General features: G+C 36.8%; 3 protein-coding genes across 5 annotated transcripts; 2 read left to right on the forward strand and 1 right to left on the reverse strand.

Moving 5' to 3' along the window:
- Positions 1 to 23,283: 23,283 nt before the first annotated feature.
- Positions 23,284 to 207,327, forward strand: LOC137252678 (frizzled-2-like). The gene is made up of 4 exons (XM_067788725.1): positions 23,284 to 24,639; positions 99,296 to 99,370; positions 159,238 to 159,296; positions 204,969 to 207,327. Exon 4 carries the CDS (start codon positions 205,228 to 205,230, stop codon positions 207,325 to 207,327), a length of 2,100 nt encoding a protein of 699 aa, XP_067644826.1. The 5' UTR covers positions 23,284 to 24,639; positions 99,296 to 99,370; positions 159,238 to 159,296; positions 204,969 to 205,227.
- A 27-nt stretch (positions 207,328 to 207,354) lies between these two features.
- On the forward strand, positions 207,355 to 209,753 carry LOC137252679 (uncharacterized). Its single transcript, XM_067788726.1, has one exon. It carries the CDS (start codon positions 207,355 to 207,357, stop codon positions 207,730 to 207,732), a length of 378 nt encoding a protein of 125 aa, XP_067644827.1. The 3' UTR covers positions 207,733 to 209,753.
- A 24,600-nt stretch (positions 209,754 to 234,353) lies between these two features.
- Positions 234,354 to 241,272, reverse strand: LOC137251816 (uncharacterized). 3 transcript variants are annotated; one of them, XM_067786695.1, is made up of 4 exons: positions 241,116 to 241,272; positions 240,807 to 241,046; positions 236,570 to 236,927; positions 234,354 to 234,960 (listed from the first exon to the last, which is right to left on the reverse strand). In XM_067786695.1, the coding sequence occupies exons 1-3, from the start codon at positions 241,162 to 241,164 to the stop codon at positions 236,752 to 236,754; spliced, it is 465 nt and encodes a 154-aa protein (XP_067642796.1). In that variant the 5' UTR covers positions 241,165 to 241,272; the 3' UTR covers positions 234,354 to 234,960; positions 236,570 to 236,751. The 3 variants fall into 3 exon arrangements, with proteins under 3 accessions (XP_067642796.1, XP_067642797.1, XP_067642798.1); XM_067786696.1 differs by lacking the exon at positions 236,570 to 236,927 and having other exon boundaries at positions 234,369 to 234,960; XM_067786697.1 differs by lacking the exons at positions 234,354 to 234,960; positions 236,570 to 236,927 and adding an exon at positions 236,950 to 239,226.
- Positions 241,273 to 288,358: the final 47,086 nt, after the last annotated feature.

Here is a 288,358-nt window from a genome sequence, read left to right on the forward strand (position 1 = left end):
TAATTCTATCAAAATTAAGACACACATGCATACGCACGCATTTAAAATTCTCCGCAGTTTGATAAACATCACATTTTATAACTAATGTAAATATAAAAAAATTAACAAATCAGCTGTTTAATAACGCCATCTGTAATGAATTCCACTTATTAATAACGGCAACATGCACTTCAGTTATTTTTTGTTTATTCTAACGCAGTAGTCATTGATTTTGAAAATTTCACTTTTCTGATACAGAACGCCATTCAGGATTACAACTGGAATAGCAACCAGGTTACAGTTCACCCCTTTGTTGTTTATCGCGCAGAAAGGGATAAGAATAAGAGCTTCATATTTGAGAGCTTTGTGCTCATCTCAGAGTGTAATATCCATGATACCACTGTATTTATATATTTCAAAAAAAAATGATTAATTGGCTTGTATCAAAATATAATAACGACAATGTTAAAAAAATTTACTACTTTTCAGATGGCGCAGTTTCGCAATATAAAAATAAATACAATTTTATTAGCTTAATGTATCACTTTCAGGATTTTAATATAAAAGCGGAATGGCACTTTTTTGCCACATCGCACAGTGGCCAATTTGGCTTCGCTAGCGGCATTTAATTAAAATTTTCAAATTTGAAAAACCGTTAATTTTTTTTTAACAATCGATAACAAATACATTCACTAGATTTGTATCGATTTTTAAAAGCTCAGCTTACAGCTGATGAACAGCTGTGAGCTGTCAAAGTCAGCGCTTGTTTCTGCAAGTGTTGTGCAAAATATTTCCGCCTTTTTGATCATCGTTTTCGTATTCGTGTTAAACTTGCAAATTTTATTATTTTCATTAAAAGTTTTATTATATACTAACGCCAAGGTATGTATTATATAAAAAAACTGTGGTTGTGATCTGTGTATACTTATGTTATTTATAAAACGTAATCGTGTTTAAGTGTATTAGCAACTCGCCCATTGTAACGTACACCTGTTTTTCGTGGAGTAGAACTTTCAAAATTCACCTAGATTCAGTGTAATTTTAAATTTTCCTATATGTGTAAACCATTGTGTGTCCAAAATATCCAAAATGAACTGCGAGTACCTGCGAGCCTTCAATTTATTGTACTTTTTAGGCAAAATGTCTGTGTCAAAACGCACCCTTTTTTTAATATGGCATGAAGAAGCGATCCCCACCAAGAAGTTTCTCGCCGTAGAAAATTATGTTTTTGGTACCGTTTTGAGTGAAATTACCTATACTCAGAAGGAGCAGTGCAAAAATGGAAAGAAACTGCGCAATTTTGTCAGTAGGCTTATCCAAAAGTGGAAGGCCTGTGGCAGAAGTAAGGTGTTTTTCGAAAAAATTAACCAAGAATGGCTAGATACTCCATTGCTATTGTTGGGAAAAAAAGCAAATGAAAATATTGGACGGCCGGAAAAAGAGCTTTCCAAGTGCTGCAGAAAAACGCAAGTCAATAAGATGTCAGGGCTTACAGAGGAAGTGTCATGTGAAGGATTGTTGGTAGCTGCAAGCTGCAGTTTATATAAAGCTGGAAAGCGCAGTGCTTCCGAAGTTGTAGAAATGGTAAATGGCGATGAGGAGTTTAGCGGAAAGGTAATACAAAATATAAACAAACCAAAGCCCCTTCCATCCAAATTTTCGGACGATAAAGCACTTGCGCTATTTGTAGATCTTGGACATACCAGATACACTTGGAACTTGAATAAGAAAGCAGCAAAAAACCAAAACGCCGATATATATCCATGCTACGAAAAATTACGCTTCGCCAAAAAAAAAGTGCTATCCTAGTGACATTACAGTCACTGATTATTATGCTGAAGTGCCACTACAAAGTCTTGTGGACCATACAATAAACAGGATCATGGAAGCACACTCTGAAAGTTTTGAAATCCCATCCCATCTAGAATAATAACACCCATTTAACTGCTGTCTACAAATGGGGTTGTGATGGCAGCAGCGGCCATTCCACATATAGGCAAAAATTTAACGACTGCGAAGGAAACATGAGAGACCAATATTTATTTTCAATTTGTATTGTACCACTGCAAGTGCAGAACGGACCGACAGTTTTATGGAAAAACAATCGACCTTCTTCTACACGATACTGTCGACCAATCAAAATACTTTGCGACAAGGAAACGGCGGACCTGAGTCGCAGGGAAATTGAAAATATTAAGAGCCAAATATTAAATATTGTACCAACATATGTAAACTCATTGATTATTGATAACCAATTTCACATGACCATGCTTGATGGTAAAACTCTCAGCGTCATTTCAGAATCTTCTTCGCAAATATGCGGAATCTGCAAGGCAACACCGAAAAATATGAATGACTTAAATTTGGTGAAGAGCTTTCCAATTAAAGTGAACCTCTTTCAATATGGGCTATCCAGTCTCCACGCCTGGATAAGGTTTTTTGAATGTATTTTGCACATATCCTATAGAATACCTATAAAAAAGTGGCAAACTCGTGGTGTTGACAAGGATATTGTTGGACAAAATAAAACAAATATACAGCAGAAGCTACGAGAAGAAATGCATTTGTTGGTCGACATACCAATGGCTGTTACTGGAAATACGAACAACGGAAATACGGCAAGAAGGTTCTTTCAACAACCAGATTTAGCCGCTCGTATAACTGGGGTGAACGAAAATTTCATATATCGATTCAGCGGCGTCTTACGAGCACTTGCATGTGGATACGATATAAACACGGAGGCATTCAGACTTTACGCAATGGAAACTGCCGAAATTTTTGTTACTTTATACCCTTGGTTTTACATGCCCTCGTCTGTTCACAGAATTTTAATTCATGGAGCAGACATAATCAATCATTTTTCGCTTCCAATTGGTATGATGTCCGAGGAAGCGCTTGAAGCCAGAAATAAAGATTATCGGAACATCCGTGAAAATAATACCAGAAAAAATTGCAGAAAAAATACAATGGAAGATATAATTAACGCTCTTTTTGTTCCTTCCGATCCGTTAATATCTTCATTGTCCAACGGCTCATCAATTTCCTATTCCAGAAATATTAGTTTCGATAAGGAAGTTAAAAGCTTGCTTATAATGCATCATTTTGAAGACGATTTCTCTGAATCTGATACTGAAGAATCTGATTAATATTTCTTTTATAATATGGTTTCTCTTTGAGTTGACAATTTTTTTCTTATTCTATATACGAATATATGGTGGAAAACGTTTATTGAATTAAAAAAAAATTCAAAAATTAAAAAAAAAATTAAAAATTAAAAAAAAATTTAAAATAAAAAATTTAAAAAAAAATTTAATTTTTTTCCCAAAAATTGTTTGATTTTTTTCTGAATTGAGAAAAAAAAATTTTTGAAGATAACTTCTTTACTTTGGAAGCTATGAATAAAATGCCGCTAGCGAAGCCAAATTGGCCACTGTGCATCGCATGGTAAAAACGCTTGTGATGGAGTCGATGGTACTGTTAAAAGATTTGTTCGACGAGAAAGTTTACGCCGTCCTGACTCCACACCAATTACTACCCCAATTGCATTTTTTTAATACTGTCAAAAATAAATTTAAAACAATGCAATTTGGTTTCTGTTCCAAAGCTGATTACCAAAAAGAAAAAGATTGCCTAAGAAGTCGTTTCGCTACAGCTATTCGAAGCAATGGCACACGGTCATTCCACAGCTTTATACCCTTTTCAAGCAACGAAATTAAATGTAAAGTTGTATCGACTTGTAATGAGAGCGATTGTAAAATTTTTTAAGTAATAAAAAAACTGACCTAATTTAAAACATAAAACTACATTTTCATAATATTTATGCCATTTCGAAGTGATATATAGTGTAAAAATTTTTGTATCACAAACTTACTGTGCGTAAAAATCATAGATTTATGCAACATAAAATTTTCAAATTTTTTTTTCTCGAAAACAAAAAAAAAAAAACATCCTTTTAAATTTGAAGGGTAGGTTAAGAACATATTCAAGTTTCTTTCAAATTTTTTTTTAAAGAGAATCGGTGCTATCCTTCATTACTTTACACTGAAAAAAAAATCTTATTTTATTTTTAAATCATATTATTTTTCAAAATTTTGAGAACATAAAATTTTTTTAAACTTTTTTATAAACTTTAATAATTTTAAAGACTTTTTGTAGTAAAAGATTTTTTTCTCAAATAAATAGTTTAAAAGTTATTTTAACTCACAGAAAAGCTTTCAAAAATTTTCAACTGTCAATAAAATCCTAAATATTCAAAATTTAAAAAAAAATATTTTCACACTATTCTAGACGTCAAATACTACATGTCCTCCGAATTTGAAGGAAATCGGAGAGGTCGACCTATCTTTTCATATGGAATGCGTCATATGCAAGTTATCGAAATGCTCGTATCTCCATGCTTATTAAGGCATCGAATGTCAGTTAAGTGCAAAGCAAAAGTGTAAACAAATGTCAGCTGATTTGTTGATTTTAATGAAATCATAATAGATTTTTCGAATTGCTACTACAAATACTACAAAATATTCATATTTATCAATTTACCTGGGGTCGATTTCACCTGTATTAGTAAGACAGAATATATCAAATAAAGCAGTCTGAAGTATTTCTATACTACAGTTAAATTCCTACGGGCCTTTATATGATAGGCCGCTCCATTGATATATGTAACTCGGAAGTTGTATCATAAAAACTTAGGGAGGTAATAGATAAAATTACAACTGTCTCGGATATCCCTTTCTCTCTTAAGTAACTACTGTTATTGTGTTAACAGCTACAATTTTTCGAGGCATTATTCTTTTCATGCTTGGATACAAGCATTGGCGTTGTGCTATCTTCCGCGTCGTTTCTCATTTCCAAAAAAAAAAAATACAAGGCACTATATGCCTACGAAGAGAACTTTTCTTCCAATTTTCGTCGTTCTCTTTTTAATTTTTCCCTACAAATTGGTCCCAGGTTTTACGCCGACTCCAAACGGCTCTCGGAGCGTTTACCAAATCAATGCCGAGGGGCGACCCTCTTTAAAAAAAGATTTTTTCTAGTTAAAGAACCTTGTTATTAATTTTCGATGTGTTTTGCCCTGGACTTGGACCCAAGATATTCGGTGTGGTAGGCGAAGCACGCTATCACAGTACCACGACGGCCTCGTTACTGAAAGGTATGTTAAAAAATCGTCACAAAATTAGGGAAACTCATACCCCTTGTAAAGGTTTATTATTTGAAAAAACGAGTGTTAGATTTTCACATTACGGCGTAACTCTCCATAGACTTGGTATGTAATACAATGTAATAAAGGGAGCCGTGGCGTTTAACTTTTTGCTGATTTCGAATACATTGTATGAATATTTATGTAGCTTCAAACTTTTTTTGAAGCTCGTTTATTTCAAACTATCCCTCTTTCTTGGGAAAAATCTTACAGAGCTTATTTCATTGACAAACACTTTTATTCAGCCCCTTTAAAACCCCTTTCTTCAAACATTCTGACCCGCAGAATCATGTAGACCTCATATAAGTTCCAGAGTTCACAGAGACATTGCAGACGAACTTGGCTAGGAAGAGCACGACGAAGCAGATTCTTACTGACAAAGAACCCTTAGGTATACCCTCTTCCACATACAAGCTAATTCTTAAAGACTCCCTGTAGGAGTACCAATTGGGAGAGGCCCTATCGTCGATGCTGCAGGATGTGTAAAGATTGCCACCTCAGAGAAGGAAAATGTGGATCACCTCTTGTGACATTGCCCGGCGCGAAGTGGTGTCAGGCAGCGCCGCCTGGTGGTTCTCTTTCTGGATAATCTACGCCAGGTCATTCAATATATCGTATTCCTAAGGAAGTAAGCTTTTGAAATTTGGTAAATAGCCTTTCATAGCCTTAAATGTGATCTTAAGATCTCAGATCAGATCGCGAAATGATGAGATCGTGATTTGTAACTCAGTCAATAGTGCTAAGAAATCTCAGAGAGTCCTAGAAATTTTCAGCTTAAGCGCATCGATAGCGCTTTCAAAAGAAAGCGCTCAAGAAAAATATTGTAACGAAATTGCGCTTATTCCAAATCTTCTGCTAACGTTCGAATCACTAAACTGTTGAATAAATAACTCCAATATTCAATAATGCAAAAATGGCCTTTATTAGACTACTTGAAAATACAATAACAGTTCACAGCCAATAGCGTGATTAAGTCAAACTGATTGCTCCTGCCTCAGCTGGTGCTGCTTTTATACTCTTCGGTTTCCTCGTTCGCATATTTCTAGGCGTTTCTCCTTCTAGAATTTACTAGTTAGCTGAAGATTGCATACTTTTGTGAGTATCTCAGAAATATGCATGTACGTGTGGGAACTACTTTGCTGATGATTGCATACTTTTGTGAGTATCTCTCCGCTGCTGTATGTACATATGTGTAGACATAATGATTGATTTGTTTATGTAGATACAAGTGACTGCTTAGTATGGGCTTAGAGATGGTAGTATCCCATAGGGTTGCCAATATTCGTGTGAGAAAAAATGGTAGTAGCTAAGAAATTTTGACATTTTTCATTTCTCTCTTCTGTCTATAACACATAATATTTGAAAATTCATTTAAGTAAAGGAGAACACACTTCATAAGAAAAAATAGCAAATTGCATTCAAAAATCTCATACTTAACCAGCTGTGTTCTTATAGGGAGCTGCTCAGGAAATAATGAAACATACGTATATTTCTTGTGGAAATCAGAGCTCCCGGTAGATGTTTGCTAAAAAATCTTTAGAAAAAGGTAACAAAAAGCTACTTGGTTTTCATTAGGACAAAATGAAATATTAATATCAAATTTGCATTACCGCTGGGCAATTGTGGTTTTCACTTATTGGTCAGTTTAATTTCCCATTGTAGTCTAAACAGACGGCAAACGCATTTGACGTTGTATGACAAGCCGTTTTCATGATAAGACCAAGTCTGTCGTCAAATTAGACCTAGTGAAAACTAAGCATACACATGAGTTTATTTAAGAAATGGATACTATTTGAAAAACGAAATTTTTCTGGAGCGCTGGACTTTCAAATTTTGCTTTGCTGTGGATACTTAGTTTAAGCAGCGAAACATTTATGACCACATTTTAAAACCTTGAAATAAGGCTGAAGGGTAATTTTGAAATTAGGGCCCGTATTAAGTTGTAATAAGTTATGGATCGAACGAGTACTATTTGTGGCTAGTTCATAAATATCTTACATACTATTTATAATTGCTGTTTTTATGTGCAAGTCCCTTTTTCGCTCTTCTTTGGAATCCAAATCTATAAATAAAGTTTTGGTTGTAAAGATGTGGATTCGTGCTATTAGCGGGCTTTGGGCATTATTGGTCGTAGTGCTTTTGTTTAGCTACATATATTTTGTTAAAATTATTTGTTAAAAATAAACGATTGTGAGCACACAAAGTACTATGGCACTATTGTGAATATTTGATTAGACTAACTCTGCATTACCGGTAGTTGATAAAATTCGCCAGATGGCAGCGCAAGCGCATGTAAGTTGTTATTGATAGATGATTGATTGATAGAACAGCTGATTTCTGTTGATATTTGATATGAGATTTTTATATTTGTTGCGCAAGATGCGCACGGGTGCGGCTAGTTTTTAATTAATCCGATCCACTATTTCAGATATTTTAGGGTTAACAAAATGAGTTTCGATCAAGGATCGTAAAACGTAATATGTGCCCAGAATCAAAGTCACTAGAAGACTGTTTTAGTAAAACGGCTTTAAGTATAAATCTACAAAATACATTCTGTCCATCCCAGCACTTTTGGAATACTCTGTTTATATTAATACACACATGTGTAATATGTGGTGGATCTTGCAAGCAAATATTTCAGTCACTAACTTGCCATCGTCTTAGGTGCACATTACACTACCAACAACAAAACACTATGAAACAAAAACATCATGCAACATACCCGTGCAATGGGTGTATTGAACTCGTTGAGTTTTTAACAAGCTAACAAGATATAATAACCTACGGGAGAGAGCGCTATGATCAGGCAGAGCAAAAGATTGAAAGAGCAACATAAGGTAAACCACAAGTAAAGAAAAAACATACACCAAGCCACAAAACAGAGTGGCAAAAGTCAAAACGTGAGTTACGCAGGCGCAAAACCTGCAAACAAGCTACATATTTATGTACATAGTATATGTATATATTGGTTTGCTAGTACGATCCAAAGAGACGGTATGGGTTGCGCCCCTTCCTTTGCTTTTCATTGTGTATCTTCATTCTATACAAGACGAGTATATGTGTTTTGCTAACAAGATGCGCTGCGCTGGTGCGCTGGTTAACAATTTTTTGTATGCCTCCATTTAATATTTACTGCTTCTTCATTTCAGTTTTATATTCCTATCAGCGATGCTCAGATTGAGCTCGTTTTCGTAGCCGTTGGCGTTATCTCGTAACAACGTATTACGAATTACTTTTAACAAGACCCTTGAAAAGATAAAACGATGAATGAACAATATAACAGAAGGTGAAATAAAGTATAATGTTTTGATAGAGAACAACATAGTAATGGATAAGAAAAACGTATGTGAGACGCCTGCATGGGAGAGTGCTGAGTGTGCGCTTAGCTAAATACTAGTATTTGTGAGCAAAATGAGATTTCATACATAGGCTCAGGAGTTCTTAGCTACTTTTACCCGAGTTTTGACTCTTATGAAAATTTAAAGTTCCTAGCGTTGCGTTAGCTTCCGATCATCGCTCTCTACTTTTTCCGAACTTGTTCGTTGTGACGCACTCTAACTAATTATGCTGTTTTATGTCTTGGTTTAGTATTTAAGTTTATCAAATTTAGAAACATAATTTTCATTTTTCTCCTCGCAGCTCTTTCTGTGAGTTCGTACCTTTCTCAATATATCAATTATATTTCAATGGTTACCTTCGTTTCATGCTTATTAATTTTGTTCTATTCACTCGCAATTATGTTTAGGGCGCCTCGCTATTAGATATGGGTAACGATTTCCTAATTACTATTATGATAGATGATCTTAAAATTGTTTTATGAGTTTCTTGTGTGTTTTGTGCAATGGGTAGGCAGCGTGTAATGTTTTCTTCTTAACTTTTTTTTTTTTGAGTAGTTGATGAGCACTTGTCTAGTCAATGTCATTCCTCTACTTCGTATTTAAGTACATGTTTTCAAATTAATATCTACGTATTGTGAGTGTGTTATACATAGCTATATAGATATAATTGGATAATTAATGAAAATTTTTTGAAATTGATACAAGTACGGCGAGGTCTTCGAAGGAGCATCAACAAGCCTTTTTTCATTTGATTATGCTGGTATAATTAATCTTCTTCCTTTAAAATTGATTTCGACCTTGGAAATCTAAACTGTCATCGAAGGCAATGCAGCTCACAAATTCTCAAATATTTTATTTCTGACTGCGAACTACCCTTATCATGTTCAGAAACAAACAAAGCGTTCACGATATTATTTGTGATTGCATAATCTACCACGATTTTGTTCGATCAAGGATTACCAGCGCACCTACTTAATATACATTACTCGATAATTACAAAGTTTGAGCTTACAAATTTGGGCCTTTTGATGATGAGCCTCATTACTCAGGATATGAGAAAATCCAGAATATATGTAAGTGCAGGTGTAAATATATTGTCCGGGGAATGTATAAGTTAGTTGATATGAGTGTAATCAGACATCATATAAGTTAATGGAAATGAAAGCAGTCAGAGAAGAGTCTAAAAAGAAGGGGGGAAATATAAAAAAAAAATGTGAAATGAGAAAGGAGTTACCGGAATGGTTACGCAAGGAAAGGAAAGGAAAGAAGAGGGGGGAGTAAGGACAGGAAATAATACCTGAACGTGTACTGCAACCTAGACCGAAGTTGAAGCCGAAAGCTGAACGGTATCGAAGCCGAAACCGGACCAGCAAGTTAAAGTCTGCAATCGAAAACGGGGAAAAATCGAGATCCAATTTGTAAACAAAGCCAGGACCGGAATCAAACCCGAAACCAAAACCAAAACCGAAATCGGAACCGCAAGATAAAGTCTGCAATCGAAAACGGGAACAAAATCGAGATCCAATTTGTAAACGAAGCTAGGACCGGAACTAAACCCGAAACCAAAACTAAAACCGAAATCGGACCCGCAACTTAGATTCTGCAATCAAAACCGGGAACAAAACCACAATCCAATTTGGAACCGAATCCAACACTGGAACCAAAAACGGAGGCAGAAACGGAACCGAAAACCAAACTGGAATTGCAAATTTAACCAAATCTGGAGCAAAAAATTAGATCAAAACAAGAACCGAATTTGGAACCAAGCCAAGACCAAAACCGAAATCGCCTCGGGAAACGATACCGGAATCAAATAATAAATAGAATCTGAAACCGAAACGACAAAGCCAGAACCTAACTCAGAATATAATTAGGAAGTAACGCAAGAAATTATAACGTATTCAGAAACTCGAGCTGATACCACACCGTCACACTTCCTGCAGCAAATCAGGCAATTGGAACAGGATCCAATCTCTTAAAGGAACCGTATTCAGATCTTAGTATGGAACATAATCTGGAAGTGAGACTGACTCCTAAAGAATCGAATTCGGAATCGAATCGAGAACTTAAACAAGAAACCAGAACATAATGCGAAACTCGAACCGAAACTACACTCGATTCAGAACTGGGCCGATACTACAAGCGGTAACAGTATTCAAATCGAAATCTGGAACCCAAACTGGGATCAAGTATGAAATCGAAATTGAAAGTAGGTTGAGACATGAACCGGATCTGGAACCCAACCCGTGGCCGAAACCGGAAACGAAACTAGAGTCGAGCACGGATTACAATCGAATTCCATATCGGACCAAAGTAAAACCATAACCAGAATTGAAAGAGGACATAGCCGACACCAAATAAAACTGAAACCGGAGTTTAAGTGGGAACAGGAACTGAAACCAAAGCCAAACATGAAACAACTATCGAAATGAATGGTACCTAAATGAAAACAGAAACCAGGCCGGTAAACTGAAACCTAAAATCAAATGAGAGTGGACAGAAAGATATGTACAGTTGTTAACATCTGCTTCCAAACGTGTTATAGAAAAAAAACCGTGAAGGTGTTATGGCTGTTACAGCAGAAAGTCGTGAAAAACAACCACGAATGGGAGCAAAAAGGTTTTAGAAAATAATAACATAACATTACTTTTATTTTGAAAAATACGTTAAAATGGTCAATTCTAAGTAAAACAAGTAAGGAAGGCTAAGCTCGGCTGTAACCGAACTTTACATACTCAGCTGAGAGCTTTGGAGACAAAATAAGGGAAAACAACCATTTAGCAAAATGAATCTAGGGTAACCCTGGAATGTGTTTGTATGACATATGTATCAAATGGAAGGTATTAAAGAGTATTTTAAAACGTAGTGGGCCTTAGTTCTATAGGTGGACGCGTTTTCGAGATATCGCAATAAGGGTGGACCAGGGGTGACTCTAGAATGTGTTTGTACGATATGGGTATCAAATTAAAACTATTAATGAGGGTTTTAAATGGGAGTAGCCCTTAGTTGTATATGTGAAGGCGTTTTCGAGATATCGACCAAAATGTGGACCAGGGTGACCCAGAACATCTTCTGTCGGGTACCGCTAATTTATTTATATATGTAATACCACGAACAGTATTCCTTCAAAGATTCCAAGGGCTTTTGATTTCGCCCTGCAAAACTTTTTCATTTTCTTCTACTTAATTTGGTAGGTGTCACACCCATTTTACCAAGTTTTTTTCTAGAGTTATATTTTGCGTCAATAGACCAATACAATTACCACGTTTCATCCCTTTTTTCGTATTTGGTATATAATTATGGCATTTTTTTCATTTTTCGTAAGTTTCGATATCGGAAAATTGGGCGTGGTCATAGTCGGATTTCGGCCATATTTTATGCCAAGATAAAGTGACTTCAGATAAGTACGTGAACTAAGTTTAGTTAAGATATATCGTTTTTTGCGCAAGTTATCGTGTTAACGGCCGAGCGGAAGGACAGAGGACCAACTGTGTATAAAAACTGGGCGTGGCTTCAACCGATTTCGCCCATTTTCACAGAAAACAGTTACCGTTATAGAATCTATGTTCCTACCAAATTTCACAAGGATTGGTAAATTTTTGTTCAACTTATGGCATTAAATGTATTCTAGACGAATTAAATGAAAAAGGGCGAAGTTACGCCCATTTTGAAATTTTCTTTTATCTTTGTACATATCATTACTGGAGTCGAATGTTGACGTAATTTACTTTTATACTGTAAAGATATTAAATTTTTTGTTAAAATTTTACTTTAAAAATTTTTTTTTTTAAAGTGGGCGTGCTCGTCGTCCGTTTTCGCTAATTTTTATTTAGCACACGACTGCCAAATTACAGCTTGCAAAACTTTTAAATTACCTTATTTTAAAAGTGGGCGGTGTCACGCCCATTCTCCAAAATTTTTCTAATTTTCTAGTTTGCGTCATAAGGTCAACGCACATACCAAGTTTCATCGCTTTATCCGTCTTTGGTAATGAATTATCGCACTTTTTTCATTACATATAGTAATAGGAGTAATGTTCCTGCCAAATTTCATCTTAATATCTTCAACGACTGCCAAATTACAGCTTACAAAACTTTGAAATTACCTTCTTGTAAAAGTGGGCTGTGCCACGCCCAATGTCCAAAGGTGTACTAATTTTCGATTCTGCGTCATAAGTTCAACCAACTTACCAAGTTTCATCGCTTTATCCGACTTTGGTAATGAATTATCGCGCTTTTTCGATTTTTCGAAATTTTCGATATCGAAAAAGTGGGCGTGGTTGTAGTCCGATTTCATTCATTTTAAATAGTAGTCTGAGATGAGCGCCCAGGAACCTACTTACCAAATTTCATCACGATACCTCAAAATTTACTCAAGTTATCGTGTTTAGAGACCGACGGACGGACATGGCTAAATGAATTTCTTTTTTCACCCAGATCATTTTGATATATAGAAGTCTATATCTATCTCGACTAGTTTATGCCGTTACGGATTACCTTTATGCGAACAAAGTTAATATACTCTGTGAGCTCTGCTCAGCTAAGTATAAAAACAATTATACTCAGCGTGCTTTGCACACAGAGTATATTAACTTTGATTGTGTCACACTTTGATTGGATAACGGTTGGTTGTACAGGTATAAAGGAATCGAGATAGATATAGACTTCCATATATCAAAATCATCAGTATCGAAAAAAATTTGATTGAGCCATGTCCGTCCGTCCGTCCGTCCGTCTGTCCGCTAACACGATAAGTTAAGTAAATTTGGAGGTATCTTGATGAAATTTGGTATGTAGGTTTCTGGGCACTCAGCTCAGATCGCTATTTAAAATGAACGATATCGGACTATAACCACGCCGACTTTTTCGATATCGAGAATTTCGAAAAATCGAAAAAGCGCGATAATTCATTACCAAAGTCGGATAACGCGATGAAACTTGGTAGGTTTGTTGAACTTATGACGCAGAATCGAAAATTAGTACACCTTTGGACAATGGGCGTGGCACCGCCCACTTTTACAAGAAGGTAATTTCAAAGTTTTGTAAGCTGTAATTTGGCAGTCGTTGAAGATATTAAGATGAAATTTGGCAGGAACATTACTCCTATTACTATATGTATGCTTAATAAAAATTAGCTAAATCAGATGAAGAACACGCCCACTTTAAAAAAAAAATTAACTCAAATTTTAAGAAAAAATTCAATATCTTTACAGTATATAAGTAAATTGTGTCAACATTCAACTCCAGTAATGATATGATGCATCAAAATACAAAAATAAAAGGAATTTTCAAAATGGGCGTGGCTCCGCACTTTTTCATTCAATTTGTTTAGAATACTTTTAATGCCATAAGTCGAACAAAAATTTACCAATCCTTATGAAATTTGGTAAGGGCAAAGCTTCTATGACGATAACAGTTTTCTGTGAAAATGGGCGAAATCTATTGAAGCCACGCCCAGTTTTTATACATAATCGACCGTCTAACCTTCCGCGTGGCCGTTAACACGATAACTTGTGCAAAAATCGATATATCTTTACTAAACTTAGTTCCCGTACTTACCTAAACTCACTTTATCTTGGTGTTAAAAATGGAAGAAATCCGAGTATCACCACGCCCACTTTTTCTATATCGAAAATTTCTAAAAATGAAAAAAATGCCATAATTCTATACCAAATACGAAAAAAGGGATAACTCACTATATCTTGGTGTTAAAAATGGAAGAAATCCGAGTATCACCACGCCCACTTTTTCTATATCGAAAATTTCTAAAAATGAAAAAAATGCCATAATTCTATACCAAATACGAAAAAAGGGATGAAAAATGGTGATTGGATTGGTTTATTGACGCCTTCACATATACAACTAGGGGCCACTCCCTTTCAAAACCTTCATTAATACCTTTAATTTGATACCCATATCGTACAAACACATTATAGTCACCCCTTTATGGCGATATCTCGGAAAGGCGTCCACCTATAGAACTAAGGCCCACTTCCTTTTAAAATACTCATTAACACCTTTCATTTGATTCCCATATCGTACAAACACATTCTAGAGTCACCCCTGGTCCACCTTTACGGCGATATATCGAAGTCCACCTGTGGAACTGAGGCCCATTCCCTTTTAAATAATCACTAACACCTTTCATTTGGTACCCATATCGTACAAACGCATTCTAGAGTCACCCCTAGTCCACCTTTATGGCGAGATCCCGAAATGGCATACACCTATAGATCTATGGCCCACTCCCTTTTAAAATACTCTTTAATACGTTCCATTTGATACCCATGTCATTCACAAATCAAACACATTCCAGGGTTACTCTAGGTTCATTTTCCTATATGGTAATTTTCTCTTATTTTGTCTCCAAAGCTCGCAGGTGAGTATGTAATGTTCGGTTACACCTGAGCTTAGCCTTCCTTACTTGTTTTTTAATAAATTACTTTAAATTATAAAAATTGTATTTTTTGCTTATTACTTGAAAATATAGGTTTTTTTGAAAATTTTTTTCTACTAAAACGAATTCGTAAAAAGAAAAACTGTCTGAATGAAAGTTGTTCGAAATGTTCTGAACTTATTTTAGCTGTAAAGAAAAAAAATTTTCCATAAGAAATTTGTTAAAAATTCCTCATAATTTAAGCCTGCTTTCTCTATTAAAGTTCAAGAACACTATAGATATTAATACAGATTCGGAAATGTACGTAAAATACCTTTAAAGCAAGCCCAGTGTGATAGTTTTCCTATACTTCTATCAGAAGCTATGAAGATTTTTTGGCCAAACCCTACATTCATATGGCAATTTTTCTTAGAATCATCTGTAGATTACGTTTTTGTAATACTCCTGATGAAAAAAATCCATCCATATAATTTGACCCGCTCTAATGTACATATATTGCCTGAGCTTCTACCAAACAATCGTCTATGTTTTCTACCACCACATAACCTTATACAGTTTTGTGTAGTTTCAACCAAATGCATAAACATCTAGACCTCAACATCATCAGTTCGTTTCCAATTTTCCTTCACTAGCTCATAAAGCAAGCAAATGAAGAGCAACCAAGCGAAGCAAAAACTAATAATGAGGTGGCAATGCAATTTCAATTGCAATTCCTAGCGCAGCAAGCAGACATAAGTCAGCCATAAGCAGGCCACGCAACCAAATTAAACAATCAGCAGGGAGCTTCATGTAGGTATGCGAAAATTAGTAAATATGCATATGAACGTACGAAATTTTTTTAAAGAAATTATGTATGCACATTAGAGTGGTTCATATAATCAACTGAACTTTCTACTTCAAGTATACGACGTTCTCAATCACTATTAGACGCGTCCGTGTAATCACATACCAGTGTCCTCACCCTTGATGGTTACAGCGTGCCAGACTTAAATTTCCTTTTGACAAATGTCAATGATTCTAAAAAATATATATCTGTTCCATATACTTAGCCACCGACTTCGAAAAGTGTCACCGGTTCAATATTAGCCACTGGGTCCAAAAAGGACCACGGATTCTACATACGCTTCCGGTTCCAAAAAAAGTCACCGATTCCACATAGGTTTTCAAAAATTTGAGTGGTTCTGTATAAGTTTCTGGCTACACATGTGTCTAACGTGTTCAGAAAGACTTATCGATACTGAAAGGTTTGCTGGTTCCAAAAAGATAACCATTATAAAGATTAACCATTTAGGTTAAAATGAACAAATTTAAAAAATTTAAAATTTTCGAATTCATAAAACCATTTCTAGAAAAGTGGTCAGTAAAGAAAATATCACCGGTTTTGACTTATACCGAAAAAAGTCGTCGGTTCAAAAAAAGTTACCCCTACCCTCAAAGAAATTGGTTTTGACAAAATAGCCGCTTCCAAAAAAAATAACTAGTACCAAAAAATGCCCAAGTTACTGGTGCCCAGAATAATTTAGAAATGAAATCGAAACGGTTCTGGAATTACTTCTAACATATCCCGAGCTGGTGACCAACCTCGCGTTCCAATGAACATTATTGATCCAGATATCGATACAAATTTAACATGCAAATGCAAAAACAAATGTATCCATATAGTGCACATCCGATGATGATTCATTGGAACGTCACTAAAATAATTCTTAAAGCTTCTGTGGCCATTTAGGCCATACTTAAGAACGTAAAAAACGTAAGCTTAAGAGCTCAGTAGATACAATCAGCCTCCGTCGTATACGCGGCTGGTTTCGACTAAAATCACATACGTGGCGTAATGAGAGACACAATGGAATGAAATTTCAGACTTTATTATCAAAAATATATCATACAACAAATAGCATTTAATATTATAAATAAAAACAAGTAAGGAAGGCTAAGTTCGGGTGTAACCGAACATTACATACTCAGCTGAGAGCTTTGGAGACAAAATAAGGGAAAATCACCATTTAGCAAAGTGAACCTAGGGTAACCCTGGAATGTGTTTGTATGACATGTGTATCAAATGAAACGTGTTAATGATTATTTAAAACGTAGTGGGCCTTAGTTCTATAGGTGGACGCCTTTTCGAGATATCGCAATAAGGGTGTACCAGGGGTGACTCTAGAATGTGTTTGTACCATAAGGGTATCAAATTAAAAGTATTAATGAGAGTTTTAAAAGGGAACAGCCCTTAGTTGTATATATGAGGGCGTTTTCGAGATATCGACCAAAATGTGGACCAGGGTGACCCAGAACATCTTCTGTCGAGTACCGCTTATTTATTTATATATGTCATACCACGAACAGTATTCCTGCCAAGATTCCAAGGGCCTTTGATTTCGCCCTGCAGAACTTTTTCATTTTCTTCTACTTAATATGGTAGGTGTCACACCCATTTTACAAAGCTTTTTCTAAAGTTATATTTTGCGTCAATAAACCAATCCAATTACCATGTTTCATCTCTTTTTTCACATTTGGTACAGAATTGTGGAATTTTTTTCATTCTTCGTAATTTTCGATATCGGAAAAGTGGGCGTGGTCATAGTCGGATTTCGGCCATATTTTATACCAAGATAAAGTGACTTCAGATAAGTACGTGAACTAAGCTTAGTTAAGATATATCGTTTTTTGCGCAAGTTATCGTGTTAACGGCCGAGCGGAAGGACAGACGGTCGACTGTGTCGTGGCTTTAACCGATTTCACCCATTTTCACAGAAAACAGTTATCGCCATAGAATCTATGTCCCTACCAAATTTCACAAGGATTGGTAAATTTTTGTTCGACTTATGGCATTTAAAGTATTCTAGACGAATTAAATGAAAAAGGGCAGAGTTACGCCCATTTTGAAATTTTATTTTATCTTTGTATTTTGTTCCACCATATCATTACTGGAGTCGAATGTTAACATAATTTACTTTTATACTGTAAAAATATTAAATTTTTTAAATGGGCGTGTTCGGCATCCGATTTCGCTAATTTTTGTTTAGCACACATATAGTAATAGGAATAATGTGCCTACCAAACTTCATCATGATATCTTCAACGACTGCCAAATTACAGCTTGCAAAACTTTTAAATTACCTTCTTTTAAAAGTGGGCGGTGCCACGCCCATTGTCCAAAATTTTTCTAATTTTCTATTTTGCGTCATAAGGTCAACGCACCTCCCAAGTTTCATCGCTTTATCCATCTTTGGTAATTAATTATCGCACTTTTTCGGTTTTTCAAAATTTTCCATATCGAAAAAGTGGGCGTGGTTGTAGTCCGATTTCGTTCATTTTAAATAGCGAACTGAGATGAGCGCCCAGGAACCCACATACCAAATTTCATCAAGATACCTTAAAATTTACTCAAGTTATCGTGTTTACAGACGGACTGACAGACGGACGGACGGCCATGGCTAAATGCATTTCTTTTTTCACCCAGATCATTTTGATATATAGAAGTCTATATCTATCTCGATTAGTTTATGCCGTTACGGATTACCGTTATACGACAAAGTTAATATACTCTGTGAGCTGAGTATAAAAATGCAGTGAATCGTGCGACGGCGCTGACGTACGTCAAAAGCATACAATTAGCAAAGGATTACGGATGCCACAACTGATCGTCGGCTATCTGGCATTTTACCATTAAGAAACAGCCAGCCAACTCAGCTGTCAGTCTCTTCCTTGTCTGTATTAAATTCAAACCTTATTTCTGTTACTTAAATTTTTATTATTTTTTTCTACATCATACGTTACAACAACGAACTAGTCTCTTAATAATCTGTTGCAGTGTTATGAGAAAAAGTAATTTGTTGAACAACCTCACTATCTTAGCACTTCCTCTCTCTGATTAGCGAATACCGAACATCCGCCTAAAAGTGACTGTCTAAATAAATAAATACAAATGCAAAACATTGTCAACTTTCAAAGTTGTGTGACAGTTGCATAGTTGTCTCAGATTTACTAGTTTTTTGTTGTGTGAAAGGATTGAAAGAGGATTAGGATTACGTTATTTCGCTCGCGTATGTATGTATAGTTTAAAGTTGTGTATTGGTAACTGAGGGGTGGAATTGAGTTTGTGGCAGATTACAAACCCATGCGTGCATATGTGTATGCGCGAGTGTCTGTGCGTAGGTGTGTCATATATGCATTACACGTGCTGCGCTTTTTGAGAGATAAAGTGTTAAGCGGCAGTTACCCACCGAAGTGTGCCGTACGTACGGTCGTTTGTCGTACGATACACGTTTGACCGAACCCTCAAGCCCGTGGGAATCAATGTGTGCGCCTGTGTACATGTATATAATATATTTGTGTGTGTATTGTTTAGAGCAAAGCACTGTTGCTATTGAACAGTTTGCATGCATGCTTATGGAAACATCAACTTTTTCCATTTTAATTGTTGATGTTGTAAAAGGCTGGAATTAATATTAAATAAATATAAATAGATTTCATATTTATAATCTGCACATTTACGAATTATTTTCACAATTTTTCAAATTTTAATTAGGTGTTTTTGCATAAAACTGCAAACGGTCAAAAATCAGCGCACAAAAGTTTACTAGGAAACTCTGTCTAGTGAGAGAGCGATCAGCTGACACGTTCTTACCAAAAAAATCTAAATTGTTTTGATTTCTACGTTCCGGGCTACGTACGTACCGGCGTTGCACGTCGGCGAGTTTTCGTTTACATTGCACATTCATAAGATAAGTCGTGTCAGCCGACACGTTTTTTCTACGTACGTTCGTGGGTAACTGTGGCTTTAAAATCGTGTACTCTGTACAGACATTATTATGCGTATTTCTGCATTAAATTGTACACCCTAAACTTGTGGCTTTGAACTGGGAACCAAACTTTTTTGCCATGAATGAGGATGAGTTAATATTTTATTATTTTCATTGATAAGCGATTTTATTCGGCGACAAAATTTGTTCCCAAATCTAATTTGGCACTCGATATTATGCCCGTATATGTATGTAAGTAGGAATGGACTCCGCGGTAGTCTAAAACCTCATTGAAGTGATGCGTACGATTAACAATGTCGACCCAACGGAATACGGTGATTAGAATATATCCGCGACAGGTATGCCTGTCCAAACTCCAAACTCCCAAACTTGTTAAGGGAACATCGTGTTTCATTAGCAGCCGAAGCTCTACCGACCCCAGGTTCCATGAAACTATGAGGTGAGAGAAGGGGTGGCATATTAGGTTCAATTCGATCGTATTAAATCGTTCCCGAGATGGTCGGGATTCTACCTTAATGGTGGTGGTTGTTAACGGAAAGTACCGGCTCTTTATCTGGCAAACGGCCATCAACATCGATAACACTCTCCAAAAACTTCGGGCTTAACCATGTTCATGGCTTTTTTAGCCATGGTCGTAAACTTGTTTGACGTTGCCTCTCAGTGGAATACCTCCCATAACGACAGTAACAACCACAACCCTGGAATATTCCATAAAGGTCCTATCATTATTAACTGATTCTCAAACCACATGCAGTTCAAATGTTACCCACCAACAAGATTTTGAAGACATTCCCTTTAGTTAGTTGGTCTGGTATCTCGCTACCTTGAGTATAGGTTAAATAAAAATAAAATAAATGTAAGGCGCAATAATGTACGAAGAGATTTTAGGCCGAGCTTCTCTTCTAATTTAACTAATATCTAGGCACATTGATTTGATAAACAAAAGACTTAAGAAACGAACACTTATAAGTTTAATCCTTATGTACATAAAGGAAATACATTTTTTATCTATCTTTATTTTTTTATATAATGTATTCACAAAATAAAACATGTACATATATAAACCCTGCCGAAAATTCCATTACCTCATAACTAGCTTAACTTTTCCAGTTTATATTCGGAAAAATCCAGTTCATGTTCAGAAAATTATAATTAATTTTCGGCAAGTTACAATTTATATTCAGAATTTCCATTTAATATTCAGAAAATAACGATTTATATTCAGAATTTCCATTTGATATTTAGACAGTTCAAATTCATATTCTGAATATGAAATTAATTTCAATTTTCTCAATATTAATTGTAATTTTCTGAATATGAATTGTAACTTTTTGTATACGAATTGCAAATTTCTGAATATGAAATGTAATTTTCTGAATATGAAATGGAAATTTTAAATATGAATTGTAACTTTTTGAATATCAATCTCAATATTTACTGCAAAATTTCTAGTTCTAGATCAAAACCCAACCAATAACTTAAGCTGTACACTTTTATACGGCGTTTTCATTGGTGGTGGCAATTGTCTCCCAGAGAGTTACTTCGAAACTCATTCTAAGTTAACTATATCATGGACGGTTCTATAGTATCTCTACTTTCACTTAAGTTACCAACCGGTTTATTTCGGTTGCAGATTTTATCGGCACCCGTTACTTCGAATTGCTTCTATAAGGGACATCCATAAATTACGTGACGCTCAGTTACCTGCTTTTCGACAATCTTCCCCTGCGTTAGGAATGATGATACTTACTTGCGTCCGTCATAAAGCAATACACTCCCTAGGCGTGTAAGGTAATTTATGGATCGCTCCTCATTCCTTTGTTACCGATTCGCTACGCTTAGGACTCTTTTATTTAGAGTTGTTTAGTAATATCCACGATTACTTAGTAATTTTTTGCAAGCTTTAAAAATTTGGATATTTTTTTTAACGTTGATATTTTAACAATAAATATGTAATTTTAATTTTATTAAATATTGGGGAAACAATTTAAACAACGCGAGATCAAGACGAACAAGCCGACAGCTATTTCGATTATAAGTTGTAAATGTCTTCAAAACCTTTTCTCCAGGGAGTGGGATTTGAGTTCGCTCTCCTGCGATGATCGTACTGTTGACAAGCTCATGCGACCAAAGCCACATGTTGTTGTTGTACAAATCCTTCGCATTTGCCTTCTGCTTCATTTATTTATGCTGTAAGAATATTTTACTGTTTTCACACAGAAACTTAATGATCTCATTTCACCTTCTAAGGAAATCGTAAATTTTTGCTTTCACACAGAAGTAACTGCTCGATTAGTATGAAGGATGAAATGTCAAGCGAATAAAATGGCAATGCTATATGACAGACAATGACATTTACTTTGAGAAATGACATTTTTAAGCACTGAACACACCAAAAACTAAGAAACTGAACGCTCCCAACAGAGTTGCATTGGGCTTTTGATATCATTAGGCATTCGATTAGTCACTAACGAAATAATTATAGATTCGAATCTTGTATGGAAGATTGAGCTCAATAAGCGTCTTAATGTAGAAAACTGTCTTTATTATTCAATAAACCGTGTGTGTGAAAATAGTATTACGTTGAATATTATGTTGATTGGGAACCACAATAAGTAAACATGGTTGATGCAAATTATTTTGCATAAGTTTCGTTATAGGTACAATTCATTTAACTTGTTTTCATAATTGACACAAATGAATTGAAGACGGTAACTGAACAAAAATATATCTCAATAATTTGTTCTGCTATTTTTATGCTCAGAGCTGTCTGTTGAAGAAAAATTTTCCTTTCTGTTATTTATGTATTTAAATTAAAAAAATCGCAAATCGGCGTTTACTAAAATTTGCAGCCCTTTCACCGGCTGTTATAAGAGATATATGACATCCTAACAAAAACTATCGCATGAGATTTTCAAACATAACCCAACGCTCGCCGCAACATTACCCCAACTTCATAAAAATGTGATGCTCTCAAAAGCATTGCGCTCCGCGTAAATTAGATTAAGCTAAAGAATTTTTCTCTCTAGCAAGCCTTTGGAATGTGCTATACTCACACTTAAAACGCTATTCCCTATTGATATTTGTAGCTACAAGAGATACTCACCCAATGAGAAATATTCGGTATATCCCATATGTCATTTGCAGGCATTGCAATACTCATTATTCATCTCATGAGTATGGCTACTCACCCTATGGTATTTTCATATGTTTGTATACTTTAGTACAATCCATGAATCATTTCAACCATCTCAGCTATTTAGGGTTCGTTTTCAGGTTCTTTCAGTATCTTTTTTTGTTCTTAAACTACAGGGTGTACTCACACACTATTTTGTTGGTAGATGCGTATGTATGTGTTCATATGTTTTTAAAACCAACAACCGGTTAGTGAGAGTCACAACAAAATTTAATTGGGGGAGCAACACTAGCCGACCAAAGTAAAAACATCAGAGCATGAACACTATAAACAACAACAATAGTGACGGTATCACCACCACTACCCACTACCACCATGAAGCGCACCAAAAAAAATAAACAATTATTGTGCATTTTCTTCTTGCTTGCTCTACACAACGTTGCCCACTTTATCTGCGAGTGCGCCACTTTAATTCAGTTCATTTCTGGTGATCGTGCCGTTTGGTTGACTTGGGAAAACGTGACGGAAGTTGTTGACGTGTTGCATGCATTTGCGTACAAATTTTGAATTAATTGAGAGTGACAATTAAAGCAAGTGGATTATTCAAACTGGTATTTGTGGAAATTTGTTAAAAGTGAAGTATTTTAAAAACTTTTCCTATATTTTGAGTCACATTTGTCGTTGTTTGGTTAAGATGTGAAACTTTGCGTAAATTAACAATTTTTGTTTGCACCACCATCTCTTCATTCCAAGCTCCCAGCGGAAAAACTGTTTTTCGGTATAGCTTGCAAAATTCTCAATACAACCAATCACTCTCCGTTGGTCCGGTTTTTTTTACGGTATGCAAACGCGCATATACTTATCGCCGTTAAACGTGTCATTTTTATTGTTGTCATTTCGATACGACTCGTTTCAATAATTTATTTACTATAAAAAATGTGTTATGCTTTGTCATAATTAGTGGAAAATAAATGCAATACGAAGCGGGCAAAAAACAATGAAAAAATCAAGCAGCTTGCAAGTTAGAGGAAAGAAATTGAGAGAATTATTGTTAGCGATAAAAACAAAACAATAAATATCTGAACTAGTGTGTATGTAAACGAAGGAGAAATACAAGGAAAATTTAAAACAAAAGCGAAAGACGTATGGAAAAATATAAAAAAAAAAAAACAACAATGAAAATTAAAACTTGTTGAAAATAACAAAAACAAAGATTGGGAAACACTCAACAAATTATATTTGCGTTAATTATTTAAAGAAGGAAAGTTCGAAATTTTTTGCAGAATTATTTTTAGTATTTATCTACTTCCAAATATCGTGAAACTTGCATCGGTACATCGTCGACCTTTGGCCAGTCTTCGATTATAATGAAAATGGCGCCAATGAGTGCAGAACGCAGGTAGCAACCGGCTCCCACCTGCAAAGAAAATGAGTAAAAACGGTGTTTTTAGAAAAGAAAAAAATCAAAGACAAATCTTTCATTGAATGATGCAAAATAAAAAATTTAGAAAACAAAAAATACCTCTTCAAAAAAAATAAAAATTTAACAAAGTACTATCATAAAACACACTCTTCTAAAATAATATAACCGAATTATCATTGAAGAATTCATCAAACACGCTGAACTGCAGCAATTTTCTTTTTCAAAAATTGCTTGCCAGTTTTTCATATTTAACTAATTACTCAACTGTAATCCTCTACTCACTTGGGAATCCAAAGTTTGGTTACACTTGGTTTCAACTACTGCAAAATAAATTTTATTCCAAAATAGTAACTACTTACATCCACTTCTTTGGATGAAATAGTATAGCTGAATATTTCAAGGTATGTAAAATATATATTTTCAAAACGTAATTTATATACAATAATCCAAAAATATATGCGGTCATAATGGAGGGCAGACATAATCCAAAGACGGCACAACTTAAAATATATTCGTACTGATTTCCCGACAAGACAATAAACAAAAAAAGTAATTCCAAATATTAAAGCAGAATAGATTAGTAAACGTTACCAAAATCTTCACGGGTCTTGCGGTCTACATGGGATAGCTATGGCGATGAACCTCTTATCTAAAAAATCGGTTGTATGGAACATACGTATATTATAAGTATATGCAGCAGATCGTGACTTCTTTTTCCGACAAGCATGTATGATATACTAGATCATCTGGTGAAATTTCAAGCTTCTAGCCCTTGATCCAAGACATAAATGATGAAAATCCCTTTATCTAAAGACACGATTGTATGGAAAATATCTAATATATAAAATTCTTCTGTCACGGTTTTAGAGGATGGACTCCTCCGAAACGGCTGAACTGATTCCCATGAAATTTTGTGAGCATATTGGGTAGGTATGAGAATCGGCCAACGTTTACCTTTTTTCTCGCTACGTCTAGGGCCTTGAGATCAAAACGTGGACCCGCGTACCCCTGGAATGTGTTTATACAATATGGATATCAAATGAAAGCTGTTGATGAGTGCCATAGTACAGGATAATTCTAATATCCCCGGGTGACTAGGGTCTCGAGATATAGGTCAAAACGTGGACCCGGATACCCCTAGAATGTGTTTATACAATATGGATGTCAAATGAAAGCTGTTGATGAATGATATAGTACAGGATAATTTTCATACCACTGGGAGGCTAGGGTCTCGAGATATAGCCCAAAACGTGGAAAAGGGTACCCTTAGAATGTGTTTATACAATATGGATATCAAACGAAAGCTGTTGATGGGTGCTATAGTACAGGATAATTTTCATACAACTGGGAGGCTCGGGTCTCGAGATATAGCCCAAAACGTGGACCCGGATACACCTAGAATGTGTTTTTACATTTAGGTATCAAAGTGAAGCTGTTGATGTGTGCAATAATACAGAGTAAGTCTTACACCGCTGAGTGACTAGGGTCTCGAGATATAGGCCAAAACATGGACCTGGATACCCCTAGAATGTGCGTGTATTATGGATATCAAATGAAAGCTGTTGCTGAGTGCTCTAAAGTTCATTGTGATATTCGATTTAGTCGCATCAACCTGGCAAAACTGATAAATATGCATGCGAAGCCGATATAAAGACAAGAACTAATAATACCCACATACCTATTTACATACGTCTTATTCGATTTGCCTGAAATTTGGTATATAAATTTGCCTATATTAGTATTTACGATCCTTTTTTCCGGGAAGTAGACCATAGACGGACTGGGACTGGGGTTAGGACTAGGACTGGGACTGAGACTGAGACTCGGAGTGGGACTGGGACTGAGACTCGGAATGGGACTGGAACAAAATACATACCACCCTCTGGGACTTGCAATAAGAGATGAAGAAGAAGGAGAAAAACTTGAGAGAAGAGAAAAGAGATAAGGAGACTGAGAAAGAGATAAAATGAGACGAAGATGGAGATGAAGCGAAAAAGACGGAGGGAGGAGTGAATAAAAAGATTAGGAAAAAGTGTAGAGGGGTAGGGCAGAGTTAGACGGAAAAGGCTTATTAAAATATATGCAGATAGGCCAAATTTAGGGCAGAACAACGTCTGCCGGGTCTGCTAGTATTATATATAATACTGATCTTCACAATTATATTGTAAACAAAAAAATAAAAACCTAGCAGGTTAGGGGGCTTAGAATATACCCTTGACAGGAATGCCTGTCGTAAAAGGCGAATACAAAAAGCCGAAATAATTTACGGGGTCTGTAGCCCAACCCTATGAAAGGGTTGCTAGCGCAATTTATAGATTCTCCAACCCAATTGTCAACCTCGCCTACCTGTACCAAATCCTGTTTCTTAACACACGAGGCTCTAGCGACGCCGAGTTCCTCATGAAACTAGTGGGTGGAGGCGGGATGGCCTAGAAGGTTCAAATATAGTCGGGCTTGTACCTTAATGTTGCTTGTTACCCGAACGTACCGGATTTATATCCGCCAAAAGACCAACAACATCGATAACACTATTTTAAACCTTCGGGAATGTCTTTATCGCTACAACAGCATTTTGCAAACAAATTTATTCGATACACCAGATCATATTGATGATATTTGAAACTTTTAGCTTTTAAAATGAGGCAGAAATTACGAAAAATCTTTTATCAGAACAATCGGTTGTAAGGGAGATATATGCCCACCAAGTAGGTTCCGACAAATGCTAATCGGAATCTTACTATATGCGCCTACCAAACTTCATCAAGATATATCAAAAATTTAAGAATTAGTTTAAGTTCAAACAGGCAGAAAGACATATGAACATCCTGGTAATTTCGGTATACTTTTTGGTGGGTCTATATTTTCTTCTTTAAGTTGTTACAATTTTCGAGACTCAGGCCAAACTTAATATACCATACAAAAAAATAAATACGTAATTTAATCATATGAACCAACGAAATAATATGCAAAAGTACCGCATAGCGTAGGGATTGCTTTTTGCCGGTTTTTTGTTTATTCGGGATATAGGTGAGCCTATGTCATCTTTGGCATACTACATATTAGCGGAGAAGCTTGGCCTAAATCTACTCGGAAAAATTATTATTATTTCTTTGTTTTTCCTGATTGGATCATGCCCTGATTTGGTCGTACTTGTATTATTTCCAAAGCCTATATTTCGGTATCTTCAACGTCTGGATTGCTTTTACAACTGCCTTGTCTATCAATATCCTCTTTCGGGGAAAGTCCACATGTGCCCTTAATGGTTTATTAATGATTTTACGATATACTGTGGGTTGTTCGTCTATTTCGTTATTCGAACAGCTGCAATTGTTCTGTAATAACTGTTAGTCACTGCAATACAGAGTATTGTTGGTGAGCCTGAAGAGCAAGTTATTTCAGCCTGTTTAGCCAACTACAGTCTAAACGGCACGCCATAAACACAAGCTTACTTTCTAGTCGGGTCTCTAAATAATTTCAGTAATAAGTAGTAATTTGTCCTATATAATAAATACCTAGCAATAAAAAAATCTAGCTTCGGGCAAACTCCAAGTTGGTTTTCACGCTTGCGCTGTTTATTTTCTTTCGAAAAAGCTAAATAGTTTTATATGGCAATGGCCGCAAAATATTTAGAGGTGGTTACTTCTACAGGACTTGTCAACTATCTGCCAGTCAGCTGATTTTCGTCGAAGCATACACGGGACTTTTATATCAAAGAAACATTCAGGATCGGAGATGCATTACATTGAACCAAAAGTCAACAACAGAATGCCTTTATTCGGGATGCATGAAAATAGAACTTGGCGAAGGTGAGGGAATATTAATTTTAATTTTTTTCGTTTACAAAAACTTCTTATACATAAGACATTTTTTTCGCAAATAATTTTCTTACTTTGAACTATTTTGGTTGGTTTTTTTTCAATTATTCTGATACTGTAGTTGTCATGGCAACGTTGCATTACTTTCCAACCAGTTAGTTTCTGATTTTTGTAGTTAACTAGAAGTGAGTTACTTTCCGGTATCCTGTAAAGTAGTCAACTATTATTTAGCAATAAACATTTTTTTTCTGCAGAGTAAGCCTGTATCCGGTAAATTATCGCCCACAGACTGACTTTAGACAGAGCTTGCGATTAATCTGGCGTTAATGTTTTGATTTTTAGGACTCCTTATATTACTGTGTCCTTCAGCAACATCAGTAATATCTCTCAAGCTCCCAATAATGTCAAGTCTATTTTAGCAAAGTTGTTATTAAGAATCATTACCAAAAGTGAACTCGAAAATAGATTATCCATAGCTAGGTATGAAACGAGCATTTTTTTGCTTTTAAATAAGTACTACTTACTTTTTTCTAAAAAGGTAGACCAGAGATTGTCTTCAAGTTCATCCAACTTTGAAACTTGGAAAAAAACCCGGAAAATTCTCTCAAAATTTGATAACATTTATAGATCAGTTAGTTCGTTTTCGTTGTAATTCTTTACTGTTTAGAGGCTCATCAGTAGTTGTCAAAAACAAAAGTTTACAACTTCACCGTTATTCTTGTTGATATCGCTATTTTTTCACATTTACACAAGTTAAAAAGAAGAAGTATATTCCCAGCCTTGTTTTTAATATACGTGGGGTTGTTTTTTAAATGGAGTCACGCTAAAATTACAATCCTTGGCCGGGAGATAAAACCTGAGTCACTACGGTACATAGAACCTGGGATGTCCTAAAAGGTTCAATGTGATATTAAAGCATCCCCGAGGTGCTCGGGCTAGAACCTGAATGGTGCCTGTTATCGGAACGTACCGGATTTATATCCTGCAAAAGATCATTAACAGGCCCCAAAACCTTCGGGGAGTATCTTCATGGCTTTAACAACAAGAGAATATAAGGCCTGTTAAGCTACTTCAGTTTCAGAACATAACAATTATACACCTATGTATGTACCCATTTTATCTTAGCTATGTTTCGTTCTATATGGCGTTCTTGAAGGTAAACTGAAACCATTTCCAAACCACGGTATCTTTGACTTAATGCAAACCACAGTCTGATATTATTTGAAATATTCTTCACTTCGACGATCATCTCATAACCAAAAAAGATCGTGGCAGAACTAAAAGAAGTAAAAAAATAATAATAATAAATATGCAGATACTCCAAAAAAAATACTAAGATTTCGCACTAGAATTATGCTTTATGTTATGTAATCGAAACTCGAAGATGACTCGTAGTATATAAGAGTTTAAAGTCAGTAAGACAAAGAAATGAAGAGCTGTGAAAAAATGTTAACCCAGAATTATGAATTTAATATTTTACCACATTTTTTGTTTTACTCAACAAATTAGTTTCAAGAGCGCAATCCGATACTTTGACGCAAATGAACACATAAAATAGCATACAAAACAAAAATTAAAATAATGGATAATATTTTTTGGAAAAACAAAGTTGTAAAAGATACGTTGTTTGTATGTTTATATGTAAGTGCATCACATTTAGGACACATATGTTTGCAATTAGGATGAAGACTAGTAGTAAGTATATGTATGTACCTATATTAGGCCGACCCGTTTTCAAAAAGTATCACCAATAAGAAAAGGAAGTTCATGATAGTGTGCAAAAGGTCTAGCATCATTTCATTGCATACTTGCATAGCATATTTTTTCCCAATACATTAACAAAATACGCTTCTCCGCAGTTGCTATTTCTTTGCAAATACGCAACACTAAATCCCCGTACTTTCTTTGTTCATAGCTAATCAGCAACTGTCAATACAAAACAAATTTTAAAAAGTACCATGCCTAGCGCGAGAGTATTTCCTTACGAATAGCAGCATCCGAATTCTCAAAACTAACGCAGTTGTACAATTCATTATAGCACGAGCACCTATTGGAAAGAGGGCTATATTTGGCTAAATTTTGCCGGAAAATGGGTAAATGATATAAGACATAGTTACAAAAACAAAGCACATGAAATTTGTATTTATGTTTGTAGGGTGTCATCGTGCTGCCTTCTTGTATGGTTCCGCCTTGATAGGGAGTTTTCGACTGGCAGCCGAGATAGGGTGATATTCCACTCAAAAGAAAATATCGTCTCTATGCCAACAACAAGTTATATGTTTTCAGTACTTGTTCAGTAGCGCAAAAAAAACATGTTTCCAGCATTTATAGTGTGGTAAGAGTGCCCAATAGAGATATCTAACAATGGCAAACAAGGAGATATGGGCTATAAATTACATTAATAAAATATCCAATAAAAAAACATTTCACCAAAAAACATATAACTATTATAGTTGGCGTAGCGGCGAAATAAAGGTTTGAAAAGTTAGTTAAATATTTCAGCTCTATAATAAACTATGTCAGATTATCAAAGTTGCTTGCATCTTTAATTTTATATGAGCTATTCTCGAAGTCTTTTGTCTAAGAATAAATTCTATAATTCTAATACAAAGGGCACACTTTCTCTTGAAGTTAAATGTTTCTAGTGTCCGGATGGATTTAAGACTAGATAATGCGAAAAATGTCTGTACAAATTTGACTTTTGGCACAAATTTAAGATATAATAAAGTTAAAAGATTCAAAGTTACGAGAACCACTTTATACCAAATTCTTATTACAAACGTTACTTTTGAACCTGTTTGGAACAAAAAAAAATTTGAAATCGTCTAATGTACATTTTTGTATTTATTCATGTTTATGTTTGTATGTTCGTAAGTAGGTGCATATGTATATCAATATTTTCCAAAACAAATTTTATTTTTCCAACAAATTGCTTATTGTCACCATTCCCAGTCACATTCTTTGTCTGTTTACAGAGTTTCAGTTTTCGATTTTTTACTGATTGTTTGTCTTTTCTTCCTTAATGCTCTTGTGCACCAATTCGTCTTGTGTCAAAAAGGCTTTTATTTTGTTGTATTTGTATGTGCTATGCATATATTGACAGTTTGCAGTCGTGATTGAACAGGAAATACATTTTTAAAAAGCCACTTTGAGTTTGCTTCCTGTGTTATTTATTTCGGACAATTTCATCAAAAAATTTAAGACAAAACTATCAATAGAATACCAATTGATTATGTAAACTGTATAAGGTCCATTTTCTAACTCAGACTCAAAACTCAACTCAAAAATATAATTTGTCATTCTGCAAGTGCGCCTTAATGTGTTGAAATCAGACACGTTTCGTGAAAAAAATAGTGATAAGAAAACCTGGTACTCTCTCCACTTAATTTTCTTTTTTCCTCTTTTCTTCAATATGATTTTGCTGATAACTTTTATAGATCCCTTAGTTTTTATTCGTTTGTTATTCTTTACTGTTTAGTGGCTGATCAGTAATCATCAAAAATAAAAATTTATTACTTTTTTGTTGTTTTATTGTTTATATTGCAATATTTTTATTGTTAAATAAGTTAAAACACAGAAATATACATATTTCCCACTTTTTATAAATATTTCGTCAACTACATGCTTACCTGTAGTTCTCTTATCGGTTTTATTTTAAGCAAATAAAAGGTGATTTAATAGGGAACAAGTTTACACATCAGAGATTGATAAATAATGTTTAGTTCTGTAGTTCCTAAATTCTGGAATCCCAGAATCAGTTTAAAGATCTTAAAGTTAGCAGATGCCAACGTCATTTTTTAGGAAGAACGTAAACTCTGACTGTTATTTCCCAGCCCCCAACCGTGACCGTAACTGAAGAGTAATATGGTTTTTCTCCGTTATATGAGCAAGAAAAGCATCATTTAAATATTTAGAAAAAATCTGATTTTCTAGCGATAACCGGTTTTTTGCTAAATCTCGATGTGAAATACGGTACCCTAAAAGGAAATCGCTATAAAACTATTGAGTAAAAGAGATTGATATCCAGTGCGAGGCATATCGATATGGGATTGTATGCCATCCAAATTTGACTGGCTAATATGAAATATGTGTTCATACCGATACACCTTTTAAAAATCGCTTTACATTTGAGAACTTCCTAAATTGAAAATATTACCTTTGGCGCTATCGTGTCTAAAACGATCGTCGTTCATCTGTTTGTAGTATGATTAGCAATAAGACGGGCAAATCTATAATCGAAACGATAACAGCCGATTCTTTCGTTAACTCGGTATTCTCTATCATGAACAGCGGCTGTGAAAGTGGAAACGAAGTGTCTGAAACAAAGAACGAAAACAAAAGCTTCAGAGTACCATTAGCAGACAATAACGCCAACGCAGGTATCGTTCGTTAAAGGTAAGGATTCTATTAGCAGTTAGTATTTTTTCAGATGACAACTCTGCACGTTTTTATAAAAAAAGAGAGTGAGATAGAGGGAAATGAACAGAATGTCACTTGTAAGTTTATAATGATTAGGGCTCAGCATGAAGAGAAAGAACAATCCCTTTGGAACACAGAAACAGTTTACCAAATTATTTGGTATATTTAGCGATCTGGCAACTCTACATTGCACACTTTATATATATGTATACATATCTATAATATAAAAATAAGTCGGGTTTTCATTCCTGACGCTATAACTCCAGGACGCACGAACCGATTTCCACGGTTTTGCATTCGTTGGAAAGTTCTCGGACTCCGTGAGGTTTATAGCAAAGAAAATTCAGGATCGATGAACAGGGTCTCGAGATATAGGCCAAAACGTGGACCCGGGTACCCCTAGAATGTGCTTATAGAATATGGATATCAAATGAAGGCTGTTGATGAGTGCTTTAGTACAGGGTAATTTTCATACCCCTGGGTGACTAGGGTCTCGAGATATAGGCCAAAACGTGGACCTGGGTACCCCAAGAATGCGTCTATAGGATATGGATATCTAATGAAAGCTGTGGATGAGTGCTTTAGTAGAGGGTAATTTTCATACCCCTGGGTGACTAGGGTCTCGAGATATAGGCCAAAACGTTGACCCGGGTACCCTTAGAATGTTTTTATACAATATGGATAACAAATGAAAGCTGTTGATGTATGCTTTAGTAGAGGGTAATTTCATACCCATGGGTGACTAGGTATAGGCCAAAACGTGGACCCGAGTACCCCTGGAATGTGTTTATAGAATATTGATAACAAATGAAGGCTGTTGATGAGTGCTTTAGTACAGGGTAATTTTCATACCCCTGGGTGACTAGGGTCTCGAGATATAGGCCAAAACGTGGACCTGGGTACCCCAAGAATGCGTCTATAGGATATGGATATCTAATGAAAGCTGTGGATGAGTGCTTTAGTAGAGGGTAATTTTCATACCCCTGGGTGACTAGGGTCTCGAGATATAGGCCAAAACGTTGACCCGGGTACCCTTAGAATGTTTTTATACAATATGGATAACAAATGAAAGCTGTTGATGAGTGCTTTAGTAGAGGGTAATTTTCATACCCCTGGGTGACTAGGGTCTGGAGATATAGGACAAAACGTGGGCCCGTGAACGCCTAGATAGTGTTTTTACATTATGGGTATCAAATTGAAGCTGTTGATGAGTGCTTTTGTACAGGGTAGTTTTCATACCTATTGATGACTAGGATCTCGAGATATAGGCCAAAACATGGACCCGGATACCCGTAGAATGTGTTTTTACATTATGGGTATCAAATTGAAGCTGTTGATGAGTGCTTTTGTACAGGGTAGTTTTCATACCTATTGATGACTAGAGTATCGACGAGATATAGGCCAAAACATGGACCCGGATACACCTAGAATGTGTTTTTACATTATGGGTATCAAATTGTAGCTGTTGATGTGTGCTTTAGTACAGAGTAAGTTTTACGCCGCTGGGTTTCGCGATATAGGCCAAAACATGGACCCGGATACCTCTAGAATGTGTGTGTATTATGGATATCAAATGAAAGCTGTTGCTGAGAGCTTTAAAGTAATTTTAATTGTGACATTCGGTTTAGTCGCAGCAACCTAGCAAAACTGATAAATATGCATGCGAAGCCGAAATAGCGACATGAATTAATAATACCCACATACCTGTTTACATACGTCCTATTCGATTTGCCTGAAATTTGGTATATAAATTTGCCTATATGAGTATTTACGATGATTTTTTCCGGGAAGTAGACCAGGGACGGACTGGGACTAGGGTTAGGACTAAGACGGGGACTGAGACTGAGACTCGGAGTGTGACTGGGACTGAGACTCGGAATGGAACTGAAACAAAATACAAACCACCCTCTGGGACTGGCAATAATATATGAAGAAGAATGAGAAAAACTTGAGAGAAGAGAAAAGAGAGAAGGAGATTGAGAAAGAGATAGAATGAGACGAAGATGGAGATAGATGAAGCGAAAAATACGGAGGGAGGAGTGAATACAAAGATTAGGAAAAAGTCTAGAGGGGCAAGGGCAGAGTTAGACGGAAAAAGCTTATTAAAATGTATGCAGATAGACCAAATTTAGGGCAGAACAACGTCTGCCGGGTCTGCTAGTATCATTATAGTTAAAATATATTATTTCTACCCCTAAGTTTTGTTTATACAACTAAAATTTGTGAGCAATTAACAAGCTGTCGTTCTCAGTGATTGCGATAAATATTGAACCACTCATTGATATCTACGGATTGCATATCTGCCGTGCACTCGTTTTACCGCCGCTAAACGTAGAAAACTTGTTGGTGTATAGATGACGGCCGTGTGTTCAATTGATAATATAAATATTTTTTTGTACTTATCATTAAGTTGTTTGCTGATAACACAAACTTGTCTGGATAAAGATATGTTTAAAAAAAAATGTACTTATTTATGGATTTCACGAATTGGCATATAAATTATGTACACGAATTAAATAACTCGCTCTCAGTTGTGACGTTTCGGCTAGGTAGCTTAAGTTCAGGGGTCGCAAATAACAGTTGTTTGTCTAAAATTTAAACCAAAAAAAAAATATACTGAAATAGTTATTTACACCGACTAAGTATCGATACATATATGTACTAGTTTTTATTTATTTTAATGCTCACCATTAAAATCAGAAATAATTATTAAATTTTTACATTAAAAAAACAATTAATTTTTGTGTTTCATATTTCTTTCGGAAGATGGCAGTTATTTTTTTGTTTTAAAAATAACAAATATATCTTGAACTATTAATTTTGCTGAGAATAGAGTGTTTATTTGGAGAGCTATATATTTCTTTGATCTCTATCGGCGGCCACCGTGGTGTGATGGTAGCATGCTCCGCCTACCACACCGAATGCCCTGGGTTCAAACCCCGGGCAAAGCAACATCAAAATTTTAGAAATACGGTTTTTCAATTAGAAGAAAATTTTTCTAAGCGGGGTCGCCCCCCGGCAGTGTTTGGCAAGCAGTCCCAGTGTATTTCTGCCATGAAAAGCTCTCAGTGAAAACTCACCTGCCTCTCAAATGGCGTTCTGAGTCGTCATAAAGCTAGTAGGTCCCGTCCCGCCAATTTGTAGGAAAAATTAAAAAGGAGCACAACGCAAATTGGAAGAGAAGCTCGGCCTAAAATCTCTTCGGATGATATCGCGCCTTACATTTATTTTCGGCCATAACCGTTTAGACGATTAAGCGCCAATTAAGTAAGTAATTAAGTAATTGCATTGTATTACGCTCGGAAATAGAAGTTATTTTTTTGTCTTTATTTCGCTTGAAAAATAACGGTTGTTTTCGATTTTTTATTTCTCTCCCAAAATAACGGTAATTTTTCGATTTTTTTTTTTCTTTGCTAACTTTTATTTCCCGAGTTTTTTATTTCGCCCAGAAATTAACAGTTTTTTTCGCTTTGGAAAACAATTTTTCTTTTCGGGGAAAATAAAAACCTGGAATAATAACTTTTATTCACTGAGAAAAAGTAAAACTCAAAACACAACTTTTAAAAAACGATTTTCATAATAAATAATTTATCGTTTTCATGGCAGAAATATAATCGGAATGTTTATCAAGGAGCAATACCAAAGATTTTTCTTCAAATATTTATATGGTACATTTACCGGGACTTGCAGCTGGGTCCTTCGGTAGGGTAGGAAAGCATTCTGTCTCCACACCTCGGAGGCTAAGATCGTATCATTGGACAAGTATCATCAAACAAAGTTTAGCAAACACTTCGAGTGTGTTTCTGCAATGAAAAGCCTTCTTGCTGAAGTAGCCATTCAGAATTGGTGTTAAATCAGTAGATCTATCCAATTTGCAGAGAAAACCTAAAATTAGCGTATCGCAAATTGGAGAAGGAAGCTTAATTTACTTATATCTCCCCGGCGCGGATTAGTCATCAGCATATACGATAGTTGTAACTCTTTTTTGTGGCAGAGGCAGGCTGGAAATTAAAAAATTTAAACACAATGCTGTGACACCCTTTGTTAAAAAGTTTTTGATTAAATTTAGCAGTTATTCTCTCAACGCATGAGAGGATCATTTACCTCTTTCTGTCATTCATGCGGTTGTAGAGGGCGTTGCCATCGCAATCTATAGCTTCTTCAACTCAATTGTCAACCTCACCTACCTATTGCTAATCCTGTTTATTTGGCTGGCGAGGCTCTGGCGAACCTTTTCATCTTAACGTATTCATAACAAATTATTCCCGAATGGTCAGGCTAGCACCACGAAATGAAAACTAGCCAAACAGCTGACTTTTGTTTACGCTTTTCCTTCCACACTGAGACGCGAGACTTCTGACTAACTTATGATGGTGAAAACGGTCCTTAAAAAGTAAAGTCGCTGTTTAGAATCAATATCAATCAATAGCTAGCTGGGATCCGTTCTCAAAAGTCATCCATAATAGATTTTTAAGGTACGTTTCGAGTACGAACGCATAGGTAAATTTACTTTTGCAGCAGTTATCTATAAAAACTTAGATTTTACACAAAAAAGGAAAATGTAGTTTTTTAACCAGAAAATGTGTTTATCATAGACTTCATATCAGCAAACCATACATTCATAAATTCTTTAACTATCGTCAAATAAATTTAAGTACAATTATTAATTGGATGTCAAGATATGTTTCCTATTAAAGATATTTATGTTCACACCTTTCTATCAAACATAGTTTCAATCATCTAACACATTTAAACATTTTCGCACCCTATTTAGCTACCTTTGTTCCGCATTTAGCAAACTTCATTTTATATGTAATTTATTGTTCCTCTTCAGTTAATTTACGCATAACTCACATACGCATTAAAACAGTTGGACGCACAATACAATTCATGCCAAATTTGACTTTGAACACTCGATTTGGCTAACAGGCGGTCGATCGCATTGCAACGCACCTCAGCTCCTAACATAGTTTACCACCACCAAAGTGGTTGACGTCTTGGCTGTGGCAAGTAACGTAAATGCCAATACTAGTTTCCATCATTTGTTATGTAGTCAACATCAAATCTACCTGCCAGCTAGCGCTCACCTACTCGCCTACTCGTTTAGCAACTTAAGGCAGCAAATATTTTGCTACAAATAAATATTTATTTCGTATATGAAGCAACATTCTTGAGAGATAACGGGGTGTATATGCAAGTTCTATATCGCTTGCTTGCAACACGTTGCGTATGGTAGGGGCCGTGGTAGCCATGTTGATCATTTGGTCATTTGGCCAACAAGGTCTTAGCTCGTTAAAATATCACTACTTGTATACCATTACATATACAGTGATCTTATAGGCATTAATATTGTGAAGAAGAGTAATTTGCTGTTTCCTTTTTTATCTTGTTTGTATAATTTTTATACCCAGCTGTACTTGTACACAGGGTATTATAACTTTGATTGGATAACGGTTGGTTGTACAGGTATAACGGAATCGAGATAGATATAGGCTTCCACATATCAAAATCGTCAGTGTCGAAAAATAAATTGATTGAGCCATGTCCGTACGTCCGTATGTCTGTTAACACGATACTCGAGTAAATATTGAGATATCTTCACCACACGAGCTTATCTGGACCCAGAATATATTGGTATTGAAAGTGAGCGAAATCGGATGATAACCACGCCCATTTTTTATATATATAAAATTTTGGAAAACACAAAAGCCTGATTATTTAGTAAATAATACTGGAGTACTCTAATGTAATGCGGAGCTGGAGTATATGCATGCATGGAGTACTCGCGATTTTTGCAGGGAAGGAATGCTTTGGGCGTGGCGCCGCCCCTTTTATGATTAAGCAATTTTCTATATTTCTGGAGCAATAACTCGAAGAAAAATTAACAGATCGTAATAAAATTGGGTACACAAATTTACCCTATAGCAGGAAATATTTCTAAAAAAATGGGCGAGATCGGTTAGAGACCACGCCCACCTTTTTATAAAAGATTTTTAAAAGGGTCGTAGACGAAAATAATAAGCTATATCCTAGCGAAAAAGAGCTTTGTATCAATAGAATTTTACTTTCTAAATTGAATTATAACATTAAATTGGAAAACACTAAAATTTTTGAAAATGGGTGTGGCACCGCCCCTTTTATGACTAAGCAATTTTCTATGTTTCGGGAGCCATAACTCGAAGAAAAATTAACGGATCGTATTAAAATTGGGTACACAAAATTTCCCTATAGTAGAAAATATTTCTAGTAAACATGGACGGGATCGGTTAAAGACCACACCCACTTTTGTATAAAACAAGTTTAAAAGTGTCGAAGACTAGAATAATAAGCTTTAATTTAGCAAAAAATAGTTTTGAATCAATGATATTTCACTTATCAAGTTTTATTGTAAGAGGAAATGGGGAGACATTTTTTTTTTTTTAACGGGTGGTGCCACGTGTCATGTAGAAAAGTAATTTATCTGAAATGAAATGTACAATTTCAGCTCACGCTGAGTATATAATCGGTTACAAACGAACTTAGCCTTCCTTACTTGTTTCTTTTAAATTCTTTTTCCCTTGAAAAAATGTCAACATTTTCCGTCTTCATATTCCTCAGCAGCGGTTGGTGTTGAACATGTATCGCCGCAGGACGCATATTAAGTAATTGAAAAAATGTTACTACGTGTTTAGGAGAGCTAAAACTTAGGGTAGTTCATGCACTATGCATGTACTCGTAAATATGTATGTCGCCAAGACCGTTTTTCTTAAAAAATCTACGTGCGTGCTTACTTTTCTAAAAATGTTAATTATACTAGTCTACACACAATTTTACCCCATGATATCTGACCATGAAGTATGCAGAGAATCACGATCACCAGGTCATTTACGAAAATCTTTCAGAACAATAATAATTTGCGATATGTCATTTAATTTCTGTACATTAGTTTTATTAACCTAAGTCCTTAAACTGCATGCTATTTCAAACAGCAGGCTGAGTTTAAGAGGAATCCCTTCATATTTGTGAAAATAGTGCTCTCTCTTAAAAGAAACTGTGTTTTTTGGTGAAAGGCTGCCACAATATATATATGGAGGAATTGAGAAAACCGATGAGAAAGCCTTGCTATACTTTTGATGCCACAGCCAGGAGGAAAGTTTTTATATTAACGCGGTTTTGAAAAGCCTAGTACCTATCTCGAAAACATGCAGTCCCCTATAGTTCGATGAGCTGTTAAATAATTCTCAAGATGAAAGAGATACTAAATATCTTCGCCACGGACTGCGAATTGACTTAACTCTTTGTTTTCATACAAAACAAAAGTAAAATATCCACTAGCGGCTCATTCTTGGAAAAACATTATTCGAGAACCCTTCGGAACTAAATGGTGTCAGGTGTGAAAATCTGCCAGGTAGTGAATGATTAAATAATTAGCAAACCGATTGCATTTTTTTTGAAAATCTAGCCTTATCTAAATACCGTAAGGACAAAGATTCATATGACGCCAATGAGTCTCACTGCCTCACATTAGAATCTTTAGGGATATGCATGCAGATAATCCAATTGAAAAGCGTTCTCAGATCCGCATCGATAATCATTCTAGCTAAAAATGAGTTCTGTTCATTTTGAATAGATTTCTTTTTAATGTTAACGTAATTATCTTCGCGGTCGACATCACGTAAGGTTCTATAATTATTTCAAAAACCTCAACGGGTATGACCATAAGTACCGAAATATTCTCGTTGCGCTCGTTGTTAAGCCTGTGTATTGGCGCAGTTTCTGTGATGTTGACATTCCCCAAGGCCGGAGTTAACTTATTGACTTACTGCAATAATACCAAGTGAATTTTTGACGTTGCTCAGTTATGAGTTGGTCGCGCTACTTGTGCTATTGAACTGATAATTGTGTGTTCCAAGTGTTTCATGTTTCATGCGTGGAAAGTGTTTCATGCTATTGGCGGCATTGAGTTGATGACGGTAGTGCGGCCAATTAAGCTGGTGAATCAATGGAAGTTGTTAAAAGACGTCGCTCGCTTCCTTAAACTTGTTGCAGTCGATTTAAGTTTTCCCGAAGGTATATCGCGCCTTGAATTTACATCTATTTTTACATACATACATCATAGAATACCAAGGTATAATTGTTCAGTCAAGCAATGCGAATCTGGAGATCATAAAGACATTCAGTACTCAGTACTGTTCTTCCTTTTCGTTCCGATATAAGTGCGTATTATTAGTCCGATGCTACTAGCGCCATATTGCGCCACGGTATCGCGAAGTAGTGTATCAGCAACAGTTTTTCAGTGACTCCTGGAACACTTCGTTCTTGTCCTTTCGTCGGAGTGGTCGTGCAGTGCATCCTTGGCTAAACCAAAATAATTTCGAGCCTAACTTCGTTGGGCTGGAAATAAAACTGGATCTAAAGGTTGGATCCTGAACTCTCTTTTGGCGGGTAGTGCGGAGTTGGGATGTGCATTGTTTCCCTAAATTAGAGTTAGGGAAACATTTTTCTCCCCCAAATGGAAGTATTGTGAGATGGTTTAAAACCATGTTACTGGTAACATAGGTACTCATAACCGAACAAACATGAATTAACGGAACATAGAAATAACGGAATGTAACGGAACGGAACAAGAGAAAATACATGATAACATGCCAAATATAGAGATCGAAATACAGACTCAAAGAAGAGAAATTTCTCGTAATTGCGATCACATAATACGTGAGGGCAAGATATTGTCTAGAAACTCACAAGTATTCTCTTGGTACTAAAATAATTACAGCAATCGATAGAGGAGCTAATAATTCTTTGAAAAGGGATCTCAGTAAGTTTGTCTAAGGTTCTTCAAATGTTGCGAGAGCTTCGATGTCGATCAAAACATTTCCTGGACAGTAGTACCTATATTTAATAATTCCTTGGCTAAGCAAATGAGCGGGTCTAAGAACCAAAACTACGTGGATGTCTCTACAACTCATTATCTTCTTCTTCAAAAGCTGTATCGATATTGATGGTCCTTTGCTTGATAATGATCCGGTACGTTGTGGAAAATAGCCGAAATAAGATACTAACCCGATATGGCCACGCTAAGTCTTATAAGTCACCCAACCAATTCCTTCTGTGAGAAACTTGGGGTAGCTAGAGCCTCGCTAAGTAAACGCGATTCGTCACGAGTAGGCGAACTTGACAATTGCGTTCGAGAAGTTTGATATGAATTCCGCTGACAATCCCGCGAACACATTTAGCTACGCAGGCTATTGAATCCCTCGTAATACTCACAGAGTTCGTCACTAAATCTTAATCTTTAGATATTCATAAATGTTTAGAAAACCCTCTCTCTAACTAATAACAAAACGTATAACTGATAATAGGGAAGAATTACAAAGTTCACAAACTGCGATGGTTATTTGGACATGTTTCTGAATTTCACTTCTTCATCAGCTAGCTTCTTGGGAGCTGAGTATTGAACTCGAAAACTCTAAGATTCCTACTTTATACTAATGTAAAGGCCTTTATCCATTCAGCCATATGAATGCCCCGCTGCTCGCTTTGCAATTGGTCCCTAAGTGTAGCCTTTTTGTTGCTATTCCTTTATTCATCATTTAGGTACATACTAATTCTATATGCTTTTTAATCTTAATTGTGTGGAATAATTATAGGCGCGCCCTAAGAGCTTAGTAAGATCGTGTTGTTATAGCATTGCTTTTATAAGCACTTTTTCCGCTGTTAGCGCAAAACGTATTATGTACTTTATAGAAAATTTCAAACATTGGTAAACAAATTCATTTCCTTAGGTATTATAGAACAAATTGTCACAGGCATGGTTTTAGTATATTTTTAAACTGTCACTTTAACCGTACTATTCTTACGCACTTTTGAACTATCATGGAGGCATTGAAAGGTAAATAATATAACATGGAAAATCAAGCCAAATTATAAGTACTCCTTTTGACATGATCTTTACACTTTACGTCACAAAAAATACATGAAAAAATCTAACATGTTAGCCTTTTTCTTAATTTTTGTAGACTAGTGTTATTGTACATATAAATAGATATTGTGGTCGATTAACCGATGAAAAATAAAGGTAGGCAATCGTAATCTACACGATCAGTAAATTTAGTTTAACATGAATTTTGGGTGACAAGTTTATATGCATACATATTCTTGTAATTAAATACTTTTGCTAGAAATGGAAATTAATAAAAAAATGTAATACAATTTGTGGCTTGGTTGAAAAGGCATACTTACAAACGTATATATGTAAATGTATGTAGTACCAATAAATACCTAACCACACAGTCGTATATTATACGTAACATGACACCTTTGTCTTGTTAGGTCTGTTGTAAAGTAACTAGCTGCCATATTTGAACGGCTAATAAATATAGCAGAGTATTTTGCAGGGACCGAAACTGTTATTCCTTTTATAATATAATTCCTTGCTAAACTATTAATTTTGGACTTTTAGTATATTTGGATCAAGATAAAAATTATTTTCGGATTTTTATTTTTTGAGTCCGATAGAACTCGTTAAACTCGGACTTTTAAAAATAAAATCCAGAAATAAAAGTTAAATCCGGACTTTTATTTTTTAAGACCAAAATAAAAGTCCCGCTTGATAACAAAGAAAAGGCTTATCCGAAACAAACAATTTTTTTTTTTAATTCAGATAAGCCGTTTCTTTGTTATCAAGCCGAACTTTTATTTTGGCCTTAAAAAATAAAAGTCCGAATTTAACTTTTATATCCGGACTTTTATTTTTAAAAGTCCGAGTTTAACTATTTCTATCGGACTAAAAGCATAAAAATACAGATTTTACTTTTATATGTGGACTTTTATGGGAAAAGTTTGAAAAATAAAAAGGATGCATGATTCGACATGATATTGCTATAGGGATGCCTGGGAACTCAAACATTTTCACCTAAGACCAGGACTTTTTCGACTCCGAAAAAAAAATTATTATTTTCCGTCCCTGGTATTTTGACGTTATACCTGTGTGCATGTTTGCTTGAGGTGACACTTGAGCGCCAACTTAAAGTATTAAAACAACAGGTTTTTCCTACGGCTAGCCAGCTCGCAAAGCCAGGTCAACCAAGCCTATCAGAGCAATGTAACCAAATAAAATTAGTTTTATTTTTTGTTTGCTTATAATTCTTTTCCAATTTGAGTGTTTAAGCCTTTGCTGTTGGCTTGAGTCTCTGTGTATATATTTGGATTTTTATAGCAGATACTTAAGTAATTGAATACTCCAAATGCTGAGACTACGCAGAAAGATTGCAAAGCATCTGCGTTTGTACGTTTATTTTTAAATTTTTTATTTTCTTATTTTTTATAGCTTGTTGATCCTCATAAAAACTTCAATTAATTGCTTAAGTTGTTAGGCGTTTTAAATTTCCAGCAACGAAATATGTATTGAAAGATTGAGAAAGCTTAATTTGTTTATATTTTATGGGATATCTCTGGCAAGATCATTATTTGAATAATATTGTTTTTGTTATCTTGAGCATTTGCAGCCGATTATTTTATGAGAAGATTAACGAAACTTTTTTAATTTAGGTATTCTTATTTTAAACATAAAACAAGTATAGTTCACACAAATTAACTTTTTAGTTTTTTAAGTAAGATGTTATCTTTACAGCGAGAAAATCAGGTGTAGTTGAAATTGTAAGGGTTTCTGTTCATCAAGTTTTTAGCAGGTAGATTAATTTCTCTATTGATTTTGTTTGTATTATTATAATACTATGAGATCCAAAGATAGCACCATTTTTTCCTTTTAATAACATAAATATAGTTTATAAAAACTAAAAAACAAGCCGTAGCACAGAGGTTCGTGTTTCCGCTTTTAAGCGCAACTCCTTTTGTAGCGAGTTATTTAACCACTGCCGCGAGTCTTCAATAATTACCGCTAGATGGATCTAACTCTGTTTTGTGCGCCTAGCCTAGAGATTTAAAAACAAGAATACATACAAGTGAATCTAATATAAGCGTGTTAAAAAGGGACAGCTACGGAGCAAATTTTGTACAAGTGCTTCACCTTAGCCCACTTGCATCTGCGACAGTACCATAATAGTTGTTCCAAAAGTTTGCGATCCACTTAAGAAAAGGGCATTTTGCATAAAAGGCAAGCATAGGCTCGAGCTCAAGTTTCTGAGTAAAAGCTGGCAAGTTAGCAGGTTACCTTTTACTAGATAAAAAAAGCCTGAGCAAGCGCTCACTTTTTATGCATGATATCCAATGTCTCGCATGTGCCCCAACTGAAGTCGTTAACTATAATTATTGAAAAGAAGACATTCTACAACATCTGTACATCCGAGTTATCATAAGTTCAATGCCCGTTGAAAACTATAAAAAAGCATATATTACCTTTGTTTGTTGACGAAGACGTTGAGCTTCTCAAAATGGTACCTTGGTTTAGTTTTTTCCTAAAAATAAAAGATAATAATAAAATTAAATTAAAGCTCTTGAATTCTCACTTGTTTAGTTGTCTTTAGTTGTTGATTGCCAACATGTAGTGTAGAAGTGCACTGACAGTGTATATAACCAGTTCTACCTTCTACGAGAAGACACTACTTTCGACGAGAACACCCGCCAATAGCTCTGACTTTCTGTATTGAAGCTGTGGCAGCTTTTGGACGAAATTTTCTAAAATTCCATTTTAAAGGAAAGAAAAGCTGCTTACTTATGGCGTTTTCTTTTGTGGAAAAAATGTTACCTCATGTTGCACTCTTAAATTCTACCTGTTGAACTAATCAGTTACCGATCTGCAAAATGGCCAACTTTGTAGGCAATTGTGGCCCTTTTCTCATTCAAAGGAAAGTATTTTGTGAAAGGAACGCACAAACTCACGAGACAGCAGAGAAGAAAAAACCGGGTTACATTATGTTCAGAAAAAAAACGCCATTAATTAGCTATTAACCGCTTGAATGGTTATGGTCGAGAGAATCATAATTCCTTCGCATTACAAAACCTAGCTGGAATATGTCTGCATAAAGCTTAAATCTTCTTCGGGACTAAGAGTTGGGCAAAATTTATTCGAATAAAAATTAAAAAATAAATAATTTTTTTGTCAGTTAAGAAGTTTTTTTGTGACAAATAAATTATTTTATTCGTTATTTTTTTAGGTAACAAAAAACAAAGCTTTCCAACACTTATTTTGAGCTAAAGTCTCAAGTCTTAAGATACCATAAGTACAATTGTAGTTTTTTAATGCTAAAAGTGTTGCGGATAAAAGTTCTTCGCCGGCTATTAACGCGGCTCTTTACGGTGCTAAACCAAACTGCAATGGGAACAATTTGATTTGTACGCTTCTTACGACTGGCATATTTTACCAGAATTATATAGGGGTTAAGCGTTAGGCTCTATCGTATTTTTTGTGGAAATGTTACACTCAACGAAGTACGTACCCTTGTCCTTCTACGAAAATAACACACAAAAATAGATATAAGGGTTTCTATGGTCAAGAAATTCTAGTTAATTCCTTATGGGGTGAACGTTTAGGCTTAAAGTTTCCGAATATACCTCAAGAAACCCAAGTGATCTATATGAACTCACTTATCACATTGAAACCATAAACTTGAATATCAAACGTTTCCAGGATCAGATAAACAATTTTCATTGCCCTCCAGATGAAAACAGTTGATGGAGTCAGCTAACCCAGCTGATAAAATATGTCTTTGATTTTAACATCTCCCGCGACAGCAAGATGTATAAAAAGAACGAATCGGGTTTATAACCGCATTACTTCCCAAACACCTAAAAACATCAGTTTCGCTTAAAGGTCTTTGCCTGACAGTAACAAAAAAGATTTCAAAATTTACGACGTTGTAGAATTTCGAGTCTATTAAGGTTAAGCATCCGTCGATAAATGTTATTTGGATTTCGTTTGCAATTTACAAACACGATACTCGAGTTCAATTTAGAATTTGCAATTCATGCGCACAACGATCAATATTCTGAAAAACATGAAACTTGCGCTCATAATATATTGACAGGGCGATTTGCAACGAACGAGCCTAATCTAAATACTGCACACCTACCTGCGTAGTTATGTATCCTCACAACAACTTTGTCAACCAAGCTCCATCCTTTCTACCGTGCCTTACATTTCATCAGCCGCAACTCACATGATCACACTTATAGCTCTCCCGCATGGAAGACTGGCATGTCCACATATTATTAATCTGTCGCATCACCTGGGGAGGTGTTCAATCGTATGCGAAAATTTGTATGCACCGCCCCGCCAATGCTATGAAAAATAAAAATCAATTTACATATAAGCAAGGCAAACAAATAAAGAATATAAAAAATGATAATGCATATAGTTTATAAAATACAACAACAACAAATATAAAAGCTATATGGCAGCAATAAGCAGCAACGTCCAAGAAGATCGATCGTTTATGTTGTTTGGTGCCAAACAAACAAGTATCTAGAAAGCCCTGGCAAGAAACAGGCGGAGGAAGAACAAGACTAAAAATAACAACAAAGAATTTATTGGTAAAAAAAGTTAGTCTTGTCACTTGGCATGGCGCAGCATGTGTGCAACGGCAACAAAACACATGCGAGTCAACAAGGATCAGGCTGATGGCATAGTCTCTGAACGGCCGTGCAGTACGACGCACAACGACGTGATCATTCTTTGCTAATATATTTTATACATACAAACGTACATTGTTGCCTGCTGTGTGCAACGCAAAAGTACATTTGTATATATATATGTGTATGATCGCAACGTGTTCTCCTGAGCAGGCGTGGTTGTTAGGTATCCCAACAATGAGATCCCAAAACAAGCAATGACTTTGCAAGCAGTTGAACACCCGCAGTGCACCAACTTCTCGGAAGATTGCTTTGCCCACATATTCGTATTTATACAAGCATAGTTGTTGTAAATGCAAACGTGCTATCTTATTGTACGAATTTTGGTTAAGAAAAAAAGACAATAATACAGATTTCTCGTAAAGCATAATCTTGAACAGGTGATCAAGTCTACAAGCATGAAATTGGGCAAAACAATGGATTACGAAAGCAAAAAGTCAAAAATTGTATGCATACACTCTTTTATGCCTGGTTTGTGTGTGCCTTAGTATTTTTGTGTTTACCTGCGTATTTGTGGCTCATAAGCCGGCTGTGGTAGCCCATAACGATTATACTTGCATATCCGCATAAGAACCCAGAGATAATTGGGTCTAAGACACTAAATAGCTGTCTTTCGTCTGACTGTCTGTCGTCTTTTATGAGAGCATTGTATCTTTGTGTTAATAACGTTTGGCACTATTTCAAATTTCGTTCGCTATTTTGCATGAATTTTCGCTTTTGTTTTGGCCGCGCTAGCGATTACATCCTCTCAAATTTCTTGTTCGTTCGAATCTATTATTTTCATTTTATTTTGTCTACCATTCCAACTCTTTTAAATACTTTACTTCGTCTAGACTCTAGACATCTATTGTTTCCCACCTTTTTTAGCCGACTGACACTCTTTATTAACTACTCAGCTCGTATTTTAAAATTAGCTCTTAAATTATGATTTTATAAGTAGAGGCTACCTTTTTTTGCTCCTCTTTCCCTGCTTTATTTCCGTTTACTTTACTTCACTGTTAGTTAAGCTTGGACAAGTTTTTTTCGGGCGTGTCGTGCTTGTTGTATTTTTTATACTCAGCTGAGTAGAGCTCACAGAGTATATTATTTTTTTTCGCATAACGGTACCCCGTAACAGATATAGACTTCTATATATCAAAACGATCTGGGCGAAAAAAGAAATGCATTTAGCCATGTCCGTCCGTCCGTCTGTCCGTGAACACGATAACTTGAGTAAATTTTGAGGTACCATAATGAAATTTGGTATGTAGGTTCCTGGGCACTCATTTCAGATCGCTATTTAAAATGAACGAAATCGGACTATAACCACGCCCACTTTTTCGATATCGAAAATTTCGAAAAACCGAAAAAGTGCAATAATTCATTACCGAATTAGGATAAAGCAATGAAATTTGGTAGCTGGGTTGACCTTATGACGCAGAATAAAAAATTAGTAAAATTTTGGACAACGGGCGTGGCACCGCCCACTTTTAACGGAAGGTAATTTAAAAGTTTTGCAAGCTGTAATTTGGCAGCTGAGTATTTAATGTTCGGTTACACCCGAACTTAGCCTTCCTTACTTGTATTATTTCCATTTTTTACTAATCATACATCTTTTTTACACCTTTTTTTCGCATACTCCACATGTTTTTATCGCAATGCAATACATTTTTTTACTTCTTGACTAGCTGCCAACTTGCATAGCTCGCTGTCATTTTCCCTTACGTTTTTCTTTTATTACACTTTTACTCTTTAAATCTGGTACACGTAGCGCTTGGCTACTCTATGTAGTATATTCGAATACTTGTGTGTCAATGTCAATACTACAATGAGATATGTTGGCAGGATAATCACTTGCTGGTATTGATTTTTAATACTTTTCTTATTGCACACACAACTCTTTTTTACTTTGGTTAATTTGCTGTATATTTTTAGCACATTTCTTTACGACTCTTTATGGGTATTAATGTTTGTTGTTGCTACTTTTTTACACAAGTCGTTTGTTCGCTTAATCTATTTGTATGCACTTCGGGTATTCAGATTTATTGACACTATTGACAGTTAAGTTGTCATTTGGCGTTGATTCCTGTTGAGTTGTCAAAGTAGTGGGGTTACGGTATGCGAAACATGATTGATTTGAGGTGGGGAATAAAATAAAGAAAGTTACAAATTCAGATATATGTATTAGTGAGGTTTTGTAAAGTTGCCACATTTCGAAACACTTAATCATAGACGATCAAATCTCTACCATTCATAGTTCAGATAAGACCAACTACCGGCAGTTCAAAATCCAAGACGATCAAATCCCGACAAGCACAATTAGGACACGAAATCCCGGAAAAACAACATTTTTCAGAGTTCTAAAATCTAAAATTGTTCCTGAATTATATACTTTCAAGGGTTAGAGTTGTACGGATATTGCCTTGTCTATTTGTTGTCTTATCAGATTTTTGTTATATATGTCTGTATTTCGATCCATCTGGGATATCTGAGATTTTGCTGGATTATGTCTTGTAGGCGTTCTGAAAATCGAATCTATGTCGTCAGAAACAAAGTCCAAACATATAATGAGTATAGAGAGAAAATCACTATTGGAGAATTTAGCCGTGTAAACTATTGGGCTCAGATTGCAACTATGATCACGATCTATCGGTTCTAATAAAACTATCATTTAGTGGTACCGAGGCAGGTCAAGTGGTTTATAATTCTAATAAAAAAATATTATTTGAGTAGAGAGCACCTCCCAGTTCTCTCACTGGGTATTATATTGGTCACTAGAGCATACTATATGACATTAGACCTTAGAATCTATCCGAGATAGAAAACCTTTTGATTTTGTGAACTTGGCGCTGAAAGGTTGATTGTATGCGAATGCGTCGGTCTGATAAGACAGCAACTGTTATATCTAGGTCGCGTGAATGTTTGTCCGTTCGTGACGTGGAGTAAAAAGTCTAAGGTAGTCAAACACATTAAACGTCTTCACATAAAGTAATAAGCAGAAATGTCAAGCATGCCTATCATGCTTAAGGCGTCGAAAACATGTTGGATATTTTTGCCGATCTTTGATCTTTTTCTACAGTAAAATGAAATAAATATATGTATATTCTTTACAATTATGGGTTAGATCAACAAACACTCTAAGCAGGTAAAATTTTTCCACTTCTAAATAACTCATTTCATCCAATTCAATGGGGTATTCACCATTCCTCTAATATGCCAGGGTATTTTCTTATCTAATGAGCGTTATTTTAACATTACTCTTACTTTCCCTGTAAACGCATATCTCTCTCGTCATTCTCTCGTCCTCTCTCTTAAATTACATTCATATAAAAGCAACATTATAGTTAACATACCTATTATTAAACAATTATCAATTCATTTGAATCTCCTTCACATATCTGCTAGTTCTCAACGCATAATTTTCCAATGTTGAATTATTTGTTGTTTGTGTTATGCGAGTTTGATTTGCCGGCATGTCATCATCATAAATCATACATAGTTTAATACACTTATACGTACACACAAACCAGTAAACAAAAAGGAAAATACTTTCCAACGTTTCACTGACTTTCTCAAAGTTGAAGATGTGTGTATCGAAATCGATACTTGGCCCCACTGCCTATTATTAAACACAAACAATCATGTGGATATCGAAATCCTATCATTTCAGGTATTTTTGTTCAGTTCTAGAAACTCGACCATATGCAAACAATTCATCTAGAAAAATACTAGTTTCTGTGGAAATGTCTTAACATATAAACATTTTACGGCTCGAAAGTTTCATTAGCCATTGAGTGCGCTTAAAATTCTCAACTGATCAGTGAAATAAAATACCAATAGGCTATCCAATCCTGAAAGATGATAACTGTAAAGGGAGCAATGCGGACACGTGCATCACTTGGGAGACCGTTTCACAGTCCATAAAAACTGTACTGCGGGTAGCAGGGAAAGCCAGTTGTGAGCGATATATAATATATCAGATCTCATCTCCTGTCTCGGGATCGGCCTCCTAGTGGGAGATTCGCCGCGGCTGTGGTTTCACCTCGTATGTTTGGTTCTTTCCTCCCATGGGGGGCAGTTCACTTCTGGGGCAGTTGACAATAAATCATTCTAAACGAAGAAGCTATGTAGTCTCTTCTCTGCTGAAGTTAGAAATAAAGCATTCTCTTAGGAGTAATGCGGTCTTCTTCGCTGGAAAGTTGGCAATAATATATTCCCTTGGTCAGAAATAAAGCATTCTCTTAGGAGTAATGCGGTCTTCTTCGCTGGAAAGTTGGCAATAATATATTCTCTTGGTTCGCCCTCAAGGGAAAAGCATTATCTTTACCTGTTCCAACCTAAGCATACAATTTTCAAAGATTCTTCTGCGACTGTAAAAGAAGAGGTTAAACACATCACTAAAGGGTGCGATGTATCCTGTAAGAAAATGGTGAAAAGGCAGATGCCTATGTTTTTGAATAATCTTTGATGATTGTAAGAGTGGGTTTGTGCTCACCTATGTTGTAATCACATTCATTAACTGTGATGCAGGATATCCTGGTGCCAAGAATACTTGTAGTACAATGTTGGGATTGTATCATGTATCTGATGAGACATGCAATAGAACATGATGCAGGGAATAGTTAGATAGATTGGTAATTGAACTCCAGGTAGAATTGCCTTACAACCGGATGCCATTAACCTTAAAATGGTAGGAGGTTTGATAGAGTCCATATCTTGTCTAGATAAAATCTTGTGATCATACACCAGACAGCTAGCTAATTTGGTACCAGTGATTCGGCTACGAAGTGTTTGGGCAGGGAGCATGGAGCCGATAGCCGTGCCACTGATCATGCAATTAGATCTGTTGTGTTTTGGCACCGTTGGGTTGAGCGCAAAAATCCAAATACTTGCGGTTAAAGTATATAAATATAATTATATAGAACCCCACATACCCAAAGTATGTCCCGCTCTTAATGTGTCCCAACATCACACCAAATATATTTTCAATTGCAATGTGGAACCAACGCCCCTCACACACTTATCTCTCTGGTTCAACTCTATTAAAACTGCAAGTTCCCCCAGTATTTCCGTTAGAGGGCATTGTTGACAATAAGTATGTAAGTGGCCGCACTTACTTAATGAGGAAAAGCACTGCTGCAACAACAACCTCAGATACCAATATTCAACTTTTTTCATTTTAATTCAATTCAAACAAAATGGTTTGCTGGTCTCCGCTTGCTGTATTTCTATTTATGCTGCAGAGCCTTAAAATCATGGCTGCTTCGACAGCGCATTGCTGTCGCTACCAACACCGCCACCGCTTTTAGATAGCAGTTATAATTTTATAGTATTTATCTATGAGATTGTGCTGCTCCAAAACACACGCGCGCTTGCATGGACAGCAAATTCATACCTTGCACACGTTCCAATAAACAGATCTACACTCGACATACTCAATCAATTTCATGTGTTGCTTCAAGAATAGTTACAGATAGATACAAATATAAATTTACGAGTATGTTGATAGGTGCTTACAGTTACCATTTTGCTGCTCATTCAACTTTGAGCAATAAATAAAAATGATACAAAAATATTTGTACATACAATTATAGATACTTGTGCACCCGCCTAGATACTGGTAACCCAACGTTGGAGCGCTCCTTCATGGGCTACGAGTATGTTCGTCAATTCTTCATCGATATCTACAGTCCATAATTTCTTTTCTCACAAAAATAGTTCATATCTGGTACATGATTATATATAATGGGTATATGGTGGTGTGTATCTTCTTGTTGTAGATGTATGTATGTATGTAGGTTCGTTTTATCGATTTGTTTTGGCTCGTAATCAACAGCAGCAACAGCAGTTATTGTTCTGATTGAATATTGGCTGCATGTTGGAGCAGTACATATAGAGTACTATGGGTCAGGTGCCTTGATTGGTATTCTAAAATTTATTTTAATTTTTTATTGAAAGCCAAGAAAATAAACTTATCATAAAGTTTTTTCACTTAGTGTCGCCAATATTTGATGTTACTCTTTTTCTTGGTTGATGCTTTAGTTTCTGCTCTATCAAACTGCATCCAAATGCCATTTTTGAAAAAAAAATCTCAGCAGCTATACTCTTTAAGCCAACGAAAATTCATAAATAATATTTTATTACAATCGCGGAATGCATTATCCTCTACGCTCGGAATTTCGCCGAAATATGAGTGTCCATTGAGAACAAAATTTGATAATGTTAAAAACTACACTGGTACCTATGGGACGAACTTCAAGACAGCCAGCCAGTCAATCTACATGCCTTACAACCTCACCCAACTACTTACTCTTTATTAGATCATTTTGTCATCTCAACAAAAAAAAAAAAAGTAAATACCACAAACCTAACCGAAATCAGAATGTCGATAATATTCATTTCTCGAAGAATTCTAGGATTCTAGGATTCGCCAATAAGAGTTGAATAGCATGTTTTATTAAGTAAAAAATCGGAAATAGCAAATTGTAATAGTTACAGTTTACTACTTGACATTTGTAGCAAAAATCACACTTTCATTGGTTCATTTTGTCACAGCTTTTAGTTCCTGTGATGCGAATTGCCAATGGATCTGTGATAGTTATTATTAGTAAGCGTGATTGCGAGCTTGATTGGCGATTTGTCCGAATCTTTCGCTGTGATCTACTGTTATCTTTCAATCGCTGTTAGAAAATCACATGGCGACAAATATTTTCCAACTCTACAGCACTTAAGTATGTGCCATTTGTTTTTGGTTATCGTTAATAGCCTAACTTAAGATGGACTAGTCGATTCGTAAGGACCTCAAATTGACTGAATGTATTCGTAGTGTTGTTAACAGAAGTTAATTCAACGTTCAAACTGAAAAACCCCCTTCAAAAATATAATTAATTTTTTCAAATAACTCTGCTCTTTTGATGTGTCGAGTTCTATTAACTGTATCGTTGCTAAAGTTAGAGCTAAATAACTAAATCACTCGGACTGTTCAGGTGCTGTAGAATTGCTCCTCGTTTGTCAGCTATATCATATACCATGGCTGAAAAACGAGTTATAAGCTCCGTATATGCCACATTCCGAAAGAACGTTAATAAAATCTATGTTTTTTTTTACATCTATATACATATGCACTTTAAGTTTATATGGACTGCTAAGTGTCTGTTTACACTTATTTACACTACTGTTGCGCAGAAAATGAGTACTGCTGAATTTTAATATGCATTCTACTCAGTTGCAACTGAATGGTTATCTCCATTTTATTTCTACTCTTTTCTCCACTTCATATGTTCACGATCCATCGCAACCCATTCAGCTATAGATTATACACATGACCAACAGAGGTGCGTGTCTCCGTTAATAAGCACAACCCGTTTCGGAGCGAATTATTTAACCACTGCCGCGAGTCTTCAATAATTGACGTTAGATGGGTGTACTATACATTATCTAAGTGATGATAAGCGTTCTTTACGCGCAAATGTAGATGTATATACATGTAAAAAAATATGGCTAAAATTATAGCTTAATAGCTGAAGTCTTAATCTGGCAAAATCAGAACATCAACAGGAACATGTGTAGCCGTTTACTGCCTGAATTTCATATCTATATCTCCACCAAAATGTGAAGCATTGACCGAAATATGGTTGCACTAAGATATCTAGCTGGAACTTTAATTTGGACTGATTTTTGTTTCTATATCTCAAAAGATACATATGGGATATATTTTACATTTTCGGTGATACTCGAGATTTTTGTATAAGCAAATGACCGAGTATCATAGACGACAAATTTTCGTCGATTTTACCATATAACATATCGTCGGTCCAATGCCAAAGTCACAAATGTGCATATTTGATTTGTTGAGAAAAACGCGTAAGACATTGTTAAAAGTAGAGATTTAATTAATAGAGATGTAATTTTGTATTTTTCACGCACTATTGGAAGATTTACTTCTGTAAACCACTAAGTAATGTTAATTGAAAAATGATTTTAAATTTTTTTTTTTTTTTCAAAAAAATGCACATTTGTTGTTTTGGCTTTGAAAAATTTGACATATATAATATTTTGTTAAAACAAAAATGGCACATTCGTGACTTTGGCATTGTACCGACGATATGTACTAGGCATCCGCCATCTCGAGTTTCGTTTTTCCTTATAATATGTGGAATCTGCTAAATGAAAAACTATTGCACTGTACGATAAATCAGTATAAACGTCTTGTCTACTTAGGACACTTGTTTCCTTTTAACTCAAAAACCATAATAGTTGACCCGTAGTCAACCAATCACTGATAACGCGATTTATATTTTTTGCTAAATTTTCATGTATTTGTGCAGCCGTATGCTTTTTTATTACTTAGATTTATACGCTCTACAATTTTAATTTTTGTTGCATTACTTATTTGCTTTGTAGCGAATACTTTCTTGTAGCTGCAAATACTTGTGTACCTACTTAACTACACACCACCAGCAGCACCTACGCCTACAACCAGCATCTCCAACTTTGCTCCAATAAATTCTATATCGCCTACACAAATATTTCGCATTCGTACACCTTCAGCTCATATTTCTTTACTACTGATCTGTTGTATATCATGTTAGCATGAATGTAAGATTATGCAGCTAGTTAGTTTGGTTTATACTTCTGCCACCCCACTCTTGTCTTAACAATATCAATCCCAAACTAGCAAACTTTGTTTTTTAAGTGCCTCTATTGACTTGCAACCTAAGCTAGTGTTTAGAAATTCCATTCGATTTTGTCTCATAAATACGCTTACGGAGTCCATGCTCATATCTTGTCTGAATGGCAATCACTGCAGCCCGTTTGCTTGCATATCTTCTCACGTTGGCATTCCAATAAAATATTCCGAGTTGATTGAATTACTAGTAATCAGAAGAAATACAATTGTATACATAACTAATGACGAAAAGAAGAATTGTCACATCGTATCGAATTTTTTATGATTACTTTTATATGATGTCTATTGCGGCTCATTGATATTTTGTTTTGTGTGGGAATGTTAGGATCTTTGAATTACGCTCTCCAGACCAATATCATACGAAGCCTAACATCAGAAACTAAGATATATATTCTTATGCGCCAAAAACCATTCAGCTAACGAATAAGCAGATAGAGATCTCTTGAAGAGCCTAATACTCTTATCCTTCTTTGAATTCTAAATTATTAAAATAACTTTATCAATTTGCATTAAAATAGAATTCTAAGGTGCGGAAACACATATTGTCATAAGTTTACTCTTAAAGAATCTCAAAAATATTTGAGATTTTTGTTTGGAATACGTTTGTTGGCGCATTAACATACATATGTATGTATTTACCTATATTTATGTTACCTGTCAGTTTTTATACTCAGCTGAGCAGAGCTCACAGAGTATATTAACTTTGTTCGCATAACGGTACCCCATAACGGCATAAGCTAATCGTGATAGATATAGACTTCTATATATCAAAATGATCTGGGCGAAAAAAGAAATTCATTTAGCCATGTCCGTCCGTCTGTCTGTCCGTGAACACGATAACTTGAGTAAATTTTGAGGTATCTTAATGAAATTTGGTGTATATGTTCCTGGGCCCTTATCTCAGATCGCTATTTAAATGAACGAAATCGGACTATAACCACGCCCACTTTTTCGATATCAAAAATTTCGAAAAAACCGAAAAAGCGCGATAATTCATTACCAAAGACGGATAAAGCGATGCAACTTGGTAATTGGGTTTGCCTTATGACGCAGAATAGAAAATTAGTAAAATTTTGGACAATGGGCATGGCACCGCCCACTTTTAAAAGAAGGTAATTTAAAAGTTTTGCAAGCTGTAATTTGGCAGTCGTTGAACGTTACTCCTATTACTTACTATATGTGTGCTAAATAAAAATTTGCAACACCGGATGACGAACACGCCCACTTTTAAAAAAAATTTTTTAAGTCAAATTCTAACAAAAAATTCAATATCTTTACACTATATATGTAAATTATGTCAGCATTCATCTCCAGTAATTATATGGTGCAACAAAATACAAAAATAAAAGAAAATTTCAAAATGGGCGTGGCTCCGCCCTTTTTCATTTAATTTGTCTAGAATACTTTGAATGCCATAAGTCGAACAAAAATTTACCAATCGTTGTGAAATTTGGTAAGGGTATAGCTTTTATGACGATAACCGCTTTCTGTGAAAATGAGCGAAATCGGTTGAAGCCACGCCCAGTTTTTATACACAGTCGACCGTCTGTCCTTCCGCTCCACCGTTAACACGATAGCTTGAGCAAAAATCGATATATCTTTACTAAACTTAGTCCACGTACTTTTCTGGACATACTCTATCTTGGTGAAGAAAAAATGGACGAAATCCGACTATGACCACGCCCACTTTTTCGATATCGAAAAATGAAAAAAATGCCATAATTCTATACCAAATACGAAAAAGGGGATGAAACATGGTAATTGGATTGGTTTACTCACTTACTTAATTGGCGCTTAACCGTCTAAACGGTTATGGTCGTCCAACAAGGCGCGCCAGTCGCTCCTTCGCTCCGCCAACCGGCGCCAATTGGTCACACCAAGGGAGTTTAAATCGTTTTCCACCTGGTTCTTCCAACGGAGTGGGGGCCGCCCTCTACCTATGCTTCCATAGGCGGGCTCCGATAGAAACACTTTCTTGGCCGGAGCATCATCTTTCATTCGCATAACATGGCCTAGCCAGCGCAGCCGCTGCGTTTTAATTCGCTGGACTATGTTGATGTCTGCGTATAGCTCGTACAGCTCATCATTAAATCTTCTTCGGTACTCGCCATCGCCAACGCGTAGAGGTCCATAAATCTTTCGAAGAATTTTCTCTCGAACACTCCCAAAGCCGCTTGATCTGCTGTTGGATTGGTTTATTGACGCAAAATATAACTTTTGAAAAAAACTTTGTAAAATGGGTGTGACACCTACCATATTAAGTAGAATAAAATGAAAAGGTTCTGCAGGGCGAAATAAAAAGCCCTTGGAATCATGACAACCGACAGATGATGTTCTGGGTCACCCTGGTCCACATTTTGGTCGATATCTCGAAAACTCTTTCACATATGCAACTTAGGGCTACTCCCTTTTAAAATACCCATTAACACCTTTCATTTGATACCCATATCGTACAAACATATTATAGAGTCACCCCTGGTCCACCTTTACGGTAACATCTCGAAAAGGCGTCCACCTATAGAACTAAGGCCCGCTCCCTTTTAAAATACTCATTAACACCTTTCATTTGATACACATGTCATACAAACACATTCCAGAGTTTCCCTCGGTTCATTTTCCTACATGGTTATTTCCCCTTATTTTGTCTTCAAAGCTTTCAGCTGAGTATGTAATGTTCGGTTACACCCGAACTTAGCCTTCCTTACTTGTTTTTTATTAAGTACATAAACAGTATTAGCTTTTAATAGCCCACATTTGCACACTAAATCGCGCTCAGTCAACACATAATTCGCTTGATACGATTACGTCTGTATGTTGCTGTCTTTAGTTCTTGTTTAATCTGGTCGTATGCACAATCTCTTCACTCTCCTCCTTCAACACCTATCATCTATGTAAATGCGCCTACACCTCAACTGTCTTCCGCCAAAGGCACTGCGTAAGCAAAAGAAAAAAGATTCTTAGGTTAGTGAAATTTTCATTAACTGCAATTTGATTTGCAGTATTTATCAATTTAAATAAAATGCTTCACAAACTATTATCAAAAGTTTATTTTTAGCTTGGGAAAAAATTGCGATAAGTTATCGATATTACGAGGTATAGATAAGTTATCGATTTCTTATGAAGGTGTAATATATTTGTAATCTATAGCAAGGGTAACACATGACTTATGAGTTGCATGAGTTTTATATCGAAAAGTTATCGAATTCCTTTAAAAAAGTTATCAGTTGGTTATCGAAAACCTATCGATTTGTTATGAAAAATTTATCGACTTGTTACCAAATATATGTCGATATGTTAACGAAAAGTCATCGATTATTTATCGAAAAGTAATCGATATCTTTTTACAAATTTGTCGAGTTATCGATATTATGAAACAAAGTTATCGATGCTTAATCAATTTGTTGTCAGAGTGTACACGATTTGTTATCGACGACTTGTCGGCTTTTTTATGAAACAGATACCGATAAAACTCCAAATGGAATTGATGACACATCCGTAACCCGTGCTTTTACAAGCCGAATAGAAACTAACTAACGATGAATCGGTGATAAAAAGCCGAGAACAAACCAATAATAACACGCTTTCGATAATTAGTCGATAGTAAAACAAGAACTTGTATCTGTTGTTACCGTTAAGAACCCGACGAACCTCTTTTCAAAAATCCGCAATAATTTGTTTCAGGTAAAGTTACCTCTGTTGTGGTATAACTTCAACACCTGGGCGAGCTCTAGTTAACTTTAATACATTACTTTTCTAGACGTACACCTACCTGTATGTTTACAATTGGAATTTCATGTTTACTTGGTATTCACGATTTTTTTTTTTAGATATACATATTTGAAAATATAAAATTGTGCGATTTGAGAACTGGCGAAAATTGCAAATGGGAATTTTTTCTTAGTTTGGGAATGCTTTCAATTTGTATTTGCGCTGACAACTCCTTGAAAGGGTTGCGCTACACAATCTCTTGAATCATTTGGGTATTTTAGTCGCTTCTTGCGACAGGCATACCTACCGCGTGTATATTCTAAGCCCACTAAACCGCTGGGATTCTTTGTGATATATTTAAGAACAAGAAATGTTTATTGGGTGGTCTTGATCTTTGGCAACAGATATTTATAGACATTTATATATGGATATAAGGTTGACTTGTTCTTAAGCATATATGTATGGCACTGTAAAAATTCGTCTATTGACAGTCATAATTCATTTGTATATTCACGTTTATGTGTATAAATATTTCATGGACCTGGCACACTCATACGGATTAATTTATTCAACTGTAACTAAATTTTGTTTAGGTGTTTTATTTATACATATGTACAAACAATGAAATCAAATAAATATGTAAATATATACGTTTTACGGATGTCAATCCCGGTATATTGTAATCCCGAACTTGGTGATTTTTATCATCAATTAAATTCTCTTCGCTCAAAAAATGTAGAAAAATCTAAATAAAAGGTTCGAAATTTTTGTTGAATGCTCATGGCTTGCATAGTTTAAGTTACAAAATTCATTAAGGTCTTAACTCAAATTTTTGAAAATAAGAAAGTTGAATTCAATGGCCCCTATTTGATAAAAAATTGTAATTACTATTTCATTGGGAAGAATAATTGAGTACTATCGGTGTAAGGAGGAAAAATATATTAACACTATTACACTGCGCAACTGAATTGAAATTTGATAGGTAAGAGTTGTGAAGAGAATTATGTTCTAATGTTGCAAATAAATATTGTTTTCTTTGGCTTGCTAGAAAAATGGCAAAAAAGTAGTTTCTTTGGTACAGGGGTCCTAAATTTCTGCACGATCCCAGTATTGAATTTTCTGATCCCGAAAATTCCTACTCTAAAAAATTCCTAAACAATACATCCCTTGTGCATAATAATTGAATGTATTACTTGTCTTTTGTTTTCATGATGGTGTTAATTGCATTTAAAAAGCTGTTCAAAATTATTGTTTATTATTTATTGGCTAGTTGGTTTTCTTGGACATTCTTCTGCTTGTTTGCTTGAATTTTATTAGAAATTTTCTCATAACTTTATTTGTTAAGCAATAAAATACAAAATTAAATAAACATTTGTTAATGCAATCTATTGAGCATAAAATTTTTAACATAAAACGTTTAATAGTAGCTTGTTTAGCGATAAATATTTTAAATCGCTCGATATCTATTTTCATTACTGGGATCAATGTCATAAATTGTTTCCTTTACCAGAAAATTCAACTGACTCAATTGGGGTATTCACGTAACTCTGGTTATCAGCAGAGTTCATATCATATCATGCTTTTGTGGTTATATTTTTTCACAGTTTATGAAAAAAAAAAAAATACACTGCAATGGATAAGTTGATAACGAGCTGACGTAAAATCCTCAAATCTCTTTGTCCAGGAAGAAGTTCAGTGCTCAACCGGAGCAGTAGAATAAAAGGCAAACAACCTGCAAGGATGAAAATAATTTTGAAATAGAATGTGACGTCTTAAATTATATTAAATAACAGCCCATGCCTGCATAAAACCTAAGTTAGTCTGGTACGTAAAATCAGCTGACGTAGAAAGTACAATCAGTGTACTATCGAAGGGGCTTCTGAAATGAATGAAATAAGCGCCTAGATAGGTTTCAAATTTAACATTTTTTGTTACTAAAGATAGGCTACTAAATCAGTAATTATTATCCCTGATATTATATACCAGTGTCTGTTCCATATTTGCGTTCCGCAAGGTCCTTAACTACGGTAGTATCTTCAACAAAGGCTAAAGGATGTTCAACTTAGACTACTTATACACAAACGATAATCTAGGTGTTCACATATGTCCATCCCTACAAAATTTCGTTTCCTGATAACACCCTAGAGGTGGTTCTTTGTATATGAAAAAAAATCGACATCTCTTAAATTTGATAAATTTATATGGGAAACCTAGTTAAGGACTGGTCCAAAAAGTTCTGCCAATGGAAAAATGCTCATTAACTGCTAGCTGCTACTTTATTTGAATTTTTTTTATTGGCAAGGGACAGTGTCATAGGATAATCCTGTGAGTTCTTCTACTTTTTGTAACCAACATTGAGATTATTCGTCCAAATGTACAACATTTTTTTGAAACTTGATTTCAGAATTTAATATATTTTAAAAAGGCTATGTAATAGCAATCCAGAAATAATTATCTCAAAGCCTACTGTGTTATTACTAAAAAACTTATATGTTGAGAGTTCTAAATTTGCAGAACTTTTTGTACCAGTTCTTAATTAATTAACGATCAGTTATATGTATGTAAACTAGCTTTTAGCTGCTCTAAACATATCGACTTTAAAGCTTTGTGCGTAAAGTAGGCTTACCTCGTTACCGGTAATTATTTAAAATACTCAGATAAAAGTACCGATTCTAGTACTCATACTCAGTAAAAGGTATCGAATATACTCGATCAAAGTGAGTACTACGGGTTTATTTCCAAAAGCGAAGAAACTTTTTAATTTTTTTTAAATGATCGTACATGTATTTTAAATTGAGCAGAAAACAAGTAAGGAAGCTTAAGTTCGGGCGAAATCAAACATTATATAACCAGCTGTGTGCCCTCAAATATGGGACTTTTTACGTGAAATGTTTCCACTCGAAAAACTTGATATCTCCAAAATCCATCATACTTAGCTAGTGTGCAAAAGAAGTGACCGAAATATAAACGGATCGCGATTATACAGGGTGTCGAGAGTTAGTTTTTTCCTTACTTTTTTTTTTTAATAAATATTAAGGCCATCAAATTTCAACATACAAAAAAGCTTAGACGATTTTTATAGCATTTTTTGCATTCGGTTTTTGCAACTTTATCAAATTTTGGAAAAAAAAAAATTTTAAAAAATACTTAATTGGAGGGAAACGTCACATTTTAAAATGTATTCAAAACTTATGGAGTAGGCAGCTCTTTATAATTAAGTTGAAGCTGGCAGATTTTAATCTTAGAAATGTTTAGTGATTCTGGGCAATAAACACATGCTTTTCTTTTCCACCATGTGCAGAAGTCGCCTCCCATTCCGCCATTTTCAAAAAGTGGTTTCAGTGAAAGGTGGATTATCAGCTTCGTCCGCATCGTCCACGACATCTTGAGATAAATTTTTTCCCAAGTTATATTAGCACAGTATAACTGTACTTTTTTGAACCTAAACCTTAAGGCCATCGGCGCAATAAAGTATCTGTACTTTACTCAGTACTTGGCAAAAAGCATCGAGTTCAAAATACTCGAATATTTTTTTGGGAAAGTATCGAAACTACTCGCTCAGTACTCGTATCATTCTATCACTAGTCAAAAGTCACCCAAGTTGAGATAAGATAATTCGCAAATTGTTTGGAAAGCATTTTATACTTTCAACTTTTGTAACTTTTATGCGAGATTTAAAGTTATTTATAAAACATTTCGATAGCGTGATTTTGGACTTAGTCTGTTATAACTTGTGACCACAGATTTATCTTTAAGTTTCATTACTTTCCAAGCAAATATAACTTCGTAATTACTTCATAACTCATTACTTATTTAATGAACTTTGAAGACAAATAAATCACTATGCATAAAATGTTTGATCTTTTAGTGGCCAAATCACATTTCTATGAATGCCGTCGCACATAATTATGCATTGCTATTTGTTCGTCTCTATATTTGCATATCTCCATAATATTTAATTTTCAATCATTATTTTACGTTCATGCATTATTAACTTGCTTTTTTCGGCACTCCTAAATTCCATTGTGTTTGGCAAATGATTAATAATTTTAATTTACTTGATCAATTGCAAACAACATTCAAAACATCGTTTAGTATTTAAGATCCATTTTGGATGTACACTTTTTTTTTTGCTGCTTAATCGAATGTTTAACTGATGGAGTGACTGATTGATTGGTTGGTTGTTTTGCTGGTTTTGCATTAGCTGGTTGTTTGGTTAGATGTTAAGCTCGAGTAGTCGCAGTAGGGGTTAAATGAATGTTGGTTTCACAAAACAATTTCTTGTTTACTTCTGATGAGCGTGGTTGTAGCTTCGTCAGCTTCTTTTCGCTTTTTATAAACTTTTCTCCATTAGTATTTGAAAGCATCATTTCAGTCATCAATCCTGAAGAGTAAACAACTATGGTGTTGTAATTCATCAAAATTGTTGTGTTTGATTTATTATGTTTTTACTTTCTTACTTGTCTGTTTAACAATATATCTTTCTACTTTGATAAGTAGCGTGGGTTGTAATCGTAATAGATATGATGTGCTATGTTACACTTTGGTATTTGTGGTGGTGTATATAAAATTTAAATCAGCTCCTTAAACATTAGCATTGTCTATCGAAATTCACATTCGAAATCAAAATTGTTCACTCATATTCGGCTGGTTAGTTCTGTTTATTGTATGTATATATATTTACGAGCGTCCATTTCGTTACTTTCATGCTCACCTTTTTATATTCCCTCAGCAAGGTGCTCCTCACATGGTCATTTGAAAATCGATTATTTGCATCCCTTTTGCAACAAATCCTTTATAAAAAGGACAAGTTGTTTTGCTTTAGTTGCACCTGAAGCGTCGTCTGCTTCAAATCAACTAAGCTTCTTAAACTAGTATTTTTGATTATGCCAGTCATACCACAGATCTGCGACAAGACAGTATTATCAAGTTGCTATGATGACCTAAAATCTATAATTTAGTCATCAGCATGCACCACTTTTTTGCTTCATATAATGTTTTCCTTTTTAATTTTCTTTGATAATTGACATCCATTCTTGTCTTCCAATATTCACGATTTTTGTTCTAGATTTCACCTACCTTATGTGCATTTATATTATACTGGGTGATACAATAGAGCTGGAAGCAAAGTAGACATATTACAATCAGAATGTGTGAAGCATTCCTTTGACTAAAGAAACCATAGAAACAAGACTTCTATCTAGACATAGTAAGCTTGAGGTTTTGATTTTTGTCCTCAGGTTGTAGGCCTTGGACTTTGCAACAAGATTAATTACTAAAAAAGGAACGTATAAAAACTAAAATGTTAGTTGTTATGTTATTAGTTAGGACTCTAAAAATATATTACACTGGTTAATAATAAAATGTTGAGTATCGAAAATAGCTGGATCCTCAAAAACGGGACATAATTTCCATCCTAATACGCTTCTACGATCTTGTACTTGCCTTCAGTATCGAAAAAAAAGTATACATCGTTAGAAATAGCACAGTATTAAACAGTCTTAAGACTACAGAAATTAATTATATTCTGCTGTAGAAAGCATATCCAGGAGCTTGTATATATACTAGATTGGTTGAGACAAACAAGTTTTGAAACACAACCCAAAAATTTTAAGCCAATAATGAGGAAGCTTCTGAACACCCTGTTGTCTGTTCTTTGTGCTGTGAGATGCTGTTGTTATTGTAGCGGAGAAAAAAACTCACCTAAAACTAAGAGGTGTGTTGAATTAGGGTCAACCCTTATCCATAAATTTTGATCTGTATGGTTTTCTAGATCCAGACCTAGAAATTCAATTTAATGAGGTATCTCCCAACTCGGCAACGATTTATCAGCTTTTTCTTCTTGTCGAAGACGAACTATCAGCACGGTAATATTTCTGTTTTTCGTGAAACTCGTAGAGCTCACCCGAGCAAAGAAAAGACAAATCGAAAAGCACTTTTAAATACACAAAAGTATAATATGCGATTGGTTACCAATCAAATTGGCACAGCCTTTAATTATCAATAAATATTTGCCATGTTCGATTACGATTGTTTGTTTTGACTTTACAAATTGGTTGGTGGCCTGCTGGCTCATTTAGGCCAGCGTTTATTTACGTGTCCTGCTTTGACTGTTTGCAGCAGTGATGCTTCAATTGACTTGGCTAACTAATATCTGGCTAACTTGGCAAACAGCCTTGTTATTCGCTCCAAAGTAATCATTTATTATTTGTAGTTTCTGTGGTGAGTTTGAACGAGCTCTGTACTTCCCTCTTTTTCTCCACTCCAGCAATTTGCTAGCTTATTGATTACAGCTTGCGCGCTCGTTAACTAGCGCGGTTCTTTTTTTCTCAATTTTTTTAAGCTATGAAGTTTCGTGATTATAAAAATATACATATGTAGCATATACGTATATATTAACCTCGTTGAATGTGGTTTCAGTAATCAATTAGCTGCGTCAAAACACACATAAAAAACTGATAACTCCAACATACCGGACATACATATCTATTCACATAAATTTTATTATACCATTAATTTACGGGTGTGCATACATATGTATTTATTTACGTCTTATATACCTGGTGTGTGAGTTGCTTATGAGTTTTATCATCTCCCGCGCTCATAACCACCGTCATTATCACCGAACCGTTGTAACAATCATTCGCTAACCCTCATAAAATATGTGTTTCGAACACTCAACAGTTCAGTGATCCAATTGGTGGTTTGGAAGGGATAAATACATTTAACCCACCGACGAGTTATTCTTAAAATTTTAATTACTTTTTCAACTTCATAAATATCTACGAAGAGGCTTAGCCTCGAGGACAGTCATCGTTTTGTCAGACAGCCGTGCAGCCTTACGTGCCTTAAAGTCTCACATAATTACTTCTAAGCTAGTGGATGTATGCATAAGAGTCCTAAATGATCTGAGATCCAAAAACAAGGTTTTGTGAGGGCGGTTTCCATCGGAGACGTGGAGGTAATGAATAGGAAAGCTACCTATCCACGCAGGGTGATTTAGCAGAATACTTTGACCAGCTATCTTCCGTGGACTCACAAAGGCACACACTAGAAAAATCATAAGCTATTGTTAAACAAAGTAGTTCAGACAACCCAATACGAGTACAAAAACAGAACTTGGTCTTTATACTTCCAGCAAATAGAGTATCAGCCAAACTCATTAATCTTATGAGAGAGAACATACGAACTTGCACTGGGTAATATGCGGGACACCGTAGTATACGAAAGCACCGAAGTAATTTAAATCTAGACAAAAATCTGTCGCTTTTGTGACCTAGAGAATGAAACGTTTACATTCTCTGCGAATGCGTAGCTCTGGCAAGGCAGTGACTCTCCCATCTAGGTCGTGGCGTGACTCTTAATCCCTACATGATATAAGTAAAAGGCTTAAGAGGTACTTAAATACATTAACACATACAGTTATAGGCTGCAAGGTCAAGCACAAAAAATGTAACAATGCATCGAGGCCTTATAATAAAAATAAAACTAATAATTACTTCATAAATATAATAAAAATGAAAATTTATTCAGTCTCAAAATCGCAACTTTAAAAAAGTATCAACATTTTGGGATCGAATATGGAAATATTCAACGGTATGTTTTGTAGGGAAATACTAAACAGTTGGATAAAAGTTGAGTATTTGAAACGCTCGCATTGCATTTAGTATTGTTATCAGTCTGCCCGTACCGATAGTAAGCCCTCGCTACAAACAACCTGCAAGTATTCGATAATTTGCGTTGGTTTTAAAAATTTTAATTGATCATTTTAAAATTTGTCAAGTCTATTCTTACATCAGGACAAGTCTGAAATTACAGAATGGTTTTGTTAGAAACTGATTGAAATTTGAGCGATTATATAAACCTTCTATTGCAAAGAAATCAGGCTCTGACTTGACTTTTCGTAACAAACTACACCTTTTCCAACAGTATTTTTGGAAATGTTTTATTGAAATTGAAAGAATCCCTTTGATTTTGGAAATCATCAGTTTAATTTTAGAATTGGTCAGATGGGCTTCAGGAGAAATAATTGGTTTTTTTAGATACCATGAAAAGTAATTTAGATAAGCCAAATGTAGAAAACATCAAGTGTACTTAAAAAAGTGTAAATAGTACTTTCAAAAATATAAAATTTATGCTAGCTATTAATAAATCTATATATATAACAAGTAATGAAGGCTAAGTTCGGGGGTAACCGAACATTACATACTCAGCTGAGAGCTTTGGAGACAAAATAAGGGAAAATCACCATTTAGCAAAATGAACCTATGGTAACCCTGGAATGTGTTTGACATGTGTATCAAATGAAAGGTGTTAATGATTATTTAAAACGTAGTGGGCCTTAGTTTTATAGGTGGACGCCTTTTCGATATATCGCAATAAGGGTGGACCAGGGGTGCTCTAGAATGTGTTTGTACGATATGGGTATCAAATTAAAAGTATTAATGAGGGTTTTGAAAGGGAGTAGCCCTTAGTTGTATTTTCGATATCGGAAAAGTGGGCGTGGTCATAGTCGGATTTCGGCCATATTTTATACCAAGATAAAGTGACTTCAGATAAGTACGTGAACTAAGTTTAGTTAAGATATATCGATTTTTGCACAAGTTATCGTGTTAACGGCCACGCGGAAGGTTAGACGGTCGACCGTGTATAAAAACTGGACGTGGCTTCAACCGATTTCGCCCATTCTCACAGAAAACAGTTATCGTCATAGAATCTAAGTCCCTACCAAATTTCACGAGGAGTTTTTGTTCGACTTATGGCATTAAAAGTATTCTAGACGAATTAAATGAAAAAGGGCGGAGTTACGCCCATTTTGAAATTTTCTTTTATCTTTGTATTTTGTTACACCATATCATTACTGGAGTCGAATGTTGACCTAATTTACTTTTATACTGAAAATATATTAAATTTTTTATTAAAATTTGACTTAAAAAACTTTTTTTTAAAAGTGGGCGTGTTCGTCATCCGATTTCGCTAATTTTTATTTAGCACACATACAGTAATAGGAGTAACGTGCCTACCAAATTTCATAATGATATCTTCAACGACTGCCAAATTACAGTTTGCAAAACTTTTAAATTACCTTCTTTTAAAAGTGGGCGATGCCACGCCCGTTGTCCAAAATTTTTCAAATTTTCTATTTTGCGTCATAAGATCAACGCACCTACCAAGTTTCATCGCTTGGTAATGAATTATCGCACTTTTTCGGTTTTTCGAAATATTGGATATCGAAAAAGTGGGCGTGGTTGTAGTCCGATTTCGTTCATTTTAAATAGCGATCTGGGATGAGCGCCCAGGAACCTACATACCAAATTTCATCAAGATACATCAAAATTTACTCAATTTATCGTGTTTACAGGCGAACGGACAGACGGACGGACTGACGGACGGACGGACATGGCTAAATGAATTTCTTTTTTCATCCAGATCATTTTGATATATATAAGTCTATATCTATCTCGATTAGTTTAGGTCGTTACGGATTACCGTTATGCGAACAAAGTTAATATACTCTGTGAGCTCTGCTCAGCTGAGTATAAAAATGAATGTCCGTTTGTGTGAGGTTTATAGAATCAAATATGCGGCGGTCGATTTTCTTCAAACTTTCACATAAGTTGCGTATACCTCACGCAGTGGCTTGCACATAGGTTTGGTTGCGATGACTAGGGTGACTAGGGTCTAGAGATATAGGCCAAAACGTGGACCAGGGTACCGTAGAATGTGTTTATAGAATATGGACATCAAATGAAAACTGTTGATGTGTGGTTCAGTACAGAGTAAATTTTATGCCGCTGGGTGACTAGGGTCTCGAGATATAGGCCAAAAAGTGGACCCGAATACGCCTAGAATGTGCGTGTAATATGTATATCAAATGAAAGCTGTTGCTGAGGGTTTTAAAGTTATTTTCATTGTGATATTCGACATAGTGCATCAACCTATCAAAACTGATAAATATGCATGCGAAGCCGAAATTAAGACATGAATTAATAATACCCACATACCTATTTACATACGTTCTATTCGATTTGCCTGGAACTTGGTATATAAATTTGGCTATATTAGTATTTACAATCCTTTTTCCAGGAAGTAGACCAGAGACGGACTGGGACTGGGATTAAGACTAGGACTGGGACTGGGGCTCGGAAAGGGACTGGAACAAAATACATACCACCCTCTGGGACTGGCAATAACGGATGAAAAATAATGAGAAGAACTTGAGGGAAGAGAAAAGAGAGGAGACTGAGAAAGAAATAGAATGAGACGAAGATAGAGATAGATGAAGCGAAAAAGACGAAGGGTGGAGTGAATAAAAGGATGAGGATAAAGTGAAGAGGGGGGAGGGCAGAGTTAGACGGAAAAAGTGGGTCTGTTGGTAATAAATAAATACGGAATATTAAGTATCTACATAGATAATGTTAAGGATACCCATCCAGCGGCAATTATTGAAGACTCGCGGCAGTGGTTAAATAACTCGCTACAAAACGGGTTGTGCTTATTAGCAAAGACACGCACCTCTGTTGGTCATAGAAGTGGAGAATAGTGTGGAGATAAAATGGAGAGACACATTTCAGTTACAGCTGAGTATAATGCATATTGAAATTGAGCAGTAAAAATTTTCTGCGCAACAATTTCATAAACTTGGATAAAATTATGCACTTGGCTGTCCATATAAGCCAAAAAAACACAGCTATTGGTTGAGCGACCGCCGTGGTGTGATGGTAAAGCGTTCCGCCTACCACACCGAGGATGCTGGGTTCTCGCCCCGGCAAAGCAACATCCATATTTTAGAAACAAGGTTTTTCATAAAAAGAAAATTTGTCTAAGCGGGGTCGCCCCTCAGCAGTGTTTGGCACACACTCCGAGTATATATCTGCCATGAAAAGCTCTCATTGAAAACATATCTGCCTTGCATATGCCGTTCGGAGTCGGCATAAAACTTCCGTCCCGCCAATTTGTAGGAAAAATTAAAACGAGCACGATGCAAGTTGGAAGAGAAGCTCGGCCTAAAATCTCTTCGGAGGTTATCGCGCCTTACATTTATTTATTACATTCGCAGAACTTTTGATTCTTTCGAAGGTACATTTGTAGTTCTCTAAAGTAGGCTTGATAATTCTAAGGTTGATTTGACACCTTCGAAAGAACAGTTGACTATTAAAAGTTCAAATGTAAGTTCTAAAATTTAATTGATTTTTGCTAATTCAAAAGTACAGCTCAAAAAGTTGTAGAAGCAGAGAAAGCAAAGGAAATTTGAAATAAGGAACCCTCCACATCAAAAGTCCGTGTACATTGAACAATATTTTTCGGAGTCAGCAAGCATATTACAAGTTGAAGGCGAAAACTTTATTAATTTTACATATGTTTCTAGTTGTTATTTTTTCACAATAATGCGTTTATCAAGCGTTATTTTCACCGAGAACATACTGTTTATCCAGCTTTTTATAATAACCTTTATCTCAATCATAGTACCCATTATGGCTTATTCATTATCGTTCAGTTTTTAGCTAGTAAGTGGTATGTCATTGTTGTGATTTTTATTTTTTATGTTTTTCTTCATTTTTAGGGCATTTTACTTCGCAACACACACACAGTCACGGTCGTGTTTAGGTACATACCTTTTTAGATATGCTGGCGTCTATTTGTTTAGAAAATGAAAAATGACAAAAGATTAGCCACAAACAACAGTCAGCAACATCATCAATTTTGTTTGATATTGCCGCCACATCTGCTGCAAACGGTTTTTGTTGTTGATTTTTTGTTAGTTTTCTTGTTATTTTCTTTCATTATCTTTTGTTTTTTTTTTATTTGTACAGCGAAGGCTTAAGGCAGGTGCGGAGGCTGTGGAAATGATTACAAGCTTAACATTTTTGCTTTGAGCAAAAAAAAAACAGTTTAGCATACATACCTTCATAAACATAGATATGTATATATCATTATGATTTTTTGGCATCACTGGCCTATCCATAATTGCTTTTCTGTTATTTGCCACCGCATCAGAGCAGCGAATTGAGTGTTAGTTATTAATTACTGAGCAAAAAATGTTGTATGCGATTGTTATTAATGAGGAACAAAGCGGAAGCTAATCACCAATAAACCTTTTAAGATAAGATTATAACAATATCTTTCATGAACACCCAGGCAAGGGCTGAAATGGCTCTTTATGGCTTACAGGAGCAAAGCTTGGCCCCATTTGGCTCCCAACAAAGAATAAATCGAATTCGGTAGAACATTACTGAAATTTTCATAGCAGGCTTTGCGTTGCGTTGTTTTCTCTATTACGCACATTTAAAGCAAACGGTATAGCAGTCGACGGCAAGTGAATACCGCTCTTGAAACCCAGTTCTGTGCACACATTTTCAGGAGAGCCAGTATAATCTACATATATTTGAAACCAAATTTAGTTTGGTCATATATGTAGTGCGAAAAAATGTCATATAGAGGCTCAAACCTTTAACCGTGTGTGTATTAATCTATGCCTATTCCTATTTAGAAAGAAAAACCTTTTCAATAGTATAAATAAAAGTTGGTTATATTTGCCCAGGATAAAGGATGGGACTAGAATGTGTTCGGCAGTACTGAGACATAATGCCTCTATATGTGAATGAGATATACTTTGATCGAAACTGTGTGTAGTAAATAGGTCAGTAGGTATGAAACTCTGTACTTAAGTATCAAGTTGTTGAAGTTGTAGCCCCTTAGAGTGCTCCCAAAGTTACATATAGTATTCAACAACTCTCGAGCCATTTACTAAAAATTAAATTTCCAAAATTCTGCTCCCCTAAAACGGAACAAAATCAATTGAGTGGAATATATATGTTATACGTTACTGATATCTGGACGTTTAACGATGGAACTGTATCCTATATTCTTGGAGCATTTAGAAACAACTTCGGTACCGAAGCGTGAATATTTCGGGATGGCTTCAGAATCATTTCGAGACCATGTGGAATAATTTCACTATCTGGCAATTTAAGGTATCATTTCGGCACAAGTACAGATAAATATTGTAACGAGTTTAGGGAAATTCCGCTTATTTTAAAACTTCTGCTAAAGTTGGAATCGCTAAGCTGTTGAATAAATAACTCCAATATTCCGTAATGCAAAAGGTCTTTATTAGACTACTTTGAGAGTACTTCACAATACACATATACTTCACAACTAATTGCGTGTTTAAATCAATCTTACCACTGATTACTCAGCTTGCGCTGCTTTTATACTCACCGTTGCTTCATTCGCATTATTCTACTAAAGTCTAGACGTTTCGCCTTCTAGAACTGCTGTATCTCCCGTTTGGTAATTTCTATAACATGTATATTTGTAGTTTATGTCTATCTTATAGCCATATGCGGGTGTATGCGTGAGTACTACTTCGGCTGATGATTACATGTGTTTGTGAGTATCTCTTTGCTGCCTTGTATGTATGTGTGTAAATGATGATTGTTTTGTTTTACGTACACAAGAGTGGCAGCTTGCTTTACTGTTGTTGTCCCTTTATTTATTTAGTATCAGATTAGTGATACTAATATTCGTCACAATATTATAAAATCAATCAGAACATGCATAGCAGAGTTCGGAGCTCTACATTAGCGGTGCTCTAGTCTCCGCGCTGACGGTGGCACTCAACACTATCCTAAACATACCACCACTGGATTTGATAGCGAATGAAATTGCCATTATTGCACCCCTTCTAATTAGAGCAACCGGCTTTTGAGAGAATGGAGAAAGTGGTTATGCTACGATTTTGAACACTAATGCCCCATTTTCACTACCAATGATTATTCCACTCCTAGCAACATTGTGGGACTAGATATCCCATTTCGTCTTCACAACACTGTAACGTATATCAAGCGGAAATGTTAGCAATAAACATGAGAAAAGAATGATCATTTATTCGGACAACCAAGCCGCGCTAAACGTCTTTGACTCATGTTTCAACCAGATATCGTCGATCACTGAATGCCGCTGATCTCTCAATGAGATGACCCAATTCACTATTAGCCTTATATCGATACATGGTTACAGGGACATTGAAGTTAGGGCTGATGACGTGATCAGGAGGTGTACCACATCGCCCACATCCTTTTCGAAAATTTTTTGAAATTCCTTACAAGCGAAAACACTATATACAGTGCGAAATGCTCTGTCCAGCGCTTCCTATATGCGAGACATTAAATTCATTAAAGGTTTGGCTTTTCTATGATTAATAACGAACAAACACTCTTTGTGCCTTGATTAAGTCAGGGTAAGGGTTCTCACTGTTTACTATTTGAAACGTAATCACACCGATAGGGTGAGCATTGAGTCTTTCGATTAATGCCGCAGCTTCAAATGTATTAAGGGGTAGAAAAGCGTGCAGTAGCTTCTGTGCCACAGGCTAAGTCGAAGGAGGCTGACTGCCCTCGATCAACATTTTTCAATGATCTAGTGGAGGTATGCTAGCACCAAATAATGACTATATCTAAATTTATTGACTTCATGTAGTAGTTCCACCCACGATAGCTGGTCAAGTTAAGGTTAGGGCATCACAATGGTTTCATTGGTGGCCGAAGTGTCGGGCTGGAATGCAACGTCGGATGAACCAAGTTAAATTGGCAAACTACTGCTAATTTCACTTGCTTCAACTTATTAGCAGTAAAATAAGCAGATTTGTATAAAACAATTAGTCAATTGTGACGCACTCTTTTCTTATACGACAAGTCCAAATTTTAGTCGGAAGTCATACCTATTTGACCTTAGTTTTATTAAAGAACTTTAGTCTAGACATGATCGAAAGATATTAAATTTCACGCCGCAAAATATTTACTTTGCCAACTTTTATCATAAGTTACTATACACAGCCTTTCACAGAGCATCTTCACAAAATCTACACATGAATACTCATTATTTGTTTGTTTTCCCAACAGCACACGCTATCGGCAATCACGAGTCATATAAGATTGTATATTTAAGTACACAATATTTGCATTCCCTTTTCTCTATCATACTTGTGTATTCGTGTCCTCTTTACATCTTCAATTTAATCAATTCACAAAAAATTTTCGAAACATGATTCTTAAGAATCGACTTCATTAATTTTCACCCATTCGTGGCAGAGTTGATGAGCTTGAGCGCTTACGGAGCGCACCAATTCCAATTAAAAATGCCAAGCAACACCAAAATCAACAACAACGCAGAAAACAACAACACCAACAATTAAACAAAAAATAAAAATTGAAATTAAACAAACAAAATCGAAGGAAGTTTGTTTTAACCAAAATAAAAGAAGTAGTAAATCATTAAAAGAACATACATACATAGTGCGGGGTTAAAAATTTGAACGCCACAACTGCTGCATGTGTTGCCTAATGAACTTGAAGATATAAATCTGTTATAGCCATGTATCGTGCGCTCATGTATCGTGGTATGCATGTTGCAGCAACAAATGTCTCCCAGAACCTTGAGACTGCAAGTTGTTTTTATGCGATCAATGCAGGCGTCTTATAACATGGGTGTCGTCGTGCATATTTAGCCCCGAAATTTAAAAGCGACGGCAAATCTTATTGAAACAGTACTAGGTGTTGCGTTTAAATTTCTGAAAAGGAAACCCCTAACACATACCTATGTATATACATGACTATATTTAAATATTTCGTTTGGTTCATTAACAAAATGTCAAGTTAATTAAATATCGAATAAAAGGCTATAAATGAAGGGCATTAAAAAACACAGTTCAATTTATGAGCCAATATTGAAGTTAAGTCTCCAAAGAGTGTGGAAAGTTAAAAACCATGAAAACTTCATAGTATAAACAAAAGTATATAATGTTTTATATACGTTTATTTAGTGTTAAATAAAACACAGCCTTTTAAAGTTATTTCACTTACTCGATTTTTTATTTATTCCAATGGTTGCAACACTTAAATTATAAATTGTTTTATGTAAATTTCTAAATATGTATAAGTGCCTTATTTTTTATGTGAGATACAAGCAACCACCCACACAGCGGATGCTGGTGTAATTACACCGAAAGGGTGGTTCTAAAAAATTAGTTTGAGATCAGCACTGTTCGTGCTTATACCCAACATACATCGATAAAATATTCCTCCGAGAAATATGTAGTTCTCAAGTGGATATGCAGAATCATTTTATAATTGTTCATAAGCATTATAGTTCTTAAGTTGACTTCCACCATCGTTCTCCTATACCTACCTAACTTTCACACATTTTGTGAAATTTATAGTTCTCAAGTTGGTTTCCAACTTCATTCTGTAATTATTCTCCAACGTAGCGCTCGATTTGACATCCACCACGATTCACCAATTATTATCCAGCTTAAGAGAAAAATTGAGCAAAATGTATAGTACACATATCTATAATCCATCAGCATATTTCTCCAGTTGATATCCCACATTGAATATCGAGTTAAAGTGTCAATGTAAAATTTACGGATTCCAATCAGAGTGGAAGGTTGTGGAAAAGGGCGGTGTATTCTGCCAGGATTACTACAGCGTCTTCCTGGCGGACATCGCCGCTATGTAGAATTCGGTAGATTTGATACCATGGATCGCTTTAACTGTGGTAAAATTTAATATTTTCATTACTCGCAGTGTCATCGGAGAAACTTTTGATAAAAAGTATCTGGGTGTTAGGTCATAAGGATATCCTGGCAGTACTCACGCCTACCAGAGCAGACGCTTGTGAACTGAAAGTGGCTGCCAGTGAAAGCCTTTGTGATTCCACTGGGCACTCGTGCCTCTGGACAGGAAGGTTTTGAGCCAGCTAAGCAGGCGCCCGTACCACACCAACTCATGCCGGGTAACGAGGTCTTTCTGGTCAGTTGTTACCTTTTCGGTGGAACTTTTAAAGCTCGTAGAGGTCAGCTATTCATGTTAAGTGAAGTGTTAATAGGGCACTATCCAAAGTGGGTTCATACGGTGAGCCCATGCAGGACATCCCTCCAAAATAATTGCAAGCTAACCTAGCTTACGTCGTAATTGCTGAAACCCTTTGGTGACTCCTACAACAAGGCTTGTGGAGTTGGCTTAGTGGTACTCAAGGTTTATCAGATGAATCACATTTATCAAAGGTCTTCCTTAGAGAATAAAGGCCCATCCTCCTTAGTTCTATTTAAAAAAGTGACCATCAGCGCACACAAACAATTTTTTCACTGTTCGAGTTCCTTTACTTTTGACTCATCATCTGGGAGCGAACAGTAATCCTCCCTGTCATCGAATCGGAAGACCCTAAAGACCACCCAAATGTACCCCTTGTTTTAGACCCCGCATAACCACAATTCAATTATAAGCTGCAATATTATGGTTGCAATACGTGATAAGCTTGATAGCCCTATCTGGCTGGTAGATACGGCAGATAGAATTAAACGAGCCCTTAGCTGCACACAGAGCTCATTCCAGTCCACGACCTCGAATCTTACTCCCTGCTATACCGCCACAACCAAACATTTATCCTACTGAGAACTTACTGACTGACGCGTACTCACGGACGGTTGAGATCCAGGAAACTCTACCGATAACAAAAAAGACTGCAACATTATGGTAATCGCTCTCAAATGATCATTCAAGTCTTGAATACATTTTCGAAGTTTTCGCCAAATCTAGAACATTTCTGGCAGGAATGTGAAAAATAAATACCTGTAGGAGTGTGCCAAATACATATTTATCATTGGTCATACATAACTCACACCATATTTTTGAATTACCCCAACTAATATAAATTTACGCATTCACTCGCTGAAGTTGCACATTAATTTAAATTAGCCGCAACAAAATTGTAAAAAATTTCAATTAACACAAAAAAGCAGATCCAACTCAATGAGATGGTTGAATACGAAAAACATGCAGCTGTGAGTATGCAGGCGGGCGCTCGTAGTCAGTTAGTAAGATATTTAAAATAAAAATTATCTGACGGATACCTTTTTTGTGTATGTTAGTAGGCGCGTTTGTGTTGCAACAACAAGCGAAACATGCTGCGTAGCAGTAAATTTTTCGGTTGCTGCAGATGTTTAACGTTTGCCTGCAAGAAGCAGCAGCAACGACAGCAACAAAAATGAGCATGAAATAGTAGGTTCATGACTGTTTTGTTGTACCGGAGCTGCCTCATTTTAGTGTTGGTTGAATTTTGTACTTAAACATGCAGATGTTAGAGAGACTGTTTTTTACGTTATGGTATATTTTAAAATTTTATTTACATACATTTTTAGATTTTTTTGTATTTTTTCCGCTCTCATATTATTTCCTTTCACTACTTTTGACTTTGTGTTTCTTTTCTTAACGTTTAGTTCACTTTTACGGTAGCAGCATGTGGCCTACAATAACAACTCCAGCATTTTCGAAGCTGCCACAATCCGTATTTTTTCGACTTGTTGCAGCAGCAACAACACAAATAAGAGTCGCGTTAAACAGTAGCTTTTATACCTAGTTGTGCTAAGCGTCCAAGGTATTATAATTTTGTTGGTCTGAGGTAGTTAAAGACCTCCATATATCTAAATTATATCAACATTTCGAAATGAATTCTTAAATCTGATATGACAAAATTTGTAAGCATAGATATTGTTATCCATAGGGAGTAAACCAGCCGTGGGCATATTGGACATTATGCACTCGCATTGTGCATTGTGCACTGCAGTCGTTAGAGCCATCTAATTCAATGGCATTACAGTTAAGTGGTCGGATTTCGCAAGAAACTGCAAAGTCAGCACGATGATCAGAGTGTTACCGCAGTAGTTATATCAGAGCCATTCCCTTTCACACCCACAAAGGCTCTGGGGTCATGCTCTACTTTTTACCGATAGACCTGTATAGTATACTCCATCCGAGTAGTACTGCAGTTGGGCTGAATGCATGATTTACTCATATCAGCACTCTTTAACCAGTGATCGCCACCCCATAAGCGCTTTCACGCTCAGGCAAGCGCACCACGCATCCCCGCGCGCACGCATTCTATCCTCTCGCCTAAAACCGAATGTATTCTGCTGTGCCCATTAGGAACTAAACTGCTTTAATTTCGCGTAAAATGACTTTTGAAGAAATATTTTTGGGTGCGTTTTTAGTTTAACTGTACTAAAACAATAAAGCTCTGTTTGATTTATTTAATTGAACGCATGTAGAAGTATTTTTAAATACATTCAATAAAACAATGCGATACGTTAATTTTGAAAGCTACCAAGTCCGACTGGGGTTGTGTACGTGCCAGCGTCATTTCTGCTCGCTAATTGGTTATCGCTATTTTTTTTAGAAAACAAAATGAAGAATACACATGCACTGACAGAAATTTATTTCGTCTCACTTAAACTTAAAAATTGAATATGGAATATACATATTAGTGAAAAGTTCGAAGCAAGAAGATAATTTATGATTATCACTCATTTATCAAATAGAATATAATAAATAATAGCCGTGTTATTTTAAACGGTTTTATTTAGCTTGACTCTGTGTAGCGAACAGAATTTTGTAATCGAAATTTAAGTAACTTCCGGATAAGCTACAACCTTGAAACTTGGAATATAGTTCAGAACCCGATGGCAATGCAATAATAAGAAACAATTCCGATAGGTGGCGCATGGATCGAAATATTTCAAAAAATGGTATTTGTGCTGCGATTAGGCTAATATTTGGAGCACATATTACATACATGGATAGAAAGCAACATATGAAAAAAATCGCCGCCAGGTGGCGAAGGGTTGAGATATTAAAAAAAATTCTATTTAATGAATTTTCGAAGTTTTTACAGTGTACTTTTTACTAGCTTCGTGGCCATTTTTTTTAGTTTTGGAGTTCAAAGTAGGTGTGGTCACGCTTCCATAAAAAGCTTTTGGCGATCCCTGCCTTAAACCATCAGCGAAAAATTTACGTGTACTAGTTATAACACCGCGACCCTCTCCTTAAACAACAAATTCTTTATCAAGATCATATAGCAATCTTGGTGGATGAAATTTAGGAAACTATTTGGGTGCATTTTCAGGTCATACGTATTTACAGTTGCCAAAGTGCACCTCTTAAGCAGATTCCTTAAGGAATCTGTGAAGTGCACTTCATTCCTACTGTTTCGCTTTATCATAAATCCTAAAGCGCAATATCCAAATATGCCTGAAAGCCAGGGATAACCAACATATGTTTGATAACCACATGTTTCCGGTAAGGGTATCCGGGTTTTCAAGAACAAAATTAATATTTATATGTCAATATGAATTTTTTAGGTATTTTGTTTTTTTCCTGTGTTCCTTAATATAAGTCGAAAGGTGGCATATAACGAACTTGTTTTCTTGGGGATCCCATTTTAAATTAACGGCAATCAAATCAATCATTTAAGCGTGCTGCCCAACTTCTCAAAATGGAAAAATCTCTGTGATACGTGGAATGTCACAAAAGTTCACAACTAGGTATACAAAGCACTATTTCACCTGATCTTAAATTTATTTGCTGTTTTCCATTTAAATACGTACCTATAGCTCCTTTATTGGGCACATCTTCTTCAACGCCAAAGGCAAATATCAAAATAGTCAGCAGCACCCAAATAAGACGTACCACAAAAACAACAATAAAATCATGAGGAAAAAACAAACAAGCAACTTTATATTTATTTTCTTTATAAACATACGCGCGTTGCATCTAACCAAACAAAAAAAAAAAACAAAAAAACAAAAAACAAAAACAAAGCGGAGTAAAAAAACTATACAAGCAGCGTATTGAAACATAATTAATTTCTGTTTGTTTTTCGTGTTGCACGTCCTGCTTCCTTCTGATTTCTGGTGTTATATAAAGATGCAGTACAAAGCGAATGTGGTGAGCAGCAACTGGAGCTGACCAACCTGATTGCTTGTTGGCGGCTCATCATCAGCATTGCCTTGCTTGTCGCGTTGTTGCCTCTTTCACAGTGAATTTCGTTTGAAACTTTCTGTATTTTTATATTTTTTTGTAATTTACAGATGCAAAATTTATGCGTTGAGCGGGTCCATACATATTCATTATATTGAGGCGGCTGCTTCGAAGCCATTGCCATCTTCGTTGTCTGCTGCATTTAAATTAAGCAAGAAATTACACACAACACACAAATAAGGAAATAATGGCAACAAAAAGTTGAAAAAGGATATCAAAAAAATTTAAAAAGTAAATATTGTATAAATTCGTTTGTTGTGCACTAGGCCCTGCACTTGTTTGCGCGCAATGTGTGTTTCTCATGTAAATTAATTTGCTACGGAGCCTCATACCTACATATAAAAGTTTCGTCAGCTAGTTTAGCTCACTTGTTTTGCGCATTTTTTGTCGTCAAAAAGCTCATAAATTTGCAGCCGTCATAAATTAAGCATTTCAAATTGATCGTCAGAGGACTTGTGTAAAAACAAACAAAATTTTCTTATATTTTATATAAATATTTACCTGCCTATATTCTCATTTTTGTATTCGTCGCTGTCATTGCGTTTGTTCTTTATTGCCTACCCAAAGTGTCCATTAGTAGCCTGACCAAGGAATTGGCAATAAATCTTCAATAAATGCATAAATAATATAAAATTAGTTTGTTGATTGTCGTGTTGTTACTTTATTTTCAATATTCCTACCTTTAAAGCAATGCTGCAACACGCCTTTTTATGTCGTCTTCTACTGCTGGTCGTACATGGTCCCTTCCCTTAAAGCAGCATCAACTCATGCTGCTCAGTTTTATTTCTATTACTTTAGTTTTGTGGTCGCATTGGAGTCATAAATATTTTATACAACAATTATTATTTGGGGTTTGATTAGCACTTCCATCCCCCTCTTTTATTTTTGGGTATTTTATTATTTCTTTGTTATGCCATAAATTAATTTACTAATTGCTATTGAAGCAGCGAAAAAGACTCTACTTAGCGAAATCATTTCGTATCCAAATTTTGCGCCTGTCTTCTGCTAAAATTTTGCTTACCTATTAGTAAAAGCTATTCAGTTAGTGATTCGCGAGAACAAAAAATGCTCAATGGACTCGAATCAATATCTTAACTGCCGTGTTTTTTACAGTCCCCAAAAGGTAATGATAAATCACCTGCCTCCATGTAAGGTGGAACTTTAAAAAAGTCGTCTTCTTATTTATTATCTCGATTAATGCGAATTTCATTTGATTTTATGGGCGAAAATCTATTGCTACATTAAATAAATAAAAATACATAATCATATATTATAAGTTTATATGCAGTAGAGGGAATTTTTTTAAACGGTTTTATTTAGGTTGACTTGACAGGCTGGACAGCACTTTTTTGTAATTGAAATTTAAGTAACTTCCCGATAAGCTACAAGGTTCAAACTTGGAATACAGTTCAGAACCCGATGACAATGCAATAATAAGAAACGCCACTAGGTGGCGCAAGGATCGAGATATTCACAAAAATCGTATTTGTGGTCCGATTTGGCTCATATTTGGAACACATAATACAGGAATAGAAAGCGACCTATGAAAAAAATCGCCGCTAGGTGCCGTAAGGCTCGGGATATTCACAAAAATCGTATTGTGGTCCTATTTGGCTCATATTTGGAGCACATAATGCATTCAAGAATATGAAAAAAATCACTTCTAGGTGGCGCAATGATCGAGATATTCACAAAAATCGTATTTGTGGTCCTATTTGGCTCATATTTGGAACACATAATACAGGAATAGAAAGCGACCTATGAAAAAAATCGCCGCTAGGTGCCGTAAGGATCGGGATATTCACAAAAATCGTATTGTGGTCCGATTTGGCTCATATTTGGAACACATAATACATTCAAGAATATGAAAAAAATCACTTCTAGGTGGCGCAAGGATCGAGATATTCACAAAAATCGTATTTGTTGTCCGATTTGGTCCATACTTGGAACATATACAAGAATAGAAAGCGACCTATGATGTCCGATTTGGCTCATATTTGGAATAAATATTACATACAGTCCGGTAGAAGTTACATCAAAATATTTTGAAGTTGAGGGAGGGACAAGCATACGTGGCGCAGAGTCGAGTAAAGTCTTTGGAAGGATTATGCATTGAGGACTTAGATTGTAACAAATTGTCAGGAAAGAGTCCTTGTAATAATGAGTCACTAAATGAACTAAATAGAATGAGAAAAAATAGGCAATTAAATAAAGATTAAGAACTTGAAAATAAAGTCATTAAAAAAATTTTTTTAGTTAAACGGTTTTATTGAAAGCGATACTTACATTAAGTAATAATAATACTAAAAGCTAGTAAATAATTAGGTAGGTCCTAGGTAGGTCATAATCCTCATCTGTCTAAGGCGTTGATCAGACAATTAAATAAAAGTGTCGGACGCATCACACCGTGATGTGATGGTAGCGTGCTCCGTCTACCACACCGTATGCCCTGGGTTCAAACCCCGGGCAAAGCGACATCAAAATTTTAGAAATGAGATATTTCAATTAGAAGAAAATTTTTCTAAACGGAGTCGCCCCTCTGCAGTGTTTGGCATGCGCTCCGGGTGTATTTCTGGCATGAAAGCTTTCAGTGAAAACTCGTCTGCCTTGCAGATGCCGTTCGGAGTCGGCATAAAACATGTAGGTCCCGTTCGGCCAATTTGTAGGGAAAATCAAGAGCACGACGCAAATTGGAAGAGAAGCTCGGCCTTAGATCTCTGCGGAGGTTATCGCGCCTTACATTTATTTATAGTCATATATAAGATCGACTGAAACTTAATAAGGTTATGCTACGCCTCACATTTTTAGAAATTTCACGCACCCAACGCTTTTATTTAATTGTCTGATAAACGCCGTAGATTGATGAGGATTATGATGACTAGTAGCTGGGACCTACCTAATTATTTTCTAGCTTTTAGTATTATTATTACTTAATGTAAGTATCGCTTTCAATAAAACCGTTTAACTAAAAAATTTTTTTTAATTATTTTATTTTATGCATTCATACATACATGTATACCGGGGTTAGAACTTGTGAAGAGCAAAATCGTAGTTAATGATAAAATAGTTCGTAGTAAAAACCATAATTCCATAGCTACTTTTCTGTGTTCTGCAAAGTTGAGATATTTGCTTTTGAAGCTTTCGTATTGTTATAACGTTTTTGTTTCATGGTGTGTGTATGCTTCTGTCGGCGGATTCGATGAGAGGCGCAAGGTGAGCAATAAGTCAGATAGCAAAGCAGCGATTATGGCGCCTTACTCCCCCATCACTTCGTCTAAGGCCGTCAGCAGCTGCTAGAGGCCACTTCAGGCAGCAGCTAACTTCGCAAACAAAGCCCTTATATGGGCATATGGGACCCCTTTCACAAAGCATAATTCTCAAGTAAAGCTCTTCTGAGAAGAAAAATTGTTAGAGCCAATTCACTTGCATTACAAGACTTGTATTTTTATGAAACGGGCCTTTTGTCACAGGAACATTGAGGGCAACCAGAAGGCAAGCGAACCTGCAAAAGCAGGGACGATACATAGCAGATTCAGGGAGTTTGCAGTCTATCGTGCTGCTCGAATACTTGCAAGATAACCAAGCAAATCTGGCTGTATAACGATAGTAGGAAAAGAGAAGGTTTACTACATATGTACGTAGGTTAAAGAAAGAATTATTTAGGATCAATGCCACAATCACGGGACACTAAACCTGCATGCTTAGAAATTGGGGAATCCCCTTCTGCAGCATTTGCAGGAGCTGAGGCGAGGAAGGCAGTAAAAAACATTATGTGAATGCCCAGCCCTTGCTCACACTAGGCTTATAACTATGGGTAGTTATATATTGCCGGAACTTCAAAAAGTTTATTTCAAAAATTCGGAATTTCATTGTATGTTGCCATCAGCTGACAGTTTATTACATTTTTGCTCAGATAGGTAGTTTTGAGACACAGTTTTATATAACACAGAAGCAATAGTTTTGCTCAATGAAAGGCCGGCACTAAAAAGTGGATTTATTTAAGATTTGGGGAAAAACAAAAAACATCAGAAAAAATGGTACTTCCCACATAATTTTCATATGGGATTTCAATGAGTGGGACAACCTTTTTACTGAACTTTGGTATGTACATCGTTTTTGCAGATATTTTTATACGTTTTTCTTATTCATTCGATCATATGTCCCTACACGTGTTTCGGATTAGAGTACTTAAACCAGAGGCAAGACATGTTTGTCGTAAAAGGTGGTATACATCTAAAGATTTATAATGGGATGCATATTGTATTGCTACTTCTATTCCTCCTTACCAACTATCACTGATAATGCGGCATTTTTTTATTGTCAATAACTTTGTTTGACATTCACATTACTAACAATTGTTTTTGTTTTAGCGGCCTATTGATAAATGATTCAAGGTTCGATTCGCGCTCAAGGTCAGAACAATAATTTTTTTCTAATGATAATTATTGATTTTAAAATTTTTTATAATTGAAAAATTGTATTTTGTTTTTGGAATAGTAAGTGAAAGAGAAACGCGTCCTTTCCAATTTCCCAATGAACTTATAGAAGGTTAGGTTGGCGTCTATTCAAACGGCATTAGCAGTATTATGCTTTTGCTGACATACATTGCCATTGTGTTTAACATAATACTTTCTGCTCTTAAGTATGTAAAATTTGTGTTTTACTTTTTTAAATACTTAAGGAAAGTTCAACATAACTTAAGCTAATAATTTCATTTAAAAATACTAGAGCAACGTTATGGCATAGCACATTTTTTAGTATTTCGAAAAACACAGTTTATCTACTACGACCCTAGTAAAGTTCTAACTTGGTACATACGTATACACAAATCGCTAAATAGCTTATTATATACTTAACTGAGAAAACGTTCTAAACTAAAATAATCAATTTAACCATACATTTGCATATGTTTTTTTTTTTTCTTTTGATATTTTGGTTATTGCTGTTATTTTTTATCTCTTTCATGGAATTCCCTGCCATAAATATTCTGCTGATAAATTTTTTCTACCAAGAGTAAAACATGTACATACATAGTTAACAAAACAAAAAGAATTATTAATTCTCAGAATTTACCAATCGTCATTTGTATTTTAAGCGTTTCTTTATTGTTTTTGGGGACAGTCAAAAAAATGCCAATTAATTATTTTCGAAAACAAATATTCCTGTAAAAAAAGTGCCTGCAACACACAATAAATCAAAACCATAAATCCATATGACAGATTTGCGTGGGAGAGGCAATTTTTTTTTTTTATTTAATTAAAAGCAGCTTGTTCCAAATGCTAAAAATGTCTTAATTTCGCAAATGTTCTAGATATACTAAAGTACAGCGTTTGTTAGCAACAAATAAATAAAATAAATTTCTGTGAATAAAGATCTCGTAGTGATGATGTCAAATGCTGAGAATGCACTTTGTCACACCTAAAACATGGCAAGCCTGCTTATGTTCCAATAATTTATTGACTATCAAAGCTGCTTGAATTAATACTGCTTCACAAATAAAAAAAACGCTCAGCTCCCGAAAAGCTAGCTGATGAAGAAGTGAAATTCAGAAACATGTCCTAGTAACCATCGCCGTTTGTAAACATACAATTTTTCTCTAATATCAATTACAAAAACCATTGTATAAAGCAATATGAGCAAAGCTCGCTAATTAAATACATATGATCATATTGATATAATAGTAACAGCGGAAGTATTAAAAACAAATTCTGTAAAAATCCGAACAAATGTTACTAAGCTTTCAAAAGCGCGCCTAAAAATCACATCCACACCATTAGGAATAAACTACGTACAGAGTGTATGTGCCTACATGGTGATCAAAAGGAATATAAACAAAAAAGGCAACTCTTAGAGACCAATTGTACAGCGAACAACGGGACATTCATATGGCTTAGCAGCTAAAGGCTTGCACTGATATGAATGTTGGAGATTCGAGTTCAACGCTCAGCTCCCAAAAAGCTAGCTGATGAAGAAGTGAAATTCAGAAACATGACCTGGTAACCATCGCCGTTTGTAAACATACAATTTTTCTCTAATATCAATTAAAAAAAAACTACATTTAAGTAAAAACTTTTTAAATCTCAATGAAATGCGCAGCAGCATCTAGAGCTACCCGCTGATTCACTTGCAGCTTATCTATAACTTCTTATTATTAAAATAATATTCACATATGACACCATATCATGATATATACACTTGAAAATATTGACAAATTCTTGTTAAACATGTAATGTAATTAAATAGTAGGAACATCAAAGAGTCACCGACTTAAAACTTAATTTCGTGATGTTAGTATTTAATCTTACTTAGTCTGTTGTACGAAGTGATATCTTGCTGCTGCAGTTAAAAACATGCTCGCAAGTTTATTAATCTAAAACTAAGTTGTAAAAAAGTGAAAGAGTGAAGAAAAATGTTGCCAGATGCAAGTAACTATTTAGCGCTGCTGACGGGTGATCTAACCGTGTTTTTTCTCCAGAAATTTCCCAAGCGAGGCCTTATGGATCCCAACAACAATCGAAAAAGTATTTCACAAGCATTAGAAAATATAAAGTTCTCGAGCTGATCTGCAACATCATTCGCCGATCAGTATCCAACCTTTAAAAAATGTTGTGAAATTTATAGCTCTCGAGTTTAACTCCAACATTCTTCTCCAATCTTAAATCTAGTTTATATCATTCATTTTCATAGTTAACTCCTAAACGTTAATTGAATAACTAGATTTCCCATATAAATTTTTTCTTTTGATAATCGGTAGTGGTGAACAAATATTTTGAGATGTCGATTTTTTTTTCATAGACAAAGATGTCATCTCTATGCCGAAGCATGAAATATAAGAGAAACATGAAAATTTGATAAAGAATAATCTAGTTCCTATTGATGGAACATATGTAAATGAGTATATTATCTATTGAGGATTTATTGTAGATTAGTGCATGTGTGAATGTGGTCTTAGAGAAATTTTGAGTAATTTATAACTCTTCAGTTGTTATCCCACATTGGATATCGAGTTGAGGGGAAGTTTAACATAAAAATGTTCTCTAAGGTTGCAGAAATAAACAAGTAGTTACTAGCATTGATGAAGCGTTATAAACTACAAATAATTTAAATATGTTTTATTTTATTTTGATGAAAAACACTGCATTATTGGAATTTTGTATTTGAGTCCAATTAGTGAAACACATTACAGTACAAGTTGAGAACTATACTTTTCATAATTCAATAACCAACACTTTTTGACATATAAAAATGCCCCTTTGTTTGAGAACATTTTTCATTATGTACAGTTCACAGTATACTTAAGGGTGGATATTTTAATTTTAAAGATAGTCTAACCTGCTTAAATTCCTGTATTGGGATATCATACCCTGTCGAGATTTAGCTATATGCTGCTGAACCACTAGGGGCTGTTGTAAACATGAAATTATAAATAACTCCTGGGTTTTGTTCTTTATTTAACTGAAAAAGAAGTTGATTTCTGGCAACTCTTTTATAAAAAAAAAAAAAATAAATTTAAGGCGCGATAACCTCCGAAGAGATCTAAGGCCGGGCTTCTCTTCCAATTTGCGTCGTGCTCCTCTTGATTTTCCCTACAAATTGGCCGGACGGGACCTACATGTTTTATGCCGACTCCGAACGGCATCTGCAAGGCAGATGAGTTTTCACTGAGAGCTTTTCATGGCAGAAATACACCCGGAGCGCTTGCCAAACACTGCCGAGGGACGACCCCGCTTAGAAAAATTGTCTTCTAATTGAAAAACCTTATTTCTAAAATTTTGATGTTGCTTTGCCCGGGAGTTGAACCCAGGGCATACGGTGTGATAGGCGGAGCACGCTACCATCACACCACGGTGGCAACTCTTTTAGTAAAGTATTTATTCAGCAGCATTTATGATTCATGATAAAGAAGAGTAGAAAAGCAAATAAGCAAAAGACCCATATATGTTGAAGTTGTTCTATTGAGGGATAAGAAAATGGGGCAAGTTCATAAAGCAACGATCCAGCTTAACTGAGTAAGAAAAAATCACTTAAGTATATCTAACTATAGGCACCTAAACTTACTAATGTGTGATCTAACGAGAAGAAAGTAACAAAAACTCGCTCTGATCTTTTTGATTGGAAGACATATGTACAATTTTTATTATTTTGTTTCGCAATTTACCCTCTATACGTGACCGAAGATAATTTGAGAGTTTCTGCTTTGAGTGCTAAAAGTATTATTATAAAGAGTTTAGAAAAAATATATATATATTTTCATTTTTTATAAAAAAATAAGCTTTCAGTACTAATACCTTAGTAGTGTATTTATTTTACTTGAATAGTGTAGAAGGACGAAGTCACTTCTCAATAATTTTGGGAAAAGTTAGCGAGATTTTCCCTTAACATGCCAATTCTCCACATGCGCAGTTGTTTTGACAGACTTTTTTTCTGCGAAACCTGCAATTTTTTTTTTGTCAACTGTTGTTCGCACACCTTTTGTTGCCTTGAGTTTTAACTTCACCACTGATCAATATAACTCGAAGTAATGTAGCAAATTTGGTGGATTGCTTGTTTTGCGTAAAAGATTGACCCCTTTGCTTCGCACCCTTAATATTTTGAGTAATGAGGTTTAAAGAGTCAGAAGAGAAAAACTTAAAAACAACCTGTTGCCTCAAAACTATTAGATAGTGCTTTTATGTCAATCGCAAATGTATAGGTACATACCGACTAATTAAGCCAGTAAGAACCAAAAACCAAAGCCAAACGGGCCAACGTTGACCCGTTGTACTCACTGTACCTCTACGCTATTTTTCCTTAGACTCCTCTACAGAAGAATCTTGTCCGGGTAGCATCTTGATGCCCCCTTTTCTGTATGACTTATTATACAAAACACAGCACTAAAATTAGCCGTGTTTTATTACATGTATATACATCTACATTTTTATGGTAATAAGAGCGCTTATCTTAACTTAAGGAGACCTCTCAAGCGGTAGTTGCTGAATACTCACGGCAGTGGTTAAATAACTCGCTATAAAACGGGTTGAGCTTAATAGCGGAGGCACGCACCTCGATTGGTCATAGTGTATAGCATAAACTGAATCGGTGCTTGCGATGAGTCATAGACATACACACTTTTCGGTCATAAAAGTGGAGAATAGTGTAGAGATAAAATAGAGAGACACATTTCAGTTGCAACTGATTATAATCATACTGAAATTTAGAAGTATTAGTTTTCTGCGCAACTATTTCATAAGTGTAGACAAAGTTATGCAATTGGCAGTTCATATAAAGTTTATGTGCATGTGTATATACATGTAAAAAAACTCAGTTATTCTGTTGAACAATTGTGTATAACTTTCTATGGAGGATATACGCTTATCGCTCCTGCCTTGAACTTCTGTTCGTCATATTCTTCACTTTAGAATCTTTACGTTCGAACTATTTTTGGCTTGGGGAAAGTTCTTTTTTTAGTATCTTTACATTATCATTGCTTTTGACTTGTTTTTTGAGCCTTGTTCAATACTCACTGCATCAGCTAATGTCATTGTTATTCCCTATTGTTTAAGTGACTTAAACTATGAACATTTTTCGTTCGTTTGTTTCATTAGCCACTGGGTGTACTTTTAATTTTCATCTGGTTTGTGAAATATTCTAACGACATAGTTTAAATTTTGTATCCCAAAGCGGGGCTTTTCAAAGCAAAACAAGTGGCTCAACCCGCAGCCAATACCTTGCAACCCCCAGTGCTCGCCCCCAATGAATACATACAAGGTGTAACAGGTACATAGCGACCTCTCTCTAAACAATAAAATAATATACAGTCCACTAAAAATAACAAAATAATCTAACTATAAAAAACCCAATTCGCCCGCCGGATCACCAAAGCTTAGACACCTATGACAACAACTTAAAATTCAAAAACATAAATCCGCATTTGATTGCTTTTCAGTTTAGATGTGTATTTGTCAACGACTTTTTTGACCAAAGGAATTTCATATAACATTATCAGGAAGTCCCAACTTTTTAAAGCATTGTCTTAAAAACAGAAGAAATCAAAATTTTTCGTGTACCCTCTTTAGTTTTGTGTCCCTTGGAAAGACTCAATCTCGCAACTCTGATTAAATACAACAACGGATATCAGCAAATTTTTCTTGATTTTGTCTGTGAAATTATTATTATCCTTTATTTTTGCTAGGTGTTATAATTTTACAACTTCAAACACTCATAAGGAGAAACTGTTCCTATAAATAAATTCTATAAAATTGGTCAACACAGACGCTTTTTACTATTTAACTTAAACTTCCGTGCAACTTTAACATGATAATTTTTCCTTATTACTCCAAAGCCTTAAGGAATATTTATTTTCATCATCTATTCGCTGTCATTTCAACTACTGCCAACTTTTTATTACATTTCGACCTACTTTTAGTTTTACTTTATTTACGACAACAAAACTTTAGTCACAATTACGTTAGTTATGCTCATAAATATAAATTTTACTTACATATTTCTTTTTATATTAGGAAACACTTGGCTCAACTGGTCGAGATAAAGTACTTTTTGTTATATTTATTCACCTTTCTTCAGACAGTTTAGTTTATCTTGTCTTTGCTCATACCATCTTGTAATTATGTTATGTAGTATTCACTGGCATATACCGTATCTACTTAATTAATTTTAAGCTTCAACTCTTTTTAACGTTGCCGTATTATTTTTATTTTTTCATACGCGCTGCTAAATTAATCAAACAAAGAAAAGCGGCGACAATAGCAGCCCACAAGATGACAATTTCTATAGTATTTTCTCAACCCAGCATACAAGTAATAACTCACTTGAATAGTTGTTCTGGAGTAATAAGTAAGAAATTATTTCTAGAAAATTCAGGTAGAAAAAGATATTAAATAGCGAAACACAGTTACATCCTAAGCACTTGTATATTTATTGAATAACAAGGTTGAGAATTACAAGTGGTTTCTTGTGAAGCAATGCAGTGAGGTATGTTCCCTGAATATTAGAATGAGCAATATATATCTTTCAGTTAACCTAAAAACATCTATATACAGCAGACTACCCAATCAAATTTTTTTTTTTTGCGGACTCGGATGAAAAATTATAAATGCACGTGAACTAAAAACCACCCCATTTGAAACCATCGCCCACCACTGGACTGCTTTCGTATAACTTCAGGGTGGCGCTTCCCATTTTTCGTTTTTTAAGAGCCTTCTGTTGTTCCTACGTTTAGATCCCACCTTCTTGCTCTGAGTATGGTTTCAACGAAGTTTCTGATTTGTCGCGCCTCTTCTGGGCAGCTCAGCATTTTTGCTGTAACATTATAATTCGGTGACTTGTCCGACTTTTTCCTCGAGCAATTGTCGGTTCTGGCTTCATCGCGTGTATTTGAGGAATGTGTGTTCGGCATCACCGTAAACGCACTTAAGATATTCGGCCTTTCTTAACACGCTTATATTGGCTTCACTTTAATGTATGCTTGTCTGTAACTCTCTAGGCTAGGTGCGCAAAAGAGAGTTAAGCCGTGGTTACTCACGAACGTACGTAGAAAAAACGTGTCAGCTGACACGACCTATCTTATGAGTGTGCAATGTAAACGAAAACTCACCGACGTGCAACGCCCGTACGTACATAGCCCGGAACGTAGAAATCAAAACAATTTTGATTTTTTCCGTAAGAACGTGTCAGCTGATCGCTCTCTCACTAGACAGAGTTGCCTAGTAAACTTTTGTGCGCTAATTTTTGACCGTTTGCAAAAACGCCTAATTAAAGTTTGAAAAATTGTAAAAATAATTCGAAATAATTATGTAAAAGTGCTGATTATAAATATTTAATCTATTTATACTTATATAATAGTATTCCGGCCTTTTACAATATCAAAAATTAAATTGGAAAAAGTTGATGTTTCCATAAGCATACATGCAAAATGGTCAATGGCAACAGTGCTTATCTGTAAACAATACACACACAAATATCTTATGTACATGTACACAGACGCACACATTGATTCCTACGGGCTTGAGAGTTCGGTCAAACGTGCTTCGTAAGACAAACGTCCTTACGTACGGCACACGTCGGTGGGTAACTGCCGCATTAGGCCCATCTAGCGGCAATTATTGAAGACTCGCAGCAGTGTTAAATAACTCACTACAAAACGAGTTGTGCTTAACGAGTTGTGCACACGTTTAGCCAATGTGCGATCTTTCAACTTAAAAGTTGATCAACGTAGCATGAAAAGTGTGGAATCAAGAGTGGGGCGTCATTTCTTATGTAAGTTTTATAGGCTAATTGTTCAAACTAACCCATTCTTATGCTTCTAGAGGTGCAACAACAGCATTTGTTCTCCCACAACCTCTTACTTCCACAAGCAGAAGTATAAACGAATTTGCTTTAGCTCTGCAATTCCATTGTCGCAAATTCTTTTATTTCAGGTTTATTCATTTATATTTGTATTTACAATGTTTAATAAATATTTTCACTACTTGCGTACTTTCTCATTAGCGTACATATTTATATCCTGTTATTTACACACTTAATTCAAAATTCACAATTTTAATGTAGGTCTACTTGAGTACACACTTTATAATGAGTTGTTAATAGTACAAGAATAAAGTAACTTTCAAGCTTCCCTACTTCTTATCTACTTCGCTTCCTTCCTTCATATTTAAAGCACGCTCCTACTTATCCGATTTACATATTTTGTTTGCCTTTTGCACATAATTTTTCTTATCTTTGCATTTTAATTGTGAACGTTTTACGAAATTTATTGTATTGTGCTTTTACCAATTCAATGTTGCTTTTGTTTATCCATAATTCGTTGTTAGTATTTATATATAGCAGATTATTTTCATGTTTAATTAATAAATAAAATGCAAATGTTTAATTAATTGAGTGCGTTGAACAAGTAAATATTGCTGCAAGTATTTAGATCGTTGATAAACATGCGCAAAATTTGTTGTAGAATATGGAAGAAGTTTCAATATATGGAATAACAATTTAACAAATCCTATTGTTGTATTAACGATAAAGAGACTCCTCGAAGATTTTGGGGAGTATTATCGATGTTGATGGTATTTTACCGGATATAGATTCGGCACGTTCCAGTAACAAATCACCATTAAAACCTTACTTACTTACTTAATTGGCGCTTAACCATCTAAACGGTTATGGCCGTCCATCAAGGCGCGCCAGTCGCTCCTTCGCTCTGCCAACCGGCGCCAATTGGTCACACCAAGGGAGTTTAAATCGTTTTCCACCTGGTTCTTCCAACGGAGTGGGGGCCGCCCTCTACCTCTGTTTCCATAGGTGGGTTCCGACAGAAACACTTTCTTGGCCAGAGCATCATCTTTCATTCGCATAACATGGCCTAGCCAGCGCAGCCGCTGCGTTTTAGTTCTCTGGACTATGTTGATGTCTGCGTATAGCTCGTACAGCTTATCATTAAATCTTCTTCGGTACTCGCCATCGCCAACGCGTAGAGGTCCATAAATCTTTCGAAGAACTTTTCTCTCGAACACTCCCAAAGACGCTTCATCTGCTGTTGTCATGGTCCATGCTTCTGCCCCATATAGCAGTACGGGTACGATAAGTGACTTTTAGAGTATGATTTTCGTTCGCCGAGAGATGACTTTACTTTTCAATTGCCTACCTAGTCCAAAGAAGCATTTATTGGCAAGATTGATTCTTCGCTGGATTTCAGTGCTGATGTTGTTGCTAGTGTTGATGCTGGTTCCCAAATAAATGAAGTCTTACTATTTCGAAATTATGGCTGCCAACAGTAGCGTGGTTACCAAGCCGCGTATGCGGTGACTCTTTGCTCGATGACAGCAGGTACTTGGTTTTGTCTTCATTCGCCATCAAACCCGTCTTTACCGCTTCTTTTTCTAGTTTGGAGTAAGCAGAACTAATAGCGCGGGTATTTAAACCGATGATATCAATGTCAGCAGCATATGCCAGTAATTGCACGCTTTTCATATTTCACCCTGTCTGAAACCTCGTTTAGTTTCGAACGGCTCGGAGAGGTCCTTCCCAATTCTGACTGAGCTGATGGTGTTGCTCAACGTCATTTTGCACTGCCGTAAAAGTTTTGCGGGGAAACCAAATTCAGACATAGCGGCATATAGGCAGCTCCTTTTCGTGCTGTCGAACGCGGCTTTAAAGTCGAAGAGGTGATGTGTGTCGATTCTTTTTTCACGGGTTTTTTCCAAGATTTGGCGCATTGTGAAAATCTGGTCGATGGTAGATTTACCAGGTCTGAAGCCGCACTGATAAGGTCCAATCAGCCGGTTCACGGTGGGTTTCAATCTTTCGCACAATACACTTGAAAGGACCTTATATGCGATATTAAGAAGGCTGGAGGATGGAGCCGTGTGTAGAAGTCCACGAAAGTGGGAAAAGCTTCTGACCGCCATTCACCTGGTAATGGCCAGAGCGATTCTTTTGCATGCGGTTCAAGTAGCTCACTACTGCCGGTCGCTTGCGGCCAAGTACCCTCTGGGTAGCCGCTAAACATCCGTTTAGTGGTGAGCTAATGTGAGAAGGCGACAACCTGGCTAGGCCACTCTGACATAATCGGTTTAAGGGCTAGTCGGGGGAGATCTCATCGGCAGCGTCTGTACACCTCTAGGTGCGGCTGCAAGCGGGCGTCTGTCTTGAAGCAAGCGGCTCGCTATATAAACGTGCAAGTAATATTTTCACCCCCGCTGAGCGGGTTGTGCGCTGGGCTTGGGACCCGCCACGTAAAACCATACTCCAATGAAATATAACAACAAGCCACCATTAAAACCATCGCCAGATAAAACAGCTGATCGAACCTACCTTATGCAAATCAATGTGATCGATTAATGGTGCCATACCATAACGCTAACGCCATAACCATACCATAGCCAACGAATTGGTTTTTGGTTTCTCGCCATATCCATAGTCTAAAAATATTTGAGTTGGTGAATTTAATAACTTTTTGTAGATTTTATTCATTGTTTTGGATACGTTATAACTAAGAGATTTATTTTTTGTGGAACATGTTTGTAATTTTTTGCGTTTTTTTCATTTTTATGAAATTTTTACGATTTTTAGGTTAAGGCACCATTAATCGATCACATTGGAGATGGTTATGGATATGGATATGGTTACGACTATGGCGTTAGGGTTAATGAAGTTTAATTAGCCCTTAAGGCACTAACCCGACCATCTCGGGAACGATTAATATGACCACATTAAACCTTCTAGATCATGAACAATTAATTTTATCATAAAATGCAAATTAATTATCTGGCTCAATTTGTATAAATATAGATGCTTTCGAGACTGCTTCTAAACGCTGAATTCTATGGACTATTTTAGTCACATTGATACGAAAGTGCCTGGTCCAACCTGCCGTGAACGTATTTACTTTCGAAGTATTTGAGGGAACAAGACACAAAGTTATTTGAAGGCACCATGAAAAAATACTGTCTAGAGATTTATTACGAGGTGTACTACATCAAGCTATTATTATTAGAAGTAATTTTATTAGGGACATGAATCGGTTTTAAACAGGAAAACCGCTTTTTTCTGATAAATTACTGGGCCGTTTACCGAAACGAAATCGTGCACAAATGTATGATTAGGACCGAAAACCGAACCCCTTTTAGTAGCGGCTCAATGGTTCATTAACTATATATATTTTCGAAATATTTTTTTACCATTTGGCCCTGCCAATATCTTCAAAATTCAGTACCGATGAGAAAATTGATGAAAATTAAAAAAAAAAATGGAGGCTGAGACCTAGTCCAAAAAAGAATTCTAGTAGATAAAATCAAATCGTTTGTTAAAACAAACCGGTTTCAAAAGAGTACTCTGATAATTTATTAAACTTGGAAACAAAAGTGGTGGGGCATACATTTCAAAGCACAATTGTGCTCTCAGTCGTATTCGAAACGGCAATGACTTTAGATTTTTGTACATTTAAGAAAAACATAATATATGCATATAAAACTATAAAATATAACTAGCAGACCCGGCAGAATTTCTTCTGTCCTTTAGTAATTTTTTACCTCTTACTCTGCCCCGTTCTCTTTCCTTCTCCCTCTTTTCCTTATTCTTTTATTCACTACTCTCTCTGCGTCTCTTTTTCCCCATCCGTCTTTTCCATCCCTTCTTTTCTCTCTAGCTTTCTCTTCTTCTCACTGCACCGCTATAACTATCTCTATCTCTCTATCTTCATCTTACTCTATCTTTCTCATTCTCGCTCCCTCGTTTTTTTTCTATTATCCAGCTCTTTTTATTCTTCTCTATCCTTTTTTTTCAGTTTCATGTGTGTATTTTTGAACACTGTTACGTAGAAAAATAAAAATAAACAAGTAAGGAAGGCCAAGTTCGGGTGTAACCGAACATTACAGACTCAGTTGAGAGCTGTGGAGACAAAGTAAGGGAAAATCACCATGTTGTAAAAAGAAGCTAGGGTAACCCTGGAATGTGGTTGTATGACATGTGTATCAAATGGAAGCTATTAAAGAGTAATTTAAGAGGAAGTGGGCCATAGTTCTATAGATGGACGCCATTTAGGGATATCGCCATAAAGGTGGACCAGGCCTGACTCTAGAATTTGTTTGTACGATATGGGTATCAAATGAAAGGTATTAATAAGTATTTTAAAAGGGCGTGGGCCTAAGTTCTATAGATGGACGCCTTTTCGAGATATCGCCATAAAGATGGACCAGGGGTGACTCTAGAATTTGTTTGTACGATATGAGTATCAAATGAAAGGTGTTAATGAGTATTTTGAGAGGACGTGGGCATTAGTTCTATATGTGGACGCCTTTTCGAGATATCGCCATAAAGGTGGGACCAGGGGTGACTCTAGAATTTGTTTGTACGATATGGGTATCAAATGAAAGGTGTTAATGAGTATTTTAAAAGGGAGTGGGCCTTAGTTCTATAGGTGGACGCCTTTTCAAGATATCGCCATAAAGGTGGACCAGGGGTGACTCTAGAATTTGTTTGTACGATATGGGTATCAAATTAAAAGTATTAATGAGGGTTTTAAATGGGAGTAGCCCTTAGTTGTATATGTGAAGGCGTTTTCGAGATATCGACCAAAATGTGGACCAGGGTGACCCAGAACATCATCTGTCGGGTACCGGTAATTTATTTATATATATAATACGACGAACAGTATTCCTTCCCAGATTCCAAGGGGTTTTGATTTCGCCCTGCAAAAGTTTTTCATTTTCTTCTACTTAATATGGTAGGTGTCACACCCATTTTACCAAGTTTTTTTCTAAAGTTATATTTTGCGTCAATAGACCAATACATTTACCATGTTTCATCCCTTTTTTCGTATTTGGTATATAATTATGGCATATTTTTCATTTTTTGTAATTTTCGATATCGAAAAGGTGGGCGTGGTCATAGTCGGATTTCGGCCATTTTTTTACACCAATACAAAGTGAGTTCAGATAAGTACGTGAACTGAGTTTAGTAAAGATATATCGATTGTTGTTCAAGTTATCGTGTTAACGGCAGAGCGGAAGGACAGACGGTCGACTGTGTATAAAAACTGGGCGTGGCTTCAACCGATTTCGCCCTTTTTCACAGAAAACAGTTATCGTCCTAGATTCTAAGCCTCTACCAAATTGCACAAGGATTAGTAAATTTTTGTTCGACTTATGGCATTAAAAGTATCCTAGACAAATTAAATGAAAAAGGGCGGAGCCACGCCCATTTTGAAATTTTCTTTTATTTTTGTATTTTGTTGCACCATATCATTAATGGAGTTGAATGTTGACATAATTTACTTATATACTGTAAAGATATTAACTTTTCTTTTAAAATTTGATTTAAAAAAAATTTTTTTTTAAAAAGTGGGCGTGTTCGTTCTCCGATTTTGCTAATTTTTATTAAGCAGACATATAGTAATAAAAGTAACGTTCCTGCCATATTTCATCATGATATCTTCAACGACTGCCAAATTACAGCTTGCAAAACTTCTAAATTACTTTCTTTTAAAATTGGGTGGTGCCACTCCCATTGTCCAAAATTTTACTAGTTTTCTATTTTGTGTCATAAGTTCAACTCACCTACCGAGCTTCATATCTTAATCCGTATTTGGTAATGAATTATCGCACTTTTTCGATTTTTCGAAATATTCGATATCGAAAAAGTGCGCGTGGTTATTTTCTGATATCGTTCATTTTAAATAGCGATCTGAGATGAGTGCCCAGGAACCTACATACCAAATATCATCAAGATATCTTAAAATTTACTCAAGTTATCGTGTTAACGGACGGATGGACATGGCTCAATCGAATTTTTTTTCGATAAAGATGAATTTGATATATGGAAGTATATATCTATCTCGATTCCTTTATACCTGTACAACCAACCGTTATCCAATCAAAGTTAATATACTCTGTGAGCTCTGCTCAACTGAGTATAAAAATTGTGTCTAAAAAAAATTAGGGGGTGCACCAATTTTGGGGTATAAAAAATAGGTAACATCCAATTTTTAGACCTAGTCAATATACTCACAATATTTCATGGGAATCAGTCTAGCCTTTTCGGAGGAGCACAACCACGACAATTTTAAATATAAGATATAATATTCATGAAAATGAAATGGTATGCTTGGTTCGAATCTCGAAAATTGTAAGTCCTATAACAGATAGACCCACCAATAAATAAACGAAGTCATCATATAAGGCAGACATATACGTTGTCTATAAAAAGCGTCAAGACTGGTCGTACATACGAGTATAATATACATATATTCCATACAACTGATTATTTAGATTTTATGAATTTTTGAGCAGAAATGTTTCCCATCCGGTGCATGACTCTGAATTTTATATTGAAAACGCAAAAAAGTCCCTCATAAACTAGTTTATTTCTTTATGTGTGTATATTGAATCCAAGCAGAGAAGGCGTAATTAAATTAAGTTAGCATACTTATTATTTGCATTCCAGGAATTTAAATGCGACATTATAATTACACCTTAAAATCTATATAATTAATTTCTTTTCTCTCTTCTTTTTCTTGCAGATCTGCAAATTTTACAAAATCTAAAAAACGCAATATAATTAAACCGTAAACAACGACAAAATGGAATTAGAAGTGGTAAGTCAAAAATACAATTTAAAGTCTAGAATTTAATTACCAATACATGAAAGTTATTGGTATGAAAAGAGAGGACTTATTTAATCTCAGCCAAATATGCACTTGGGCTGCAATAACTTTTAGTGCTAAGTAAAATACATTAAACTACGAATTTAACACATTTCAACTTAAACGGCCAGAACCAATTCAATTATATATGCTAGGTAAACTATTATTCACTTGCACACTTATAAGGGTGTTTGAATATACGAGTACTTTTTTCGAAACCGACAGCGATTAGTTAAATATTGGATACATATTTTCTGAAAGTTTCAAGTAAACCAGGATACAGCTTAAACGTTTTAAATCTCTCTGCTGCTGCTTTTCTACGATCTCCCATGCGAGTGCCATATTAAACTGTATTAAATATCAAGGGAAGAGTTTAATTTCTCGTTAAGACTTAACTGCACTCCTATAAAAGTGTTTCCTTTGTAGGGCATGATTTTCGAGTGTCATAGTGGTTGAACCTGATCATACTCCAAAATGTATGCTGAAAGAGATATGTATTTTAGAAAGCAAACGTATGCTTTAGAGCAGAGTTCTTTGAAAGAATTATTCACGCTCACTTCACACACGTTATTATTTTTTTCGTTTAGTAGTCGCTGAACAATTAAAGTAGCAACATCGAAATAGGCTGCAGTTTATTTACACAATTCTAAAAATTACAAAATAATTTACAATGAAACACTCCTGCACAAAATGTTTTAATTGTTTAGTGTTAACAAAATATTTTGCTTTAGTTTTTCGTTAAACTCTAGCAATAAAATAATATATTTAAATTATATTAAAGCATTATTTTTTGAGTATTAACAAACATGCGTGCTAGATTTTGTCTTGTAGCTCGTTAATCAACGACTAAACTACTACTAACAGTTTAAATATTGGCGACCACTGCTTTAGAGAGCCAGGCCTGATGAAATGTGGAGGCTTTAAAGAGAACGGGTCAATAACATCTATACCAGTGGTTTGGGCGTGTAGTGAGTACGTGGAACATTCTGCAGTGACTGAATTTCTAACTTGTTTAGGATACATGTTTTTCAGTGGTACAATTTATATGTCAGATTTGAAGTGGCAGAAGGGATAAATTTCTAGCCGGAGGAAAAACAGTCTAAGAGAACAGCGCTGGCGATCACATGTAACAAATTTATTTAACTTTTTTCTGGAGCAGATGAATATTCTGTCTTGATTTTTGGTCCAAGTTTGGATTGTTGTGTTAGCATTTGTTTTCATCAACTCTTGTGGCGCTGCTCCTCTTGTCAGATGGTGACAAAATGGTAAATCTAATTTGGATAGTAACTGATTGATTAACTTCATGATTTGAGCTGGACTGCAGAGCCCAACTCGTGGTTGTGAGGTTAATAGCATGAGCGCAACTTTGCAAATGAGAAGTTGGAAATTCACTATTTGCACTCTGAGATATACGCAAACTATAATGCTTTTTCTGAGGCAGCTGAAAAACCCATTCACTTGGATCGAGCTATCCGGACCCAACAGTTTCTAGATTCGAATTTCCTAAACCATGTCAACCACCCTAATAAGTACTCGCATATATGTAACTTTACAAGCATATGAAAGTGAATGTTAACAAAATTCCCATAACAAAATTGGTAGTGCATTACACATGCACAGACTCAAGCATCATCTACTCACATAATAGCTCATTTACATTGGATCAGACTGTAGTGGGTTTAATGGTTTTTAAATCCAATTCCATTTTCACATGCTGTCCCATTTCTAGATGCAACTTGATGTTACGTAGTATGTAGTACTTTTCTTATGGCGGCACACATAAAATAAAAGCTTGCTGTTGACTACTCTTGACCCTGAACACCTAAGGCATCATATGAGAAATCCAATTTTTCAATTCCAGACAACATGGCAGTCAAAGTGATCCACTCATCAACTCGACCATAGACTCGAGACATTATTCCGCAGTTGGGTTGGTCCGGCAACGACAAGGCGCAACTAGCAAGCATTCAGTCGTAAGTTACAGTGCACAGTGGGTATAAGTACATAAGCTTCTGAATAGAAGTTTAGAAGAAATTCTTTAGATGTCTCAAAAATATTAAGACAAGATATCAAGTATCTGGACTAAACGGTGAAGCTTCTCGAAGTTTTTGGAGACTGTGCACATTGCGCTTTGTCGTGTTAGCAATTTTAAATATTTTTCTATAAAGAACCGATGAACGCTGAATTTTATAAATTAAGCTGTAGAAATGTCTGCCAGCTGTCGGTAATATAAGTCCCTAATCTTAAATTTTTTGCCATTATCTCATGAAATACTCATCCGAGATGCCGAAACCTTTGAAACATAACTTTTTTTAGTTTTGTGGTAGGAATACAGCTTTACGCTCTGACCGAAATGTTTTAAAACTCACCGCGATACTTACCGAGTGTGGTACTTTCTCCCTTTGAAGAGCTGCCTAATTAAACGTAACCTCCCGCGGCCCGCACAATTCCCCGTACTTGGGTCCATATTAAGCGTTACTTCTCGTATGGGTGCGCGCTATCTGAGCTCCATAGCTCCGTACGCCAATGGGCTAGTCATCCAGGAGTATATGCGTCACATATCTGCTGGCCGCACCTCTCACTTTTGAATGTTATTGACGACACTGCCCGGGAATAGGTAACCATGTGTCTCTTCTACCCTCCTACATTGTTGGGCAAAGTGTTCACATTCGAGATGCGGCATACATCGGCTGCATTACTGCAGTACATGCGGTAAGGGGTTTCAACCTCCCCCAATCTGTGGAGGTATTTACGAAAGTAACTCTCCGGTTGGGTCGTCTGGAAGTTGCGCTCTCTTTGGAGTCCCTTCAGCATGGACACAAATCGGGCATTACTTCACTGGCCCACTTCACTGCAATACTGTTACTTCACTGTTGTTGCCAGCGTTGGGTCGATTTTTGTCGAGCCTGCATAGCATATGTTCCGCAGTCGTTTATTGCTTTGACACTTCAGCTAGAAGATGTATCGGTATAGTTCCCGCAACGATCAGGACAGCTTCTGCTGAGACTGACGGGCAAGCTAAAGCAATATACAGTCCCCCTTTGTGCTGGTCGAGGTGAGGGCAGTTTTGCTTCTGCCCAAATTTCAAGAAGGTTTACAGCATACAATCCATCCTAGGCTAATGCAGGCAGCTTCCTTGTGTATGCGTCCTGCATTTCCCATTAATCAACTCAGATTCGCCATAGTGTGCGTAGTGCTATCGCAGGCTCCTCGAATTTGCTCAAAAAAGCTGACGCTGTCTACCCTCACTTCCACATACATATTTTGTTGAGGTAAGTACTTCTTTTTGCTGGTTCCCAACAAGAGGATGACGATCGCCTTTTTTGCTGTTGCTAACTGAAGACCGTGATCAGCTATCCATATATTTATACTTCGTATGACCCGGTTTAGTTCAGGCTATGCCTGCTCGATGATATTATGACAGCTGCCAATTTTCCAGCGAAAAAGAAAAGGAAGGTGCTCTCAGGCATGTTTTCGAGAGATTGGTACCTAGTACTTCGTACCTTACATAATAGTTTCTCAGGTAGTATCTTATTATTTCTGGCAGATACTACAGTACCCGGCTGAGCTAAGAGCATTTTTGACATCCAACGTGACCAGAAAGTCAATCGGTCTTGCTCTGTGGCGCGCTGATTCTTGACTGCGTCTATAACTTCCTCTATGGCGCCTATTGTGAAGTGCCCTCTTTTTGGAAACCATGATATGGGTGAGAGAGCGCCCCCTGTCAGTTGCTTCAGTAGGCTCGCCATCAATTCCCTTACGGTGTCCAACATGCGCAGTGGACGTTAAGACGATGGAGATTTGGGTTGTCCTTCCCCTTTTGTAATACGAACCCCATTGAAACGACATAATTCCTAGAATAGCGTTAGATGAAATCAGCATTGTGCCACCACATAAACTGTCGCGGGAGCTGCTTTCGCCATTATTTATTCCTAATCTAGATTGAATTAAATCACTTCTCCCGAAAAAATTTGCCTAGTGAAATGGCAAAACCACACCACTGTACATATATTTTATAAGCTCGTTTGGATATGATATTTGTTATTGCCATCATTCCGTTCAGTTTCTTTACATTTTCTGCAAGACTACTTCTGCTTTTACATAAAATGTCTTTCTCCTCCACTACCAGTAATCTTTAATCCTGAATAGAACGAAAATTCTCAAATCCGCACAATTATTGTGGTTGCCGTAGTGAAGCACCGTTGGTTCAAACGTCTCGTGCTGCTACTTTTGTTGTATTTTCCTTCAAGCGACTTGTTGCCCATTGTTAGCACTTTGCTTTTGACTTTCGACAAACTGAAGTTCAAACTTCCTTAGCTTTTTAGTATCCGCCACGGCTCAAGAATTTTATTTTGGGTTGCTTTTTGATGAAACGTAAATTTTGTACCTTTGTAAGTAACTACAATCCTTTATTTTACAATTTTGTTATTTTTATTTTGCTTAACCTTTTTTTCTTCTTTGTAACATTTAATTTTGTTAGCACATTTTATTTTCGCTTTGCTATTTATTTTATTTGTTTTTTTTTTTTTTTTTGTTTTTTTTTTTATTGTTATTCATTTGCATATACAGCTATTTTGACTTCTACCCAATTCACTCTCATACTTCATCCGGTACCAAATCGTTGTTAGGACTCCCTTTTGCCTTCATTTTTACTACCTGCTTGTCACATTGCGAAGTTGTTTCGTCTTCTGCGCCTCGCTCCATGCTTACCTATTAGCGCTTCACAAACTTGCAACAAGCCATCTAGTCAGCCATCCAGCCAGGCAGCTAACTCTCAACACTTTAGCACTCGTTGCGCTTCAGCACTTTAACTTTAACGAGCTGTTGACTTCTTTCTTCAAAAAATCACATGTTCTTCCTGCTGCCATTACCATGGAGCGTTGCGCGGTATCTTTCTTTGCATATTCCACAATACGACTTCACTTAAACTCCCCAGCATCATCCTTAGCTGCAACTGTTTGTTAGCCAACTTGTCTGAGCTTTCTTATTTTACTAGTTTTGTTCAAGGTCTTTTCTTCTTTCAACTTTTATTGCTTATATGTATTTAAATTTTTGTCTGTGCTCTCATTCCAACTGTTTTCTTTCCTGCTGCTCATCTCTTGAATCTTGTTATTCATTCTTTTATTCTTATTATAGTTTTGAGGCTTCCTTCATCTTCTCGTATGTTGCTCGTAATATTTTGTGTTCCTTTAGTTTGAATGCAGCACGCGGCAGGTTTCAAGTGTTTATATGTTTGTAAGGTTTTAGTCGTTTAAGTCTAGTTAGCATCTTTGTGTATCACCCTCTATTCCATATCTGGTTCCTGCTCTTGTTGAGTGCGGCTTCTTTAGTGTTTGTGCTATGTCTGATTGCCTCTGTTGAGATAAGCATGCACGACATGTAAATTCATATGAATTTAAATTTTCAATGATACAAAACTATTATAAATGTATTGAAATAAGAACAAATGCATAAATAATTTAGTATGTGTGCGCACGACTTTTTCCAGATTATATCTAAATTTTAGAAAATGTTTTAAATTTTGTTAACACAAAGACGGGAGTTTTGACTTTTCACAAGCTTTCGATCGGGGACTTGGTGCTAGCCTTAGCGTTCATAGCATCCATTACTTCATAGCAAATCGCGTCTTTCAAGGGTCTTTTGGCCAAACAATTACAGAGAGCAGTTCTAAGATATCCTTTGAACTGCATCGAAAAGTTGCGTTGCAATTTTTTTTGGTTCTAAGGTATCTAGCCAGTTGCGAGCACACCTTAGGATTATCTGCAGCTGCACAGGAATTATGCCATCAGACCAGTGGACTTGGGAAAGCTTAAAAGAGTTGATAGCCCATGAAAGCTGCAGGGAGTTAGCTGGCAATCCTCTTTGGCAAACTGAATTCAAAAAACAGAAGTAAGGGTGTCTGCGTACGAGTGTAACCGCACATTAAGTACTCCGCTGATAGCTCCTAAAGTATAGTTATTTAGCTTCAGTTTTTTGACTCTAAATGTTATCAAAAGTGGACAAATTTATCATTTGATTTTCCAGTTTTATTAGAAATACTCTTCGTTCTAAAGGAAAAAAGTGTCCCGAGCGTTTTCATAATAGGTCCAACCTTCCGAAGCGTAGAAGCACAGTTGCTCAAGAAAAAGGCGGTGGTAAAATAGCATTGATAAAAAGCTCTTTTTCGATCAGTGCACTGAGTAAATAAATAAATAAATAAAACGTGATTTTGTCAGAAGTAGGCGGTGTCACGCCCCTTTTTGAAAGTTTTAAAAAATTTGGATTAGGCGTTAGTATATCAACATCCACATGCAATTTTTTTTACTGTAGCTGCATTATTTACTGAATAATCACGTTTTTGTTTTTTTTCAAAATTTTATATACATAAAAAGTGGGCGTGGTTATCATTAGATTTCACATATATATTATATAGTGATGAGAGGTAAGTGCCCAAATACCCACATAACAAATTTCAATTAGATATCTCAAAACTTACTCAAGTGATCGTGTTCGCGCAGACGGACGGAGCTGTGTATAAAAATAAAAACAAATCGCAATATACCTCCAAGAATTAAGGTTGAGCATCTCTTCTAAATGGAATTCTCGCTAAGAAGGTTTTCGTAGCAGAAATACATTCGAAGTATTTTCCACTGAAAAAATTTGATTCTAGAGATTTTTATGTCGCTTTCCCGGACCTTGAATCCAGGACTCTCGGTGTTGTAAGTGAGCACGGCACCACAACATCACGACTGCCGCAATTTTTAGTAAGTTTTTATATAAAAATCTACACTAGGGATATCAATTTCAATGCGTTATGTTACCATGTCGATGCTTTTGTCATTCGATACCGATATATCCTTCTCGCTATTTTGACAACAACATTTTAAGGGATAGAGTGAGAAACTGCCGTACATGGCAAGTTATATATCTTATTCTTGTTTAACCAGAAAGCTATTTTCTGTTGGATCCTATAGAGGATGAAAACGATACAGACATCATCATAAACTATACAACACATGATCGCTAGTGAAAAATCTAGGTTTCTTACTTCCTTGAAAGTTTTTACTAATATCAATGATGCAATCCTTAAACTTATTAGAACACTTCAAACACCAATCCTTAGTAGACTTACTCTGTAGTGCGTTGTGAAACAAATGTCTTCAGATATAAACTGTTTGTGCTCGAAGCCACCAGAAACGCGTTGGTTCTGGAATTATTTCTAACATTTTTTCTCGCATTGCAAACTTTTTTTTGAAGTTTTGTGAATAGGGGCCCCTTGCTATAAGTTCATTTTATCATACAAAACCACTATTGTCTATCCTTTTTGGATTTCATCAATTGGGATCATACTTTGAATCCTGATACAATGGAAAATATCTCTAAATTATAAAAATTATAATAATGAATTTCTACATCTAGAATCCGAATCAGAGATCCGTTTAGTTCTTACAACCCTGAAGAAAGTTGATTGATTTTTTACTGTTGTTCGCAGTTTAACCGAGCTTTATGGCTTATAAGCTCAAAAGAATTCAACTTCAGGCCCTTCGCGCCAAAAAAATATGTCACTAAGTAGATCTAGTGAAATATATATAAATATTTGTGCCAGCACACCATGAGATTTTTAGATTCCGACCAAACCAATTATTATTTTTTTTACTAAACCCAACTATCGACAAGTATTTCAACGCGCGGAAACCAAATCTTAAGTTCATTTAGCCCAATCACAAACGAAAAGAAAAAATGTTAAACTTAGGCTATTTGTAATGGAGTATATCAATAAACTCGTGTTTTTGTATTGTTTGTTAGTGTAATCCCAGAAATGTCCGCTGATAATATACAAAATAGTAAACTTTTTCTGACTTAAGCTTATTAAAGATGTTCGATAGTTTTTGGTAACTCAGTCAGGCTAAACAATTCGATTGACAAAAGTGAATGAGGCAGTATTATTTATTTATGAATTCTTCCTGTTCCTGATCCCATAGATCTCATTTACCAAATAGATTATTTGACGCACCTTCGGCACTGGCCTTTGCCACTCATTAAATTTTCAATTTTGTATTGTGCATTCACTAACGCAAGCGTGCAACTCGAACGTGACCCTTTCAATCTGTCATCTCTTCAACAATTTTATATATTTTGTATTCTTAACAACGCCCATGTGTTCCTGTAGCGCGCTAGACGGGAACTTTACTAACAGTGCACCGAGCAAAGAGTGCTTCTAAATCTGTGTGCACTTTTTGGAATTACAAAATTCCTGAAGCAAAAATAGAAACCACCCGCCACTATTTCAATACAGCATTACTTAGTTGAAAGAAACACAGCAAAAACAACAAAACGCCTTCTTATGTCTCAACGGGTGGTGTTGTTGGGCTGTTTCTTTTGCTGTTGCCGTTGACTTCGTACCGTAAAGTTTTGTTTAGTTTCACGTATGACTGCTGAGACAACCCACTGTTTGAAAATTTTAAAGTATTAAAATAAGCTAATTGTTTGTTGTTGCTTTTTTGATAAAACATAAATAGCGCAAACTATTCAATGCCCATTAACTAAATGGCTAATATCGAAGATAAAATGAAGAATATTTAGTAATGATGCGTATCTGGAATCCACATTGTAGTCACATCCGCCTTGTGGGTTGGTAGCCCAAACTGTTTTACAAGCGCTGCGGGTCATCCAAAAACGAGTACAATGTGTGCGATACGTATGTATGCGCTTGTGTGTGTATAAATTATTTATTAAAATATTCAAGAATTTTTAAATAAACGTGCATAAATTTTATACCTACTAAAATTCTTTTTTTTTTTTTTTTTTGATATTTGTGGGTAAAGAAATATTTTAATTGATATATATTTCAATAAAACAGAATTTATGTATGTGCTTTTACAAGATAAATTATGGGCACGTTCAATATAATAAAACTAGATATATTATACACTTAAGAGTTTTAGGATTCCAGAGTCTTCCGAGAAATATCCTACTATAAAATAGTTTTAAATAATATCTATTCAGCAAAAGTGGTCGTTTTCTTTCACGAGTAGCATTATATTGATTCTTATTAAACTCTCTGGATTTACTGTGTATCCAAACACTCTGCTCTCATCTCAGCAACAGTCTTAAGTTGACCACCCTAGTTTTGATGTAGCTCTTAAAATCCCAAACATGCAAACTGCCAGCTTAACTCATTGCAAAAATTCTCGAAGTAGTAGCAAGCTGCGGGCATTTGGCCATATGGACCAAGGTTTACTACTTTAAAAAATAATAATTTGGGGAGATTTAGGTCGAACTTCTCTCGCGCTTTGCGTCTGGCCTCTGCAAGGCCGATGAATTTTCGCTGACAAGATTTTCATGGCAGAAATACTCCCAAAGAGTTTTCAACACACTGCGTTGTTGCAACCCCATTTTAGAAAAAGCGTTCTAAAGTATTTTGATTTTGCTTATGCCAGCACTTGTATCCAGCCGGCTTCCAGCTACTCACTGTTTACGTTGCCGATTTAAGCTATATGTAAATTTGGAAAAGCAGAGGGGTCCGGGTTTCATGAAAAAATTAACTGATAACATATCCGTTCGTTTTGGAGTATATTCATCATTTATTAGTATGTGGGCGCTATAAAATGAAAGCTAAACTTTCATAAGGATCACTTGCTTGTCTACATAGGCAAATTGCTAGTGTCTTCTACGGATGGTCCAAGCTATTATTATATATTATTGTTATTCATTAAACGAACCTAAACAGACGAAACTTCTTCATAAGTAAAAATAGTATTGATTAATTTTTCAGGTTCGCTTCGTATAGTATTATCGAGCTGGTTACTGTGGACAATAGCTGACGGGTAGCTTTCGGACCACATTCGCAAGTGCTCCATTAACTTTGGTAATTTTCTCTCCCACAGCTCTAAAGTGCTCTTTGAAAGTTAACTTAGAGTCAACGTGCACTCCTAAGTATTTTAGAGAATCCTTTGAGGTGATTTGATGATCCCCAACTGTTAAGACTAACTCGTTCGCCGACCGTTTGGAGCTTACTAATACCACTTCTGTCTTTTGGCTAGCCAACTTCAGTCCCGTATTGGCCAGCCATTCCTTTATTCTGATAGTTTTACTAAAGCGCATAATATCACCTGCTGTTGTGGTCAGCTGGCGTTTTGGATTCATTAGTCTTAAGGCTTCGGAGCAGCTTGAGTACAGGTGTTATGGCCATAACAGTATAATGTCATCTAATATAGGGCGAACGGACTACATAGTCCGGTGCCTGAGCTTCGAAAGAGGTTTGGGCCCACAACAGAGGTTTGGCACAAGGTTGCGAGTATGGCAGAACATAATATGCAGATATGTATGTATATACCCAAGTTTCCAAATAAGCGGAAGTTTTGGGTCTGCTGTTTACTCTATTGGTCCATGAATAAATAATTCCTATCTGCCAGATTACTATAGTATCCATCAAGCAAAAAAAAATCGGGGGTAGAAGTGCGGCGCTACAAAAGTTTTAAGGTCATGTGCATGTCCCACGATATTATACTGCTAAAATTGTTCATATCTCTAAAGCGAAAAGACTTAAGGTTCTACGCAAACTAACTGGCATTGCCTTATGATGCCACATGCTTATAATAAAGCACTCGTCAGCAACAGCAGATGCAGGAAGTGCGTGCTGAGCTGCCAGATCTCTAGACAGCAAGCTAGATCCTAGAAAACTTCTAGTATTTGTCAAGATGAGGATGTTATTTTATAACATAAGTACTGGTACCTAATTGGGGATTTTTCGTCGTCAAACTTTTTTTGGTTACACTATTAGTCTGTGTGAGGTCTTTATTGACCCACCTGTGCAACCTAACTGAACCTAGATTTAAGCTGAGTTTCCTTCAGTTAATTATTCCACAGAGAACTCAACCGCCGTCAGAGTGCCTATAAGAAATTCCGTTTAATGATTGAGTATCGACAACATTAAGTAGAAGCATAGTAATAATGGTCACCAAAACTGACAGCTTTCTGGTAATTGTGTCTAGCCTACTTAAAAAATATATGGAATTTTCCAGGTAAACAGCAAACATTTGCAGAACAGTTCCAATATCAGTTCTCATTAGCTTTTATTACAGTATTTATGCCAGCAGTTGTACCTCATCACACAAGCCTAAAAGTAGACTTAACTAAACAAGGATGTGCATAATAATGTTGACTTAAAAAAAAAACCAAATTTTAGGTTATGCCGCCCACATCTATGCTTTTATCACAACTTTTATTCCAAAAATGCATAGAGCTTACATATAATGTCTGCCCAAGTAGGTACTCAGAGTCGCTGCAACTCAGACTTCAGGTCATAGTTACTAGAAAATTTTGTATACGCTGTTTCTTTGTATGCCTTTCGTCACCTTACCTATTTATGAGGCTGTTATTTCCGCGTTAACTTTAAGTAGGCGTAAAAATTCATTTAAACTTCAGCGTGCAAATGTCGAAACTTCTTTTTATAGCCTATCAATAGGCGCACAAACATATAATTTATTTTGCTATATACACGTAGGCAGTGTTAAATTTGCACACCACACACACATGCGCACATAATAAAAGCTTAAATTATTTCCTGCCTTGCTTGCATATTGATTTTTACATGCTTATTGCACTCAGTGCTGCAAGTCACAATTGAAATTGCAATTAAAATGGTTACACCGCAGACAGTCAGCACTAAAAGTAAAAATGAGAAAAAAAAAATGCTAATAAAAACGCATAGTAAAATTCGCACGTTTCATATACTTTCTGGCTTTGTCTCTTCTACTAGGCGCAACTTCATACTTTTTTATGTATATTTAATAGTTTTTTTCTTCCTCACACAATATGTCATTTTCCTTTGTTGCCTCTCTCGCATTCGACAGGCGCTTTATTTGCTGTTTGCTATTGTATTTGGTCATTATTATTTGTATGCTTGTTTTTCCGTTTTCCGTTGTTACGTACTGTAATTTCGTGCTAGTTTTACGTGTCTTGACTTTTTTTTTTCTTTGCTTTTTACGTTTTTATTAACTTGCCACCCAGTAAGTGAATCCTGCCTCAGTGCACTCTATCGCATAATACCCACACTCACTTGTATATTTACGATTTCTTATTGCTATTCCGTTTTTATCAATTTCACTTAAATTTTTTTCTTTAGTCAACTCAGTCGTGTGTTTTTGTTTAAAGATCCGTGTAGAGAGCAATAATAAACTTTGACACATTTTATGACGGCATTTATGTCGTAGTAATGATACGGTGACATTATGGGTTTGAAATGGGGTTAGGTACATTTACTTCGGGTTATCGAGCGGTATTGCTATTTAATTTCCAAAGAAATTTTGTAAATACGTATTCTTTCCATTTCTGGCTTGTTCTTTCTTTTTGAATTTAGTTTCGTACTCTCATATTGCATTGTGCCACTTAACGAAGTCTGTGGCTTTACAGATAAAAGACGCGATCAAATCTGATGTGAGTTGCAATAATAAATCAGCATTAATATGCGGTAAGGTTAGGTTTATGTAGGGTTCACGACGACCTCACATAGACTGAGTGAGTCCATAATGTTACCAGAAGTTTATTTAACGACCAAATTGTAAAACCCTATCAAAAATCAGTACCTACGTTATGAAATAATTCCGTCCTGTTGGCTTTCTAAGACCTATGCCACTTGCTGCTTTTAGATCTGACAGTTGTATCATCCCTAATAGCTGGAGTCTTAGCCTGGTAAGCGCAGGGCACGAGCACAAAACGTGCCCGATCGTTTCCACCTTCAACCCGCATTTCCTACATCTGCTATCACTGACCAAGCGTAATTGAAAGGCATGTGGCGCCAGAAGGCAGTGTCCAGTCAGAATACCCGTCATGAGTCGACTGTTCTCTCCTCTTCTTTAAATTATAGAAGCAACATTTTTAGTATAAGGTTGTAAGGCCTACACATGATCTTGGACACTTTACAGCCCAACGCCTTTCCCGCTCGGTCGGTCATGTTCAACTCTCGCCTGCTCTTAATCTCGCCTAATCTAATTGGGGCGTCTTTGTGCAAAGATTGGAAGAATGCGCCCTTTTTAGCTAGCTCATCCGATTTTTCATTCACATCTATTCCCGTATGGCCTGGGACCCAATATAGATGTATGATTTTCTTCTTCAGACTTGGCAACTAATGTTTATTTTGCCTTGCCCATTTACATATTCGCGAAGTTCTGTTATAAAAATTGTCACTATGCAAGGAAAAAAACTTCTTCTTATGCTTTGCTTGCAGCAAAAGTTGGAAGTTGGCTACTTTTTCATGTCAGATGGTGCCAGTGTCGCTCGATCTGCCGTTTTCTATAAAAATACGTGCATTTTACTCATCATCGCATCTATATGAAAAAATCCTTATGTGACGGGGCTTTAAAGAGACATATATACATTCACGGCACTCCCTACCTTGTTCTTATCACTATGGTGCAACAGATATCTCTGTCATATACAGGCACTGTTACTCTAATGTTGACGGAAATCTGTTATTTCAGTAGTCTTCATTGGTATTCTTTGTTTGAAATTGGTAATTAATGGTTAGTAGCCACCATAGCACAACACGCGTACCGCACCGAAAATCCTGGGCTCAAGACCTGAAAAAAGCAAAATCAAAGTCTTTAGTAAGGATCAAATCATACCATTCATATGATGTCATAAAATATACATAACACACCCTCGGCGTTGTTTAATTCTTTTAGACATCTCTGCACAACAATACTTACCCTATGATCCAACCCCGACTACTACTGTGGATCGTAGTTTTGCGCAGAACACTTCTTATGAAAACGTTAGGTATGCGCACTGGTACCCGTCTGTCAACAGCAATAACGTGCTTATTTAGAAGCTAATCGCATTTTTCATAATTTCAATAGCTTAATATCTTGCGAAGTTTTAAGCACCTTTTTTTTGTGTTTATGCTTACGTTTCTAGTTCTGCATATGTGCTGTTAATTTAGGCGTAATAAATTGTGTTTAAACTTCGCTAAGCGCGCTTCTTATAAAGCTTGTCAGCCAACTATATTTACATTTACAATGACAATAATAACAGGTTAGTCTATTATCTATTTTTGCACCTCTCACCTGTTATGTGAAATTTTTTTTAGTTGTGACCATAATCGGTTTCTCAGACATCTAAAAAGATTTATTTACTAAATATGCTGCATTGTTTTTTAATCTCGCAGGCTAATGACTTCAATAACAAAAATATATCTTTTTCATATATTCTTTGCAAGCATTGAAATTATTCCTCATACATTTTTCTTTTTGCAAAATATAACAAGAGATATGCAAATTCGAGATTGTAGAGTGTTGCTTTAAATAGCTTAATTAAACAAAAACACGATATTAAATCAATACTTTAAAAAATATTCGCCTTAGCTAGCTGGTTTGGTATTTTCATTGAATAAAGTGAATTTTAATAAAGTTTGAGGCTTTGCATAATTCGACATACATACTAGCGTTGCCAAATGTCCCGTATTGGCCGGGACATCCCGTATTTTTCACAAATTTTAAAGTGTCCCGCCGGGAAATGATATGTCCTGGCATTTTCACAATATCAAAATTAATAAATTATAATCTGGCCATATTTGCGGCTTCGATTGTATTCATCTCATTAGCATATTACATGCAACTCTGTAAAGAAGAAAAATTCATCCCTACTGTTGTTCTGAATATTGTCAATGTTTGACATTTCGCACACCGAAATATTCATTTTGTATGAGGAAGTGTTGTGTTTTAAAATAACGTATGGAAAATGAATCCATAGAACATTGAATTTACATTAAACACAGTAAACGTATTAACTGTTAGCCTGTTTCATAAAAATATTTATTATAAATAAATGAGTTTAAAAAGTTTAATTCTACATAAAAATTATGTTGCAGTCTTAGCCCAACAAGCATTTTTGTTCCATTTCAATTCTTCCAATTTGTTGACATTTTATTTTGTTGCCATTAATTTTTGATCGAAAGATTACCGTTTTTTATCGAAAAGTTTTCGGGTTGTCATCGAAATGTTATAAATTTGTTTAAAAAATAACGTTTTACTTAAGGAAATTTCCTGACTATTTATCAAAATGTTACTTGTTATCAAAAGTCATCGATGTGTAAGTGCAATTCGAGTGTGCACTGCTTCATCGATTTTTTATCGAAAGTAATCGATTTGTTTTAAAAAAATTTTTGATTTGTGACCGAAGAGTTTCCTGTTTCTTTTCGAAGTGTTGCCAGTTTGCTATCTGCATAATATTGATTTGTAAACGAAAATGAGTTTTAGATGGTAAAATTATCCCTAACTCACCTATCATGTATGATGTTAATGCCTGCTTTAAAGCTAAGCTCAAATGGTATTTATTTTCGTTTTAAAAATTCTCTGTTAGCAAAAAATTCTTTTTTCTAAGAACCAAACCCCTCTATCCGTATACACTTTCATACCTATATCATCTATCTTTTCATCTATATTCCATTTGAAATAATGGTGTAGTGGTGTTATAGGGTTGAGACAGGCATAAACTGCCGTCTATGTGGCGAATGTTAGCACAACTATGCTGTTGTGTTTATTTACAACAACAAAACTAGCAAGCAGTCGCGCTTATGTACATGTACACTTTCAAGCAAGTAGCCACACTCATGTACAAGGCAACGAAGAATATTCCACACATAACCAACAGCTCGAAGTGAAGAGATTATGCGACATATACATATGTAGTCATCAGCTAAGAACAGAAGTTGTTAATCACGCATACACATATGTATATATAGATAAATAACCAAGTATGAGATACTGTACCAGAAGGCAATGTCGTGAAAATTCTAGACCTTAGGCGAAATATGCGAACGAGGCAGTAGAGAGTATAAAAGCAGCGAAAGCTGAGGAATAACTAATCAGTTTGATTTAAACACGCTATTGGTAAATTATAATTGTACTACTCCCAAATTAGTTTAAATAAAGACCATTTTGCAATACTGAATATTGGAGTTATTTACTCGACACTTCAGCGATTCGAACGTTAGTAGAAGGTGTATAATTAACAGGAAATCCCTAAAGTTCATTACAATATTATCAGTGTCGAAAAATATTTTGATTGCGCCTGCTCCGTCTGTACGTCCGTCCGCGGTTAACGTTTGTGATAATACATGCCTTTAGAACCAACAGCATGGCCTTCTATATGTAACTCTAGCACTTTACACACTATAGCAAGGCATAATTCTCAAAAAATAGTTCGACATGAACGTTGCATTCAAAACACTAATATTTTATTGCTCTGCAATAACCTCCTGCAACAATATTTAAAAAAAAAAATAGTAATTTCCATTCGAGAAGCAAAAACCTCTCTTTGACTTTTGAACTAAGCTAAGCTGAGTTTAGGACAACAGACGCAACGTGATCTTTTATCATCCATTGGGGTACTTCATATTATTACCAAGTACCTTGGCGACCGAGCTTTGCTCGGAAACGTTTCCTTGTGCTGGCAACGTTTCTTTTTTTTTAATTTCGAATAGGTGGCAACCTTAAATGGCAACACTACTCAAAAATTTCCCTATTGTAATGCGTAGTAAAATACCTTTCGTTTGTTACCCATATCGTCATATCACATGCAATTTTATTTTAATTTCGAATAGTTGGCAACCCTAAATGGCAACCCTACTCGTAGTGAAATACCTTTCGGTAGATACACATATCTCATGCAATTTTTTTTTAATTTCGAATAGGTAGCAACCCTAAATGGTAACCCTACTCGGAGTGAAATACCTTTCGTTTGTAACCCATATCGGCATATTTCATGCAATTTTTTTTATTTCGAATAGGTGGCAACCTTAAATGACAACCCTACTCAAAATTGTCCCTATTGTAATGCGGAGTAAAATATCTTTCGTTTGATACCCATGTCTGCATATCTTATGCAATTTTTTTTAATTTCGAATAGGTGGCAACCCCAAATGACAACCCTACTCAAAAATATCCCTATTGTAATGTGGGGTAAAATACCTTTCGTTTGATACCCATATCGTCATATCCCATGCAATTTTTTTTTAATTTCGAATAGGTGGCAACCCTAACTGGCAACCCTATTCGGAGTGAAATACCTTTCGTTTGATACCCATATCGTCATATCCCATGCAATTTTTTTTCAATTTCGAATAGGTGGCAACCCTAACTGGCAACCCTATTCGGAGTGAAATACCTTTCGTTTGATACCCATATCGTCATATCCCATGCAATTTTTTTTTAATTTTGAATAGGTGGCAACCTTAAATGACAACCCTACTAAAAATTGTCCCTATTGTAATGCGGAGTAAAATATCTTTCGTTTGATACCCATATCGGCATATACTATGCAATTTTTTTTAATTTCGAATAGGTGGCAACCCTAACTGGCAACCCTATTCGGAGTGAAATACCTTTCGTTTGATACCCATATCGTCATATCCCATGCAATTTTTTTTTAATTTCGAATAGGTGGCAACCCCAAATGGCAACCCTACTCATAAATATTTTTTTTTATTTTATAATGTGGAGTGAAATACCTTTCGTTTGATACCCACATCGTCATAACCATGCAATTTTTTTTTTAATTTCGAATAGGTGGCAACCCTACTCAAAAATGCCCCTATTGTAATGCGGAGTGAAATACCTTTCGTTTGATACCCATATCGGCATATCTCATGCAATTTTTTTTAATTTCGAATAGATGCCAACCTTGCGAAACATTCTGAGTGGCAACACCTAGGTAGGAAGTCTTAGAAGGTGATACATTATCTCTGTGCCAAATCTCGTTTAAATCGGTTGAGCCGTTCCCGAGATCGTTCGGCTATACAAACAAACAAGAACTGCTCGTTTAAAGTTATAAGATAAGATTTACAATATAGCTGCCAAAACGGGTTTTTTGCTCTTCAAAAAACTGTGTTTTTGCTGGTAGAGGGAATTTAATATAAGCCGACGATATACCGATTAACTTAATGTATCGATAACAAGCCTATAAGACACCAAAAAGAAGCCTGTAACTCGCCGATAACAACACTATAACAAACCGATAACTTGACAATACTAATTTGCTATCGACAATAAGCAGATAATGGAACAATAAATAAAAATAAATAAATTCTGAAATTATTTGTTTTTGGAAATGTACATCTGTTGTGGTTTCCCCTACCCTTGGGCGAGCTCTATTTGATTAAAATACATTAGATTTCTAGACGTAAACCTGCATGTTTATAGATGAGCTTCGTTAGTGCTTGATACTCGCCATTTTTTTTTAGATGAATTACTCCTTTTTCTTGTTTTAAGAAAATATTTTCTTCTGAAAATTAAGACTTAGCTTTTTTCTACAAAAAGATTCAGAAGACTGTTGTTACAACTTTGCATTGAGTTGTTGCAAAACATAATTGATTATAATAGAGAGACCTATTAGCATTTCTCAATGCGCTGATTGAATTTCGTAATATATTAAAAATTTTAAATGCTCTGCATAAAAAAAGCTTTTAAAAAAGAAAAAATGCAATAAAAATTTTAAAACTAAAAAACCCATTAAAATCCATTAAATGGAAACTCGAAAACAAAAAATGCTGCCATCAACCAGACAGGCAGTGAATAAATACACTAATATGAGATATAACTTGTTGTTGCTACATTGCGTAGTCATGTGTTTGCATACACTCACATACATATGTAAGTATATTTTCTGAAAAACAAAATGTCATAAAATAGAAAGTTATGCCTAAATATAATAGACGTACCAGCAGCCCAGCCCACACAGTGGAACGAAAGAACAGAAGACCAAAAATTTGAAATGTAGGTGAAAGACGTGTTGGGGAGAATCGACTAAACCTGAAAGTTTTTACATATCTACGGCAACAAGAAATAAGAACCAAAGTCGAGTTAGGACGCAGTTAAGTCATCTTTGGCATTTTTATCCCAAAAATTTACAAGAACTTTGCTCAAAATTCGAAAATGTCTACCTGCGATTGTGATGATCTTAAAGTGTAAATTCACGCTAGCGGCGGGAGTTTCAAGCTTTTAAACACGCTTATACCAGCTGCGTTATTTTTTAACGAATAATTAAAAAAACATGTTACGTATATGCACCGGTACCCGTTTTTCTAAGTGATACAAATATATATTGCGTGTATTTGGTAAGTTTTTATTAAAACAACATGCATATTCTAAAAGACACCGTTCGAGGCCAATACGCATACCAGCACATTTCAATACCGAACTTTGGAAATTAACTAAAAAAATTCATCAACCGATTTACCCACACATACATTTGTTTACGCTATGTAAAATCGTTCCATTTAAAAGAAAAGCAAATGGTGTAAATTAAAACGAAAATTATTTATTATTAGCCAAGCAGACTAACAGACGACGAAGCGTATATTAATTTGTAGAGTTAAACTAAGGACAAAATGTTGAAAAATAAAAAAATAATAACCACAAAATCTTGCTAAGCATGTAATACAATTAAACAAAGAAAATCTTTGGATAAATACATAGCTGAAATCGAGAGTTCTTTATACAGAAAGAGCGCAAAGCGCAGGAAATTTCACAGTCAATTGAGTACTAAATCACTACACTTACACATATATGTATACGTGTGTGAAGATAAATCCAAAGCAAACCTACGTACGTACCTATAAACACGAACACATATGTACGTATTATTTATGTGGCGTAAACGTAACTAAAAATGGCCGAAGCGTATAAATAAATACTTTATATGACAACAATGCTTTTTTTTTTTGTTGCTACTTAAACGTAATTTTTTCTACACTCGTCGAATTAGTTTTTTTTTTACTTTAATATCACATCATTATTATTGTTACTTGTTTGATTGTGTGTAATATTTCAACAAGCCCATTAAAATCATAAATTAATTTTATACGCACCCTCTCACTTGCACCCATGGCGGAGCTTTTTTCCTCGTGAAGTAGTTTTTTTCACTCAAAGATAAATGGAAAGGTATCACAAGGAAAAGCTAAATCTTTCGATTTACCATAAACTGTAAGAAATTAAATGATTCGTTTGATATAAACAAATTAGTAAAAGCATCACAAAGCGTTTCCCCAAAAAAAACTATTCAATTTATAAATCTTTGATGTTGAAACGTATTTATGTTTCATTTTCACACATTATTTATACATCAACACCAATTTGTTATTCAATTGAAGCCATAATACAAAAGCTAAACAAATGAACAAAGTTAAATTATACTTTATAAAAACTCAAAGAAATCTTATAGTAAATCGCTTTCAAAAAATGAAAGCAAACAATCTAAGAAGAAAAAAAAGTTGTTAGATTATATTTTTTATTAAAGACAAAAATGTGAAAGCTATTTTAAATGTTTGTTTGCTAAGCAAAATTTATGACTTCCATCCCACATTGAGGAGGCAGGTTAGGGGCATGCTGTACTCAAACTTTATAGCTATTTAGGGTGATAGCGGGAGATCAAAGCAATTACTTATAATGAAGACGAATAGATCAATAAGTTCGCCAATAGATAATGCGCTCAATATAATAGCAGTGCTATTTAAAGTTAAAAACTAATATTTTGTTATCAGAAAGAATTGTCACATAAAACTACTATGCATTTATATATGCAACCAGCTGTCGAAATTCATTTAGATTCGAAACTCTCCAAAAAGTGGAGACTTTCAAAATGTGTTTCATTTGTGACATTTTGTCTAAAAATATCAGCCAGGTTTATTTTAGTGAGTATATTTCAATCCTTTTACTCTTCAAGATGTGGAGAGTTGTCAAAAAAGCGCCTTTTAGGAATCCGCCAAAGTGCTGAGTATAGGAAGACCAAAACGGGCTTCAAAGGGATTGATATGAATATTGTTATAACTTACGATGCTCCCGAAAAATGTATGATTTAAACTTTCAAATTTGTACATATATAAGTGGTGCATCAAAAAGTGGAGACTTTCCAAATATTGAAAATTATGACCAGAAAAATACAAAGAATAAATTGAATAGGTTCATTTAACAATTTGGGAAAAATTTAAATAACGTGACATCAGGACGGACAAGGCCACAGCTGTTTCGATTTAAGAAAGCTTATATCGCCCTTTGTACTCAAGAACCTAGCGCTATTCCACCTATAGTCTACGTATACGTAAAATAAATATTTGTTTATTTTTTCAAAAAGTGTTAGTACCAAAACTTATTACATTTTTATATTTTCAAGGCAGTAAAAACTTGTGGGGCATTCTTTTATGAAACTGTATTAGTTGTCGCCGAAACATGGAAGTACACTAACTGATCAATTCTATAATGACCTCATGCGGCTGTTATTAGACGTATACTTACGTATAGAGCATAGTGTTGTAGTTAGTCTAGACCAAGTCATTTTATATTAAAGAACTGTATAAAGGCCTTCTCTGGGCCTTCAAATATGCCAAACTGCTAATCTGTTCGATAACACGACTTCGAGATTGTGTATATACTCACAGTCGTAGGCTGAGCTTGCTTTCTAGAATGGTTTTGATATCAGATTACTTTTGAAGGTAATATAGTAGATACATAATGAACAGGAGGGAAGTAATCTCTACAACGCGGCAGCGAATCCGATGTGGACTGCACCGTGGCAGCTCGAGATTTCTCTGAGTAATTATATCTTTGCGTACACTTGCCTCATTCCCCTGGCATTTTCAAGGTGAAAGCACTGTATACGGAGAGGGCTGTGAGTACTTGTTCGAAGACTCTGTAACTTAAAAAGTTTCTCTTACGTTTCTTAAGCATGATCGTGATCACTTGGAGAGAAATCTTCAGAATTACAGGCATAGTTACGGGAGATGACATAGTACCGGATCAAAGGATTATCAATCTTTCATCAATACTTTCGGGAGTGTATTTTCCTTAAACGACTACCACAACAAAAATGCGAAATTTTTAGCAAATATAATTCTTCAAATTTTTTAAACACAAATACACTAAAATATGTGCATATATTTATGTACTGTGGAAAGCAGTTCATAAGTTAAACAATCACTCAGCCAATTTACATGCCACAAATGAATTCCAATTGAACACTGACACGTCAGAATACGTACATAAAAACACGTTACAACAGAAACCCACATTTGATTTTAATCACCCAATAAACTACAGAAACATGTCAAATATTTGAAAAATTAATATTCTTTTCACTATTTTTCATCGTTAATCTCGTTAGTCAGACCTATTTTCGAAAACGCTGCAGTTGAATGGAACCCCTGCTATCAGGTTCATTAAAATAAATTGGAATCTGTTTAAAAACATTCTCTGATCTTTGTTTTGAAGAGCTTCCCGTGGCATACTGGACAAAATCTTCTCCCTTATCTAGTTGTGCGAAACTTATACCCCTACCTGCGCTACAAAATCGGAGAGACAAATGCCTGGTGAGAGCGAAATCAAACTGTATCATACACATAAAGTGCCCTGTTTTGTTTGGTGACGTTCAATGTTTTCTTCAAGTCGTCTAGATATTTCCAATCACCTCTTAAGCTCAGGTAGATGAAATTTCTAAATGCATGAAACTTTAAGCATTGCTTTTAAAAGCATATAATTAACGCCTTAAATAATTACAACAATAATTCGGGCGGTCAGCTTGGCAATACGTCCCTTCCAACCTCCCATGCAGTGCAGCTTTAAATGTTGTGTGATAGTTGCACATCTGCAGCTCGCAATCGCGTCCATTCCGACAGACTCAATAATATTTGTATGTGACTCAGCGATGCTCGTAGTCACGTCCTTTCCGCCAATATATTCCTTAATATACAAAGCGGTTTAAAAATTAGCAGCGAACAGAAAAGCAGCAACAGCAGCATTTTTCAAATATCGAAACTTTCAAAATTGTTTAAACTCGCGAAAATTTTGCAAAAATTTCACACTTTTTTTAGTAGTTCGCTAGATTTTTCTGATAATGAAGTTTTGTAGCCCAATCACTTTTATTCCAAAAAAGCACAAGTTTTGGGCCTCTCAAAATTCGAATTTTTTTTTGCTTGCTGCTGTATGTGCGCCTGCCTGTTGATAATTTTCAACTACATGAAATATATGATAGATAGATGTCAATTCAACCAATTCGACGTGCAGGATGTTAAATGTTAAGTCAAAAGAAAAATTTCATTGATTCCAATTAACTGACATGTTGTAGTAAAAGGCGTTGTATGGAAAATAATCAAGAAGAAGCAATCAGCTGTTGGAATAACAACACCTGGTACTGAATTCGCCTTAGATAGATGAAAAATTTCACAATTTCTGTCATCCCTTGTCAAATTTGTTTTCGAGACAACCCGGTTTCGCGTTGTGCCATCATCAGTTTCGATGACGAATTTGACAAGGGATGAACGGAAACTCGTTAAAATATACATCATTTCTCCACCCTGTCGGAAAATCAACAAAACAAAATAAGTCATGATAGATAGATCGTTAAAAACGTATCACCTTTAACATATCAACAAACTTCTACTATGGTGCTCGGATTCGCGTCCATCCCGAGATTATCACAAAAAACGTAAATCAAAAATCTGCGCTTAAGTTTGAGAAAGTTATGAGGGGTTCGTGAAGGTGCCTTTTAGAAGCAACATATGGGATTTAAGAATGTTTTGACTTAGCAAAGAACAAAATTGTTTATGGGGAGCATATGAGCAAAAGCAAAATAAAAATTGAGGCATATGTACGAATTGTGTGTAGGTACTTATATGTATATTCGCAAGGGTATCTACTAGAGCACACATCATGTATATTCGCAAGGGTATCTACTAGAGCACACATCAAATAATAATGTGGAACTACATAAAAACTAACAGTTGTATCTATGTATGAAACGGAATTTACTTCAATATTTGTTGATGGATCTTCATTTGAAATTAGTGACGTTCGACATGGCGTATGAGTGATATTTTAATGATAGGTCGAGAAACAAGCAAAAGTCATGTGCAACTCTTGCAGCTAGCCATCAAGAAAATATTAGACACAAGTATGCAGTATAAGGAAACATGTGTGCATGTTATTAGATTATTTGCATGTCATGTGTTGCCATGGAAAATTGCTATTCAACAAACGGACAGTTGATGAGAAATAACTGTATTGCTTACTGGCAGCTAATAAGAACTTTCGTTTAATGAAACAATTAATACATATTTACTTTTCACACAGGGCATTTTACTTCATTAATAAACATCAGTCAGCAAGCCAAAAAAGTATTATGCTTTTACTTATTTATTTATTTATTTCGGTCTAAAAAGTACAGACTTCCTTACAGACTAGTTAAAAATAGAGAAAAGTACAAGCTGAAATTTATAAATTATATTATTAAAGTTAAGAAGACCACTATATCGATTTGCTAGGTGTAAAGCCTTGGATATGGGTTCATTCAACGCGTAATTCGTTCGATGAGTTACTTCAACAAATAGTCTGGTATGCCTTAGATCACGTGGTGGAATGTATGAAACGAATAAATTAGATAAATCAGGGCAGTTTATATTACCGTTGATAACGTTATTGGCAAGCATGAGTGAGATACAAGTTCTACGGGCATACAAAGCCTGGAGACCGAGCAATTTACACCTGCCGATATACGATGGGAGGCCACCGGGCCAGTGAAGCATACGCAAAGCAATTTTGGTGAAAATTCTTTGAGCTCACTCAATTTTATTTGAGCTCCCTTCATAGAATGGACTCCATATAATCGAGCAATATTCCAGACGACTTCTTACCAATGCCGTAGAAAGTGCCTTCAGAGTCATCGGATCCTTGAAGTCACTGGAATTACGTCTAATAAACCCAACCATTGCAAAAGATTTGGAAATAATAAAGTCGATGTGACCAGAAAAAGAGAGTTGGTTGTCAAAAATTACACCCAGATCTTTTATCTCTCGGCAACGGTTTAAAGATCCAGCATTTAATTTGTAGTTGAAAAAGGTGGTAGTGACCCTTTTTGAATAGGAAACCACGCAGCATTTGTTAGTATTTAAAAGTAGGTTATTACTTGAACACCATTCATTAAAAGAATCGAGATCATATTGCAAGTTAATGCAGTCAGAAGTATCCCGTACGGTTAGGAAGAGTTTGACGTCGTCTGCAAACATTAAACATTTAGCAAATTTGAATTTTTGAGGCAGATCATTAATAAAAATTAGGAACAACAGAGGGCCACAGTGGGTTCCCTGTGGGATTCCAGACCAAGCGTTAATAAGCGCAGTAGACTGGTTGGCTCCGATTGACACAAAAAGGTTTCTATTCGATAAGAAAGTTGAGAAGAACTTAAGCAAACTTCCGGTCACTCCGTACATCCCCAGTTTGTGCAATAGCAAAGAGTGGTCGACGTTGTCAAATGCTTTCGAGAAGTCAGTATAGATGACGTCTAGTTGCGCATGGTTCTCAAAGGCATATATAATTTGGCTAGTGACTAAAGCCAGATTGGTAGAAGTAGACCTGCCTGGAAAAAACCCATGCTGACACTCAACAATAGCCTTGATTATGTAGTCAAACAGTTTGCTATGAAGGATACTATCGAACAGTTTTGTCAGAGTACTCTGCTTAACAACAGGTCTGTAGTTGCGAATATCATTGCGGTCACCAGACTTGAATACCGGATTTGTGGAGCATAACTTCCAAGGGACTAAAAATATCCCATGGTTCAAGCATCCTTGGAAAAGAATTGCCAGGGGAAATCTTAGTCTACCTCTTGGAATTAATCACCGACCAGAAACTAGATGGATTCGTTTTCAGTTTTGATCACTCCTGGTGCTATTATATTTCTTAAAGGTCTTACGTTTTTTATTTTTAATATTATTAAGTTTAGTATTGAACCAGGGTGGCCTGTTGTTCAGAATTTTCCGTTTTCGCGGAACAAAATTCGAGACTGCTAATGAAAGCCTTTGCTTTAAGAGCTCATAAGAATCCTCAGGCCCATTAGCGGAGTCGAAGAAGGACCAATCAGTGTCAAGGAGAAACTCGTTTATCGCTGGACCATCAGCATTGAAATAATTATATTCTGAAACATATGCAGCTGGGTTTTTATCAAAGCTATAAAACTCGAAATTTACAACCAAAGCATTGTGATGTAAACTGTTTTCCAAGACTGGAGATAGACACTCCAGGCAAGATATTCTTAAGTCATCAGATCCAAAAACGAGATTAAGGAACCTACCATTACTGTTTGGTTGAGTATTGTATTGTTTTAAGTCATACGAGAACAAAGTGCTAACAACAAGCACATTGATATCGGATCTGATATTTGTGGGTAAAGTATTACAGCCTCTTGACCAGGAGATATTACTTAAGTTAAAGTCGCCTAGATATATAATCTCATCAGACGGATTAGCAGTACTTATGACACTATTTACATAATCTAAATGTTTTCGATAGACAGCAATTTCACTACTTGGCGGAATATAAGACAAAAGGATTATTATTGTTTTATTGTCATTAAACTTAACGCTTACACAGATTTGTTCAACGCCACCATCTATCAAATCACTAGTAATTAGTTTACTGCATAGATCTGCTCTAATAGCAATTAAGACACCACCACCCCTCTCAAAACCGGTGGCGTTCGGGCACCGATCATTACAAAATTTGTTTATAATAGCTGTCAAAAATTCGCTAGATGAAAAATTTTCATTCAACCAGGTCTCTGACAGAGCTAATATATCATATTCGTGTGAACTAACGTTACAATAGAATTGTGACGATTTAGCACGCATACCACTATCATTTTGATAATAAAGCGCATAACTCGATTTTGATTTATTAATGGATCTACTAATTTCTAAGTAAAAACTAGCGAATATGTCTTCGGTTCGAACCTTTTTCGGCCAAACCGAAAAGGGCAAACCGTCACACCGGCAGGTCAAAGCTCAGGGTTGAGCATCTTATCAAACCAAGGATCGGGAATAAAAAGAATAGTTAGAATGAATGGGTCTGCTATATCTCCTTAATTTTAAAGACAATCAAAATAAATTGCATGTGCAACTATGCATTCATACATAGATGCTACATTTAACCAAATATGTGCCTATTTAAAAAAAAGCCTTTTTTTACTGCAACTGCTTCTAAAACAAAAATTTCCATTTTGCTGATAATTTTCTATTTTTATTAATTATTGAAAAAAATTATTTTTGATTGTTATTTGTTACTTGACACCAAGGAAGACCGACTAAATTTGTTTCTCCATTAGGAATTCAATAAATAGACAATGAGATAATTAAGAATTTTAATATTGTAGGGAAGGTTGAGTTCAATAAAAGTTTTAATGAAGAAAACCTGACTAATTACTTCATTAAGCCTTTGTCTGAAATTGGCATTAAAATGTGAATTAAAAGTTTTGCATTATTTTCGTCACTAATGGCTTATACATAAGCTGTCACGTTTACATGGTTATATTTTTCACTGGCAACACTGCGAGAAATGTCAACATTATAGAACTGTTAGGTGTAGAGCAGAAGTAAAACTATGCCATCAAGTAATTAAAATAAAACAGCAATTAAAAATTATTGGGCTTAATGCAAATGTAAAAGTAAAAATAAAATATAAAAAATACTTGTGGAGACATTAAACGTCTTTTTTCTGTTTTTCTTCTTTCTTTTTTCATACTACCACATACACCCATTGCAGGAAATCGTTCTAGCGGCCTTAATAGCAAATTGATTGCATTTTTTAATGACTTAAACCAAAATCAAATACAAATTTTAACGAGTTTTCACATTAAAAGTGACACGCCGTAAGCCATCGTAAAATCATACAAAAAAAAAAAAAAAACGCTCGCGAGACTTGCTTGTAGACTTTCATGTTTACAAAAAGTTAGCTAGTCAGAACTTATAAACACATACATATGTACATACACACAAATGTTTATTTCTATTAGTTTATTACAACAAATTGGCGTCAAATAGCATATAATGCAGCTGTGAAAGGTCAAGGTTCCCTAACAGTCGTTAAAATCACACATCGTAGACAATAAAAAATTATGTACGTGATGTGATAAGGGAAACACAAGCGAACGCTCCACATGTTGAGCACATTAAAAGCATGATGAGAAGCGGAGTTTCGTTAATTTTAGCAGAGAAAGTAGTACATTACTATGTGGAACTTTAAGGTATTATTCTTATCAATATACAGCACTAGCCAGCTAAAGTTTAGTCAATAGTTCAGACGTGTAATCTAGCAAATGACTGATGCTCGAATATGATATCTCACCTTACAGTATCTACCTTTTTTGTTGTTATTCTTTTCTCTGCACCGCATTGAAGTTGCTATTAGTAGAGTTGGTTGTGCTGAACTTTTAATATATGGTTTTTATCGTGTTGAGATTCTTCTCAGGTATGATAAAAAAAATACCGGCCGCCATGGTGTAGTGGTAGAGTGTCCGCATACCACCCTGAAGCTCCTGTTAAGCAGGTTAGGGGGCTTAGAATATACCCGCGGCAGATATGCCTATCGTATGAAGCGACTATAATACAATTGGTTTAAGGAATTGCCAGCGCAATATATATATATATAGCTTCTCCAACCCAATTGTCAACCTCACATAACCATGGCGAATCCTATTTCTTTAACAGCCGGGGCTCTGGCGACCCCAAATTCCTGATGGTTCTAGGGGTGGAAGGGCGGGATGACCTATAAGGTTTCTTGTGGTCATACCAAATCGTTCCCGAGATGGTCCGGCTAGTACCTTAATGGTTCTTGTTACGGGAGCGTACCGGATCTGTATTTAGCAAAGGACCAACAACATCCATAACACTCCCCAAAGCCTTCGAGGAATGTCCTATCGCTACAACAACAAGAACAACGACAAGCTTCTTTTTTCAAATCCCGGGGAAAGTAACTTCACAGTTATTTATAAAATTTTGTTTAAGCGGACCCGCCCCTCAGCAGTAGTTCGGCAAATACTCTAAGTGTAACTCTGCCATGAATAGCTTCTCAGCGAAATATTCTCTCCCTAGCGGTTGCCTTTCGAAAGCAGCAAAAAAGCGCGTCGTTCCAATACCGTAGAAGAATTAAAAAGTACCACGTCACAAGAAAAGTTAAGCTCGGCCTTAATCTCTTTAGAGGTGTATCGCGCATTGTATGTGGTTCTTTTAAGTAATATTCTGATCTTGTCTGGAGAGGTAACAGATTAATCCATTTCATTTTCTACCTCGAAGTTGTTCCAGATTGAGTTCCATCTTAACAGGTCGTTAACATTTTTCTGTAAGTAATATTGTGATCTTGTCTTGAGAGGTAACAGATTAATCCATTTCATTTTCTAGCTCGAAGTTGTTCCAGATTGAGTTCCATCTTAACAGGTCGTTAATATTTTTCTGGTAGTATAGGGGACGATTAAACGATCGCGGCATTCTTTGTTAGAAGCCCGTTGATGGCAATTTTCCGCTAGGAATAAACTGACTGTTGAGCATCCCATTAAGCTCTGGACATAAGGCTTGGTAAATGTCCATGTACATATGATTTGGTCACAGCAACTTAAAGACCGAAGTCGGCCGAGTAAAACGACAGCCTAATGACATCAGATCACAGCATAAAATTAGCAACTAAAATATTAATATTAGTAAACGAACACGTGACTCGTACTGCTATCTCTTCGTAGATGTCGCAGTTGCATAATCAGATGTGCAAACGTCCACAACAGCAGCATACACCGACATCTACTAGAAGATATCAGCATAAATCTCGGATTTATTAATTTGTTTTATCGTAGGCGAATTTGTGCTGTGGCGAATGATGTGATTTGTTGAGAGGCTGTTATTACTTGTAGGGGTGATTGTGAACTGCTCTTCTATGTCTCCTCTATGGCCACAAACTAAAATCGCTGCAACTGAGAAGTAAACTAGAGTGCCAGCAAACATGCGAGTATAGAAAACCCTTTCCCTTCACAGGCAAATATGTGGACAAAGTGTGTTGTGTTACTGTTATTCAAGTCATTGATTTTTCTTTATATTCTGTAGTACTTTCAAAATGCTATTTGAGCCCATTTAATTCGGATTTAACCCCTTACGATTAATTTCTTTTGCGCATTAGTATATTTTGATTGATATCCACCGAAATGCATATAGCTTTATTTTTGTTGGTGTCTATGATCACTATGGCTTATAGTTTTATCTAGAGTATTATGCATTCGTGCAGTCGCCACGGTGTAGGGATAGCGTGCTCCGCCTACCAGATCAAAGATCCTGTGTTCGCACCCCGGACAAACCAACATCAAAATTTTAGAAACAAGTTTTTCAATTAGAACTGTATAGCTGTAGGAGAGCTGTTGCGCGAAGATGGTTATTATCACCGGATATTACCCTGTGGCTCTACACCGCTTTGGTTAGACCAATTCTCTTATACGGGGCAGTGGTCTGGTGGACGAGCTTAGATACTAAATCAAACCTACGAGTATTCCAGAAGGTAAAAAGAAGTTCTCTAATCTGTGTGGGGGTGCCCTGCGCACCACCCCTTCGGAGGCGCTGGACACTATTTTTAATGTGTTGCCAATAGATTTAATGTCCAAGCAATATGCGGCCTTTTCTGCTCTGCGGCTGTGAGAGTTATCCGGATGGAGAGACAATATGGACGGCCATGCAGCTATCCTTAAGTATCTGGATTCGCCTTCGTCGGACTATTGCACTCCGACTGTATTTTTCAATATGAAGTACGAGGTTATTATCCCGGATAGGGATTATTGGTTGAAGGAGCCGCCGGACCTGAGCGATAGGCTGCAGATATATACTGACGGCTCCAAACAGGATTATAAAGTGGGTAGCGGTGTCTTTGCACCTCAACTAGGGTGGAATATATCATTTAGCCTGCCCGATCATTGCAACGTATTTCAGGCGGAGGTGGCTGCTATAAATGAGGCCGCTGATTACCTTGGAAAGGCTGCTCACGGCTATAACAAAATTTGTATTTACCCTGACAGCCAGGCTGCACTAAAAGCACTTGGATCGGTCACATGTAAGTCCAGGACAAACTTCCCTCAGTCTGGTACGGGTGCCTAGACACTCGAATATACCGGGCAATGAGATGGCTGACGAACTTGGAAGAGGGGGCACATCCGTTCCACTTTCGTCGGCTGGAAGGGATTGAGCATGCCGCTCGATACCTGTAAGCTCATTTTGAAAGGGACTTTCCTGAGGGAAGCGGTGTGAAATGGAGCAATCTTGAATCCTGCTACCACTCCAAGCGCGTGTGGCCTTAATGGGACGCGAGACGCACAAAAAGTCTCCTTGTTCTTGGTAGAGGGGGCATATCTTGGTGGTTGGACTTATAACCGGCCACATAGCAATCGAAAGACACCACGGCTGGGTGCTCCCTATAATGATTACTGCAGGAGCTGCAAAGACGAAGTGGAGATAGAAACAGTCAAACATTTTCTGTGCGATTGTCCCGTGCTTTGGCACAAGAGGAAGAAATCTCTGGGATCTCCCTTCTTTCACGATCTTTGGGATCTGGCTAAGTTGGATCCTAGGAAACTCCTGACGTTAGCTGTATCGAGCTGTTGGTTTGAGTAGGGGAGAGATCCCCGTGGTATCACAATGGGACCGTTTTGGGCCTAAGTGCACTGGTGCTCGCACCGGTGGCCACTCTAACCTAACCTAAGCCAACCTTTTCAATTAGAATAAGTTTTTCTAAGCATGTCGCCCCTCGGCAGTGATTTGGCAAGCACTCCGAATGTATTTCTGCCATGCACAACTTCTCAGTGAAAACTTATCTACCTTGCAGAAGCCGTTCGGTGTCGGTATAAAATATGTAGGTCTCGTCCCGCCAATTTGTAGGAAAAATTAAAAGAAGCACGACGGAAATTGGAAGAAAACCTCGGCCTAAAATTTCTTCGGTGGTTATCGCGCCTTAAATTTATTTTGTTTTTTATTACATATTCATATTTTTGTTTTGTACTGATATGCGACATATAGAGCAATGATTTATTTATGATTTGATTTTATTATACAGATATTAAAACCTTGTAAAATTTCGCCTTTTCTTTAATGTTTTATTTAATACTGACCAGCTCTTTTTATAGCTCACAAAGCTAAAAATAAAAAATTGCAGTCATAATTTAAAATGTTATTACTAATCATATACTTATACGTATATAAGTAAAAAAAAATGTACATTCGACACGTTTTTATGGCTATTTTTATTTCCAACATGCTTCTAAATGTTTTTCGCTGCTTTGATTTGAATGGTCAGTGATTCGATTGGTGCACAAACAATAACAAACAATACTTGAAATCACCTTCAATTCGACGATAAAAATGATGGATTATTGTGAATTCAAATCAGTTTATATGTACAAGAACAAAAAATAAAACAGGCCATCAAACAGTTGTTTATCACGCTCAAGTAGTTTGTTCTAATTCAGTTCTTTATTTTTCGAATTTACAAATATATAATTGGCCAAGAAGAAAAAGTTGTAGATCATTTAGTTTATTAGTTTAAAAATATCCACATTTTTGTTTGATTCTTAAGTTATCAGCCATGTTAATCAACATACTTACTTACTTAATTGGCGCTTAACCGTTTAAACGATTATGTCCATCCAACAAGGAGCGCCAGTCGCTTCTTCGCTCTGCCAACTGGCGCCAATTGGTCACACCAAGGGATTTTAAATCGTTTTCCACCTGATCCTTCCAGCGGATTGGGGGCTTCCCTCTTCCTCTACTTCCATAGGCGGGAGTACTGCTATAAAAATCCAATGTTACTAAGCTCTTGAGAGCGTGTTTATAAGTATTCCACACAATTAGGATTAAAAATATATAGAATTATTATGCCTAATGGTGTATAAAGGAATAGCAACAAAAAGGCAATAAATAGGGACCAATAGCAAAGCTAGCAGCGGGTTGTTGCTGTTGTTGTAGCCATAAGGATACTCCACAAAGGCCTTGGGGAGTGTTGCCGGATGCAGATCCAGTACGTTCCGGTACCAAGCCCGACCATCTCGGGAACGATTAGTTATGACCACATGCGACTTTTTAGGTCATCCCGCCCTCCCACCACCTAGATCCATGAGGAGTTCGGGGTCGCTAGATTATCGGCTGTTAATGAAACAGGATTCCCCACGTATAGGTGAGGTTGACAATTGGATTTGGAGAAGCTATATATTGCGCTGGCAACATGAAAGGGTTACGCTACACAACCCCTACCTATTTGGTATTTTAGTCGCCTCTTACGGCAGGCATCCCTACCGCGGGTATATTCTAACCCCCTAACCCGCAATGGGATATAGTATATAGTATGAAAGTTGGCGATTTCGAGTTCAATACTCAGCTCCCGATAAGCTAGCTAATGAAGAAATAAAATCAGAAACATGTCCTAGTAACCATCGCCGTTTATAAACTTTGAAATTTTATTTTATTCTATTTTCTTTTTGTTTTATTTTAGTTAATTTTATTTTATTTTAACTATTTTATTTTCTTTACTTAATTTTATTACGTTTTGTTTATTTTTTGTAATTTATTTTATTCTATTTATTTATTTTTTTGTTTTTATTTTTTTTTTTTAATAAAATTTTTTTTTGTTTTATTTTATTTATTTTATTTTATCTCATTTTATTTTTATCTATTTATTTTATATTTTATTTAACTTGATTTTACTTTATTTTATTTAAAAATTTTCTAAATTCTATTTTATTTAGCTAAATGTTCTAATTTATTTTATATTTTATTTAGTATAGTTTAAATCAATTTGATACTATTTTATTCTAATTTTTTTATTTTATTTTATTGTATTTTATTTAATTTATTTTTTTTTTCATTTATTTACTTATTTTAAATTTTATTTAATTTTATTTTGATTTTGATTTATTTTATTCTGTTTTAATTTTTTTTTTTTTTTGCTCTTTTATATTTTATTTTATTTCATTTTACTTTATTTTATTTAACTTAAATTTGTTTTGCTTTATTAACTTAATTTTGTTTTGCTATACTTATTTTATTTTATTTTATTTTATTTTGATTTATTTTATTCTGTTTTCATTTTTTTGCTCTTTTATATTTTATTTTATTTTATTTTATTTTACTTTATTTTGCATTGTTTTATTTCTATCTAATTTGTTTAATTTATTTTCTTATTTTATATCATCTTTTTTAATTTCATTTTATTTAAATATTTTTCTAGGTTTGTATGTTTAATGGCGTGTTCAATTTCTACTTAATATTTATGAATTCATGAGCTTAACACCGGATTATAATAATTTATTATTCAAAGAAAACTGAAACTAGTACATTTTTATTTTATATTAATTTTTTCATGTTTTATTTAATTTTATTCTTATCTGTTTATATTATTTTACCTATCAAATCTTGTCTGTTTTTTTCTTTTATTTCATGCTTTTAATTTTTTTATTGTTTTAGTTTATTTAATATTTTCTATTTGATTTTAATTAATTTTATTTTTTATTTTTTATTTTATCTTTTGTTTTTTCTGTTTTATTTCATTAAATTTTTTTTGAATTCGATTTTTTTATTATGTATTTATTTTATTTAAATTCTATTTTCCACTGTTTTATTTTAATCGTTTAACGTTATTTAAACTTTCATTATTTTCATAACAAATGCCCTTTGTGATGTACTTCAATCACAACATAATAATTTGAGACACGCAGTGGGCACGAATTGCTCATTTGTATGACGTGATCGCTGGAAATCTGTTAGAAACTTGAAATGAAATCATAAATTACCCATTTATGTATGTACTTACATGTGTACATAAGAACACATATGCGAAAAAAATAAGCTTGGTGGCTCAACAATTTGTAGAATTGTAACCTGGTACAAATCTTATGTACTATGGTCTAGGATACCTGCTTTTTTACCAAAACTTTAGGAACATCTAAGACTGCCGAAACGTTAATGCCAATATTTTGTGGATGTACATTGTTTATGACCTCACCAGGCATATATCTCGACATTGAGTGAGCGCTTACCAACCTATATCCACAAGCCGTTACCGATTCCTTACTACATATGAAGCTGCAACGGCCAGTTGTGAGGTTCGTAGAGCAACATGTAACTAGAAGAACTATGGGATAATATGTGGAAAACTCCTTCATAATACGGACCTAAATAATAAAGGGTGAAAGTAAACAATTTTTGGTTTCCCCGCAAAACTTATACGGCTGTGCAAAATGACGTTGAGCAACACCATCAGCTCAGTTAGAATTGGGAAGGACCTCTCCGAGCCGTTCGAAACTAAACGAGGTTTTAGACAGGGTGATCCCCTATTTTCCGATTTCTTTAATTTGATGCTGGAGAAAATTATACTAGCTGCAGAACTTAATCGCACTGGAATATTCTATAAAAGCGTGCAATTACTGGCATATGCTGATGACATTGATATCATCGGCTTAAACACCCGCGCTGTTAGTTCTGCTTACTCCAGACTGGAAAAAGAAGCGGCAAGGATGGGTTTTATGGTGAATGAAAGCAAAACGAAGTACCTGCTGTCATCGTGCAAAGAGTCAGCGCATACGCGCCTTGGCAACCGCGCTACTGTTGGCAGCCATAATTTCGAAATAGTGAAATACTTCGTTTATTTGGGAACCAGCATCAACACTAGCAACAACATCAGCACTGAAATCCAACGAAGAATCAATCTTGCCAATAAATGCTACTTTGGACTAGGTAGGCAATTGAAAAGTAAAGTCCTCTCTCGGCGAACGAAAATCATACTCTACAAGTCACTTATCGTACCCGTACTGCTATATGGGGCAGAAGCATGGACGATTACAACAGCAGATGAAGCGGGAGTGTTCGAGAGAAAAGTTCTTCGAAAGATTTATGGACCTCTACGCGATGGCGATGGCGAGTACCGAAGAAGATTTAATGATGAGCTGTACGAGCTATACGCAGACATCAACATAGTCCAGCGAATTAAAACGCAGCGGCTTCTACTGGCTAGGCCATGTTAAGCGAATGAAAGATGGTGCTCCGGCCAAGAAAGTGTTTCTATCGGAACCCGCCTATGGAAGCAGAGGTAGAGGGCGGCCCCCACTCCGTTGGAAGGACCAGGTGTAAAACGATTTAAAGTCCCTTGGTGTGACCAATTGGCCCCGGTTGGCGGAGCGAAGGAGTGACTGGCGCGCCTTGTTGGACGGCCATAACCGTTTAGACGGTTAAGCGCCAATTAAGTAAGTAAGTAAGTAAGAAAGTAAAACAAGTTGAACATTGGAAGCTGTGTTAACGATCTCCAGCTATAAAGGCCACAATGCATGCCGGCTGGCCACATATCCAACAACTTCAGCTATGGGTGTGCTATGGGTGTTTTGCTAGCAGCAATTTGCTATGTTGTTGTGCTTTACGCGTGCTTAACTTTTCTCTGTTTATTTATATTTTTCCCTTTGCTTTGTATTTCTGTTTTTATTTTCATTTTTCTTGTATTCCATTTTATATTTCCGTTTTTACAATTTTTATATTTTCCTATATGCAAACAAACGCACGCACGCATGGTCTCCAGTTGCCTTAACTACTTGCAGTTTATTTTTTTATATGTACATACTTACACACATATTTTTATCCAATTTTTATTTCCACACTCGTTTTGTGTGTGTTGCCTTTCATCAACTGCATTTACCACAATATTACATTCAACTGGTTCGTATGCATTATACTTATTTCTGTAGTTGCTGCAACTTCATCTTCAACGGAAAATGTGTTGCATGTGCTTGCTGCAAATCGCTTTTAGACTATGTTGGTTGTATATATTTGCTTTCGTTGTTGTTGCTGTTGTTTGCCACTGCTGCTGTTTATTTATTGTGCTACAGCCAATTGTGGCTGCCAGCAACAACGTAGCACAACTAACAATTTTATATACATATGTACATACAAATGAACATGAATGCATTTGGTAGAGCAACAACAAATAACAGCACATACCGTGGCTATGTGCAATATAACGACGTGCTGCAATGACTGCAAAATAACTCCAGCAGCAGCAGCAGCAACAATTCCCGCAGTCAGCATGTGCTGTAACGGCTTGTGCAACCGTAAAAGTTTCAACAGCAGCAATTTTCACCCATCATCAGCAATCAATGAACTTGTTTAGAATTTAATTTTTATTTTTGTTTGCTTCACAGCCGTTAGCTATGTTGCCTGCTGGTTCCTTTGCCGGTGTGCTACCGTTTTTAGATACATATTTTTTTTTTTTTTTGTTGCTTCGACTTTGTCTGCTTTACCTTTTTTTGTATTGATGTATTGTGGTTTTGCTCTTTATCCAAGCAGATTATAATTAAGGCAATTTGAAAGCGGTCATCGTGGCATCATGGCAGCGTGCTCCGTCTACCACCCCGAAGATTGTGAACCGGGGAAAGCAACATCAAAATTTTAGAAACGAGTTTTGTCAATTATAAGAAAATATTTCGGCAGTGTTTGGCAAGCATTTCGAGTGTTCTTCTGCCATTAAAAGCCCTGAGTGAAAACTCATCTGCCTTGGAAATGCTTTTCGGGGTCGGCAGAAAGCAGACCGCCAATTTTAAGGAAAAACAAATAACGGTGTCTAAGTTCGGGTGTAACCGAACATTATATACTCAGCGTGAGCTTCAATTGTACATTTCATTTCAGAAAAATTACTTTTCTATATAACACGTGGCACCGCTCGTTTAAAAAAAATGTCTCCCCGTTTCCTCTTTCAATAAAACTTGATAAGTGAAATATCATTGATTCAAAACTATTTTTTGCTAAGTTATAGCCTATTATTCTAGTTTACGACCCTTTTAAATTTGTTTTATATCTAAGTTGCCGTGATCTTTAAACGATCCCGTCCATTTTTACTAGAAATATTTTCTACTATAGGGAAATTTTGTGTACCCAATTTTAATACGATCCGTTAATTTTTCTTCGAGTTATGGCTCCCGAAACATAGAAAATTGCTTAGTCATAAAAGGGGCGGTGCCCCGCCCGTTTTTTAAATTTGAATTTTTTCCTATTTATTGTTATAAATCCACTTGGGAAATGAAATACCATTGATATAAAGCTCTTTTTTGCAAAGATATAGCTTATTTTATTCGTCCACGAAACTTTTAAAAATCTTTTATATAAAAGTGGGCGTAGTCCGTAACCGATTTCTTTAATTTTTCTTCAAAGCATTCGTTATAGTAAAGGCAACCACTCAGCCGAATTTTGCTACGATACGTTTAACCATTTTTGATTTATGATTAATAATATTTGTAGAATTGATTTTATCGCAAGTGGGCGGTGGCACGCCCATTTTAAATTTTTTTTTTTAATTTTGATGAAGAGTCTCAATATCATTTCACACGTCAAATTTCAGCGTTCTAGGTGTATTATTTACTAAATAATCAGGTTTTATGTGTTTTCCAAAATGTTATATATATAAAAAGTGGGCGTCATCCGATTTCGCTCATTTTCAACACCAATCTATTCTCGGTCCAGATAAGCTCGTTTACTGAATTTGGTGAAGATATCTCAATATTTACTCAAGTTATCGAGTTAACGGACATATGGAAGGACAGACAGACGGACGGACGAACATGGCTCAATCAAATTTTTTTTCGACACTGATGATTTTGATATATGGAAGTCTATATCTATCTCGATTCCTTTATACCTGTACAACCAACCGTTATCCAATCAAAGTTAATATACTCTGTGTGTAAAGCACGCTGAGTATTATTAAAAGGAGCACGACCCAAATTGGAAGAGACGCTCGACCTAAAATCTCTACGGAGTTTATCGCGTCTTACTTTTATTTTATTAATTCTCGGTAGAGGGTGTCCTGCCCTAAAAGTGGTTTGCTTACATTTGAGAATTTGTCCCTTCTCTACGCTTTATCACTCTACTCCCCTTCATTTCTCACTGTATATTCCATGTCTACCTACAAAGTCTGTACTTCTCCCATTCCTTGTCATTTTTCCTCTTACCTCACTTTCCTTCTACCTCTCCTTAAGATTCGTTCTATCCACCTTTTCACACCACTGATTCACTACCACCTCCACTGGCACTTACACTCACATTTCCTTTTCCACTACCCCTACCATTTCCACTTACACTCACGCTCCCACTCTCTCTTCCACTCAAAATTACCTTATCACTCCCGCTTACATTCCCACTCCCAACCCCTACTCCCCACTACTAATGTCTACCCAACCCACTCCCACTATTACTGTCTACTCCCAATATCTCTACTTCTCCCCCGACTGCTCCTAGTCGCACACTTCATTTCACTTCCATTTCCATATATATAGCACATAATTATGTTTACTAGCGAAATAATTTCGAATATGGTTTTACATTAAATACCTACAGAGGATTCGTCAATTTTGCGTATTTTCGTATTCAGGGAAGTATACTTCCGGATTTTCCAAATTCTGGCAGTCTCCCTTGTGTATGTCTCCGTGCAATCACTAAAAGGATCAGGACAATATAGTGCTGATATATCACTCTGATATGGAAAGTGCCTTTTCTTTACTCTCGTGCTCCTCATCCAAAACGAGTACGTTTTGTGACGTAAGAAAAGTACTGTAAATCATTAGGAAACTTTAGTTGTGTAAGGCTGCACCGCTTAGAAGGATGCCTCACTGCCGAAATGACCGACAGCAGAAAGATAGTGTGGTAGCATCCCATCCGTACCGGTTTCTCAGTTCATATCGATTTCTCATTTACTTTCACCCATATATATCCCTCTGCATCGGTAAGTATATGGACTCTCTGTTTCCCAAAATATCTTCTAGTTGCATACTAGGCATACTAGTTGATCTCCTGACCGTATGAACGAATGCATCTCGTAATGGCAATATAGAATTATCAATGTATTTCCTAACATGTTCTTTTAGTTTTTAAGCTTTATTAGCGTCTGTTGAACCGTAGGAAAAATACTTCTGCGCGGTCAATACTTAGTTTCGATTACTTAAGCCCGATTTTCTAATCTTTTGAAAACAGGTTCAGTTTCCTTTTAACCCACCGCCAGTCATTAAGTCATCCGAATTCGCTGATCCAGTTCCTCACTTATGCTCAGCTCGAAATTGTCTACTGGGCTTAGTCTGATTTTTTGACTTGGAATTCTTTATTACACAATATTATACGATCTGCATTCGTCATGTCTTCTCAGCCATCTTTGCTATATTTAGTTTATTTATGAACTTCTATTTTAAATTTGTGGTATAAACAGTGTTTACTAAACACGAACGCTCATACTGCACATTTCGATCTGAGCGTAAAACTTGTTTAGAGTTATGTCTGTTTTGTATGTATGTATGTATACAACAAATCATATTGAGCTGCCATTATAAGATGGAACAGTATATCAGTGTGAGCAGTAGTATATTAGTATGTCAACGTCAGTCGATTGATTCGGGGATTGACAGTCAATAGGGGATTGCTAATATGTAGCATTAGGTGTCTATTTTCAATGTTTATTCGTATTAATCCATTGTATTAGGTGTAAGAAAATAAAACCAAGCTAATATTGAAGACTAAATTTATTTTAACTCAATATAAATTGTTTCAACTTACACTTTTATAATTTATTTAATAATTTGGGAAAAATTTAAACAACGTGACATCAGGACGGACAAGGCGACAGCTGTTTCGATTATACCTTGTAAATCTCTTCAAAGCCTTTTCTCCCGGGAGTGGGAGGCGAACGCGCACTCCTACGATAGTTGAAATGGTTATAAACGCATTCAGCTACGTCATGCCTTAGTTGTTGTAAAGTTTTTCCCAATTGCCTTCTTCGCATATATTATCTTCCACACATTACATAATTCGTATGTAGTTATGGGCTGAAGTTATACCTGTTTGTAAGGCGGTTTTCAGAGAAACTTGATATTTGTTGTTGTTTTTGTTCTATTTATAGAACTACAACGAATTAACCAAAAGTTGTCTACTTATATGAGTTAACCGGGGATTGCCCGTATCGCTTTAAATGAATGAAAACATTTATTTCAAGCAATTTTTAATTTTATAATTTATTTAATAATTTGGGAAAAATTTAAACAACGTGACATCAGGACGGACACTTTTAACATTGTGACATCCTACGAAATGCCAAATACTCCCCTTTGAGCGCGTCCTGACCTAATATAGTCGTAGGTTGTTCTTAAAAAGTCACAGACTTTGATGTATAAATTTAAATACATATACATAGCTCATAGCCGTCATACAAGAGTGGCTACCAACATTCCCGATCTGGTGCTTTGGGTGACTTTCTCCATTTTTTTCTGCAGGTTAAACCTATGTATGTAGGTCAACTTAAGAAAATTTTACTTATACCAAGTTCACACAGAGGCTTAATGTAGTCACAATTTCGTTTAATGAAATAATTAATTTTTCCTTTTCACACAGGGCATTTTGCTTCATTAACAAACATCTGTCACAGCCCCAAAAAAAATAATATGGTTTTTACAAAAAATTGTTAAAATTGATAGCAGCCCATCCCCTTTAACTTTAAAGACAATCAAAATAAAATGAATGCACAACTACCCTTAGATGTTGCACCTAACCCAGTATGTGCCTTTTTTCTTTAAAAAGCCATATTTTCTTTTGCTGCACAAATAAAAATTTGCATTTTTCTAATAGTTTTCTAGTTTTCGTAAAATTATTGAAAATAATATATTTTTGATTGTCTTTTGTTATATTGACAATGGATTTCGAAACTTCAAGCAAAATCGACTACATCTTTCACTCCATTAGGCATTCAACAAAGCAAAAATGAGATAATGAAGAATTTGAATATTTTATAGAATATTGAGTTCATTAAGAGCTTTAATGTAGAAAACCTGACTAATTATTTCACTAAGCCTCGGTCTGCTTGATTAATTTAATAATTTGGGGAAAATCAAACAACGTGACATCAGGACGGACAAGGTGACAGCTATTCCAATTATGCCTTGTAAATCTCTTCGAACCCTTCTCTCACGGCAGTGGGATTTGTACCCGCACTCCTGCGATGGTTCAACTATTCCAAACACGTCATGACTTATTTGTTGTAATTGCCTTCCTTGAGTTGATTAAGCTTAAGTTAAGTTTTGTGAAGTCGATTTAAGCTATTTCAAATATTTTCGTAAAGTAAGTTAGTCGGTTAGAGCTTATCAATCTTCCAACTCCCGCAAGTCGTAGAGAAATGCTATTCATATTATTTATGGCTTAACTACTGAATGGACTAATTTCTAACCCCTTTCTTTTGAACGAAGTAAGCTTCAATGTCCCATCACGAGCTTCTAGTCATTACAAACCTCTTCTTTTGAGGCAGTGCAGAACCAATTTCTAATTAAATGAACCTTTTCGGTGTTTGCGTCATGATTTTAACTCTAATTCAAATTTATTTGATATAACGTATTCACTTTTTACTATAAAGAAAACTTTCCTATCCTATCTTAACTCGTAACAAAATAAAAAAATCTTTATATGATGAAAGCGTTAACTTATTTAACAATTTACTACTATATTTATAATTTCCAACTGTTATGTATACTATATACTCACTGTTATAAATCTCGACGCTTAACAAACCTCGGCCTATCAACAACTCGGCAAAAAGAAAATCCGTGTGTCATGCGAATGCGCCCCTCTTGTCGGTTGGGCGGGCTTTGGAGGGTATTAATCCGTTGGGTTTATTATTATTATTATTATATAAATATGTATATATGGTTTCTTCTCAACTTCTCAAAAGAACACTTCACCTCATGAAACAGTATCAACAAAATAACTTAACACACTCTAAAGTATATCAAATGTCTTTTGGGAGCGACAAAATTGCATATTCTTAAAGCGTTTACATTTTTATCTTCAAACATATGGCACATACCACATACGAGTGTACCACATATCCAACACTTGTTTCTGACACTTCGCACATTATATACTACACTTTTACCAGTAAGCATCCCTAGGGCTACTTTAAGTACATTAAACTTACTTTATGATGACATTAAAATCATTCACAGTTTCCGCCTTTTTACGATGCTTTAAAGAACGCAATATGATAACTTCTTGTTCATTCATTCATTTGGGTATTTATTTAGTTATAACAAGTAAGGAAGGTTAAGTTCGGGTGTAACCGAACATTACATACTCAGTTGAGAGCTATGGTGACAACATAAGGGAAAATAACCATGTAGGAAAATGAACCGAGGGAAACCCTGGAATGTGCTTGTATGACATGTGTATCAAATGAAAGGCATTAAAGAGTATTTTATGAGGGAGTGGGCCATAGTTCTATAGACGCCATTTAGGGATATCGCCATAAAGGTGGATCAGGGTTGACTCTAGAATTTGTTTGTACAATATGGTTATCAAAAGAAAGGTGTTAATGAGTATTTTAAAAGGGAGTGATGCTTAGTTCCACAGGTGGACGCCGTTTCGAGATATCGCCATAAAGGTGGACCAGGTGTGACCCTAGAATTTGTTTGTACGATATGGGTATCAAATGAAAGGCGTTAATGAGTATTTTAAAACGGAGTAATCCTTAGTTCCATAGGTGGACGCCGTTTCGAGATATCGCCATAAAGGTGGACCAGGGGTGACCCTAGAATTTGTTTGTACAATATGGGTATCAAAAGAAAGGTTTTAATGAGTATTTTAAAAGGGAGTAATCCTTAGTTCTATAGGTGGACGCCGTTTCGAGATATCGCCACAAAGGTGGACCAGGGGTGACCCTAGAATTTGTTTGTACAATATGGGTATCAAAAGAAAGGTGTTAATGAGTATTTTAAAAGGAAGTGATTCTTAGTTCCACAGGTGGACGCCGTTTCGAGATATCGTCATAAAGGTGGACCAGGTGTGACCCCAGAATGCGTTTGTACAATATGGGTATCAAAGGAAAGATGTTAATGAGTATAATAAAAGGGAGTAATCTTTAATTCAATAGGTGGACGCCGTTTCGAGATATCTCCATAAAGGTGGACCAGGGGTGACCCTAGAATTTGTTTGTACAATATGGGTATCAAAAGAAAGGTGTTAATGAGTATTTTAAAAGGGAGTGATGCTTAGTTCCACAGGTGGACGCCGTTTCGAGATATCGCCATAAAGGTAGACCAGGTGTGACCCTAGAATTTGTTTGTACGATATGGGTATCAAATTAAAGGTATTAATGAGGGTTTTAAAAGGGAGTGGTGGTAGTTGTATAGGTGGTCGCCTTTTTGAAATATCGCTATAAAGGTGGATCAGGGGTGACTCTAGAATGCGTTCGTACGATATGGGTATCAAATGAAAGGTGTTAATGAGTATTTTAAAAGAGAGTAATCCTTAGTTCCATAGGTGGACGCCGTTTCGAGATATCGCCATAAAGGTGGACCAGGGGTGACCCTAGAATTTGTTTGTACAATATGGGTATCAAAAGAAAGGTGTTAATGAGTACTTTAAAAGGGAGTGATGCTTAGTTCCACAGGTGGACGCCGTTTCGAGATATCGCCATAAAGGTGGACCAGGTGTGACCCTAGAATTTGTTTGTACGATATGGGTATCAAATTAAAGGTATTGATGAGGGTTTTAAAAGGGAGTGGTGGTAGTTGTATGGGTGGTCGCCTTTTCGAGATATCGCCTTAAAGGTGGACCAGGGGTGACTCTAAAATGCGTTTGTACATCATTTTTCGTAATTTTCGATATCGATAAAGTGGGCGTGGTCATTGTCGGATTCCGTTCATTTTTCATACCAAGATAAAGTGAGTTCAAGTAAGTATGTGAACTAAGTTCATTAAAGATATGTCGATTTTTGCTCAAGTTATCGTGTTAACGGCCATGCGGAAGGACAGACGAATGACTGTGTATAAAAACTGCGTGGTATCAACCGATTTCGCCCGTTTTCGCAGAAAACAGTTAACATCATAAAATCTATGCCCCTACCAAATTTTGGCGTTAAAAGTATCCTAGACAAATTAAATGAAAAAGGGGGAGCCACGCCCATTTTGAAATTTTCTTTTATTTTTGTATTTTGTTGCACCATGTCATTACTGGAGTTGAATGTTGACATAATTTAGTTATATACTGTAAAGATATTACATTTTTTGTTAAAATTTTACTTTAAAAAAGATTTTTTTTAAAGTGGGCGTGGTCCTTCTCCGATTTTGCTAATTTTTATTAGGCGTATATATAGTAATAGGAGTAACGTCCCTGCCAAATTTCATCATGATATCTTCAACGACTGACAAATTACAGCTTGCAAAATTTTAAATTACCTTCTTTTAAAAGTGGGCGGTGCCACGCTCATTGTCCAAAATTTTACTAATTTTCTATTCTGCGTCATAAATTCAACTCATTTACCAAGTTTCGTCGCTTTATCTGTCTTTGGTAATGAATTATCGCACTTTTTCGGTTTTTCGAAATTTTCGATATCGAAAAAGTGGGCGTGGTTAGTCTATATCTATCTCGATTCCTTTATATATGTACAACGAACCGTTATCCAATCAAACTTAATATACTCTGTGAGCTCTGCTCAACTGAGTATAAAAATTAATTCAACCGCCACAACAATCCCCCACTCTTCATATTTTTCTAGATAAAATTTGTTTGTTATTATAACTTGGACACGCTTTTGTGTTTATTTTTCATAGCCATTTTATAGCAATCGATTATTTTATGACATTAAAACCATAACCGCAAATATATGAAACTTACCACAGAAAGTGATGCATAAGCAAAACAAAGTTTGCACATTAGGGTGACCCCAATTTTTTTTTTTTTTTTTTATTTACCGATTTGCATTATAATAATAAACTTGTATTTACATAACTAATCGAATGAAATTTTATCGCCACAAAATTCTTCAAAGATGATATGTATTTCTTCCGTACGCGGCTTGTAACTGAACTCCTCCGAAAAGTGTGCCGGGGGTAGACCTATTCTAAAAAATCGTATTTGTAGTGTAATTTGCTTGAAATCTGGCACAGGAGTACGTTCGATTATGACTGTCTTATTATTTGAGAAAAAATTCTTTCCGAGAAATGGACCAAGGATATAGTGCAGTTTTGTTGATACTCGGTACTGAGGTACCTCTTTGACTAAATTAATATTTGACAATCGTTTCTTTCTGGGAAATTGATCAGGGATCGACCTTTTCCAAAAAATTCAATTTACGGTACGATTTCTTTCGATATGGTACAGGGGTACCTCTTCAAGCTTAATATTACAAAAAAAAACGTTTCTTTGCCGGAAGTGAACCAGTAGCCGACCTATTCGAAAAAATCCAATTTCTTGAAATTTAGTTCATGGGTTCCTTTCCGACAAGCCCCATATTTGGGACCCTTTCTTTCCTTAAAGTGGATGAGGAGGTACGATTTGTTTCAAAATTTATTATCTAGGCAGCCTTTCGAATATATAAGCCTATAACAAAGGGAATACAATATCTGTGTTAGTTTTGGAGAGATTGAAAAAAGCCATAGGCCAAAAAGAAGAAGGAATATAAGAGATAGGAGTGAGAATTGGAGGCGGAGAGAAAGAAAATGGTGAGAGGGACCTAGAGAAATGAAGGAGATAACTAAAAATAGAGAGAGGATGAGGCAGAGGAAAGAAATTAGAAGTAGAAGAAAGACAAATTGACAAAGTGTGAAGGGGAAGATACGGTGGAGAGAGTGATAAACATCGAGAGGAGGAGGAAGAGGCAAAAAGATACAAATTTTTATTTTTCTGTAAAAGCTACAATATGAAAATATTGATAAAGTAAACACATGGCACAGAAGAATACGAACGTCTCAACTATCTATTTATATATTGTATGTAAAAATGAATGTGATTTTAAAAATTGCAACTGCCTTAGCTGCATAAAGTTCCTAAGTGGTTTATAAAAACAAAGATTATGAAACCAGCCGCTCAGCTGTGCCGGGTACTCTTGTTAATGAATAAATTAGTTCTCAATAAATTATTTATAGCTAAAAAATCTCCAAATAAACTATATTTATTTTAGATAAAGGAGAAAGAATAACACAAGTATACACGGTTTTGGATCTAGGCAACTAAAAGTGGTTTTTAAAACAATTTATGACGCTGAATCCGATTCCTCATTCCGTTTTTAAGATTCATTCTAGTTTTTAATACAGTCAATAAATTCATTTTTAAAGATTTTTGTCAAATAATATTCATTTTATTAACTTAAAAGTAACAAATCAGAAATGAAGATTTGTCGAGCTTTGCCTTTTGTATTGTTTAGTATCTGTTTCGTGTATTAGAGTCCAACAGTAGTCGCTCAAAATGCGTTCATCCCAAAATCCTTGGTATCGTCTTTCAATGTTGGCTAGATCTTGGTGTGGCCGCTCTCCTTGTTCGTCGCTCGTATCACTCAAGTTTTCGGGAAATCAAGATGGGAATGCACAAAATGTATCTTTAGAGACATTCTAGCTCCAATCTTTCGATAGTTTTGCAACATATCGCCAATAATTTTCTTAAAATTAGGGGATTTGTGATTACCAAGAAAGTGGTGAACGAAAGTGGCTGCTTCATCGGGCGTTAAACATTACATATTAAACTGTAAAGATTCACTTTGAGCCCGTCAGGTGAATTTAAAATCGTTTGATTCAATCGTCAAGTGAATGTTTCTGAGGGAAGTATTGCTTTGTAGCATAAAGCACTTCATACAAAATTGCCGCACCCTAATGTGTATACAAACAGCGTATTGCCTAGAGAAGCCACAAAAATTAATGTTGCGTGGTAATAAACTTCAGAAAATACGTTTTCTAGTATTTTTAATCCTTTTTTGACGACTCACAATGTCCCACAATTCTACGTGGCTATTAGGCCGGGTCGGTTTGTGGGGAGGCAAAAAAATCGCCCATTGCTCTGTGAGAATCATATTTTAGGGATCAAAATAAGAAACTTTGCCGAAGGAGCCATACCTCTAAAACGAATTCTGATGTCCCTCCCTTTGGGTCGAACTTGCAAATTTTGAATTCGTTTTAGAGGTATGGTTCCTTCGGCAAAGTTTCTTATTTTGATCCCTAGAATACGATTTTCACAGAGCAATGAACGATTTTTAAATCGACCCGCTCTAGTGGCTATGTATTTACTGAGGGATGAGCGGTTGGTGTCATAATCACAATAATAAATAATAGCCATGAACACATTTGTGGTTGCATGGATAAGAAAATTTGTGTAATAAAATTTCTTATTATTCAATGGCAATTGAATGCGAATGAATAGTTTATTTAATGAAAATGCCTGACACCAGTGACATGAAGTGAGGGTGAACAATTTGTCGTGTGGCGATTTTTATGATCCACTTCAATATAACTATCCTTAACATTTCTTTTTATAATTTCTTAACGCTTCTTTATTGTAATTAAATAGCGCCTACAAAGTTGCATAACGCCGTAAGTAATTATTGAGCCTAGCAACTAAATGAGCATCCACATCATTATTATGCTAAAATATTCAAAGTAGAAGGCATACCAAAAATAATAGAGTATACATACTTAAGTGGGAGAAGTAATATCCCTATTAGTATGCAGAATTTTTATGACTTAAGGCGCTTTTTTTTACTCCTTTCTCTTCAAGTGGGTGTATTAATAGTTAAGATTTCAATATATTCAAATAAAATGAGAACTCTGCAGCCATTAAGACAATTATTCTTCTCCAATTAGAGTTTACAAGAAATTGCATGATTATAAATCACAAGATACAGGGCGTTGAGTTGACAATGAAAAAGTGACAACGCAAGATGTGACAGCAAAAAAATGTGCTTATTAATTAATGTCACACTGCAAGTTGGGGCGCGTAAAAAAATTATGCAATTTAAGTACAACTCGAAAGAAATCATTCGAATTATCACAGCAAACTCGTGTAATATCTATAAATGAGAGTTGTTGTTCTCAGCTACTGCTAACATTGCTGCTAACAACGCTAATTAATGATATTATTTTTTTGGTGGCTCCTTTCAATGTAGGCCCCCACGGTAAGTAGTGTTCCCGTGTGAGTAATAGCATTTGGTTTTTTTATAAAAATTTAACGTTTTAATTAATGTACATATAAAACACATTGCTATATGGATCTTGATGCTTCTTTGTTTTTGTAGAGAAAATCACATTCTGAATTATTATAATAAAATAAGATTTGAGAGAGTACCGAACTAAATACTTTATTGGCATTGAGTTTCGTTTCCGATACCGATACTGCACAGCAGAAGTCCTGAAATTATATTTAAACAATCCTCTAAAGGTAATTACATTTCTACCCACACGGTTTCGAAATTATCCCGAAAATAATTCCGACTTAGTCCCAAAATTATTTTATATAAAGTCCCGAATATATAGACAAAATGATCCGAAGTTGATGCCGAAACCCTAGAGATACTGAGTAAAATCTGATATGAACCTTAAAACAATCACAAAATGACCTCAAAGTCGTACCCAAATAACAAAAAAATCCTTACCTGCAATAGCCCTGCATTGGCAAATGGATGGCTCTTTAGTCTCATCTCTTCTTGCAACCCGTTCTATAAGGCATACGACCCAGGTACCAACCATTATTGGTATAGTAGACCTACATATATAGACTCAATGTTAAAACGATACATAAAAATGGGTTTTAGAGAAGGGGGCAGAAAAGTGAAGAAAGATAGTTGGGAAGTCTTAACACTTCTCACTTCGATCAGTACGACTCAGTTATTATCAAATTTTTCTGTGAAAAGTAAGAAGCATAGCTTCGAGAGGTAGCTACATACTTCCACCGTGAAATTTTCAAATAATGATTAAGTATACTGCTTAAATATTTCAAATTGTATAGATATTGGCGCAAGCATGCTATTTAGGTATTTCTACTCATATGATTGAAATTTTGAGTCTTATCTACGCTAATACATCTTGTAAGGTTTTGTTCGACGGCAAACTGTCCAAATCTTTCCCGGTAAATCACGGGGTCCGTCAAGGCAGCCTTTTAAGTCCGATTTTATTTTCTTTTTTACTTAAATGACTTGAATGATTATCTGTGCGGGGGCGTCATGGTTGATAACAGTAAGGTAAAGGTCCTTATGTATACGGATCATTTAGTGCTACTTGCTGAATCTCCTGAACAGCTTCAGGAAATGATAAACTCCCTTTGCAACTGCTGTAGCCAATGGACACTAACTGTCAACCTGAGCAAGTCGAAAATCATGATATTTAGGAAAGGTGGTAGGATGCCTGGATCCTGGAAATGGTCTTATGGCAGCGAAGACATTGAAATAGTTAACGAATACAAATACTTAGATGTTCTCCTCACTTGTCAGTTATCTTTTACTAATCACTTAGATTCAAAGTTGGTGGATGCTAAAAACGCTATTAAAGCAATGTGGTTGAGCTACATTAACAACCCCCGTATCTCTTTGAGCCAGAAAATAAAAATATTTGAGGCTGCTTCCAGGTCCATTAGAGAGTTCATATTTCACGGATGATTTCACCGCTTATGCCGTTAGCTTAATTCTACGTGCAAGGGGAGGTTTGCTGAACCTAAACGCAAGAGCTTACAAAAACACATCGTCTCGATTTTGCACAGTGTGTAACTTGCAGGTGGCAGAAGAAGTTTTTCACTTTATTGGTTCATGTCCTATATATAACAATATCCGTTTGCTCTATTTTGGGAAAAGAACTTTATATATGGCAAAGGTCATTGCTATTTTAAATGGATATAATTTCGACTCTTGCCAAGTTTCTTGCAGACAGCATTAAATTCAGGAACTTAATATTAAACGAATTCTCATAGCTTGTAAGCAATTTATTTAACATGCCATGCCACACGCAACAAATTCTATTATTGTCGCGATTTTGTACTTTTATTTATTTATTTTATTTATATGTTTGTTCGATTTTCATAGTAGCTTTAGTCATAAGCCGTATTCTGATTTGTTAAAATAAATATATGCTAACTAACTAACTAACTAACTAGTCATTTCAGATCTAATAAACTCAGTTCGAACGTAATCAGCTCAAATTATTTCACTCAACCTTCCAATCAACTTCCACGTATTTCGTTGCACAAAAATAAGTTTATTTGCTGCCAAAAAAGTCTTCGTACCAGTTTTTCCTTGGTATACGCCCATTCAAGTAACTTCATTCCATTCATTGGCACTAAGCAAGCCAAGAACAATGCTGGAGAAAAAATGAGTGTGAGAGGCTGAATACTGTAAAACTATGCAGGGGACAGTGTTGCGCTTAGTATTCGAGTTAGGCCCAGCAACGTCTGTCGTCACTTTAAGAACACTGTCCTCACTTTAATTCTCAGTTTTGTAAATATCTAATCAAAGGACTAGTTGCACTTAACAAGGTTGACCAGGATATTGGAAAACCTAACTTTACTGCACCGAAGTGAATAAAGACCACAATAATCTTTATTTTATGGTTTTAAAAGGCATTTCGTGGCTTCCTTGATTTCCTTGCACCATACAACATTTTTATGAGTAAGGGGAGTTTAAATGGAACAACCGCGCTCCTATAAACCATAGCGCGCTTAACTCTAATGTCTGAGGTTAAAATATAGTCTGATGACTCCTGGCAGGTCTGGTCTAATAATCCAGACGGGTTCTTGTGACTATAACTTTATTAAGTTTCCTGATGTCAGTTGCAGATATATATCTCAAAGCTTCATATATACCCAGTGGAGCAAAATTAAACAACAAAGCGCTAACTTCGAAATAATTTCATTCCAGAATTTGAATTAAGCTCTGTCATTTATTATACAATCCATAAAGCCAAGTATTTCCCGACGAGTTTGTTAAAAAAGTATAGTTTATTTCCTCGTATTATTTAGGACTAGAACACAGAATAGCAAAGATTGACTAATTATTTCATTAACCCTATGTGTGAAATTGGTATACCACTCTATTATTTCACTGCTGGGCATGCACAAGATACGATGGCCGAAAGGGCCAAAGAGCACTAATTTTGAATACACAAACCAACTACACTGGATCACAAATTCCAATTTTTTTTCTGCACCAGAGACGCCATTATGAAATTCCTATGTAAAATCACCCCCTGATTTCGAAAATCAAGGTTATTTTTATTTCTATGGTAACGTTTTTGAGATATTTACAAATTACCGTTATTTCAAAAAAAAAAAAAAAAAATTGGGTCCCCTTAATCATATATATCTCAAGAACGAATTGAGCAATTCCAAAACGGTTTGAAGTTTTTAAAAGATAATAATTTGCAATAAACTGTGCATACAACACTTTTTCCTAGGCCCTGCAGATTCAAAGATAACGAACAATCATTATGGATTTTTTTCCATTTTTTTTGTAAAAATATAAAAAAATGTGTACTTTGCGAGGAAGGATCTCGAAAACTTTTTATTTTTTGCAGATTTGTTTTTTTCTCTCTAATCTCTGTTTTAATACAACATAATAAGCTTTCACTCAACAAAATCGATGGACTAATACAAAAGTTATAAGCATTCATGTAAATATTCCCATTCAATGCTTAAGCACTAGGCCGGGTCGATTTGTGGGGAGGCAAAAAAATCGCCCATTGCTCTGTGAAAATCATATTCTAGGGATCAAAATAAGAAACTTTGCCGAAGGAACCATACCTCTAAAACGAATTCTGATGTCCCCCCTTTGGGTCGTAGGGGCAAATTTTGAAAAATCCCACTTTGAAATACCTATGTTTTTCTTTTTGGAGTTTATTTTTCTTTTTAGAAATTTATTTAGTCAGAACATATGTAAATGAAAAAATGAATTTAACTTAGTAATAGAAAAGAAATTAAAAAAAAAAATTATTAGAAATTAGCGTTTTTACAACCCCCTTTTAAAACCAAGGCATCACTGTGATGCATTTGCATGTCGTAAACATAGTTGTGTGGGTTTTTTATTCAACCGTTTTAAAAAATGAAGGTATCACTGTGACACAATTGCAGATCGTAAAATTGCTTGTGTTGTTTTTTTTTAAGCCACCACAAGACACAGCAGGTAGAATTGAAATTGCCCCTACCCAAGGTCGACCCCAAGGGGAGGGGGGGGGGGGGGCATCAGAATTCGTTTTAGAGGTATGGTTCCTTCGGCAAAGTTTCTTATTTTGATCCCTAGAATACAATTTTCACAGAGCAATGAGCGGTTTTTAAATCGACCCGCCCTATTAAGCACCCTACTGGTACATATGTGTTAGTATTCGTATATCAGTGAGTTAGCGAATATTAACACATACGTATCAGTAGGGTACTTAAGTACTAAATGGATATATTTACTTGAATGCTTATAACTTTTGCATTAGGCCATCGATTTTGTTGAATGAAAGCTTATTTTTTTTTTTTTTTTTTTTGTAATAAAACAGAGCTTAGAGAGAAAAAAACAAATTTGCAAACAAATCAAAAATTTTCGAGATCCTTCCTCGCAAAGTACACATTTTTATATTTTTACAAAAAAAATGGAAAAAAATCCGTAATGATTGTTCGTTATCTTTGAATCTGCAGGGCCTAGGAAAAAGTGTTGTATGCACAGTTTATTGCAAATTATTATCTTTTAAAAACTTCAAACCGTTTTGGAATTGCTTAATTCGTTCTTGAGATATATATGATTAAGTGGACCCAATTTGTTTTTTTTTTTTTTTGAAATAACGGTAATTTGTAAATATCTCAAAAACGTTACCATAGAAATAAAAATAACCTTGATTTTCGAAATCAGGGGTGATTTTACATAGGAATTTCATAATGGCGTCTCTGGTACAGAAAAAAAATTGGAATTTGTGATCCAGTGTAGTTGGTTTGTGTATTCAAAATTAGTGCTCTTTGGCCCTTTCGGCCATCGTATCTTGTGCATGCCCAGCAGTGAAATAATAGAGTGGTATACCAATTTCACACATAGGGTTAATGAAATAATTAGTCAAGTGTTCTTAATTAAAACCCTTATTGAACTCAATCTCCTACAAAAAATATTATTATTATGTTTGCTTTGTTGAATGCTTAATGGAGTCAAAAATCTCGTTGATTTTACTTCGTGTTTCGAACTTTATTGTCATTGTGAAAAATAGAAAAATACAAAAAAATTTAAAATTTATTTTTTTTTTATAAAATAGGCACATATTTGGTTAGGTGCAACATCTATCAATAGATGCGCATGCTCTTTATTTAGATTTTCTTTAAAGATAAGGGAAAAACGTCTGCTATCAATTGTAGCTATTTTTTTGTAAAAATTGTTACATATTTTTTTAATTTTATAAGCAAGTGACTCTGTGTGAAAATGAAAAATGAGTAATTCATTAAACAAAATTTTGATTGGTATTACACTTTTACTGCTTACAAATCAATATTTTTGTGGAGTATTCCTAGGATAAGGAACCACTAGTGTTTTTGATCAAAATTTTATTTTCACTTTCGCTACTACGTCTCGACTTCATGAACTTTCAAATGTTAAAGATGAGCTAATATATTATCGCGTGATAGTTTAATCATTGAGGAACTAGGATTTTTATACCCAGCTTTACTTGTACACAGGGTATTATAACTTAGATTGAGTAACAGTTGGTTGTACAGATATGAAGGAATCGAGATAGATATAGACTTCCATATTTCAGTATCGAAAAAAAAATTGATTAAGCCATGTCCGTGTGTCCGTCTGTTCGTCCGTTGACACGTTCACTTGAGCAAATATTGAAATATCTGCACCAAATTCGGTATACGGTCTTATCAGGACCCAAAATAGATTTGTATTGAAAATGAGCGAAATTGGACGAGCCCATTTCTTCTATATGGAAAACTTATAAAAATGGAAAAAATTAGATAAATCAAAACGAATACCACTAAGCTATTGAAATTTGGTGTTAGATTAGTTTTATGACGCAAAACATAAATTACAAAAAATTTTGGAACATGGGCGTCGCACCACCCACATTTAGAAGAAGAAAATTTGGAAGTTTAGCAAGCCGTAAATTAAAATCCCTTAAATAGATTACATTGAAATTTGGAACAGAACTATGCTTGCCATATTATATAGACTGAATGAAGATAATCAAAATCGGTTAAAGACCTTTTCCTAAAAGTCTTATAACGCAGCCTTATAACACTATATAACACTATTAACCGCACAAAGCAAACAACAACAGCGTTTCAAGTGCACAACTGGGTATGTAATGTTCGGTTTCATCCGGTTATTATTAATTTTGAACTAGTAATCAATTAGAGTCTCCTAGAATGTTAAAAATATTTATATGTAGAAGAAACAGTTAGCTTACTAGTTAAATTATGGCTTATACTAGTTTTGAGCTAGTTTACAGCAAGTTGAGTTGACAGAGGGTTGTATTTTCGTTCGGATATATATGTATGTATGTATATGTACATAAGTACACTCCTTACTTCTTTTCGTTGCCATGTTGTGTTGTGTCACAAGGAAAATCGTAAATTTAATTTTATTTCCATGTTTTGCCACATTTGACATTTGTAATTCTATGCGGCAAAATTATGGTTGTCATGCAGCAAGATTGGGAAGGTGATGTTGTTGCAAATAGCCTATCTATATACATATGTATGTATGCTTTTGCCATACATTTGCCTTTACATTTTGCAATACTATCTAAATCAAGGGTTAGCTGCGCGGAAATGAATGACAGGCGTAAAAAAGTAAAAATGTAGGAGGGACATTAGCAGTTACACACTTTAATAAATATGTGCGTACATAACAAACATAAACATGAGTGTACAAGTTCGAAGAAATCAGAAAAGAAAAAAGAACGGAAATCATTTACAGTAGGTTGGACAGACAAAATCACTAAGAACTGTAACATTTAAGTGCGTTTTGTGGTGTCATTTAGAATGCAGAAAATTGTGCTATTACAAGGGATAGTTTTATGCAAACTGCCCCGGAAGGGAAAGGTGAGGAGAGTTTTTTAAAAGATTTGTGCTTAGAATATGAAAACTAATGATTAACTGATTGAGTAATGGCGACTTCAGTTATATTATCACCATTGTAAGTTTTGTTACATTCCATATACTTCGATACCACACAATTGAATGCCTGCCTCTGTCTTATGTAAAATCTAGACTGTCTAGGTTAGGCTAGGTTGAACTGGCTGGTCCATGAGGACCTCACATAGACTGAATAAGTCCGCAGTGTTACCAAAAGTATGTTTTAACGACCAAATTGAAAAACCCTATCAAAAACCAGGACCTATGTTATAAAATAACTCCGTCCTCTTGGCAAATACTAGAAGCTTTCTAGGACTTAAGCCATTTGCTGCTTCTAGATCTGGCAGCTGTATCACTTCTAATAGCTGGAGTCTTAGCCTGGCAAGCGTAGGGCACGAGCACAGAACGTGCTCGATCGTTTCCTCCTCCAGCCCGAACTAATTGGGACGTCTACGAAGCAAGCTTCAAGGGATGCGCCCTTTTTAGCTAGTTCATCCGCTTTTTCATTCCCATCTATTCCCATATGCCCTGGGACCCAATATAGATGTATGCTTCTCCCTGTCCCGATTCTCTCCAGGAACTGCTTAAACTCTAACACGCATTTAGATGCTGTGCTATGCGAGATTATTGCCTTAATTGCTGCTTAACTGTCAATATAAAAGTTAACGCGATTGCGGCTTGGTCTATTTTCTTCCAGGGTTTCTACTGCTTTGGTTACGGCTACTTTTTCCGCTTGGAAAACGCTACAGTAATCCGGCAGCCTCTAGGATCTTTTTATTTCCGGAACAGCACAGTATATCGCAGACTCTACTCCTTCCACTACTTTGGAACAATCTGTGTACACATGTATCGCCTCATCCGCCATTTGACCACCCTTGCGCCAACCGTCCACCTCTATTGTGGATCTCCTTCGAAGCGCAGATAGGGAATCAGGTAGTCTGTTCGCCTTGTGGTTGATGACGCTATAATACTATGGCCGTATGGTCGGCGCTCAAGCTGCCCCGGGGCACCGAGCCTGGTTGCAGTTGGTAACGCTATGTTCTTTGCTATCTGGTCTACAGGTGGAATGTGCAGAATGGCATACAGTGCAGCTGTCGGGGTTATTTTCAGGGCTCCCGTAATGCTAAGAATAGATAGCCTGCATATATCCTCTAATTTTTTGAGGTAGGTTGTTTTTTGTGTGGCTTTCCACCAAACAAGAAATCCATAGTATATAATAGGGCTTACAATCGCTGTAAAAATCCAATGCGAAAGAGAGGGCGATAAGCCGTACGTACACCCCAGCATTATTTTACATGCATAAAGTGCCGTTGAAGCCTTCTTCACCCTCTCCTCTACGTTGAGCTTCCATGACAGCATACTGTCTAGGACGATTCCTAGATATTTTGTCCTGTAGGGTCACCCCTCCTAACTTTAGCCTGTAAACAAGACCATATCCGTCTTATCCGCGTTGACTTTCAACCCGACATTTGATGCCCGAAACGCCCGATCCATCAAAGAGCTAATCGTTGGAAGGCACTTTCCACTTATGACAATTGCAACGTCATCTGCCTAAGCCGTAAGTTTTACGGGCCCTCATCGAATCTCCTGAGCAGTTGGTTGATGACCAGCGTCCACAGCAGAGGTGATAGCACCTCTCCCTGCGGCGTTCCCCTGTCCACTGATTTCGTGGCCTCGTACAATCCCCATTGTGATGTAATCTTCCTGCAATTTAACATGCAGCCGATCCACCTCGTAAAGACTGGATGTACTTTAATGTAATTAAGACCATCCATAATCGCCCATTTAGAAACATAATTTTTTTTTTTATTGAAAGCCCCGGCAATGTTTAAAAGACTCCTAGTGCATATTCCTTATATTCCAGGGCTTTCTGTATGCTTATTACCACCCTATGCAATGCGATATCTACCGACATGCCTTTGGTGTACGCATGTTGTATTGTGGAGAGCAGCTTTTCATCCACGTTGGACTTTAGCTAGACTGTCTAAAACACGAATGAAAAATCTCGCCGTTTTTACCTCAGAGCAAATATTAATCAAAATTCTTATAGTTTTCTTTGTAAAGTGGGTTTCCTAGACTCTGACTTGAAGTCTGATCTACACTACTAGCATCTTTGTCTTCATTTTAGACATATATATCTCTCTATATCTACCTCTATCCCTATTTCAAGATTGGTTCTCTATCAGTATCACTATATCCATCTCAACATATTTTTGTGCTTCTTTCTCCATCTCTTTATGTTTATCTGCCTATAGCTCTCCCTCTTTATCTATGTATGTCTCTCTCTATATTATCTCTTCTTCTATCACTATGTCTTTCTCTCATCTTGGCTGTATTCTATCTCTATGTCTAACTCTATATCTGTCTTCCCCAATGTCGTTCTGAACCTTATCTTTTCCTTCATCACAACCTCTCTCTATCTCTACCTGTACTTCCTCCCCTCCATTCTTCATCTCTCCGTGTTTCACTTGTACGTCTTCCATATATTCTACTCTTGGAGGAGTGGAGGCCTCTGCCATTTCCTTCTTCTCCGTATGCCTTTCGTATGTCTGTTCCAAATATATTTACTATGTGATTCCTTGCACTATCATTTTCCCCTACCATCGTCCTCCCCTCCTCTTCCTCTCTATGCCTCCTGAACTTTCTCCTTCTCTGTTGTTTATCTCCTTCCCACTCTCCCTCACACCTACTTCATCTACGATTACTATTCATTTCTCTATGTATGTAGATGTCTATCTTTATCTCTTTTTTTCTATGTCTCTATTTCTATCTCCACCTTTGCTTGTACCTTTCTCCTTGGAAAAAATTAGAAACAAGTTTTTTCAATTAGAATAAACTTTCTAAGCGGGGTCGCCCCTCGATAGTAACTTGGCAAACACTCCAAGTGTATTCCTGCCATGAAAAGCTCTCAGTGAAAACTCATCTACTTTCAAATTCCGTTAAAGGTTCAAAGGAGCATGACGCGAATTGCAAGAGAAGCTCAGCCTAAAATCTCCTCGGACGTTATCGTGCCTTGCATTTATTTATTTATTCATGTATATTTGTGCTCTCTTTTCCCTTTAACTGCCTCTCTTCCGTCACCTCAACCTTCTACCTATGACGCCAACACTACTTTTTCCCCGGTCTTTATCTCCTTTTCTCCCTCTCTGCTACCTTCACTCACCTACTTTTCCTTATGCCTATCCACCTACCACCTATTATTCGGATCTACTGTTCAACACAACTTATTTAGTTTGAACACAGCTTAAGACTGGTTTAAAATAAATATGTATTGATCATCTGCAGACTTAGCAGCAAAGTATTTGCATGTTTTTATTTAACCGATGTTATCGTGAACGAAAAAATCATTTACTGAATATTTCGTGAAAATCTTTCAAGCTTGTCGCCCATTATCTGCAACGGTAATAGGAAAATTCTTTTTGTACTATAAACTGGAAGACCCGACAGATGTTGTCCTGCCCTAAATTTGGCCTACCTGCATACCTAATCCCAGTACAAGTCCGTCTCTGGATAATATATTACTCTGTACTAAAGCACTCATTAACAGCTTTCATTTGATATCCATATTGTATAAACACTGTCTAGGTATTCACTGGCCTACGTTTTGGCCTATATCTCGAGACCCTAGTCACCCAGAGGTATGAAAATTACCCTCTACACAACTAAAGACTCTCCTGAATTAAAAAAAAATGTCATAGCACCTCTAAATCGCGGACCCCCTCGGTAACCCACCCCCCTCTCGACGGGCCTGATGATGTGCTATACTTGATATCAATCGCTATAATATTTTTTATTGATAAGCAGGTTGTTTAATTAAACACCAAGGAATTTCACGGAAGTATATCCGCACCACCTGAAAATATGAGTACTCTGCGTATACGTAACATTTTATTATTACGTATAAACAAATAAAAAAAATTTGCAATAAAATAATATTGCGACTATAAACTGAGATATAACCTATCCTATGTTTCAAGATAGATCAAACAACACACGAGGTGCAGAACAAATTCAAAATCGGTTCAGTACTTTAGAAGTCAATCGCGCCCAAAAATGTTGTGACACGTGTTTTTTATATATTAAGATAAAAACTATTCTTGGAATATGCACTATGAATTAATTTAAGTTTTTATTTTTGCTTTACTTTTAGAATCGCAGAGATCTGTGGCTTTTTTACGTAACGAAATAAATGCGGATTTCAAAACAAAGGTAAATAAAACTTTTAAAATTTTCTCAAAGCACTACCAATATTTGCGAATTCACTTTAGGTGCCTACTAACATATTTTTATTTGTAGCTATTTCAATTCTACTTAAACTTAGTAACTTTCATTCAAGGTTCGAATCGAGCTCAAGGCCAGAACAATAATTTTTTTTTCTAATGATAATTATTGTTATTTTTTAATTTTTCTAAATTTGAAAAATTGTATTTTGTTTTTGGAATAGTAAGTAGAAAATTTTTCAGACAACCTGCCATAGCTGCGCAGATAGATCCATTTCGAAGGGTGCTAAGCCTTCATCATCAGTACGCTTTAGGCATGCTGCGCTAACCATTTAGCTATACAGCGGTGGTTTGTTTGACTGGCAAATTTGCTACTTCTATTCCTATCTGCGCAGCTATGGCAGGTTGTCTGAAAAATTTTCTACTTACTATTCCAAAAACAAAATACAATTTTTCAAATTTAGAAAAATTAAAAAATAACAATAATTATCATTAGAAAAAAAATTATTGTTCTGGCCTTGAGCTCGATTCGAACCTTGAATGATTTATCAATAGGCCGATAAAAACAAAAACAATTCTTAGTAACTTTCTCTTACAAATAAGTTAAAAAAGGTCTGACTTTTTTCGCATTACCACACTTAAACTTTATAATAGCTTGAAAACAAAAGCTATGTAATCATTCCTTTTGCTTTGAAGTCTGATTCACAACAGTCAACCAAATACAGCGTTGTAATACAACGTACGTTAGCAGAAGGTTCATTAAACTTATTGATTGAGCATTATTTGTGCACTTTACCAGGATGAGCATTAACGTTAGTGTGTTTTCTTTTTATTTCCGTTTGATGGAACTTTTAGTTATATAATCACACACATACATATGTACATAGTTACTTTGCTTTTATCACAATACTTACTACGAATAACGTTAATATAAGTATATATAAATACAAATATGTAATTAGCCAACAAAAAGGATGTGCCTACTTTCTAAAGCAATGCTTTTCATAGATAGAAGACTCAATATGATTGTGTACATATTTATTATAACAATAAAGTATCTACTGGGGGTACTGATCGAATCCCATGGGAGACTTACACGTCGCACATCTCCCAAACGATTGACTCATGCTCGTTTTTCTGGCAAATATGTATACGAAAGGGGTTCGCCTTTCACAAAAAACAAGAACTTGATAGTTTTCCACGCAAAAAGCGAAACTTTCTAGTTTTTCATCAAAAAAATGTAGAATTCTACATAGTTTCCTTTGGGAGCGAAGAATATTCAGTATGCTATTTTTTTAAACAATTTGGCGTCAATGCTAACATGATATTTAATTAAATGTTCGGTTTCTTCACTTCTACTGTGGGCAGTCGGGTTGTATACGCTCAAAAAAAAAATCCTAAAAACGATGAAAATAGCTCGAAAAAAATGGTATATGATATTTCACCATAGAAATCAATCAATTATATTTTTGTCTGCGCCTCTCATTCGATTGCTGTTCGCTTTTACAGGTTATGATGCTGCTGAAAATTATATTACAACTAATTTTCTGGTTAGGTTAGGTTAGGTTAAGAGAGTGTTACACATACTACCACTCGCAGACATTTTTGTCCATTTTGAGTGCCCCCAATAAGTGCAGGGTAGCGGCACATTCGTTTAACCACATTATCCTAGTGGTCCTAAATGAACCACTTGCTTTCTCTGATGTACCCAAGAGGGAGCGAGACGTCCGCCTTCCTCACCTCTTCCAGGCTGTCGAAGAACCGTGAGCCCAAAAATCTGAGCCTTCTTCTTTGAAGCCCCGGACATCGGCAGAGAAAGTGGTAGATCGACTCATATTCCTCCTTCCTAGATTAGATTTCAAATCTCGACAAGTAACTTTCTTAAAAATTATAACTATTTGTTTTCTTTGTTATTGGAATAATTTTCCAAAAATTGAATACAAATACGCATAAGGTTATATCTTAAGACTATAAATCCTTTTCTAATTTTTCCGTAAGGCTACGAAGCAACTACCTTGGATTGTCTTGACTGATATGCAAGTTCATTCCTTCTTAGAAGGATTTTGTTTATATTGACCTCCCTTATGTGCAGATGCAAAATTTTCCCGACACCCTTTAGCAAAAACGAGCTGAGGCTAATTGGTGGATACGGCGATTTCCAGTCGCTCGGGTTTCCTTGGCTTTAGTGCAAATACTACCTTAAACTCTGTCCACCTGTTTCGAATGTAGCGAGTGGAAGCGATGCCCTATATAGATTGTAAAAGAATGTGGCTATATGGTTTATTCCCTGGCGTAATAGATAGGAATGGACCCAACTCGGTCTTGGTGACTTGAATAGGCTAAGATTAGACAAAGCTCATTGCACTCCCTTGGCAGTGATGAACTTTACTGCTAGCTTCTTTATCTACTACTAATGGTCGGCAAGTCTCCCATCATATGTGAGTGTTAAAAGCCTGCTTTCAAGTCTGGAAAGTCAGTTATAAGAAAGAGCGCGCATGTCATTTCCGGCTTCCATCTGTAATTTCCAGAGTGCCAATTACATTACTGTGATATCTAGAGTGGGCTTTTTGGAGTCGCACCGCCGTTCACAATGGTCTCTCCGGGTAGCCCTCTTAGATCTACTCTATTTACAATCGACGATTATATAAAAACCAATCGTTGGCTTTTTGATAAGTAATCAACAGCTTTTCGGTAAAACGCGTTTAATTTTTGATAACATAATTATAATTTTTTGATAATTTTTTGACAAATTTTCTATAATAACTCGATAACTCTCCGACAACTTATCGATAATTTATTAATAACAACTCGTTAACTTTGTTTCACGGCGATAACAAATTGGCAACGTTCTGAAAACAAATCAACAACTTTTCGTTAAATAATTCATAACTAACCGAGAACTATTCGATATTAGTCCGATAACTTGTCGATAAAAATGAAGAACTCAAATGACTTATCTTCGAAAATAATGCAGAAACCCAATTAGCTGCCCTAATCAAGTAAAAACGACTTCATAGCTCGAAAGACAATTAAAAGCAAATACGCAGCTTTACAAGACCAAAATAATGATGTACCACTTTGAAATATTGGATGTCCAATAACCAAGTTGCAACAAAAAAAAAAAAAAACCAATTGCGTCTGTTTCGAAGGATCAAAAAAAAAATTTTATTTTAATTCCGAAACCCTCTCAACATAAGCTTCAAACTTAAGAGCGGACTCGTACAACTCTTTTTTGAAACCCGGTCTACAGTATCACTATTCAATAACACACCTATAAAAAACTTTTTTAAAAATAAGAGGACTTACGCATTTGATTCAATATTATATATTTCATTTGATCATTAAACAAAAAAGTTTCCAAAAATCCATTTAAAGCCCGTAGAGATCACTGAAAGCCCGAGCCTACAAGTTCTTCTTCATACCATTGTGGGCTTAAGAAGAAGTCAATTAGGCTCTTCAAGAAACATAAGTATTTAGAAAAAAAAAACTTATTCCGTAATGCATGACTAATGCGACTAATCCCTAATGCACCCAAACTGATCTAATTTTTTGCATCGTACCAGCTGTGTGCTCTTACATTACAAATGCATAACTACTTTATTGCTATAAAAGTTTTTGTTTTTCGCAATTTCATACATCAAAGCCACGGAAGAGTTGTTTGTTTTACAAAATATGAACACTCCTTTTGTTTTTGTAAAATTACAATTGCGCTCATTTGTAGCATTTTGAAAGCAAAGTCATCGTATTGAAAAATCATTAATTAATGAAGCAGAGTAAAATAGACACAATGGTAATAAATAGTATATACATATAATAATGAGCATTGAAATGGTTGGCAAAGAGAAGGCACAAGCAATGCACTGAAGGAAAGATAGATACTCCAAATGATATAAAATATATATATCTGCATACTCTTGCATATACAAATTTAATAACTTTTTTTGCTGCTCGGCAAAACTACAAAGTTTTGCAGGAATAACTTCATTTGAAACATAATTTAAATATGCTCTATATTAATTAAGTTACGATACGCCAAATTAGTTTGCAAAAAAGTTAACCAGATGTATGTAGGTTTGCCCCACGAGAGCAAAGCCTAGCTTGTAAGTGGTAGTTGGCATAAATAATGTTACACCTAGAAAAAAAAGCAAAAAGTATGCAAATTATTGACATGCAAAGCCATGCAAAAAAGCACAAGTAGCAAAAATATAGCTATGGCATTCATCTTGCAACTTGCGACAAAGCAAGTGCTAAAGTATTAACTGTTTCTTTCCGCACAAATAATATCAAAGAAAATGAGAAAACAAACGCGATAATTGAGAACGAATTGTAGCAACTTGCGTTTCAGACAGAGAAGTGGTTGAAAATTATTGACGTTGAGTATTGCGTTGTACGAAGGGCCTGTCGACTGCAATTGATGAACATACTTCAATTTCTGAGTTCGAATCACTAATGATAAAAATAGTTTCCTTATTATTTTTCTAACAGGATAATATAAAAATACTGAGGTCCGATCGATAATTTTGCAAATGTTGTCTTTGATGTAAATATTTCTGAATTTTCTTATTCTTTTTCTTTTCCTTAATCGGCACCTAACCTTATTACAAATTTCCTAGTCTACCAAAACTAGCAGGTCGTATCTTTTTCAATGCAACTAACGCCCATTCAATGCACAGACAGAGTTCATGTTTTTATATCTACTCGTTGCAGCGCAGGTGAATCCTTTAACACTAATGTTCGCTTGATTCATAGGCTTAATACTAAATTTTGATTTCATTTTGGCTCTCTCTGTCTACATTATATCGTTCGAGTCCCTGAGCTGTCGAATAAATAAACTCAAATTTTCTGTACAAAAAAACTCTCATTATTAACAGCACAACTATGGTAAGAGATCTTCACAATTAAATGTATTCCCGTACTTCACTTATTGCAAGTTAAAATAAAACCGGTTCAATCTTTCCTAGAATTTCGCTGCTTTTATACCCTCATTTTCCTCGTTCGCCTATTTTTCCCAGCGCCTAAACTTTTCCCGAACAGCCTTCTCAATTAGTTGCTTATTTACTTCTCTCATCTATCTGTATCTCATATTCGTTGTATACATGTATATCTGTAGTTTGTGTAAGCTTATGTGCGCCCTTCATTGCTGTGTACATGTGTGTAATGTTGTTTGCGCTCTTAGTTACTCTTTCAATGTAAATACTTGTGCCTGATTTTTCTTTCATCTGCTTTCCTTGTTGTTGTTGCGGTGCAGCATTATTTTACTATCCGCATAGTGAGGTATCGAAATTGCTAATATTCCCCACGATATGTAACATGTTTTCCAACCGAAAATGCCATCTGCCTGATGACTCCGTCACTTTTTGCGTTTCCTTTCCACTTCTTTTATAACGACTAGCCATAAAGCCTCGTATAGTTACGAATGAAGCGCAGAGGCCCTTCTCAACCTTACCGACTTTGTAGTGTTGCTTATGTTATTTTATCCAACTGATGTGTAATAGGCAAACGGATGGGGCAGTCTGCTCTGGCTACACGATCATTTCTTAAGATTTCGTACAGTGGCTGACTCCATACTGGTAAAGATCAATCAGCACGTCGTAGAATTCATATGCTATATAAAGAGGACTGATTCGATGTTTGCTGCATCGAATATGCAGACATGGGCTTGCCATATAATATTCTGTAAAACATCTGATATATGAGTATTACCAAGCCTTCGTTTCCATGTTGAAATGGGCAGCAAAGAATCAAACTCTGCTATTATAAGTAATTATGTTATCCTTATTTTTAATTTTAATTTCCGTTGCAGAACTGGACCTAAAGTGCCAAATCAAAACTAGTTCGATAGAAGCTGGATTTTCACTATGTACTTCGGAACTATAGAAAAGAAAATACAGCGGGGGACAATTTCCACTTCGCCATGCTTAATTCGCCAGTTGAAAGCATGTACGAGAATTTGAGGGCCAACTAGTAAACAGTCCGAATGCACACTTTACAAAAAATAAACAAGAAATGTTAACTTATGGCATTTTCTTTTCTGAAAAAAATTGTTACCTAAATAAATGGTTAAACCTTAATAGAGTTACTTCTTTGATATTGGCAACTTTGATAGTGGATGAAAAGAAGATCAATGGCTACTCCGTGTATCAGCTGAATATCATAAGCACATTTCATTAGTAGCAATTATGGCCTTTATTTAAATTTTTTTCTCGGACGTTGCGGCAGCGCACTGCCCTCAAGTGGCCCGATGAAACCAGGCTAATCGTGTTATTTTTTTTGGTTTTTTTCATTCATACATGGTTTTTTTTTTTTTGTTTTTATTTGTATCCTAATTCTTATTTATGTTTTATTTATAATTTATATTTTTTTTTGTTACCGAGTCTTTGAGAGGCAGTGGCTTCTTAAGCGCCGAGATCTAAAAGCGCTCAGCTACAGAGAAACTCATCAGCTGAGATATACAAAAGACAATAGATTAACACTATAAATATAATTTTTTAATTAAGAGAAGATAGAACCGTTTTTTATGGCAAAGAGCGAGTCCGAAACATCAATTATTCTCGCGTGAGAGTTATAATCTTCACACAAACATAGGAAAGGTTCGTTTAGTTGGAAATTGCTTCTGCATTGTTTAAGAATTATAGGTTTATAATGCCTTGAAACTCCGCATGGAACATTCAAGTTTACTTCGTTCAAAAGAAATGGGCTTGAGATCGATCCATTTAAAAGTCTAGCCATAAATAGTACACCTCGCATTTCTCTACGACTTGCAAGGGTAGGAAGATTTATTAGTTTTAACCGATTAGTGTAAGGGGGAAGATTGTACGGAGAGTCCCATTAAAGATTTCTTAGCTTTAAATTGGTGAACTTACGAAAATAAAATGTCACGGTCAGCTGGTTTCGCAGGGTAGCACTGCCACACGACCTTATTATGCAGGGTAAAAGAATAGAAAAAATATATTTACAACGCTTGCGCAGCTACAAAAAGCGTTACACATGACTTTTTACCCCAAAATAGGTTTTTCTGCCCCACAGTGCAGCGCTTTATTGCTGTAAATCAAAGAGCAAGGTTGCTCTCTTAGCAACTAACAAACAGTTTACTCAGAGGGACAACTTCACTTTTGTTTTTGTTACTCTTCATCTATGCCTTCCTCTTAACTCTTCGTATTTTCTGCATCTCTCATTGTACCCTCTTTTGCATGTGCTTTCTTTTACTTATTTTCTTATTACAAAACCGCCCCAAATAAAAAAAAAAACAAGAAAGGTGTAATATTATTACCCGCTGGGCCCACAATTCAATGAACTGCAACATTTGTGGAGTTGCTTTTACAAATTTACTCAGAGAGTAGCTTTAAAGGCATATTTAAATGTCAAAAGTTTTTAACATTTGAACTCGCTTACACACAGTTTTTCCTTTTAAGCTTTTAGTTAATTTTTTTTTTAAGAAAAAAATACTTTCCCGCTCTAGCATTTTTTTTTTTTTTTTTTTTTTTTTTGAAGCTCATCCAAACAAAAAATAAGTAAATAGTCAAACGAAATACCAGCTGTTTGAATCCAAAGCGGCGTTAGCTCTGCTTGACTGTTGGCGGGCGGCAATGAATGAATGAATGAAAGCTGAAACTTAATGGCACTTTGAATTTTCCATTGTTGTGTTTGTTTGCTTTTATGGCCTGCTTGTACGTGTTTTCTGCGTCTGCTCACTGTGATTTTTCGCTTTTGTGTTTGTAAGGTCATAGAACTTGTTTGTATGCAATCGCTGTTCGCTATAACTGGAAAAACTTCTACTTTTTTGCTTTTCACCAAACAACCGCAAGTCTGCAACAGAAAAGGAGAAGTGTCAAACAGCTTAAAGGGCAGAGATATACATACATATGTATATCTATACAGGTATATACTTAAGAGGAAATTGGAAATTATAATACTGTGATGAATATTAGTGACACTAAATATACTCACATCACTAGTCTGATGTTAGGTAAATGAAGCCACAACAACAATAAAGCAGGCAGTCACTTATATCTACATAAACGAATCAATCATTATGTCTACACATATGTGCGTACACGCAGCGGAGAGAAAACGCACAAACACATGCATATATCTTATCTGAGATGCGCTCAAAAGTAGGCAATAATTTGTGAAAATAACACTCACATACACACGCGCATATGAGAAGCTATAAACGTAGATATAATTGGTAATTTTATAGCTGCTAACTAACTAGTAAATTCTAGAATAGAACCGCCTAGAAATATGTCAACGAGGAAACCAAACACTATAAAAGCAGCAACAGTTGAGGCACGAAAATCAGTTTGATTTAAGCACGCTATATGTCGAGCAATAGAAGTGCTATTTTGAAAGTAGTCTAATAAAGACCGTTTTGCATTATCGAATATTGGAGTTATTTATTCAACAGTTTAGTGATTGGAACGTTAGCAGAAGGTTGCAAATAAGCGGAATTGCAGTAAATTCGTTACAATACATATAAACCCATTATTTATAAATCTCTACACCCTGCATATTAACTGCAAATTTGCCAAACTTCCACTCCTATAAGGTTACTGTTACTACTTGAAAACTTTTATTTCAATCATATAGCAAAATAAAAATGTGAATAAGCAAAGTGAAATAAGCTTCAATTGCTAAGTCTGAAGTTCCTTTATAATTGCGAACGCAACATCTTGCGTGATTGTAGCGATGTTACTGACATACATAAGATTGCGTTTTTGACGTTACTTTTCTCGGGATTTGCACCCAAGACCCTCGGTATGGTAAGCAGAGTACGCTAGCACCACACCACGGTCCGTCAAGTTTTCGCCCTTAGATAAAATCTCCACACTTATAGGTAGACATGAAGAAAGGTTGGCATGTAGAAAGGTGAGGGACCCCTTATCGTCGTTGCTGCAGGATTTTCAAGGTGGATGAACAAGAGAAAACGGTAGATGGCTTAGCAGCTAAAGACATCTGCCTTTGCACTGATATGAATGTTGGAGATTCGAGTTCAACGCTCAGCTCACGAAAAGCTAGCTGGTGAAGAAGTGAAATTCAGAAACATATCCTAGTAACCATCGCCGTTTGTAAACTTACAATTTTTCTCTAATATCAATAACAAAAACCATTGTATAAAGCAATATGAGCAAAGCTCGCTAATTAAATATGGTAGATCCCCTCATCGGCAACTTTATGGCCCTAAGTGGCGCAAGTCGGCGTTTCCTGAGAGCTTGTTTTCTTGATAATCTTTGCCAGGTCGAAGTGTATGACATCAAGAACTTCACAGCCTTTATCAGGTTCTCAAAATGGTTTGGAGAGGAAAAGTAATGGTGTCATTTCGTACTGTCACAGCGTGCCAATCGCCAACGACGGGCAGTAGTGGAAAATGTGAAACAGGCTGTAGGTAATTCACCAAATCGCAAGAACAATAAAAATGTAATGAACAGAACTGAGGATAACAGAATGCAGAGTAGGTAATGTTACAAAGAAATTTATTATTTACGCAATTAATTAAAACAACCCCTCAAAAAACTCGAACGCACCACGAAAGTGTTTAAAAGCCATACCATTACTGCTGAAGTGAATTGATATTAAAAATTAGTAATTTTTTATACACAAACCAGAAGCCTACAGAATATGAAACATTAGTTTTGGTATCTATGAGGATTACCCTGCCAACTTTTATTTATATTTATTATCTAAGTGCGGTTCACTAATGGCATTTGACCTAAATCAATCATACTTTGCTTTCATCTTAAATAACATGAGAATAACATAAATTTTTCTTTACCTATGTATGTAAGTACAAGAGCTATGTATGTTAGCTAATTTGGTGAACAAAAAAAGGTATTTTCCCACTGGTGGATTACCTACCCGCGATTTGATGCCTTAATGTTTCCCACTATTCGTTCTATAGACGGTTCACTATATTTGACATCCACTTTCTCTTAGCCTTAATACCATCAAAGTTACTATCACAATGCTGTATTCGGTTTATAGACTTCGTTTCTGTTAATCGTCTTCCTATTTAGGCAATCTTTTAGAGTGTCTCATTATTCAGTTACATCAAAATCAGATCAAATCAATATTTTTACAGTAAGTACAGCTCTATTGAAAAATATATGCATTTTTTAAAGCATAGCATTTCCCAAGGCGGCGGCCGTTGTGTGATGGTAGCGTGCTCCGCCTACCACACCGAAGATCCTGGGTTCTCGCCCCGGGCATAGCAACATCGGCGCGCCCCTCCGTAGTGTTTGGCAAACACTTCGAGGTATTTCTGCGATGAAAAGCTCTCAGTGAAAACTCATCTGACTTGCAGATGCCGTTCGTAGTCGGCATAAAACAAATAGGTCCCGTCCCGCTAATGTAGGAAAAATTAAAAGATGCACGACGCAAAATGGAAGAGAATCTCCGCCTAAACCCTTCGGGGTTATCGCGCCTTACTCCCCCCCCCCCCCCCCCCCCCAAGGTTGAAAACAAAACGAATTGTATTTACTCGGACAATTCAAGCGTAGTCTTTCGGAGGCTGTGCGGCTACGCGCAATGAATTGCTAACTTTATTCGGCCGTCACTGTCATAGACTACAACAATTCGTAGTATTATAACTTAGAACTTTTTATTGTTTTGCAATAGGAATGCAATCACAAGCTGCCATACAACAATTACTTTTCCCGGTTTGCTATAGCACCCTGCTACATTTCCATACCCACAACTCGTATCCTTCGTACTGCAATGACATTTGTATTGTAGCCACGAACTTGTACTAAGGTTAGCTGTGATTGTAATGAAAAAACAAGTAAGGAGGGGACTGTCTTCGGATTTCATACCTTTCATGAATGGGGCTAAACAATAATTTTATCCCGTTCGTAATCTCCAAATAATCGGATGTATAAGATAATAAATATATAGTGAACAGATGTACATACCTAAACAATTTTTAAGATAAATCTTAATATATAAAAAACACGTGTCACTATGTTTGAGGCCAATGGACTCCTAAACTACTGAACCGATTTTGAATTTGTTTTGCACCACGTGTGTAGTTTGATCTAACTTGAAATATAGGATAGGTTATATCTCAGTTTATAGTCGCAATATTATTTTATTGCAAATTTTTCTATTAGTTTATACGTAATAATAAAATGTTACGTATACGCACCGGCACTCACATTTTCAGGTAGTGCGGATATACTTCCGTGTAATTGGTTGGTGTTTAATTTAACAACGTGCTTATCAATAAAAAATATTATAGCGAATGATATCAAGTATAGCACATCACCAGGGCCGGCGAGGGGGGCCCGGGGTTTGTGAGGGGGCCCGAGATTTGAGGTACTAAGACATTTTTTTTAAATTCAGGAGAGTCTTTAGTTGTTCCATGTGCAATTTTTAAGCCGAATTTCAAAAGCAACGAAAATCTACATTTCGTTTAATATTATAGTGAAGTGTGAAAAATTAAAATCTATATATATAAAAAGAAAGGCTAAAATGTGTGTTAGTTGGTCGCCGGTGTTTGAAGAGATGCGTCGGTCGATTTTGTTCAAACATTCACACAAGTTGCGTAAACCTCACGCGGTGGTTACTACATAGGTTTGGTTGCGATCGACGGAGGGAGGAGTGAATAAAAGGATTAGGAAAAAGTGAAGAGAAGGGAGGGCAGAGTCAGACGGAAAAAGCTTATTAAAATGTGTGCAGATAGTCCAAATTTAGGGCAGGACAACGTCTGCCGGGTTTTCTAGTATAAAATAAAAAATGGCAAAAAACCCCCATATCTGAGCGATCGGTTGTATGGTGTATATATTATATATAGCTCCGATCGAAATGTTTTTTACAATAAATCTTCTATGACATATTAGAATATATATCACCAAGTTTCACGTTTTTATATTGGAACCTAAAGGAGAAATGGCCAAAAATCTTTCTATATGAACGATCGTTTGTATGAGATATATATTATATATAGCTCCGATCAAAGTGATTTTTTCAGAAAATTTCCTATGATATATTAAAATATATATCACCGAGTTTCACGTTTATACTTTCTAAATTGCGGCAGGAATGACCAAAATCGTCTTATCTGAACGATCGGTTGTATGGGAGATATATGTTATAGTCGTCCGATCCTACCGGATCCGACAAATGTCTAATATAATACAAAAATACATCCTTGTGCTAAATTTTATTGAGATATCTCAAAATTTGAGGGGCTAGTTTGCGGTCAAACAGACAGACGGGGGGACAGACGGAGGGACGGACAGACTGACATGGCTATATCAACTCAGTTCGTCGCCGTGATCAATTCGGTATACTTAGTGGTGAGTCTATCTTCTATATTTCTCAACGTTACAAACATCGGACCTAAGTTAATATACCATTTCATGTTCATGAAAGGTATAAAAAGTTGTCCAAAAAACAGTCTAATTCCTCGGTGTGTACTTGTTTTTGTGCATCGCTGTCTGCACGTCTGCGCCATGTTTGTTTGATTGTTTGCATTTTTTGTTCACTTTCGTATAGCAAGTATTTGTTCATGCAATTTGTGTGTGGGTGCATGCGTTTTTGCGGCTATTTACCATGGTCCTCGTGGTAACAGTGTTTGTGTACAAGGCACTTGGTGCTACAGCCATGGGCTTGGTGTACTTTTTTTAGATTCTTTTTTGCCAAACAATCGTAGTTAAAGTTTTGATTTCAGTTTGATTGCATTTCAATAAATCTTTTCCGCACAATCATCCAATGGATAGCAGAAAAAATTGAAACTAAAATAGAATTATTTGCTGAATTCAAGACAATTAAATAACACGAGCAAGAGCTGCCTCTTTAAGTACAGGCGACAACAACAAGCTTGGTTTGAAACCTTGAGTATCGAAAGAGAAAATAATAATTACAAAAACAAAGGAAAGCTGTAAAGAATCATACAAACATACGCAGTCAAAGCGTTTCAATTCTCAGCTTACCATTTGCCAAACCAAATTACTTCCTAGAAGTCCTCAAAGAACCACTTGGTTTATCTGATTAAATAAATTAGGAGCAAAAGATCCACCGTCCCGTATTGTCTAAATACCTTTAGGTCGGCAGAGAAAGTAATGAATCATAGGAAGAGAAGCTTCCCGTTCTGAGAGCATCTGCAGAGCAAGCTTGTTGGTATGCACCACCGTAGTAGCATCGGTGCAATGGCGCAAATACGCCTCGCTAATGTCTATTTAGTAACCTTTCCTGGCAAACTCGTTTTCAAATTCATTTCTTTTAATATCGCTATGCTTAGGATCCCAACAAAGAGAGATATTGAGCTGAACTATGAACGTCAGCGGGGTTCGGCACCTCCGCATGATATCCGACTTCATCAAGTTGGATTCGATTTTGATTGGATAACGGTTGGTTGTACAGGTATAAAGGAATCGAGATACATAGATATAGACTTCCATATTTCAAAATCATCAGTATGGAAAAAAAATTTGATTGAGCCATGTCCGTCCGTCCGTCCGTTAACAAGATAACTTGAGTAAATTTTGAGGTATCTTTATGAAATTTGGTATGAATACTCCTATTACTATATGTATGCCTAATAAGCATTAGCAAAATCGGAGAACGACCACGCCCACTTAAAAAAAAAAATGTTAAAGTCAAATTTAAAAAAAAAGTTAATATCTATACATTATATAAGTAAATTATGTCAACATTCAACTCCAGTAATGATATGGTGCAACAAAATACAAAAATAAAAGAAAATTTCAAAATGGGCGTGACTCCGCCCTTTTTCATTTAATTTGTCTAGGATACTTTTAATGCCATAAGTCGAACAAAAATTTACCAATCCTTGTGAAATTTGGTAGGAGCTTAGACTCTAGGACGATAACTGTTTTATGGGAAAAGGGGCGAAATCGGTTGAAGCCACGCCCAGTTTTTATACACAGTCGACCGTCCGTCCTTCCGCTCGGCCGTTAACATGATAACTTGAGTAAAAATCGATATATCTTTACTAAACTCAGTTCACGTAATTACTCGTAAGTACTCATTAACACATTTCGTTCGATACCCATATTGTGCAAACGCATTCTAGAGTCACCCCTGGTCCACCTTTATGGCGATATCTCGAAAAGGCGTCCACCTATAGAACTAAGCCCACGCCCTTTTAAAATACTTTTTAACACATTTCATTTGATACCCATATCGTACAAACAAATACTAGGGTCAGCCCTGTTCCACCTTTATGGCGATATCCCTAAATGGCGTCCACCTATAGAACTATGGCCAACTACATCTTAAAATACTCTTTAATACCTTCCATTTGATACACATGTCATAAAAACACATTCCAGGGTTACCCTAGGTTCATTTTCCTTCATGGTGATTTTCCCTTATTTTGTCTCCATATCTCTCAACTGAGTATGTAATGTTCGGTTACACCCGAGCTTAGCCTTCCTTACTTGTTAATATTGACATTTGAAGACTATCGACAAAGATCGATTTCGTTACATTGGCGTCTGAGACCGTGCTGTCCTGGTGTAATCTAGCTGTTCTGTCCATGGTAAAGAACACCGCTTGGATGACACTGCATGAGTCAGGAAACCGATATGGCTGATTTACCTGCAGGTGCTTTGAGTACAGTCCAACTCCATTTTCCTTTTTCAGTTTCGAGCCGTCTGTGTATATTTTAATATCCCTAGTACATGCAAGGCCCTCCTTTTATTCCTCTTTCGAAGGGTATCTTATATTCTGCTCTTGAAAGTCCGAAATCATTGTAATATATTCTTTGTCGGTTGTTGAGTTTAAAGCAGATAAGTTGAGGCACACAACGAAATGTGGTTAATACTATCCTTTCCAGTAGGAATAATTGGAAGAGGTTTCTGATTCGAGCTAACAAATCTACACAAAATAGCTTAAAGATTAATTTAAGGTGGGGCTGGAATTTACTCGAAGATGAGAATTTCACATTTAAGATGGGCATTTCGCATAATGACCACTGCAGGAGTTTTACGGATTGTTCAGGTATTTCTATATATATGCCTGACTTGTAGCATCTTTGACTTGTTGCAGCTAAGTATAAGAGTATTCGCAAGCCCCTTTTTGAAAAATCTGGGTAGGTTATCGGAAATAGAAATTCAAAATATTTTTGACTTTATAAACAGCTGTGGACTTCCGGACCTCGCTGTATAGTTTTCTTTCCTTTTTCAACTTCGATTAGCTAGCAACCTCGTTATCGTCGCCACACACTTTGTCGGTGTCGGCATTTGTTTTGCCTGCTTCAGTTGCCCACTTAACTATGCATGGACTAGATGCATACCTACTTATATTTAAATGTAGATATGCATGCTTATAATAGTGTACGTTTCTTAACAACTATTTACATAATTATTGCAAACGCTTGTCGACGATGATGGGGCCATTGGTTATTACATTAAAATGACTATAACAGGGAGCAGTTCGGAACAAAAGCTTACAATTACGATGCGTCTGCAGCAGCACCAACTTACCCCAAAACAAGCAAATTGAAATGCTTTTACGGTGATGTGTGAATAAATAGTGCTATATAGTTTGTACGTACTTCTCATACAGTTAACGCTGTCTTCATGTTGAAGCTTTGATGTTAGCATTGATGGTCACTAGAGGAGTGAGTCAAGCAACTAAAGCAAATGTTGATGCCAGTTGTTCATGTTGGAGTCTGTGTTTTAGCATAGGCGCTTCTCACGGCATTCGAGGCTAGCATCACCGCAAAAATATGCTTACTATGTGAGGTTTTAAAACCTTACTCACAGTTAGAATCAAAGCTCCAATATGAGTGCATCCAAAGTGACAGAGCTTCTTCTAATACCTTTATCAGTGGTCGGTATTCTCACACAGCCAAACAAATAATTTCGTGAACGTATTTATATGACACACCTATATACGCAAAATTAGAATTGAGATCAGTATCAGACGAACTTAGGAAAGAACATGATCACATATTATTACGTCGGTATTTTTATTAATATGCAACAAGCGAGCGGCGGTCATTTTCACCCCGTGCTTTTTTTGCTACTGAGCGGTTTCGCTCATGTGCAGGTGCCATAGCCAGCTCGGCTAGTCATACCGTGCCGAGTTCTGGACGTTTTTTTTTTAATTTCAAAAGAGCTTTATAGAAAGCTGGAGAGTGATGCTGGGAAGCTCTTTTATGGAAGTTTGACCAGAGTCCAATCTGTTGTAAAACATCGTATTTATTCTATTTGCTAAAAATTTGCCATTGGAAGTTGAGAGGAGAGGAACGGGGAGAGGTAAAGTGAGAAATAAAACTAGGAAGATTCTTAAACCAAAAAATGGTCAACGACTCCGTATCGTAGCTAACCAATTGATTTTTGGTTTACCGTCGTAACGATAAACAGCTCATTACGTTAGGGATACGACTACAGCGATACGACATACGGCACCAATGAAAAACTAAAAATAAATAAATGTAAGGAGCGATAACCTCCGAAGAGATCTAGGCCGAGCTTCTCTTCCAATTTGCGTCGTGCTCCTCTTGATTTTCCCTACAAATTCGCCGGACGGGACCTACATGTTTTATGCCGACTTCGAACGGCATCTGCAAGGCAGATGAGTTTTCACAGAGAGCTTTTCATGGCAGAAATACACCCGGAGTGCTTGCCAAACACTGCCGAGGGGTGACCCCGCTTAGAAAAATTTTCTAATAATTGAAAACCTTATTTCTAAAATTTTGATGTTGCTTTGCCCGGGGTGTGAACCCAGGGCATACGGTGTGATAGGCGGAGCACGCTACCATCACACCACGGTGGCCGCCAATGACTCCCGCTTAAAACCCACCTGCAAGAGTGGATTTCTCTGACTGAAAATTTAAAGCCAGTTTATTGAACTCAATTGCACGACATAAAGTTCTAGTGTGTGAGAGAAGGAGAGTAGAGGAGGAGACAGAGAGATATGGAGATACCGGTAAACAAATCTGGAGCGAAAAAACATAGAGTGACAGAGTTGGAAGGTATGAGGAGAGGAAAAGTACATACATAGGGAGAGAGAGTTCTAGAGAAGAAAGCAAGATGAGACGTAACGAGAGAGTTAAAGATAACGGAGGAAGGAAGCTACAGATAGATAGGTAAAAAAGAAGGGGAAAACATAAGATAGCAGGAGACATGCATACATTTATTCACGTATCCAACTTGAACAACTCCACGTGCTTTTTCGTAGCATTCCGAATGCGAGTAGTTCATAAATATTTATTATATTTAGTTGACAACCGTCACTATTAATTCTTTCAACGCTGTACTTAATATAACACACACATCTTTGTGTCTAAGCAAACATATCGTAAATGCAATCTCAAGTGATCTTGACGACATACACTCCTCGAATGGGTGTTGGTTATGTTGAGCAGCAACAGCAACAAAGAAAATAGCGATTATCCACATTGGTCATCGTCTGCAACATGGCTGGCAGCTGATTATGCGTGCAACTATGATTTGCTGCACATCCAAAGCATGTTTTGTGTGTTTGCATTTATGTATGACGTGTTTATGTTGGTCGGTAGTTGATAGCTAAATAAGCTAACTACCAACTATTGCTACTGAACCTGTGTTTGTTTAAGGAAAAAATCTTCTTCTTATTTGACCCACCCGATTTTATTTTATTTCCATGTTTTTATACTCAGCTGATCAGAGCTCACAGAGTATATTAATTTTATTCGCATAACGGTACCCCGTAACGGCATAAACTAATCGAGATAGATATAGACTTATATATATCAAAATAATATGGGCGAAAAAATAAATTCCTTCAGCCATGTCCGTCGTCAGTAAACACGATAACTTGAGTAAATTTTGAGGTATCTTAATGAAATTTGGTATGTAAGTTTCTGGGCACTAATCTCAGACCGCGGTTTAAAACGAACGAAATAGGACTATAACCACGCCCACTTTTTCGATATCGAAAATTTCGAAAAACCGAAGAAGTACGATAATTCATTACCAAAGATGGATAAAGCGATCAAACTTGGTAAGTGGGTTGACCTTATGACGCAGAATAGAACATTTTGGAATATGGGCGTAGCACCGCCCACTTTTAAAAGAAGGTAATTAAAAGTTTTGCAAGCTGTAATATTGCAGCTGAGTATGTAATGTTCGGTTATAGCCTAACTTAGCCTTCCTTACTTGTTTCTTGATGCCCTTTGCCATGCTTTTGTGTATTTGTTTAGCGTAAACCTACCGCACGGTTTACAAGTATTTAGCAAACAATTGCCATGTTGAATGCATAACTGCATGATCAGCAGAACTTACGAACAATAGCAACTGATCATAGCTCTGATAGCTATTGCAGCATTTTTTCTTTACGATTGTACATAGACAAATAATAACGCAGTATTTGCTATGTTTGTAAGTAGTCGATGTTGTCTTGCATATTTGTGTATTGTTTCTAACAACGGCCTTTCATGATATTTTTTTAATGGTCGGTACTCAGTTAAGTGCTTAAATATTACTTTGAGTGGTGAGCTCTTGGGTGAACCTTTAAAAAAATTTGGCTCATTTCCCTTTGCAATTCATGGTTTACTTAAAGAAGCACTTCAAGCTGCGGTATTTACATAGGCGTCCAGTCGTTGTTGTTATGGAATTAAGATGAGTGGGCACGTTGGGAGCTCGTGATTATGATTAAATGTTATTAACATAATTTATGTATTTACTGAAATTGGGCTAAAATAATGAAAGAGCGTAGTGGAACGACTTTGCTGCAGTCGGAAGTACGCTTGCCTATTAAAACTAAAGCGGCAATTACCCACCGACGTGTGCCGTACGTATGGACGTTTGTCGTACGAAACACGTTTGACCGACCCCTGAAGCCCGTAGGAATCAATGTGTGTGTCTGTGTACATGTACATAAAATATTTGTGTGTGTATTGTTTACAGATAACCACTATTGCCATTGACCATTTTGCATGCATGCTTATGGAAACATCAACTTTTTCCAATTTAATTTTTGATGTTGGAAAAGGCTGGAATTAATACTAAATAAAGATAAATAGATTACATATTTACAATCTGCACTTTTACATAATTATTTCGAATTATTTTCACAATTTTTCAAACTTTAATTAGGTGTTTTTGCATAAAACTGCAAACGGTCAAAAATTAGCGCACAAAAGTTTACTAGGCAACTATGTCTATTGAGAGAGCGATCAGCTGACACGTTCTTACGGAAAAAATCAAAATTGTTTTGATTTCTACGTTCCGGGCTACGCACGTACGGGCGTTGCACGTCGGTGAGTTTTCGTTTACATTGCACACTCATAAGATAAGTTGTGTCAGCTGACACGTTTTTGGTACGTACGTTCGTGAGTAACTGCCGCATAAGGTAACAGGTTCAGCTCGTGAGGAAAGGGGCAAGAAAAGTGGTTAAGTGAATTTTTGTTTTTTTGTTTTTCATAACGTAATCGGACCGCGACAGTGGTCGGCAATCCTAAGTGGTATTTATTTATTTATTAGTCTACAAATTTAACAATTAATCAGACTAAATATGATTAAAAATAGAATTTACAAAAATACTTAGTATAAATACTAAATATACTACACAATAACATGTCATCACTAAATCTATTGAACATACTATGGGAATGACAATTCATCCCGATCAGCATATATGTATGTAGACTAGCATAACAAAGGGACAAGTGTGCGAGCCACTATTTTTAGGATGTTTGGAAAGGGCGTGTTTTCAGTACTGCCTTGCTCCCAACTTAAAGATACAAAATTTGTAAATTCTCATTTTTCCAATTAGCTTTGGTATTTTAGCTCTAGAAGTATATGAAACTCCACAGCAAAGCTGATTATTCTTTGGGATATTGAAAGAAATGTGTTGGCAATCACCCCCTGTTTCAGCTCTGGGTAAACAAGTAGTTTCAGTAAAAATTCTGTCAGAACAAAAATTAATTTGCTTGAATTAATTTCGTTCGAAACTAAGAACAAGTTCGATCTTAGACTCCTCCAGGTTTGGGCATAGTACTGGATCTACATTTTTGTGTGTTGGGCAACGTTAGCTCCCAAACGGCAGGCAATTTGATTAATTTCATTTACCCACTTTTAAAAACTAAGCTTGAATAGCTCAGTAAGAAGTTGTTGGAACCCGGGGCTAAATTATATTTTAAACAAAAAATCACTGGCCTTACTATGAAGATTTCTTGAGCTTGCAAGCACGATGTGGCTTAGAAGCTTTTTGAGTTAAATTCAGGGCAGCGTTGTTCTAATGATTATTATAATTTTTTTTTTTTTTTTGCTCAATGACTTGGAGACTTTGTTGTAGCGTTAGACCAAAAGTGTAGGCATTGTTAATGATGAAATACAGTGTCACCCGCCGTTAGTGTCATTACATTAGTACAGAGCTTACTCTAAATACTCAAAGGACAGTATTTCGGTTATTTAAGGAGCTTCGAGACACATAAATTGAGCAGCTGGTTGGAAAAGTATCACTCCGACTCCGTAATTCACTGCTTTGAGTCTGTCTCGTTAAGTTTTTTAGTGGTAGAGTAAATGTAAACTAAGAGTGCGACGAGATGGAATATTATTTCTTTAGAAAACTTTCTGTGCGACGCCACCTTTCAGAAAAATAATATTGTAACGAATTTACTTGCAAATCCTCTTGTTTGCAATCCTCTGCTAAGTTCGAATCACTAAACTGTTGAATAAATAACTCCAATATGTAATAATGCAAAATAGCCTTTATTAAAGTACTTCACAATAACGCTCAAACTGTGCAACGAATAGCTTGCTTAATAACAAAACTGATTGATAGCTCAAATGAAACTCTACTATTCAAAATAATTCTGCTCTTGCTCGCTAGATAGCGTCTTAGTCGAAACTGCTTGCCAACTCAAATCAAACTGAATTCCAGCGCCTCTACAATTGCCGCCTTTTATACTCTTTGACTTCAACCTTCGCATCTTCTGGGCGCTTCCATAATCTACTAGTCCAGCAGCTGTCAAACTTCTCAGCTGTAACTACAATTGCACAATTTTATAGTTTTTCTCATTGCATACTTATAGGAGTATCTCAGACATATGCATGTGTTTGTGCATTGACTCTCCGCTGCTCGTATACGTACATGGTACATATGTGTAGACGCAATTATTGTTTCGTTTATGTAGATACATAATGATTGAATTATTGATGTGAATTCGCGTCACTGCTTAGCATCGGCTTAGAGATAGCAGCACCCCTTAGTTTTGCTAATATTCGTAACAATATGATTACCCTGTTACGAAATTTCTGCTGTAGAGTTTAATTAATTGGTTTAAGAAAGCATTTATCAAAAGTAAATGTAAGAGAAAATCGATTTGTAATTATAAATGTAAGTTTAAGTACACCAACTCTCAATCAGTGATCCATCAGTCCCACAGCACCGTTGAAAAAACCACAAAATCGACTCAATTATTTTCAACTGAAACCAAATTTTCTTTTCTGCCAGCGCAGCAACGTCTCACCAACTATGCAATGTATTACAAATTAAATAAACATGATTACCAGTAACAATTTTTTCTTCATACTAACTCACGAAAAAAAAGCAATCAGCAGCATTCAACGCGGTCTGCATATACTGGTCAATTGCTGGAAGACGCTGGCTTTCCAGTAATTTGGCGCGTTTGTTGTTTAAGTTTGCTTGTTGGCTGACTTGTTGTTGACAATTGCAAATCCTGACAGTTAACGCCTTTTCCTTGCACTGCTGCCGGGCATATTTACTTAACAAACACGGGTAAGCTCAAAGGTAAAAGAAAATAAAAGAAAAATGCTTTAATGTATGGAAGCAATTGTTGTTGGGCTGGTTTGTAAAGAAAAAAATAACTCTTAAGCACTTCATTATAAATAATAACAAATCGCAAAAGAAACATACTGCGAGACATCCATAAATGCTCAAATACATATGTAAGTATTTACTTTGTTGCAAACAGGGACGTCGTAACATTGGGCGATTTCTGAGAAGGGGTGGGGCAAAATACAAATTAGGAGCCTTCACAGCCTTATATAAGATATGGCATATGGTGTAGACAAGGCATAACTTTGTACAGCAACCCTGGAGAAAAAACGGGATACAGTCACGTAATGCGACATTTTCGCACTACAGGTGTAATGACTGCCTCCTAACTGGTCCTAATGGGATGCACAACGGGACAGTTGGCAGCCATGCATGTATCAACAGCGCTGAATTCGGAGCCATATGTATTTAAATTAAATATTTTATTAAAATCTTGGAGTATTTCATTATTTGTCCTAGTTTAGAACACTGCGTTCGGGCAGAGCTAGAACTAGTACCGTCTCCGTATGCGATTTTTTGCGAAAGTGCGGAACTAGTGCGATTCGCTACAGGGAAGCTACTATAATTTTTTTCTAATAGGTAGTTTTTTATGAAAAAAATATTATTTTTATATGTTTTAATTTGCATTTAATAAGAAAGTTAGCAGAAATAGCCTTTGGACCCAGCTTACACAATCTTGAGTTTAAGCTTTGACATCAGAAAAAAACCACCACCATTAATCCTTCCGTCATTCTTTATTGGAAAAGTAGACATGTTAAGAAAACTATTTGCCTTTCTTTCAATGTTTTACAGTTTTTTCCTGAACGGTATCATAAAGTTGCAACTTGTTGATGTAACATATTGCTACAAAATTTTTTTGGACCTTTCACTAAATTTTAGCGATAAAATGTGTGAATATAAAATATAAATAATGTCACTCAGACAAATATCTTTTTAGGTACCAAAGGCCTTATTTCTTACTTTAAGTTCAATTCAAGAACAACTCAAACGTATTGGACTCATACTTACAGTCAGCAAATAATTTCTTTGATGTCCGCTTTTCTCAAACTACCATAATTAATCCCTATATTAAAAGGGCGACGTCGTTAAAAGCCCTAAAGTACGTAAAACGCATTAATCTTCAGTAACAAACGCTACTTGCTTAATTACACAAAAAACTAATATGTTTTGGGGATATACCACTCAAAAGGCTAACTCAAGTTAATACGAATATTCAGGTACCCATTTTATTGACTTCTATCTAACTTCGCTCTCCACGTCTGACCCATCGCTTGTGCCTGTATAATTTTCCTAATTTGTGACCCAATTTTTTCTTGTTCACCCTTTTGATCTTCGTTAAACACCCCTAAGCGATTCATCTTGGTTGTTCGATATAGGAAAGAAAATTCGTGGATATCTTACTATGTCTCTCTGCGTTGTGTCATTACCCACTCTTCTTGTATGTTCGAACTTGTCGTCCTCTTCACATCTGACTCATCTTTTCCTCCTTGTGATAGATTATATATACGCCATCTCTCACCCTCCCTTCCTGTTCAAACACACCTGCCACTCCTTCTCCGAGCACACTGGCCTATTGCTAGCTTCGCTCTCCACATATGGCTCACTGCTCCTTATCTTCATAAGAAACTCTTAAGCGTTCTATCTTGGTCGTTCAACCACAGGGACAGGATCAGGTGTTATATGGGGAAGAAAATCTGTCCTTTACAGCAGCGACCCTTAATGTGTTAGTGCCACAGTTGCTTGCCATGGAAAGACTCCACTCAAATACAACCGAATATAATCAACCGAATATATAAACGGGACGGTTTGCATAAGACTTTGTATTAGCTTGGCAGTAGTTGGTCACCGACTTCCTGTTGCCCTCCTACGTACATATGTCGGAAGGAACTAAGCCACTAGGCCACATATTGGACCGTTATTTTTGTACAATAATTCATTCAGGAAATAGTTTTAAAAAGCTCTTTATGGATAAAGGAGCGTAAATTACCAATAAAGATGCCAACGTAAGCTTAACACAATCTCTAGACTTTCACCTCAAATATTAATAATTTATTCATACTGTTACGAATATTAGCAAAACTAAGGAGTGCTGCCAGCTCTAAGCCGATCTAAGCAGTGACGTGAATGCACATCAATAATTCAATCATTATGTATCTACATAAACGAATCAATAATTGCGTCTACACATATGTACACATTCCGACGAGCAACATTTACATACAAGGCAGCGAGAGATGAGATGTCACACACCGATGAATTTACTTATACGCTTATGTGTGTGTGGGAGACTGTAAACTACAAACACATGCATATACCTTATCTGAGTTGTCACAAGAGAGAGCAATAATTTGTGCACGTAGTTGTGGCTGGCGATTTTGTAGCCGAAACAACTAGTAACTTCTGGAAATCGAAGAGCCTAGAAGTATGCAGCGTAAACTATAAAAGCGATGCAGGCGAGTAAGAAGTAATTCAGTTTGATTTGAATTGTCAAGCAGTTACGAGTAAGACGATATCTAGCGAGCAATAGCACTATTATTTTGAAAGTCAGTTTCCTTTAAGCTATCAGTTTGGTTATTAAGCTATTCGTTGTACAGTTGGAGTGTTATTGTGAAGTACTTTAATAAAGGCCATTTTGCATTACTACAAATTGGAGTTATTTATTCAACAGTTTAGTGATTCGAACTTAGCAGAGGATTGCAAATAAGAGGATTTGCAAGTAAATTCGTTACAATTGGTGTCAGAAGAGGAATTGTTGAATAAATTCCGAAGATTGGGAATACGACTTGGACATGGCAAAGTTCAGTGAATTGAAGATCCAGCAACTGAAAAAGGAGTTGGAGAACCGTGGATTAAATACAACCGGAAATAAGATCGAACTTCAAGCACGGCTACGAGAGGTAATGGAGTCGCAAGGAATTGATGTGGACGAGTTTGTCTTTTATCCTGATGGGGACGAAACAACAACAAAAGTTGAAGAGAAAAACGAAACATCGCAGACAGTTACAAACACAGACTTGAACATGATATTGGCTGCAATATCGGCACAAATGTCCGAAATGTCATCACAAATATCCACCAACATGTCATCACAACTGGAAGAACAAAAGACAAATATAACATCCCAACTGGAGTCACAGGAGACACGTATTACATCCAAGATGGAAACTCAACTGGCAGAGCAGAAGACATATATGGCATCCCAACTGGAATCACAGGAGGCACGTATTTCAGAAATGACGTCGCAAGTGTCATCTCAACTGGAAGACCAAAAGACATATATGGCATCTCAATTGGAAGCGCAAGAGGCACGTATGTCTGAAATTTCGGCAGAAATTTTGGAACAGGTATCATCAAAACTGGAAGCGCAGGATGCAAAAATGGCTCAATTTCAGGCAGAAGTAGATGATTTAAAAGGTCGTATGGAGCAGTTACAACTAAATCGCCCAGCTGTTTCAGCGAGTAATCCAAAGGTAAAGACACCATCCTTTGACGGTTCTGTTCCTTTTCAGGTCTTTAAGCTACAGTTTGAGAAGACCGCAGCAGTGAACCAATGGAATGCTGAAGATAAAGTTGCAGCTCTGTTCGTGGCACTGAAAGGGCCTGCCGCGGAAATCTTACAGACCATCCCAGAGTACGAGCGGAACCATTACGAAACATTGATGAGCGCTTTAGAGAGACGTTACGGAAGCGAGCATAGGAAACAGATATTCCAAATTGAGTTGCAAAACCGCTACCAAAAAGCAAATGAGACATTGCAGGAGTTTGCTTCAGATATTGAAAGATTGGCTCATCTTGCAAATGCGGACGCACCCGTGGAATACACTGAAAGGGTAAAAATCCAGAGTTTCATAAATGGCATACGGGACGTGGAAACGAAGCGAGCTACATACGCAAACCCAAAGCTGACATTTGCTGAAACGGTATCACATGCATTGACTCAGGAAACGGCCTCACTATTGAGTAAACCAGCATACAAAGCTCATCGTGTAGAAGTGGAAAGACCAGATTGGGTAGACACTATTTTGGAAGCACTGAAGGGATCACAACAGAAAAATGCCGGAGTTATTAAATGTTTCAAGTGTGGCAACCCAGGTCATATGGCACGACATTGCAGCAGCGGTCCCAATAGCTCCAACAATGTGGGTGGTCGTAAACGCAGAGCAGAAGGTGATGAGCAAATATCCAAGACCACTCAATCGTTAAACTAAATCGAGTCAGCCGCAAGGGGCGACAGCTGGCTCCCGCAATTGAATGCCCCCTAATCTCTATCTCGCAGATTGGAAGAAGATCGAGCAATCTTACTGTTGGAGGACATGTGGACGGAAAGGAACGGTTACTGACTGTAGATACGGGTGCATCTCATTCCATCATTCGAGCGGATTTAGTCAACAAAAAGATAAGACCATTGCTTGGAGCAAGATTACGTACAGCCACGGGAGAGGACACCCAGGTAATTGGAGAAGTAGAATGTGAAGTCGCAATTGGGAACGTCACGGTAGTACACAATTTTATAGTGGCAGAAATTGTTGATGAAATCATAATTGGAGTCGACTTCTTAATCGACCAGGGCATCAAGATCGACATGCAAAGCAAGACGATGCGATATAAAAACATGGATGTACCACTTAATTTCGGCTACGAGAGAGGCTACAGCAGTAAACGAGTGCTGGTGGAAGAGAGTCAGCAAATACCACCAAAATCCGAAGCAGTCATCTGGGCAAAGGTTGATGGAGATTGTGGGACAAACAAATTGTGGGTTGTCGAAGCAGCAAACAAATCAGCTCTAAACATACTTGTAGGAAAAACCCTGGCTATGACACAACAAGATGGTCGTATTCCGGTAAGAGTACTCAATGAGTTCAAGTCACCACTCAAACTGACTAAAGGAGCTATTTTGGGAAGATGCCAAGAGGCTGAAGTAGTTATTAACTGTGAACAACTCCAGGAACACGTTTCAGCTAGTAATACTGATCTTTCAAATGACATCACGGCATGGATGCAGGGGCTAGAGAAAGCATATCAGAGTAAGGCAAAACAACTGCTCCTAAAGTACGCGAACATATTTGACCAGGATGATTCTAAACCAGGCCGCACCAACGTTGTGAAACATCAAATTGACACTGGCGATGCGAGGCCGATCCGTCAAGCTCCACGTAGTGTTCCACTGGCGAAGCGGGAAGTTGTGAGTCAAATCATTCAAGAAATGAGCGACAGCGGCGTCATCGAACCATCAGCTAGTCCATGGAGCTCACCGGTAGTACTTGTAAAAAAGAAGGATGGAAAAATGAGTTTTTGCGTAGACTACCGGAAGTTGAATGACGTAACGAAAAAGGATAGCTACCCATTGCCAAGAATTGACGACACTCTGGACTCGCTATCTGGTACGAAATGGTTTTCCACGCTGGACTTGAAAAGCGGCTACTGGCAAGTGGAGGTGAAGGAGGAAGATAAAGAGAAAACAGCCTTCAGTGTCGGTGATGGTCTTTGGCAATTTACAGTGATGCCTTTTGGACTTTGTAATGCACCAGCTACTTTTGAGAGACTCATGGACCAGGTACTGAAAGGACTACATTGGAAAACATGCTTGGTGTACCTGGACGACATCATCGTATTGGGCAAGAACTTTGATGAACATCTTAAGAATTTGGAGGAAGTTTTCCAGAGAATAGCTGGCGCTGGTCTGAAGTTAAGTCCCAAAAAGTGTGCGCTGTTTAAAAAGGAAGTTAATTATTTGGGTCACAAGGTAACGACAGAGGGCATCTGCACTGCGAACGAAAAAATAGAGGCTGTAAAGGATTGGCCAAGACCACAGAACCTACATGAATTGAGAAGTTTTCTTGGGCTGTGCACATATTGCCGCCGATTTGTACCAAATTTTTCCAGCGTAGCCCATAGCCTCCATGAGCTTACAAGAAAAAATAAAGCTTTTGAATGGAAGAAGGAGCAAGAAATGGCTTTCCAAACATTGAAGGAGCGTTTGTGCACTGCCCCAATGTTAGCATATCCGATTCCAGGAGCAACATTTATTCTAGATACAGATGCGAGTGGATATGCTATAGGAGGCGTTTTATCACAACTGGTCGATGGACAGGAGAAGGTAGTTGCATATTACAGCCGTTCGATTGGAAAACCAGAGAGGAACTACTGCGTTACGCGGAGAGAGCTGTTGGCATTGGTAGAGTGCGTTAAACATTTTCACAAATACCTCTACGGCCAGCGATTCCGTGTCAGGACAGATCACGCAGCTTTAAAATGGCTACTGCAGTTCCGTAATCCGGAAGGACAATTGGCACGGTGGATCGAGCGACTTCAAAGCTATGACTTTTCCATTGAGCATCGAAAAGGTAGTACCCATGGAAATGCCGATGCAATGTCACGAAGGCCATGTAGTTTGGAATGCAAGCACTGTTCAAAGGCCGAGGCTAAAGAAGACATTATAGATGTCCGGCTAATGACTATAACGTGTACGGATGAATGGGACAAGGAACAACTAAGAAAGTGTCAGCTAGAAGATACAGATCTGTCACATGTTATGCAAGGGCTCGAACGAAACGAAAGACCAAGCAGAGAGGATATGTCAGCAGAGAGTCCCATTGCGAAGTCATATTGGGCACAGTGGAACAGTTTGGAATTGATATCCGGTTGCTTGCATCGAGTATGGGAGAGTGAGGATGGTCAGTGTAAGAAGAAACTTATAGTTGTTCCCAGGAAGAGGATTCCTGACGTGCTCAGCGAGTTGCACAATGGTCCAAGTGGAGGCCATCTTGGAATCACGAAGACACTCGAGAAAATTAAGCAGAGATTCTATTGGGTTGGTTGCCGTCAGTCGGTCACCGAGTGGATTGCCAATTGCGAGGTATGCAACAGAGCGAAAGGGCCCAAAACCCGAAGTCGTGGCCAGATGAAGCAGTATATTTCAGGTGCACCATTTGAAAGGATCGCCATGGATGTCGCAGGTCCATTTCCTACTAGCAACCGCGGAAACAAATACGTACTGGTGGTTATGGATTATTTCAGTAAATGGCCAGAGGTATACCCAATCCCAAACCAAGAAGCAGAAACAGTAGCAGAAGTGGTTAAAAACGAATGGGTTGCAAGGTATGGTGTACCAATGGAGTTACATTCTGACCAAGGCAGGAATTTTGAATCAGCTGTGTTCCAAGAACTGTGCAAGAAGTTGGGCATTCGAAAAACACGGACAACTGCATTGCATCCTCAGTCCGATGGTATGGTGGAACGTTTCAATAGAACATTGGAGGAGCATTTAAGGAAAGTAGTCGACAAGTACCATAAGGACTGGGATACACACATATCATTATTCTTGATGGCCTACCGATCGGCAGTACATGACACAACGGGCCAAACTCCCGCAAAGGTAATTTTTGGCAATGACCTTCGACTGCCAGCTGATTTGAAGTATGGGATAGATGCCGATGCGGAGAGGAATGTTAAGAAATCCACTGATGTCTTAGAAGAAGAGCTGAGAGAGATACACGATCTGGTAAGGCAACGAGCAAAGATTATGAGTGACAAGATGAAAGCGAGGTACGATAAAGCAATTAATTCGGAAGGGTTTCAGGAAGGAGATTTGGTGCTGCTATACAACCCACAACGAAAAAAAGGTTTGTCCCCGAAATTGCAGTGTAACTGGGAAGGCCCATACAAAGTTGTAAAACGGATCAACGATGTAGTGTACCGCATACAAACCACTACCAAACCACGAACCAAAATGAAAGTGGTTCATTTGGAGAGATTAGCAGCGTTTAGATCGAGAGATTTGTCTGATCGGGACGATCAGACTTAGGTGGAGGGCAGTGTTACGAATATTAGCAAAACTAAGGAGTGCTGCCAGCTCTAAGCCGATCTAAGCAGTGACGTGAATGCACATCAATAATTCAATCATTATGTATCTACATAAACGAATCAATAATTGCGTCTACACATATGTACACATTCCGACGAGCAACATTTACATACAAGGCAGCGAGAGATGAGATGTCACACACCGATGAATTTACTTATACGCTTATGTGTGTGTGGGAGACTGTAAACTACAAACACATGCATATACCTTATCTGAGTTGTCACAAGAGAGAGCAATAATTTGTGCACGTAGTTGTGGCTGGCGATTTTGTAGCCGAAACAACTAGTAACTTCTGGAAATCGAAGAGCCTAGAAGTATGCAGCGTAAACTATAAAAGCGATGCAGGCGAGTAAGAAGTAATTCAGTTTGATTTGAATTGTCAAGCAGTTACGAGTAAGACGATATCTAGCGAGCAATAGCACTATTATTTTGAAAGTCAGTTTCCTTTAAGCCAGGCATGCTTAACGAACGAAACGATATCATTTCGTTACGATAATCAACGTTAATAAACGAAACGAAGTCATTTCGTTTCGTTTATCAACGTTAAGAACGTCAAATTAACGTTAATTTGACGATCTTAACGTTAATAAACGAAACGAAGTGACTTCGTTTCGTTTATTAGCGTTGATTATCGTAACGAAATGATATCGTTTCGTTCGTTAAGCATGCCTGCTTTAAGCTATCAGTTTGGTTATTAAGCTATTCGTTGTACAGTTGGAGTGTTATTGTGAAGTACTTTAATAAAGGCCATTTTGCATTACTACAAATTGGAGTTATTTATTCAACAGTTTAGTGATTCGAACTTAGCAGAGGATTGCAAATAAGAGGATTTGCAAGTAAATTCGTTACAATACAGTGAATGAATGGTATAGGAACTTATATGGGCGCATAGTGCGAAAGTATCGGAACTAACTTGAAAAAATGCTATATGAAAGAGTTTGCTTGAAGAATGTTTAATAACAGGATCATATAATAGGACGCGCTATCACTTACAAGTTATCTCCAAGTTTATCTGTCTATCTTTTCAAAATCCTATCTCCACATATGCAAATCAATCATGTGGCGTTTTGAAACCAACTCTGAGAAGGAGTTGTTTTCAATCAAAGCCTAAGATAGGGTCTTCCTCAAATAAATTTAAAAAGAAACAGTTAATGTCTCAAATGGTCTTAAAAGTGTGGGGCGGCAATTTGTGTGAGGGACGCAACACATTTTATGGGGTTACACTGAAATGACAGCGCTTGGTCGGTAAAATGCCGAGTCGCTCCGGTACATAGAACTGGATACCTTAGGGAGCAGTCACTTTACTTAAGGTGTCGTTTTGTTTCATGTAAGACCTATCACTGTATTCCGGACAAAAAAGTCGCCACTACGCCACTGTTTACAACGAAACTTTTAATGCATTCAAGGCATCAATATCGCAAAACGGTGCACATTTCACAATTTACTTGTTAGTTGTTTGTACAGCAGCTGTTAACTGTTGAACTGCCTTACGCTAACGACTTTAAGTTGCTGACTTAACTACGTCTGCATTGCTGATTTCAAAAAAAAAAAAACACAAAAAACCTAAGTTATGTGCATATTTAAGCGCTTTTTACTGTGACAACAAAAAAAAAAGTGGCATTTTTCTTTACTTAGCAAAATATCGAATACATTTTGAAGTAAACAACTAAATAGCAATTGCTTGAGTTCTATTGAACTTTTTTTACACACCATTTCACATGAATAAAGTATTGTATAAGTAAATAGCAAACTAGCAAACAGTGAACAGACTAGCAGGGCTACATTCATAGTTTCCAAATCCTAATGAAATGCGATTCAGCACTTCAACAAAGCAATGGCAAGTCAAAGTCGAACTTCTTGTACACCGGGCTTTGCCTTACTTGAAAAGTGATGCTACATATAAATATGTCCACTCTAATTTCAATTCGAGCTTCATCAACGGCAACAACATTATCAAATGCAACAACAACAACCACAATGTGTAGGCAACTTGAGTAACAGTCACCATGGGATTTGTCTGGCAAAGGCAAGACAAATATTTTCGCTGTAATGTTTTCTTTAAATTTTATGTAGCTGTATGCCCATGACGATTTCATTTTATACCATCAGCAATGTCATCACCATCACCATCACCATCACCATTTCCTACTCCAGTTTCAATTTTGTTTGCTGTATTGCTATTTTTCTTTGGAAACATTACTCATCCTTACTTTGTTAATGTCTGCACAATTCCAAGTGGTTCATGTTTATTTAGTACTAGCGTTGTGCTTTTTTTGTATTCAAAATCTAAATCAAGTGGTCACAGTCTGCAGCATCGCCAAGAGTGTCATACTAAAAGACTTTGTTATTTACAATGTTCTTAAGCCACTAAGAAAGAGTTGCATGTCATGGAAATGTTCATACTTACTCGTTGGGATTTGATATTTTTTTCTTTTAGGGCGTATTGTGTTGAAAAAATTATTTGGTACGTCAATAAGATACTCAACTTTAACTGTTATATTATTGGTTCTTCTATACTTGTTCTTATTTCTGCTCCAATTTTTCTTTTCATACCATTTGTATTAATTTTGTAGTTATTTTTTGTTTATGCACTTAAAAAGGTTCTCCACCCGTCATCGAAACTAAAAACAATTATACAAAGAACAACTATTTCCGCTCAAGTGTTTACCTTTTGTTAACAGAACAGACCAATCGTTTGAAGATCTACGTCGAATGCGTACTTAAACTGGCAGCACCGAACTAACATTGTAACAAATTCACGCGTTTCTCAAAGTACTAACACCTAGCTATAATAATACCAGTAAACATTATAGACTTGAGATTATCTTAAGAATGAAATTGGTTCTCAAATCTCAAAAGTTTTTCTCAAATTTTCTTAAACTACATATTTTTTTTTGGAGAAAATCATGTTTTTCAATTTGGGAGAATTCTGTTTGGATTCGTCTGACTCTTTACATTTTACTCATCGCTTGTAAGGATATCCCTCCTCACTCTCCCTCTCTGTCTCCTTCTGAAGCACCTAATTGATCTGTCTTGGTGATTTGAACACCTGTTCGACAAGGCCAGGTCTTATATAGGGAGGAAATCCATGCGCCAAGGCAGCTTTCTTTAGTGTGGTTAAGAAAGTTTTGGAGCGCAACGTGTTTTCCAACGTGGTTCTCTAGTTGGTCTAGAATGCTAGAGTACTGAAAATACTGCAATACAAATTACGCTGAAAACTCCTTACTAGTATTTTTGACTTGTTATTTTTAAGAAATATTTCAAATGTTATGAGTTTTTAAAATATTGACTTTAATGCGCTAGGCTAGATGAAAGTACAATGACAACGATACCATATTGATATATATAAATTTCTACAGCTTTCTTTATATAATTGAAGCTTGTTGGAAAACGATAATTCTGGCTCCAAGAGCCCTTCGAAGCGATATCAAGTAGTCTGTTCGTCCTGTAATTGATGACCTTATACTACTATGACCGTTTGGTCTGCGCTGTGGAATGTGTAAAATGGCATACATCGCATCTGTCGGGATTGTTTTCAGGGCTCTTGTAATGCAAAGCGTTGATAGCCGGCATACATCACCCACCCCATCCCCTCCACCAAAGTTTTTAGGGTGCGTTCTTGTTTGTGTGGATGTCCTCCAAACAATGCCTCCATAGTATATAACAGGCTTTATAATAGCTGTGAATACGTTTAGGTCTAGTTCGGCAATATATTTCTCGGCGCTTGTAGACATTTTCTTATTTATATGTTTTTTTTGGTAAGTAAACAGTTACTGGCAATTTGTTCATTTTCTCTCATTTCAAATTTGTTTATTGTTTTGTCAATTGTTGTTCTGTTATTGTTAACATTTTTATGAACCTCATTGAGTACTTCTTTATTTTATTTTGTTATTCTAGAAATCTTTTGCTTTGCTGTGATTTCTTAAAACATTTGGTCACTTTTTTATTTTAAGACACAAATTTGTGACTGTAAATGCGTGTCATAACACTTAAGCCGTTACGTTTTTTTTTTTAAATCTTTTTTTTGTTATACTACTTCAGAATAAGAGTGGTCCCTTGAATATATCGATCCAATCAAGAATCAGATTGTTTTTTTTTTAACAAGCGTCTCCAGTTGATTGGGCTTTATACCGTTTTGAGCGTTTCAAAATTTTGATTAAATAAACAAACCCAATGACAACTCATAATATTAATAATGTTATTAAACGAATAAAGGAGTGAAATATAAATTTATCTTACCGAGCTTAGCTTGGTGTGAATTTACTTTGCCTAAGAAAGTGTATAGCTTCTATATATTATGCTTAGGAGGCAACTCTCAAAAACCATTTTTAATTGAAATAACATTAGAAAGGACGAATATTTTATACACTTTTTTCTTAAACTTCAAACTGGTTGTAACTTGTAAAATCATCCCACGGAGCAAACCCTAAGACCATGGCACAGTTTTTGCAATAGTGCAAGACTTGAACCGACATTTTTTGTTTTATATTTTACAACCTTGAAACTTTGCCGGATGCCTTAGCAAAGGCTCTCGCTTTCACTCTGTCTGCAGCTTTAAAATGTGGCGTGCTATCTTTAAAGCTTTTCAAAGCGGTCAAGCCCTTCGCTATGGTAACTGGTGCCAATCGGTAAAGGCAAAAAAGGAATTTAAATCGTCTTCCACCTGGTCCTTCCAATGGAGTTGGGTCCGCCCTCTTCCTCTGCGTCCATAGGTGGGTACCGATGAAAATATTTTCTTAGCCGGAGCGTCATCTCTCATTCGCATAACATGGCCTAGGCATCATAGACGCTGTATTTGAAATTGCTGAACTATAAAGCTCATCATTAGCATTTACTGGCAAGAATGATTCTTCGGTGAATTTCAAAGCTGATGTTTTTTAATGTAATAATTCTGGTTCCCAAACTCTTTTCTTGAAGACAACAGATCGTTTTGTCCTCGTTAACCATCAAACCCATATTCTCCGCTTCTACCAATGTCGTAAGCATATGCCTTTAACTACACGGTTTTATAGGACATTGTTCCAGAGCGATTAAGCTCTGTAGCTTGTACCAGTTTCTCCAATATCATATCCAAGAAATCGCTCGACGGGAGGATACTTCGTCTGAAACCTCGTTCAGTTTCGAGCGGCGCGGAGAGATCCTTCCCAATTCTGACTGAGATGATGGTGTGGCACAACGTCATTTTAGACAGCCATATAAGTTTTGGGGGAAACCAAATTCAGACGTAGCTCTTTTAAGTGAAGGAGGCTTTAAAATCGACGAAGAGGTGATGTGTGTCAATTCTTTTTTACGTGTTTTTTCCAAGATTTGGCGCATGGTAAAAATTTCGTCGATGGTAGATTTACCAGGATTGAAGCTGCACTGATAAGGTCCAATCAGCCGCCGATTCACGGTGAGCTTCAATATTTTGGACAATATACTTTACAGGAACTTATATGTGATAATAAGAGGGCTGATTCCGCGAAAGTTGGCGCTGGCAGGATCCCCCTTCTTCCTTATGTTATCTATCCGTTTGATGTTCCCAGTGTGATATCACTTTCAATTTCAAATAGGTGACCATTTTGTGGAAGGCGACAAAATATCTCCTCAGTGACAGATATGCGAACATACATAACGTACCTATACATAAATTATAGTGGTTCTCAACATAATAGAATCGAACTCGTTCAGAGCTATATATTTTTATACCTTTCATGAAAATGAAATGGTATATTAATTTCGTCACGAAACCGAAAATTTTAAGTCCTTAAAGGAAAATAGATAGACCCACCATTAAGTATACCGAAATAATCAGGTTGAAGAGCTGAGTTGATTTAGCCATGTCCGTCTGTCCGTCTGTCCGTCTGTCTGTTTGTATGCAAACTAGTCCCTCAATTTTTGAGATATCTTGATAAAATTTGGTGAGCAGGTGTATTTGGGTGTCCGATTAGACATTTGTCGGAACCGACCGGATCGGACCACTATAGCATATATCCTCCATACAACCGATTTTTCAGAAAAAGAGGATTTTTGTAATATCTTACCCAATTTAACAGATTGAAGCTTCAAATTTCACCATATACTTTCGTATATTGCACATATTGTTGCCTGAAAAAATGTATGAGATCGGTCGTATATATAGTATATATCCCCCACAACCGATTGTTCAGATAAGGAACTTTTCGTAATTACTGCCCTATTTTAAGAGCTAGAGGCTTCAAATTTCAGCGAATGCTTACGTATGTAGCATATATTGTTGTCTGAAAAAATCATAAAGATCGGTGGTATATATAGTATATATATGGTGGTATATATAGTATATATATATAGTATATATATATATATATTTTCGCAAATTTTAGCCCCATTTTAACAGCTAGAAGCTTCAAATTTCACCGAATATTTACTTATATAGCATATATTGTTGTCTGAAAAAATCATAGAGATCGGTTGTATATATAGTATATATCTCATACAACCGATTGTTCAGATAAGAAACTTTTCGCAATTTCTACCCCATTTTAACAGCTATAAGCTTCAAATTTCACCGATTGCTTACGTATATAGCATATATTGTTGTCTGAAAAAATCATAGAGATCGGTTGTATATATAGTGTATATCTCATACAACCGATTGTTCAGATAAGAAACTTTTCGCAATTTCTACCCCATTTTAACAGCTATAAGCTTCAAATTTCACTGATTGCTTACGTATATAGCATATATTGTTGTCTGAAAAAATCATAGAGATCGGTTGTATATATAGTATATATCTCATACAACCGATTGTTCAGATAAGAAACTTTTCGCAATTTCTACCCCATTTTAACAGCTAGAAGCTTCCAATTTCACCAACTGCTTACGTGTATAGCATATATTGATGTCTGAAAAAATCATTGAGATCGGTGGTATAAATAGTATATATCTCATACAACCGATTGTTCAGATAAGAAACTTTGCGCAATTTCTGCCCCGTTTTAACAGTTAGAAGCTTCAAATTTCACAAAATGCTTTCGTATATAGCATATATTGTTGTCTGAAAAAATCATAGAGATCGGTGGTATATATATTATATACTTCATATAAACTGTCATATTGACCCCTTTTTTACGGCTAGAAGCTTCAAGATTCATCAAATTTCATCAAATAGTTACGTTTACGTCATATATTTTTGAAATACGTGATTCGTAGCCATAGTTTTTACATGCAGACCACAAAAAACGTGAAGCTTTGCATCCTCACACAGATTACCTACCTATTTTTTATTTTATATTTATCTTAAAAATCGTTTAGATATGTTCAAATTTCACCAAATGCTTACGTGTATAGCATATATTGTTGTCTGAGAAAATCATAGAAACCGGTGGTATATATAGTATATATCCCATACAACCGATTGTTCAGATAAGAAACTTTGCGCAATTTCTTCCCCATTTTAACAGTTATAAGCTTCAAATTTCACCGATTGCTTACGTATATAGTATGTATTGTTGTCAAAAAACCATAGAGATCGGTGATATATATAATATATATATGATGGTATATATATTATATATATATAGTATATATATATTTTTTTTACGATTTCGGCCCCATTTTAACAGCTAGAAGCTTCAAATTTCACCAACTGCTTACGTGTATAGCATATATTGATGTCTGAAAAAATCATTGAGATCGGTGGTACACATAGTATATATCTCATACAACCGATTGTTCAGATAAGAAACTTTGCGCAATTTCTGCCCCGTTTTAACAGTTAGAAGCTTCAAATTTCACAAAATGCTTACGTATATAGCATATATTGTTGTCTGAAAAAATCATAGAGATCGGTCGTATATATATTATATACTTCATATAAACTGTCATTTTGACCCCTTTTTTACGGCTAGAATCTTCAAAATTCATCAAATAGTTACGTTTTCGTCATATATTTTTGAAGTACGTGATTCGTAGTCATAGTTTTTACACGCAGACCACAAAAAACCTGAAACTTTGCATCCTCACACAAAGTACCTACCTGTTTTTTATTTTATATTTATCTTAAAAATCGTTAAGGTATGTAGATCTGTTCACTATATATTTCTTATCTTATACATCCGATTATTCGGAGATTACGAACGGGATAAGATTATTGTTCAGCCCCATTCATGAAAGGTATGAAGTCTTCGGCACAGCCGAAGACAGTCCCGTTCTTACTTGTTTCTACTGGAATTATTGCCGTAAGTGCACTGTGCGTACATACATATGTATATGCCTATTTGCTTCAGTATTTTGGTGTCAACAAATGGTATTAATTAAAACGTCATTCAAATTTCACAAAACAAGGTTGACGTTTGTGGGCAAACGAAATTGAAAAACTTTATATAATACTTCCAAATCTACATTGCTCAGTATATTTCCATCTACACACCCTTCTCATCCTTATAGCATAACGAATGAATGAGTATACACTAAAGAGTTTGGGTATCTTCAGTGTATACTCACAGGCACGTTAAGTACTTGCCTTAACATTCACAGCTGATCATCATGCTTTGGCGAGACCTTCAACCGACATTTGAACCAACCAAAAAACTCTTATGATTGTAGCGAATATTGCTTATTGTTCTATTTAATACAACATGCTTACCACTCAACCATCCAATAAAACCTAAGTCTATTAAGAATATAAAAGGTACTTATGTTTCCAAAAAGCATTGTCATTTTTGGGTCGCATTTGGAGGGCACAAATTTTCACCCCCTACAAGTTAATTTCTTCTGCCTTACTCTGCATTTACTCTTGTTCATTTCAATATTCCATTGTTTTTCAAATTAAATTTTTTTATTTACTTGACACAGTCTGCTAGATTTTAACCCTCTAGCTAGCGCTCTATCCGCTTTTAGTATCTCTAATATTTTGCATTCTAGTGAGATTTGCGCAATGTGTGTGACAGCACTAGAAGTGTCAACTTGGCAAAGTGTACACAATTGCTGTCACTGCTACTTAGTTGTCTTACTTTTGTTCACCCCTCATGTTTTATCAAATATACTCCGCTATTTTTACAATTTTCTGCTTCTTTTTTCGCTATACGGCGCTTAGTATATTGCCATTGTTCTTTACTTGAGCGCAGAGCAGCTGCCAATGTTAACAAATCCCGTGATTTGTCCTTGCTTTGGTCTTTTAAGCCTTTTACGTTCCAGAGATTAGCAAAAATGCTTTCTATACTGATTACGTCAACTTAAATTGGGTTGACCATGAGCGCAAATCAACATGAGCTAAATATGTTTATAATATGTCTGGTGGGGTGGGTGAGTATGGACGCGATTTAGTTTAAACATACCAGAATATATATACTAAATGAATACTTCACATATAACATAAAGAGACCATTCCTGTTCTATACCGCCTTTTGTTAAGGCTTTTTGCGTTACTTGGGTTACTTTATAATTCGATGCGACATGCAGTTTCTATTGAATACCCAGCAACCGGGGCTACACAACAGATTGAAGATGCACCGCCTCCCAGGAGCTTAAGAAGTCATCTCCGCAAGCATTATGAGGAAATACGACACCTGAGATCACAGCCGTATGTAAAAGAAAAACACAAGCAGGTGCCCAGTGATATCCACAAAAAGGCGTCGGAACTTTATGCTACGAATTGGCCAGCGAACTCCAATCTTAAAGATAAATACCCTGAACTCGCAGTAGAAGAAAGCAATCTTCCTAGGGAGGCGCGCGTCACTCTAGGTCAACTTTGATCTGGATACTGTAACAGGCTAAACTTTTACCTATCCATAATCAACCTCCATATGCATAATGTATGTCCTGCTTTTTCTTGCAACGTGTCCCCACATGACACAAACCATCTTTTTAATTGCAATGTGGAACCAACAACGCTAACACCTTTCTAAATCTGCTCCACCCTTGTTGAAACTGCAAGTTTCCTTGGACTGCCGATACCCGCACCTATTGGACGGGGCGAAACACCGCTACAACAACAACAACAAAAATATCAATTGCTGCTCATTATTTTGATATACCTACGCATATACGAATGTAAATTTTTAAGTATTACCCTTAAACCAAGCTTGGCATGCCTTTTGTCAGATTAGCATATGTTGCAAGTTTTATCAGCAAAAACTCGATACCCTATCTGAAGATGAACAGTAGCGTAATTGCCAAATCGACGAAACTCAATTCAAAACTAGTAAATGATCAATTGTTCCATATTTGTCATAATACCCGCACCTGTCAGTCATCTGCGGTTTGGCGTCCTCAAATCTGATACGGCTTCCATATATTCATGTAGGCCAGTCTTTATTTCTTTTAGATTTTTAAAAAGTCAAACCACAATATGATATTAATATTTAACGTATTAAATTTTTATATGAACAAAATACTTTTAAGTTTTTTTTGTCCAACTTTTTCTGGTGACAGATAGTTTTGGTCATTGTAAATTCATACAAGTGACGAATGTTTAAAAAACACGTTCACAATAGTAAACAGCCTGGATCAGCACATAAACAGATAAGCTCATAAGCAGCGTCACGTGAATACCCTAATCGTTTTATTATCGGCTTATTATATAAGAGGAAATTTTTGTCGAGTTATTTCCGAGACATCATATCATCATCATCATAGAGGCCATCGGCTTACTATCATCGATTACAGATGTGTCATCCACTATTTATTAAAATTTTATTTGTATCTGTTGCTTAACAAACCGATGAATCATAGGTTACATATCGATAACATTCCGATATCAAATTAGAAAAAATCCGATAACAGATCGATAACTTTTCCACAAAAAGTTAGTATCAGTTTATAACAAATAGATAACTTACGATGACTAATCGTTGACTTTTCGTTAATAAATTTTTATTCTCAGTTGAGCAGAGCTCACAGAGTATATTAACTTTGATTGGATAATGGTTGGTTGTACAGGTATAAAGTAATCGAGATAGATATAGACTTCCATATATCAAAATCATCAGTATCGAAAAAAAATTTGATTGAGCCATGTCCGTCCGTCCGTCCGTTAACACGATAACTTGACTAAATTTTGAGGTATATTGATGAAATTTGGTATTTAGGTTCCTGGGCACTCATCTCAGATCGCTATTTAAAATTAACGATATCGGGCTATAACCACGCCCACTTTTTCGATATCGAAAATTTCGAGAAATCGAAAAAGTGCGATAATTCATTACAAAAGACGGATAAAGCGATGAAACTTGGTAGGTGAGTTGAACGTATGACGCAGAATAGAAAATTTGTAAAATTTTGGACAATGGGCGTGGCACCGCCCACTTTTAAAAGAAGGTAATTTAGAAGTTTTGCAAGCTGTAATTTGGCAGTCGCTGAAGATATCATGATGAAATTTGGCAGGAATGTTACTGCTATTTCTATATGTATGCTTAATAAAAATTAGCAAAATCGGAGAACGACCACGCCCACTTAAAAAAAAATGTTTAAAGTCAAATTTAAAAAAAAAGTTAATATATTTACAGTATTTAAGTAAATTATGTCAACATTCAACTCCAATAATAATATGGAGCAACAAAATACAAAAGTAAAAGAAATTTTCAAAATGGGCGTGGCTCCGCCCTTTTTAATTTAATTTGTCTAGGATACTTTTAATGCCATAAGTCGAACAAAAATTTACCAATCCTTGTGAAATTTGGTAGTGGCTAAGATTCTAGGAAAGATTTCTATGAAAAAGGGCGAAATCGGTTGAAGCCACGCCCAGTTTTTATACACAGTCGGCCGTCTGTCCTTCCGCTCCGCCGCTAACACGATAACTTGAGCAAAAATCGATATATCCTTACTAAAATCAGTTCACGTACTTATCTGAACTTATTTTGTATTGTTATAAAAAATGGCCGAAGTCCGACTATGACCACGCCCACTTTTTCGATATCGAAAATTACGAAAAATGAAAAAAATGCCATAATTCTATACCAAATACGAAAAAAGGGATAAAACATGGCAATCGGATTGCTTTATTGACGCAAAATATAACTTAAGAAAAAAACTTTGTAAAATGGGTGTGGCACCTTCCATATTAAGTAAAATAAAATGGAAAAGTTCTGCAGGGCGAGATCAAAAGCTCTTGGAATCTTGGCAGGAATACTGTTCGTGGTATTACATATATAAATAAATTAGCGGTACCAGGCAGATGATGGTCTGGGTCACCCTGGTCCACATTTTGGTCGATATCTCGAAAACGCCTTCACATATACAACTACCACCACTCCCTTCTAAAACCCTCATTAATACCTTTAATTTGATACCCATATCGTACAAACAAATTCTAGAGTCAGCCCTGGTCCACCTTTATGGCGATATCTCGAAAAGGCGTCCACCTATAGAACTATGGCCCACTCCCCTTTAAAATACTCATTATCACCTTTCATTTGATACCCATATTGTACAAACCCATTCTAGAGTCACTCCTGGTCCACCTTTGTGGCGATATCTTGAAAAGGCGTCTACTTATAGAACTAAGGCCCACTCCCTTTTAAAATACTCTTTAACACCTTTCATTTGATACCCATATTGTACAAACAAATTCTAGAGTCACCCCTGGTCCACCTTTATGACGATATCTCGAAAAGGCGTCCACCTATAGAACTAAAACCCACTCCCTTTTAAAATACTCATTATCGCCTTTCATTTGATACCCATATTGTACAAACAAATTCTAGAGTCACCCCTGGTCCACCTTTATGGCGATATCTCGAAAAGGCGTCCACCAATAGAACTAAGGCCCACTCCCTTTTAAAATACTCATTAACACCTTTCATTTGATACCCATATCGTACAAACAAATTCTAGAGTCACCCCTGGTCCACCTTTATGGCGATATCCCTAAATGGCGTCCACCTATAGAACCATGGCCCTCTTAAAATACTCTTTAATACCATACATTTGAAACCCATGTCATACAAACACATTCCAGGGTTACCCTAGGTTAATTTTCCTACGTGGTGATTTTCCCTTACTTTGTCTCCATAGTTCTCAACTAAGTATGTAATGTTCGGTTACACAACTTAGCCTTCCTTACTTGTTAATTTTTTTTTTAAGAAATCGATAACTTTTCGAGTACAAATCTATAACTGTTTGATCACAAAATGGTAACACGTCCATGAAAAATTGGTTACACTCCCATAACAAATCGACATTTTTCGATATCAAAACGATAATTTTTTGATAACATATCGATAATTTTTCCGCCGTGGTGCGATGGAATAGTTCTCCGAAAGTCCTGATTTCAACCAACTAGCAACGTCAAAAATTTTGAAAAAAGTTGTTTTCAATTGAAAAAAAAGATTTTTCTAAGCGGTGTCACCCCTCAGTAGTGCCTTGGAAAACACACCCCCAATGTATTTCTGCCATAAAAAGCTTCTTAGCGAAAATTCATCTGCCTTGCAGCTGGCGTTCGGAGTCGGCATGAAGCACGTAAGTCCCTCAAATATGTATTAAATTAAAGGAAGACAAGGTACACTGGAAGAGACGCTCGGCCTTATTCTCCTCTGAGGTAAATCGCGCCAAGTATTTATGTATTTATCGGTAATTTTTCGATAAACAGTAGACAACTTTTCGATAATAAATAGATAAATTGCAGATAACAAACCGATAACTCGTTGATAACCTTTGTTATCGATAGTAAGTTTATAATACTACGATAACAAATCGATAACGCGTTCACACCTCTTCGATAACATATACAGTAAAGCTCGCTTAAATGGCACACTTGTTTTTGTCGCAATTGCTTTTCTATTTTGTCTATGGTATAAAAATCAAATTCTGTATAGTTTAGTTTTACTTGAAGGAAGGTCCTCAGTTTGTTAGGTGTAGTTTCGGTTTCAGTATATGTCTTATAAGACGATTTCAGCGATGAAAACACGTCCGGAATTATTAACTGGTGTTGTTGATGTGGATTCTTAGGCGCAACACCCTAGCCTCGCTATTCAAAGTGAGTTCTCAGTGATCATTACATATATATTTTAACAGGTCTTGAAATTATCCCAATACAATCCACTAGTACCTGAATATCTATATTCTTCATTTGTTGTGTGTATGAAAAAAGAAAGGTAATTTCCAAGGTTACAAGCAAACTCTTTGGGTTTGTTTAGAGTCGGAATGAACGGTTCGACAATTAAATATGCAACAGGAAGACGCTTCGGCATGACTTATGTCAAACATTATTATTGTTATAAAACCACGAAGCACTGGGACCTTTATTTGGATCTATTATGCTTAACCTTTACCTCCTCAGGCTTGTACTCTATGTCACGAAGCGTTTAGAAGTCACGCCACTTAGATGGGAGAGTATTTGCCTTGCTAGAGCGACGCATTTTCGGAGAATTTGAACCGACCTCACAAAAGCGACAGATTTGTGTATCGGATAGATTTAACTTACTTACGGCAGTCGCCGTGGTGTGATGGTAACGTGCTCCGCCTACCACACCGAAGACCCTGGGTTCACGCCCCGGGCAAAGCAACATCAAAATTTTAGAAACAAGTTTTTCAAGTAGAAGAAAATGTTTCTAAGCGGGGTCGCCCCTCGGCAGTGTTTGGCAAACACTCCCCGCGTATTTCTGCCATGCAAAAAAAAGGTTATCACGCCTGTCATTGTTATTTATTTATTTAGGTGATAACGTAGATCACAATTTCCCATATGTTACACGATAAGAGTTGCTAGATCCTCCCTGCTTGGATTAATGAGTTCGGCTTTTACTCTCGTTGTTGTGATTGTAAACAATTTCGCCTGCCCTTGGCATTCAATCCAGTATTCTCTGAGCTGCTTTGTTTCCCAGCTACTTATGGTTTCCCTAGTGTGTGCCTACGCATATAAAAAAACTTATTTCTTGTCCTTCATGTATTAGATTTGAGGGTTAGTCTAGGTTTACGGTAACTAGAAATAGAGCAGTAGTCGGGTCTCAAACATGTTTAAGATATCGAAAATTAAACCGGAACTATACGACGATAATACATAGCGTTCGAATGTGAGTATCCGAAACTCACAATATTTCTCAATTCCCATGTTCTCCCCGCCACTGAAAGTATGTCTGTAGGTACATTCATTTGCTCATTGTCATATTGTCAGCATACTTACTTCGTAGCTGTCAAACTGTAAAATGAACAATTTTCTTAATTTAGTTTCTTCCAATCAACGCAAATAGTGCGCCAATGACTAGGAAAACAAGTACAAAACTAAAATGAAAGAAGTAGCAAACTCATGCCGGAAATATACTTTCAGCGCTTAAACTACCAGAATAAATCCGCTGCCTCACCCTCATTTGTACGCTCTTTATAAGTCAACATACATCAAATCACTAACACTTCAACGCTATACATAAGAGTATGTGTGTACGAATGTTCTAGTAATGTTAATGCAACCGTTTGTGACTGTCAAATTTAATAAAAATCACTGATTTTGATTGATATGACACAACTGAGCAGCGGCAGGGTAGTGGCAGCATCATCTGGTCCAGCTTAAAGTTAAAATGTCCAATGTTTTACATTCATTTTAGTGCGTCTGTATATGTACCAATCTATTGACTTAAGCTTAAGTGTCACTTTGTCACATGAGTACCGCACACTCTTCTTTTTATTCACATAGAGGGTCTTTGTTAAAATATGCGAACATATGGCAACCCCATGGCATCAAGGGGTTAAATGCCTAACTACTGTCTTTGCCAATGTCATAAGCTCGCCACACGCATTCAGTGTGAACGCAAAACTCACGCCGTAGTTTGTAGTTCTGTTTTCCTCCGGTTCACTTTTGAATTGAAACAAATGAAGTGGAAGTCGAAGAAAAATCATTCGAAGTACTAAGACAGTGTTTGTATATGTCATGGTCTATGCTCATATTTAATAGGTTTTTGTTGATTTAGGATCAATTGGTTTTTGTGCACGACGTCCTCTGGGGGTATGGACACTAGCAAAACCAAATTAAAACTAATCGTTTGCGGTTACTAATAAAGCACACAAATGTTTACCTAAGTTTCTAAGCACTTACCCCTACTTCTGTTTATAGCATATTTATTAATATTTTCCTTTTGTTTCTCTTTCTCATTGCAGTTATCCCTTGTTAGTCATCCAACGCAGACCTAACTACGTGATGCGCCTGCGGCTCGGGCATCTGTACAACGCCGCTCTAGCTTGAGTTCAGTTACACAGCTTCTGCTTAATTCAACTCTAATCTTTACGCAACTGCGATCCTTGGTAGGCTGCGGAAGCTATACTCTTTGTTTTGGCAGCTGTTGAAATTCACGCACAACTTTATACAACTCTCTCTCTCTCTCGTCGAAGAAACGAGCAAATAAAATATATAATCATAATGTCTCGCACAACGACACACAGACGCCATTTCGCGCGGCGGCATCCACAGCCGTTATATAGCGCCTTTTTTATCCTCAGCATCGTACTCCTGCTACATACACACAGTTGCCACGCGGATGGCATGCAACATTTATCGGATAACGGCGGAGGTATGGGCATGGGTGGCATGGGCCCACACTCGATGGATGTTAGTCCTGCGCCTGGCTATGGCTTACCTGCAATACCAAAAGATCCAAATTCACGCTGTGAAGAGATAACGATACCAATGTGTCGTGGCATCGGTTATAATATGACATCCTTTCCAAATGAAATGAACCATGAAACTCAAGACGAAGCGGGTTTGGAAGTGCATCAATTTTGGCCGCTTGTAGAGATCAAGTGCTCACCCGATTTGAAATTCTTCCTTTGTTCGATGTATACGCCAATTTGCTTGGAAGACTATCACAAACCGCTGCCAGTTTGTCGTTCGGTTTGTGAGCGCGCACGCGCTGGTTGTGCACCAATTATGCAGCAGTACAGTTTTCAATGGCCAGAGCGTATGGCTTGCGAGCATTTGCCACTACACGGTGATCCGGAGAATTTATGCATGGAGCAGCCATCGTACACTGAGGCGGGCAGTGGTGGCTCAGGTGGCGCATCAGGTTCAGGCTCTGGTGGTAGTGGTGGCGCAGGTGGTGGTAATAAACGTAAACAGTCTGGTTCCGGTGGTTCGACATCGCAGAAATGCAAAGGCAAAAATTCAAAAAACTGCCAAAACTCCCTAGGAGAAAGAACAAACGCAAAGGATTGCACTTGCACGTGCCAAAAACCACTCCTACTCCTGGGGAAGGAAGCGCTAATGCAGCCACCACACATGCACTACCCGTGGTACATGAATTCAACTGTACAAAGAATCGCCGGCGTTCAAAATTGCGCGATACCATGCAAGGGCCCATTCTTCACAAACGACGAAAAGGAGTTCGCCGGCATATGGATCGCTCTGTGGTCAGGCCTGTGCTTCTGCAGCACGTTAATGACCTTAACCACATTCATCATAGACACCGAAAGATTTAAGTATCCCGAGCGACCGATTGTTTTTCTCTCAGCATGCTACTTTATGGTCGCTGTGGGATATTTGTCGAAAAATTTTCTTCAGAACGAAGAAATTGCCTGCGATGGACGTTACTTGAAGGAGAGTTCAACGGGACCACACTCTTGCACCATGGTTTTTCTCCTCACATATTTCTTCGGTATGGCATCATCGATATGGTGGGTGATACTAAGCTTCACATGGTTTCTAGCAGCCGGTCTTAAATGGGGCAATGAGGCCATCACCAAACACTCGCAATATTTTCATTTAGCCGCCTGGCTCATACCCACAGTGCAATCTGTGGCCGTGCTACTACTCTCAGCTGTAGATGGTGATCCCATACTTGGCATATGCTATGTTGGCAATTTAAATCCACATCATCTGAAAACATTTGTGCTGGCACCGCTCTTTGTATACCTCGTCATCGGCACCACCTTCCTTATGGCTGGTTTCGTTTCACTTTTTCGCATACGATCTGTAATCAAACAACAAGGTGGCGTCGGCGCCGGCGTTAAGGCAGATAAATTAGAAAAGCTTATGATACGTATTGGTATCTTTTCCGTCCTTTACACCGTCCCCGCGACCATCGTAATCGGATGCTACCTGTATGAGGCCGCATACTTCGAAGATTGGATCAAAGCGCTCGCCTGTCCTTGCCATTCGGCGAAAGGATTGGGCAAGAAACCATTATACTCAGTGCTAATGCTCAAATATTTTATGGCATTAGCAGTTGGTATAACATCGGGCGTTTGGATTTGGTCTGGTAAGACGTTGGAAAGTTGGCGTCGCTTTTGGCGTCGACTCTTCGGCGCACCAGATCGCACTGGCGCCAATCAAGCGCTCATTAAACCGCGACCGCCCATACCACATCCATATGCGGGATCTGGCATGGGAATGCCAGTTGCTTCGGCAGCTGGTTCGCTACTCGCTACACCATATACACAAGCGGGTGGCGCATCGGTAGCTTCCACCAGTCATCATCATTTACACCATCATGTTCTTAAACAACCTGCCGCAAGTCATGTATGACATGGAGAGTCAGGTGGAGCTTCAACCATGGGTGGTGGCGGTGGCGGCGGCAGTACAATTGGCGGTGGCAGCATGCTGGGCGGACACGGTACTCTGATGAGCACAGCGGGTATGAGCAATAGTACGGTTGGCGGCGGTGTTGGTGTTGGGGCTCCTCCTGGTAGTATGTTGCACGGTGGCGGTGGCTGTGGCATCGGCGTCGGCACACCTGGTAATATGAGTATGCCTGGTCATTATGGTAATAATGGCAATAATGGCGGTGGTGGGCAAATGGGGGGCAATGGCGTTGGTGGTGGGGGTAATGGACAAATGGATTCACGCGCAGTATCCGTGGTCGTTACGTTGCCTGGTGGGCCAGGCGCGCAACATCCCGGGCAAGCGCTGAGCGATTATGGTCCTATATAGTTAATGGTACGACCAGATACAACGCATTGGGTGTCCACGAGTAGTTTCTCGCAATTGTAAATGAGCGCAATCATGTGATTGGGTAGTTGCTGAGAGAGCGTGGGTGTGTAAAGCGTAAAGTAAATATAAATATTAAAAAAAGAGAGAGTATAATGAGTGTTTTAGAAGAATAGCTGTCAAATATTAGATTAGTGCGTAAATAAGTGTATACCATAAACGCTCACACTTGACGCTGTCTTAACAATGTTGCGCTCATTTTCAGTGTTGCGTTTTGTAAATTTTATGAATTTTTGAGCTTTAAAGCTGTTGGAAAATTAAAAGCATGTAATTAACCGTTGTAAAAAACACAAGTCGCCATATAACTTTTTGCTAAATATTTATGATTTCTACCGGTATAAAAAATATTTTTAAAATCAGGAAAGTTAAATTAAGTAGGAATATAAAGATAAGTAATAAACGATAAGCAAGCTAAACTACGTAAATCTAGTCCATTTTCATTGAAAAACAAAGTTATAAAAAAATATTTTAATGAAAGTACTAAAAGTGAACAGATACCAGCAACAAAAGCACAAAATTTCAAAACAATATCAACTAAACGGATTAAAAAAAAGTAGTCAATAGCTAATAAAACGAAAACATTCTTGCTAGACTTTTTTTCTTCTTAATATAATAATGTGAAAATATGTAAATTAATCAAAAAAAGTAGTATATTAAAATAAAAAATAACAAAAACGAGATACGAAAAAGCACATAAAATGCGCCTGACATTAATTTTTCTATAGAATTAAATTTTATTGTTTTTTTTATAAAAAAAAAGTTATTTTGATTCACATTCTCCCAATTTTCTTTTCCATACTCTCTACTCAAATAGACTGATTTAAAATAATATTAAAAATAAATAGGTAATTGAATATGTTTCACTAATAATGCGTTATAGAAGCGTAGGCGAAAGGAATAGAAATAATAAAAAAATTTAAAGTTAGAAAACGCGAAAACTATTGGCCCATTCTCCTGCCATCAGGGTTAAATTGCCACTGCCAAAAAGCCAACGCCATATTGCATTACGAAAACAACAGCAACAATAATAATATGAACACAAAGAAAAAATTTTTGTAAAATTTATAAAACAAGAAAATATGAATCGAATACCAGAATTAAATAGCATTTATAGTGAATGAAGGAAAAACTCGGGCATCCGGTGGGATTTCACCGATTTAAATATATTTCCAGGACTAAAGATGAAAGATACTTTAATAATTGTTATACCAGATATCCGAGCTAATTTCGTAAACTTCACGAAAGTAGTGCATAGATTGAGAGTTCAAGCATGAAAATCTGAAAAAACACAATTTATAACTTATATACAACATGTCAGTCTAGGACCAGACTCTATCAATAGCACGGAAACCAACTTCCTCAACTTGATACAGCAATCACTGTGTTCTGTACAAAAGCTCTCTCTGCAACAAATTCTCTGAATGTGATTATACTTTAACTATTCCTTTTCGTCTTCATACATGAGACTTAAAGACCAGCGACAAGAACCAGCAGTGGTAAAACGCGGAGTATAACGGTTGTTTGTGCTGGGGTCTGTGGTATATAATCGTTTTTTTTTTCAATGCCGCAAGTTTTCTCACCACTATTTGCTTTAGTGAGAGAGTATTTTTTGCTAATTTATTACTCATGCCCAATAACGGCATAGTTCCAATACTGGAGCAATTTAGCCATTAGACACATTCCATGAGACCGAAAAATGACACTGAATATGTCTCAACGCCCAGCTTACTAACTATTAGGCGGTGGTAAAGCACGGAGTATAACGGGTGTTGGTGCTGAGGGACTGTGTTATACAATGGGTTTGTTTTTTTTTTTCAATCCCACATGATTTCTCTCCACTATTTGCTTTAGTGAGAAGAGTATTTTTTGCTACTTTTCTCATGCCCAATAGTCGCATTGTTCCAATACTGAAGCCATTGACAAGGGATGGCGGAAAATCTTTACATTCAAAGTATGTTTGAGCTCTAGGCCAATATATACATATGTTTATTAAAATACAGCAAATGTGTTTAAACAATGTATATTTATTTGTCGAATGGTTTGTCTTGCCAATATTTCGACTTCAATCTGAAGTCATCTTCAGGAACTTATGACTGCACCTGGTCGACCAGGTGCAGTCATAAGTTCCTGAAGATGACTTCAGATTGAAGTCGAAATATTGACAAGACAAACCATTCGACAAATAAATATACATTGTTTAAACACATTTGCTGTATTTTAATAAACATATGTATATATTGGCCTAGAGCTCAAACATACTTTGAATATATTAACTAAAAGGCCGGAATACAAGAAAGGAAAATCTTTACAATATACATCATTCCATTGTCGCACAGCTTTCTAACTAGTACTACAAACTAGTTTAACCATAAAATTGGCAGCTTAAATGTAGTGCAAAACATAAAGCTTTCTGGGGGTCCGCCCACTAGAGACTCTGCGAATGAGTCGGCTGACTACTTGGCCATAGAGGAATCTGAATAGGCAGACAAACAGCTCCTTTTTCTCCTTATACCGCCATGAAAGTCGCAATCCAAAGTTACCGCAATACTTTGTAGTCGATAATAGAAAGCAATGAGGCTCTTTGCCTTAACTGTTGATGATTCAACCTCAAAAGGTTTTGTTGGAAAGCTGCTTTCATTAAGCAAGCGGTCTGCAAAGAAGTGTTGAGTCCGTTGACAAGCTACTAATTATGAAGACTTCTCTGCTCCGCCTTCGTTTGATCAGGCAATTAAAATAACAATTATATTACTACCTTCCTTTGTTTCGAAGACATATTGAAATGTATGAAATTCCATCTGTTGTCCTGTTTTTCTTTAGTTCACTGTATCTACAAATATGACGTCCAAAGAAAACAAAAATGTATTCGTCATTAAAAAAAAAAAAAAGAGTTATTAAACATGTAAAAAGTGTTTGCAAGTATTTGCAAAAAAACATTTCTTCTAGAAGCATTTACGTATGTATCTATATAGGTACATTAGGCTGATCATTAAACATTTAGTTTTTAGCCTCGAGTTTTTGGAGTACGTGGTATCACAACGGACCTTCGTGTTGTCCAAGTGCGCTATCCTTATCAGGGCAGCTACCACCTAACCTAACCTAGCCTCGAGTTGTAAAAACCTTTTCTTTTTGTAAATTTTTTTAAATCGAATTATATCCTTAAATTGCTTCCTAACCTCTTCATAATCGAGCGAAAAATATTTTAATTTTAACGATCAGTCTAATATAGAAATATATTTGTTAAAGTTTCTTTGTAAAAGTATGCATTGTACAATTTTTGAAAAAAGAAATTCCAGCATTTATTAATGCACAAAAATGTAATTAAAACAAAATTCAAACAAAACAATCAAAACCGCAATAAAAAATGTTGATTAACAAAATTTATTATATCAACCTAGTGTAACCAGAACAAGCATTAAATATTAAACTGTAAATAATATTCCTATACTTTATGTTATTTGTAGTCTTACAATATGTGTATGTATGTTCGTATTTGTAACAGCTATAAACTTTATTTAAAATCATGTTGCAATTTACTGTAGACGGGTCGTAAAAAAATATGTTTAGTTTTTTCAACGTCCTCCTTAAATATTCGCAATTATAAAACAAAAATACTAGGCGAATATAATTTGTATCTTTATTAAAAATACCACATACTGCTAGACTATGTTTAACATGTGATCAGAAATAATAATTTTTTTTTTTTTTCTTTTTTTGTTTTGATTATATTTTTTTTAAATCTTCCAAAAATAAAATGTTATTCCGTGTCTATTTTATACCAATTTCACACAGCAACTTAATGGAATGACAATTTTGTTGAATGAAATACATAGTTAAATTTTCTTTTTCACACCAGCAAGTGGCCCTGCTTCATTAAGCGAACATCTGTCAGCACCCCAAAAAATATTACGCTTTTGCCAAAAATAGTTAGCAGCCATTTCTTTCTTAACCATAAAGACAAACAAAATAAAGTGCATGTATAACTATTCCAAATTCATATGTGCCAATTTTTGAAAAGGCGAACGCAGCGAAAATAAAATTTTGAATTTTCTGATGTTTTTCTATTTTTTGTAAATTATAGAAAATAATTAATTTTTGATTGCGATTTGCTACACTTACAATAAAATCCGGCCCCTCAAGCAGAACGTACTAAACTTTTTTATTTCATTAGGCATTCAATAAAGCGATAATGAGATAATTAGGAATTTGTATTTTGTATGGAAGAATTGAGTTCAATTAGAGATTTAATGTAGGAAACTTGATTAATTATTTCATTAACCCTCTGTGTGAAATTGTAATTAAATTTTTATGTTTATTAGCGATGATAATTATTATTTGTTTTTGAGCTAATTTGGGCTGTAATTTCAATTTTTATAAATTGATCATCTATTATTCAGGAGACGGCCTCCTTGTACACTTTTTTTCATGCTAGTATCTTCCTAAAAAAAATCTTAAGCTAGTATCTTCCTGCACTAATTTCCTCTGCGTCCCAAAACATAGCGCTTTTGAGATATAGAAACAGATTTCGAAAAAAAAGATCATAAAAGTTATTTTAAATTTCGTTACCATAATTTCATTCTTAAAAGTAATGCTTCATAACTAAATAACTTTTGTTTATAGAAAATTGCAACGCGTTTTGTATAAAATAAAACGAAAAGAATGAACGAAAAATTATTAAATTAAAAATTATGTTTATTGTTAATTCCATGATTTATAAGTACATAAAAGAGTTTCCTACTTATTTTTATAAGTTAATTTGCTAAAAAATAAAATTTAAAATATATATCTAAGTGTTTATAGTTTAATCCTCATATACTATTATATAAGTTTGTAAAATTTGTATGTAAGGACGCATTTTAAGTTAAAAAAACTTTAATTTTTTTCATGTGTGTGTTATTAATACGAAATTTACCAACTACTCTTCCAAGCGAAAAATATTAATATTATTTTCAGTGCATGCAAAAATATATTAAAAGAAAAATTCAGTTGGGAAAAACTAAACAAAAAATTAGTTATTTTACTAAGTTTTTGGTAGTGAAAATTCAAAGCGTGCTTTCATATATTCAAAGCTTCATAAAGGCCATTTTTTTGTTTCTATGAAAGCTCTCTGAAGCTCTTGCTTATGTAAAGCTTTAGAAGTTTTTTATGTGTAGCATTATTTTTCTATTTTACTGATTGAAATCTTTTCTTAAGTTGAAATTTATTTTAAATGAAATTACTCTAAGTTGTACTGTGCACTTTATTTAATAATTATATTATGTTATAATAAAACGATTATTGTTTTTTTTTTTTAATTTAAAATAAAACGAAAAATAATTATTTAAAACATACAATTTTAGTGCTTTCTTATTTGGCGTTTTTTGTTTTTTTAATGGTTTTATGTTTGGTAAGTGATTTTCGTATTTAGTTTTTTTTTTCTATGTTTAAAGTAAGATGATGCCTGACAATTCAATTTCGTAACGATTTTTTAGCACTTTCCAAGGCTGGCCATCTTCATAATAGTTAGTAGTCAAGTTCAACTCAATTTTCATACCAGCATCTTAAAAGTAAGACCGAAGGAAATAGTTCAGCTGCGCTGAAGGAAATGACGCTAGTTATATGAACAAGTCGGGTTTGTTGCTGTTGATTTAACAGACATTCAGTAAAATTGATCGCATTATAGTTAATTCAGCCGATTATTTTTGCCAAGAGAACTAATTTCACAGAAGAAGGGAATATTCTGTAAATATTTCAGATTACCAATCAATGTAACTGATTTTTCTGTTAAAAGTACTGATTTCGTTGAACACTTTAACAGCGAAGAACTGCCAATATTCTGCGAATGTATAAGGTAATTACGAAGGAAACTTAAGCTCACGGCGCTCATTACTTTTTTCTTATGTCTCTCATATTAACAACCTTTATTGCTATTATAATGTTGGCAGAAATATGTTATTTTGGTTACAGGAGGAAGTGCATCAAAATGGCACCACGTGCTCTACTTGGGCTAGCGTCTCTAGTATCCAGGCATTAATTTTTAATAGATTTCATATACTAAAGCTAGATTTCAAATTCAAGAACTTACTAAAATCGCAAATTTTCCGCTTATTAATCAAATACAGGCTAGAGAGCTTTGCTTGAACTGTTCGGCAAAGAAGATCTGATATAGACAGATCGGTTCAAAGTGTTATCTCCTAAAGTAAGGACAAATGTTATAAAATAACTCATTCCCTTGGCAAAATGATAGACTTTCTGTGAAACTTTGCTTAAGTGCTGCCTCGAGATCGGATAACTTTACCGCAGCTAGTGGCCGGGGCTTTGCCCTCGCGTGAGTAATACATGAACAGAAAGTATTTATATCTCCTTTTTATTTCCTGCAAAAAATTTTTGACGCTTAAATTATATGCTGCAATTGCTGCATCTTTCTTAGTAAGGTCTTCCGCCTTTGCATTACATCATGGCCTGAATAATAAAGATGTAAGTTGCTCCCCACACATATTCTTTCACATATTTTTTTAGACATAGATACTTCAGAATGAGGTGGTCAGTGCGATGGTTGCCTTAATGTCCGCCTGGTTATCAATTTATATATTGACGCTACTACAGTTTCATCACGCTCTCTTCACAATTTCTGCTACTTTCATCAGTGGGTCGCCCATCTTAAGAATTATAGCATTCTTATTCTATGACAAATTAATGTTTGTTGGGTATATTGATCTGGCAGCTTATAGGATCTGCTTTTTTTAGGTGCAGGACAGCAAACAGCAGAACCTATCGCTTCCGTCTATTTCCATTGTAGCTTCCATACCATGGCGCCATCTATCTCTGTTGTAGCTCCAAAACCTCTTTCGAAGTTTAGTAATTTATCTGCCTTCATTTAAGTAACGCTATACTACTGTGTCTATACAGCCTACACTTTAGCTTCCCCCAGCGCTTATGGCAAGAGTTATTAACGATTTAAGAGCGAGACTTTTAGGCATTGGTTTTTAAGTGCTTTGCAAGCTGCAGCACCAGCCAGGAGCAGAAGAGTAAACGGTTAACCCTCTAAAAGGTTCTGCTACGTTCTGTCAACTTTCTGTTAAGGTAATTCGAAGCAAAAAAGAAGAGATGTTATTGCAAACTTCAGTACTTCAGTATCGTATACATTTTTTTTTTAGAAACAACTCATAAAAACAATCAATTTCTCAACTTAGACCTTCGAAAGTACTAAAACTCACATGCAACTCTATGCTGGTAAGGTTAATCATATAAAAAAATCTGAATAGATTGCATCGATCTGCCTCTCAAGAAAATACACTAATTGAAGTTACAGAGAGCAAAAATTAAAATTATGAACAGATTAACTGAATAAAAAATGTACAAATAATTGTTAAATGTAAATACACACAGTGGTAATTTAAAACATGCTGCTCTGATGAGTGGTGAGTGTGTCCTACTAGAGTTTTGTGAAGGTTGCTTCACACTGTTTTTCACGCATGCAACATCCCTACTTTAAATTATCTCTTGCTCAAGCAAGTTGTTTCTGCAATAGTCGAACTAGCTCAGTAGTACTTCCTATTATTGGATCGTATCGAATTTGTTTCCTGCAAAAGTGTTCCCATTTCGGTAACATTCTCCTGAACGCTTGGGGAGTGTTTTTGCAATAACAACAACAACAGTCCTGTCGACACTACTGATGCCACATTTAAAAATAAAAGCTTGCAATTAGCTACATACTTACAATAAGACTATATGACAAGCATACAAGGAATTAAGTAAGTAGATTGAAAGACACTGAAAAACGAAGTGCACAAATTTACAAACATGCCTAACGTAACATTTGGACCCACAAATCTGTAAAATTATTGAACTTAGCGAGCTACATATAAAAACGCAACTGCGTCTATAATAATAAAATAAGTCGCTGAGTGTGTTACTGACGGTTGCACCGATCTCGCGAATTCTTTTTTAGAATATTCTTTGAAGCAACAGGATGGTTCTTACGGACAGAAATATTACCGGGAAGTGCACTAGGGACTGATCTATTCGAACAAATCTTATTCACCGTTCCATTCGCATTAAATTTGTATATAGGTAAAACTCTGCCTAAATTAGTATTCACTATTCTTTTTTTATGGGATGTGGACGAAGGATCAAACTTATCAAACAAACTCTATTCATGGCTCGATTTGCCCGAAACGTCGTTTATGGGTAGTTCTTTGCCTAGATTAGTATTTACGTCAATATTTCTTCCGGGAAACAGATCAGGGTACGACTGGGACTGAGACTGAAACTTGGACTGGGAGTGCGAATAAAGGATGGAAAAGAATAAGAAGTACTAAAGAAAAGATAGAAGGAGAAAGAGATAGAGTAAGACGAAGATAGAAAGATAGGGATTGATGGAGCGCAAAAGAAGTGAGGAAAATGATAGCGAGGGAGAAAGAAACGCAGAAAAAGATAAAGACAGATGGAGAAGTGAACAAAAGGATAAGGAAAAGAGGGAGAGAGAGGGAGTGAGGGTAAGAGATAAAAACTTCTTAAAAATTATGCAGATAGACCAAGGTAGGACAGCACGACGTCTGCCAGGTTTGCTAGTTTCCAATAAAAACCATAATAACATAAACACCGCATGCGAGCAATCTGATTGTGTGGATCCCAGTTTGCTTTTAAAATCCCCGAAGATTTTCCCAATTGTGATAAAGTTGATGGCGTTTGTCAGGTAGTACGTGTATCAAGATTTTTCAACTATTATTTGCTACACCGTTATCGTTGTGTTTTTACTGTACGTTTTCTTTTCTTTCGTATTTATAATTTTGTTATTAACAACAAATCTCATAAATATGCGTATCATTAAAACTACAGGTATCAACTTCTTTGGTAAGCTTTATAGTAAACAAATTATTAAAACCTAAGCAAACTTAAATATATAATTAGCCAATTTTTGTATCAAGTAAAATGTATAAAAGTTATGTACAAATAACGGAAAAAGAATTAAGGATGAAATCACGAATTTTGTTTTTCAACAAAAATGACTGCCGTCCTCTTTGCAGAGTCATCTATAAACAGCCTTTTTGTGCAGTTTTCGCTTTCACCTGAAAAGCGATTATTGTAACAGAACCTACAACTATTATCGAATAAGGTGCTTAAGAACTACCGACAGAGAGGTCGACAGCCAAATATGGTCCTCACTCGACAACCGTGAAATTACATAAGTTCTAATTATCGTATAGTCTTCAGTGTGCTTAAGCTTAGTTACAAAAAAACAAACCCTCCTCAAATAATCAAAACCTAAAACAACAAAAATTGTGAAAATTATTGAGTTCGTAAGAGGTATTGCATATTTTGTAGTGGAATAATATTGATTACGAAAATATTGTTTGTAGATATTAGAAAAGATATATAATATACAATATACTTTTGTTTTGGTAAATAGCATTTTTTTAAATTTGTATGCAATTCATAAGAGTAGATTGGAGTTTAATGTTCTGTCCGTACATTCTAATATGCGAGTAGAACTAAAGTATGAAGTCAGTAGTTATTTTCCGGCGAAGAAAAATACGTCAGTTCTCTGCAGAGCTAATGGAAGACTGTCACGCAAATTGATAGTTTCGCACTACATTTTTTATGGTTACCGCCGAGCTAGTGCTAATCTGATGCACAGCGGGAAATTAGCAGCGGCAGTTATGCTTAAGTCTGAGCTTTATGTATTTAAAAAAAAAAAAACACAAAACACATTAAAACGCAGCGACTATCGAGGAGCCACCTACGACTGAACCAACCAAGAACGCGTTCAAAATATTTGCAGAGGGGAGCAATTGCCACTTTATAGGACAACGTAAACACAGCGAGTGGGTAGAATCAGAGCCACATAGAGAAATAAGCGAAGGGCACAGTAGCATTCCACTCTCTCACAAGAAATATCAGTCAGAACATAGGAAATTTCACATCAATTAAGTTTCCGTATACGTCAAATAATGCGATAGTTCTGCGCTAGTTCGGAACTAATGGGACTCGATGAGACCTCACATAGACTGAATGACTGAATGAGTCCATAGTGTTATCCGAGGTTTATTTGACAACCGAACTAAAGAATCTTCCGGCCTCTTGGCAAACGGTAGACGATTTCTGGAACCTATATCACTTGCTAATTCTATGTCTGATGACTGATCACTCCTAAAAGTTGTGGAGCTCAGGGCACGAGCATCCAAATGTTTTCGATCGGTTCCTCCTCCAACCCTTCATACATCTGCTGTGACCAAGCAGGCCTAATTTGAACGCATATGACGCCAGAAGGTAGTGTCCAATCAAAATAACTGTCATGAGCCTACAGTCCTCTACTTTTAATCATAAAAGTAACTTTGTTAATCTAAGGTTATAAGATCTGCACATGATCTTCGACACTTTACATCCCTGCGATTGAGTCCACTCCTTTCGTGCTTGGTGTCCGCTTTTTCACTCTCATCTATTCCCATGTATCCCGGGACCCAATTTAGACAAATGCTTCGCCCTATCCCAATTCTTTGCAGGGATTGCTAACACACTTTATGATGTTGTGCTATGCGGGACTATAGCCTAAAATGCTGCTTGGCTGCCTTCGTCTGCCATTCGGGTACCTTGAACCAACTAGCAACCTCAACTGTGGCTCTAAGAGCCCCTTCGAAGCGCAGGTACGGAATTAGGCAGTCTGTTCATCCAGTATTTTATGACGCTATAATACCATGACTCATGGTCTGCGCTCAGGCTGCCCTAAGGGATTGAGCTTCGTTTCTGTTGTTAACGCTATCTCCTTCGCCTCCAGGTCTACAGGTGGAATGACAGAATACAGAATGGCATACAGAGCAGCCGTCGGGGTTGCTTACAAAGCTACAGTAATGCTAGGAATTGAAAGCTTGACTCTCTATCTTTTTGAGGCGGTTGTTTTTTGTGTGGCTGTCCACCAAACAAGGACTCCATAGTATATTATAGGTTTTGCAAGCGCTGTTAATACCCAATGAGATTTATAGGGGGCTATAGACCCCACGAGCACCACATCGTTATTTTACAAGCATAAAGTGCCGACTAGACCTTCTACAGTCTCTCTCCTTCACCTTGAGGTTGCACTACAAGTTACTGTCTTAAATGATTCCTATATATTTTGCATAAGATTTCTTCAGCAGAGGCTTCCATCAAAGCTTAGGCCTAGACCCATTTGGAACCTTACACATACCATATCCGCCCATTCCGCGCTGGCGGTCAACCAGACATTAGGCGCCTTATCTCCTTTTCGGAAATTCAAATAAAGGTACACTTTATGTTTTCGTACTCCCCGCAGTGTTAAGAGCTTTCCAGTTTTATAGAACCTGTCGTAGTAGTACAAACTGTGGAAATAGGAATTAATTGTTCTGCACGAATGTTGAAGTTGAAATGCAATCAAGGTATGAAACATGTTCCTTGTTCATTCCCAATATATCTGATTCGAAACTGGGCGACCGTAATTTGGCAAGTATATAGAGAGGTCTAGAGACTACAGGCTTTATGAATGGTTGGCTCGAAGAAGGCTGTAAGCCCTAAACAAAATTTTTGCAGGAATGCAATAAATAAATCTTAATTTTTTAATATAATACAGTTTCTTTGTGTACTTTTTTTTAGTATATTCACAAAATACGATTTGTGGTACAAAATATGACATTAAAATAACGGATATTTGAGCAGTAAAAGAGAGCAATATAAACGGTAATCAGCAAGAAGTTCGGTTTATATACATATAAAATGGCGTTTGCGGCATTTTCGATATACGTATGTTTCTATTTTGCCTAAAGACTACCATGTTGTTGTTGTTGTTGTTGTAGCAATGCTCGCCCCACCTAATAGCCGCGACCGATCACAAATTGTCATCAATATCCTCTAACGGGAGTCCAAGGAAACTTGCCGTTTCAACAGGGGTGGACCATAAGGAAAGGGGTGTTAGAGGCGTTGGTTCCACATTACAATTAAAGAGATGGTTGGTGTCATGTGGGGACACATTGCAAGCGGGGCATACATTTTGTATGTCGGGGTTGATTCTGGATAGGTAAGAGTTTAACCTGTTACAGTATCCAGAACGAAGTTGAGCAAGGGATTTTTCCCGACCAAGGACTGTCATTTCAGTGTGACCCCATTTAAAGACTACCATCTTCTCTCTTAGTTATAGTTCTTAATATGTGTTCGCAGGCATTTTTGAAGTGATGCCCCAGCAGTTTATAAAGATCTCAGTGTACCTTGGTTTTCACTGCCAATTGGGATATGATGGTTCCAGCGAAACTCAACACGATTATCCAAATTCAGTACTGTTTTCTGCTTGGGATTCATCATTAGAAAAACTTTCTCTGTTTGCTCCGAAATAGTGCTGCGATTTTTCCACTGTTCTCTAAGAGAGAAACTGACAATTTTCCTAAATAAACTCAATGCATTAGTATTATAATTTGAGGCCAAAATCAAAGGGGATAGTTCCGATAAGATGCAAGTTGGTGTGATACATTCAGGCATGGATCCTTAAAGAAGTTTCCAATAATATCAGCTATGGTATTCATACTACCTTATAGAGCTGTGCTCCCCTGTCATTCTTGGTATTCTATGCTTGAAGTCAAGGTGTTCAAGTTTCTCACGGTCAGGTTCGTTGGGTCACAAGGTAAGCTGTAGACGCGAACATTACTAGTGCTTCACAATTTCGAAAGACAGTCCTTTGCGGTGAAAGCTTCTGGCTTCAATACTTAAAGATCACATAATCTGCTTTTAAGAAAATTAAACATACAAATTGTAAACATATGTATGATAGCATTTAAACTTGATATAACGCAACAAATATACGTAATTGAAAAGACGCTGTTCATTAAACTTTAAATAATATTATTAAAAACTAATTAAGTAAGGAAATTGAAGAAATAAAAACAGGAAACCATTTTATTGAAAAATAAAAATAAACTTACTTGAACGTAAGCCAGTTTTAAAATATTAGCGATATTTAAGAAAAATAACTTTCTTGATATAAAAAATAACTTTAAGTAAAACCTTTTTGAAATGTATACAAGCAAGTTAAAAAAAAACTTAAAATAAGAAGAGCATATAAAAAGAAATGTTATAATAGAAGAACGAAATTGTAAATTTATAGTTTAACGTAAAACCGACAACTCGCTGATAAGGAAAATACTCGTAACAATGTAAAGGGGTGGGGAAATTATGTCAACACAAATGCTGGGTAGACGTATTTTGAAGAGGGAAATTGTAAAGTATTTTGCATGATCTGTGGTGATATTCTCTAACTTGTCTAGCAAACAGATAACCCTAGCGACATAAGACCTTTTCTCGCTCATTTTGCGGCTGTTAAAGATCGTACTGAATACTGCAAATGCACAGATTGCGTACAGTGGGCGCAAATTGGAATTTGGGGTGCAAAATCCTTCATTTACAGCAATAGCAAAGCCATTTAAAGTAGGATAGAGCTTCATTCTTCTTTTCTAAATGTATTAACATTTTACAACATTTCAAATAAAAAACTTTAAAAGAGCTTTAAGCGGGAGTCATTGGTGCCGTATGTCGTATCGCTGTAGTCGTATCCCTAACGTAATCAGCTGTTTATCGTTACGACGGTAAACCAAAAACCAATTGGTTGGCTACGACACGGTTACGACCTTAGCGGCACCAATAATCGATTGCATTGATTCCCATAAGGTTGGTCCAATCAGCTGTTAAAAGGTTACCGATACAGTTACCGATAAAGCACCAATGTCTCCAGCTTTACCCTAGACTTCTTTTCCTACAGTAATGTAAGCAAATGAGACAAAAAACAGCTATGCACACACACATATATACAGCAGCTAAGAGCGTAGCCGAAATCTCGCACACATGCATAAAAGGCAACAGCGAATATGAAATGCAGAGAGCGAAACATCTAGACCAGGGATGGGCCTATTTTCGGCTCCTAAATAAGTTTCAGTGCCAGCGAGTGCTTGGTGAGACGTGTGTGTGTTTTGGGGTGTCAGGGGAGTAAAGAAATACATTGGAAATATCGTACGCTTCATCTCATACGATATTCATTGCAAGAAAGTTGCGGAAACACTAAAAAACTGAAATGAAAATATTCTCTCTCAACCTCGAAAACCAGTTCCCAAACTGTGTTGCAATAGTACGAAAACAAAAATAAACATTTTTTGGCAAGAAATACGAAAAACGGAATAACCGTAGACTGAAGTCGACTTTATGTTAAGCAGCGCATTATTGACATTCATTTCGCCTTCACATACATTTAATTATATGCAAGCCGATTCATTTTGCAATATGTATATACATAAAAAGTACTTAAAAAACTACTACTAATGCACGTTTCGTATACAATCGTGGGGAAACTAAACCCTTTTCCGACTTGTTGGCAGTGTTGCCGTGAGCCTAGAAAGAAATGTCTCAGCTTACAAATAAAAAAGGTACCGATCGCATAAACAACGACTAATTTTACCAGTTTTATTATAAACATAACTGCTTTCATTTATAAATTTCACATTATGGAGGAATTTTCAAATTTCTTCAGCTCACACACATATATCGTTAAATCCACACTGCAAAAATTGTTGGAGCATGTGTTGCATGTGCGTTTAATTTACGGCGACCATTTTTCTAATTTTAAAACTTGCTTTGTTTATGATTTGAATCATAAAGGAACTTTTAAAATTACAACTGAAAATTCAGTTCGAGTTGTGAATCACAAAAGCAACATTACATATTTGTGGCCTTTAGTGCGAGCAAAGCCGTCGGTAAAGGCTAGTTTATCCTAAAACGCTTAATAATTTGAACATAATAAGAGCGGTGGTAGCTCTATTTTCCACTAGCCTGGTAACTGTTAAATATGTATTAAGTAAGATGAACAAGATATGTTGGTATATTATTCTCTTCCTGTGTTCTTCGCCCCACGTACCTACTTTTGATCGTCCCTCACCTAGCACTTAAATGTGCAAAGCGTGCCCGTATGAAATAGCTCAATGAGGTAACTAAGGGAATAAAAAAAGTGCAATCTAAGTAGAAGTGATCAGTTTGCTTTTAATGCGTTGTAGTGAATTACGCGAATACTTTGAATTGTTAAGTGATACTGCCATAGTAGTACTGTCAATAAAGAGATTTTAGCATACATTTGCATTTAATTATTCGACAGCTGATTCGATCGATAACAGAAGGCAAATATTAATGAGGAATTCTTAAAATTCACAATAATTGATATTGGATTTCATAGTTCGAAATAGGACAAACTCTGATATATTTTTGTCTTATTCATTGTGTTAAGAAAAACTGAAGTTAGAATGTAGGTATGATCTAGTTCTGTATCATGTTATACGATAACATATCAAAAAACAATTCCACTCAAACCACAAATGTTATAAATAACTATTCGTTAAAATTATAATCAGTTGTGGATATAAGTAAGAGTGCTCGAGTTCAGAGTTATTGCGATTTAAAAAATTGATTTCGGCTATAATGGCGTATCATGTTATACGATCATGTAACGATAAACGCTTTCACGCAAACGATAGATATGAATCTGTAAAAATGATAATGAATTATGGATCTTATGAGAACTAGTAACCACTATTTAACATATTTCCTTAATCCTATTCGCCATATTAGAGCTATTGCATTGAAGTTGATTTCTATCACAGATTGTTTAAGACGATATGGACACTCCCTTATATTTTAAACAGTTTCTTGTTTTAGGTTTATATAACAGGTACTTTAGGGCACAGAAAGCAAAACTTCGAAAAAATTCAAAGCTAAATAGGGTACGCAGCTGTAAACGAAAATGTAAGCACGAATCCACAGCCAGAATTGGCCTAGTGGTTCCCGGAATAGAAAAGTATATTATGGCGGGTTCAAGCTACTATCTGAAAAATAAAATAGCGGCGTTAAGTTAATAACCTTTTAAAAATTAAACACAATAAAAAATCAAATAAGAAATTAAGAATCGGGCCTAACTACGCTCATCTCAACTTAAATGTCTATAAATGAAAAAAAAAGTTCAAATCGAATGAAAAATGTAGGCTTCACTTAATTATGAGCCCTAAATTCCAGTTTCGGCCCAATGTGCGGTGGTATGTTGCAAAACCGATTTGACAAGTGTTAACGGGTACCAACATGGACGTCACAGTAGTTATTGAAGTGTTAACAAAAGTATTTTGTGGGGAAAGAAAAACTTAGTATAAGTAAAAGAAAAATTTAAGTGAAAAAACTACCTAAATCAAAAATTTTATTATTATCTGATTTCGCAGATTTTAAGCATTTATATTCAATTGAAACATGTATACGATTTAGCATTATTTATTTGCGATTTAACAATAATATAACAAGTAAAATATAAATGAAAGAAAAAACAACCAAGTTTTATCAAATTAGAAGAACTATTTATAAATAAATTAAGTCAAATTTTATGTAAGAGACTTCGACAAGCAATTTGTGTTTGTCTCAGAATGGTCGATAGAAAATGTGCAAGTTCAAGGGTAATTCCAGAAAGAGTGGACAAAGAAATAAAAACTGTAGCTATGATCAAGAGATAAGTGGGTTTAAAAGGAGAAGCAAGTGCATATGTAGTAGTTGTGTAACGTGTTTTGTGAATTTTTATTTAAATTTTTAAAAGTCTAACTATACACAAATTTATACAATGAATATATTAACAAATAAATAATGCAAGTTTAATTTATTTGACAAAAGATATGGTTTAGAAAATAAGTAAGCAAAGACAACAATGGCCATAGATGTATGTATGTAAAATAGTTAAAACGTAACAACAAAAACCGTAAACAACCCAATTTTTTATTTAAGTTATTGTGTAACAAAATATAAAATCAATATATGAAGAAGTTATGGTAGTAAAAAAACGTGCAACAACATACTTAAATCAAAAGTTAAAAGTGAAAAAAAAAAACATACAACAATAAAAAATAAAAACATATGAATGCAATAGCCTACGCTGTGTTTGAAGCAATAAAGCACAGCGACATGACAGCGCCGAAATGTAGGCAACAAATGTTGTTGTCAAGTTGCTTGTTTTATAACTACGAAGCGTACAAAACCGTACACTAACAAACACATACTAACGAAAATAAATTAATAAAATGTCGATAAACAATATTCTATACAAGCATAGGTATATATACATATTTATTTTAATTTTGTAGTGGTTATTAAAAGTTTTGAGGCAATTGAAAATTTATTGTAAATTCAGAAACAAAAACACAACCCAAGTAACAAAGAATGAGGCGTAATTTCAACTTTATTGAAAAAATAAAAAATAAAAAGTTTGAAAAATTAATAAAAAAAGATCTTAGTGAATATGAATTTTTGCTATAATGTGTTTATTTAAATTTTTTTAGGTTTTCAGCTAACAATACCAAAATGGTGGGGTTGTCTGACGTTTTTAGCCCTATGCATGCAGTTTTAAGCTCCACGTAACAAAATTTATATAACTGTGAACGATTTATCAGAGCGTATTACCGAAAAAACTCTTTATCGTAAACCCCATTACCACTTTTGTCAGTAGAAAAAAACCTTTACTTTAAACAAAAATAAAAGGAATCACCGTCCGCTGAAAAATATACCAAAACACATTAAACATTTTTATATTTTATGAAAATTTTGAAACTTTTATCGCACTAAACATTATGGACAATACAGCTCTTTGCAAAAAAAGTTGTAAAATCGAGATTTTTGTCGTAGTCAATTATTGGTTACATAGACGACTGAGTGATTCACTAACTTCGTTGAACAACCCATCTTAAGTACTTATTCAATTTGAGAAAAAGTAGTATCTATCTAGTAGTGAAATAGAGAGTACTTAAAAAAAATACAATTAAGCATTTGTGAGCGCCACAAAGTTAAGTAGTTTTGGCATCATTTATGTTATTTTAACATTTACTGCCCTTTTCCTATATTTAAAAAAAATATGTTCAAAACGGCGTCCACAAGCAGAAATGTCCAGCACTTTTACAATATTTGCAGTTGCGTTCGGCGACCAAATATGCGCCACAAACTCAAATACCATTTTCTTAGCAAAAATCACAAATTAAATTTCAGAATAATAATAATTTTTGTATTTAAATCCGTAATGTTGTTATAAACGTTATTGAACCCTTCTACAGGCCTGATTACATTGACGACGGCAATCACAAAGTGACAGTGTTATTTTCGGAGCAGCTTGAATGCCGCTGTCGTGAGATTAAACATTTTTTTGGTAAGCGACAGAGAAAGATGTCCTTGTTATATCACCAATAAATGTTAAATTTAAGCAAATAACAATTAATATAAGTTAAAAAAATTCTGAACATTTTTTAACATAACTAATATTTTTTTATAAATCATATATTTGTGGCTGCCGCGTTCAAAGTAATCAAGTAGTCAATGCTTGGCTGCGGTTCTCCTCAAGCGTTGCTTTATTATACTCAGCTGAGCAGAGCTCACAGAGTATATCAACTTTGTTCGTAACGGCATAAACTAATCGAGATAGATATAGACTTCTATATATCAAAATGATCTGGGTGAAAAAAGAAATTCATTTAGCCATGTCCGTCCGTCCGTCCGTCGGTCCGTCCGTCTGTAAACACGATAACATGAGTAAATTTTGAGGTATCTTGATGAAATTTGGTAGGCACGTTACTCCTATTACTATATGTGTACTAAATAAAAATTAGCGAAATCGGATGACGAACACGCCCACTTTTTAAAAAAAAAATTTTTTAAGTCAAATTTTAACAAAACATGTAATATCTTTACAGTATAAAAGTAAATTATGTCAACATTCGACTCCAGTAATGACATGGTGCAACAAAATACAAAGATAAAAGAAAATTTCAAAATAGGCGTAACACCGCTGTTTTTCATTTAATTCGTTTAGAATACTTTTAATGCCATAAGTCGAACAAAAATTTACCAATCCTTGTGAAATTTGGTAGGGACATAGATTCTATGACGATAACTGCTTTCTGTGAAAATGGGCGAAATCGGTTGAGCTACGCCCAGTTTTTATACACATTCGACCGTCTGTCCTTCCGCTCCGCCGTTAACACGATAACTTGAGCACAAATCGATATATCTTTACTAAACTCAGTTCACGTACTTATCTGAACTCGCTTTATCTTGGTATAAAAAATGGCCGAAATCCGACTATGACCACGCCCACTTTTTCGATATCGAAAATTACGAAAAATGAAAAAAATGCCATAATTCTGTACCAAATATGAAAAAAGAGATGAAACATGGTAATTGGATTGGTTTTTTGACGAAAAATATAACTTTAGAAAAAACTTTGTAAAATGGGTGTGACACCTACCATATTAAGTAGAAAAAAAAGAAAAAATTCTGCAGGGCGAAATCAAAAGCCCTTGGAATCTTGCCAGGAATACTTTTCGTGGTACGACATATATAAATAAATTAGCGGTACCCGACAGAAGATTTTTTGGGTCACACTGGTCCACATTTTGGTCGATATCTCGAAAACGCCTTCTCATATACAACTAAGGGCTACACCCTTTTAAAACCCTCATTAATACTTTTAATTTGATACCCATATCATACAAACACATTCTAGAGTCACCCCTGGTCCACCCTTATTACGATATCTAGAAAAGGCGTCCACCTATAGAACTAAGGCCCACTACGTTTTAAATAATCATTAACACCTTTCATTTAATACACATGTCATACAAACACATTCCAGGGTTACCCTAGGTTCATTTTGCTAAATGGTGATTTTCCCTTATTTTGTCTCCAAAGCTCTCAGCTGAGTATGCAATGTTCGGTTACTCCCGAACTTAGCTTTCCTTACTTGTTATGGTTTTGGGTTTGTAGCCGCCGTGTTCGATGTAATCAGGCTGACTAGACTCCTTTTTAGCGTATACCTTTTCAACCAAGTGATGAGAAGGCATCTCAATAAGCATTTGGGTTTGAGTCACATTAGAGCTCAAGTTGATAACTAACATATTTCTCAATTCTCAAGCATTGTTCCTCAACAATGGCTCAACTTGAGAATCACAGCATTTTAAACGAAAAGAGCATGTTTTTATATGACCAAAAATGGATATCCGATGTGGGATATCAACTAAAGAAATCTGCGGGATATAGATTTGAGAGCTATTCATTTCTCTACTGTTACAGACTAATTTAAAAATGATGTTGGAAATCAACTCAAAAGCTATAATGATTATAGAATGATGTTTGATATCAACTTTATAACTGTAATTTCGTAGTGACTGAAAACCATTTTCACTCAAACTATAACTATGCAACTGTCAAACTATTTCTACTATTTCTAAAAGTTATGAATCTAATGAGAACTCTTTGTCGCTAGTTCACATACTCCATTAATCCGATCCACGATTTCACAGCTATTGCGATTTAAAGAATGAGTTTCGATCACAAATGGTAACACGTAATCCGGGCAAAGGTTTTTTAATAATAATGAGCAAAACGGTGATCTTTTTCACATCACGGTGGTCCATTCTTGCGATTTTAAGCGCTGTTTAAGAATTTCATGATATTAGTATGTGAACGCCGTGTTGTGGTGGTAGCGTGCTCCGCCCATCACACCGATGATCCTGAGTTCAACTCCTGCCAAAGCAACATCAAAAATTTAGAAACAAGTTTTTTTTTTTCAATTACAAACAAGTTTTTATAGGCTGGGTCGCTTCTCGGCAGTGATATGGCAAACGCAAACTCTCAGAGTGTATTTCTGCCATAAAAAGCACAGAAATGAGCACAGATGCAAATTGGAATAGCAGCACGGCCTAAATCGCTTCGGAGGTGTACCACGCCTTGCATTAGTATGTGAATGCCACAGCAGACTTAGAGGTTGGCAAGTTCAAATATATCACCGTCTCTTCTTCATTCAACTCCAAAAACTCAGAAGAGTTTGTCTCAGTTTATTTTGCAGTCTGCATGTCCTGTCACAGCCGGTGATGTATATACATATATGGTACTATTAAAGCAGTGCAGTAGATGGGAGCAATGATGCTAAGCGGCTAATCAATTTGAATTGCTTCGAATAACAATGATTTTCCAATTACTATGAAAAAGACGTCAATACTGAAATTTTTGCTCAACACTAATATTTATGGAAGTGGCTATTAGTTCCAAAATTCCATTGCAATAAGGATAAAAGCTTATTAAATAACGCCCTGACCATTGCGCATAAATATTTACCTAGTATGTTTCATAAATTTGTATAGCAAATTTTTCAGTATTGGCAAATTCCAAAACTAATGCTTGTTGTTACAACCGCAAATATTCAAATAGACTAACCACAAACATTTGCCAGTCCAATGAAAATACAAGCCCCAAAAACAACTGTTGCTGTTGTGAGGAAGACCGCAAACAACAAACGCAATCTTATGTATGTACAAGGGGATTCAAAAGGTCTCAAACGATTATTCATGACGATATTTTTGTTTCTTAGTAAAAGCTTTCAATAGAGTATATATTTTGTGCCTTTGGTCTTGCAAAATTTAATCTCAACAATGCAAGCAAGGCAGGTATATGTACGTTAAGGAATACAATGCCTCGGTAAAAGAAGGCAGTGCCCACAGGATCAAGTTATATTCGGGCGCAACACACGATCTAAGAGGGAGGGTGATACCTAGTCAAACCTTATGATTGAGGATTTAAAACGTCCGTTGATATGTAGCTATATATATGAATTAAACTTTCCTGTCATTGGTTGAGTACGTTCTATGTTCGTGTCCTGCGCTCGCCAGGTCAAGTCCCCAGATATTAGGGGCGGCAGAGTTGGCAGATCTCGAGGCAGCAATTAAGCTGGGTCCTAGAAAACTGATAGTATTTGCCAAGAGGACGGAGTTCTTCTATAACGCATGTCCTGGCACCTGACTCTGGTTTTTCCGTTTGGTGGTCAAACAAATTCTGGTAACATATGGACACATTCAGTCTATGCGAGGTCTTTATTGACCGGCCAGTTCAACCTTACCTAACCTTACCTGTCATTGGTATTGCTTCCATTGGCCTCAACAAACTAGATCATTGATAAATACAGTTGAAAATTTTTTAACAATTAATGACTTCGCCTATTTGTGTACCAGAATAACGGCCAGATTATGTATAACGCCGTGACAATTTGAATCGCAGTCACTAGCAGTCATATTCACCACAATGTATATAATACCAAAAATTTCACAAACTAGATCATTGATAAATACAGTTGAAAATTTTTTAACAAATAATGACTTAGCCTATTTGTGTACCAGAATAGCGGCCAGATTATGTATGACGCCGTGACAATTTGAGTCGCAGTCACTAGCATTCATATTCACCACAATGTATATAATACCACTGAGGTTATTGTTGTTGTTGTTTTTGTTGTTGTAGCAATGAATGAATATGATACAAATTCTAGTTCACACGATAAATGACGACTCGTTGGGTTATACAAAAGACGCCCCTTTAATATGAGTCTTCAAATTAAACAGGAAACACTGTTTGCATGCATACGTAGTTGAACAATAAAGTCTTGACAAGTATATTGGCCTACCCGTCGCTTTTAAAGACAGATGAGATAGCCCTTCGAGTAATAAAGAGACAATTTTTCAGAGGATTTATAAGCCCTTCCAACGGCGGATATTGCAAGAAATTTCTTCATTATCGTCAGTTTTGCGCCAATATTACCATATCGAGCCCAACAACTTTGTTGGCTAGCTCATTTTGTTCGAATAGATATAAGAGCTACAGTATGGAAAGACTTAGACTAATGCGATCTTAGACTTAAGTTTTTTCCCATCAAATTAGTTTGTATTTAGTATCGATTTACTTCTTGTATTTTAAACCAGATCTACATATGATTGAACCATTTTGCGACACTTTGTAACAAGTAGGCAGACAGCGTGAATTTTAGCAGACATTGAATCCAACTTTTCAAGTGTTGAATTGCTACAGAGTGAAGTGGTGATACGCGACGGATACACTTGGCTGGAGTAAAGTGGCTGAAGTGCTTCTGTATTCGTATGGGCATAGTTATAACAACAAACTAAGAGTATATCTATCGAAATCAACATTCAAATGCAATACAAAAGATACAACAGTGCCAACAGTGCTGTATGTGAAAACGGGAGTTTTCCAAGACATTTCCATGCTGGGGCCTCTCGTAAAAGTATTGAGCCGATCGGTGGCCATTCCACATTCAACAGATTTCAGTGTATATATTTATATGGATAAATATGATATAAAACATTATAAATACTGCCTTCATCTAAATGGGCGGAAGCATAGGAAAATGTGTATTTAAACCAAGAGGATCTTATTGAATTTCAAAAGATCCTGTACACAACTTATTACATTAAATTTTATAAAGGTGAAACGCACTTAATACATTTTGAATTCCTCATGCCTTAGGTTATGTTAGTTTGAACTGGTCGGTCCGTGAGGACCTCACATAGCCTAAATGAGTCCATGGTGTTACTAAAAGCTTGTTTAACGACCAAAAACCCTATCAAAAACCAGGACCTATATATGTTAAATACGAGAAGGTTTCTAGGACCTATGCCATCTTCTACTTCTAGATCTGAACACTGTATCACTCTTATAGCTGAAGTCTTAGCCTGGCAAGCGCAGCATACGAGCACAAAACGTGCTCGATCATTTCCTGCTTCAACCCGCACTTCCGACATCTGCTAGCACTGCCCAAGCCTCACTTAAAGGCATGTGGCGCCAGAAGACAGTGTCCAGTCAGAACACCTGTCATGACTCTACAGTCCTCTCTTTTTGTTATAGGATTAACTTTGTTAGTCTAAGGTTGTAAGACCTACACATGATCTTCGACAGTTTATAGTCCCGCGCTTGGGTCTACGCCTTTCTCGCTTGGTTGATCAAGTGAAACTCTCGGTTTCTCTTTATTTCGCTCAATCAAATTGAGGCGTCTACAGAACAAGCTTCAAGGGATGCGCTCTCTTTAGCTAGGTCATCCGCTTTTTCACTCCCATCTATTCCCATGTGGCCTGGGACCCAATATAGATGTATGTATCTTACTTTCCCCATTCTTTCCAGTGATTACTTACACTCCAACACACTTTAAATTGCTGTACTATGCGAGATTATTGCCTTAATTGCTGCTTGGCTGTCAATATAAAAGTGGGCACAGTGGATGCAATTTAAGCTATTTTCGTCCACTGTTTCTACTGCTTTAGTTACGGCTACTACTTTCGTCTGAAAACGCTGCAGTGATCTGGGAGCTTGTAGGATCTGTGTATTTTTGGATCAGCACAGTATACCGCTGACACTACTTCTTCCACTGCTTTGCAACCATCGGTGTTCACGTGTATCTGCCATTTGAGCATCCCTGCGCCAACCATCCACTTCTATTGTGGCTCTAAGAGTACCCTCGAAGCGCATATATGTAATTAGGTAGTATGTTCGTCCAGTAATTGATGGCGCTTTGCTACTATGGACGTATGGTCGGCGCTCAAGCTGCTGTTGTTAACGCTATGTCTCACTATGCGCTTGAACAAAGTTTAAACCGAAGGTTTCCTTATTGCCCGAACGGGGTTTTTGCAAAAAAAAACTGCGTTTTTTTCATATAAGAGCTGCACAAAGCGACAATAAAGTTAAAAGTATAAATACCTGGGAAATGTGGCTATTTTTCTTGTAGGGCTCGTCGAATAGAACACGAATGAGGGTAAGAAATTTCCCATACACATCCAAAACCTTGAGTTACATTTAAAAGCCCAGTTTTTCGTACCTCAGTGCGATTATAGGCCTATGTTGTACTTGGGTATAAAATGATTTCTTAACTGTTTTATAGAGAAGTAATTTCGAATTTTGGCCTAGATTAGCAATACTATTTGACATAGTGGCCACAACTTTCGTATTGGCAATAAAAGTAATGATCATTAGAAAGACTATATACCATGCAGAGCATTTTCCTGACATGCAATTCTAGGGGATAAATTGGGCCTGCCTTAATTTATAGATACCATTTTTATAAATATGTTCGCATGTCAATCTGCACCACATCCTTTTAAGTCAGCTCAGCTCCGCTAGAAAATATACCTTTCGAAATATTATTCAGTAAAGCTCCACAATTAAGGCCTAAAAAGGTATAAGTAGGAAGTATTGAATGCTTCACTGCCACACCGACACTGCAACTTTCGAATGAGTCTTACAAAGATCATTGCCACGGTCGCGATCCATAGACTTCACATTGGATTTATTCCAATATTATTTTCACTTTCTCTCACTCCTTTTGATGTGGCCTGGCCTTCTTTGTGGTACAACCCACTAAAGCTAGCGCCTTATGCTTAAGTCCGACACTGGTTAATAAAATCACCAACACAGCCAACAACCAACTTCATCCGCAGCATTAATGAAAAACAATACTACAACAACAATAATAGCAGAGGCGTCAGCAAGGTGACAATTTCAAGTTGGCCACCTAAAGCTCACCAAGGTTTGCCAATAAGCCACTGTTACAGAGTCGCATCACAATCGCTTTGCTGGCATCAGTAGAACACATGAAGCGCCTATCAGCTATTGATGCTTAAGCAAGCACATGCAAGAAACGAAGAGTAACAACAACTGGTAACAGCAATGACAACAACCCAAACCAAAAGACAACAGTCGAAACCCATAACCAACTCCATTTGAACAAGCGAAATAAACGAGAATCGTAGCATTCAGTCGCGCAAGTACATGATGAACTCACTGCATCTTCATGTTAAATAATGGGTAACGCGTAACTTACAATAGGAACAACAAAAACTTAAACTTGTTAACACAACAAGGCTTACAAGAGCCAAATACTGAAGTACAAACAATTGTTAAAGTAGTGAGCTATACACTAAGTTGCAGTCGACTCCGCACAGCTTTGCCCATCCCTGAAGTCCTCTGACTTAGTCAAATACCCAATGTTTTTATGGGTATGACACAGCTAGTAGCCGTAGTTGTGTGCATTTAGCTTAACCGCTTTGTCATGTACCTACTCCTAGCAGCCTACTTATCTCGCCACCGCAGCCATCGATGTCGATCTTTAATGGAGTGTTTGCCAAGCTACAACTATATACATATGTATATATACATGTCGTCGAAAAGGCAGTAAAATCAATTAAAATTATTGGCAGTATTTAGCCCGAGGCAATGTGAGGTGCGACATAGGAAATGAAATGACGATGCTGATTTAAATTTTAAGATACTAAATGGTTAGGTATGCTCTGCGTCACGTGAGTATTCTGGGTGCAATAAACAACCCATCAGAAAATAGTGGACCTTCGTTGGGTTACTCTGACATTCTCGGCATAAGCACTCATTGAGAATTGCAGCGTCCGTTTACCAAAAAGCAGGACTGCAAGGACGTCTGAAGTATTCAGAATAGGCATAAAGTGTGTAAGATCCACCAATTTTAGAAACAAATTAAAAAGTATTACGCCGCAAATTGGTTGAGAAGCTCGATTGAAATCTCCTTGGCATATAGCGCCAAATTAGTATTATTATTACCGACAGTGAATACACCCTTGTAGAGGAAATTTGAAAGGTTAATTGCACATGTGTTCCGTAAAAACAATTTATTTTTAAGCATAATTTTTTTTTCAAATATATTATTAAAATTTTGTTTGTTATTTTAACAAACCTTGATACAACTACTACCAAATATTTATTTAGTTTTTTTTAATATTAACAGTTTCGCTGAAGTTTCTCCTGAATGACTGATGTCCCGTACAAACGGATGCTTTTTGCGATTTTTCAGACACATATAAAAATATTTCAAGAGTAGGTTTCTATTTTTATTTACAATCCTAATGCACTAAAAGCTCTGTATGAAAAAGTTATAATTTTTCTTTAGTTAGGGTCTAAAAATTAAAAAATGTGTACGATTTGTTCCGTACCAACCGTGGAATGCTCCAGTAGCAATTATTGTGAAGAGCGAGTAGAACATTATCAACATCGCTGGGTGCTTCAACGCTGTCTCCGTTTAAGAAGACAATAGACGACTTCCCTCTAGAAACTGAGCACTCCCTGAACATAAGTTACCAGATCGCACTTTTCGTTATGGCAGAAATTTGATCTGAGTTTGAAACCTTCCGTCTTTCGTCGAATGTTCGGTAATGTTTTACATTTTTTCGTATACTCTATGCCGTATTTTTCGCTTTATGGATCTTTAAATGTTTGAATTTGGAGCTGGATATGAAAATATTTTGGGAAATAACGAAGCCAATCATCCTCACTGTTTATTATTATCTGAAATTGCAATATACATTTTTTCATCGTCAAACAGATCTCGATTTCGTATGTGGGTTTTATATGTGTATTTTTCATTTTTATATAGAAAGTGGGCGATTCTTGTCTAGGGCAACTCTATTTCGAAAAGAAAAGATGGTTATAAATAATATCGCAACATCTTCAACAGTTTTTGAAGTCGATGCAAAGATTTTCAAGAGATTCGAGTGGCCATATTATTCGCGGTCAGAAAAAGTAGTGTGTTGAATTTCATTACAATACATTTCTTTATATAACAGTTATTGCAAAAACAAAAAGGTGATGATGACCCCGTGGACAAATAGGCTGACGAATATACCGATGAATGGATGAGAAATGCTAACATAAATTTTTTTTTCAGTTGAGACTACCGATTTTTTCGGTTGAATTAAGTTGGATATAAAACAATTCGCTAGGATCTACCACCGATTAAAACGATAGTGGCTGCAGAAAAAATAGTTTTTCTTCGAGAGCCTCTTCCCCAAAATGCCTATCTGGATCCATGTAAGTGGTTAACGAAGAAATCGGGTCGGCTTCTTCCAAAGGAAGAAATTTGCCAAGATTAAGTCTTGGCTGCAGTTGGTCTTTACTGGATTATTTATTTCGGGATTGTGTAACTCGGCATTACGGTAGGCATCCCAGTTGGAGTATTTGGTCAGTTGACGGTATGACGACTTCAAATGCCCATAACATCAACTGGCCTTAAGAGCACTTCATAACAAATCTTTATTTGACTTAACGGCCATTTAGGAAATATCCGCTTGACTTTAACACAATTTCGGGAAAACGACCTTACTATATATGTGCAGCATTTTCTATTTACATTGGACAGATCAAAAATATAAAAAAATGTAAGGCGCGATAACCTCCGAAGAGATTTTAGGCCGAGCTTCTTTCCCAATTTGCGTCGTACTCCTTTTAATTTTTCCTACAAATTGGGGGGACGGGACCTACTTGTTTTATGAGTTTTTACTGAGAGCTTTTCATGGCAGAAATACACTCGGAGTGCTTGCCAAACACTTCCCAGGGGCCACCCCGCATAGAAAAATGTCCTTCTAATTGAAAAGCCTTGTTTCTAAAATTTTGATTTTGCCTTGCCCGGGGCGTGAACCCAGGATCTTCGGCGTGGTAGGCGGAGCATGCTACTACTACTCTACGGCGGCCGCCAAAATTATAGCGACACTTTAAAACGTAACTATAACTGTATATCAATAGTTGTTAACCTTTTAATACGTGGAGGTGTGAAACAAAACTTATGTCCCTATTACGCCATACAACTCAACTTAGTTGGGTTGTAATTAAAACAACTCAACTTTCATACAACTCAACTCCTGTTTGGTATTACGAATTACAACTTATTTCAGTTGAAGTTGAAATGGTGTTGCTAACCTAAGAAACCGATGATTTGACAGATAAGTGAACAGCTGATCAATTTGTGGCGGAAATTTAAGCATCTGCAAAAGCGATTTTGTTATTACAAGGTATTATATGATATGAAATCTATTTTATAATGGCGAAAATGTTGGTGGTTGACATGTCGCGAATACGGAAAAGATTCGCGTGATCATTCCAATCCCTTGGAACTACCTACCTTTCGACGGAAGGCTGTACCCCTATTTTAAAATTATGCGCCTCACTCAGATTCCTTGCTGATGGTAGCTATCAAAAATGCTGTGGAAATGATTTTGGTGTTAAATTGGTTATTGAGTTAGATATTATTGAGGTGCATATTTGTGCGAAGTGGATTAAAAGCCAAACAGCAAAAACTGTATTTTACTCTAAAACAGGATTCCCAGGAGTAGTGATTAGTATCAATGGGACTCGCGTTCGCATAATTTCACCTAATTTGTCTGTATCCGAACTGCGGCCAGCCTCGTCCAACTTCGAAATGTCGCTCCATAAAGTCAAAAAGTTATTCAATGTAATCCTTCGTTTAAACGTTGTTTTTTCTATAAATGTGTGCAAAATTGTTGATTATTGTTTGATTAAAAAAGGTTTAATTACCGGCTTTCAATTTTTTATTTTTATTCGGTAACGTTTTATGAGACCGTGCACCATCTAACTCTTATAAGTGGTATCAAAAGATGTGTATCCATCTCCGTTTTTAGGATTCTAAAGCGGAAATTAAAAATTTTATTTCTGTCGAAAAGTATTTACAAAAACCCACAAAATGGCCCGATTGTCCGAAATATGAGGCCCGATCCACAGTTTTTTTGCACAAAACATCTTTCTGCGTTGGCGGCTTTTGGCCGCGATTTTTAACAATAACCCTGGGTGGGTCCAACGCCTGTCTGCATTAGTGTGTACAAAAAATCTGCCAAAATACAACCACATGAAAATTTGAACCGAAATGATATGACAGAAATTAAATGTTTAAGTTTTGTTTTCGGATTCTTAAATCGGAGGTCGAAACGTGTCTTTTGATACCAACTTTGAAAATTTTTGTTAAACATTAGGAGGAGAACCGTCTTGTAAAACGTTACATTTTTTCAAAACAACTGCAAAATTGTATGAAACAATTGCAAGATTTTGACGTCTTTGACAACTACACCAATACAAGGTTGTAAACGGTAATGCTACAAAAAGTTTTTAGACTAGACAACTCAACCGACATTTTTTTTGACAGGTTGATTTGTAATCTGTAATACCAAATTGCGAAATTTCAACCCAACCAGAGTTGAGTTGTAAACGGTAAAAGGGACATTAAACATTTAATAGAAAACAGTAGACCTTATGACCATTTCGGAAATGTTAATATCGTTGGCATTGTATCTATTTGAATTCCGTCTCGTTCATTTCATATGGCCATAGGGTCGGTTGAGTTGATCGGTCAATAAATATCTCACATAGGCTGAATATGCCCATAGCGTTACAAGAATTTGTTTGCCAAGATTTATGTTATAGAACAACTCAGTCCACTTGGCAAAAACTAGAAGTTTTTTAGGCCTAGCTAAATTGCTGCCAAGGGATCTGGCAACTCTGCCGCCCCTAATATCTGGATCCTTGATCTGGCGTGCGCAGAACATGCACACAGAACGTGCTCAATCGTTCCTTCCTGCAGCTCCCACTTCCTACATCGGCTGTAACTGAAGATGCCTTATTTATAAGCATTTGACACCAGAAAAAGTGTCCAGTTAGTATGCCCATCGTGACCTTTAAGTCTTCTCTCACCAGAAATATGAGCCACTTTCCGAGTCTAATATCGTAGGACTTGCACATGATCTTAAAAATTTCGCAACCGTGCGCTTCTATTCACGCTTGATGGATCATATGCAACTCGTGTCTCCTTTTGTTTTCTCCCAAGCGGATTGGGATACATATCATCAATTCAGCAGTGCTGCACCCTCCTTTGCCAACTCATCGGCCTTCTCGTTACCTTCTAACTCTTTATGACCGGGAACCCAGTAGAGATGAATGGTCCGGCCTGAGCGAAGTTTTCACAATGCTTCTTCGTATTCCAAGACACTGCTTACTTAAGTACCGTGTGAGACCGCTTGACTATAAATAGATGTATTGACGCTTTCTCCAGAATTTGCTGCTTTTTCCCGATAATCTGGCAGCCTGCGGGATTCTGGCTCGACACAGTACACAGCCGACCCGATCACTTCGGTTAATTTCGAGCCATCGGTATACACGTGTATAGTATGTTCTGCCATTTCTGCACCCTGGCTCCAACCCTCCGGCTCAATTTGGCTCCAAGATCTCTTTAGAAGCTGAGACACGGGAACATTAATTCCGTTCGCGCGCGATATTGGTTGGCGCTATACTGCTAGTTTTTAAGACCCGTTATGCTAATCATTGATAATCTGCATACCCCCTCTAGTTCTTTGGTATCAAGAAAATAAAAACCAAAAAAAGCTTCAATTGAATTTGTAGAAAAGTAAGTAAGTTTAGTTTATTAACCAACGACTGCAATCAGGTCTAGTCATTATACCTAGCTAATATAGCCTAATTTTCATAAACTTCGTCGGTATTTTCTTCTATTCAAAAATGCCGGGATTGACGACTCTAGCTGATACGTATAAGCTCAAAATTTTTCGCATGACAGTTTCAGATATTCCTTATAACCTGAGTATGGCAACATACCGCTGACAAAGCGTGGGTGCACAGCAGTTAGACAATGATCTCAATGAAACCAAGTCATGACCACGAACACAAAGGAGTGACCATGAGCATGTTGTATGAAGAGTCGCGTTTCCATTATCAACTGCAAACTATCGCCACTTTATCGTCAACTCGTTTTGTACGCTTGGAGAACACGAAAGAAAAACAGTTTGAGTTGTTATGATAACTAACTAATGAGAAATTATATCCTTTAACAATTTTTATTATGTACAACTTAAAAGACGCCTAATTACACTACTTAAATTAACACTAACATAAATCAAGGTTAGAAATTAATTAAATACATCTAACTTAATAAAATATTGTATAAGCTTTAACCCAGATATTCCCATCGGAAGCATGTGACTTTTTTTAAAGTGCTTTGCAGTTATATTTGGTAAAAATTACAATAAATAGATGTTGTTATTATGGATTTATAAAAATCTTTTGGAAAAAATGGGTTTCATAGCCGTCCTGTACATAGGATTTTGGGAATATAGCATACTGTCAACCGGTTTCAAAGAATTTATTAGAGGGTTTTAAAAAGTAGTTATCTGTAAATTTTTGTTGAACAAGAAAAGATTAAATCTGTTTTCTGAGACTGCTTCACAGCCAAGATCATTTCGAAAAACCCTACCTATACTTCAGGGCAAAACAAAAGTGCTATATAAATATATAGTATAGGGGTTGAGCAACTCTGTTTTTAAGATTTATCAACTTTTGCTGTAATATGTTTCTTTTTAACGACATCGACATGACCAAAGCGGAGATCTAAAGGGAAAAATCATTTATGTAAGTATAAGTAACGATCATTGACTCAGCCAATAAAAAAAAAATGAAAGGCGCGATAACATCCGAAGAGATTTAAGGCCGAGCTTCTCTTCCAACTTGCGTCGTGCTCCTTTTAATTTTTCCTACAAATTGGCGGGACGGGACTTACTTGTTTTATGCCGACTCCGAACGGCATCTGCAAAGCAGATGAGTTTTCACTGAAAGCTTTTCATGACAGAATACACTCGGAGTGCTTGCCAAACACTGCCGAGGGGCGACCCCGCTTAGAACAATTTTCTTATAATTGAAAAAACTTGTTTCTAAAATTTTAATGTTGCTTTGCCCGGGGCGTGAACCCAGGATCTTCGGTGTGGTAGGCGGAGCACGCTACCATCACACCACGGCGGCAGCCAATACCTTTCAATAATGGCAGCGTGCTGAAAATAGGTGTTTGTGAATTTCAATCGACTTCAGTGTCTTAAGAGGCTGAGAATTAAAAATTCACGATCAGGCGAAATAAAGGTACCATAGACAAAATTCAGCGACGAGTTGATCTGAGCAACTCACTCTTTATAGAAGTAAACTATGCTTTATTTTGGTAGATCAAGAGTTTATAATTCTCAACAGATAAGACACTAACTCGATTGCAAATTACGAAAAACTAGTAAAAAAAAACACACTTATGTTCAGCACGCTGCTATTATTGAACGGTATTGACTGAGCCAATTTTTGTTACCTAAGCCAAGATTGTGTCGTTATCGTTAAAAAAAATATATATTTTATAGCAAAAGTTGAGAAAGCTTAAATATATAATATACGCCAAATCACTTAGTGCTAGCAAACCAAATTTTTTAATTAACCAAACTGTCTACCAGAAACTTCACTACTGCCTCTATCACAATTACAATCTGAACTGTCTATTCGTCCATCTTTGGATGTCAATATGCGCACACCTTCAGCGAATTTGGGAAATCCATTCATCGTCTCCTTAAACGTTGTCATCATAACTGGCAAATACATGAAAAAATCCTTCACATGTGCAAATATTGTATTGTAGTCTATTTGGGAATTATTAATTCCATAATTATGGCGATGGAAGTGGCCACCACCACCGCCCCCACCAGCGGTACCCGTGTCGTTGTAATCAATATCATTGGAGTTCGTGGGTGCCGCGTGCAGCAATTGCAAATACACTAACAAAATTAGAATTTAGTAAAATTCATTTCAAATTTTCACTGATTAACTGGAAATTGAATACTCACTAAGCGAAAGTATTAATATACTGGCACTAGATAAAACTTCACACTTCATGTTAATTATGTTAAGGTTAGCAAAATCCACTGTTGCACTTGAGCTAAATGAAATTTTCTTATGCTGCTAATGCTACTGTTGTTTTCACAGAAATGACCCTCGTTTAACTGCTTTTGGCTTTTTATAAAGTTTTCGGTGTTTTTTGCTAAATTCGCATAATTTTACTTCCAAGTAATGCTGTAATAGTAGTTTTCTGCTGAATAGGATGCCTCGCAAAGAAGAAATAAAAATTACGAAAACTTTTTTATAACTAGATAATTTTATACCCAGCTGTACTTGTACACAGGGTATTATAACTTTGATTGGATAACGGTTGGTTGTATAGGTATAAAGGAATCGAGATAGATATAGACTTCCATATATCAAAATCATCAGTATCGGAAAAAAATTTTATGGAGCCATGTCCACCCGTCCGTCCGCTTGTCTAATAACAAGATAACTTGAGTAAATATTGAGATATCTTCACCAAACTTGGTACACGAGCTTATCTGGACCCAGAATAGATTGGTGTTGAAAATGTGGGAAATCGGATGATAACCACGCCCACTTTTTATATATATAACATTTTGAAAAAAAACAAATAAACTATTTGTAAATAATACACCTAGAATGTTGAAATTTTACGTGTGGACTGATATTGAGACTCTTGATAAAAATTTGAAAAAAAATAATTTAAAATGGACGTGGCACCGCCAACTTGTGATAAAATCAATTTTACAAATATTATTAATCATAAATCAAAAATCGTTAAAACTATCGTAACAAAATTCGGCAGAGAGAGATTGCCTTTACTATAAGGAATGCTTTGAAGAAAAATTTACGAAATCGGTTATACTAGCTGCAGAGCTTAACCGCTCTGGAACAATATTCTATAAAAGCGTGCAATTACTGGCATATGCTGATGACATTGATATCATCGGCCTAAACACCGGCGCCGTTAGTTCTGCTTACTCCAAACTGGAAAAAAGCGGTAAAGATGGGTTTGATGGTGAATGAGGACAAAACGAAGTACCTGCTGTCATCGAGCAAAGAGTCAGCGCATATGAGCCTTGGCAATCACGCTACTGTTGGCAGCCATAATTTCGAAATAGTAAAAGACTTCGTTTATTTGGGAACCAGTATCAACACTAGCAACAACATCAGCACTGAAATCCAGCGAAAAATCAATCTTGCCAATAAATGCTACTTTGGACTAGGTAGGCAATTGAAAAGTAAAGTCCTCTCTCGGCAAATGAAAATCATACTCTACAAGTCAATTATCGTCCTCGTCCTGCTGTATGGGGCAGAAGCATGGACCATGATAACAACAGATGAAGCGGCTCTGGGAGTGTTCGAGATAAAAGTTCTTCGAAAGATTTATGGACCTCTACGCATTGGCGATGGCGAGTGCCGAAGAAGATTTAACGATGAGCTGTACGAGCTATACGCAGACATCAACATAGTGCAGCAAAGTAAAACGCAGCGGCTGCACTGGCTAGGCCATTTTACGCGAATGAAAAATGACGCTCCGGCCAAGAAAGTGTTTCTATCGCAACCCGCCTATGGAAGCAGAGGTAGAGGGCGGCCCCCACTTCGTTGGAAGAACCAGGTGGAAAACGATTTAAACTCCCTTGGTGTGACCAATTGGCGCCGTTTGGCAGAGAGGAGCGACTGGCGCGCCTTGTTGCACGGCCATTAACCGTTTAAACGTTTAAGCGCCAATTAAGTAAGTAAGTAAGGTTAAGGACCACGTCCACTTTTATATAAAGGATATTTTAAAGGGTTGTGGACGAGTAAAATAAGCTATATCTTTGCAAAAAGAGCTTTATATCAAAGGTATTTCATTTCCAAGTAGATTTATAATAACAAATAGGAACAACTTTAAATTCAAAAAAAAAAATGGTCGTGGCACAGCCCCTTTTATGACTAAGCAATTTTCTATGTTTCGAGAGCCATAACTCGAAGAAAAATTAGTTCAGAAAAGAACCATATTGTAACGAATGTTAGCAGCACTGAGCGATGCTATCGTCTCTAAGCCGATGCTTAGCAGTGACGTGAATTCACATCCATAGATCAATCAATATGTATCTACATAAACGAAACAATAATTGCGTCTACACATATGTACCATGTACGTATACGAGCCGCGGAGAGTCAATGCACAAACACATGCATATATCTGAGATACTCCTATAAGTATGCAATGAGAAAATTTATAAAATTGTGCAATTGTAGTTACAGCTGAGAAGTTTGAGAGCTGCTGGACTAGTAGATTCTGGAAGTGCCTAGAAGATGCGAAGGTTGAAATCAAAGAGTATAAAAGGCGGCAATTGTAGAGGCGCTGGAATTCAGTTTGATTTGAGTTTCGATTAAGACGATATCTAGCGAGCAATAGCAGTATTATTTTGAAAGTCAGTTTCATTTGAGCTATCAGTTTGGTTATTAAGCCAGCTAATTGCATAGTATAAGTGTTATTGTGAAGTGCTTTAATAAAGGCCATTTTTCCATTATTCAATATTGGAGTTATTTATTCAACAGTTTAGTGATACGAACTTAGCAAAAAGGCAAATAAGAGGATTTGCAAACAAATTCGTTAAAATATATATATGTACTATTGCGCAGCCTTGTAACACTATTAAGCACATAAAACAAACAACAGCATTTCAAGTGTACGGCGTGGTATGTAATGTTCGGTTTCACCCTATCTCATATTTCCTTACTTGTTCTAAATATGAAATGATAATTGTAATATAAATAAGATCTTGGGGCCACAATAGCGCCGGAGGGTTGGCGCATGGGTGCGGAAATGGCAGAACATACTATAAACGTGTATAGAGATAAGTTGACATTAATGTAAGGGGCCCGGCATGCTGTTTGCTGTGGCGATCCAGAAGAGTAGCTCCTACAAGCTTCTAGATCGCTGCAGTTTCTTTCATGTGGAACTTGTATACGTAAAGTAACAGCAGAAGTTATGGAGAAAGCGTGCTTAAGCTGAAAGCAAAGAAGCATTGGAGAGACTTTGCACAAGCTGGGTCATTCATCCATACATCTAGACTGGGTTTCCGGTCTTAAAGACGAGTGCAGAACTCTATAAATCGACGGTACAGACAGGAGTTGCATATGTTCCATTAAGCAGAAAAGGCGTGGACAGAAGGGCTGCGCTGCCAAATTTATAAGATCATGTGCAAATCCTACGATATAAGACACCCAAAGTTGCTCGTATCTCTAAAGAACGAAGACTCAAGACTCATGATGGGCATACTAACTGGACATTGGCATCAGTCGTCACATGCTTATAAGTTAGGCCACGCCCGTTACAGAAAATTTGGGAAATGCGAGTTGCAGAAAGAAACGCTTGACCACGTTCAATGTTAGTGTGTTGCGCCCGCAAGGTCAAGGCTGCAGCTACTAAGGGGACAGGGTTTTCAGATCTCTAGGCAGCAACTAAGCTAGGTTCTAGAATACTTTCGATATTTACCAAGAGGACGGAGTTATTTTATAACATAAACCCTGCGTCCTAATTGGGTTTTCTCGTTTAGCTGTCAAGCAAATTCTGGTAACACTATGAACACATTCAGTCTATGTGAGCTCTTTATTGGCCGGCCTGTTCAAACTATCCCAATATAAACTAATACTACGTGTTTTATGTTCCGTCTTCGCGTATTAGTTGATTTACATAAAGAGCCGACAGATAATATTTTTGAAACTACCGATTTTGGAGTTTTAATTAACGATCTAGTGGAGCTTATTTCCCTGCTATTTTTTGGGAACTTATATTCAAATAAAAAATTATAAACACGTTCCTTTTTGTGACTGACTCTTCCATCAATATTTAACTATACGAAAATCGTTTTACAAAGAATAATTTTAAGGATTTGATTGGGCTTAAGAACGGATGGTCTCTGAGAATGTTTCGTTGTATCCTCGTAAACCCCTTATAATTTTGTTTGTTTATAAATTTTAATAAATTTAAAGCTCAGGGAAGTAGGGAAAACCTTTGTGGTGGACGGAAACAAAAATGACCTCAGAGCTTCCAGAAGGTGGCTCTTCAACGATGCCAAGAAGAGTGAACTACCCTCGGACTTTAATATTTTCAAGATGGAACTGGCTGTTTTTAAATCCGAAATGAGAATAACCTAACGGAACTCAATAGAAAGTTTCTGCAAAAAAATGGATCCCTCCCGAGGGATCCTGATCTATTGGTTTAACTGAGAGATGTAGATGGAATTTAGACGGTGAATTATGACAAATCCCTATAGTTAAGCGGCTAATAAAGTGCTAAACTCCACCACCATTAAGTTGGGGGCTGTCAGGCTCTGCTTTAGCTGAAACGCAGTGTCATCTTACTACGTTTTGATCTGGGTGCAAGGGCAAAAGAACTCGGGCAACTTTCACGCTGAGCACATTTCACTAATCGCTTCCATCGTGCTTCTGTTCCTTTTGTTAGGTGTTGAGGATTTTTTAGCCAGTTGTTGACTCCAATTGCTAGACGGATCTTGAAGTATTTTCTAAAGTTTACCCATAAATTTGAATGGGAGTTTGAATTAGTCACTACCCAACGAAATCCATGTGGTGGGCCTTTATATTCTGGAAAGGCCCATCTGTATAAACTTTCGACCTCCACATTTTCGTCTCCTGTAAAAAAAATATCAAAATCGAGTCTCCACTAACTGCAACTACCACGCATGCACCATTTTATCACCACAACTTATTTTTTTAGCCAAAAAAAGATAAAAGATTAGTAATTTCGAGTGTTTTAAGTATGGCTTTTAGTTGTGTCTTATTGTCGAAGTCATATTTTGAAAATTGTAATTCGCGACCTCTAAGTTGTTCATCAATTAAATTTTGTCGCATTGGTATCACTTTGAAGCCAAATCACGAGTTTAACATCATTGATTATACAATACTACTTCAAAAAACATATACCCAGTTTCCACCAAATCCTAACTCCGTTTTATCGTTTTATCGACCGACTGCTAGATCACGTTCAAAAATGTATCGAAACCCCCCTCTTGTTGGTGTTGATTCATACTAAAGTTTATTATACTACTTTAAACTGTGTTGCAGCTTGCGTGTGTATTGTCCGATTTCGTCCATTGTACTCAACTGAAATTAAGTTATCGTGTTCACAGACGCAATTTCAAAAAAATGTCTCCATACATCTCAGGAGCTTTGAAACTCTATTTTCATAATCTCCGCTTAGTAGAAAACATCATGGTACAGCTGGGTATAATAAGTAGACTGAATACGCAAAATACAAATACCATTAATAGTTTTCATTAAGGTTGCAATTTATAACATTTCTTGAATATTTTGTAACTCCGAAAATTTTTTACATCTGTACATACATTGTTAGTACCTACGCCTGTAGTGAAACCAAGTAGTTGTAAGCTATCTCACATTATATAATGTGTAGTATGACTACTCAGCTGAGCTGAGCTTACAGAGTGTATTAATTTTGTTCCCATAACGGTACCTCGTAACGGCATAAACTAATCGAGATAGCTGTAGACAAAATGATCTGGGCGAAAAAAGAAATTCATTTAGCCATGTCCGTCCGTCCGTCCGTCCGTCTGTCCCTAAACACGATAACTTGAGTAAATTTTGAGGTATCTTGATGAAATTTGGTATGTAGGTTCCTGGGCGCTTATCTCAGATCGCTATTTAAAAAGAACGAAATCGGACTATAACCGCGCCCCCTTTTTCGATATCGAAATTTCGAAAAACCGAAAAAGTGCGATAATGCATTACCAAAGACGGATAAAGCGATGCAACTTGGTGGGTGGGTTGACCTTATGACGCAGAATAGAAAATTAGTAAAATTTTGGGCAATGTGCATGGCAACGCCTACTTTTAAAAGAAGTTAATTTTAAAGTTTTGCAAGCTGTAATTTGGCAGCTGAGTATGTAATGTTCGGTTACACCCTAACTTAACCGTCCTTAATTGTTATTTTTCATATAGGCAACTGGTATTCTATAAATGTCCTACGACATGTTAATGACTAGACTTCGTACAGAATTATATAAGACTGAATCTAGTTTAAATGTTACCAAAAAAATGCCTGGTTTAATTATCGCGCATGAAGATAATTTAAATTTTATCGAACGTGGTTGATGATTCCTCAAAGGTCATAAGTTAGGGTCTTGCTGCCGAAACCAGAAAATTTAAATAAAAATATTTACGGCGCTTTTTACAACTCCATAATTATCCATGACCCTAAATTATTTCGTCATTTTCGAACTAGTTTAATATCGGTCAGATTCTGGTTGGAAATTATTTGTATTCTGACTACATAGTTTGGTTTTTCACTGCAGCTTAATTTAAACTGGTGACGTGATGTCTCGCAGTCCGAGTAGTGTTTTGAATATTTTGTCCCACCTTCTTATGAAAATTATGCTAATGGAATTATGGTCATGACAAATGGTTTTGTCTTGTGGTCTCCGAGCGTCTTTTGCTCCAATAGTTGCGATCACTAAAAAATTGTCATCAATATCCTTTATCGGGAGTCCGAGGAAACTTGCAGTTTCAACAGGGTTCGAACAAATAGTTTTGGGTGTTGGAGGCGTTGGTTCAACATTACATTGAAAAACAGGTTGGTAAGAGTTTAACCTATAACAGTATCCAGATCAAAGTGAGCCCAAGGTGATGCGCGTCTCCTTGGGGAGACTGCCCCCTCAACTGCGAGATTAGGGTATTTGTCATTGACCATGGCATTAAAGGATGTCCGTTCCAATTACTGTGAGCAACAACAGGAACTCATATGCAAGATTCCATAACCAAACCGTGTAAAGTGCTGAACCACGTTAAAGGCTCGTCTCGGCCCTCTACCACACATCTATCACCGATCGGATGATTCAGAATGTTAAAGAGTCATAGGGATATTCCCTATCTAAGCTCCGCGGCACAATGAAATTTTTTATATAGATACGTTTAACGCAATCTTATGCATTCCAGTAACATCGCCACAATCAACCTAAATGTTGCGTTTATAAATATGAAGGAGCTTCAGACTTGGCAATTGAAGTTTATTTCGCCTTGCCCATTCACATACAAAATTTCACGAAGCACTGTTATAAACATTCTCCCTATACAACAAAAATACTATCTAATATATTTTGTGTCGTATTGGATTGTTATATTGCAGTTTTTAATTGCGAAAAATGTTAGAAAAGTTACCAACGAGTGAGAAAAATTTTTCACTTGCAAAATGTGCCAGCACCCTTACCCAAAGCAAATGTCAAATTCTTCTTCTTATGCTTTGCTTGGAACAAAAGTTGCCCGTTTGCTACTATTTCATGTCAAATGGCGTCAGTGTCGCAGAGTTGGGCGGAAAAAGCTTATTAAAATGTATGAAGATAGACCAAATTTAGGGCAGAACAACGTCTGCCGGGTCTGCTAGTTTTTAAAATAAAAATTTGCATATTTACATCACTTTTAAATACTTTTTGGTTGATTTAAGCACATTTTCATTGATTTTACAATGTTTTTTTCCTGAGTGTATGCATAATTTCAAATTTTTTATTTAGCGCCTTATTGGTTAGGGCGTATGATATAATGCTAGTGAGAAAAAAAAACACAATATATAAATTACTTCCTACACTCAATTTAGCCTACATTTTTGTTGTCAGCTTTTAGTACATGCTTATACTTAAATATCAATTCATCGTCATACTATTACTGCTTAACCATTTCAATTTTGGAAATTTTCTAAATTTGCCTTTTCATCGCGCTTGTAACACCACGCCACCGGCCTACACTTGGCCAAAGCATCTGCATCCTCATCAGTGGGGATAATCTCGAGTGACAGTGATTGATGTTTACGAAATTTGAGTGATACATTACTCGATGGCCTCACCCTTTGCATTAATGAATGCTGCGCCCACAGCTTACAGCTTTCAATTCATCACGAGGGAAATGACAATAGAAAATAGCCAAAATCAAATATACTTAAGATCCAGATGTGAAATTGCAATTTTTTTAAATGTATTTAGTTTTGTTTTTTATTTCACAGTTTCGACCTTAACTTTAATTTCAGTAGTAATTTCTTTATTTTTATAAAATTTGTGTTTTTTGTTTTTATTAAGCTTAGTTATATGTATTTTTGTACGTCTACTGTTTTTGTTTTGAACAACTACGTTCTGTACCGATTACCACTTCAAACATAGCCGGCAAAATGGTTGTGAGAGTAATGTTCACAAAATTAGTTTTTGCAGAGAACTGTTAATATTGTGACGAATATGAGTGACACTAAGTGATACTCACATCCCTAGTCTGATGCTAAGTAAATGAAGTCACAACAACAATAAAGCAGACAGTCACTTGTATCTACATAAACGAATCAATCAATATGTCTACACATATGTACGTACACGCAGCTGAGAAACAACGTACGACCACATGCATATATCTGAGATACTCCCGAAAGTATGCAATGAGAGAAGCTATAAAATCGTGCAATTGTAGTTACAGCTGAGAAATTTGATAGCTGATGGCCAACTAGTAGATTCTGGAAATGGAAGCGCCTAGAAGATGCGAACGAGGAAATCAAAGAGTATAAAGGCAACAACAGCCGACAAAGCACGCAATCTGTCGGGCAATAGTAGAGTTATTTATTGTGAAGTAGTTTACCAATACATTTTTCCATTATTCAATATTGCAGTTATTTTATTCAACAGTTTAGTGATTCGAACCTTAACAGAAGATGTGAAATAAGCGGAATTGCAGTAAATTCGTTACAATGTCGTATACGACGTCCCCATGAAGACTTGTTAGTAAACTTCCAATTCGTCACTTGGTATAGAACTACCCGCCATTATGTAAAATTTTAGACAAACTTATTAGGGCGAACTATCTATTGCGTGTTGAAATCCCACTCACGGTAGAAAAGGCTTTGAAAAGCTTTACAAGGCATAATCGAATCAGCTGTCGCCGTGTCCATCCTGATGTCAACTTGTTTAAATTATTCCCGAATGAGTAAACAAATTAAAATTAAAAAAAAAAATTCCTTCAAAAAATTTTATCATACATTTAAAGTAAGGTGTGCAATCCCCGCTTAAAAATACAAATGTACATCTTTGGTTCATTTTTAGTGTTTCTATAAATAGAAAAAAGCAAACCAGTTTTTAAAATAAACCAACAAAGCGTAGATTTGGCACAAGCTAACATATTGTTGCGAATATTAGCATCACTATGCTGTTAGTAAATAATAACAACAACAAAAACAGCAAGCAGCCACACTTATGTACATGTACACATTAAAACAAGCAGCCACACTTATGTTCAAGGCAACGAAGAATAGTCCATACTCATAACCAACACCACGAAACGAAGAGATTGTTGCACATACATGTATGTAGTCGGGAGATAAAAGCAGGATCTGTTACTCACACATGCATACGCATATGGCTGGAGGAGGGATAAAAACTACAGATATGCAAGTGTATGGCTGAATAACCAGGCATGAGATACAACTGTTCTAGAAGGCATGTTAGTGAAACGTCTAGATCTTCGGATAAATATGCGAACGATGTAACCGAGAGTATGAAAGCAGCGCAAGCTGAGGAAATAGTGATCGATTTGATTTAAACACGCTGTTGGTAGTCTAAATAAAGGCCATTTTTCAATACAGAACATTGAAGTTTTTATTGGACAGTTCAGCGATTTGAACGTTAGCAGAGGGTGCGAAATAATCGGAATCCCCCAAAATTCATTACAATATAAAGTATAACTGCCCAAAGAATAAATCTATGCAAAAATACAATTCGGAGAAGTTGTACAACAACAAAGGCATGGCTTAGGCTGAATGTGTTTTTTAACAGTGCAATCATCACAAGAGTGGGGGTTGGAATCCCCGAAAAAGTTTAAAGAGATTTACGAGGTATAATCGAAACAACCGTCGCTTGTCCGTCCTGATATCACGTTTATTTCCATTTTTTTTTTTAGTAAATTATGAAATTATGAACCTTTTCGTGAACAAGGTATCGGAAAACTTTTCCGCATGGCCGGTAATAATGTTGCAGGGAAATTGCATTGTCGACAGGGCAGTTCGCAAAAAATTCAGTGAGTTGTGAAGGCTACTTATTATTATAATTTTTTTATGGATTTTAAAAGGCAGACCTGGCGGTCCAACAAGAGTTTTCCGACTAAGCGCAGAGTAACCCGAAAAAGGTTAAACTTTTAGTAAGTAGAACTCAGAGTATTTTCTTATACTGAAGTGTTCAATTGAAAAAAATCTCACTATGCCTTCTTAGTTACTACGTCCAATGTGATTCCGCGAAATTTAGCTTATTTTCACCCAGCAAAGAATTTTTTCAATCACATTTGGACACCATTTCCTAGGGATCTGATATATGGGATCGTATAAGAGGTTGAATTGATTATTAAACTTTCTTCTTTTCCTCGCCGCCTCCAACGCGCAAATGTTCAAAAGTCTTTCGTAGAACTTTTCTCTGGAATACCTCTAGAACCGCTATACTTACTTCGTGTACGGCAGCGGTTGTTACAAAGTGTAATCATTTCGTCCATGGATTTCTCGGCTTATATTCCTTTTTTGTTAATATATCGGGTCACCCTGTTTGAAACTTGCTTTAGTTTGTGACGTGTCGGAGAGCTCCTATCCGATTCTGACTGACCTTGTGGTGCAGCCCAACGTCGTTTTGCACAGCCGTATAAGTTTTGTGTGGAAACGAATTTCAGACAAAACCGGTATAATGTGTGCCATTCTTTTTTTGACGGTTTTTTTTCAATTCCGCACAGCGTGAGGAGCTGATCTCAGGAGATTTACTAGTTCTCAAGCCGACCTGAGAAGATGCAATCAGTTGTTCTATACTTCAATCTTTCGCATAAAATGCTTCACCACAGTCCTTATGTACAACACGGTCGCTATTCTTTTTAACTAATAGCTTAGGAGCATTCATGACATTCTACATATGCGTTTGTCCAACGGAAGGTAGCATTCCCACACTCTTCTCGCCAAACTCGAATTAACACGCTCTGTAGATGGAAACTTGTTTTCATTGCAACGCGGCATTCTTTATATGTAGTAACAGGTGCTTCAACTACAAATTCTCCCTCGGCGACGACACGGAGTGCTCAACAGTTTTGCTCCCACTGCTAATTGTTGTTTTTGTTGATAAAGTCACTCCCCGAAGATTTTAGGGAGTGTTATTGATGTTGATGGTCCTTTGCAGGATATAGATCCGATACGATCCGGTAGCAAGCACCATTAAGGTACAAGTCCGACCATCTCGGGGACAATCACATTAAACTTTTTTTTTTTTTATTTACTGAAAAAATTTTACTATATCACTTTAAACATTTTCCGCGGCTATGCTCCTTATGTTAATCGTTGCTGTAATATTTAAAATTTAAAAGTTGATTCTCTTTTAAATTATGTACGAATTACGTTTGGCGCATAGAAAAATAAACAACACGAAATTGAAGTGATGATTTTGATTAATGTTGACAAAGGATGTTGACAACTGTTTGTCATTTGGCCTCCAATCACACCAGAAATATAAAGTGTCTCTATTGAGATTCCCAGTCAAGCAAATGGTTACTTGTGAATGATTGAGTAATGTTTTAAGTAAATAACATACAAATATCAACTGTGTATTTTTAGTAATTACGCTACACACATTAAATGATTGAGCTATCAAATCCCAATTGATGGGGTTCTTAATTTCGCTAAAGCATTCATTATAAATGATTTGTACAGTGACAGTTTCAATGAGCTGTATGTTATATTTGAGTGTTTCTAAAGTGTTGTGAAGTAATTTGACTCAAAATATACTTATTGGGTATGGTTTAAATAAATAATGCCGGATTTGCATAGATTGCTTTGCACAGTACTACTTTTTGAGAGATAAGTTTCGTGCATAGTTTATGTGGAGTGCTGCATAAAGTTCGAACAGCTCGTCATTATAACCCATTCGATACTTGCCGGGTGTTTCACAGATAGGACTATTAATCTTCCGAAAACTTTTCTCTCGAACACTCCAAGAGTCATCTCACCTTCCGAGCCGTACATCGGGACACGTATGATGACCCACTTGTAGGCCGTAATTTTTTTTTTCGTAGAGAGAGGGCTTTATTTTTTACTCAGTCCAAAGTAGCACTGACATATACAGTTTTCGCTGTTAGTGCTGATTCCCAGTACTTGGAATTTATATCCATCAACAGTGATGTGGCTCCCAAGCCACCAATATTCTTCTTGGATGACAGCTACTACTTTGTCTTGTCCTCATTTAACGCAAGCGTCCAAATTTTTTGCCTCTTTATCCAATCCAGACAAATAAAACTTTCGGCGAGTTTTTTGAGACCAATGATACCGATATCAACAATGCCAGCAATTGTACGCTGCTAAAATTATCTTTCCAGCATTAGGTTAAAGAATACCCCTTGTCTCAAGCTATGGTTGGTTGCATTGTTCAAAGCCATTTGGAAAAGCTTTTTATTGCAGGGAACTTAAATTCAGACATAACAACATATAAGTAAATTCATTTCGCATTGTCAGAAGCTGATTTAAAGCCGATAAAACATGGTCTATGTCGATTCTCTTATCATGAGTCTTCTCCAGAATCTGAAGTATAGTGAAGATCTGGTCGATGGTATATATATTTTCGAGGTCCGAAGCTGTATTGATAAGGTCAAATCAGTTCGTTGACTTTGAGCGGCAGTCTTTCTTACAGTATATTGGAATGAACTTTACATGCGGTATTAAGCAGGCTGTCTTTTGTGGGCTGGGCATATTTTGCATCGGTGTTGATGCATGTTCTTTACCAACTCATCGACTCCGTCTTTGAACAGCTCGGCGGATAGTCCGTCATTATCCGGCGCTTTGTTTTTCTTTAAACGGGATATTGTTTTATTCACTTCGTCATAGTCGGGTACTGGAACTTGCTTCCCGTCATCAGAGATTAGAGTATCGAGTTTATCCTCTACCTAGCTAGCTACCAATGAGGAGAAGTGATTTATCAACGACCTTAGTGTACGTACGTCAGTAACCAGGTCGTCATTATTATTCCTGTAACACTCCCGGTGCACTACCACACCGAATGTCCTGGGTTCATTTCCCAAAATATTTGTTAGCGGCGTCATCCCTCAACAGTGGTTCGGCAAACACTACGAGTGTATTTCTGCTATGAAATGCTTCACAGTGAGAACTTATCAGTCTTGAAACTGCCCTTAGGAGACGACATAAAACATGTAGGTCTCTGAAAAATTAAAAAGGACCACGATGAAAATTGAAAGAGGAGCTCTGCCTTGATCTCTATGGAGGTAAATTTCGCCAATACATAAATACATACTTATTAGTTCATTTCACTCAGGATATGAAGCTCCTCGCAATCACGCCTTTCTATCTCACATTTTTTTTAGGTCTCAATATGCGCCCCTCTTCCGTCTTCGCGTGACGATAATGCGTTACCGCGCCAGTACGCAGCGTGGTTTCAAAGCAGCTATTGGCAGCGCGTATTTGTATGCTGCTGCGCCTGAATTTAAGAACTCGAGCAATCATCTTTTTGCGTGTATAGAGCATTGGAATTCCCTAGTTCATCGCTGTTAAGATCTAACTACATATGTAGATGTGCGATACGGTAAATATTTTTAAATCTTCACACATACTTACATCCTCACATGAATATGCTGTGGTTATTTTATTGGAAGAGATCAACAGGTACAATGTGCTACCAAGTATTCGTTAATCCTTTTTAAACTGTATTTCTTTGCACTTTTTCACATTTGTTTTTAGTAGCCGCTCTGCGGATTATCCTCATAAATACGTAAACAGATGTTTGTCGGCACGTACGTGTAATAGTAAGCGCCAGAAGTGGCAGTATGTATGTGGTTAAACTCCGCAATGTATTATATTCTCAAGAATTATATATCCGCAAATCATCCTACATACTTAATTATTATGATTTTGCAAGTCCAGGACTCAACATACATACATACATATTGTCTCCAAGTGAAGGATATGTGCTCTGTACGAAATGTATTGAAAGAATTTGTTTAGTATGCAAGGGCATATAACAATAAGATTATGTTAGTTTATCCCGATTCATAAATTTTTGTAATTGTGCCTTTTGCTAATACTAGCCGTGTCTTTTTACATGTGCTTATCATCACTTAGATAATGATGAGGAGACCCATCTAGCAGCAATTATTAGCCATCATCCGGTGGCAAAGATCCTGAGCCAGATAAATAATTTTGCATGTAAATGCAACAACAACGATTTGAGCCAGATAAATCCAGATAGAAGTCTGGTTCAATTTGTGAGCCAGATAATTTGTCAATTACTTGTCTTTAGTTTGGCAACTTTGCCTTTAATAAACCTACTTTTTCAAAAATAGAAGTCGCTGCTTAGTCTTTCGCCGTATGAGTTAAATGAAAAACAGCGGCGATCCTAACACATTTCACGTGTGCGAAAATATCACGACCTCTGGTTCTCAAATCTGTCAATGATCCAGAGCATTCCCGTGAGAGTTGAGCGTTATCCTAAGCTGTAAGCGGCTATTGAAGCCTCGCGGCAGTTTTTAAATAACTCGCTACAAAACGCGTTGTGCTTAATAGCGCAGACACGAACCTCTGAATCGGTTGCGATGAATCGTGGACACACTCTACAATCATATAAGAGGAGAATAGTGTAGAGATAAAATGGAGGGACACATTTCAGCTGCAGCTGAGTATAATGCATACTGATACTGATACATTACTAATTTTCTGCGCAACTTTTTCATTAGCGTAGATAAAGTTAGCAAAGCCAGACGTCGAAAGGCTGCAATCGCAACAGACTGGCGATGATTTCGCAAATCGACTCTCTCACCTGCTCTCTAAGAGCACAACTCAACCTACGGAATGCAGGAGCAGTTGGAGCATATCTCCTAAGCACTTCGAACTGCCGCCGAGGAAAAAAATGGTTACCGGCTACCACGAAAAAACAACTGGTACGATGCAGAATACAGCGTTGCAACCGAAAGAAAAGACGCTGCCTGCAGGGCGACGTTAAAAGCGAGTGCAACAAGAAGATTGTGTGAACGCTACCGCGAGTTGAAAAGGGAAACGAGACGACTTTTCAGGAAGAAAAAAGAAGAGGCAGATAAGCTTGAAGGCGCGAGTGCGAGGAGCTCGGGCTGCTTGCCAAAAAATTCGGCGACAGACGGATGGTTTTAATTCTGGGACAAACTCTGGTAAGAACGATAATGGCGACCTTGTAACTGATGTCCAGAGAGTACTTAGATTATGGAGGGAATACTTCTCTCAGGTATGACGAACCCGATCCCGCAATCGATAATGATGGAATAAATGTCTCCCCACCTGATTATGACGATGTCAGAATAGCAATAACTAGATTAGAAAACATCAAGGCCGCGGGCGCTGATGGATTTCTTGCGGAGCTATTCAAATACGGCGGCGAGGGGTTGGTAAGGTGCATGTATCAGCTTCTTTGCAAAATATGGTTGGACGAGTGCATGCCCGACGATTGGAATCTATATGTTCTTTGCCCAGTCCACAAGAAAGGATACTGCAAACTACACCAACTATCGCGGAAGCAGCGTTCCTAATATCGCGTATAAGGTCCTGTCAAGTGTATTGTATGAAATATTGAAGCCCACCGTGAATCGGCTGATTGGACCTTATCAGTGCGGCTTCATATCTGGTAAATCTACCATCGACCAGATTTCCACAATGCGCCAAATCTTCGGAAAACCCCCGTAAAAAAAGAATCGACACACATCACCTGTTCTTAGATTTTAAAGGTGTCTTCGAAAGCACGAAAGAAGCTGCTTAAATGCCGCTATGTCTGAATTTCTCTACAAAACGTATACGGCTGTGCAAATTGACGTTGAGCAACACCGTTAGCTCAGTCTAGCCGTTCGAAACTAAATGAGGTTTCAGACAGGGTGATCCCCTATCGTGCGATTTCTCTAATTTGGTGCTAAAAAAAAGTATGCTAGCTGCAGAACTCAACCGCTCTGGAACAATCCTCTATATACATAAGCGTGCAACTACTGGCGTATTCCAGTGTTAGTCTATGGTTGTAAAACCTATACATAATCTTCGACACCTTATAGCCCGGACTTGAACTCAAGCCTTTCCCTCTTGGTCGATCATATGCACTTCTCGTCTTCTCTTAATCTCGCCCAATTTAATTTGGGCATCTATAGAGCAAGCTTCAAGAAAGGCGCCCTTTTTAGCTAGTTCATCCGCTTTTTTATTTCCATCTATTCCCATATGCCCTGGGGCCCAACACAGATGTATACTTCTCCCGGTCCTGATTATTTCCAGGGATTGATTATTCCCTAAAATTTTTTTAGATGCTATGCTATGCGAGATTATTGCCTGAATTGCTGCTTGGCTGTCGATATAGAAGTTGGCATGGCTGCAGTTTAAGCTATCCTCTTCCAATGTTTCTACTGCTTTAGTTGGGGCTAACGCTTTCCGAATCAGCAGAGTATATCGCAGACCCTGATTTTCATAACTTATATGTCTCTAATTTAGTATTGAGAAGCTCTATAACACTTTCCAAGTTCTTTTGAGCACTGAAATCGTATTTTTTTCATAATTTAATGAAACACCTCGTTCAGCAAACTAAACTATTATTTTAGAAGGACATCACCAGGGAGTAAGCTCTTTTTTGAGACATTTTCACATTTTAAAAATGTGATGTCAAATAGATTAGTTTTTCCCCAAATTTCTCAACAAAAGCATCAAATTTAATGTTTTGTAACTTTTTCGGCCCAGTCTAGTGTATGCTCCAAAATCTAAGAACATGGAGCCTGCATGGCTACGCCTTTCAGTCCTGACTCCCTGGAAAACTTGGTCAACATTTATTTCGATTCAAACAAAAAAACGGTGTCAACTTAAACCAAAAGGAATTTTTAATTAATTTATTTAATGTATAGGTGATTGTGTAATGCGAGACAAATTTACAGTGCTAAGTACGACAACCAAATGAGCGGCTTCCTGTGATCATCTAATTAGTACGCTTTCTTATATAACCCGTGCTTTGAACTTTATATTTAATAGTAAATAAAACTGTTTGTAATATTTTAAAAACACCGCCACGATAAATCCAATAAACTCTTCTATAGAGGTATGTACTTTGTTATCATAGAGATGCTGATATCGCACAATTTCAACACGCTTGCGCAAACAAGAAGTTCAAGAGTAAATCTGTATAGGTGCCCTCGTCGCTACGATAGTGCCTATTTATCTCAATTCTTCTTTGGAAGTTTTTTTATCAACCGCCTACAACTTAAGACTTATATATGTTAGAGGCGCTAAGAGATGCTGCTTTTCAATTTTCCGCTGTCAAAACTTTGTAAATATTTGTGCAAGTGTAAACACCCTCAATACCACAATCGCTTACCTTTTACGATAAATATTGACAAATATACAGTTTTCAGCAAACATTTGGATGCTGCTTTAGCGGCTGTTGTAAGACAATAGCGCAGCACACATATGATATTCTTAAGTTGATAAATATAAGTAAATATCTAACAAGAAATTACAACTGCAACTACTTTAACCAACGGTAGTCCACAGCAGTTTGTCGTATTTCTTTGAAACTATGTTTATACTCAGTTGAGCAGAGCTCGCAAAGTATATTAACTTTGATTGCATAACGGTTGGTTGTACAGGTATAAAGGAATCGAGATAGATATAGACTTCCATATATCAAAATCATCAGTATCGAATAAAAATTCGATTGAGCCATGTCCGTCCGTCCGTCTGTCCGTTAACACGATAACTTGAGTAAATTTTGAGGTATCTTGATGAAATTTGGTATGTAGCTTCCTGGGCACTCATCTCAGATCGCTATTTAAAATGAACGATATCGGACAATAACCACGCCCACTTTTTCACTATCGAAAATTTCGAAAAATCGAAAAAGTGCGATAATTCATTACCAAATACGCATTAAGCGATTAAACTTGGTAGGTGAGTTGAGCTTATGACGCAGAATAGAAAACTAGTAAAATTTTGGACAATGGGCGTGGCACCGCCCACTTTTAAATGAAGGTAATTTAGAAGTTTTGCAAGCTGTAATTTGGCAGTCGTTGAAGATATTATGATGAAATTTCGCAGGAACGTTACTCTTATTACTTTATGTCTGCTTAATAAAAATTAGCAAAATCGAAGAACGACCACGCCCACTTTTTAAAAAAAAATTTTTTTAAATTCAAATTTTAAAAGAAAAGTTAATATCTTTACAGCATATAAGTAAATTATGCCAACATTCAACTCCAGTAATGATATGGTGCAACAAAATACAAAAATAAAAGAAAATTTCAAAATGGGCGTGGCTCCGCCCTTTTTCATTTAATTTGTCAAGGATGCTTTTAATGCCATAAATCGAACAAAAATTAACCAATCCTTGTGAAATTTGGTAGAGGCTTAGCTCCTAGGACGAGAACTGTTTTATGTGAAAAAGGGCGAAATCGGTTAAAGCCACGCCCAGTTTTTATACACAGTCGATCGTCTGTCCTTCCGCTCGGCCGTTAAACGATAACTTGAACAAAAATCGATATATCTTTACTAAACTCAGTTGACGTACTTATCTAAACTCACTTTATATTGGTGTAAAAAAAGGCCGAAATCCGACTATGACCACGCCCACTTTTTCGATATCGAAAATTACGAAAAATGAAAAAATGCCATAATTATATACCAAATTCAAAAAAAGGAATGAAACATGGTAATTTTATTGGTCTATTGGCGCAAAATATAACTTTAGAAAAAAACTTGGTAAAATGAGTGTGACACCTACCATATTAAGTAGAAGAAAATGAAAAAGTTTTGCAGGGCGTAATCAAAAGCCCTTGGCGGGTACCCTAGCGGTACCCGACAGATGATGTTCTGGATCACCCTGGTCCACATTTTGGTAGATATCTCGAAAACGCTTTCACATATACAACTAAGGGCCACTCCCTTTTAAAACCCTCATTAATACCTTTAATTTGATACCCATATCGTACAAACAAATTGTAGAGTCACCCCTCGCGCACCTTCATGTCGATATCTCGAAAAGGCGTCCACCTATAGAACTAAGGCTCACGCCTTTTTAAAATACTCATTAACACCTTTCATTTGATACCCATATTGTACAAAAACATTCTAGAGTCACCCCTGGCCCACCTTTATGGCGATATCTCGAAAAGGCATCCACCTATAGAACTAAGGCCCACTCCCTCTTAAAATACTCATTAACACCTTTCATTTAATACCCAAATCGTATAAACAAATTCTAGAGTCACCCCTGTTCCACCTTTATGTCGATATCTCGAAAAGGCGTCCACCTATAGAACTAAGGCTCACGCCCTTTTAAAATACTCATTAACACCTTTCATTTGATACCCATATCGTACAAACAAATTCTAGAGTCACCCCTGGTCCACCTTTATGGCGATATCTTGAAAAGGCATCCACCTATAGAACTAAGGCCCACTCCCTTTTAAAATACTCATTAACACCTTTCATTTGATACCCAAATCGCATAAACAAATTCTAGAGTCACCCCTGTTCCACCTTTATGTCGATATCTCGAAAAGGCGTCCACCTATAGAACTAAGGCCCACGCCTTTTTAAAATACTCATTAACACCTTTCATTTGATACCCATATTGTACAAAAACATTCTAGAGTCACCCCTGGCCCACCTTTATGGCGATATCTCGAAAAGGCATCCACCTATAGAACTAAGGCCCACTCCCTTTTAAAATACTCATTAACACCTTTCATTTGATACCCATATCGCACAAACAAATTCTAGAGTCACCCCTGGTCCACCTTCATGTCGACATCTCGAAAAGGCGTCCGCCTATAGAACTAAGGCCCACGCCTTTTTAAAATACTCATTAGCACCTTTCATTTGATACCCAAATCGCATAAACAAATTATAGAGTCACCCCTGTTCCACCTTTATGTCGATATCTCGAAAAGGCGTCCACCTATAGAACTAAGGCCCACGCCTTTTTAAAATACTCATTAACACCTTTCATTTGATACCCATATTGTACAAAAACATTCTAGAGTCACCCCTGGCCCACCTTTATGGCGATATCTCGAAAAGGCATCCACCTATAGAACTAAGGCCCACTCCCTTTTAAAATACTCATTAACACCTTTCATTTGATACCCAAATCGCATAAACAAATTCTAGAGTCACCCCTGTTCCACCTTTATGTCGATATCTCGAAAAGGCGTCCACCTATAGAACTAAGGCCCACGCCTTTTTAAAATACTCATTAACACCTTTCATTTGATACCCATATTGTACAAAAACAATCTAGAGTCACCCCTGGCCCACCTTTATGGCGATATCTCGAAAAGGCATCCACCTATAGAACTAAGGCCCACTCCCTTTTAAAATACTCATTAACACCTTTCATTTGATACCCATATCGCACAAACAAATTCTAGAGTCACCCCTGGTCCACCTTCATGTCGATATCTCGAAAAGGCGTCCACCTATAGAACTAAGGCCCACGCCTTTTTAAAATACTCATTAACACCTTTCATTTGATACCCAAATCGCATAAACAAATTCTAGAGTCACCCCTGTTCCACCTTTATGTCGATATCTCGAAAAGGCGTCCACCTATAGAACTAAGGCCCACGCCTTTTTAAAATACTCATTAACACCTTTCATTTGATACCCATATTGTACAAAAACATTCTAGAGTCACCCCTGGCCCACCTTTATGGCGATATCTCGAAAAGGCATCCACCTATAGAACTAAGGCCCACTCCCTTTTAAAATACTCATTAACACCTTTCATTTGATACCCAAATCGTATAAACAAATTCTAGAGTCACCCCTGTTCCTCCTTTATGTCGATATCTCGAAAAGGCGTCCACTTATAGAACTAAGGCCCACACCCTTTTAAAATACTCATTAACACCTTTCATTTGACACCCATATCGTACACAAAAATTCTAGAGTCACCCCTGGCCCACCTTTATGGTGATATCTCGAAAGGGCATCCACCTATAGATCTAAGGCCCACTCCCTTTTAAAATACTCATTAACACCTTTCATTTGATACCCATATCGTACAAACAAATTCTAAAGTCACCCTGGTCTACCTTTATGGAGATATCTCGAAAAGGCGTCCACCTATAGAACTAAGACCAACGCTCTTTTAAAATACTCATTAACACCTTTCATTTGATACCCATATCGTACAAACAAATTCTAGAGTAACCCCTTGTCCACCTTTATGGCGATATCCCGAAAAGGCGTCCGCCTATAGAACTAAGGCCCACACTCTTTTAAAATACTCATTAGCACCTTTCATTTGATACCCATATAGTACAAACAAATTCTATAGTCACCCCTGGTCCACGTTTATGGCGATATCTCGAAAAGGCGTCCACATATAGAACTAAGACCCACGGCCTCTTAAAATACTCCTTAACACCTTTCATTTGATACTCATATCGTACAAACAAATTCTAGAGTCAGGCCTGGTCCACCTAAATGGCGTCCATCTATAGATCTATGGGCCACTTCCTCTTAAAATACTCTTTAATACCTTCCATTTGATACACATGTCATACAAACACATTCCAGGGTTACCCTAGGTTCCTTTTACAACATGGTGATTTCCCTTACTTTGTCTCCACAGCTCTCAACTGAGTATGTAATGTTCGGTTACACCCGAACTTAGCCTTCCTTACTTGTTAATTTATTTCTTTGTTCTCTGTGCTATTTATTTCGCTATTATATTGTTCTTGGTGTATACGCAATTGTGTTATGTCCTTATTACATATTTCAACTAACAGACCCAGCAGACGTTGTTCTGCCCTAACTTGGGTCTATCTGCATAAGTTTTAAGAAGTTTTTACCTTTACCTCTTCCTCTCCCCCCTTTTCCTTGTTCTTTTATTCACTCCTCCTCTCTTTATATTCATCTCTTTCTCCGTCTCCGCCTTTTCCCTCATTTTTATTCGGCTTCATCTATCCCTATCTCTCTACCTTCGTCTAACTCTATCTTTCCTTCCCCCTTTTCACTCGTTTCTTGTTCTTATTCTTCTCTATCCCTTATTCCCAGTTACAGTTACAGTCCCAGGCCAAAAGCCCTAGCCCAAAAGTCCCAGTCGCAGTACTGTTTCCAGTCCCAGTCCGTCACTGGTCAATTTCCCTGAAGAGAAGTGTCGTAAATCTTAACATAGACAAAGGGATACCTATATGCCGAATTTTAGGCAAATCGAACAGTAAATAGAGTTTTTTCGAATAGATAGGTCTCTGGTCCACTTTCCGGGGAGCAACAGAAACACTCTTCGGCTTGTCATGAAGCGATCCTGCAAATTTGAATAAAATCGCCCGACCGGTGGTTTCGGAGTCCATAAGCTACATACTGTATAGAAATAGATATATTAAACAGAACTTTTCTTTAAGAATTTTACCGAAATGTTTAGAACTTTTAACGAAAGGGTATTTTTCAAGAGATGTATGCAATTTTAACCATTTATGTTGCATTAACTTGGCAGCAAGCGTAAATGTGTACACACATATTTCAAGCTGTTAGGAAATAGACATACACACCTATAAATGTACTCCCGAAGTTAAATAACGCTAGCGAATGCTGACTGTTTAATTTCGATGTAATTCAACAGGTACATATGTATGTGACGCGTAATGTGACGTGAATGTCCCACTCAAAGCAGTTTGCTTGTACAGATCACAGCGAACAAACACAGGGCATTGCTCATATTAAGTTTTTTTTTTTTTTCAATGCAGAACGGAGGTAAATATTTCAAAGTTTTACTGCAAAGAAGAAATATTAAAATCGATCCATTCGTTTGTGAGTTATAGTTGTGTAAACAAAAATGTTATGATTTTTTACTACATTTTTGAAATTTGCCACACCCCTTCAATAATACCTTCAAATGATAATAAAAATGTCCATCTCACGTAGCTAAGCTTTCAAATGTGAGAAACCGTTTTAAAATCGGAGCATTGTGAATGAAGTGATGGTCGTACAATGAGATTTAGCGACTTTCTTTTATAAAATGTATATAGAAGATAGATAAATTCGAAAGGAGAATCAAATTCCCACTATTCTTTTATATAGTTTTTCAAACTCACATCTGTTTGTGCGGACATATTACAAGAAGATTAAAGTGCCGAACCTATGGAAGGAATTACTAATTTTTTATATTTACACGATTCTGTAAATAAAAATTTGTTAGATACAGCTGATCCAATAATTTTCGTTGTGCCAAACAAAATCAGCTCGACGAAAGCTTCGCTTTGTTGTGACGTACAAAACACAAACTCTAAGAACCGCTCTTTGCTTTTTTATGCCGTTAGGTTTCACAAATTACATATATGTTTTCAGTAGTGTGACGCATCCCACCCGTCATAAGCTAATAGGAGTATATATTTTGTCATTGCAAAGTATGTGAGCATGGTGAAAGTACGAGCTAGATCTTACTTTCAATTAAAACACACTACACATGGTACAGCAAATTTTTAAAATAATGTGATTCAAATGGGCGAGTGATTCCCTTATCCCGCCTGTGTTAATTTCTTGCCTTAACTACATAACAAAGTTTTATATCGGACGCCGTGGTCCCAAACTGAAGTGACGGGGCAGCTAACATTGAAACACTTAAGACATTTTTCCTTAAACTGTGTATCCCCCAAGTAGTGGGGATATATTTAAAACGTACACATGTCCATTACAACTATCGTTCAGGTTTTTTTAGTTGGAATAAATGTGAATGAAATCATAGCTTAGCTAGCTATTATCTTGATAAAATTGATTACTGTAAGATAGATCCTTCATAAGCTGTTACTGCAATGACACTTGTTTCACTTGAAGTTCCGAATTTTCCATAACTTTTCATCACGCAAATTTGGTTTCATGTCGCTTAGAAATCGCTATCACCCCATTTGTTTAATCAAATAAGCGATCAATCTTTCAACATCTAAAAATATTCACTAGATTGCTGAAAAGGTCAGATTAACGAATGTATAGGGTGCGCCATTGGGTGTTTTTGTTTTCATCAGAAATTATTTTGACAGTGACAGCTTTTCCCCCTAGAAATCTGGACAAAAAAGCCGGGATCTCATCAATGAGAAAGTAAAGCTGATTTATTGGATGCGGAGAGCAGAGTATAAGAGAAGTATGTAAGCATTCGAAACTCGTAAGAGTATATCGATGAAAATTTGTGATTAACGGAACTGGATAGACCGAAGCCCTGCTACAAGAAAAGAAGAAGAGAATGAGAACTAGGAAGGTTTCAGATCAGATAGAGGAGTGGAATGGAGGAAGAGAGTGGGGAAAGGATTGGAATAGGAAGAGAGCAAAAAAAAGGAAGTGGTGAGGAAAGTAGGTGGTGTGCGGTATGAAAAGAAGATATGTAGAAAAAGAGGGAGAGAAATGGAATGAAAAAAAAAGAAGGAAGGACAGGATAGGAGTGGAAAATATAGACACTGATGTAAAGGAAACATAGGGAAGTAGAGGACAAAAAGATAAAATGCGCTACGAAGTCGAAAAACGCGTGGGGAACAAGAGGTATAGAGAAGAAAATGAAAAATGAATGAATGAGGGACAGGAGAGGAGTTGAAAAAGCAGTGAATGATGTAAAGTGTAAAAGAGGGGAAGTGAATATAAAAAGGAGAAAGTGGGCTAGGAAATGGAAAAATGAGAGAGAAAGGAGGAAAGCCATACGGAAAAGGAAATCATGAGAAGGAATAAAAGAGACGCTAAGTGTCCTCTACAGGGATGGGAAGCTACAATCTAGAGAAAAAGATCAACATTAAGATTAAAGGCAAAAATAAAAGAGCGAAGAAAAGGAAGCGGCAAGTAGAGAGAATTTTAACTTACTTAACTTTGCGCTTTACGGCTTAAACGGTTTTGGCGGCAGCAAAGCGCGTAATTCTTCTTTTTTCTTTGAACACCAATGGCACTTTAATCCTTTCCACCTGGTCTTTAAAACGGAGTGGGGCTCCCTCTTCCTTTGATTTTATATTCGGTCGTCTTCAGTCTTCAAGAATAAATCTATTTTAATTCGTTTTCATTAAGCTTAAACTTCTTTTTATTAGATTGTAACGATTTTACTGAAATTCCCCTTTATTTGCAATCTTCTTCCAACGTCCATGTCGCTAAACAGTTGAATAAATAACTCCAATATTGAATAATGGAAAAATGGACTTTATTAAAGTACTTCACAATAGCTTGCTTAATAACCAAACTGATTCATAGCTCAAATGAAACTGATTTCTCGCCTCTACTGTCGCGCCTTTTATACTTTTTGATTTCTCATTGCATACTTCTAGGCATTTCCATTCCAGAACTTACGTGTTAGTTATCAGCTACAAAATCTCCAGCCGCAACTACGTTTATAACTTCTCATTTGAGTAATACTTGCACAAATTATTGCCCTCTCTTCTGAGCAATTCAGATAAGATATGTGCATGTGTTTGTCCATTGCTTCTCCGATGCTCGTATACGTACATATGTGTAGACGCAATTATTGATTCGTTTATGTAGATACATAATGATTGATCCATGGATGTGCATGATATCACTGTTTAGCATCGGCTTAGAGATGGCAGTACCCCTTAGTGTTGGTAATATTGTAACAATATATTGTTTTCTATTCGCCGTCCCCAGAAGTTGGAAGGTCGTTAATCTTTGGTATAACTGTTCTCTCCTTTCTAGAATGCTGCAAATCAAAGCATGAATAATAATTTTTATATGAATTCCTAAAAGAAACCACTATTATGCCACCTTATAAATACTCCTTTAATTTTAATTCATACCATTTCCATAGAAAAATACATTGCATTGTGATCAAGGTAATGCGTTATATCTTGCTGACATCTTCATTAAGCGTTTTGCGGGGGTCATTCGGTATTCGCTAACATCTGTTGAATTGTGTGAAATATGACTAGTTGCAAAACCTGTACCAAGACCTATAACTTCGCCATGATTGGATGGAGAGCTTCCCGAACCCTTTGAGACATAACAAACCAAGCAATTTCCTAGCGAGCAGCAGAACTAAATCGGTCTAAAGTATTCTATTAAAAGGTGGGTTATAAGGAAGATTGGTTTCATTAAAAATGTATCGCATATATGTATAAAGAAATACTCTTTGTTCCATACAGTTTCCTGGATTGGTAAATTTCAGTAAAATTCTGGATTACCTAATCATTAGCCTGTGTTATTGAAAGTTATAATAGAAAGGGAAGAAAGGGTTAGCTCATCCGAGCTGCAAAAGAAGGTGAAGTTGAAAACTGTATTTTGATAAAGTCTGGGCTAAACGTGTTTCTCTTACCCAGGTATTGTTATGGGAACGTCACAGAAGCCAGCTTGGCGAACGGAGGCAAGTACTTAACGGCCTAGTAGTTTGCAATATACATAGCTAATGAATAAACTTGTATTACCAAAAACCTAAAAGGGGCTATAAATCTCATTATTTGCATTTTGTGTGTGTTAAAAAATGGCTTGATCCCTTCTCCGATCAGTAAAGTAGTAATGTTAGACTTTTTCGTTGATCAGCTTATTGTGAGGCGTATCACACGTAATACAAACTGGGAACTTCATAATGAGTTGTTAGGTAGAGAGCCTCCAGCACTGGATTCACAAAGTTGCTCATGAACGGAGTAGCTGGTAACAACCTTTACATCGGCACTCTCATATGACCTAAAACAGGCCTGACTAGTTCAATAACCACGCTGTAAGCGCAAACCTCACTGATGGTCCGATGACTTGGACTCCTTCCGTAAATCCGTAAATAGAATCCGTAAATAGAAGAGTCACAATGTCTAGAATATGAAGTCAAATTAAGGACCTACCGAAAGTTCCGACACGGACGAAAAGAACTTCGTCAAGAAACTTCTGCGCTGGAGTCGAAGGTGTCGACGTAACTTTGATGTGCCTTCTTTTTAAGATGCAAACAGCTATAAGCTATATGTGGCGACCCAACTGTACCTGCACCAGCACAGAAGGGGAAGCCCTAGAGCTGCTCCTGGTCACAACTTTTCAGGGAAATATACACAACGCACCTAAAGTACCTGCAATAAACCAGGCTGTAATTATGCCCACTGAAAATTTAGAAAACAACTTTTCTCAATTAGAATAAAAGTTTTGCTAAGCGGGGTCGCGCCTCGGCAGTGATTTCGCAAACACTCCGAGTGTATTTCTGCCATGAAAAGCTTCTCAGTGAAAATTCATCTGCCTTGCAGATGCCGTTCGTAGTGGGCATAAAGCATGTAGGCCCATTCCCGCCAATTTAATTAAATAGGAGCACGACGCAAACTGTTTAAACCTCCTTAGGCTGCTGGACCAGACGGGGCAGATCTTATTCATTCTTTGGAGATATCAGCGATCAGGCTGCGGCACATTTCTGCCGCCTGCCTGGCTCTAAACTATATTTCGTGTGCATGGCGAAGTGCCACGGTTATCATCATTCCTTAAGCAGGTAAAGCCTCTCACTACGAACCCAAGGATTGCAGATCTATCAGTCTTTCGCCCTTGTTACTCAATACCTCATATCAGCATGCACATACTAAAGGCAAATATATTCAACAATATAAGCCCAGATGCCGTTCACAACGCCCTAACGAATATGGGTGTAAATAGGCCCCTAGTGGGACTGAATGATCAATTTCCGATTCACGCTATGTCGCAACATGATTCACGCTAAGTCACAACAGGCACACCTCAGGGTGGTGCTTTTTCCCTGCTTCAATGGAAGCAAGCGATTAACGGGTAATTAACAGATGCAAGTTGGTGGAGGGGCTACTAACCCCAGGGTGTCAGGTGTCTAAGGACACCTGACCGAAATTGTGTCCTAAGAGTTCCCGTCACGTCGCAAGACAGCGCATCCTGGGAGCTCCCTTTCTGGATAATCTGCGTAAGGTCGCCTTTGTTCTCTTGGTATCACAATAGGGATAATGACACTGGCTTATGTCTGCCCTCGGGCAGACCCTTCAACCTAACCTAACCTTACAGATAAAAAGCAATCGCGTTAACTTTTACATTGGCAGCCAAGCGTCTTTTAAGACCATAATAGCGGATAGCCTAACATATGCACCCTTTTCAGTTAAAATTCGGAAAGTTTCAAATGAAATTCAGAAAATTTCCGCTATGAGAATTAATATTGCTTACATGCGTCAGATTAGATGGCAGTAGGCGACACGAACACCATTATGCTTAACCGTTACGTTTCTTATCCCGCCCAAAAGCAGTATCCTGTAAGAACAACCAACACGAGCCTACATTAACCACTTATTGGTTTTCCACATATTTTCTGCACGGTAAATCATGTAGAACTCTTGCATTCCTTTTGTCCGATATGAAAATATATACATATATAAGTTTTTCCCCCAGACGAACCGGCCACGTAATTGATTGATGACCAACGCCCTCATCAAAGCTGATAGTACCTATATTGTGAGGTACACCTGTGGACTGATCTCATTTTGTCTTTTAGCCAGGATTTCGAAATTATATTCCTGCCACTTAACAAGAATCCATCCAACAACATCCATGATCGCCTGTTTCGAGACGTTGAGTGTGGATATTGTCTGGACTTGCCTTCCAAGCCCTTCTGTATGCTTATAACAACCGTTTGCACTTCAATGTCTACCGACTTGCTTCTGGTGTACGTGTGCTGTGTTCTAAAGGCAAGTTTTTCGTCCATGTTCGACTCTATATACAAATAAGTAGCATTCCCAAGGTTCGAGTCGGAATGGAACTGTAGCCTTTCTGGTAGGAAGAAGATTCAAACCTTCCGCCAAGAGTGCGCAACATCATTTCGCCGTTCCATCGAAGACTAACACGTTTCATTATTCGCGTGAAAAACAAGCATAATTCGTGATTTGCGTGAAGAACAAGCACACAGGTGAATATGTTTTCTTACAAAGATGTAATAGCTCAGTAGATAGCGCAAACTTCGATAGTCCGTGGCACGTCGGTTCGAAACAAGGCCATCGCCCACTATGTTTTGTTTTCTTTTTTTTATAACTGGAAGTGTAGACCTCTCTAATTTCAAATTGAAGCCGAGTTCTGAGCACTCATTTTAAGGAAGATCGGTATAATCCATAGTTATCTAAAACCAAATTCGGTTTGATCACATATATAATACAAAAAAGCTTCATATTTAGGGTCAAACTTTTAACCGTCAAGCACTGTTTAACGGCCCCTGTCGGTCCGGTCGGTTCAACCTAATGGAGCCTACATATGTTTGCAATATAAAATCTTGGAAGCATATAATATAATTTCACGAGCTTGTAATTTTCCAAAATTTCAATTGGAAATTCTGAACTTAAATTTTAAATTTCTGAATATAAGTTTTAACTTCCTAGAGTATAAATTGGAAATTCTGAACGAGAATTTTCTGAACTAAGCAATTCGCAAATTCTAATCTTGAATAAACATCTTTAAATTTGAGTTGAACTTAACTTGGAACTTTCTGAATGTGGATGTAAACTATCTGAATTTAAATGGCATTATATGAAATAAATTTGTGATTTTCTAAACTTGAATTGCAATTTTCTGAATTTGAATGTAATTTTATGAATATAAAATGGTAATTCTAAACATTAATTTGAACTTTTTTAAGCTAAGCTGGAAATGGTGTAGCACTTTCCAAGAATGCGGAGTTATTTATAACATAAATCCTAGCTCTTGATAAGGTTTTTAAGCTTGGCGTTGAAAAAATTTTTGGTAACACAACGGACATATTCAGTATATGTACTGTGCTTACAGGGCAGGTCGACCAGTTCAAACTTATCTAACTTCTGCTCAGTGATTGATACTACTTGACTGCTCCAAACTTTACTAAATATCCCCTTTACAAAACGTCAAAAGTATTTCCCAATCTCTCAGTTTAACAAGTAAGAACGTAACTGTCTTCGGTTATGCCGAAGACTTCATACCTTTCATGAATGGGGCTGAACAATAATCTTATCCCATTCGTAATCTCCAAATAATCGGCTGTATAAGATAAGAAATATATAGTGAACAGATGCACACACCTAAAAGATTTTTAAGATAAATATAAAATAAAATAAAATAATTTAAATTAAACTGTTTAAGTTAAACGGTTTTATTGAAAACAATACTTACATGAAGTAATAATAATACTAAAAGCTAGAAAATAATTAGGTAGGTCCTAGGTACTAGTCATCACACTCCTCACCAATCTAGGGCGTTGATCAGACAATTAAATAAAAGCATTGGACGCGTGAACTTTCTTAAAATGTGAGGCGTAGCATAACCTTATTAAGGTTCAGTTGATCTTACTTACGACTATCGATAGAAATTTGACGCGTCCAACGCTTTTATTTAATGGGACATTTCTGGACTAAGAGAACAAAATAAAGAATTTGATGTCGAAGAAAATTATAAGATATATGTATATGACTCGCTTGCGTTCAAATCAATTAATCAACTTTTTTGGAATACTTATTTGTTTCAAGTGTGCTTATTGTGCTTTATTGCTCACAAATACTGAAATTGCTAAAGAAGATCTTATCCTTTACTTCGTATTAATTATATTAGCTGTTACAATTTTATCTCCTAATGTATGGACAATCACATTGTCATGTTATATTTGGATTTTAAATTCAATCTCGATATCGATTTATAATTTATCTCCAACATATACCTGCCTTCAACATTTGGTGAGCTATTTTGTTCAAAATTTAACATTTTTTGAAAAATAGTACACAATTTTCTTTTTTAATAAAGTTCGTTGTCTAAATCTTTCGTTGAACCAATTTATAAACAAAATATTAAATATATATTTTAATACCAATTATTGATAAAATTATTAAATATATACAAACATTTAATTAAATTTTCTAAATTATAGTTTCGTTAGGTACATTTTAATTATGTACACTTCTTCTCCAGTTTATTTTCAAAAATATTTACATAAAATCATTATCATTTTACAACAACGACAAATAGATTCATATTTAAATAATAACCTCATTTTCAATTCGAAAATAACACAAAACACTACAAAACAAAGTAATCACTTTGATTTTTGAAATAAAATCAAACAAATTTTTACAATTTTTAAAAGTCTCTAAAAATTTCTTGAAATAATTTTTATCGACATATTTTCCAAATATCAATTCTTTCATATTGAAATTTAAATCACATAAAAACTCAATATTGTTACGAATATTAGCAAAACTAAGGGGTGTTGCCATCTCTTGGCCGATGCTAAGCAGTGCCGTGAATTCACATCAATAATTCAATCATTATGTATCTACATAAACGAACCAATAATTCGTCTACACATATGTACCATGTACGTATACGAGCAGCGGAGAATCAATGCGCAAACACATGCATATATCTGAGATACTCCTGAAAGTATGCAATGAGAGAAGCTATAAAATCGTGCAATTGTAGTTACAGCTGAGAAGTTTGAGAGCTGATGGACTAGTAGATTCTGGAAGCGCCTAGAAGATGCGAACGTTAAAATCAGAGAGTATAAAAGGCAGCAAATGTAGAGGCGCTGGAATTCAGTTTGAGTTGAGCTATCAAGCAGTTTCGATTAAGACGCTATCTAGAGAGCCATAGCAGTATTATTTTGAAAGTAGAGTTTCATTTGAGCTATCAATCAGTTTGGTTGTTAGCTAGTTGCAAAGTATAAGTGTTATTGTGAAGTACTTTAATAAAGACCATTTTTCCATTATTCAATATTGGAGTTATTTATTCAACAGTTTAGCGATACGAACGTTGGCAGAAGATTTCAAATAAGGGGAATTGCAGTAAATTCGTTACAATTGGTGTCAGAAGAGGAATTGTTGAATAAATTCCAGAGTTGCAGAGCACAACAAGGACATGGCGAAGTTAAGTGAATTAAGGATCCAGCAACTGAAAAAGGAGTTGGAAGCCCGTGGATTGAATACAACCGGCAATAAACTCGAACTTCAGGCAAGACTACGACAGGCAATGGAATTAGAAGGAATTGACGTGGAAGAGTATGATTTTCATCTTGATGGCTAGGAAACAACAAAAATGGAAGAGACAGTTACGCAGACAGTTACGAGCACAGACTTGAACATGATTTTGGCTTCAATATCTGCTCAAACATCGACAGTGGCGTCTCAACTGGAATCGCAAAAGACAGATATAACATCTCAATTGGAATCACAGGAGACACGCATAACATCGAAGATTGAAGCACAAGAAACGCGTATTTCAGAAATGTCGACACAGATTACATCAAAGATGGAAACACAGTTAGAAGAACAGAAGACATATATGGCTCAGCAGTTGAAAGCACAAGAATCTCGCATATCTTCGCAATTGTCAGAACAGGAAGCAAGGGTATCATCAAAACTGGAAACGCAGGATGCAAAAATCGGTCAATTTCAGGCAGAAGTCGATGATTTGAAAGGTCGTATGGAGCAGTTACAACTAAATCGCCCAGCTGTTTCAGCAAGCGATCCGAAGGTAAAGACACCATCCCTTGACGGTTCTGTTCCTTTCCAGGTCTTTAAGCTACAGTTTGAGAAGACCACAGCAGTGAACAACTGGAATGCTGAAGATAAAGTTGCTGCACTGGTCATGGCCTTGAAAGGACCTGCAGCTGAGATTTTACAAACCATTCCAGAGGGCGAACGGAACTGTTATGAAGCATTGATGGGCGCTCTAGAGAGACGATACGGAACTGAGCATAGGAGACAGATATACCAAATGAAGTTGCTGAACCGCTTCCAGAGTCCAGGTGAAACATTGCAAGAGTTTGCGTCGGACGCACCCGTGGAATACACTGAAAGGGTAAAGATTCAGAGCTTTATAAATGGCATATGGGACGTCGAAACAAAGCGAGCTACATACGCAAACCCTAAGCCAACATTCGCAGAAACCGTGTCACAAGCTCTGATTCAGGAAACAGCGTCGCTTCTGTGTAACCCAGTTTTCAAAGAACGCCGTGTGGAAGTAGAAAGGCCAGAGTGCGTAGACGCAATATTGGAGGCGCTGGAAGGATCGCAAAAGCGGAGTAAAAAAGTTATCAAATGCTTCAAATTCGGGAAGTCCGGTCACATTGCACGTCATTGCGATCTTGGTCCTAATAGTTCCAACAATGTGGGTGGCCGTAAACGCAAAACTGGGGGAGATGAGCAAGAGCAAGTAAGAGGTAGAGATCGAGAGCTAGATCCAGCTATTGAATGCCCTGTGATATCTGTGTTGCAAATTGGTAGAAAATAGAGCAGTCTTACCGTCAGAGGGAATATGGATGGTAGAGAACATGCACTGACTGTAGATACGGGCGCATCTCATTCCTTGATTCGATCTGATTTGGTCTACAGGAGAGTAAAGTCATTACCTGGAGCGAGGTTGCGTACGGTCACTCGGGAGTATAACCAAGTCCGGGGAGAAGTGATCTGTGAAGTCTTAATTGGGAAGGTCATGGTTTTACACAAATTCGTTGTGGCGGAGATCGTTGATGAAGTCATATTGGGAGTGGATTTCTTGGTTGACCATGACATCAAGATCGATATGCAGAAACGGGTTATGCGTTATAAGAACCAGGATATACCACTTAACTTCAGTTTGCAGAAAGGATTCAGTAGTAATCGATTACTGGTGGAGAAGACTCGACAAAAACCACGGAAGTCAAAGGCAAAGGTTAATAGGTCGAATGGGCCAAATAAAGCAAAATCAAAAGTACCTGCGAGAGAAACACTGGCATTGACAAAACCTAAAAGACGCAGGAAAACGAAGCAACGAATTTCCGAGAAAGAATGCGAGGGTAGTTTCAAGCCGGAGCGCACTACTTTTGTGAAACGTGGGAATGATACTGATTATGCGAAGCCAATCCGTCAAGCGCAAGCTCTATGAAGTAGTTCATTGGCCAAGCAACAGAGTGCGAGGGAACGATCCAGGATAATGAGTAGTAAGATGAAACACAGATACGACAAGGAAAATAATTCGGAAGGTTTCCTGGAGGGAGATTTGGTACTGCTATACAACCCTCACCGGCGGAAAGGTGTTCCATCCAAATATCGGTGCAGTTGGGAAGGCCCGTACAGAGTTGTGATGACGATCAGTGATCTCATCTACCGCATACAAGCAATTGGGACATCACGAAATAGAAGAGTGGTACATTTGGCGATGCTAGCAGCGTTTAGATCGAGATATTTGTCTGATCGGGACGATCAGACTTAGGTGGAGGGCAGTGTTACGAATATTAGCAAAACTAAGGGATGCTGCCATCTCTAGGCCGATGCTAAGCAGTGACGTGAATTCACATCAATAATTCAATCATTATGTATCTAAATAAACGAATCAACAATTGCGTCTACACATATGTACCATGTACGTATACGAGCAGCGGAGAATCAATGCGCAAACACATGCATATATCTGAGATACTCCTGAAAGTATGCAATGAGAGAAACTATAAAATCGTGCAATTGTAGTTACAGCTGAAAAGTTTGAGATCTGATGGACTAGTAGATTCTGGAAGCGCCTAGAAGATGCGAACGTTGAAATCAGAGAGTATAAAAGGCAGCAAATGTAGAGGCGCTGGAATTCAGTTTGAGTTGAGCTATCAAGCAGTTTCGATTAAGTCGCTATATAGTGAGCCATAGCAGTATTATTTTGAAAGTAGAGTTTCATTTGAGCTATCAATCATTTTGGTTGTTAAGCAAGCCAGTTGCAAAGTATAAGTGTTATTGTGAAGTACTTTAATAACGGCCATTTTTCCATTATTCAATATTGGAGTTATTTATTCAACAGTTTAGCGATACGAACGTTGGCAGAAGATTTCAAATTAGGGGAATTGCAGTAAATTCGTTACAATATTAAACTCATTAACATTACACGAATCATTGACAATTTCATATCATCCTCAAACGAATTAAGGAATCAACTTTTCATTTCTTATCAACAACTGGGACATACATTATGCAGAGTACAATTATATATTGAACCATATATTCTGCATAATACAAGTTTTTAATTTTTGAGTAATTGTGCACACAAAGTTGCCATTTACTATCATTCAACCTCATTCTAGTTTCTTCAAATACATCGTTATAATTGACAATATTCAACAAACAACTATTAAGTTATTTTTAACATCAACAACATAACAATAACGACACCTAAAAATATCTATCAAGTACATCGAATCATCAAAAGGTTGGGTACTTATATCAATACTAACATAAACTTTTAAGGCAATTAACACATAATTCAATTTTTTTTTTTTTTTTTGTTTCAAACTATAACACAAACTTCTTACAGTACTTAATATACACTGTAAATTAACATTAAAAAATTAAATTTTTCGTTTCACTGAAGGGGGAGTAAATATAGAGTTATCTACTTTATTTAAACTATACCGGGTACCCCTAGAATATGTTTATACAATATGGATATCAAATGAAAGCTGTTGATGAGTGATTTAGTAGAGGATAATTTGCATACCCCTGGGTGACTAGGGTCTGGAGATATTGGCCAAACGTGGGCCCGTGAACGCCTAGACAATGCTTTTACATTGTGGGTATCAAATTGAAGCTGTTGATGAGTGCTTTAGTACAGGGTAGTTTTCATACCTATTGGTGACTAGGGTCTCGAGATATAGGCCAAAACGTGGATCAGGGTAAGACCAGGATGTGTTTTTCATTATGGGTATCAAATTGAAGCTGTTGATGTGTGCTTTAGTACAGGGTACTGGGTGACTACGGTCTCGAGATAAAGGGCCAAAACATGGACCCGGATACACCTAGAATGTGTGTGTATTATGGATATCAAATGAAAGCTGTTGCTGAGAGCTCTAAAGTTCATTGTGATATTCGATTTATGCGAAGCCGAAATAAAGACAAGAATTAATTATACCCACATACCTATTTAAATTCGTCCTATTCGATTTGCCTGAAATTTCGTATATAAATTTGCCTATTATATTAGTATTTACGATGCTTTTTTCCGGTAAATAGATCAGAGACGGACTTGAACTGGGATTAGGACTAGGACTGGGACTGAGACTGAGATTCGGAATGGGACTGGAACAAAATACATACCACCCTCTGGGACTGGCAATAAGAGATGAAGAAGAAGGAGAAAAACTTGAGAGAAGAGAAAAGAGAGGAGACTGAGAAAAAGATAGACTGAGACGAAGATGGAGATGAAGCGAAAAAGACGGTGGGTGGAGTGAATAAAAAGATTAGGAAAAAGTGTAGAGGGGTAGGGTAGAGTTAGACGGAAAAAGCTTATTAAAATGTATGCATATAGGCCAAATTTAGGGCAGAACAACGTCTGCCGGGTCTGCTAGTCTAATATCTAATCTAATCTAATATCTAATATATATTATAAATGGGAAAGTTTGGATGTTAAGATGTTTGGATGTTTGGATGTTTAGATGTTTGGATGTTTGGATGTTTGGATGTTTGGATGTTTGGATGTTTGTCCAGACGTTTGTCTTTGTGACTCAATAACGCAAGAACGGCTGGACCGATTTGGATGAAATTTTGCACACATATAGCCAATAGTCTAGAAGGATCTACTAGCTATATATTTTTCAAAAGGGGCGTGGTCCCCGCCCCCTAGGAACAGTTATAATTTAATTATTATATTTTTTCGTCTTTGCGACTGAATCACGCCAGAATGGCTACACGGATTTTGATGAAATTTGGGACACAGACAGTAGTCTACTAGCGAAATTTTTTTCGAACATGGAAAGAGGGGTGGGGGTCCCACGACCCCTTCGAGAAATTATTTTTCATAATTTTTACACATTATAACTTTACGTATACTGGCCTTCACCAATATCACAGACTCAAGGGGTCAAATAAGTCGAGGGCTTACAAAGTAAGCAGTGACACCCTCCGCCCGCCCCTTTATCTCCCCCTCTGGTGTAAAATCCATAAATTGTTATAACTCAATCTAAATTTTCTCCTAAATCAATAGTTTTTGGTATCTGGTACATACAGAACGAGATCTAGACAATTTTGGAGGAACGATCAGTGGTCCTCTCCTCTACTCCCGCCATCCGCCCTCCAACAATTGTTTTTATTAGCACGCTTTTATTAGCTTTACCTGTATGTTTCTATGTAACTTTTTATTCGCTCCAATGCGCCTGCTGCCTTATTAACATGGTTTTATAATTAGCTTCACCCTATTTGTAATCCCGTAAGGGTCATATCGAGACCCTTCCGGGATCATTTCTGGATGGTTTTCGGGATCGGTCCGGGATTACGCCGGGGTAATTTCGGGACTTTTTCAGGAGTATTTCGGGATCAATTTGGGACCCTTTCGGGATCATTTCTGTATAGTTTTCGGGATCCGTCCGGGATCCCGTCGGGGTTATTTTGGGACATTTTCGGGACTATTCCGGAATCATTTCGGGACTATTTCGCGATCATTTGGGGACCCTTCCGGCATCATTTCTGGATGGTTTTCGGGATCCCGTCGGGGTACTTTCGGGATCATTTGCATACCTTCGAGAGATAAATTCTTGATGGTTTCCGGGATCATTACGGGACTTTTTCGGGATTATTTTGGGTCCCTTTAGGCATCATTTCTGGATGGTCCTCGGGATTCGTCCGGCATCCCGTCGGGGTCATTTCGGGACTTTTTCGCGACTAATACGGGATCATTCGGCATCATTTCTGGATGGTTTTCGGGATCCGTCCGGGATCTCGTCGGGGTCATTTGGGGACTTTTTCGGGATCATTTGGGGGCTCTTCCGGCATCATTTCTGGATGGTTTTCGGGATCCGTCCTTGATCTCGTCGGGGCCATTTGGGGACTTTTTCGGGATCATTTGGGGGCTCTTCCCGCATCATTTCTGGATGGTTTTCGGGATCCGTCCGGGATCTCGTCGGGGTCATTTGGGGACTTTTTCGGGATCATCTGGGGGCTCTTCCGGCATCATTTCTGGATGGTTTTCGGGATCCGTCCGGGATCTCGTCTGGGTCATTTGGGGACTTTTTCGGGACCATTTGGGGGCTCTTCCGGCATCATTTCTGGATGGTTTTCGGGATCCGTCCGGGATCTCGTCGGGGTCACTTGGGGACTTTTTCGGGATCATTTTGGGGCTCTTCCGGCATTATTTCTGGATGGTTTTCGGGATCCGTCCGGGATCCCGTCGGGGTCATTTCGGGACTTTTTCGGGATCATTTGGGGGTTCTTCCGGCATCATTTCTGGATGGTTTTCGGGATCCGTCCGGGATCTCGTCGGGGTCATTTGGGGACTTTTTCGGGATCATTTGGGGGCTCTTCCGGCATCATTTCTGGATGGTTTTCGGGATCCGTCCGGGATATCGTCGGGGTCATTTGGGGACTTTTTCGGGATCATTTGGGGGTTCTTCCGGCATCATTTCTGGATGGTTTACGGGATCCGTCCGGTATCCTGTCGGGGTCATTTTGGGACTTTTTCGGGATCATTTGGGGGTTCTTCCGGCATCATTTCTGGATGGTTTTCGGGATCCGTCCGGGATATCGTCGGGGTCATTTGGGGACTTTTTCGGGATCATTTGGGGGTTCTTCCGGCATCATTTCTGGATGGTTTTCGGGATCCGTCCGGGATCCTGTCGGGCTCATTTTGGGACCTTTGCGGGATCATTTGGGGTCTCTTCCGGCATCATTTCTAGATGGTTTTCGGGATCCATCCGGGATCCCGTCGTAGTCATTTCGGAACTTTTTCTCGACTAATACAGGATCATTTGGGGACCCTTTCGGCATCATTTCTGGATAGTTTTAGGGATCCGTTCGGGATCCCGACGGGGTCATATCGGGACCATTTGGGGTACCTACCGGCATCATTTCTGGATGGTTTACGGGATCCGTCCGGGACCCTGTCGGGGTCATTTTGGGACTTTAGCGGGATCATTTGGGGTCTCCTCCGGCATCATTTCTGGATGGTTTCCGGATCCGTCCGGATTCCGCCGGCGTAATTTCGGGACTATTAGGGGGTTATTTGGGGACCTTTCCGGCATCATTTCTGGATAGTTTTAGGGATCCGTGCGGGATCCCGACGGGGTCATATCGGGACCATTTGGGGTACCTACCGGCATCATTTCTGGTTGGTTTTCGGGATCCGTCCGGGATCCCGTCGGGATCATTTCGGGACTATTTCGGGATCATTTGGGTACTTACCTTCATCATTTCTGGATGATTTTCGGGATCCGTACTGGATCCCGTCGGGGTCATTTCAGGACTTTTTCGGGATCGGCCCGTGATCCCGGCGGGGTCATTTCGGGACTATTTCGGGATCATTTGGGGTACCTAGATGGATAGTTTTCGGGATTCGTCCGGGATCCCGTCTGGATCATTTCAGGACTTTTTCGGGATCATTTGGGGTATCTTCCGGCCACTTTTCTAGATGGTTTTCGGTATCCGTCCGGGATACCGTCAGGGTAATTTCGGGACTATTTGGGGATAACTTGGGAACCTTTCCAGCATCATTTCTGGATAGTTTCCGGGATCCTTCGGGGATCCCGTCAGCGTCATTTCGGAACCCGCGACTAATGCGGGATCATTTGGGGACCCTTTCGCCATCATTTGCGGATGGTTTTCGTGATCCGTCCGGTATACCGTCGGGGTAATTTCGGGACTATTTGGGGATAACTTGGGAACCTTTCCGGCATCATTTCTGGATAGTTTCCGGGATCCGTCGGGAATCCCGTCAGGATCATTTCGGAACTATAAGGGGATCATTTCATTTTTCATCTTTCTTTAAGGGGATCATTTCACCTTCCAGCATCATTTCTGTATACTTTTGGGGATCCGTCTGGGATCCCGACGGGGTCATTTCTGGCCTATTTCGGGATCATTTTGGGGTACCAACCGGCATCATTTCTGGATGGTCCGGGATCCGTCCGGGATCCCATCGGGGGAATTTCGGGAATTTTTCGGGATCATTTGGGGTCCCTTCCGGCATCATTTCTGGATCGTTTTCGGGATCCGTCCGAGATCCCGTCGGGTTTATTTTTTTACTTTTTCGGGAAAATGTCAGGGAGTTTCGAGACTGTTCTTGGATCATTTGGGGATCCTTCAGGGATAATTTCTGGATGGTTTTCGGGATCCCGTCGGGGTAATTTCGGGACTTTTTCACGACTATTTCGGGGTCAGTTGCCCTTAAAGATCATTTCTGGGTGGTTTTCGGGATCCGTCCGGGATCCCGTCAGGGTTATTTCGCGCCTTTTCGGGACTATTTAGGGATCATTTTGGGACCCTTCCGGGATAATTTCTCTATGATTTTCGGGATCTGTTCGGGATCCCTTCGTAGTTTTTTCGCGACTTTATCTGGGATAAATTGCGGACCCTTTAGAGATCAATTCTGGATGGTTTTCGGTATCGGTCTGGGATCCCCTCAAGGTCATTTCGGGACTTTTTCGGGACTATTTCGGAATCATTTTGGGACCCCTCCGGCATAATTTCTGGGTGATTTTCGGGATCTGTCCGGGATCCCGACGGAGTTTTTTCGGGACTTTTTCCGGACTATTTCTGGATTATTTGGGGACGTTTCAGAGCTCAGTTCTGGATGATTTTCGGGATCTGTCCGGGATCCCGTCAGAGTTATTTCGGGGTAATTTTGGGACCCTTCCAGGATAATTTATTCATGATTTTCGGGATGGGTCTGAGTTTTTCGTGACTTTCGGGACTATTTCGGGATCATTTGCGAAACCTTCAGAGATCAATTCTGGATGGTTTGTGGACTTTTCCGGGATCATTTGGGGATCCCTCCAGAGTCATTTCTGAATGGTTTTCGGGATCCCGTCAGGGTCATTTCGGGCCTTTTTCGTGACTACTATTTCGGAATCATTTTGGGACTCCTCCGGGATAATTTCTGGGCGATTTTCGGGATTTGTCCGGGATCCCGTCAGAGTTTTTTCGGGACTTTTTTCGGACTATACCGGGATCATTTGCGGACCGTTCAGGAATCAAATCTGGATGGTTTTCGGGATCCGTCCGGGATCCCGTCAGGTCATTTCGGGACTTTTCGTGACTACTTCGGGATTATTTTGGGACCCTTCCGGCATCATTTCAGAATAGTTTTCGAGATTTGTCCAGGATCCCGTCGGCATCATTTCGTGACTATTTGGTGTCATTTAGGGACACTTCCGGGATCATTTTAGGTCTCTTCGAAACCGGTAATTCAGCACACATGGCTGGATTTACGGCAAATTATTCGTAATGAAAATTCGGTATGTTTTATCTTTAATATATCACAGCTTTTTCGTTCTATTTTTAAATGAATCCTGTAACGAACTATTACAACTATAATTAAAATTTTTGTAATATTTTAACCAACTAAATACCCGAAAAAGCAACACTGCTTTCATTTAAAAACTTCTTTTTGGTTTTAGCTAATTGTAGTTTCACTCCTTTGTTCTATGAGTAGTAATTCTTTCACCCCTGTCATATCAATTAATTTAACTTAGAAACAAAATGTATTTTTTTTAATTCGAAAAAAGTGTATTGTACTATTCATGTAAGCGTGCCCATCAGCTCAGTTAGTTCTTTTTTTTTACTGTATTAAAAAATAAAATACATTGACAGAAAAAATTTTTAAACAGACAACTTGATAAGCAGGCTAACGTGAATAGCACATATATTTTATTTTCTCCTTGCGGACGGGGCCGCGGGTAAAGGCTAGTATATTATAAATGGCAAAGTTTGGATGTTTGGATGTTTAGATGTTTGGATGTTTGGATGTTTAGATGTTTGGATGTTTGGATGTTTGTCCAGACGTTTGTCTTTGTGACTCAATCACGCAAGAACGGCTAGACCGATTTGGATGAAATTTTGCAAACATATAGCCAATAGTCTAGAAGGATCTACTAGCTATATAGTTTTCAAAAGGGGCGTGGTCCCCGCCCCATAGGAACAGTTATAATTTAATTATTATATTTTTTCGTCTTTGCGACTGAATCACGCCAGAATGGCTACATGGATTTTGATGAAATTTGGGACACAGACAATAGTCTACTAGCGAAATTTTTTTCGAACATTGAAAGAGGGGTGGGGGACCCGCGACACCTTCGAGCAATTACTTTTTAATAATTTTTACACATTATAACTTTAAGTATATTGGCCTTCACCAATATCACAGACTCAAGGGATCAAATAAGTCGAGGGCTTACAAAGTAAGCAGTGACACCCTCCGCCCTCCCCCCTTTATCACCCCCTCTGGTGAAAAATCTATAAATTGTTATGACTCAATATAAATTTTCTCCTAAATCAAGATTTTTTGGTATCTGGCGCATACAGATCGAGATCTAGACAATTTTGGAGGAACGATCAGTGGTCCTCTCCCTCTACTCCCGCCATCCGCCCTCCTTCAATTGTTTTTATTAGCACGCTTTTATTAGCTATACCTGTATGTTTCTATGTAACTTTTCATTCGCTCCAATGCGCCTACTGCCTTATTAACATGGTTTTATAATTAGCTTCAGCTTATTTGTAATCCCGTAAGGGTCATATCGAGACCCTTCCGGGATCATTTCTGGATGGTCTTCGGGATCATTACGGGACTTTTTCGTGACTATTTCGGGATCATTTTGGGACCCTTCCGGGATCATTTCTGTATAGTGTTCGGGATCCGTCCGGGATACTGTCGGGGTTATTTTGGGACATTTTCGGGACTATTCCGGAATCATTTCTGGACTATTTCGCGATCATTTGGGGGCCCTTCCGGCATCATTTCTGGATGGTGTTCGGGATCCGTCCGGGATCCCGTCGGGGTCATTTCGGGACTTTTTCGCGACTAATACGGGATCATTTGGGAACCCTTTCGGCATCATTTCTGTATGGTTTTCGGGATCCGTCCGGGATCCCGTCGGGGTCATTTCGGGACTTTTTCTCGACTAATACGTGATCATTTGGGAACCCTTTCGGCATCATTTCTGGATAGTTTTCGGGATCCGTCCGGGATCCCATCAGGGTAATTTCGGGACTATTAGGGGATCATTTGGGGACCTTTCCGGAATCATTTCTGTATAATTTTCCGGATCCGTCCGGGATGCCGACGAGGTCATTTCGGGACTATTTCGGGATCATTTGGGATACCTACCGGCATCATTTCTGGATGGTTTTTGGGATTTGTCCGGGATCCCGTGGGGGTCATTTCGGGACTTTTTCTCGACTAATACGGGATCATTTGCGGACCCTTTCGGCATCATTTCTGGATAGTTGTCGGGATCCGTTCGGGATCCCGTCACGGTCATTTCGGGACTATTAGGGGATCATTTGGGGACCTTTCCGGCACCATTTCTGGATAGTTTTCGGAATCCTTTCGGGATCCCGTCAGGGTCATTTCGGGACTTTTTCGGGATCATTTAAGGATGGCTTTCAGGATTCGTCCGGGAACCCGTCAGGGTAATTTCTGGACTTTTCCGAGACTATTTCGGGACCATTTTGGGACCTTCCCAAGATCATTTCTGGATGGATTTCGGGATCTGTCCGGGACGCCGTCAGAGTCATTTTGGGACTATTAGGTGATCGTTTGAGGACCTTTCCGGCATCACTTCTGGATGGTTTTCGGTATCCGTTCAGGATCCCGTCGGAATAATTGCGGGACTTTTTCTGGATCATTTGGGGTCCCTTCCGGCATCATTTCTGGATGGTCTTTGGGATTCGTCCGGCATCCCGTCGGGGTCATTTCGGGACTTTTTCTCGACTAATACGGGATCATTTGCGGGCCCTTTCGGTATCATTTCTGGATAGTTGTCGGGATCCGTTCGGGATCCCGTCAGGGTCTTTTCGGAACTATTAGGAGATCATTTGAGGACCTTTCCGGCATCATTTCTGGATAGTTTTCGGGATCATTTCGGGGTCCCGTCAGGGTAATTTCGGGACTTTTTCGGCATCATTTAAGATTGGTTTTCAGCACTCGTTCGGGATTCCGTCAGGGTAATTTCTGGACTTTTCCGAGACTATTTCGGGATCATTTTGGCACCCTCCCAAGATTATTTCTGGATAGATTTCGTGATCTGTCCGGGATGCCGTCAGGGTCATTTTGGGACTATTAGGTGATCATTTGGGCACCTTTCCGGCATCACTTCTGCATGGTTTTCGGTATCCGTTCAGGATCCCGTCGGAATAATTGCGGGACTTTTTCGGGATCATTTGGGGTCCCTTCTGGCATCATTTCTGGATGGTTTTTGGGATTCGTCCGGCATCCCGTCGGGGTCATTTCGGGACTTTTTCACGACTAATACGGGATCATTTGCGGGCCCTTTCGGCATCATTTATAGATAGTTGTCGGGATCCGTTCGGGATCCCGTCAGCGTCTTTTCGGAACTATTAGGAGAACATTTGAGGACCTTTCCGGCATCATTTCTGGATACTTTTCGGGATCCTTTCGGGGTCCCGTCATGGTCATTTCGGGACTTTTTCGGGATCATTTAAGGATGGTTTTCAGGATTCGTCCGGGAACCCGTCAGGGTTATTTCTGAACTTTTCCGAGATTATTTCGGGATCATTTTGGGACCTTCCCAAGATCATTTCTGGATGGATTTCGGGATCAGTCCGGGATGCCTTTCAGGGTCATTTTGGGACTATTAGGTGATCATTCGAGGACCTTCCCGGTACCACTTCTGGATGGTTTCCGGTATCCGTTCAGGATCCCGTCGGAATCATTGCGGGACTTTTTCGGGATCATATGGGGTCCCTCACAAGATCATTTCTGGATGGATTTCGAGATCTGGCCGGGATCCAGTCACGGTCATTTAGGAATGCTTTCGAGATCCCGTCAGGGTCATTTCGGGACTATATCGGGATCCGTCCAGGATCCCTTAAGGGTTATTTTGGGACTATTAGGTGATCATTTGAGGACATTTCCGGCATCACCTCTTGATAATTTTCGCGGCTAATACGGGATCATTTGCGGATCCTCTAGGGGTCGTTTCGTGACTTTTTCTGTATTATTTCGGGATCATTTGGGGACCCTTCCGGCATAATTTTTTGATGGTTTGCCGAATCCATCAGGGTCATTTCGGAACCATTTTGGGATCATTTGGAGACCCTTCCGAGATCATTTCTGGATCCGTCCGGGATGCCATAGGAGCCATTTCGGGATTTTTTGTTACTTTTCCGGGATAGTTTTTGGACCCTTCCGGAATCATTTCTGGATCTGTGCGGGATCCCATCTGGGTCATTTCCGGTCATTCCGTTCAGGATCCCGTCGGAATCATTGCGGAACTTTTTCGGAATCATTTGGGATCCCTTCCCGCATCATTTCTGGATGGTTTTTGGGATTTGTCCGGCATCACGTCGGGGTTATCTCGGGACCTTTTCGGGGCTAATACGGGATCATTTGGGGATCATGACCCCTAGAGGACTTTTTGACTGTATTATTTCGGGATCATTTGGGGACCCTTCCGGCATAATTTCTTGATGGTTTGCCGGATCCCATCTGGGTCATTTCCGGACTATTTCGGGATCATTTTGGGATCCTTCCGGAATAATTTCTGTATGGTTTTCGCGATCCGTCGTGGATCCCCTCGGAGCCATTTCGGAATTTTTTCTGGGGTATGTCGGGGTCATTTGGGGACTTTTTCGGGATCATTTGGGGGCTCTTCCGGCATCATTTCTGGATGGTTTTCGGGATCCGTCCGGGATCCCGTCGGGGTCATTTCGGGACTTTTTCTCGACTAATACGGGATCATTTGGGGACCCTTTCGGCATCATTTCTGTATAGTTTTCGGGATATGTCCGGGATCATTTGCGGGCCCTTTCGGTATCATTTCTGGATAGTTGTCGGGATCCGTTCGGGATCCCATCAGGGTCTTTTCGGAACTATTAGGAGATCATTTGAGGACCTTCCCGGCATCATTTCTGAATAGTTTTCGGGATACTTTCGGGGTCCCATCAAGGTCATTTCGGGACTTTTTCGGTATCATTTAAAATTGGTTTTCAGGATTCGGCCGGGATCCCGTCAGGGTAATTTCTGAATTTTTCGAGACTATTTCGGGATCAGTTTGGGACCCTCCCAAGATCATTTCTGGATGGATTTCGGGATCTGTCCGAGATGCCGTCAGGGTCATTTTGGGACTATTAGGTGATCATTTGAGGACCTTTCCGGCATCACTTCCGGATGGTTTTCGGTATCCGTTCAGGATCCCGTCAGAATAATTGCGGGACTTTTTCCCTTCCGGAATCATTTCTGAATGGTTTTTGAGATTCGTCCGGCATCCCGTCGGGGTCATTTCGGGACTTTTTCTCGACTAATACGGGATCATTTGCGGGCCCTTTCGGCATCATTTCTAGATAGTTGTCGGGATCCGTTCGGGATCCCGCCAGGGTCTTTTCGGAACTATTAGGAGATCATTTGAGGACCTTTCCGGCATCATTTCTGGATAGTTTTCGGGAACCTTTCGGGGTCCCGTCAGGGTCATTTCGGGACTTTTTCGGGATCATTTAAGGATGGCTTTCAGGATTCGTCCGGGAACCCGTCAGGTTAATTTCTGCACTTTTCCGAGACAATTTCGGGATCATTTAGGGAGCTTCCCAAGATCATTTCTGGATGGATTTACGGATCAGTCCGGGATGCTGTTAGGGTTATTTTGGTATTAGGTGATCATTTGAGGACCTTTCCGGCAACACTTCTTCATGATTTACGGTATCCGTTCAGCATCCCGTCGGAATCATTGCGGAACTTTTTCGGGATCATTTGGGGTCCCTCCCAAGATCATTTCTGGATGGATTTCGGGATCTGTTCGGGATCCCGTCAGGGTCATTTAGGGATGCGTTCGAGATCCCGTCAGCGTCATTTCGGGACTTCTTCGGGACTATATCGGGATCATTTCTGGATGGTTTACGGGATCCGTCCAGGACCTCTTAAGTGTCATTTCGGGACTATTAGGTGATCATTTGAGGACCTTTCCGGCATCACTTCTGGATGATTTTCGGTATCCGTTCGGGATCCCGTCGGAATCATTGCGGGACTTTGTCGGAATCATTTGGGATCCCTTCCGGCATTATTTCTGGATGGTTTTCGGGATTTGTCCGGGATGCCGTCGGGGTTATTTCGGGACCTTTTCGGGGCTAATACGGGATCATTTGGGGATCCTCTAGGGGTCGTTTCGTGACTTTTTCTGTATTATTTCGGGATCATTTGGGGACCCTTCCGGCATAATTTCTTGATGGTTTCCCGAATCCATCAGGGTCATTTCGGGACCATTTTGGGATCATTTGGAGACCCTTCCGAGATCATTTCTGGATCCGTCCGGGATGCCGTAGGAGCCATTTCGGGATTTTTTGTTACTTTTCC

The sequence above is a fragment of the Eurosta solidaginis genome, chromosome 5 (assembly GCF_040869045.1).
Source record: "Eurosta solidaginis isolate ZX-2024a chromosome 5, ASM4086904v1, whole genome shotgun sequence".
NCBI classification, from domain to species: domain Eukaryota; kingdom Metazoa; phylum Arthropoda; class Insecta; order Diptera; family Tephritidae; genus Eurosta; species Eurosta solidaginis.

Bases quoted from the DNA above. Each gene is read 5' to 3' on its own strand.
- LOC137252679 (XM_067788726.1), top strand. From the start codon at position 207,355: ATGGGTGGTGGCGGTGGCGGCGGCAGTACAATTGGCGGTGGCAGCATG.
- LOC137251816 (XM_067786695.1), bottom strand. From the start codon at position 241,164: ATGAAGTGTGAAGTTTTATCTAGTGCCAGTATATTAATACTTTCGCTT. The intron at 241,047-241,115 runs GTGAGTATTCAA...TAATTTTGTTAG, and splicing joins TATATTAATACTTTCGCTTA to TGTATTTGCAATTGCTGCAC. The intron at 236,928-240,806 runs GTGTGCGCATAT...ACACATTTATAG, and splicing joins ATTTCCCAAATTCGCTGAAG to AAAAAACAACGTTTAAACGA.
- LOC137252678 (XM_067788725.1), top strand. From the start codon at position 205,228: ATGTCTCGCACAACGACACACAGACGCCATTTCGCGCGGCGGCATCCA.